The sequence below is a fragment of the Cyrtonyx montezumae genome, unplaced genomic scaffold (assembly GCF_038088225.1).
Source record: "Cyrtonyx montezumae isolate F1298 unplaced genomic scaffold, pur_monq_1.0 scaffold_3, whole genome shotgun sequence".
Taxonomy (NCBI): Eukaryota; Metazoa; Chordata; class Aves; order Galliformes; family Odontophoridae; genus Cyrtonyx; species Cyrtonyx montezumae.
This window is the reverse complement of record NW_027072034.1, coordinates 146333889-146622246: the sequence shown is the minus strand read 5'-3', so window position 1 is coordinate 146622246 and position 288358 is coordinate 146333889. Positions and strand designations below refer to the sequence as shown.

General features: G+C 43.7%; 5 protein-coding genes and 1 long non-coding RNA gene across 7 annotated transcripts; 3 read left to right on the top strand and 3 right to left on the bottom strand.

Annotated features, from left to right (window-relative positions):
- Nucleotides 1-70198: 70198 nt before the first annotated feature.
- ALG10 (ALG10 alpha-1,2-glucosyltransferase) lies at nucleotides 70199-76243 on the bottom strand. Its single transcript, XM_065743563.1, has 3 exons — nucleotides 76077-76243; nucleotides 75073-75270; nucleotides 70199-71366 (listed from the first exon to the last, which is right to left on the bottom strand). Exons 1-3 carry the CDS (start codon nucleotides 76239-76241, stop codon nucleotides 70311-70313), a joined length of 1419 nt encoding a protein of 472 aa, XP_065599635.1. The 5' UTR covers nucleotides 76242-76243; the 3' UTR covers nucleotides 70199-70310.
- A 109-nt stretch (nucleotides 76244-76352) lies between these two features.
- TPRKB (TP53RK binding protein) lies at nucleotides 76353-78432 on the top strand. The gene is made up of 4 exons (XM_065741563.1): nucleotides 76353-76535; nucleotides 76686-76808; nucleotides 77099-77275; nucleotides 78296-78432. The coding sequence occupies exons 1-4, from the start codon at nucleotides 76395-76397 to the stop codon at nucleotides 78377-78379; spliced, it is 525 nt and encodes a 174-aa protein (XP_065597635.1). The 5' UTR covers nucleotides 76353-76394; the 3' UTR covers nucleotides 78380-78432.
- A 4158-nt stretch (nucleotides 78433-82590) lies between these two features.
- On the bottom strand, nucleotides 82591-85033 carry LOC136051889 (uncharacterized). Its single transcript, XR_010622506.1, has 2 exons — nucleotides 84582-85033; nucleotides 82591-83391 (listed from the first exon to the last, which is right to left on the bottom strand). It is a non-coding gene; the product is annotated as an uncharacterized LOC136051889 (long non-coding RNA).
- Nucleotides 85034-87274: 2241 nt separating this feature from the next.
- GTSE1 (G2 and S-phase expressed 1) lies at nucleotides 87275-97521 on the top strand. Of its 2 annotated transcripts, none has more exons than XM_065743565.1 (12): nucleotides 87275-87301; nucleotides 87464-87544; nucleotides 88255-88318; nucleotides 88403-89051; nucleotides 90153-90323; nucleotides 91280-91424; nucleotides 92622-93005; nucleotides 93206-93278; nucleotides 93681-93923; nucleotides 95001-95172; nucleotides 96260-96400; nucleotides 97308-97521. In XM_065743565.1, exons 2-12 carry the CDS (start codon nucleotides 87466-87468, stop codon nucleotides 97389-97391), a joined length of 2205 nt encoding a protein of 734 aa, XP_065599637.1. In that variant the 5' UTR covers nucleotides 87275-87301; nucleotides 87464-87465; the 3' UTR covers nucleotides 97392-97521. The 2 variants fall into 2 exon arrangements, with proteins under 2 accessions (XP_065599637.1, XP_065599638.1); XM_065743566.1 differs by having other exon boundaries at nucleotides 87299-87338.
- Nucleotides 97522-97553: 32 nt separating this feature from the next.
- TRMU (tRNA mitochondrial 2-thiouridylase) lies at nucleotides 97554-107375 on the top strand. The gene is made up of 11 exons (XM_065743569.1): nucleotides 97554-97972; nucleotides 98054-98219; nucleotides 99768-99874; nucleotides 100326-100448; nucleotides 101710-101882; nucleotides 102910-102963; nucleotides 103426-103492; nucleotides 104363-104463; nucleotides 105686-105830; nucleotides 106071-106153; nucleotides 106909-107375. Exons 1-11 carry the CDS (start codon nucleotides 97888-97890, stop codon nucleotides 107053-107055), a joined length of 1251 nt encoding a protein of 416 aa, XP_065599641.1. The 5' UTR covers nucleotides 97554-97887; the 3' UTR covers nucleotides 107056-107375.
- Nucleotides 107376-113134: 5759 nt separating this feature from the next.
- On the bottom strand, nucleotides 113135-268616 carry CELSR1 (cadherin EGF LAG seven-pass G-type receptor 1). Its single transcript, XM_065743564.1, has 35 exons — nucleotides 265445-268616; nucleotides 204805-205443; nucleotides 185375-185597; nucleotides 180913-181028; nucleotides 177557-177645; nucleotides 157754-157911; nucleotides 156469-156632; nucleotides 155124-155249; nucleotides 152483-152649; nucleotides 151865-152050; nucleotides 151385-151498; nucleotides 150974-151148; nucleotides 150060-150201; nucleotides 148186-148306; nucleotides 146850-147033; nucleotides 146231-146332; nucleotides 144374-144468; nucleotides 143354-143563; nucleotides 140893-141076; nucleotides 138221-138364; nucleotides 137021-137222; nucleotides 136554-136721; nucleotides 133996-134122; nucleotides 133276-133476; nucleotides 128875-129049; nucleotides 124278-124390; nucleotides 122892-122971; nucleotides 121448-121574; nucleotides 119528-119653; nucleotides 118466-118602; nucleotides 117849-117952; nucleotides 116892-117059; nucleotides 115733-115975; nucleotides 115154-115418; nucleotides 113135-113331 (listed from the first exon to the last, which is right to left on the bottom strand). Exons 1-35 carry the CDS (start codon nucleotides 268614-268616, stop codon nucleotides 113307-113309), a joined length of 8772 nt encoding a protein of 2923 aa, XP_065599636.1. The 3' UTR covers nucleotides 113135-113306.
- Nucleotides 268617-288358: the final 19742 nt, after the last annotated feature.

Sequence of the window (288358 nt, the reverse complement as noted above, 5' to 3'; positions counted from 1 at the left end):
CCATTCCCTTAATTAATATCCACTGGACAAATCTAAAAGGAAACAAACAGTGAAGGAAACAGAAATAGACAGCAGAATTTGTGTAAGCAGGATAATCTACTGTGCAGGGACACTGCCTCTTTAAAGGTAAGTTTTTCACTGTGATTTCAGAGCTTGAACACTTTAAAAAGACCATTAATACCAACTTGATTGTTCATTAGGCTCCAGATCCCAGAGGTGGTGAAGCCTGCTTCTGCTGCTGCTTGACTGGACTCTACTTTTGAGGGAACCAACAAGTTTTGTTGAGTGCACCTCTCCAAAGATCAATTTCTTTGATCACAAAGCCATTTGCATGTCTGTAGCATAGCAGAAATCAATGACTGCTAATAACGGGAGCAAGGAGCCACTTCTGGACTCTGCAGCAGGAGACAGGCTGCAAATTAGCACAACTATGCCAAAATTATCCATTTACATGGCCTCTAAATATTGACAGGTTTTCATCTCCTCTTATTTAATCTCAGTCTATTTGCTTTATCTAGAGGGTATGGTTCATTCTTGATCAATTTTGTTTGTTCTTTTCCTGAGGAAGCTTATCTTATAAGTCACACAATACTTGTGAAGACAGGAAAAAATACACAAAGAGGCAGCTGTTGGAACAGGAGACAGCTACAGAGAAATCAAAGGATTCATCTGCCTTCATATCAGATGTCTGCAGTACAAATATCGATGGATGATCCTATCACCCCGAGCTCCCTGTCTGGTGAGGAGCAAGGAACGGGCTCTTTCAGGATGCTCCTTAGCTGTGCTGTTTTAGGCACCAACCTTAGGATGAAACGAAATTCCACATAGGCTGTGCCATTTTCCCTGCTGCTGCCGAAGGAGATCCAGCTCAGCTGTGGGTATCTGCGCACAGAGGCTGCGGTGGCCCCCTGGCATTTCGGGGCCTTTTAACCCCGCTGAAACAGCCGGTCCCGTTCTTGTTCATCCCTCCTCTTCGTGCAGAAGCAGCACTTCAGGAACCCACCAGCCCGGAACTGAAGAGTGGGAGAGGCTCTACCTTTTCCCATGGGTGCGCAGGGATTCAGGCCGTACTGCTGGGGCACGGCCCGGGGACGCGGCGGGGCGCTGTCCATGCCTGTGGTGCTGAAGCATCGTGATGCAGGCACGGCTCTGCCCCTGCCTGCAGCTATCCCCGAGTGCGAAGCGGGAGGTGGAAGTCGGAGTGTTTAATAGTTTAGCTCAAAACTTCTGCTGCTCCCCACCGTTCCAATGCCGTTCTATTTTCCTATCAGCAGCTTTCCAGTCCAGCAGTAAAATATATGGCCTAGGTGATCTGATTATACATGCACACGCCAGAGAGGACACGCGCGGCTTATGAAAATCAATTACAAATCTCCAAAGGACAACGAAGAACTAAAAATAACAAAAACAACAGGAAGCATTGTACTCTGATGGGTGATGTTAAAAAAAAAAACAACAACAAAAAAGATGCCGACTTGATAATGAAGCAGCAGCGGTATGGCTTCTTTTCCTTCCAGGCCATCTTTAAAGATGTGCTAAATTGAATTAGTTGTGTTTAATAAATTGAAATTGAATGAGGTCACAAATTTAAGCAAGAAAATACACTGTGATGAGGACCTTAGTAGGAGATAATTATTTAATAAAAGAGGCAGAAGTTTGCAATATTCTTCCAATATATCTCCTTTTCATCCATGGCTGTATCTAGAACTTTTCCTGAATGTTGATTTTCTCATATGTTACTTCCATTTACTCACTCTCTCACACAGTCTTTGCACTCTTGCTTCCCATTTTGCTATGCTTTGGTGTTGGTTTTCAGCCCCTCAAAGCTCTGTTTTTCAGTTGACACATCTCTGTGGAAAATGCCATATTTTTCTCTGCTTCGGGTGGGCCCTGGGGGAGGGGAGCTGTTGAAGAGTGGGCAACATTGCTCCTCTGCTTCCACCTTTACCAAAGTAATTCATGTCCAGCCTTGATCATGTAAATGCGTGACTTAAGTCATTGCAAAGTACAAGCCTATAATCTGTTGAACAGATCGTATCATTCAACTACAAAATAGCTGTAAGAAAAAGCCTACAAAAACGTTAATATTCTTAAAAGCATTGGGATGTAATTTGACATATTTCCAGAAAAAACCTGCAGTGTTATCCCATAAGCATCAGAGAAGGTAAGGTGAGATATTTTGCCACAGTTACAAATACAAGGAAAATAAATGTGTCCAATCCTTTTCCAAGAAAATAGTAGAAAAATAACTGGCAAAATGCCTGTATGTGAAAGTAATTTAAATGTTTAAAGGTGTTTGCAAAGAGAGTCCTGAATATTATACTGCTAGGCAGGGAGAAAGATAAACTATTTCTAGAAGCAAGAGGCACTGGAAGTGTAGCAAGCAATAAAATGATACTTCCTTTTGAACTTTCCAGGAGTGAGACCAGCCCTATAAAACTGCTAATGCCCTCTCCGGTCTCAGCTTCCAGCATGCCAGACAGTTTTTTCTCCTCTTGATGGCAAGAGGGACACAGAGGATGCAACCATTGGATTAAGTAGATAGAGCTCAATAGACACAGCAATCCAGGGAATGTTTCAATCTAACTTCCAAACCATATTTTGTAACAATGGCAACTTCCATTGCTGCCATCTGTGAGTATTTTCACTACTGTTGTGATCTGGGAATTGTGACTTCAGTTGTCCCATTCCCTCGTGCCCTGGAAACTAACCCGTTTAGCCGAAGGCAGAGCCACATCCACTGACATGCTCAGGAGGCACTGGAAATAAGAATGAATACTGAATGTTAATTCAGCATTTGTTGCCACAAATATTATTCTCAACATATTTAGATGGTGGATTGAAACTCTTTATATATGAGTTTCCCATCAGCAGATCTGCATTGCACATCTGGGCTGATGTTCATCTGCTATGTGACAAGGAAGAGACTCACAGGTTTGTTTGACAAAGTGCCAGATACTAGTGTGGGTGAGAATGTGTATTTCAGTTGCTTGTGTACACTCTTTCGTGGTGGTAAATTGTGCAGTATTTGGAAGCAGTCCAGGATGAAGTTGCAGTGGGACAGTCAGTGCACTGCTCAGTTCTAGAAGCACAGTGATGCTGTGAGTGCCTTGAGCAGACAGGACAAGAAATGCTGCAATTCCTCTGTAAGTGAAAGCTCACTAGTCCCTCTCCTCTCCTGCTATCTGTAGATCTTAAATGTCTCACATATCTGACCCCATTTACGTATACATCTCTCCCCGCAACAATTCCCTAACAGTGAGTGTGTGACTGTGTTTTCTGAGGTCAAGAGAAGCAAGATAGTAATTACAAAGATAATTGCTTTTAATGGATTTTTCACCTACAGAGTCCCATTAAAATGTTCTTTGCAGGAGAACAAGAAAGGAACAATGTTTTAATGTTAGTCAAAGAATGGTTTACAGGAAACACTTTCTTTCTCTTTTATTGTGCCCAAGTACCTTGACAGTGATCATGAATTAATTTTCACTCAGCACAGACTGATTTTTGTGGAGCAGGCTCTGCTAGGTGCATCTGAGCAAAGAAACCTGGAAGGAACTGACTGTGTTGATAATATTTAAAATTGGCTGAAGGACACTGATCTCTAGCCAGGGTTAAAATTATTCAGGTGTCTCTTAAAGATCTGCTAGGAGAAAGCCAAAGTGTCAAGACCTGTTAGAGCAGGATGCATGTAAGCCATGTTTTCTTCCATCATTGCACTGATAGTGCTTGACAATGATTTGAATTAATCCCTATATATCCTGCAGCACCTTCTGGCTCAGTGTTCACAGCTTCCACGCTGGACTGCTCATACTTTGCTTATCTTGTTTAGCACCTCCAGGAACAGAACTGATTAGGCCACCTGCAGTGATCTCCAAGCAGAGGGCCAGGACTTGAGCATCCCCTGGGTACCTGTTGGTGCTCATGCAGGGGGAACCCCAGGAGGGCACCAGCCCCTTTGAAATCCCTTCCATACCAGCTAATAAAGAGATCAAATAGTAGTCCCCAGTCCTGACTATTGCCTTGTGAATACCTCTCTTCAGGGCAGGAGGTGGCTGGGGCTCAATTTGGGTTACTGCAGGCAAGGGATACATCTTGGTGGGGCACAAGCCCATTCCCACAGCCACTGGCAAGATGAGGCATGCAGCAAGACATGATGCTGGTGCAAGCCATTGCCATCACCCTTCCCTCCCAGTGATGGTCTCACATCCCCAGCAGCCTCCTCTTGGTCCATCTAAGCCCTATAGCCTTTTCTATAGGACTGCCACATGCCCCGAAGCATTCCCTGTCTATCTATGCGTTTGACTGGATCTACACATACAAAGGACATCCTTTTTTTTTTAATTTTTATTATTATTTTTTTAACTGAATTCAACATTTCAACATTATCGCAATTTGCTTAGAAAATATATCAAGTCCTGCTCCCCTTTTCTGGTGTGTTTGTATCTCCTCCAACATTGTGCAGTTTTTAAAATCTAATGTGCAGACTCTTTAGTCACTCAAGTAATGGGTGAAAATGCTGATGGGTCACTGGTCCTGGTGAGGAATCCCAAAGACAGCTGAGTCATGATCCTTTGTTCAGTGACCCACTGACAGTCACTGATCTCTCCACCAGACCTGTGAGCATCCTTCACACTTTCCTAGGAATTATCTACCTTGCTTGCTAATGAAAATCTCATGTGAGATAGCAACAAAACTTCATTATAATTCAGCAGTGTGTCATATGCTGCTAATCATCCATCACAGAAACAGATTAGACTGCCTTGATATTAGCATATAACAAATCTAGTGGCTACCTCTTGTATAGTTGTTATCTTTGAAGTGCATGCAAATGGGAAATCTATTTGTTACAGAACTTTTGGCAATCAGAATTAAGCTGAATTATTTTCATTTACCAGATTCCCCTTCTGCGTCTCTGTAGAGAGAACTAAGGTTTTCTTTTATGGAGTTTCTTGGTTCCTCAGTTCTCCTACTCCAAAACTCCAAGACTTCAGCATGTCTTTGGATAGCATCAAATTTCATTAGGCTGCAACAATTTCAAAACATATTAAGCATTTCTGTACTTTCTAACATATTCCAATTTCCTGTACTTTCCTTTCAGCCTGAGTTTGTACAGTTTCTCTTTGCTTGATGTCTACAGATGTCACAGTGAAAACTGAGCCAAAAAAAGACATTCTGCAGTTCAGCCTCCTCAGTATCATTTGCCATTATCTTTTCTTCTGCAGCGAGTAGTGGACCAATGTGTCTTCTGATATTTCTATTTCCATTAATGCCTCCTGTGGTTTTTTTTTTCTGTTCTTCTTTTCTTTTCCACTTGAATTTGATTTTCTCCCCTCCAGCAAATACTGTCCTTTGATATTCATCCTCACTCACTTGACCTCATGACCATGTTCTCTGTACTTCTCTCTATATGAGTTCACTGAAGCCCTGGAATTTATCCAGGCCAGTATATTGCTGCAATTTCCAGCCTGCCTACATTCTGACAGATTCAGTGTCTACCAAGCTATCATCCTTGCTGATGAACTGAATCCTGAACTATTTCTGCTTTTAAACTATTTTCCAACAAACTATTGTGTGCTATGTCTCTTTTGTTACCAAAATCTATTTCTTGAAGCCCATTAATTCTGAAGGGTTGACTTTGTTTTGTTTAACTCTTCCAGGTTTTTTTTCTAGGCTATTAACTGTATCATTTTTTTTGTCTCTGTCATCAAATATTATTCTCATTTCATTTTCTTCTGCAAGCTCATGACATTCTTTGATCATCTTCTTTAATTATTTGACCTATTATACAATCTTCGTGCTTCATTATGTCTCAGATCTTCTTTGTCACTTTTTATCATAATCCAAACTTTCAAACATACCTCTCTTTTCTCTCTGGAAGTCAGAGCATATACCTTTGGTATCCAGGGGAGCAGTCCCTTTCTTTCTCGGCCTGTTCTTTCTGCGAAAGTTTTGGGTTTGTCATTTCAGCTGGTATAAATCATATCAGTCAGAAAGCTGCTGCTTTGGCTATTTACTCAGAATCATCCTCCCTCTGTCCCCACTTGGCACATAGATCTCTGAGGTACTTGGCCAGCGCAAGCACTGTCCTGCCCTTCTGCTTCCTTCATTCCTCACATGCAGCCTCCATCCCCACCACTCCCAGGCCCTGTGGAGTTTCCCCTCAGCAGACTGCTTCCACTCAGATTAAAATTTCTTTAGGCAAATACATGTGCAAGTATGTTCTTCCAGATCTTTATGTGAAGTCAGAATGTGCCATGCCAGTATATGCTATTGTGCTTCGATCCAGGGCCATTGATGGGACAACAGCAGCTGGGTGAGCACCCAACTACCCTCATATTGGGGATGGCCCAAGGTGGTGTTGAAGACACTTGCTCAAGGAGTGCTCCCCCCAGAGATGGGCAGGACCAGAAGGTCCTGAGAGCCCTTCACTTCTAAAGAAACTAGGAGCCAGAAGAGATGCCCCAGGGAATCTTTCATGGCACTGATGGTCTGAGTTTGAGCTCCTTCAGTCTCTTGACATCACCAGCTGCAAATAATTTCCTTAGGGATTAACAGAAGAACATCATGGCAAGACCTCCTGAACTTTTGTCTGCTTCCAGGTCACAAGACTATGACAGATACTTCAATATAAAAACCCTGGAAAATGCACAGGAAAAATCTGCCCTATAACATCTTTATATTTATGTGTGTGTATGTGTATGGCTGGAGAGCCAGGAAAACTGCAGATCAAAAATAAAACCAGGTTAGGGCATGGCTGAAATACACTGATATACTCGAACGTAATTAGTCTGACTGCAGAATCACTCTGTAGTGATTCACTGTGTGTGTAGAAGGTATCACTAGCCAAAATTGCTTCATTGCAGCAGGAGTCTGTGCAGTTTGGACTGCATCATGTGTGGAGAATAGGGTAACACAGGGTCTTAACAGTCTACAATTAGCAGTTAGCATCAGCCTAACAGTGGTACTCTGAGGATGCCTTCAGAGCTCTAGGAAAGAGGCAAAACCACAGTCGGCAGATAAAATCAGCCCTGAAAAGAGATGTATTCATTTGAATTCTAAAAAGAAAAGCTAACATTTTTCAAAAGGACCCGAACTAGTAGCTGACCTCCCACATCTATCTTGGCTCTATGTGGTGCTTCATAATGCACTTTCTCTTCTTGACATTTCACTGACACAGCAGGAGCTAAATTAAAACTTAACCTACCTGTGCAAGAAATATATTCAGGTAATTAATGGTAAAAACTGCAGCTTTAGCTTCTACCAACATTAAGAAAACAGGATGGTAGCTCTAGACCATCCCTTCTCAGTGGAGAAGCTCTGCCCTTAAAGAGGAGTGAGGATGGGAGCCTACCCCAGAGTTTTCAGAAGCAAAGCAAAGCCTTTTCTTTTCCTTACCTTTAAAATCACCCTCCAGAGACATTCCTCAGCTGCCATGGGCAATTTTGTCCCCGCCCTTTACCAGCTAAACCAATTTCTATTTCAGACAGCAGTCAGAATCGTTTCTTGGAAGAGCTCTGTCATTAACTCACTGAATATTAAATGGCATCAAAGCTCTGTAGATAAAATTATTTCAGGGACTAATTACTATCAACCCTTCTGGCTTTAATTCTAGACCTGAAATATTGCAGTGTTAATAACATAGGAGTCACTGTACATGAAACATGTGAGAGAAGATTCAATTTGTAATGGTAATTTGAAATATTTTAATAGGATTTCACCAGCAATATGAAGATTGGCAGTGTAATAATTTGTGGAAATTAGGAAATAAAGCTCAGACAACATATACGGGGCCTTCCTGGAACACGTGGAAGATCAGCAGAAAAACTCTAGATTCCAGGACAGAACAAGCCAAACATCTTGTGAATTCCTGAACTGCCTTTCTGGAGTGAAACTTTCTCCCACAGCAGCCCTGCAAGAGCTCAGTGCCTGAAGCTGATAGGGGAAAGGAGTTTTAGACTTAAACTCTCCAAGACCCGCCTACCAAAACCTTCAGTGCTCTGCCATAGAGTCACAGAATCATTAAGGCTGGAAAAGGTCTCTAAGATCACCTGGTCCAACCGTCAGCCCATCCCCACCATGCCCACTGACCCCGTCCCTCAGCGTCACACGCACACAGTTCCTCAGCACCTCCATGGATCGTGTCCACACCACCTCCCTGGGCAGGCAGTGCCACTGCCTCACCACTCTTGCTGAGAAGAATTTGTTCTTAAATCCAACCTACCATTGAAGGGTCATAGCAGCTTTTTGTGTGTATGGCGTCAAAAGGCACCGATGAAAGGGACAGGTTGGGTTTGTCACAATGCAGCAAGAGTGCATGCCATGTCTCTGCTGCTATAAAGGTTGTTATTTTGTCAGAGGAGAAGCAGGCACTTGAATAAATCCCCCAGCTCTTGTGATGAACTTTGGCAGTCAAAGTGAAGACAACAGTCTGAGGGAGAGTGTGGTTTAGGTTTGATACGAGCTGTTAGAAAGGGAAAGAAACCTCTAAAAATATAACTGTTAGGAATCAAGAAGTCTGATAGGAAGTTAGACTCCGTGTCGCACATCTAGTGTCTGTGGGTTTGGTAAATTTGTTGGGAGGGAGAAAGTTTCATGTCTCTGTTTTGACATTTTCTAAAAGTAACTGCAGCAAAATTAGTCTTGATGAAGTGCATCCACCACCTTTCAGCTGTGGCTTTTCATACTACATGACACGAGAGACACTTGGCTTAATGTATGCAGAACACCTGGTGTGAAGGTGTATCTTGATACGCAGACACAAGAAAATACCCTCAATAGGGAACTGTATTTTCTTGTCATTTTCTCAGACAGAGTTGGTGCTAATTAGGAGCCTGTTCTGTGCAGCTGGAGAACAAGAGACACCAGAAAGAAGATCTTCTTATGGGAATGAGGATGAAAAACTTTGCTATGGATCAGACTTAGCTGGGGTGTGCCAAAGATGCTCAGTACCTATTCACCACCCAGCAGTTATGGGATCAAATTAGGGGCTGTGAGTCTGCAGCCAACAACAACTCAGCAGCAGGTGCCCAGACGTTCCTCTCTCCACCCAAAATTGACCCTTGCATGTGGGGAAGGGTGGGAAGCAGGAGGGCATCCCACAGCAGGACGCTTGGACATGGTGTTTGCAGCAGAGATCCCACAAAGGACGGGGCTGTGATTTCATTTGTAAGCCTAATCAGATAGCAAAATACAACCAGAGAATCAGCATAATTAATTCAAATCCATGCCTGGCACACAGGATCTCTGTATGAGCCATCTTTCAAGTCAGCATAAATTGAAGGTTAAGCTGGCCAGCCCCATTGTAATCAAAGCAACTCACGGGCAGCTTAATTTTAATTACAGCTCCTGGGGACCATTTAGGTGCTCCTCTGGATGCTGCCTGGGCTTTATAAAGAAGATTATTAAAGTTATCAGTCACAGATCATGAAAGTTCACAAGCACAGAAAGAAATGGACTGATACCGGTTTGTCCCCAAGCAGAGCATACAGAGGATTAAATAAAAGCTGTGTAAATAGCCATCTTGGATCAGGAAAGCATTTTAGACTTCTTCAGGCTGAAAGTTGCTACATAAATGCAAGTGATTATTACTGATTTGACTAAATGAGGAGGAAGAATGCTTGGAAATGAAGCACTAAAAATACTGATTTTCAGATGGGGAGGTTAAACAGCAAGAGGAAGCTTTCCTTCATCATGCTGTCCCCATCTGTGGGCTCAGAGCCAGCAGTGCTGTGCAATGGCAGGGCTACCCTGGAGGGATGTGGGCTGCCTGCCTTGCAGCCGTGGTAACTTCAACACCAAGGAAATCAAGGCGTCTCTTAGGAGCTGATCACTTCAGTTCTCCAGGCTGTCAGAGAAAAAGATGGGAGAGTTCAGCCTCTCTATCTGTTAAATGCTGCCTCTGGATGGAGTAGCTGGTGCTCACGTTGGATGAAGGAAGTTACCTGGGCAATAAGATGAAGAGGACACCCGAAGTGTAGTTGTACACATAGAGATGAGCTCTGCCCATGTCCCAGTCTCCCCACTACCTGTCCAGAAATCCCTTGCTGGGAATGGGACTGGGGCAGGCCCCATGGCAGTGGGGCAAGGGAACACCATCCCATTGCCATCCTCCGGCCCAGCCCTACTCATCTGGGTGGGAGCTTTTATTTCCCAGCCCCTCAAAGTCTATTTGAAGGAAAACCCAAATCTGCTGCTGAAGGGGAACATTTCCATAGGAGTGAAGGCAGCAGTGTATAACAGGGCTGCAAGATCTGCTCCTCCATGCAGCCTGAAGTCTGTTATTGATGGCAAACAGGAATCAGATGGTGTATGTAATAAGCAGTATATACGAAGAACTGTACACACACGAGATGGAAAATAGTTAATGTTCGTGATTCTTTATAAAGACAATTGCCTGGCTCTTTCATTTGACATTTTAGTGTTTTTATAGAGTCCTCTGAAGGGAGGAGGCTGTTTATTCTTTGTGCTTCAAGGAAAGGCAAGGAACATTTTTCAGATATTTTCTGCTCACTGGGTTTCCTCACGAATTTCAGGCGCTCAATAATTTCAGGTTAATAGGAAGCAATAACTCAGAGCCCAAGCCATTCTTCTCGCAAATGCTAATGTTAATCTATAAATAAAACATACATTGTAAAGCAACAACTCCTGCGTGGCAGGGGGTAGCAGCCAGTCTGCTCTTAAATCTTCAAAGCTGGAATTTTGTGCAGCATGAAACCCTCTGGGGGATGATTGGCACAGCCTGAGTACTTGTCCAGGTGGGACAATTGTGGCTGAGATGGGCAGAGAAGGTGGCAGGAGATACCCAAAGCTGCTTTCCTTTACCTCCTCCATGTTAGCCAGGTCCTATTTCCTGTGGCTGTCTGTCCTGATGGAGAAGGTGGGTGCTGGCAGAGGGTGAACACAGGGAGGCTGCCATCAGTAGGGAGTGGCTTTTTCCATCACATTTCCCCAGTGCTGAGCAGTAAAGGCATTCAGACACTCAGATACCACTTTGTATAGCAGATCAGGGCTGGACTCTTATCTTTTCAGGTCACATTTAAAAGATTTACCAAAAGCAAGAAAAAGTAGGTAGCCAAATGTATGCACATGATAAATTGATGAGAACCGGTTTTGAGAAAGAGCAAAGTGATAAATGTTTAAACAATACATGGGCATTACTAAATGCAGCTTTCTTCTTTTTTTTTTGCCACAAAACAAAAATTTACATTACTGCCTTTTCCCTACTGGCCAGAGTTGGGGGATGAAATAAGCCCTTTCAGCTCCAAAACCAGATCATAGCTTTCACATACTACTGTTGAGAGGAAAATAGCACCCCAGAGCTGAGGCTGCTCAGAGCATGAATCACCCTTACATAAGAATCTTCACCAGTATGGTGAGGTGAAGAGCTGGCTTTGGACCTGAGCATCACACCAAGGGTGGACATTACTGCATTAATAAAATATTGGAAGCAATTCTGGCACACGGTGCTCCAGAAGCCAAAGAAATGTTAATTCTTTTGGGCATTGAAACTGTTCTTTGAGAGCAGCTTCCTGGTGGGAAATGTCTGGGGTGCAGAAGTATTTTGCAGAGGTTTCCCATTCAGAAGTGAGGGCCAGGGCTGTATTTCATCACAGATGCTGCAACAGGAATCCTGGACTTCAGTGCAGGGGTCACCCTGGCACAAGGGATGACTTCAGATCCTTAACTTTCTGCTCCCGTGTTGGCTCTAAGAAATTGCTCATTGAGAGAAAAAACTATCAGTCAATCAGACATATGGTTTGAATTTTGGGTGGTAGTGTGTGGAGCCAGGAGCTGGACTCAATGATCCTTAGGGGTCTCTTTCAGCTCAGGATATTATATGATTTATGATAACTTCAGGACAGAGAGGGACATGGAAAACTTCCCTATGAAGCTGTGGTTTCTGAAGGGAAATTATTGTTTTTATGCAACACTGCTTGTTTCCTTGCTCATTTTATTGCTCTGTGAAAACATCTGTCAGGCAATGATCCTTGCTGTTCGTGTTTTCAGTGCTGCAGGAGGAAGGTAGAGCTTCATGACACAGAGACCCATTCTCTGCTCTCCTAAGCATTTTGCTGCACATTTAAGCTGTTTGGGGAAGGGTTTGCTGCACTGTGTCTGTGCAGTGCCTTCCCCAGCAGGACCCATTCTGAGCCTCCACAACGAGGAGCTATGATAATGAAAATAATTAATAATAATAATAAAATGCCATGTCTTTCTCTCCATGGCTTGCTCTGCAGTTGACTATTAACCTTTCTGAAAGCACAGCAAGCAAAGAGCAGCAGAGACACAGTGAGCCAAGCAGGATGGGCACATCACTGCTCCTGTGCTCCTGCTGCAGGCAGAGATTGAGGGAGTTATACTTTAGGAGTCCCATTATTTCCTTTGTGAAAAGTTATTACCATTTCCATTTGAAAATAAGATCATCACCCACTGCCTCTGCGGTTAGCAGGAGGGACCTTCAACACGAAGACCCAATACTTGAAAGCAACAAATTTACTAATGAAGTGAGCACAGTTATTGTGTATTAATTGTACTGTATGCACATTAATTAAGCTGTGACATGTTCAGAGTCCTTGATTCCAAAATCGTTCAGGCAACCCCGCTGTGACACAAGGGTCACTTGTTAGCCAAGCTCTGGAGATCAGCACCAGTAATGACGTATCTAAAGCAATTGCTATTACTTGCCTGCCCACGCTGTAGAAATGTTTCCCATCGAGACACAGCTCCTCCTTACCTGCCACTAACACACCAGTGCTGTCAGCCACCTTCTGTAAATCGCAGGAGGGCATCAGAGAACCAGCATTAAACCAAGTGCTTCAATGATGGGGATGGGGAGAGGGTGGGAATAGGGAAGAACATCTACAGGAAGTGTAAAAGGGTACATCTAAATTAAGAAACATGCTCTGACACAGGAGGCTGACTCATTTGTGTGACACTGGAACAGCCGTCAGCCTGGATCCCCAGCTAGGTCCTTCAGCAGTGAGCGTCAGGCAGTGATTTCTCACCTCTCACTAAGGTCTGGGCGGATGGGTACAGTGATCCCTGGGACCAGGGAGCCCCAGGCAGAAGCAGAAGTAGAAACAGACGGGAAGGGACCCCTAAAGATTGCATAATCAATAACATAACCAAACACCCTGACATGGGCACGGACACATTCCACTCAGGTTGTTCAAATCCCCATTCAACATAGACTTGAACACATCCAAGGCTGAGACAACCCAGGCCCATCACTAATTCATACTTCGTGAGCTAATTATAAACATGCAGACCCTCAGACACCTCCAGCTCTTCTCTGCAGTTTGGGAGCTATGCAATTCCAGCAGAGTCAGCTCCAAACTTCTAGTGGATTCCCACAGGATCACCTGCCTAGACTAGCACTGTTCAATAACTCTACCAATAACTGTAAATAGGAAAAAAACAATAACTGAAACACAAGAAATGTTCTTGGGAAAGTTTGTAGTTAGCCCGAATCTGGTGGACAGAAGTGAGTCATTGAGAGAGTTTGCTAGAACTTTTGACCATGCAAATTTATATGGCAGACTTGTAGTACCTTAATACAGATAAAATATATTTAGCATTGGATAATATGAGTCACTTTTGCTGGGAGGAAAGCCCTTTGGGAAGCTGATAGAATTGCTCATAGATAGCATGTCTGTGTGTGCCTGCCTTGACCAAGATATGGGGAGTAAATGTAACTCTCAAAGCAGCCAGGCATGGCCCATCCAATGGAGAAACTCCACATGGCACTGATACCTGAATCACAGGTTTAGGACTTTAAAAAGGCTGATGAAAAATTACAAACATGTTTCTAAGAATAGCTCTAGAACTGGTGTGTTAATCAAAGCCTGAAGAAGCTCAATATAAAAAATCATCTAATGTAAAGCTAAGGAAGAACATGCTCTTCATATCCTGTTAGATGTGAAGATTCCACTTCATTGACTAGCAAAGGGTAGCAAAAGGACAAAGCTTTGTTGAAATCTCTTAAGAAGCCAAGCAAGTCCTCAGAGGGTACAGCACTGGTGCCTGGTGCTATAAAGCCTTCCAGCAGTGGGTGTTGCAACACAGAAGTAATTTCCCCTAGCTCAGTAAAACCAGCAAGAAGAGTGGAAGGGCCAATGACCAGTGACATCCCTGGAGCTCACTGATTCTGGGAGGTTGGTGCCTTGTTTCTGCCCTTAGCATCAGAAATTTCCTCAGAAGACATCGACTTGACCTCAAGAAAGACACCATGGGTAAATCTTAAGGTGAAAATAATTAGCCTCTGGAAACACGTGCCTATGAATACAGCAACTACTCTGTCAGCAGAGATCTTTAAATCAAATGAATCTGTCGAGAAGACATTTTCTAGAGCTGTGAAAGACACAGAGCAGGTGCAGGAACACTTTGGTGGAACCCCATGGTGGTGTGTGAAGAGGGTAGCATGAAATAATGACAGTTCTCTGAGGCCCTGAAAGATGTGATTTCTGTGAACCTGAAAAATACTGCAAAGTAACAAGACAACATGAATAGTTCTAGTAGGAAAGAACTGGCCCAGGTACCTGACAAGCTCATTGTGTGTCACTCCTATACTGCTTCAGAGCCAGGTCAGCCTTCAGCAAACAAACATGATAAGATCCACAGATCTTCAGCACAAAGGATGAATTTTCTTTGCAGTCAAAGCAACTCACTTTCCTGAAGGGTGACACTCCTATCATTAAAAAAAAAAAAAAAAAGCACAAAGGTAACAGCAGGACAATGCTCTCATGAGGAGCATTATCTCCATGAAGTTGCAAAGTGATGTTCAGCAAGAGATTGGTTTGTGACACAGGAAATAAATGAACTAATATTGTGTTTCAAAACAGATACTGGAAATGAGGACAAGGTAATCATAGCAAGCACATATAAAAGCAATTAGGGAGAGAGTGGTGTTAAGGCAGAAAATTCAACTTGCTTAATACAGCAGGAGCATCAGAAGCTGATCTACCAGATTGATATTAGCATGTAGGTATAAAAATCATTACTTTGAGTGGAATTTCAAATAGCAGGAGACTTGTTCTGTGCTCTGGGGTCGAGAACAGCCCACAAATGATGACACACAAATGGGTACATCTTCTGAGTGGAAGGCAAAGGCGTTCTTACAAAATGAATTAAGGTAGCTAATGAGCTGAGATACATTAGGGATATAGAAGATCACATTGATATTAATCCCATGAAAATACACATAATGTGAAATCCCATAGCATTGAGAGATACAATAAAAAGCATAGCTGGATAGTAAACTTTGTTGTTACTCAGCCAATTTTGCTAAACAATATGTTCACTGAAATAAAACCAAATGTATTCTGAAGTGAGAGGTTGAAATGTGAGCAATGCCCTAGAAGGATGGCCATGTTTGGCTTCAAAAAACAGTCACTCTGACCTTAAGGCAAAGGTTATACAAAGTAGAGCATCTCCAACTCCCTGTCCAGAAGGCAGAGGTCTAGGATTGCCCTGGCATCTGGCACAGCTGTCACAGCCCTGGCTGCAAGCTCCCACAGGGAAAGGGGGAGGTGGGAGGTGATCTGGTGGTTCAAGCCCTGCATCAAACATTGGCATGTTTCAAGGAAACATTTTCAGTCTGGAAGAATAATTTATCTAATAATAATAGACAGTCAGAAGAAAAAAAAAAAAAAAAGAAGAAGAAGGAGCAGATGCACATAAATATAATGTTTTCGAAATAACAGTGTTTCATATGTAATTCTAGGAGCCTTCTGCCATATTACAGAATATAGAAGTGGAGGAATGATGCACAGGTCTAGAGGTTTGTAAGAAATCACAGCTCTAAGTCTGATTGAGAATTAAGGTTTCAAACACCAAACCCTCACGGCATGCTGGAATCAGAACATTGTGGTACCCTGGAGAGCAGTACCAAACTGATGCTCCTGGCTTTGGCTGCAGATAGGTGGCTGGGTGGAGATTAGCTAAAGAATCATAGAATGGCTTGGACTGGAAGGGACCTCAAAGATCTTCTAGTTCCAACCCCCCTGCCATGAGCAGGGTTGCTGACCTCTAGTTCAAGCACTAGGTCAGTGCTCAGGATCCCATGCATCTTGGCCTTGAACAGCTCCAAGAATGGGGCATCCACAACCAGATCCTTAAAGAGGCAGGGTAAGAAGAACAATATTGTAACAAATAAAAACTAGGTCAACTGACTTCACAGCTCTCTCTCTCTTGACCACAAGCTTTCATTATGATTGCATCTCATTCACAAACCTATCTGCTCTTCCCTTGGCCATGGCTGGAACTGGTGGGATGTGCTGGTGTTTCAAATTATAAAGTCAGGGATAACACAGGTAACTGCACTTCGCACAACTCACTGTCCATACTGCTGGACAAGAAACACAGAGCCCATGGCTTGAGTGTGGCTTATCTCTTAGATCAACAAAAAGGCTTCACAACACATTGCCAAACATGCTTGCAGCAAAATCAACGCAACGCCTAGCTTGCTTTAAGGAGAAAATCTACACGATGAGTCACTACTTTTTGTCATTCTGAATCATGTCTTGTGATGGAGTGCAGAGAGAAGGCCATACTCTCACCACCTTGTTCAGCCTTTGGATTTTGTTTTTCCTCTTTTCACCAGAATTATGCACGTAGGCTTTTTGCACTTCTACAGGATGAAATGTTTTGCTGGGCACGCTGGATAGTGGAGTGACTCCGTACTCTGTAGCAGAAGATTAGTACTGTGAAATCTCTTACTAAAATTAGTATATAAATGAACTTTTTTTCTGTCAAACTGATGAATTAAGGTGTGTGAGTTGTTGCTCATAAAAAGTAAAGATTAATCTTTTGAAGAAATAAAAAAAAAATCCTCAATATTTTTGTGTAATAATAAATCCTTTAATTCTATACTGTTTTTCCTCCCAAATTACAAGCAAAGAATCAATGCTCAAAAATTCCTGAAGCAAATTGTATCCTTCCTCCTTTCCAATGTTGTTGACAAATTCTTGTTTTTTGTGCACTTTTTCCTTTCTTCCACATAACGATCTTCCCGAGGGAGCACTACTGATTTAAGCTGCATATTCTGCTTCAATTCATATTCAGTTCATATTTTTATATCCTGCTTCATATTCATATTTGCAAGAACAAGAACTTCAAGTCAGCTTTTCCTTCCGAGTCTGGGCAAACAAATGGTTTTATTTCCAGAAGTGCTGAGCACCCAGTGCTCCAGCTGAAGTCAGCAGAAGATGTGAGATGCTTTACAGTTCTGAAAACCACATCATTTATTTACTGACATCTTAAAGATTTAAGAGACAATGTTAATTTCCTGACTTTTTCTTGACCTTAAATGAAAGAGCTGCAAAATATTTTGGAGACAGTTCTCTCAGTAACTTTCCTTCTTCAAAGTTCCCTGCATAGTCAGACAGAAAGGAAAATCAGCTGAACTCACTGCTCAGCACCATTAACATACACTTGCAACCTCTTCAGCTGCTTCCTTTGTCTGAGGACTGCATTACACTCTTACCTAGCAACGCTTGCTCTGAAGACCTGGGAGGTTGTCTTACACTATAGAGAGTCTTATTCCTGAAAATTCAAGGGAAACACCTTGATTCCCTGGAAGATTTAGCTTCCCGAAGACTTGTTTCCATCATTTACTATTCCAAGGCAGGCAATAAAAATCTTAGCTTCCTAAGCTGCACATTGGCTTGAAAGGCACCTGCTATGTCTTCTTGGACTCGTTGTTTTTGTGAAGCACACTCAGAACTTCCTCTGGAAGCTTGGAACCTTGGAAGGCTAGGACAGCAGTGATGGTGGTGTGGGCTAAGAGAATGGATGTGCCATAGGTGGGCCATGTCCCTGTGTCCCCATCAACTGTCCCCTCAGCATGCCAGCCATGGCAGCAGCACAGGTCAGAGCCCAGCTCCTCCAGCTCCAGCAGCATTGATGGAAGAGCTCTTCTCTTGGGCTCACATCCTAGCTTGGAGGAGAGAGATGGGGAAAAAAAAAAAACACCATTTGGGAAAGCAGAGGCTGGAAGATGGCCATTGGAATGTCTGTGTGGCTATAGGTCCTGTCTCACGCTCCAGGAATCCTGTGCTGAGTGTTTTTCACCAGGATAAAAAAAAATGCCACGTTTCACTCCATCACTGGAGAAGTTTTGCTTCACTACGATCGTGAAAAATGAGAGAGGAAGAGAAGTTCATCATTTACAAGCACTGCAGAACATCGCCATGAAACTACCCATGCAACACTGCTTCCCTGCAGGTGAGGCTGTGCAGGATGCCTGATGAGATGGCCGTGAATGATAGACACATGGTGCATGATCTCAGAATTGGGGAAACTATTATCTTGTCTATGATAATTAAAAATGGGATTCCAGTGAAAGCTCATTTGAGATGCATAGTGTTTATCTGGGGGAATAATAGATAGGGTGGGCTGAACTCCATATTTCATTTAAAGCATCTGTTACACTGGATACTCCTTGTGCACACACTTCAGTTTTCCGTTCCTCCATTGTTTCTTAATCTTAGATACACATTCTCTATATTTATTCAACTAAAATGGATTAAATGCTGTTAAATTCCCAGAACTGAACTGTGTTTAAGGCTGTAAGGTCTTAAGGGGATGCTTTTGTCTTCCCCATTGCTTTAACCACCAGCCCTTTCCATTACCAGACCTCTTAGCACTGTCTTAGCCATCTTGTCCAGAGAGAAGCAGGAAAGCAGGGAAGCTGAAGAGCCTGAGTGATATAAATGAAGACTCATGCACCCACATCAGCCTGCAATTTTCCCCTAAAGCCTTCCCCTATCTCAGCAGTAGCACAAACATATTCAACTGATCAGGCAATGAGATGGAAATCTGAACGCTGAGACAATGGAGGAAAAGCACCCACAGATCTCTTTAAGTCTCTCCAGAGCTCACAGAAACCATGCTCAAGGTGCCCCATGCTCAAGTTCAGTAAATGAGATGCAATGTCACAGCATCCGTCGTTACATGGACTGATGAACAATGCCACATCAGCATCTCCTGTGACAGGCACCACAAGCTATAAAGAAATCCATATAGCCCCTAAGCCATCACTGGGTTTTAAGCCAGCCCATGAATCAGATAAGCCTAACTGCTAAAGCACAAAACAGGATAGAAAAGCTTTACCAGGGAAAGTTTTATTGTTTATGTCTTTTCATACCGATTTTTGGAACTATGCCTGTCAATATTTCCCAGCTCCCACTGAGACCACCGGCTGCACTTAATCTTTACAAAAGGTCCTTTGCAAAAATAGTTTTGTCATTTTAATTCAAAATGCCACTTGCTGATCCTTTCTCCAAATCTGGAATGCACTACTTCAATGAAATCACGGAACCGCCTTGGACGCAAACACTGGCATTTCGGTAGCAAGATTCTGCCTTCACCATGTTGTGCAGTCAGCACCTCCCTGGGCAGCTCTCCCCCCACCAAGTGCTACAATGCCTCTGCCCTCCTGATCCCTCTGATATTTCCCAACCTTTAACCACCCCCCCCCCCAGACTAGGAGCCTGCAATGACCACAATTCTCTCCCACCACCACTGTTCCCTCCGCAGCGCTGTATGAGCATTTCATGTAGGTGATGCTCTGTGCATATCCTCAGGGAAAGGCACACATGAAGGCAGATGGGGAGGTCATGTTCTGGTCACAACCACAGAGCTGGGCTTGAGCGGTGAGATTTTCCCCAAGGCAACCATGGGAATGCACAAAACACTGTGCTTTAGAAGTGGGCCAAGCCCCCCTGAAAGCTATCAGCACAGCATCAGCCTTTGGGGCATCACTCATATCCACTAACCCGCCTGTTACAGCGTGCAAAAATGTTTTCAAACTGATTTCCCCAGCTCTCTTAACTTCAGGTTTTGTTCTTCCTGTTCTTAGTTCATAGAAACAACAGCATCAGCTTATTTTCCCCCATGGCTGTTTCCTCCAAGCCTGATGGGCATAATGAGCATGAGAAAATGTTTAACTGACACTGGAACAAAAGCTCAAGTGCTTGTGGCTGTTTTCGTTGTTTGCAAATTGCTTTATTTGGTACAACTGTTTGGGATTATTGCAGGAAAGTTGAAAATTCATATACAGGTTTCCAAAAGCATAGGCATTACTTATTTTAATTGGATTTTTTAATATTAAAAGCACTGCTGTGTGACCTAGAGGCAAAAGGGTCTAACAGCAAAGAAATGACGGTCTTTTACTGGACCTACATCCAATTACTCCCTAGCATATAATGAACATGTTGATAGTTATTGCTATTGCCACAAATATAAACTGCTCAAGATCCTGCTGTATACTGTTGAATTTAACAGTTAAATTCCACACTATTGTGGGATGAAAAAAAAACACCTTTTCCTTTTCCCTTTCCCTTTCCCTTTCCCTTTCCCTTTCCCTTTCCCTTTCCCTTTCCCTTTCCCTTTCCCTTTCCCTTTCCCTTTCCCTTTCCCTTTCCCTTTCCCTTTCCCTTTCCCTTTCCCTTTCCCTTTCCCTTTCCCTTCTTTCCTCTTTCCTCCCCTCCCCTCCCCTCCCCTCCCCTCTCCTCCCCTCCCCTCTCCTCTCCTCTCCTCTCCTCTCCTCTCCTCTCCTCTCCTCTCCTCTCCTCTCCTCTCCTCTCCTCTCCTCTCCTCTCCTCTCCTCTCCTCTCCTCTCCTCTCCTCTCCTCTCCTCTCCTCTCCTCTCCTCTCCTCTCCTCTCCTCTCCTCTCCTCTCCTCTCCTCTCCTCTCCTCTCCTCTCCTCTCCTCTCCTCTCCTCTCCTCTCCTCTCCTCTCCTCTCCTCTCCTCTCCTCTCCTCTCCTCTCCTCTCCTCTCCTCTCCTCTCCTCTCCTCTCCTCTCCTCTCCTCTCCTCTCCTCTCCTCTCCTCTCCTCTCCTCTCCTCTCCTCTCCTCTCCTCTCTCCTCTCTCCCTCTCCCTCTCCCTCTCCCTCTCCCTCTCCCTCTCCCTCTCCCTCTTCTCTCCCTCTCCCTCTCCCTCTCCCTCTTCTCTCCCTCTCCCTCTCCCTCTCCCTTTCTTTCCCTTTCCCTTTCCCCTTTCCCCTTTCCCCTTTCCCCTTTCCCCTTTCCCCTTTCCCCTTTCCCCTTTCCCCTTTCCCCTTTCCCCTTTCCCCTTTCCTTCTACTCCATTCTCCCAGAGGAGCTGTGCTGCCACTCAACCAAGAGACCTTGAAGGCACACCAAAATTAGACCCCGCAGAGTTCTAGCCCTGGTTAGCTGGACAAAGTCTAAGTTGATTAACAAACAATCAAACAAAGTAATACATTCCATCTTTAGTAATGTTTAGTGATACAAATCCTTTCCCAATGCAATAGACTCTGTTTTGTTAAAGCACTCATTCTTCACTCAGGCATTTGTACATTTTGGTGTGTTTTTCATTATTCCAGTAATTTTACTGTCCATAAAAACATATAATTTTTTTTTCAGTTAAAGAATTACTCTGTTTTTGTTATTATTTTTTTATTACAATAAATACAGGATCTTCCCTATCAGTGTTTTCCAAGCAAGTTCCTCACTGGCAGAACTAGAAAATCTGAGGGATCTGAACCTGTACTGAAGCAAAAGAAATAAATATCAAGTTAACTTCAGCAAAATTTTAGCTCTTTTTCCATGTAGCTTAAGCAGCTGTTTCGCAGCAGTGGCACCGGGCAGCGTGCTACCACCCAGACTGCTGCCTCGGCAGGCTCAGCATTCCCAGTGATTTCATTACATGCATCCGGGGAGCAAGAATGAAAGCAGATTTTACAGTTTACAAATGCGATGGGTTTTCACCGATCAATAATGACTTCCTCTGGTGTCAAAACCTTTTCCCTGTAATGTAAAGTGAAGAGCCAGCTGAATGCACACCAGTGTACTTCTGTTAATGCATGTGATTATGCTGCTCCTTATAACAGGGAACTAATTGATTTGTGTACTGTTATTAATATGATTTTTTTGCTTTAAAACTTCTTCAAAAGCCTCTGTGAGAATGTCCTCCAGTGCCTTTAGGAGCAAAGCAAATCCCTTGGGAGCAGCAGCCTTAGGAAGCCCGACTTGGGGATCTTCAAAGCAGTTTACACCAGTCTTGCAAGGGAATTGGAATTCATAGAGTCATAGAATTGTTTGAGTTGGAAGGGTCACTTAAAGGCCATTTAGTCCAACTCCCCTGCAATGCACAAGGGCACCTACAGCTAGATCACAGAATAACAGAATTGTAGGGGTTGGAAGGGGCCTCTTTATCATCTCTGTAGCCCTCCGCTGGACTCTTTTGAGGAGATGCTGGTGTTTTTTTGTACTGGTATCAGATCAGGGTGCATAGAGACCAGTCCAGCCAGGCACTGAGTATCTCCAAGAATGTGATATCCACCACCTACCTGGGCAACCCTGTTCTGACAAGACATAGTGCTGTGTTAGCCATGTAATCAAGATACAGGTTTACAGGAAGATCAGGAACCATTATTAAGCCAAGGTGGATGCACAGCACCCTACAAACATAGTATGAGATGTAACAAAAAACACTACATCCTTTGGGTTTAGACTCCTTGTTTTGCCTTAGAGTAGCATATAGAGTTCTAGCTGGTGTGAAGGTCATGTAAGCAGTGTGAGTTTGTGTGAATAGGCTCCATAGACCCCCATTAACATTCGTGGAGAAATAGGAGACAGAAAAGAAGAGGCTAAAGAGAGGAGAGAAGAGTCTGTGGAAGCTCCCTGAGGACCTATGAGCCCTCTTGGAGAGCAGTAGATCTGCAGAATCCACCCAGCTGACAACATAAAAATACCTCACAGATGCACAAGGCCACTGGCTGCATACTAGAATTGAGATGGGCTGAGCCACCTGGACTGCACCAGGAGGACAGAGGATGCTTGATGAGAATAGAACTGCAAGATCACATGTTTCATGGTGAGGAACAGGACTCATGGAGGAGCTTTCCTGAGATCAGCCCAGGAGCTGGGGTGAACGATGCTGGGTGAAAGCTAGCATTTGCTCTTGGTGACAGAACTCAGCTTTTACAACAGCAGCAGCTTGATGGCCAAAAGGGAATCTAAGAAACATGGGCTGCAATCCACATCTCACCACTACATAAACAGAAAGGGAGCAAATAAAAGTTCTTATTTTGTTCAAATGTAAGATCCTGAAAATATTTTATTGTTGAAGTTGTGACCTACTTGCACACACAAAGGTAATCACACCATGTAAAAAGCATATGTTTGCTAGGCACACACAGTCAAATGAAGAAGAAATAAATGATATCCTTCAGTGGGAAGAGGGAAAGCATATGTTACTCTTCAAATTAAGAAAATGTTGTATTATTTATTAAGGTCAAGCTCAAGATTCCTGAGACAGCTGCAGAATAGCTGCTTGTAGTCTTTCAGCACAAAAAGAAATCTTTGAAAATTAATTCGGTGAAGGCAAGCCATTTGTATCAAAATTCAACGTGTTTCTAATAGGCAAAATGTCCTGAAGTCATTGGAAAACTGTTAGCATTTTCATTTTTGTAATTATATTTTAAAATGACTAGAAGAGAAAGAAAATGTTTTTCAACAGCTCTATGCCCAGAACAGGAGAGGAGCACATTTCTGAGAAAACTGGAATTCCCAGTCCACTAAACCACACTGCAGTATTCACCCTCAGCTTACTAAAAGCTGACAGCAAGCTGTGTGTCCCCGTTTAAATTCATCTTGATTAAGTATTTAGTACAGAGTTACGGGTCAGATACTGTAGGCTGCTTTCTTTTCTGTTCAATATCAGACTTCCCTTTCAAATGCATCTTGGCAAGTTTCCTTCAGCTTGTGGGATGTATTTAGCACAAGGATTTATTTTGGGAAATGGTCATTTATACTCCTACAGAAATAGGTAGCAGTCTTTTGATACTGAATTCTGACCTTAGGGGTATGTGTTGAAAAAGACATGGAATATACAAATATTTATATAACTCAGGTTTTAGGAAGCTTCTTGATAGTATTTTTGCATACGATGAAATCTGTTTTTCACAGTACAAGTAAAAGAGGCCCTCAGGGCACACAGCTCTGGTAACACGCACTACTGAGCAATGTGCAATGTTTTCAACGAGGGTGGGTATCGTTGGCGGCCTTTTGAATGACATATTTCCACTAGCAGAGATAAAACGTTGGCATGGATTTAACAAAATGCTCAGAATCACTTTTCAAAAAAAAAAAAAAAGTTTTATGGGATTAATCTTAATCTAAATAACAAAGAACAACCAGAGGACTGCACATGGGCACAGCCACCCTGAGTCCACCTCCAAGCACTCAGCTCCACATTCACACATCCCAGCCATGCTATGCTGGCTGGGGGAAAAGAGAAGTGTCATTGCTGGTACAGTGAGAGGTGGTCTCACCTAGTTGAGCTTCCTGTGCTGAGCCTCCTGCAGACAGCACCAACCACCCAGTCCCCATTGATCTGCAATGCACAGCTCTGCCATACTCCTCAGAGAGCAAGGCGAGGTGACCAGCATGTTGTAAGCTGCTTGCTCTGTTATCTTCTCCCCAGAAGAGAGGCATGAGCTGTAAAATAATTTTTCAGTTTAAGTTGTTAGTTTGGTTATCCAGGCTGTTTATTTTTCATTTGCTTGTTAATGGTATTTATTATTGTTGTTATTTGCATCTTCTCTACACTTATCCTAAGAGGTCAGGCCAGAGAAGTGTGCCCTGAATTTTTAACGGCAAGCAATGTGATCTGCATGGTATTTTCCACCTTCCAGCAGCCTCTGAAAAATTGTATTTAGTTCTGCGATAAGCTCTATCCCCCTTATGCAGAGCACAGTTGACTAAATGACTAATTTTTTAGGTCAGTAGTGGAAACTTAATACTACAAAAAAAAAAATTACTTCAAGACAACTCCAGATTGAAATCTTTCAAGGTTTGCACCACATTTATAAAGTTTTTTTCCAGTCTGACTTGGAAATTTTTGTTTTTTTTAAGAAATTCTTGAAGGAAGAAAGCAGCTTGCTGGGAAGAGCAGTGTCCAACATGCTATCCTCCAATGGACAAGGGAACCAGCCTCAGGCACAGTGCTTTGCCCCAAACACCAGATCACTGTGTTGCAAAGCCATGCTCTGCAGCACACACTAGCACAGGGAGGCCTTGGCTGCAGACCATGTTACAGGAGAAGATGGAGGTGAAAATCTCTATCTCCCTGGTTAGGCTGGAGAAGGGAGCTCTGGTCTTCTCTGGAGAGGACTCCTCCTGCATGCCCAGCCTTCCTCATGAAGGGAACAGCTGGACCATTCCAGGTGGAGGTTTGGTAGTAAGGTAGCATTTGTATTGTGAGGGTGATCAAGGAGCTGATACAAAACCAGGAGTCAGGCAGATCTGCTAAATCTGTGCTAGCTGCTGACTATCCTTGTTATCATTGGATATTTTTTCCCCATATTGAGAAGTTCACCTTGTTCTCTGTTGTAAAGGTAAGCTGGCTCCAAACCTAGTCCATCCTCCCCAGTTTTCAGTGGTAAGTCCCTAGTTGCTCTCAGATTTTCTCATCTGGGTTCCAGAATTTTCTGTGGAATTTCATTAGATCCAGAGAATTTGAAAGAAAAAAAAAGATATTGTCCTGATGTGAGCTCTCAGTTGGTATTTTTTCCCTTAACCTGATTCATACTCTTTCTCACTGGCCCTTCCAGGGAATGTTCAAGCAAAAAGAAGAGAAAAGACAAAAAAAAAAAAAAAAAAAAAGGAAACCACTTCAGTCTGTACAATATAATTTATAAATAGCTTTTCCTTCTGCTGAGTAAAAAACCATCATTTCCTTTTACAATCCTCTCACAAACCCAAATTTAGACTATTTTCTTGTTACCTTTTCATGTCCCTTGCTAGTTATATGACATTTTATGCATAGGCTTTCTAAATTCTTCCTTATATACTTGGGCTATTCTTGTATGCAGCTCCCTAGACATGTGACCTAATATCCATCTCTCTGTGCTTTCAACATGCTGTCTATATGAAATCACAGAAAAGCTTCCTATTTCATCGTGTTGTCTTTACGATGCTTTAACTTGCTTATGTTTTGTTTTTAGTGTGTAGATTTCTCCAGTACACTGATTAGCACATGCATACTAACAACATGAAGTTTGCATGAAGTTAAATATGTTAACAAGGTCAATAGAGTGGTGAATGCAACATCTGCTGAAAAAGTAATGGAACGAAAGTTTCCAAGGTTTGCACATTGCTAACACGATAAGGATGGGATATGAGCATGTAGATATGAGGTACAGACTACAGGATAATATGAGAGAAAAAAAATGTTATTGTTTGTTTCTGTCAGTGTGTAAAAAGAAAGTGAAAAATTTCATGATTTGTACTGACCATAAATAAAATATTTTATGGAGATGGTGGCATCCAAATGTTGCTTGCGTGGCATTCTTATTCTTGGTCATATTGAAGACTGTGTGGCATTACAGTAAGTTCTGGAGATACCTGGACAGCATCACATTCAGTCATGTGAATTATGCCCACCAAATGTGTACCGGCTGAAAATTAGTCTGCAGTGCTTCCCATCCATTTCCCACAAGTCCTGCTGTTTTGCAGCCCTGCTCATTTCCCACATATGGTACAATGAAACAAGGTGCCCATTCCAGGGCAAGACTCCATGCCAGTCTCAACATACAGAAACTTGTGTTGGCCAAACTCAGTAATAAGCCACAGTCCCCTAGCTAATGGAGAAATAATAGCGTTGATTCATCTTCATTCATAGGATAAATCTATTGGAGAAAACATGGTTGTCTGTACTTCAGGTTTGAGTCATTCACTCTATCGCATAAAATTAGCTAAGTAATTATTTTGTTGTCCTTTTTCCAGGTAACTGAAATGGATTATTCTGTTAATTTACTGTAAGCAAAATAAAACTTTCGAAATCCAACCTCTTATCTGTTTTTATGCCTTGTCACCATTAAACTGTACTCAATAAAAGGGTCTAAAAAGGATAATCTTGATGCTTTCTACTATGCTCAACTTATTTGACTTTCAGTTCAGCTCAGCAGAAAGAAATCTTGGAAGGAAAGCTCCTCAAGACTATTAACTGTATTCATTATTCAGCTCACTTCCATTACTCCCTAAGTGAAGTCCTACAGTAACAGAAAGAAATGCAGAATAAGAGTACTGAGAAGTTTCCGTCTGGCTTTTTAATGGTATCCTGTCATTATGAATCTGCTCATTTAATTAGATGGTGGCTTACGCTGGCTCAGTGGGTTTTATGTCTTATGTTTCATTAACATTTCTAAGGATTTCCCATGCCATCTAGCAGTAGATATGGATAATAAGTTTTGTGGGTTTTTTTTTTTCAGAGGATATTTAAATTATCTTCAAATCTTCCTACACCTCTCAGGAACAAGAATATGATATGGGTTAACATTTAAATTTGTTTTCAGATCTTTTCAAATAGATATAGATTTTGTTTATTTCAAGAAAAAAAAAAGGCACCATAGAACTAATGCAACTCAGAGATTATTGAGAAAGTGAAAAGAATTGTATAGAGATTTTTCTCAAAACATACAGAATGCAAGCAGAAAACAGGACATCATCTTTGTAACTATCTTTGAAATTTTCTGTAAAGATGGAAAACATTGATAAGAAGTATATAATCTATGACATCATGTAAAGATTTTCTATCAAGTCAGTAAACTGTGATGCCTCTAACCTTATTGCTGATCATATATAAATTAGTTAATGGCCACACTTTACTGCATCCCTCTGTTAAACTGGCAAGTGTTTCATCTCTGTACCAGATTTCAGGCTTTTTTCTCCTACTAGAGGTAAGTCTTTTGTCTCATGCACTCAAATGACTGGAAACATGGTTTCACATTGTCCCATACAACTGAAGAACAAGAGTATGTTGTTTCCTTAGTCTAATCAGCTAGGAATTCAGCTTCTTCAGTTTGGGATGCTACCATCTTACAAAAAACTATACATAATTCCTGAAACCCATAGTGTCCAAATTACAGTAAGAGATACAAAGGAAGGAGGTTTGCTCTAAGTATTAGTCCAATAATCATTCAAAAATCTATAAACTTTCAAAAAGACAAGCAAGCCAACTCTAAGGGAAAAATAATTCAAGGTGATTATTTCAGAAGTCAGTTGAATTTAATGGAAACAGAACAATACCAGGACGTCCTACAGAAAATCACTTCCACTCCAGCAACTCACAATCTAATCTATTTACTTCCACCTAGTCCTGCACCTCCACTGATCTCTTTTGCAAGAGTCAAACAGATCGTGTCGTATAGTTACAGAGAAACTGTTGTGTGGTACAGGGTCTTTGGTTTACAACTGAAAAATTCTCACATTCATAGACCAAAACTAAAAACTGGGTGATTTGAATAAAACTCACAGTGCAAGCTGGCCACAAGACCATTTCTCCAGCTTTTCCAAGGTTGAATCAACCACAGACATTTGAGCAATTCCAGACTACTGAAAAAATCTGTCATTCTTATTAAACATCTCTCCTTCTGCCATCTCCTCCCTGGAGTCACAAGCACACATTGCCTTCGTTACTAATCTCAGTGCACAAGAGTGCAGTTTTAAACTATTAACAGAAAAGACACACATTCTCCCACATGTTAAATGAAAAAATATTCCAGTTGAAATAAAGATTAAATTTGATATTAACCTTAACTCCCTAACTGATTTTCCCTGTTTTTGTTTTTGTTTTTCTCATTGTTAAGGCTGCTTATTATGGCTTCAGTATTTGAACCCAGACCAACTAATTATTACCTCAAATTTCAAAGGGTTTGTGGTGTCCACAACTATTGTGAGGAAGATAGCATCCATAAGCTGGGAAAGCAATAATCTCTAAAAACTAAAGAAGGAACAAATTTTAAAGCAATAAACAAAGCATGTATTGGGTGCTAGAAGACTCACCAGCAAGTTTTAAATTATTGGAAGATACTGTATTATTCTGTTTTCTCTCTCTAACTACTCCTGCTGTTCTGCAGAATCCCCCTGGATTGTATCAAGTTGTAAAGAACTCAAGTGAATTTGCACCAGTTGCATCCATTATACATTATTATTATTATGCATCCCTTATACATGATTTCCCTTATCTTAGGTGGGAATAGCCAACTGCACAGATATGGGATGGGAAGCAGCTCTGCAGAGTCTACTGACACACTTCCAAGAGGGACAATCAACCTGTGGGAGCAGGTTGACTGGGGTAGACAACATGGCCTACCAGACTGAAGTAAGGAGATAACACAGCACTGGTCCCCAGTGCTGCTGGCCATCCAACCCCAGTGGAGTGGGTTTCCTTCTTCATACATTAAAAGCAGAGCTGCAAGGTGTCTTGCAAAGACAGCAACCCCCTGTTTAATGATAATTGCTGCCAAACACAAAACAATTGACAACACAATGATATGGCACTTATTTCCCCTATAATAATCTGATTTTCATCCAGAATGTGACCTGGCCACTGAATTGGCAGAGCTGGCACCCATCTACTGTAGGGAGGGAGCACAGTCACAAACAGAGCATGGGCTGTTGGGAGTCTGCAGGCTGCCAGCTGTGCCACAGTTTGGGGTGGATACAAAATGAAACCTGCTTTTATTTTGTCAAGAAGCAGAAGGAAGAAGGTTTAGACAATCTGTTATTGAAAGAGGATACTGTGAAAATAATCACCAAATAAGGTAGATCTGGGTGATATATACAATTTAACAATTTATCATGCTGATTAAATATATTCTTATATAATATGTATATTGTTTTAACACAGAGTTTTTTTTTTATTAAACGTTGTAAAGCATGGTTGAAACTTAATGTAAAAACTATCATATATTGATGTTTTTTAAAAGTTGAACAGGAGATGTTATCGGACATCACATGGTGTTTTCCTGAACCACTTTGGGAAGCTAACTTGCACAGACAAGGAATGATAGTCAAAAATAGATGACTACTATATATGTACTATACAGGCTTTACGTCCCTTCGATAAATCAGAATTCACAGTGAAATTCAGAAGAAAACATTAAAGCAAGACTTGGATGCTAAGTTCACCTCTGCCCATTATTTCCATGAGCAGCGTTCAAGCTGGGGCTATCGCCTCTCTATACAGTCCCAGAGTGACACAGTCATTACTGGAGCTGGCATTTGCTCTCCCTCCATCCATTTCCTTAAGATTATGAACGTCAAACAAAAAGTCAGCAGTACAAGGCTGATCCTTGACCTTCGCTCAGGTTCCCATGGAGCAGGCTCCTTTTTCAGCAGCTCCAGCTCCTGCTTCCTTCTATGAGTCATCCAGAAAAGAAACGCTTTCGTTACTAAAGTTATCTTTCAGATCACACTGCGATGATCGTTTCTGTGGCATATTGTTTGTTCTGCTCCGCTTCTAATTATCTCCTGGAATAGCTGTGTCTGAGGTATGGCATTTGATTGCTTGACGCTCAAATAATTGAAACACTTTTGGGTGGGAGAAAACTGGAGAGAAATGACTGAGATCAATTTATTCTGGTGGATCTGTAGAATTCACACACTGAGTTCATGTTGCTATGGATCAAACCCGCTCCTGCTTGAGTGAACAGGGATATCAAGTTGTTCATTGCATGCATATTGCTTTGCCAGGATATTGTCGATATTTGCTAGGATATTTGCCGATATTGCTTTGCTTGGACTGTGCATCTGAAATGCAGTTGCAAAATGTTGTAGGTGTGCATTCTGTTTCACTGAGATGTCTGAGTAAATAAATGGGAGCACTTTCTCAGTGGCTGGCTTGGGCAGTCCTCGGGAGCTCACAGGCAGCTCAGTGAGACAGAGGGTCTCATTTGAGAGCTGTTAAAGCATTGGAATTCTCTGCACCTGCCCTGAATTCATTTTAATTCTTTGTTTTGGCTTTTTCCTCTGCTTAGTCACCTAGTCTGAAGAGCACTGAAGAGGGGCAGGGTCAGCCTAGGTCCAAAGCCCTCCAAACACTCATTGAACTGGGATTTGTTTATTTACATGCAAAGTTATCACGGAAAACATTGCATTGTTTTTTGAAAGTATTTGCATAATACACAGTGTATTTCGCTGTATGCCCCAGTGAAGAAGCAGCTTGTAAAGCTGCCAGGGGGATCCATGAGCAACAGAACCAACCGTCTGTGATTCCTGAACTTTCCCCTTGCCTGGTGGCTGCATGCAAGCAGAGCCAGTGCACGTGACGGAGAGGCATGTGCCCAGCTCCCATGTGCTGAGACCTCCTTGACCCTTTCTTACTATTTTCTCAATACTAAAAATAAATATTCAAACAAGAAGTATATGGGTCTGGTTTAAGAAGACAGAAGAGAGAACTTGGTCAAATGGAAGCACAGATACCACAGCATTGTAAAATCTCGTTCTCTCAGGGAAGACCTAACCCAGTGCCAAACTCAGCTACCCATTTCAGTATCGAAGTATAAACTGTAGGGAATCTGTGATCCACAAAATGCACCCAGGGAGATTTTATGTGATGTCTTTTTGTGTCAAACCAGTGGAAATTTGGCAGAGCTTATAGATGAGCCAGAAGAGGAAGGAGTGTGGTATCAGACTGGATATTAGGAACAATTTCTTCTTGGAAAGAGTGGTGAGGAACTGGCTCAGGCTGTCCAAGGAGGTGGTGGAGTCACTGTCCCCAGAGGTGTTCAAGAAATGTGGATATGTGGCACTGAGGAACATGGTTTAGTAGGCAGTATTGGTGGAGATGGGTTAATGGTTGGACTAGATGATCTCAGTGGTCTTTTCCAGCCTTAATGATTCCATGATTCTATGATCCCATGATCAGAAGGTGTGCTTCCCTCAGGAAGGAGAGATTTTGAAGAATGGGGCAGATGACTCACAACGTACAGTCCATAAACCAAAATTGAGTTTATATTTTTGTTCTGCTTTTGGAGACCTGGGAAAGGCCGGTATATCAGTGATAAACACTGATGGGCAAAAGATATTTTTACATTTTCTTTCAGCCAGGGTAAGGTCCTGGGAGGTGTTCTCACTTTTACATTTCATGTAGGTACTAAAATATTTGTCTTTGTAATAATGCCTTCCAAAGACCAGCTGCTGGCAGGAGAACTGAGAGAAGGAGAAGAAAATAAATTTTAAAAATCTCCAAAAGTAGACTTGCTAGCAGCTGAACTAGTGAAACATATTATCCTACAAATTCAAACCCTCTGTCTTCTGAATTCCAATTTCCTTCGGCTCTTCCATTTACCTCTATGACACTCCCAGGCTGTGGTTAGTATGGAATGAAATAGGTGCTGCGGCATGGAAGTATTCATTTGCTTCTTGACTGGATACAAGCTGACAAGCTATTGGCAATACTGTAGTATTTTATGCTCTTTCCTTGGCTTAAGTAGTAGGCTAGAGTCACAGTGGGACCAAAAATGCCTGCAGGTGAAATACACTGTGTTCTGTGCTTATCTCAGAGAGCTTTGGTGCTGTGGATCAGAGAACCGTGGCACTGTCAGTGGATGGAGACTGGTGGTAACAAAATCAGGGGCCTCTGTGTTGCAGACAGACATTTTTATGGTGTGGATTTCTGGACTTTTATGATATGTATAATCTCATTGCATCAAAATAAATTATAAAAAAAAAAAGTTAAATGAAATGATAACTAAGTGAAAAGACAACTAACTGCAGTAGTATACAGGGTCCTTCTTCATTCTGACTGCCTATCAATGCAGAGCCCTTTCAAGCTATTTGGGTAGTACACTAGTTATTCTCCATGCAAGGAAAAAAATCCCAACTTCTTCTATTTTTTTTTTTTAAGACCACTTGCAGTATGTAGTGAAGGGCAAGGTGACTCACATTGCACCACACTGGGGGAGAAAATGAACTCAGGAGTTTCAGACTTTCATCAAAAGCTGAGACCTTCCAGGTAAACAAGGTAGCATCATTTCAGATGCAGCAGCTCCTGTTCATTTGCTGCTTGTTGCGAGAAAACATTCCATTTTCCTGGTCATTTACTAGACCAGCTCTGCTGCAGGTGATGCCTGTGTAGGTGTTTTTCACAGAGAAGCAGTGGGGCACGGTAGGTAATGGCTTACAGGTGGTTCTATTTACCTGTGCAACTTGAGCTCTGAGATCAGAAATAAATCTTTCTCCAGTGAACATAAGCGGCTATTTCAGAGCTACGTTCTGCTGTATGCCTCCCAGCATAGCAGGCAGGCCATTTTTCAATTTGCTTAGATTCAGTTGGCAGCACTAAATGAAATGTGGTTGATGATCTCAACCTCCCTTTTGGGTGCTGTTCCAAAATGCTGCAATGAGATACAACGGGTCCAAGTGCAATGAAACTATAGTGATTAAGGCAACATATTGACTAAATTTCTTAATACACTTAGGGCAGGTAAAACTGAATGTGCATACGGCATAGGCTGTAGAAAAGCTCAGACGTTGGCGCTTACGCTGCGTTTGTCTGGCTGTCTGCTGTCACAGTCTCTTGGCTATTGGGGAAATAAATATTTCTTCAATTTGTCATTTTTCCTGTGAGCTGTGAACACATACAAAATTAAGATAAACATCAGAGGGCAAAAAAATTCTCTTCACGTGCTGCAGCACAACATAGACTAAGAACCACAGCTCCTGAGCTCAAAGGGGTTTCATCTTGTGCAGTTTGGTTGCTGTGGCATTGACCATCTCTTGGTTCACTTCACCACACACCAAAAAACTACAGGTTCAGTGTTAGAGTACCACAAGACATCATAGCTGTCATCTGCTGCAAGATCAGTTTATGCACCAATGTTTCCAGTGGGGTCTGCATTACTCCTCTCTTCTCTGTAAAGAAATGGGTAAGAAATCAATCTATTGAAGTTTTCCTTAGCCAGCAGCAAAACATTTTACTGGCAACTTTGCTTCAGGATACCATATCATCATCCTGGTGGGACCTCAATTATCTCCTTGGTTGAATGAGATGTGGTTTGGTCTCCCATGTCCCTACCTCCCCCCATAGCACTGGGATGTCCGCCATCAGGATACACTGCCTGGATTACAGCTGTCTTGACTATCTTTCAAAGCCTCCTTCAGTGTCTATCTTTGTCTACCCTTTTTTTTTTATTAGGGCTGACTCTTTGGAGCAACTCACTCTGATCCATTGTTGATGGCCCAGTACCCAGGTTTTACCCACTTTTCCTATTAAAGCTCCCCTTATTCAGTAGAGATGACCCACTGCTGATCTTACATCCTCTCCTGACTTTCCATACTGAGAAAATGAGAAAGTATTCACCTTTTTCTCAGTTCTGACACTCTCCTTATGGTGCTTCCTTGCTCCATGTCCCAAAAAAGGCAGAGGACAAATATTTAGTCCTGCAGTATCTTCTGTACAAGTTTCTACTTTGTTCTTCTTGTTGCAGAAGTTAACCACCTTCCAGAAATACACAAAGCAAAGTGATGGCCACCTGTCAGATCTCTGTGCTTTCCTCTTTTCCTCTAGGGAAGAAGTGTGAGCAAAGGAGTAAGTTGGCTTTGAGCCTGTTTATTTTAAGCTTGTTTTTCTTAAAACTGGGCATACGCATGTCATTTCCCCACCCCAAACACCATCGGACCATCTGCTCACTTTCAATCTAACTTGACAGGAGGACAGTGGTCTTGAAGATGAGGTGCGATGATGAGGGTGAGGCAGAAGAGAGAGACAGACAAGCCCCCTACAGAAAGAGAACCTGCAGCAGTATTTCAGCCCTGTTCACGTCTGAGATGATGGGTCCTTGATTCCCTATGTCAGTTCTTTGGAACGTGGATTTCATAGATTGCCTCACCGACAGCGCTTATTCCTGATCAGACTCTCTCAACCGTTTCCCATGCTATTGAGCTCTTTTTCCATGGTCACCTCACACCACCCCAGATGAACATGATCATTGTCTGTGGTCTTCATTCTGTTCCTCTGACTGATCTGGTGCATACTTGGATCTCATGGAGCAGCCTGAGGCACAGTGACTGGGGAGCTGATGAACAAATCCCACAGAAAAGCATTTTTGGCAAAGTTGGTGGCCAGGCATATCATAGCCAGGGGATGTCCAATGATTTCTTGAGCCTTCACACCAGGTATGCTGCTTTCAGACAAGCCAAGAGGTCTGAGTTATTGAGGCCATGTCACTGCTATGTAGAGTCATTTACTAATGGAAGAGGGGAAAGCTGCTCCTCTGCACTGCAGTAGAGTTGGACAATGACACCAAACACAGAGAAGTGCAACAGCTGAGGATCATGTAGCTTCAGATGAAAGCACAATGATCAGATGGGTTTGTTTCAAAACCCTGCCCCTATCCCTGTCACCTCCATCTGACTTTGTTCTCAGAGTTGGTGAACCAGGTCTCGAGACTTAAGCAACTCACTTAAGTGATTCAAAACCTCATTTTGAACTTTTCTTCACAGCCCTCAGAAACCATAACAAATAGTTCAAAGTAAACCTGAAGTAAGCAAAAGTATGCAGCTACTCAGAGCTCCAAGTATTAATTCAGAAATGCATTCATACCTTGAGGATTCACTTGAAATCATGGGAATTACCACCACTATGTGCATTGTCTCTGGATAATCCTCAAAGCAGAAGTGCTACAGTAGTAGCTGGGCTTCTCCCTGTCAGTCCAGTACACAGCCTTGGGACATATTTCTCAAGCCATGTTTTTGTCTTCTGAACTTCATCCAGCACATGGCACACACAGACCAGGAGCATCTCTAAAAGGGTCATCAACCAAGGTCATCCACACAAATGACAGATTACCTGCTGCCCTCTTATCAGCGGGCAGAGGTTGCATATGAACATGACCAGAGAGCAGTGTCCCATATGAGCAGCCATGGTGGGAAGTGGTTGCCGCTCCTTTGCAGGCTGAGCTGGGCACAGAAGAGCAGCAGGACTCGGCTCAGCCAAATGTTTTCTCTTGGATCTGTTCTCCATTCCAGGATTACTTCTGTCAGGAAGGATTAATGAAGCATTTCATTTATTAAATGGGAGCATTTGGTTGCAGTGAACTCATCTGGTTGTTTACTATTTTATTTTATGCACATTTGTTTTTAACAAATGTTTCTGTTTGAATAAGTACCTTTGCTGTAATCTGTTCCTTTACCTAAACATTTTTCAAAGTTAACAGCATTAATAAGCATTTGTATACCACATGCTGATCAAAAACACCTGTCCACAATTTCCTTAATTTGCTTAAACCAATAAGATATTTACCCAGCATTTGGTTAAAGGAGGTAGCAGACAGCTTTCTTCCTTGACACAGTGCTGGTAGGAAGTATTGATATTAAAACTGTACATAACAAAACCAGTAAGATTGAAAAGCTGCTCTCTGAAGTAATTCTAAGCTCTTGAGTATACTTTCAACTTCATCTCACATTTTTTATAATCTATTTAATCTGTTTTTCTTTCTGTTTTGTTTTATTTGTTTATTTCAGAAAGAGCTAGGCAAGGAAGAATTTTTAGAAACTTAGCTGATTTTTAAGAGCACTTCTTATAGTGTGGGCTTTTATTCCTTGTGATGTTCCTCAGAGCTATTGAGACAGTATGAATGTATTGGATAGACTGGGCAGTGAATACTTATCCATGTCTGACTTAAGCAGGTACACCTTGTACTGCTTATGTGAGAAAACTAAGAGGGGTCTTGAGACAACAGCTAAGTAGCTACCTTCGTATGCATCGCTTGTTGCTCGTTTTGCTTTATGTTTTCTTTCACTATCTTTCAAAACAGTGAGATTCAGAAAGCCACAGATAGTTGGGACACCTGCCTAGTCTCAGATAAATATATATTTTTTTTTAAGGAAGCAAAGTGTTTTTAGCATATGGATATGCTGATTCTGAATGCTATCTTAACATTTAAGAAAGAAAAAAACACATACAAATACGTAGGAGGTATCCAAAGATAAAAAGAATGATGGATGTCTATACTGTACAGCTGAGGTGAGTTCTGGGGACAGATGTGAGCTGTAGTAGAACACTGCCTGTACTATTTGACTTGTGTCAGTATCTTGCTCAGCTGCAAAACACCACTCAGCTCAGAAGCTCTGATTGCTTCTGGCCTCTGCCTTCAAGACTGTTCATGAATTTTATATTTTACATTAAAAACAAGCCAGGAACTGGGGACCCAAGAGTTCAAGTCTGCTCCCTGTCACTGACGTCTCTAGTCAAACAGGTTGAAACTTTATTCTTGGTCTTCGCCCACCACCTTTCGTGAATCTTTCTGGTCACTGCACTTTTCCTCTTGGAGCTGTGTCCTAATAAAGACATAGAGAGGGAACCTGACTTCATAGAATCATTAAGGACAGAAAGATCACTAGGACCAACAGTACAACTATCAGCCCACATCTGTGTCCACTCTCAACCATGACCCTCAGTGCCTCACCTCCACATTTCTTGAACACCTCCAGGGATGGTGTTTCTACCACCTCCTTGGGCAGCTTGTGCCAATGCCTCACTACTCTTCCTGAGAATAAATGTTTCAGCGGTTTACGGTCTGGTTTAGCCCAGTTCCATGATGACTGGGGTGGGGGAACCATGGACCCACACCCTGGGAAAGGGGAAAGGGAAACAGGAAAAGGGAGATGGGTCTAAAAACAAAACAGCAGCAACGATCTGAGGAAAGCTGATTTACTAAATAAGATATCAGAATGCAAAATAACACAGTATAGTTGGAACGGAAGCTAATAAATCAAAGAAAATGAGTGTCCAAGAACTGAAGGCCTTACACTAACTGCTGAAGGTGAGACAGCAGTGAGCACCTGCTGCTGGGTCGATCTGAAAGAGAAAGACCCTGTGTCTTGTGACACACATACAGTTTTTATCTTTCATTCTGAGTGGAAAACAGAAAAATGCAAAGCAACGCAAAGTCCTCTGAAGTACGTAGTTCTTCTCTTCTTCTGAGACAGATGTACCCGGAGCTGTGGATGATCCATGGAGCTGGAGCATTAACCCTTTAACCCCCAATGCACTACAAGATATTATGATGTGGAATACCAATAACAAAAATCATGAAACCATGACAAAACATTTCTCAGTATCCAACCTGAACCTCCTCTGGTGCAATTTTAGGCCATTAACTCTCATCCTATCACTGTTACCTGGAGAAGAGGCTGATCCTCACCTTGCTACAACCTCCATTCTGGCAGTTGTAAAGAGATAAGGCTTCCCCTGAGCCTCCTCCTCTCCAGATTTCATCTCTCTGCATTACTCTGCTGTGCACAGTTCTCTGTACACAGAGGCGTTGGAGAGCACAAAAATATTGCAATTCATATGCAGGGATAAAAGCCTCTGCATTAAAATGTATTTTGACTATGTGTCTCATGCAGTTTGCCTCCCAGCAACAATGTAGAAAACACTTAAGCCTTCTTTCTTTTCTGTAATATGAAGGTGCCTAAAGGTTTCAAAATCAGAGCAGCTCTGTACTGACCAAATACTGACAGTGTATTTGGCCACTGACTGAAGTGGCCAAAAGACAGCTCTTGTCCAGAAGATTTGGGCAGCCCAAGGAGAGAGCAAGGAAGACAAGAAAGGGCAAAAAGCAGGTGGCATTTTTTTTAAATGGGGCAAGAGAGATTCCTGCCTTTTACATGAGGAGATGGGGAGGACAAATTAAGAGCACTGGTGCTGTGAGCAACAATCACATGCTGCCAGCCAAAGGGCTGGAGCTGAACAGAAGCAGGGTTGGATTCAGCACTTCAGGTGTGAATAACAAGCAGTCTGCTGTTTGCTCCAATGGCATTGAGAACCTTTATGTTAATTCATTAAAACACATTAATTCTTAAGTTTGTTTTTGTTTGTTTTCTGGATAGGATTTGGTCTAAACAGACTAAACCCTTCAAAAAATACGATTTTCTTTCTTCTCAATTTCTTGCTCCAGTATATTCAAAATTTCATTAGAGAATGGCATTTCCACCCCAAGGGCTCAAAAACCCCATGAGGGATTCAGCCCTCCAAAACAAAGGGTTTGGTGTCCGATGGCATGAACCTGCTGTCTGCACAGCTCTGTACCAAGTTCTGCTGATGGCTGCAGGACGCACCGGCTGGCACCTGCCAGATGAAAGCTTCCCATAACGCTCTGATTCACTCACACCAACAGTTTGACGCTTGAAATTCCAGTGTTAAAGATGATTTTAATTAGCTTATGTTTTCCCACCCTCTATTGCCTTAAACCAGAACTGCCCTTGTCTAATATAAACTTCTGAGATATTTTTCTCTGAACTCTTTTTATGCAAATGTGCTTTCATTTTAAATTAAAATTTGTTTCAAGTGGAGATTAGGGCACTGTTTTAGAAATGCGTTGGATTGTTTTAACAAACTGTGCCATCTGGTGAGGAAATATGTCCCCGTCACTGTGCTTTTAGCTTTATTATATCAGAAACAATCCCAGTGTCTTAGACCAATTTTGGGTTGTGTATTAATCTATGCATATTAATTAATTGCTAAGCTTTAAATGTACATCTTAATATTATGGTAATTATTTCTGAAGATCATAAACGAGCGTTTGAATGAATAGATTGATAATGAGTTACTTCATGCTGGCATCAAGCAGTGTCTCTTCAGGCAGCATGCCCTGCTGTCAGCTCAGCCCCAGCACAGAGAGAGGCCACACCTGCAGCTCTGCATCCAGCCCCAGCGTGAGAAGAATGTGATGGAGAGGGTTCACGAGGGTGATCAGAGAGTTAGAGTACTTCTCCTATGAAGAAAGACAGAGAAAGTTGGGGTTGTTCATCCTGAAGTAGAGAAGGCTCCAGGAAAACCTCACTTCCAGTACCTAAAGAGAGCATACTGGAGAGGTGGGGAGGGACGCTGTGTCAAGGAATATATTGGGAAGACAAGGATGAATTCCTTTAAACTAATAGACAGGAGATTTAGATTGTGTATAAGGAAGAGATTCTTGACACAGAGGGTGCTCAGGCCCTGGCACAGCTGCCCAGAGAAGCTGTAGGTCCCCCATCCCTGGAGGTGTCCAAGGCCAGTTTACATTGGGTGCTGGGCAGCCTGAGCTGGTGTGGGGCACTCAGCCCATAGCAGGGGATGGGACTGTGTGAGCTGCATGGCTTCTTCCAACCCAACACATTCAGTGTTGGAAAGGTCAAAGAATGGAAAATGACTACCAGTTACCTGCCTAGTTAATCTGGGCCCTGAAGCTGATTCCTATTCTAAAACCATAGTGGTGTTTTAGGTTTTGCCTGCTCATGTTCCCCAGTGAGCATTTTTACCTCTAATGAGTGGAAGGGGAAGTGGAAGGGAAAGGATCTGGCTCATGCAGCCTGCTCACACTGCCAGGGTCACAGTCCAGTTCAGGCTTGCTGAATAAGGCAGATGCTCCCACAGAGGATTCACACACACTGAGGTCCAGCCCCTCACTTCACACAACTAAACACACATTGTTTGTTGGACTGAGAAACATGACATGACTTGAATTCTCCAAGCAGGCTTCATTCGATTGGAAGAAGTAATTGGGTATGTCGCTCCATGTTTTAAATGGTTCATTTAAACCATGCTGCTCTTCAGTTGGAAAATACAGATTTTCTACTTTCCTGAACTTTGGGACAGGCTGGGAGGGCTCAGGAGCAGCTCAGGGCTGTGCTGCTCCCTCACCTCCTACTGTTTCTGCAAATTCCCACCACTGCAGCTCCCACTATCATGAGTAGGATCACTGAGACTGCGTGGTAGTACAAAGAGACAACCTGTACCTTGTGAAAACCACACTCATGCTTCCTTGTCTTCCCTCAGTGTGGTTTGTCTGTGACTGGAGAGATTCTGGCTCTGAGATCATTTCTCAGCTGGCAGATGTGCCAGGAGCAGGATAGAGGAGGCTAATGAGGGTTTAACCAAAGGACGCTCTGCATTTGAAGCCCTCTTGCAGCTGACAGCTTTCCTCCTGTGTGGCTTCAGCTGTGAGGTGGGCAGGGGGCTCAGTGCCCTGTGAGTGATGACAGAAGTGTCTCAGCTGGAGGGATGCTGCTCAGAGAGCCATGACTCAGCCGCCTTCAGCACGCAACCGCCTCGCACGCACCCGCTCTGCCTTCCGCCACGCGTTTATCCAGCCTTGTTAAAGCCCGACATGAAACCAAAACCACACATCATCTGTGATTTAATTAGTGCCCCCATAAAACTTTAATATGCCTGCCGAAAATTAGCCACATTCAAAATGTGCTCTCCTAAATATTTTACCAAATACTTCCCATGGAAGACAACACACACCTTCTTTTTATTTAGAAGGACAATGTTCAAGTGTAATTGCAGTGTTTAAAGACAACGCAAGTTCTCCTCTGAACTGCCCATTGCACACTGCTCAGAGCCCACGGCCCACCCCTGTCATCCAACAACCAAGCACAGCTTCAGAGCGTGCCTCGTTGTGTTTGAAACACACATCATTTTCTACGCCGAGATTCATAATTTGGGGAATTTATTTTAAGTAGTCTGAACAAGAAACTGTAGGAGCAGCGTGGGGATGGATGATTAAATGCATTTGTGTGTGGTACAATGCCATTGCTGAGGCACATCAGGCAGTCACTCAGTTTGCAGCACAGACTAAGTAGGAGGAAATAATTCCTCTCTGTGTGTTGTAATGACTGGGATTCGTGGTGTAAAACCAGCATAGGGTCTATGGTGCAACTCAATGTGGAGAAAAGGATAAAATCATTAGTGCAGGAGTACAATTGTTATCATTAGTGCTATTTGTTAAGCGCTAATTATACTCTAGGCTTAACACAAGTCATGAAATAACAGCTCCTGTTCTGTACTGTTTGCAGACCTGGCAGTCTCTGCAGTGCTGGGTGGTGGGTCTCTGGCTGTGAGGGGCCCTTTGCAGTGCTGCTGTGGGGTCTGCTCCTCCTGGTCCTTATGGCTCAGCCCCACACACCCCTTCCTAACCCCAAGGAGAAGCCACTTCTTCAGCAAGAGCTGGGAAAGAAGGAGCAGAGACTGCAGCTGGGGCCTCCACATGCTGTGTGAATAACATAAGCAGCAAATTAATGGGCAACTGTAGGACAAGGGTGTCAGTGTTCTTAGCAAATTGTGGAGAGCTTTAAATCCATCTCCATGTGGAAGGGAATTTGCAGTATTATTAATTTGCAGTGGTTAATGAGAACTGAGTGGCAAAGCAAAACTTGATGTGCTTTTACTGTAACAGTGGATAAACTAAGAAGCAGAGCAGAGAGTACATAGGAGAGGGCGTAGGAACAATGTTGTAGGGCTCTTTGTTAAGCTGGTAACAGCATCCAACACTGTTGTTTTTTTTTCAACCAGGATATTCCCCAGGGTGTTACGTTGTGTTCCAGCCCTCTTAAGAGCTAGTTATTCCTTCAGGAATGACTGAAATCTTAAACATTTTCATGGTTTTTCAAGCCTAAAATTATTTTAAAAGAGGCTTCTTTCCTGAAAAATGTGCTGCCTCCCGAAGGCTTCGCTATTTATTATGCTCAGAAAAGCACAAGTACTTTCTGATTCATATTTTCCTCTGGAAAACTTAATTACAGAACACGGTAATGAGAGGAATTTTTTAATATTTCAATATAAATATATAGGTTTCATTTCTTAACATAAATAGACAGTGTTTTTTAATGTATATAAATAGATATGCTCAGAATACCAATGCATCCTCCAGTAGGCATCAGCTTTACAAGGAAGGGCCAGCTCTCTGTTAAAAGGAAAAGTATATTAGCATGCACCACACATCCAGCACTTGCACTTTTAGGTGAAGAGAATGTCCACATTTCAGGTTGATCCTTAGGCTTGGCAGGAGAATGAATCAGGCATTTCACAGGATTGGTTCAGTAATTCTTCTACCAATGGTCTCAGATTGACAGTTTCTCCTTTCACCATCAGAAGGGATTCTAGACATGATGTGCTATATATGGGAAGAGAGAAAAAACAAATACCGCATTACGTGTGACAAATCTTGGTTACTTCGTCAGATGCGGTTTGACCCGGATGATATGAGCTTTGTTCCTACAAACCCTATGACCAGCCTTGGCAACGGGCCACATGCATGTTTTAGGAGCTCTGTGCTCAAACTCAAGCAATGGGTTGACCATGCTGCAGGATTCCAGCAGCCCCTCACTGAACAGGGGCTGTTGCACAGCCTGGTTTTGACACAGAACTGACATAAAAACAAGGCTGGGTAAGTAACCCCAGTCCTCCTTCCAGGGTCATTCCAGACCCAGGTGTCATTCTGCCCAAGGAGCAAGGAAATTCATGCATACAAGCAGAAAACATTTTAGAGGAGTCTACAGATTCACTGTGGTGCTGGACTGCTTGGTATTGGTGGGTGATGGGACATGGGTTTAAAGAGTATAGAAATATTACTATGTGTTCCTGCAAAAAAAAAAAAATCTTTTGGGTGGTATTATGTGAAAAGAACCTGCCAACAATAACACTGAGAAGGGAGAAGGCAAGAAGGAGTTAAGCAGGCTCTGTAGGGACTCATAACTCAGAGAGCAGAACGTGTCTTCCATCAGAAGGAAGACTGGTGATATGCTGATAGTAGTACTTAGAGATGAGATGCTGTAGAGAAGCTGCAGATCTAGAATCTCTTCATTATTTCAGCTGTCTCCGGAAATGAAAAGGCCAAAATTAATGGCGCTAAATGCTGTAAAATAGGTAATCCAGATTCTGAATGTTCTGAAGAAGAAAATGCTGAATGAGGAGTGGTTCATATCCATCAGAAAATTTGCTAACCCAAAGACAGTAGGAATTACGGACACTGGAACATGAGCAGCCACATCTCTGAAGATACACCTCAAAGTGAAGGAGTGGATAAGAGATTCAACAACAAAGCATCATTGTGCATGACAGCAAGCCAACAAGTTACCGTTTCTATGGATAACAGACCAACCTGCGGCAGATCACCAGGTGCTAAAAGCAGCCAGCAGCCCAGGCACCAGGCCAAGCATGCTGCAGGTGAAAAAAATACCATGCAAGAGGCCAGAGGCAGATCCTCAGTGCTCACAGCTTGCTCACAAGACTTGATGAGTTTTCCCCCTGTGGGCAGGCACCTCTTTTGTATAAATTCAACAGTACAGAAAGAAAATTAAGGTCATTAGTTAAGCTGAAACAGCTGATAAACTCCTCTGCCAGAACTTAATCTTCTCAGTTACACACTGAAAAAAGTCACCCATTGAATCATTTTTAATGATGTGTGTTTTGAAGGCATCATCCATTAGCCATCTTATTTACATCCTATTTAAATTAGGAGACTTCATACTCACACATCAGCAATTAAAATGAGTCTCACAACAAGGTCTTTTCCCACCAGTAGAGAGTCACCTCTCTATATATTTATTTGGGGAGACAGCTGTGGAAAAGTGAAAACTGATGTTTCGCATCATGTGCATGCGGCCATCCATCAGTCTGCTTTCACTGAATCACTGGAAGATGACTGTTCACCAACCATGTGTAACTTGAAGGAGAATTCCAGTGTGGACTTGCCATGTATAAACATCAAACCAAAGTCCCACAGGACTTGTGTTTAATTTTCTAACCCCAGCAGTGTCTCAGAGACCCTGGAGACCCACCTACAGTCAGATCCTCTTGCAAAAAATTCCTTCACCCAAGGAGATGTTACAAATCATCATTGCAGTTGGTGCAAGTACAAGTGTTCCCAAAGCACCCTTGGGGTTAATCCAACTCTTCATCAGGAAGATTACAGAAAGCTACTATGTATTTCAAAATCTTATTTTCAGGGCATTGGCCAGCCTAAACCAACCTAGTGTTTGACTACTGTGGTTCAGGATCCCACTTCTCTGCCCAGCCATGTTCTCCTCTGTACAGACATTTGCATTACTAGAAATGAACTCTACCAAAAACCTGCTACATCTGAGAGTCAGTTGAGTCCCACGCACCAGCTCAACATCATGTGTGTGAGAAGGTCCACACTTCCAAGGCCAAGATGTAGGACAACCATATTGAGGACACTGTAGCCTTGCTCAAAGCTATCCAAGAGATGATGAAGGAGCAGTAACCATGCAGGAGAGCTCTACAAGGTTTCTTATGAGGCTCTTCGTGCATTAGCATGAAATGTGTGACTTCTCTGTCTATGGGATAATTATGCCTCCAAGTGTTCTATTGCTGCTTGCTGGAAGTGTTTAAGTATTTCAGCAATGCTTGTGACAACATCTGCCAGGCACAATTCAACTCAATCCCTTTTAATGATTCATTTTCATGAATTGTACATCTATTTTAAGTGCACTACAGTTACTTCAGAGAGTAGTAATGAAAATTTAATATTTTTGACTTCTTTCACTGTTGTGGTAAACATAAGATGCAGTCACCATTGCAGTCAGAGTGCCTTACCAGAGCCCTAGTATGCATTCTTAGAAAATGATCCAGAAAATTTATGGTACAATTAAAGGAAGAATACATATGCAATTCTTCACTTGCATGAAGAATCTCTTTTTGATTAGTAAATATGTAATTCTTAAGTGCTATTATTTAAAAGTATATGTATCATCAGGCAGAGAAGGTATCATTAAGTATGTAATCAAACCCATAAGAAGAACATCTATATAGGCAAAGTCTGAAGATGCAGCCACCTTCCAAAAAATCTTGTTATGACTAATATATTCATATTTCAGCATGAATAGCTGAAATGTATTGGTACACCAGTGTCTTTCACCTCCCCATGACTTCTGTCCTCTGCTGTTGTGGGTGGAAACTGGCCATGAAATGGGATTAAAACAGAGGGCAGAGACAGAGGACGTATCTGCTTGGAGAGTCTTCCTTGCACAATGTGTAGTGGTTTGCATTCTACGCTGAGGAAACAAAATTGGTTAAAACCGCATCTTCTTCAGGCAGGTCACATTTCAGAGCAGTCCTGCCCTCCTTCTAGAGATCCATAAATCACTGCAAGGCATACAAAGCAGGAGAAAAACAAGCTTTGTCTGCTTTACTAAAAATCTCAGGGTCGCATTTTTCTCCTCTAAGGTGGATGTTGAGCGTGAGCTACAGAGCTCAGGATAGAGGTGGGGTAGCAGTGTCAGGTGCCAGACCCTTCACTACATGACACTGAGATGTCTCTCTGTTCCCTTTCGCTGCAGTTTGGCATGTGCTACTAGGATAGCTACATAATAACACACTTAATCTATTTAGACATGAAAATTGGACTTCAGGTACCTTTAAAGAAATGCTGAAGCAGAGACATAAGAGGATTCCTGAAGAAATAATGCTGGCTGCTCTCCCAAGCCTTCCAGAGATTTCTGATAGTTCTTTTCAGCATTTTGCCCATCCGTATTGCTGTTTGCAAGGAAGCAGGGATAAAAATAAAAACAACAACAACAACAACAAAAAACCATAAATAAAGCCCGTGGTGTGTGATCTGCATTCTCAGCTGTGAGCTATTGCTCTGACACAAAGAATCATTCTAACTTCTCCAGATAATATCACAGAGCACTGTGCGTGTGACTAACGGTAACAAATGTGCTCACTGCCCTCACTTTGTGGAGCACACAATTTATGAGAGTGTTAATGCAGTATTGTGAATGATCAAATTCCATGAAAACTTTGTCACCTCATAATGAGGTTTCCTCAATTATTCCTGAATATTTGAGTGAATATTTGTTCTTGTGTCACAAGCACTTAGTCCTGATAAATACCCCTCAAATATCTGCTGAGGATAAATTCTCATTTATCCTCTGCATTTCAAGGCTAATCTACTGAAGTTGCAATGATTCCAGCAGGTTTTGAAGAGCAAAGCCCAATAAACTAAAGAAAGACATTGCAGAAATATCACTCTGGGGGAGAGTTTGAAGGATGGCAGAAGATGCATGGTCCCAGCAATGAAGAAATATTTTTTTTGGTAGGACAACTTAAAGCAAAACCTTGACCATTGCTTTCAGATGCATAAAATGCTTCCCATGCAAAGGGTGTGATGTCAAATGAACAGTAAATATTTAAATTGGTGTCAAGCAGCACCACCAAAGAGAGGGATGTAGAAGAACCTGCTGAGGCAACAGAAGGAGTGGCTCTTCTGCAGAGGAGCCACAATAACAGAGGACAGTTAAGGGGAGCCAAGATCTTGGTCAGCACTAGACCTCCCCCTGCAGAGGATGCAAAGGAGCTGTAATAATTTTCTGTCACCTTCCCATGTCTTTCCCCAAGAAGAAATTTGTAGCACTGCAGCTTTCACAGAGTCACAGAATGACAGAATGATTGAGGCTGGCAGGACCCCCTGGGTCCCTCTGGCCCAACCCCTACTCCATCAGAGACACCCAGAGCAAGGTGTCCAGGGCCATGTACTCTTAACATGTCTTCTGGAGACTTCCAAGGAGGAGACCCACAGCCTCTGGGCAGCTGTGCCAGATTTCAGCCACCTGCACAGCATAGAAATGCTGTCTGGTGTTTGGGTGGCACCTTTGTGTTCCAGTTTGTTCTTATGGCCTCTTATCCTGGAATTGGGCACCACTGAAGAAGATCTGGCTTTGTCTTCATTATCCTCTCTTTAATTATTTATATGCTTCGATGAGATATCCCCTTAGCCTTTTCCTCATTATACTAAAATGTCCCAGCTCTTTGTGCCTTTTCTCATTGGTGAGGCGCTCCAGTCCCTTTATCATCTCAATGGTCCTACATGGGACTCTTTCCTATATGTTCATGTCCCTCATAATGAGTTGTGTCTGTTACTGAAGTGTCTGTCAGTGGTCATATTTCTGAACATCCATGTTAGCAAGGTTTTCCGATGTCACCAGTCACTTGTTCCTCTACCAAGGGGATCAGCCACCATACTTGTGTGTATGACTCCGAGCATGGCCTTCCAGTACTTGAAGGTAGCTTAAAAGCAGGAGGGGGGGGATCCACTTTTCACATTGTCTTATAGTCTTATATAAGACAAGGGAGAAAGGCTTTGAACTAAAAGTGGGGAGATTTATGTTAGATGTTAGGAAGAATTTCTTCACTCAGGGCAGTGAAGCCCTGGCACAGCTGCCCAGAGAAGCTGTGGGTGCCCCATCCCTGGAGGCACTCAAGATCAGGTTGGATGGAGCCCTGAGCAGCCTGAGCTAGCAGATAGCAGCCCTGCCTACAGCAGGGTGGTTGGAACTAGATGATCTTAAAAGTTCCCTCCAACCTACGTCATTTTATTATTCTATGATTCTAAGGTGCAGTGACCTCCACAGCTGCTGGCATGCAGCATGAGGTCCCATGTCTACATTATACACTGCAACTCCCCAGTGTCTTGCACAAGCTGGGGAAGAGTTACTTTGTCATCTGAAATGCCAAGCAAATACACTTTAATTTGATTCAGTGTAGATTGTGTTATTGATGAAAGCTGGGAGATAGTCTGTGCATACAGGCGAGACATATTTGGTTGAAGAGAAGCCATTTGCACCTACCCGAGGGAGAACAATTCAAATTATAAATGATGTTTTCAAAAATACTTTACCTAGTATTATAGACAGAGAATATAATTTATACCACTATTAACTTTTTAAAATCTGACGTTATCTGTGGCTGGCACAGAGGATTCCTTTATGTTCAGTCCATGCAAATGAGTTCAAAGATATATAGTCCTTGTCCAAGTCCTTATAGTTAAGCAGTGTCCCTGAGGTATAGTCCTAGCATATGCCTTAGCAGATTTTTTTTCACTATTTTTCTTTCTTTGACTATATTTAGGAGTATGTAAGAAGCAGAACTGAATTTTCTTGCTCTAATTTTAAGTGAGAACAAAATTGGTGAAGCTGCTAGTGATGTATGTTAATACAAGGCTCTGGAAATGATGGGTGGATGTGAAGAGATGGATTTCTCTCACATAATAAGCAAAACAAACACATTCTCAGTACTGAAATTATATGAACAACTGATTTCCCCTGACAGTGCAGCTATAAATTCTGTATGGTATTTTTGCCAAAAGTTGAAGGAAACTTAGAGAAATTTAAGTGGTATTATACCCAGACAGTTAAAAACTTGGGGTGCAGCAATTAGAGATTATCCTTTCTTGCAAGGGAGAATTAAGGACACAAAGTGTCAACACCTACCTCTTTTATCAACTAACAGCCAGATTTTGACCTAATCAGTTATAGGGCTAATTCTGACAAACTCAACTTGATTTTAGGTAAGCTGATATTATAGGAGACTCTTTTTTTTTTTTTTTGCCTGGGGACAAGTCCTTCTGGTGCCACATCAGCTCAATGGGGCCTTGAGTCTTGAGCTTCTTCTGGACCTACTGGCATAGACTCATAGAATCATTAAGGTTGGAAAAGACCACTGAGATCATCCAGTCCAACCATCAGCCCACCCCAACAATACTGCCCATTATCCAGCCCTCTCAGTGCCACATCTCCAGGATTCTTGAACAGCTCCAGAGATGGTGACTATCACCAACCTGGACAGCCTGTTCCAGTGCACTACCACTCTTTCTGAGAAGAAATTTTTCCTAATATCATGCACCTGTGGACCTAAAATTTTGTGTGTGTGTACTCTTTTTCAGTTTGAAGACACTGAAATAATATGAGGGATGTGCTGCAGACCACCACACTTGTATTCCCAGCAATATCAACCTGTGTTGCATGTTCATGAAGGTGCTGTGGGACATGCAGGGCACCTGAGGTTGCAAATTCCACACAGATACCATTGGAAAAGGGAAGAAGGTAGAGAAAGTCAGACTGGTGCAGTCCTGGTCACTGTGCCACCAGAAAGCTTTTCCTGGAGAGAATTATCCACCAATCATGGCCAAGTTGTCCAGGGAAGGGCTGGTAAGGGTGTCACAAGGCAGAGCCAGGGAGTGAGCTAGCAGGTTGAAGAACATGGATGATGGAGATCCAGCATGTTTTGTTTCCTGGACCCTCTTTCATGTAGCAGAGCAGATATACCTTCAAACAACATCATAATTTCTAAGCTAAACTATGCCAGGTGTGGAACCATGGTGGCTCACAGGGTCACATGCTAACACCATGCCCAGCGCAGCCTTGGCACACACACTGGTCACTGGCAGCCTCTCTTCACAGGCATGCTGTATGTGGCTACCCCTGTTTTGGAAGGCAGGGAATTCTCAAGTGAATCAGTCTTGATCAAGTAAGTACATAAGGATTTACGGTTATAAATAAAATGTATTTTAAATAAAGTAAATAAGTTGTAGTACGTAAGTAGTCTAAAATATTTATTATTGTTTGGAGTTTAAAAGTGTTATATTTTTAATAGTTTTTATGTTGGCAATTCCTTTTAGAGTTGAGAATAATTAAATTTATACATGTTGGGAAATACGTACATACATGCATATGTATGCAACACATATGCACTGTTATTACCTAGTTAAGCAAGTATCTGAGTAAGCACTGATCAAGCAAACTGTAGGTTGCCCAACTGAAAAGCATGAGATCTACCAAGACATCTGGATGTCTTCCAAATTATGCCAGTTTATACATAGATAAAAAGAAAAAGGAGCTCCATACACTAAAGGAAACAACTGCTTTTCGTTCTTATAATGTGTTGAACTCTGATAGCATGCTCATCTCTAAAAACATGACCTCTGAGCATCCTACCAATGAAGGACTGTGATCAGCTCCTGATGTGCTATATGAGAAATGAGTCACAGGGTCAAGGAGCAGTTAGACATCACCCTTAAAATGTGATTTATTTTTTTTTCTAATATGGAAAGTGCTGGCATCATTATTTCTTGCTTTCTTTGTTTATTGTTTTGGTTATTGTTTTTCGCAGCTTGTTTCTCTGATGCAATTTTTTTGAGCAGTAAATAAGACTTCAAAATCTGTGCATGCTTTTGAAACAAAGTAAGCAAATGGCATATTAGTACAGATTTCATTTTCCTTTATATAAGCAGAATCTTTCAGTGTGGCCTTTTTCCAGGTCAGCCTATCGTACACCTGTTTATTTTGGCTTATTAACCACTTTCCTATGTTCTTTTGGAAACGAAAATATGCAGTTGTCTGATTTTTGCTATCTGACAAAGCCTGAAATAAAATCTCAGATAATTGCTTACTTCATTTCTCTTCATTGAAATTACATGCAATTTAAATCACATCTGAAATAAAGGTATGCAACTGCTGGTGTAGGTCATGATTCATACGCCTTTCATAAACAGCAGGGAAATAATAGCTATTCTGACTGCTATTGCATATATTTTTGGCTTCAAAAACCTATCTACCATGTCAGTTAATAGTAACTATTTGAGCCAGAAATAATTCACTTTTTCATTTTTAATTACTGCATCTGTTACCCCATTTAATCTTGGCATGATAACACAACAGGACATTGCTGAAAACATCACAGATTATTTCCAGGCTCATGAAGTTATCAATGGTGGATTTGCATAGTGAGAATACAGACCCATGAAAGAGGCACAAATGTTATTGGTGAATAACCAGATGCTTCTCCAACAAAATGCACTCCAGTGGCATCTCACATCTGTATCAGTCACTGTGGCTGTTCTGGGCCATGCAGGGAGGTGGTGGGGGCTGACCATGTGCCTGGGCTGTGTGGGGTGGTAGAGCCACAGCACTGGCTGCCCACTAACCAGAGCCATTAATGACACTCAGAAAATAGTTGCATTTTTGTGCGAATGGTCCATTTAGTTGGTGCTATACTGTGTGGATGTGGAAACATGGAAGGCAGGCACTGCCAAGGAGGCCTGGCCCAAGGTCTTGCCTACAGATGGGCTGGTGGGGAAAACCAATTTTAGCACAGGACTAGGATGGAGAGAGAAGTCTTAACGAAAATGGGATCATAAATGGGTTCCTACATATTTTTCTGCAGTGTTCCTACTGATGCTCTTCCTATTCAAGGAAAATTTAGGAAACTTGCTTTTGTTTTGCAGCAGATGATGATAACAGCAGTGTACATCTGAAGCAGGGTGGCTCTTTCCTGGCAAATTGAAATGTATTTTGACAAAGCAACCAGAGAGAGTATTGTAAATTTTTCTGAGTATTGTTTAGGTTATCAGTAGTTGATTTGTCCTGCCTGGATTTGTATGTCATTTTAAATGAAAATATTTTTAGAGTAATTTATGACACTTTTTATTTTCATCTGCCTTGGGGTTTGAAAAAGTTAATAAAACCAACCTGCATATCTCAGTAATTTTCTTCACAGAAAGCTAGTCTGTAAATTCAGATTTTAGCTTAATATTGTAAGATGATTTTCTTTGGTTGCTCAATTATCTTTTCTAAGCATTTACTTTTTGCTGTTACTTCAAATAAGTTCATGGATTTATCTGCATATATCAAATATATGTTTGTTTTCCCTCCTTTTAGGATAATAAAGCCTGTGGAGAATGCTGAAAGCTGAGTTTGTTTGAGATGTAGGAGTGCAGAGGGAGAAAGAAAATATTAAGAATATGGGGAGAATCAGATTGAGCTTCTTTCAAGTAATTGACTCCCAGTGGCAAAAAATAATAATAATAATAATAAAATTTAAAAAAAGGCAGCAAACAGACTCAATCTCTCTTGCTGACAATTTAAAGTTAAAAGCTTTGAGAGAGTTGTGCGTTCATTTAATCTTGATGTCAGTCCCTGCATACTGAAGACATCTGAAATACTTGGACAAATTCTTCACACGAGCAGCACAGCTGTATCTTTTGCTGGGTACCGAGCTGTAACAAGTTGATGTTGTATTTGAATGGCCTGCACCAAGGTGGAAACATCACAAGAAAATAAAGCACTCGCTAGCAACCAAGACTGGTATGTCTGACCCAGTCGTGCTTTTATAAATATTCTCCTAAAATTCTTGTCTTGATTTACAGCAATTTGAAAGCTGTGGTTTTTATTCATTAGATGAAATTATCAGAAAGAAAATACTTCATAGAAATAGATCACTTGAAAAGTAGATTAGTGCATTTCTGGCATTTAGGGAACATTTCATTCAGCAGTAAAAAACATACCCCTTGGAGGCACATTACAGGAAAGATTACAAAACTCCTTTATCATGCCATATCAATAAGATAACTAACAGAGAAAAAAACTAAGAGAAAGAAGAAAGAGAACAGAAAAAAAAAAGAAAAAAAAAGAAGCAAGAAAAAGTAGAAAAAAGAAAAAAGAAGGGTGTATTATGGAAACAAGATGCTCAAAAAGTCATTATTTTTGAGCTCAATTGATCACCTGCTACACTGTACAGAACATGACTGGAAATCCTTTGTCATTTTGATCTGAGTGGATCAGGCTTTGGAGAGATGCACATGTTTGACTTCAGCTGCACTCAGTGGGATCTCTATGATGTGACTGAGTTCCTATCTGAAGAAAGGCTGTAAGTTTTGAAACTCTTTCTCCCCTTGTCTTCCACCTCACCTTACATCTGAGTCCCACATCCTCAGCCAACACTGTGTGAATGACAAGGCAGCACTGATCTGTGCATACACAAACTTATTCCAAATTCAATTTCTGAGATTTTGTCACTCATCTCAGACTTTCAGAAAACATTACAAGCTGTTCTTCAGGTACTGCATCTTGTTCATCTTGTTCTTATTAGTACAGAGAAGTCTTGGCTAACCTGAGCAGCATGATGGTTAGCCCTGAGAAAGCTATGGAGTAGCTTAATGTGCAAGGAAGTCCTGCCTCAGCCCCAGAAGAGATGGTTTGACTGTGCCCTCCAGGAGAGGACCAGCCCTTGCAGTTCAGCTGGAAGTCTCCGAAGGGCCCAGAATCCCTTGTCCTGTTGGCCATGGAGTCAGATGATTCTGCAAAACTGCTTCATGGACTGAGTCCTGGTATTTTTAAAGCCTAGGGGGTTTGTGCCATTCATTTATAAAGCCATGAGGTGCTCTCTTTTCCTTCTTCAAGTAAGGCTGGGTACCAGCATCCTATAGCATCACTGGGTCTCAGGATGGGCTGAAATGAGGATTGAGGTTCTGAGTTATGGATTGAAGAATTTAGAATGTGTGTGGGCAGAGTTATGAGTCCCCTCAGGGTCCTGCCATGTCCAGAGTCCTTGCCTGTTACCAGGCAAAACATAATAACAGGGCTACAGAAAACGTGATTTTGTGACTATATAATGAGAAACACCTACCCTTACTTCCAGCACATGAGAAACACACAGGTTTATGAAGTACTTTGCATTGATGCTTCCTGAATACCTCTGTGTTCCTTCTCTAGGTGACCCTTTTTTAAGTTACTGCATTTCACTGATACGTGTTCACTCTTCTGTTCTTACCTATGTCTGCTTTTTGTTGTGTCCTGTTGCTTCCTTTCTTCCTCCTTGGTTGGGCTGTCTGATCCATTACCCTGACAGCCCAAATCAGAAGTCCTCTCTAGCATCTGAGTTGAAAGCATGCCTGCTCACACACAGGATCTTTGCCAGGATTCATCCATCCCTGGAAGACGTTTCTTTTTTTTCTTTTCTTGCTATTCTATTAAACAAGTATTTTATATCTGTTGCTTTTCTAGAGCTGCGTCACAACTACTTACCAAACCCATTTCTTGTGTGGAAAAAATGTAGGAGAGTAACAAGACTCTGTGGTCTTTGGGGATGAACAAAGAGCTGAGGCAGGGGATCTTTCTGCCATAAGACATTTATTCAAGACTTTGACTATGACACACTAGAAGACAAAATTTAGAAAGCAAAAGCATTAATTAAAAAAATGGAGAAAGTGGCAGATTCTTGATATAATTAAGAAAAAAATTTCTTGGTAACTTCCATATTTTGTCCAACATGAAATTAATTAATCTGGAGGAGGAAATTAATAAAAATAAAACTAAATACAAAACCAAAACCAAACGAAAACAACAACAAAAAAAAAACCCACAAATAACACAAGCAAACGTCAACTGGCTGTATGAGGAATAAGAAAGAGTGATTTCCATTTCACAAAATGTTTAAAGAAATTCCCCTGCACTTAAATGCTCAAATGACCCTTGAAATGCTGAATTTCTGCTGCATACTTACCAAGGGCCTACAGTATAAATATATGGAATACTTATAGTTAGGCATTTACTTCCTGAGAGCAGGACTATGGAGAACACATATGAGGACTCCCCTGAAAGTAATGCCTACTATTTTGTTATGCTGGCCCACAGTGTCAGAGGTGGATGTTGGTGGTATGGAGTAGAGGTTGAACCTTCCCACCAATATTCCATTACTTTCTGTAGCTGGGTGACAGATGTCAGCAGAGGGGCAGTCTGGCAAAGTAGCGTTCGAGATGGACATGCATTTGAAGCAAAGATATGGAATTGGATTTCTCCAAACAGAAAAATGGCACCCATTAACATTCATCAAAGCTTGCTTTGAAGTTTTCTGCAATCTCAGAACTTTGTATCCATTTCTTTCAGGACAAAATGAACAGCTCCCAGGCCTCAGAACTGCCAAATCAGCCTTCTCAAACACTAGGGTTTAAAATGACTGTGGTAGGGTAATCTCTTAAGAGGACAGGCTGAGCAAGCATGAGAAGAATATGAAGAAATGGGGAAGAGCATGCATTGCTGACTGATACCAAGGTAAAAAAAAAAAAAAGTTTGTCTTGGTTGCAATAGTCTTGTTTGTAAAGGCTAAAAACTATGATAAAAGCTCTGATTTCTAAACTGATGGTTCTACAAGCCATCTACTACTACATCTACTTTAACAATACCAGGTACAAACATTAGCAGGTAGAAGTTTGTTTACCTAGTTTTCTCCATGGAGTAAGATTTTCACAAAAATAGTAACAAATGTCCTGTTAGCATCTTCAGCCTTCCTTTCCCCATGTTACCTTGAAATATGAAGGCACCCTTCAATTTGGTTATGTTTTACAGGATGATGTGCAGCCTTTGACTCTAACCAGAAGAGATTCACTTCACTACAAATCAAAGAAAAGTTGGTTTCAGAGGGCTTATTTTAGATCTGCAGCAACAGGCTTAAATAAAGCAAGGTGGGAGCGGGAGGTGATAGCCTGCCTTGCCATAGGTATCTCATCCAGAGCATTGTGCTCTGCATCAACGTCAGACCACATGTACCATAGCTGGTATGGAGGCAGCCAGGAAGTAAGTAGATTTATACCAGGTATTGATTCCTTTTCCCAGAATGAAAGATAAATATGTGAGTGGATATTCTTTCCGACTTGTTTCTCCTGTCAGATTATGGTCTATCATATTTACAAACCAGTGCCTTATGTTGTTATGTTGTCCCTGTGTGAGCTGACAGGAGACAAAGTAGCTTTCAGAAATGAAGCGGCTCAAGTGACATCAACGCAGACTTATTAGGCTGTGTAAGCTGTCTGATGCTATTTAAGCTCACTTTGGCAAGACCTATGGACAACAGGCACACTGGTGAAGGGAAGTTATTCAAAAATACACCTTTTGTCTTTGTCCCCGCAACATTCCATGCCTCACCAGCCAAGAAAAGGCCCTGCATTGCTCTACAGTAAGGATCACGATGCTTGTCCCATGTGGCAAAGCCACTGCAGTGCTCAGAGTCCTTGTATGAAAGCTGAGAAGAGCTCCTAGCCCTGGCACAGCCTTGTAACACGACCATGCTGTGCCCTGGAGGGGACAGGGCCTCTCTCTGCCCATCTGAAGGACTGGGTGCTCAGCAGCTAGATTCTCCTTAGTAATACTCTAAAATCAAAAGCAAACTCCTCTCTCCATCCTTAAGATCAAAATTAGGAAACTGAAATACACATTCAGGCCTCTGTGGTACAGCTTCCTGCCTTACTCACACAGCCTCCTCAAACACGAGTCTATTTTTATCTTGCTTTTAAAAACAGCTCTGGTAATGTGGTTTTTAAGCGCTGTAGAGATGATGACATGATACAATGCAGGGCATTTTTTCACTGTTTTGTAGATGATTAAGATAGAAGATCCAAAGTGTTCCTTACTGTAATTTTAATCTCCTACATGAAGACTATTTATCTCTCCTCCCCCACAGCAAATTGCAGGCTTTGTTACTAAAATAGTGAATCAATTTGTAGACATACCAGTCATTGATAAATTTGCAATCTTCTAACCCAGTTAGGCTCATTTTGGACATATTTTGGTTCTAGTTACTAGGCAGCAGTTATACCTGAGCTGATGTTTCTTGCAAGTCTTTGTTATTTTATGGCAAGAATATAATTTTTACAGTTGTTTAAGTGCTACTTTGGGTTCCTGATGCTATCAGTAGATTCTTATTTTTGTACTCTGTAGAAAAAAATATTTCATCAAAGCTTTAGCATACATTATAGTAAATAGACTTTGTATTTCTAAAAGAGAAATAAGAAAAATCCAATTATTTCTTAATTATGGAATATGGAGTTTCTCTGCACTATGCTTGCTACTAGATTTATGGGTCAAGTAGGAATAGGCAATAAATTAGACAAATTAGAATGAGATAAGGTTTAGGCCAGATACAGCAATATCCTGTGAGCTGTTACAGGCTAGCAATCAGAAAATTGATTGTGATGGATGCTCAAAATGTTAACAGAGAAACTTTATGGCTGTTGATCGCTGTGTCATCATCATCTTCAATTATAATATCTTGTCTCTAGTCAAGTGGATCAAAATCAAAGTGACTTTACCTATGAAAAATGTGCATACCTAATTGTTAAAGGGACTGTAACTAAATCTGTGTGTTTTGAATCAGAACATACTGTTTTGTTTAAAATCCCAAAGGATCAGGAGGCTCTTGAGCCACACTATCACAGTTATCTGTGAGACTGATATACTCAGAACTGCATCGCATCCATTACTAGATCTGAAGGAGAAAGTAAACACATGGAGAAAGTGTGAAGTAAAATTTTCCTTTAGGATGAATTCCAAGGAATCTGAAATCTATTAAGCAGTTTATTATTATTAAAAAAAAAGAGAGATTTTGAAAACCAGTTAAGTCATGAGCTATTACTTCTCCCTGGGTTTTGACCACAAGAACATAAAAGACTTATTTTCTTCACATTTCATTTAATTAACATGCCTTTGGAAGAGCAGTGGCAGTGGCAGCACAGACCACCCCTGACACTCACTGAATTCCAATCAGCATCTTCTGTCCTCCTGCAGACAGGCTTTATTTGACAAGCTCTTTCTGGCTGACTGATGTGCCTTAGGTCATGCTTATGGTTAGCACAGATACTTGTAGAGCAGATATGACTTATTACAACATGTGCCACTTGTGATGAAAATCTCATACTCTCTAGGAGAGGAAAAAAAAAAAAAAAGAAACAAGCAACAGCTTTATAAAGGAATGTCTTTTGAGCTATCCTGTTTAGACAACATGTAATTCTATGCATACCAGCATTTTATTTTCATTCAGACAGAAAATAATTACTTTTGGAAGCAGGATTGCTATTGCTAGAAAAATGCTATCATAAAATGCAATAGATTTCTAGAAATGCCAGGGATTAAAGAGAATTACAGCAACATTTGCAATGAACTGGAAAACTGAAATGAAAGTCAGTGCTAAGGTCTCAGCTTCTTCCTTATTATCAGTCTTGTACAGTAATAGGTGAGGTGAAGAGCAAAAAATGTCAGTGTTTGAATCAGGAGAGCTAGAAGCTCTGGCTTTCATCAGTAGGTCACCTACCTGCTCTCAGGTTTTAGATCATCGGTAATTATTTTAAGTTTCCATGAAGAAAAATTGTCCCAGATAATCACACAATAGGAAAACTTTACATTTGCTAGTACTGCACTAGACACTTTGGTGATTTTTTGCAGTCACTTTGACATCAGATTTATGTCATCACCATACAGCTATTAAAATGTCTTTTTCATTGGTTGTTTAATAGTGGGCTAAATGAAACCTGCAGCTATGCACAAAGTCATGGTCCAGTGAGCACAAGTGGTGCGTAGCCACCTCTCCCTCCATCCAGCTGTAGAGATGGCCATGGCTGTGTGCTGCCTTTCCAAGCAGAACCACATGTGCGTGCTTTGCTGTGTGAAGGCACAAACTTGGCATGCCTGGCATGCTCTGATACATCCACAAGTAGGTGCAGGGTAGTGCCAGTACCCCCATGGAGAAGCCATGTACTGCTAGCACTGTGCAGTCAACATGCTCTGAGCAGCACTTTGGGAGCTACTGCAGCATTTTTAGGTAAGCATTGCCAGAAGTCTGCCAGAGCTTATAACCAGGATGAGCCCTTAACAGGGAAAAATGCTGGAGAAAAGGAGTGTGTGAGTGATAGGACATGCTTGTTCTCTTGGGCTGCCATTAGCAGCTCTAACAACATCTGGCTCAAACTGAACTGTGCAAGCCTCCCAGGTTCTTCCCATTCCCTCCCTTTTGTATCTTCTACCTCTATGTATAAGCACAGATACACTTCAGTCTTGAAATACTTCTACTAGAGTATTTTCTAACACATGATTTCTGAAAAGTGGGGCTAGCTATACAGTGTAGTTTTCAGTTAAAAAAATTCTGTGTTGGCTTTGTGCTTGATATAACTGAAATGCCCATCAGGGGCTATTCCATTTTAGTAGCTTCATTTACCCACAGATGCTTGTGTTAACCCTTCCAGTGATTTCCCATAGATCTTCACCACTCCCAGCTGCTGCAGAGCCCTGTTATAAGCCCCACAGTCATGTATGACCCCCAGACAGTGGCTTACTTGCTGGTTTTGCCCCAGTTCCTGTAGCAGATTTTGCTATTCACCACTGCTTAGCTTGAATGGCACAATGGCAGAGGGAGTCAGATTAGATCAGAAGGAAGAACTACAATAAAAACGTCAGATGGGTTATTCCTCCTGAACTTAGGTGAGGGGAGAGCAAATTGGACACAGAGATAGAAAAGCCGAAGTCTGCTGGGAGGTCGGCTCTGTAGGAAATACAGAAAATATTGCAGTGGATACACAGACTTCTTGTACAAGATCAGCCATGCTCACTGCTGAGAGGGGCCTCTTCAAAGGGAAGGACGTAACCATACCTCTAAATGAATGGAAACGCAAAGGCTGACAGCAATTCTCAATACTCTGGCTTTTCTTCTTTCATGTTATTTTTTTCACTGTCTACAAATGTTATTTTATGTCGATGTATTATTTACAGAGGATTTCTGTAAAGGGAACGATAAAGGTTTAGGAAGGTTTAATATGAGAACAGGGATTAAAATATAATAGAATCTCACACAATAGTTTGTGTTGGAATGGACCTTAACACCCACCAGCCCCAACCCCTGCCATGGGCGAGCTGCCCACACCAGCTCAGGCTGCCCAGGGCCCCATCCCACCTGGACTTGGGCACCTCCAGGGATGAGGCACCCACAGTTTCTCTGGGCAGCTGTGCCAGGGCCTCACCACCATATGAACAAATAATTTATTTATGTTTAATCTAAATCTAATCTCTTTTAGTTCGAAACCTTTCACCATTTTCCTATGACTATCTGCTCATCTTGCCATCCAAAAGGAGAATAATACCAGTCTGCACTTTGTGAGTGGAGCCAAAATGTGACTGTTTTTATAACTCCTGTTTCAAAATGTTTCTTTTACCATTAGAGACAGAAGATTCATCTTCAGTCTAATGTTTTTCCTTTCTATTTTTTTTAATGATAAAGGAAGGAAACAACCCAACATATTTCCTTTAAAAAGTAGTGGTTAAAAGTCTTTGTTGGGTTATATTTGTCTGTTGAAATACATTTATTCTAAACTGTTTTTAAATATTGAGAACTAAAAATAAATGAAAGAAATAAAAGAATGTGAGAGCAACATGGTTCGACCTGGCTAACTTTTATAATCACTTCATAGAAAAGTATTTTTTTGCCTTAAGGTTTAGGGAAAAAACAGATGACATAGAATTGGGAAAATATCCTTCTCCAGCAAGAGGAAAGATGAAACTAGCTTGCCACATATCACAGATGAAATACAAAAAGAAGACAGTAACTAGAAATGAAAGAAAAAAAATCATTTCCAAATGCCACTTATCCACTAACACCAGCTGCACTCATGCATTTTGAAGAACATCAAAATACAATAGGCCACCAAGAGAATCTGTCTCACTAGAAAAAAAATAGTAAGGTCTTTTAATATTTTACAGGTGCATGTGTGCATGGAGAGTCATAGAAAGTGAATTTTATTCTGTAGGCATATGTCTAGTGAAGAAATATCCTTTTGTGCATCGTCTCATTCTGTCTCAACTACCCTCAGCGAGGTATCACACAGGACAAAAAGAACACAGCAGAAGCATTACAAGGTCAGCTGGGACTCTTCGCCTTTCCACAGAAATTCTTCTTTTAACAAAATTACACTCAGTGTATCTGTGGGTCTGGGATATTAAGAACAGGCCAGAAAAATGTCAATTCCTTTGGTTTAAACCTCAGGACCCCTGGAACCTGAATCATAGTATGTAAGATCTTGTGACTGGCAAGTACGTATTTGTGTCTTTGAGAGCCCCCTCTATAGGTGATTTAGTGATACCATCTAGCCTAGATCAAGTAAGAATTAAATCATCAATAAGCTCTGAAAACAGTGAAATGCAATGGGTTGCTAATGAGCTGATTCTAAGACTGCAGCATCTCAGATGAGGAGGCCAGGCTGGGTTAAAGACTGACATATAACTTTGGGGCTGTCTGTATCACTTCTTGAGGGTGAAGTAATGAGTTCTGCTGAGCTCAGTTGCATTGTAGCTGTTATCTCAGGACAAGACAAAAGGGTTGTTAGCTCATCCCAGCTAAAACAGACCTGAAGAGGTCATACTACAGCTGTGAAAATCAAGTTCAATGGAACTCCCCTTCAAATGTTGCTTCTGACAGCAAGGCAGGATTATCACATGCTTCCTTTTACCAGGAAAGATTTTTCCTATCAAGGTTCCATCTCACCAAGCTGATGATAAGAACAACCTACGTTCAGATTTCTTGAAATTCTTGCTAGAAGGAGCACTGAATTCTGTTTTTCAGGAATTGGAAGTAACAGCCTCAGCTTGCCATGCAGCCAGCATGAAGGCAACTGCAGCTCTAAGCGGCCTGCGGCATGTGCTCATGTGAAGAGATGGTGGCACCAAAAGGAGAACAGTTAGAAATCTACCAGATTTATCAATAGCCTCTATGGCACGGAGAGATGAGGCAAGAGAGACTGGGATCTCCAGAAGAGGGGGATTTAGAAATGAGAAAGATAAATGAGGGCTTGAGAAGTTCACAGAATGAAAGCCAGGCATGGGAAGCTCTACTTAGTCTGATGGGATAGCTGGACTCTAGGTGGCTGCTGAAGCTGGGTGACAGGATTGAGAGGTACTAGGATCAGGCAAAGACAGGTCATGGGTGGGAAGAAAATGGATGACCTACTCTGAGAGGAGCGGGATCATCCATCCTACAGAGGGAAGAAACCAGATGCTGAAGGGTCAAGGTGAAGTAGGGTTGCCATTACCACAGAATATATTCCTAGCCTAAGCTCTCCACAAACACACACACTATCCTGTTCATCTTGTTTCTCCGTGGGAATACCAGGCACATCCCCCAGCTGGTTTTCACTATCAAAACACTTTTGTCCTAATGAATGCTCAAAGAAAAGGTTTTGTTTCATTTTTCATATTATTATGCATTTTACTGAATATACCAAATCAAAAAAATTTAAGGTGTCTATGCCTGCTCTTTCAGGCTTCTTCAGCATGCAGCTGAAGTGTTTGAAGAAGGTACTATTATTTCTTTAGTGTGTAAGTTCCTGCTGATTTAGATCCTCTAGATAGTGTCCTTGGAGAATGCAGCATTGAAATGAAAATAGATCCATCTCATGAAGCTGTACTTACTACAATTTCAATTATCTTAGTGTGTGGGTAATGGAAAAGAGAGTTAGATGGTAATTATCTTCTTCAACTGCCTCATAAGTATACGTTCAAAGCACCAACAAACTGACAATATTCATACTCTTTAAGTACAATATCAAAGGTTAAATCTGATTCCCAATTATCTTGCTTACTTTACATTAGATTTAATGAGAAAATAAAGTATTGAATATATGTTGTCAACAAGTGGCATAATCTGCATTTCTAACACTGGCTCTTACATTGCAATAGAGTTGCAAAAGCAGAAGCATGGATCTTCCTTAATGTCCCTTGCACTTTTGAATTACTGCAATTGGATATTTTGCCACAGATGCTGATGCTACACCCACAAGTTCCTAACTGGTAAAAATATATGCAGACATACTCACACACTCATACAAATTCAATTTCATAAAGACCCCCAAATCTATTCTTCATATAAGAGCTAACAAACCCAAGTCCAAGAAAGTGGATCCTATGAAAAGAAAGCACAAAAAGGGGTGAAAAGCACATATCTTGAGATCCACCACAGCAAAAATTACAGAAATCTTTTCAGGCTGCTTAGTAAAAGAAAGTAGTTGACTACAGACTGTTGTTGACATGTTATTTTTCCCCAGGCAACTGCAGGCTATCAAGATATTATAGCTGACTTCAAATCTTTATTGTTTGTTTACTTACTCTCTGGCAAAATGATGGGCAAGAAAATTCAAGAGCATCAAGTAGTTCATTATGTATAACCTAAATAGCAAGTTAGAATGCTTGCAAGTGTTTAACATCCTTGACTCTGATTCAGTCACAACCTACATTAACTGATCTTTGCCGTAATTGTATGCTAAGGTTTACAGAAGCCTTAATTGCTAGCCAGATAGCAAGACTGGAATTTGTTTAACAGAAAGGCTCCTTATTCACAAAGAAGTTTTAACTGTAAAGCAAGGATTTTAAAATCTAAGTGTGCCCACTAGTTTCAGTGGCATTGGAGTTAATTTGTTTTTAGAAATCAAAGATTTCATGTAGTTTGATGACTAAAACAAAGACTAAAACCCTCTTGCCTTCAAGTGGACTGACTCCATGTGTTAGGGAGATGTTAGAGTTTAATCAGGGCAACTGAAATTTGTTTTAGTCAACCTAATGAAAAGGAAAGGTAGCCTCCTTCCAGAGCCATCCCATCTTCATTGCCTGAATACCTCTATTTCAAATCAGACAGAAAACAAAAATCTTTGTGCTCTAACTCCTCAAAATAAATCATGTCTCGGGGCAAACATAACTAATCTATCAAAACAACAGCAAGCTGAAGTTAGCCCTGGCTCTAAAGACCAAAACAGCAGTCGCTCAACTCAATTTACCTCCAAAAGCACTTAAATTCACTGAGTTCTTCTAGGGGAGGGAAAACAACCAAATCTTGGGATATTTGGGCAAACTCCACTCCCAACCTCTCTCCAGCCACAACAGAGCAGTTGTTACAGGACTTACTAACATACTTATTATACACTGATTCTTCCATGATCATAACTTCAGAAGTCAAAAATCAATGCTTCATGTACAAGATAGCCAGCAGCTGTTTAAACTAAGGGTGCCATGGAGCCTGCCTTAGCTAAACAGAATAAGGCGTATGTGTCTAAGTCAGTGATACTGCTTGCAAACAAACAGATACAAAACAAATGAAAAACACCACCAACAACAAATGACAACAAACTAGAAGGACTCAAATGTTGTGCAGACTTCGGTAATTGCAGTCATACTTCCTCACATGCTGAAAAAAACAAAGCCAGAGAAAAGACAACCTGGAACACAGGAGCCCTCATGTTTCTCTAGGCTGGTAGATTAAGAGGCTGTTGGGTTGTGATATGCACATACCAGTATGAATGGAAGTTATATGGTACATATCTACACAGATACAAGAGGAAAATGGGGAGATCTGTCTGTGCACAGACCTAGCATAAAGATAATAATTACAAGGTAAAGGACTTTTTTGTGTAAAAGTAATTGATTCTTGAAAAAGCTTGTCAAAGGAAACAGCAAATTAATTGCTATTTGTTGGCTTTAAATAGATTGTGTTTTCAGAAGATGTGCTCCACTGCAGCCACAAAATATATATAACTCTACAGGATTCACTTACATAACTTCCCTCTCCAGATGAAGTTCTGCTGTCATACAAACAGCTGGATTAGGCCATTACACTGCCATCTCCTCTGCCACCCCCTTCAAAATTTAGGCAGTGTAAATTAAACAAGCAGTGAAGGAGCACAGGGGGAAATTAATATTATTTATCTTGAAGGCAAACTTAGAGCTCCATTCGGACACCAGATAGCTCCAAAATCACAAACAATTTTTTTCTTCAGAAAAGTACAAACTTTTATTTTCCTTTGGCTCTTAATCAATAAACTATTTTTCTTCCTCATTTCAGAATAGAATATAGAACATGGTAAGAATTAATTGAACAAAACTCTGAGTTGTTGAAGGAAATCTGCATCAGTACATTTTTAGCATAGATTTTTAGCAGCTCTTTATCACAGAAAACAAAAAAAGAAAAACTCCTTTTCTTTTGGCATGCTCCTGGTTATTTTTCTGGTAGAATGGAGCTGGACAGGGAAAGTTATTCCACAAAGCTTCTTGAGATTTCAAAGCAAGCTAACACTTCATACTGAACTGAAAGTTTTCAAATTAGGGAGCAGCATGGTTGCCAGGAAAATCAACTCCAACACAGCTCCTTCTGGCCTAAAAGCTGAGTGTGAAGGCCTGCAGCTCACGAGCACTCTGCCCTAACATGCTTTGCTCCAAAGCAGGTCTCAGTAGCAGATAGATTTCACAAGATGTCTGGCACGAGTTCCCACCTTCACAACAGGTGAAGGCCACAATACTGTGGGCTACTAACATAAAATAATCCCCTTGGTAATGAGAAGCGTATGGTGCTGTAACTTTGCACAAGCACACACAGCAGTAAGGAATCCCATTTGCAACAAAGAAAATGTTAGTTAAAAAAACAGGCAGGCTGCTCTTCACTGTGACTGCGGTTCTGTCGTGCTTACTCCCACCCACCACCACTGTTGTGCCATTTGCTCAGCACAGACCCAGAGGGCAAAATGCTATCTCTGAAATCGGTAGTATTCTGGTCTGTGATCCTTTGTTCTTTTGAAGCTTGTCATTTTCATTTAAATTCAACCAGGCAACTCTTTGTTTGAGATTTGATGGGAATCCAGGAAAATGCAGCATGATTTACATGTATGAAATTTGCAGGCTTGAACCAGTGCCCTAAAATTAAGAGAGTCCTGGAAGCAATAATCACCATAACCATTCCTTATACTTTATTTCTATGACAATATTATTAGGAGAGTTGATATGAAAACACAGAAATGTAATCTCATTAGAGAAGATCTGAAGGTAGCTAAGGACACAAACTGCTGCAATTACATCTTTGAGAAGATGCATAGTGCTACCACCCAAGCCAGTTTATGCCAATTCCAATCAAATGCGTGGTGTATCAGTTTACATCTATGTAGAACCAGGAAATAAAGCACATGAGAAGACTGTTCTAGGAGTGTTTATTTTTTAAGCTATGACAGTTTTTACTTTATGAAAACAGCAGAGTGTCTGGGCAATTAGCTTTATTCCCATTACTGACATACAGACGCAATTCAAGTAAGCTTACAAGATTTCTTGAGAACATTAAGGATAGTGTATTTATAGATCCACATCAAGTACTAGAAACATTGTTTGATAAACCAACTTGTCCTTAAGTTACAGGAATATCATTCTACCAGTAACCAGCAGCCTCTCCTTCCAGATGGTACTTCACAACCTCCAGAGCATCTCATTCACTTCTGCAACAGCAATTATCTGTACCAACCCTTTCTCTTCTGATTCCCGCTCTTATAACCCAACTTTCCCTGGAGCTGAAGGAACAGCCTGAGGCCCTGAGCATGTTTTGAGATTAAGCAGAAATCCCACTGCTAAAAACTCACAAAGTAAGGGCATTTGAGCTACGCGTTGCTAACTAGGTTAGCATTGCAGACTCACAGAGAGATTCTTTTTCTTTGCAAAATGATGTTGCTAATAAAAGCCAATTCTCTGGATCCATCTAAAACATACTTTTAACAGGGATCTTTGTTTTATAAAAGAAGTCTCAGCTGACACACAAATGTTACTGAAATGAAAAATCCTATCCTATCTCTAACAAGAGATGAGCAAGGATGACAAAGCTCTTTAGGAGTAAAAAAGAAGCCAACAAAGTGGTGAATATAGACAAAAAAATTAAGATAATTGGAAGCAATTACTTTGATGGACTCTGGGCTCAGATTTTTCACAACACAAAAAGTAGATGATGCATTTAAAATGCAGTATGTCAACTACTATGGGGCTAACAGCCAATTGAACAGTTGCATTGTGCATGCGCATCATCCAACAAAAAAGAACAAATGTCTCAGTCTCAAAAGTATTTCTTTGCTTTCCTCAATTGCCCTTTATATATATATGACAATGAATAGAATATGTGAAGAAAATAAGAATGCTGTGAAAGTCAGTAATAAAACAGCAGAAGAAAATCCATCTTTCTAAGCAATTATTGCACTGTTTAAATCAGACTTTCCAACAGCAAGCTCTCAAGTTTCGTTTTTTCCCTAACACCAGACATGAAAACTCCATAAATACAAGAAGTATCAGAAAGAGACATTTTAAAGATGAGAAAAACTAGCCTTTCTTCTGAAACATATCATAGCATATAAAATGATAATTAAATACGACGATATTTTAGCTAATCTAGCTACTAAAAGAAGCAATCAGCCGTGGCAAACTTGAACTTTTCCAATTCTCCGCAGTGATGCTTAAACCCCAACGCTGTGACTTACAGCGGCATTACCCTGAGCATGGGTCACCCGATCACCATGGCACAAGTCTGCCACCTGCTGAAAAAAGTTAAACCTGCACTAAGAGAACAAAAGACAGTGGAGAGGGCTTTTTCCTACAAGATTTTCAGCTGAAGGAATCCATCTACACACAAAGTAATAGGTAAAAACTATTTCAGCATGTACATGTTGAAAACTGAATCTGAGTCTTTAGTTTTAAGCAGTGACTATAAAATTCCTAGTTACATTAATCCTGTTTTTGTCTCAGACAATGTTATGTTTCAACAAATTAGTGCCACTTTTTCTCTGTTAAACAGACAGATGACCAACAAAATATACCAATTATTTAACGCTGTTGTAATTTCATTGACTACATCAGCTCAGGAATCAGCCTAAGGTAAGGAATCACGGCTCTACTGAAACTGGTAGATCTTGGCAACAAAAAGTAGGGCAGAGTCTGTATGATGAATAGATAAAGCATTATGAACAGCTACATTTTTCAGAAGCAAAATACTAAGATCAGTTTTCCAGAAGACAATCTGAGATTATAAAGTACGCTTAACTAATTCTTAAATCTAGACTTTATCACTGCCACTGTTACTGTTACTTTTCTAACAAACACTTGAAATTTGAAGACCTTTTTTAAGACACATCATGATGTAATTACAATCACCTTGATTTCCGAGACTGAATCACATTAACATTGAATATTACCTGTAAAGTATACGGTATTACTTTCTCACCAGCAGAAAGTAAAATATCACTTTCACAACAAATTTCTCCTTTCCTGTTTTAATAATTAATGCATTTTCCTAGTTGTAAGAATTCATTTAAAGTCCTCCTGATTTAACCTATCAGAAAGCACTGAGAATAAGTGTACAGTTAAACTAATACAAGTACTCTGATAAATCCTGTGATAAAATATTTTTCCGTCTTATAAAATTCTTAAAAACAAACTAGCAAAGCAGTTCATGGAGACCTCTCTACATGAGTACGTTGCCATGTTGAGCTTTCCAGAAAGGCATTGTGCTCTAGCTTTTGGGGGCTCTCTAAATTCACTTGTCTCTAAAAAAAAATATGTATACTTGCATTAATACAGTATGTATTAAAAGTCACTTTCTTTTCACTTAAAACATGGCTGCTACCTCAGTTGAGAGGATAAGTACAAAGCACAAGCACTGCCATCCTAACAGTGCTGAAAATCCAAGGCATTCAAACACCAGCATCTATAGTCAAACTGGACAAAATACAACAACTGTGGACTGCCATACAGGATTTTTTTCTCATCTTGTCAAGGCAATGGACACCTGCTCCTCTATATGAAGCCAGGATAACAAAACAAAACTAAAAACAGACCTAGAAGGTAGATCAGAATTCTAACCAGATCCCCACCCCTTCCCATGTTACCATTCCAACTTGCTCAGTACTAACAGTTGAGGTTGAAAATGAAGTTGTACTGAAATATGCCTATGCTCTTTATCTTGTTTACATTTGTACTAGAATATTATACAAAAACAGAATTGGATGAAATCCATCGCAGTAAAATCACAGTGCAGGACAGCATCCTGGACTCCACAGGAACCATTCTTGAAAAGCAACCCAATCCACATTTGTCTTGGCCATTCAACTTGGCAAAGCCAGACAGAGAGTGATCAAAAAATGCCTTCTCTTACTGTACACACATTGCCAACAAATTAACGTCCTGGCAACAGGACAAAAAGCAAGCAGCAACTTTCAAAAAAGTGCTTCAAATGCAATTGAAATAAACCCACTTATTGAGTGGCCTTTAAGGTTTCCTTAGAAGAAACAGGGCCGCAAAGATATTAGACTGGAGAATGAGATAGCCACAATCTTCAAGGGAAGGGCTCAGAGCCAGAACACTGATCTGCATACTATAAAGGAAATAAGTAAGAGAACCACTAGGTGTAACCAACTCCACAGTACTGACTTTTGAAGTGAGATTCCATTTCGGAGTGACTGTAGTGCTAGTAATACATTTGCAAAGATGGTATTTTGCAAAGACAGTACTTTAGAGGGCAAGACCTCAGGCATGCTACGCAGTACGTGAAACTTTCGATGCCCTCAGCACATCATTTAGTCATGTTTATAAAAACTGCTTAACTGTTAACTTGAATTTTTTTTTTCCAGCCTTTCATTAAAGCCATTTACTGACAGGAAGCATCACAGCTTTCTTTTATTCTGAAGGTAATGCACTGAATGCTTTTAAAGATAAAAATAATAAAAATAAAAATAAACCACCAACAAACAACAACCATTGTATTTTACCCTTGTAAAAAATACACATTCTCCTTAGTTTCATTAGATTTGCATACATATGAAAAGCACTTAAAAGAACAGTCCAGTAGTGCCATTAGTAATTGTTTAAGATTACAAGTCAAAGATCCTGGAAACACTGAGTTCAATTTGGAAGTGCAAGTGCACTCATATCCTACTTGAATACACACTGTGAACTTTGGGACATAAAAGCCCTATTATTTAAAGGGGCACTCATTATACCGCATTCCACTGTGTAATGACACGTTTCAGTCCAACACACATAAATTACTTCCCTTCAAATAGGTTAAAATACCAACTGCAATTTATCTTTTGTTGCACAGTAACATTTTTTCCCCCAAAGAACGTAGATGCAGGCAGCCACCACTGTATTTTCTAACTACTGCTTTCCAAAATGTCCGCATGATTAAAGAGCCAACATTCTGTTTGTAAAACACTCGGTTTTAAAGACAAACCTCTGAGACATAAACTAAGACACCCTGAAGTACTTTAGAGAATATTTTATAATGAAGAATGAGTGTAAACACCTCCCATGTTTCACATTAATTAATGGCAAGTGTTGCCAAATATTATCTCCTACCAAATTTGTTAATTCCGGGAGCCCAGAAATTCAATACTTACAATATCTGAGCATTACAACATATCACATTCTGTTTCAAGAACATACTCCAGTTCTCTGGGAGAAAATAGTCCATATATAGCACAACACATGGTACTTTGCTCCAGAGTCCACAATTCTGAAACGGAACCTGACTTCCATAAGGGTACCAAGGTTATGAAAAGGTCACCACATAAACCTCTGGAGTTCTACACTATTTGGCCACTGGAACGTTTTGTTTAGGAAAAGATAAAATGTTACTACATTCACAACAAGGTAAAGAGCCAGCTCAACAAGCTGTCTGTAAACAGGTGGAAATGGAATATTGAGCCGGTATATTAAGAATGGCAAAATAAAATAACGGAACTCCAGGAGCTTCTGGGGAACTGTGACTGACAACAAACATACAAAATACATTAAGATCCAGAATATCGATTTTGATTTTATTGTATCAACAAAACTCCAGCCAGCAAATATATAGGCTGGAACTAACCCATATTTTACGAGCTCATGTCTCTGGAAGATTTTTCTCCAGACATAGAACGTGTAATGTCTATTATCTGCTAGTAAATACTTATGAACGTAGGTAAATTTCCAAACCAAGAACAAAGAGATGGCAGTGATCAGGCAGTACTGCACACGGTGTCTTCGCAATGACTGCAGGAATTTCCTGATTTTAGCAGGGGTCAGTAAATGAGGGAAGGAAAAAAAGAGAGTAAAGGACAAAAAATAGAACAGCTGGGGAAAGTGCAAACAGGCTTCATGGCTACTTCTGTCACCAACAACTATGCCGCCATTGACAAAGACAAAAACAATGAAGGCAGTTACTAATATAATGTATGGCCATGTTAAAGTAATGAGTGTAATTAAGTTTTTCGGCGATAGGAGATATTGAATAAGAAACTGTATGATTATGGTCAGATCAGAAAATGATGTTCTTGTGGAAGAGATCCTTTCATCTCTCTTTTTCAGTAACTCTGTCTTCCAGGCTTCGTTTAGCTTCTCTGCAACAACATTTCCAGCACAAAAAAGTGTCCACACAATATTTGTCTGACGAAACATGAAAGCACAAATTCCAAGCAGAGCTGAAGCTTTATGGTTACCGTAAAGGCACATTAAATAGGCAAAGAGAGTAAAAAATACTGATCCCGTGTCCGTATAATAAAGGAATGTAAAAAAATAAAGGGTGGGAAACGTTGCGAGAGTTAATGAAGATAAGATTCTCTGGAAACCACACACAGCCTAGAGAAGAAGCAGAGAAATATGATTAGTAATGTCCAATTAAAAAAAACACATACATTTTGTGAGAATTACATTATGACAATATAGAATCTCTTACACCCTCTGATTCCGTTGTTGTATGATTACAAATGCTACATTTTTGTTAAGCTCTTGCTATGTTAATACAGAATGCTGGATAATACAATGCTAAAAGACAAATAAAAACATTAAACTTGACTGCTGATGAGATAAATACATGGCAAAGAAAATACACCAACTCCTTTTATACATCAGGGTTTCACATACTTCTGACATCAAAGTCATTGTGGGACTGTAATTGCACCCACATCTAGGATAAAAAAAATACATTAATGGAAAAAAAATATTCAGTCCTTTATGCCACAGCAATCTCATTATCACATTCTGTTTGTAAGAGAGCAAAACACACCATGCTGTTTTGTCTTCTGAAGCCAGCCCACAAAATGGCCAGCTCAAGTTTCTCATCTTTGGTGCAGCTTTTATTGTTTATTTTCATTATAATTCTCAACTTAAAAAAGAAACTTTAGAGAGGACAGGAGACTGCATTGTTTAAAATTTCTGCCAATTACCTCACTCGCTACATGATACGATGCAATTCACAACAATAAAACATGGCACATTATGTTTCTGAAGGATGTAGTTTTGGGAAACAGTCACCACCATAAAGAAAAGAGACAGAGAAAATGCTCAGAGCTCAAAGAAGCAGCAACAGAAACACCATTTCTCATGCTTGTACTACTATCTTTTGTCTTCTTACAATTACATTTCAACCTCCACACATAAAATTAAGTATTCCAAAAAAGTAAACAGTTTATGGAATTTGACCTACTTTGGTGACTTGCCATGTGCTTAAACACGTATGAGTCTCCTGGAAGCAAACATACCCTTTACAGTAAAGGAATCGGGGAACAGGAAAAATGTTCTTATAAATAAAAAGTGAAACTAAAGAAGTTTCACTAAGTTGAAAGACTGTGACTAGGCCATTAACCACTGAAAATTTACCTACTGCAATGGTGGATGCATCACCACTTTAAAAATACAACTGTATTTGACTTGTATCCAAATATAACTGTTATAGTCTGGACAGGCAGACAGCACATAGGTAAAAATGGGCTGTATCAAACTCTACCAAAAGATAAGAAGAATATTGGAGGCATCTCTACTGGGATCTGTCCTGTTTAACATCTTTCTCGGTGACATGAAGAAACAGAGTATGCTCATCAAGTTTGCAGACAACACTGACCTGCAGTGACACAGAAAATACACTCAAGGACTGGGCTGCCATTCCGAGTGACCTACACAGGCTGGAGAATCCAGCTACATATAACTTATAAAATTCAACAAAGGCAAATGTAAATGCATGTATCTGGGAAGTAAGAACCTCCTGCAAAGACACAGCATTGGCACAGAGAAGTTGAGAATCGACTTTGGAGAAGGACCTGGGGGTCTCAGCAGGCAAGGTAAATGTGAACCAGCAGTGTGCCCTAGCACAAAAGAACATCAACGGCCTCTTAAGCTGCACTGACAAGCAGCAGACCAAGGAAAGCAATTATCTTTCCCTCCTCCATATTTGTCAGGCCATGTTTAGTATACCACATCCAGTTTTGTGCTCCACAATAGGACAAAGGCATTACTGAACTGGAGCAAGGGCAGTGAAGGGCTGAGACACCTGGACACTGTCACCAAGACAGTGAAGGGCTGAGGCACCTGCTGTGAGAAAAGAGGTTGAGGGAGCTGGCCTTGTTCAGCCTGGAAAATAGATGGCTTTGGGGAAACTGAACAGCAGCCTACCTATGAGGAAGTTATAAGGTAAAGGGAGTTGGGCTCCTCAAACGGTGCTTGGTGGGAGGACAAGCGACAGGGGGTATAAACTGAAATGAAAGGTTCAGAATGGATGTTAAAAAAAAAAATTAGTCTTCTATCATGAGGCCAGTCAAGCAGTGGAACAGGTTGCCCATTGAGGTTGTGTTGTCACCGAGCAACCTGGTCTGATCTCAGGGCTTCCCTACTTTAAGCTGAAGGTTGGACTATAGACCTCCCAAGACCCCTTCCCACTTAAATTATTCATAGAAAAATAGAATATTCCAAGCTGGAAGGGTCCCATAAGGATCATCAACTCATAGCTCCACACAAGACCACATGAAAAATCAAACCATATAGCTCTGGAAATGTTTTCCAGATGCTTCTTGAACTCCAACAGCTTGGGGCCATGCTCACTGCCCCGGGCAGTCTGTTCTGTGCCCACAGCCCTCTGGTGCAGACCTCTTACCCAACCCCTTTCCCTGCCCCTCCCCTGACACAGCTCCATGCCGCTCCCTCGGGCCCTGTCGCTGTCACACAAAGCAGAGCTCAGCGCTGCCCCTCCGCTCCCTGTGAGAGCTGCAGCCACCATCAGGACTCAGCTCAGCTCCTCTGCTCTGGGCTCAGCAAACACAGGGACCTCAGCCACTTCTCATATGTCTTCCCCTCCAGACCCTTCACCAACTTCAAATCTTTCCTTTGGACACTGCCTAATAGCTTCATGCCTCTGATGTTGCAGCACCCACACTGCATCCAGTGCAGGAGGTGAGGCTGCACGGTTGGAGCAGAGTGGGACGAGCCCTCCCCTTGCCCCCTGGCAGTGCTGGGCCTGGTGCACTCCAGTTGGTCCTTTGGGCTGCCAGGGCACACTGCTGGCTCACACTGAACTTGCCATCAGCCAGAACCCCCAGACCCTTTTCCATGATGCTACAGAGAACTTGCATTATTTTCCAACTCTAAATATTGACACTGGATGTAGTATTTTTTCTAAAGAACACATTTTGATTCAAACATGCCTTACAGGGCTTCATTCAGGTAGCTTTGTGGAAAATCCTAACCAATTAAAGTAGTTATTATCCGTTGGACAACAAGTTCACATGAAAATTATTTTATTTCACAGAATCATAGGATCGTTTGAGTTGGAACAGACCCTTAAAGGTCATCTAAGTCTAACTTCTCTTCAACAAACAGGGACATACACAGCTAAATCAGGGTGGTCCAGTCTGACCTTGAACGTCTCCGGGGATGAGGCATCCACCACATCCCCAGGCAATCTGTTCCAGCTCTTCACCACCCTTGTAGTAATTTTTTTTTCCATATATCCAATCTAAATCTCCCCTCTTTCAGTCTAAAACTATTTCCCCTTGTGCAATCTCAACAGAAGCTGGTAGTTTGTCCCCTTTCTTCTTACAGCTCCCCTTCAGATACTTAAAGGCCACTCTCAGCTTTCTTCAAGCTGAACAGCCCCAGCTCTTTTCACCTGTCCTTATAGGAGAGGTACTGCACTCCTTGGATCATTTTTGTGGGCCTCCTCTGGATGCACCCCAAACAGGTCCATATCCCCCCTGCACTGAGGACTCCACATCTGGATGCAGTACCCCTGATGAGGTCTCAGCAGCATAGAGAGACAGGATCAACTCCCTTAAACTGAGGCCATGCTTCAATGCGACTGCTTAACGATACACACATAAGTACATTTTCAGAGGATCAAACTCTGACAGGGAAAAAATATTTTTTTCCTTTTTTAGAGAAAAGGCAAGAGCCTCCTTGGTCAAACTGACAGTAAGTAGTACCTGTAATTGTATGAAACTGGGTGTAGTTCACATAAGTTAACATACACAGTCAAGAAACTGTTTGTACTGGTACATAAAACAATCCTACTTTGTACCTTATTTTTCTGATGGATCTTCAGCAGAAGCAGGTATAGCAGGTAGAAGTTGCCGGCGCTGATGAGGAGGTTGATGAACCTGAGCATGGCGGTGGAACACACCACGCTGCCCGTCCAGCCAAAGAGCCAGGCTGCTGGCTTCATCACACCAACCGACAGCAGGTACAGGCCCGGGGGGGTGGTGATCATGGGGTTCCACTGTAGAATGAGAAACAGGGGTCAGAGGGCTGCTGTCATGCAAAAACTGCACCACAGATGTGCAGCAGGGTTTGGATATGCAATTCCAAACTCTACTCTGCTTTGTTAATCACAGAAATGTAGAGGCTAGAAGGGATCTCTAGAGATCAAAGAGTCCAACCCCCTGCTATAGCAGGCTCCCTGTGGCAGGTAACACATGGAGGTGTCCAGAAGGACCTTGAGTAGCTCCAGAAGAGACTCCATAACCTCTCTGGGCAGCCTGTTCCAGTGCTCCATCACTCTGATTGCAAAGAATTTCTTCCTTGCGTCAGTATGGAATTTTCTCTGTTCCAGTTTGTGCCTGTTACCCCTTCTCTACTGTTGCTTGCCACTCTTTGGTGGCAAGCACCCCATCAACTTGACTCCTGTCCTTTAGGTACTTACAAACACTGATGAGATCCCCATCAGCCCTCTCTTGTCCCAGCTAAACAGTCCCAGGTCCGTCAGCCTTTCCTCATAAGGAAGATGCTCCAGGCCCCCAGTCATCTCCGCGACCCTCCTATGAACTCCCTCCAGCAGTTCCCTGTCCTTCTTTAACTGGGGAGCTCAGAACTGGACACAGCACTCCAGATGTGGCCTCACCAGGGCAGAGCAGAGGGGCAGGATCACCCCCCTCGTTCATCTGGATGTTTAACGATAATCAGGCATTAGCAGCCAGGCTCTGCGCGGCGGGGACCACCTCAGCTCCCCGCTCCCTCCTGCAGCAATAACCCATCCGGAGCGGATCGAGCCAACCGCGACCGAGGTGCCCCGAGGGCCGGGCCCACCTGCAGCAAGCGGCCCTGGCAGTAGGCCTGCGCCTGCGGGACGTGGAACACCTCGTCCATGTAGGGATCCCGCAGGCGGCGGTTGACGGCGGCGAAGAGCAGCGACGAGAGCAGGAAGGAGCCGCTCATGGCGGCCAAGAAGCCGTACACCTCCAACCCGTCCATGCCGCCGCCGGGAAGCGGCCGCGCGTCCGGGAGCGAGGGGAGGAGCGAAGGCCGGAGGGAAGGAGGGAGGAGCCGGCTGCGGGGCGGAGCTGCTCGGCCCAGCGGACGCCGGACGCCGTCTCGAGTAGATAGAGCTGAGCGCTTTGATGCGGGATGCACGTCACGTACCCGCTGGAGCTGTTCCCCGAGCGCAGCGTTACGCTGCTGCTCTTCGCCCGCGTGCGGAACGCAGCCGCCCTGCGGAGGAAGGCCATGGAGGGCTCCATCGAAGGAGCGCTCATCAATCCCGCCATGGTGAGCTCGGCCGACCTGCAGGCCGCGGGGCGGGGAGGGTCATACTGCTCGCCTTTATGATTGCAGGCTTAGGCTATCAAAATTAGTTGGTCCGTCTGGAGTCCAAAATACTATGCTGAATCTCTGTTTAAATTTGGTTATATTTTGCAGATTGTAGATCCTTTTCAAATTCTTGTGGCAGTCAACAAAGCAGTTCATCTACACAAGATAGGTAAAATGAAGACCAGATCTCTCAATGCAGAAATTATCTTCAACCTTTCACCAAACAACAATGTAAGATACATTCTTCAGATGTCATTTTTGCCAGAGAAACTTGTTAATACACTTGTGCAGCCGGGCAGTGATAGATATCCACTTAACCTAACAAACTTATGGAAGCTACTATTATTTTTAATAGCACTAATATGCTGATATCCATTCTTGGTTTTCAGAGTTCCATTAATTTAACACATGTTAATTTATTCTCTTAGTTTATTTGATCCAATAACTGAAAAGACATAGCAAGATAATGATTATTTTGATGTAATAAGTTTAATGTTTTGATGTTTTTAATCGTTTCCCAGATTTCAGATGCATTTAAAAAGTTTGGCATTTCAGACAGTGACACAGCACTACTCATTGTTCTGGTTGAAGACAGAGACAATACAGTAAATCTGGAAGATATAGCATCTCAAGTAGAAGGCCAACAGGTTTCTCTAGATGAGCTACCCCAGCTAACAGACATTGCCAAAATTAAAAAGGTATGCAACCTGAAGAGATAACCAGGGTTAATAAAAGGAACGATGTATGTAATTGTCTTATAGCATATCTCACTTTTCACATAGAGTTTTTATTTCTTCTGCATGACTGTGAACTTTGTTTACAGGAAACTTTTTTTTCTTTACTGTGGAAAACAAATTTCAGTTATCACACACTGACATCAGAAATTTTAAGTCAGCAGATTCTTTAAGGTAGTCAGGAGGAAGCTGGACCATGAAAATGAATTCCTGGTTGGTGCCAACCATACAATCACTTTTGCTTCCTGTTTTCTTAGACAAATCTGCATTTAATTGAAAACAAATTTTTAATCCTAAGGTATTTCATAATCTTCAACACCCAAATAGTCTCGGCATGAGTGGCTAAATAAGAATGTGTTGCTAGGAGTTCTGTTAGGGCTTGTGCTCTCATAACAGATTGCCGTGTGATAGAAAGGTATCTTGAAGAATTTGAAGAATATTCTTGAAAAGCATCCATCCCATGCATAAAATTCAAGTAGTTGAAATCTTCTTGATCACCTCAATCAAAGTAATGATGGGAAACAGCACCAAAATTGGACCACTTGTAGTTCATAGGTTCATAAGGTTGGAAAGGACCTACAAGATCATCTAGTCCAACCATCCTCCTATCACTATCCCTACCCAACTACTAAATTAAATCCCTAGTGTAGTGTATCTACGAGTACCATTCTCATTCAGTTTCTTAGCTTTCTTTTGTTTCTTTCAGTTTCAGAATTTGCTTAGTTTCTCACTTCCAACTCTATCTGACCTATCATAGAATCATAGGGGTTGGAAGGGACCTCAAGAGATCATCAAGTCCAGCCCCCTGCCAAAGCAGGTTCCCTACACCAGTTCACCTACACCTGAAAGATGAGTCTAATGTAAAAAAGCAGAAAACCTTTTCTCGTGTGTGCGTATATGTTTTTGGTTTTTTTTAATGTATGCAGTCCATTTTTTTCCTTACACAGTTTTTGTTTTTATTGTTCTTTTTTTTTTTTCCTGCAGATGTACAAGATTACTCCTCAGGAAGAAAAAATTGGCACCTTATTAGATGGTATTATTTGCAGGATCTCAACAAAAGATGTTTAATGAAAATGTGGAAATAAATATTTTTTTGAAGTAAAAAGAGGTCTTTTTAAGATACAAAGACAATTCACTGCAATATCCTGCGTCTCAAAGAACATGGTGTGATAACAAGTTATTTGGTGACATCTTTAACCAGAAATGGGGAGCTTTGAGGTAGGGATGATCCAAGCTGTATTTGAAGCACAGAGAGCAGTTCGGCTGTGCATAGCAGAATTTGCAGCAGCTATTTCAGTCCATTTTCTGCACAAGAAGAAACAAGTTTTGCCAGTTCATTAAGCTCATAAACAGAAGGCTTAGAAATCTGTGTTTACTTTTCCAGCAAATGTTTTATTATCACCAGGTAACAAAATTACAGTTTCAAAAATTGTAAATAATTCTTTTATTAACCCTACCTTAATTTGATTTGAGACTTCAGCAGACAATATGAGTTTAATAATTTTGCTACTATATCTTTCTGTAAAGTATTGCAGACGGGCTAGGAAAAAAAGGAGGGTTTCTATAAACCAGCTGCAGTGCCTCCCTGTAGAAAAAGGAATGGGGTGGTACACCATGGCACCCACTGATGGGTGCAGTGTGGAACAGCAGCTTCTGACATGTGCAGAACAACGAATAAGATCAGGATGAGTGATGTTACGCCTGGCAATCCAGTGTCATCAGATGCAGTATAGTGCTTTGGTACCAATGTGTTGCCATGCTACTTCAGAGTTGGAGTTAAATGATAATGAGAGGTCATTTTATTGCATAACATTGAATGATGCATGGTGATGCAGATTTCCCAGATGCAGAATTCACAGAGAAATCTGCAGAATTAATTTGCTCACTTTAAATTTTGGATGTAATTCATATAGTGTTCTGAAAGAATCATTGTACTATTTGATTTGCTGAACAGGGAATGACAAGGTTTATCATAAGAAAGGACTCGAGAGGTGGCTGCACTGATTTCTTGGTATAAAGATGTTTATACAGCATGTGTCAACCTCTTGAAAATGTGAGGCAGTAGTGAGAGATAGAGCTTGGAAGAGCTTGAGTCTCTTGAAATAAAATGTGTAGCATCTGCATGGGAGGATGACTATGTAAATTAAAAGATGTGTTTTCATTTTCTGACAGTCCAGTCAGTACATGGAGTATATCATCACATTTGCTGTCTCAACTGCTGACATTGTTTGTGGTAGTTTAAAGTAACAGCAGACAGGTATGCTTAAACCACAGCCTTTTTTGAACATGTGTAAATCATCAGTCTGCTCTGTTGAATATAAAAGAAATATTAATGAAGGGATCACTGGGTAACAATTGATACACACATTCCAAGCTGAGTTTCTCAGCTTCTAATTCTTGTGAGTCTATTTAATGGATGTAGAACTAGTAACTAGTTTGTTACTGTTGTCATCTGTTCCAAGTTAAATTAGGAAAGTGATTTACTATGAGAGCTGAGGTGTGAGTTTTCCTGGGTCAACTTGCTGGGAATAAATAGGTGTAGGCTCCACAGCATTGTTTAATCAGGGAGATGATTTGTGTCTGACAGTGAGAGTATGTGCCATAGCCCTACAAGACCACAGGTTTCCCCTAGCCCTAATTACTTTGTTCAAATTAAGCAAATTATTTACAAAAACCAGTAACATAGAATTTGCTGACCTTTCAAAGTTGCCTTTGTCTTTCTGAACACATTAAATGTTAGTAAGTTGAAGACCTATAATTGAACTGTTACTCTCCATTTTTTCCAACAAGGCAAAAGTCTAAGGAAAATAAAAGATACTTTACACTAAGGAATTAGTTGATACATCCAAACCAGCCTAGACATATGTTACAGCCTAAGATCTCTCCTGATGGTACATCTAAGCCAGTCTGTGAACTGCCTCTTGTTAAAGACTGATTCCCCTCTGATATTCATTCCCACAATTTTCCTTTTGTTTGTTCATGTGTGTATTGGACTAGCTAAGTCAATTCCGTTTGCAAAATAGTAATCCAAAAAAGAAGTGGGAAGCTTTTTGCCATGTTAACATGGTAAATGAGGAGAGGTACTTCTAGAGTTATGGAGAACACCCACACTGCCCCAGTGTTTCCCTGATTGCATCCAACTCTGCTCTTTTTTGTAGGAAAAAGTGAGCAAGTAGTTACCATCTTCTCTCAGGATAGTGCCGTTTGTTCCACTAGTAATCTTTAAAATGATTTTTTGTTTGTTTCAAGGAAACACTGAGAGGTTGAGGGTGGAAGGGACTTCTGGAAGTCATTTGGGCCAAGCCTCTGCTCAAGCAAGGACACCTAGAGCAGGGTGACCAGCACAAAATCCAGATGTCTTTTGATTATCTCTAGGGAGGGAAACTTTTACAACTTCTATGTGCAATTTCATTTTGTTTATTAGGAATATAATTCTGTACAATTCTTCGCCCATAAAGCAGTCTTACATGTATACCCATCCTGACTGAAAAGTACAGTACCAGATTGCTCTCAGAGTCTTCAGAATAACTGAGTACTTTTCTACAAAGCTAAGTGATGAGATCTGGGAGGTGATTATGGAGGAGTGTCAAATAAATGTCTTGCGATCAGCATTAGTGCAGCAAGTTTTTCTTCCCCCAATCTCCTGTTGCTAAGGATTGCAGTGCAGCCAGAACATGGGAATAATCATGAACCAAAATTTTCAGTGAGTCTCTAGAGGGTACGTTCCCTATATTCCTGCTTTCTCTCATTCGTCCTGACCCCCACATTAATCATGTTGTGCTGTGTTCCACCTTTGCTTTTTTTCTGACAGTTGCTCAAATTCAGAGAATGAATCATAGTCATAGAGTGGCATGGGTTGAAAAGAACCTCAAAGACCATCTAGTTTCAACCCTCTGCCCTGGGCAGAGTCACCAACCACTAGAGCAGGCTGCCCAGAGCCACATCCAGCCTTGCCTTGAATGCCTCCAGGCTTACAGGAATCCATGCATATTCTTTGAGGAAGTTGAGGGTTTTTTCGATCAAAATTAAAGGTGGAAGGTTTTCAAAACACTGAATGTCTTGCTGCTGAATACTCAGTTATGCTTCATATCCTGTATCCACTTAGAGAGGAAACTCAAGCATTTTCAATACTCTATTTGGATCTCCAGTGCTTCAGAGCAGAATTATACATGCAGTATTGACAAAGTCAATAACTGAATCCTAAACAATGATGTGCAGCCACTCTAGCTTTTTTTGTGTGTGTTTGTTTGTTTATTGCCTGTGCTGCTTTTTCAACGTTATGCATGTGTATGATGGGATGTTGTGAAAGTCCATAGCTAAAACCTAGTATTACACAGAACTGTCTTTCTTGCTTGAATGCTTTGCAATATATTAATTTCTTAGGGGAAAATAAACAAGTTAATCAAACCCCAAAATAGAGGAGACAGGGAAACCAAGAGGAGAATGTACAAAGCTGCATTCTGCAGAGAGATTGTAGCACTCAAAGAAGTTTGCAGGTCATTGATTACTGAGTTAAAATGGCCCCCAAGCTTTCAGCCCAGGCAGATCTCACGTATGACTCGCCTGAACTGCTGGCCTCTCTGCTGTATGAGAGGTGTATATCTGAAGCAGTCTTCCTCCTTGGGTGTCTGCTAGAAGCTTTCTCCTATAGGATGGTGCATTGTGCAAGACCTGATGTGTGCCCACCACATGGCTGGGGAGATGTATCTTCTCTCATATGGCACATCAGCCGTGACGGGAAAGGGACATAAATTCTTCAGGCAAAGAAGGAAGCAGAGCATAGGCTGCCTTCACACCCATACAACTTCTGATTGTTTTGTGGCCACATCTGAAGGCAACTGTTATGAAAATAGCAGAACAAGGAATCAAGGCTAATTTTTTGTCCAGTTTGTACTTGTGAAATATGAGCTATATGTTTCTAAAAGCCAAGTATGTAGCTTAGGACTCTATATACAGCACATGTGACTGGGCGCCATATGGTCTATGACTACGTATTTAATATACTAAGCATCTAGTTTCTTAGTATAATTTCAGTGTGAGCTGTTCTTAAGGAAGCATGAGCAAAGATTTGCTCTCATTCTAAACCAAGAAGAGGTGGTTTACCCAAAGAGGGAGATTTACCTAAATCCTGCAACTCAGTGAGAGCCGTGGAGATACAGGAATACTGATTCCACAGTGGCCTGTTTAGAGCTGACATAGATATGTCTGTGGTGCTGCACTGTGCAAAGATCAAAAACTGGGCCAGGTGGCCCTGCAACAAAAGATACTTACAAATACAATTTATTTGGTGGGTTTATTCCTGAGTTTACAAAGGTATTACAAGAAGTTAAACAAATGCAGAAGCAAGACCCATTATCAACATAAACTTTTCAGCCACTGAGATGATATTTGATGTCTTCAGAGGTCCTTAGCCTGCAGGATAGCTGTTTTTATTGATTTTTTTTTCCTATGTTGTGACGTGGCAGATTAGTTGCCTGTTTATATACATACAGTGTGTTTTACCAGGGATTGGGACAGGAAGTATTAGCAGAGGTAGAGAATGGACAATGTTAAGACAAAAAATGGAAAGCTGCTTAGATACACAAAAGATTGACTGATAAAAACATTGGTTGAACCTTTCTTCCTGCAAGCATATTGTTTTTAAAATTCTACATGCAAATGGTAATACAAATATATTTATAGTGCAGACAGTTTTATGTTACCTTATTCACAGTCACATTCTGTACTTCGCCTATTTAATCTCTTCACAGGTTCAGTTCCCCAAGTAACCACGGTTGAAGCAATTTTGACTAAGCTATAATATACAGGTACCATTTTTTGTACCTCCTGGGTACAAATAATCAGTACAAATATATATTTTTAAATATTTAACAGAGGAAGCACACTGCTGCTATACGTATGAATCCTTTCTTGCCCAGGCTCCCCAAATTGCCATTAGAAGGACCATGACAATTACAGTGTACAGCGTAAGGACTGTAGCAAGCTCATCTCCACGCTGTTGCTTGAATGCAGAGGTACTGTGCCAGTTCTCATGTGTGTTGGCATTGGTTTTCTGTCTGTGAGCTCGGAGGGAATGTATCCTGCCATAACAAAAAACAAGACTAAGATAAAAATGATTCTGTTTATTAACAGTTCTATAGTGTTTATAATGAAGCCCAGAGTATGTATTAAATCATAGACTAGATTTGGGAAAGAGCTCTTCAAACTCCATGAGACAAATAAAGTAATTCCCATAATTGGAAACGTCGAGCATTTGCCAGCCATTTGGTATATCTCTCACACTGACAGGCAGAGAGACTGCATACAGGCTTCTGAGAGGAAGGACCCTGCTCTTACTGCTGATACAGATCAATTCTATGAGTAAAAGCATATCCTGACATTTTGCAATATTATGAGGGCAGTGGGGTTAAATATATTAAAAATAAACAATACTAGATTCTGAATCTTTAATCTGTGGGAATAAGAGCAGCACATGCTATGACACTTTCCCATTCTACTCTGACAAATGTGTTTCTATTTTGGTGGTCTGTGTCGAGGTATTCTTTAGCTGAAGATGCCAGTCAGGAGTAAGCAGTATCTCCAGATTTCTCTGAATGCACTTTGCCACCTTTCCCAAATGATTTGGAAGAGTTGCTGTATAGTAAGCAATCTCCAATTACTGTTATCTCAACTGAAAAATTGCCTGCTAAGCCCCAGTGAGCCTGCTTCCTTTTTTAAAGAGAGAAAAATGGTGAATGCCCACAAGCCCATCTGAACTGAAATGCTGACGGCATTGTGAATTTCATATATCTCAGAAAGGGGTCTGAAAACCATCAAATGCATTAAAGCTCTGGTTCATACATGTTTCTGCTGTTACTATCACAGAGGAGTAGGAGTTATAAAGAAAAAATGTTACAGAGTATATGGCTTAAATGTAAAGAGGTTTTTAGCACAAATTATATTTAGATACTTTCGCACACTTGCAAGAAAGCTGTGAGAACTGACTTTAAAAACCAAAGTCTAGGAAAGCAATCTGCGAAGGTAATTCATCAATAAAGACAAGTTCAGCAGCTGAGATTTTACAGAAAGTATTACTGGAATAAGAAATACACATTTATCCTCTGTCCTGGGAAAAGGGCTGCCTTCTGTCTTATGTAAGCACACATCAAGTAGCATAGCTCATGATTATCTGTCAGCATCACGTAAAGACTGAAAGCAGAATATTGTTCCTGTCAGTATTTTGCCTTCCTATTCCTATTTGCCTGCAAGGAATGCAGTATGTGAAGCTTACCTCCTGGAAACATTCATGTTATCTTGGTGATTGAGTTCGCAGTGAATCAGATTTCTTCTTGCAGAGACGAAGAAGTTGTCCTTTTTTATCCCTGCGTTCTTTTGCAAAAGAGGAAAATTTTCACTCTGTATCAACACAAAAATTCTTCCTTCCAAGCTCACCAATTTGACCAGCACCAGTCTGGGGGTGCTTAATATGTGTCCATCAACATTCTTGAATTACTGGTCTTCTAGAGATAATTTTGTCACAGTTCTTTGCAAAATTACCTGAGGCAGCTCACAAGGCAAGTGATGAGTAATCCCAAAGTCTGACTTCTTATAGCTGCTGGGATCCCTTCTTATAAACAGTGCCTAGCTGCTAAAATGCTGCCAAACTCACAGCAACAGAAGTGAGGCACAGATGGAGGGTGCTGGTGGTGAAACATGCAGGATGAGCTGTAACTTACAGCATTCTATTAGATCACAGGCTATTTTTTGCATAAAACTTAGTTCCTTTCCACACTTGTAATTGGATTTAACTTGCCTGGAATGAAATTTCAAGCCACCATCACTTAGATGTGCACTAATGTTCAAGTATTCTTTATAAAAAATACGTGTCTTTTTTAAAACTCTGATTATTTTTATAACATAGTAATATTCAGTGGGCAGTCAATAAACAATATATCAGCACAAAATAAAACATTTGGATAATTATGGTTAATAACTAAGCTGTATACATTCTATTCCTCCCTAATCACTTGGAGCTTTAATTAATAAGATACTGTGCTAATGTAGAAGTTTTCCACAAAGCTGTACATTACATGATTAGTTGGGTTTATGATGGTTTGCTATGATACATCCAAAAGTGCAGAAAGCATTTGTAGGACACATGAATATACAGTATTAAAATCTGTAAGTCAGATAGAAGTCCTTTTCCAAAATAAAATGTGAATGTCTTCATGCAACATCTTTAAGCTGCTAGACAAATAAAATAAACGTATTACTTATTTAAATGTTACTTTAAGCTTATTGACATGTGTAATTGCTGTTAACATAAGACAAATCTGAACTCGTACTTCTGGGACTTTTTCTTTCATATGGTATTTATATTTTTATATAATTTATACTCGGTTCTTTTAGTTTTATTAGAACTATTAACAATGCCCAAATATGTCTTGGGATCTCATTTACATTCTAGATTTGTTACGGGAAACTTAAAATGTAAAGTAAATGTTTACAGGATTAAATACTTTGAAACTTTATACTGAGCTTGTTTACAAACACTCTCATTTATCTTAAATCTTTTCCATAAATAGTGCTTGTAACAAGAGCTATTTTGATCTCATCAAGTCTGTAATCGTTTAATATAAACTGAATTGAGTCTCCATTTCCTTTAAATGAATGCATTTCCACTGTACAGACAGTACGTCAATGCACATTTCCATTGATGTGTGTCTGCCCTTTAAGTCTAATAGCTATGTGAGAAGTAAAAGTTACTGTAGCCAGTGGGGTTACTGAGGGTATCATATCCTTTGTTATTAATAATGCACTAAATATAGAATAATAGAAATAGTATAATGACTTCAAGGAAGAAATTAAAAAATCAGTAAAAATAATAAAAATCCACTGACTTTTTCAGCTATTCAGATGCGACTCTGAGGACATAGTTACAACATTTGGATTGTCCCAAAGGAGCTGGATACCTGTATTCTTAAATAATAGTTACAGGGCAGTAGATGCCACAATAAAAGCTGCACACTGAATTTGCCCTGTATGTTTTCAGTTTTTATCTGTTTATTTTTTTCCTACTTCAGTCTTAAGATCTATGTGACTTGCTGCCTATTTGACTCTTTCCTCAATAGCTTAATCTGTTTAATTCCTGTTTCTTTTTGAGTTTTGGACATATAGTTGAGTATTGAGTTCTCCCAACTTTTTTTTTCTTTCATCTTTATCATCATTTTTCTTGGTGGAAAGCTATCCTTCGAAGTTCATATGGTGCAGTTTTGTTAATACAGCCATGGGTACTCACTGAAGTTTACTAAGAATTAACTGCTGTTGAGCTCTTAGTGAGACATTCTGTAGGTTAATGCAATGCAAGAGAAGTAAGAGAGAAGCATAGAACTGGAATTGTGACATCAACAATAGCAATTCAGGGATCCATGAGGAAAATGGCTATAAAATCCTGAGAGAAAAAGCCAGAGCTGGAAGGCAGCAACACCAGAATATTGAAGCAACAAATCCTGACAGCTCCTAAATGACAAGTGCTTGCCAGGAAAGGCTCCTTGGGTACCTGCGTAGGGTGACGAGGGGGGAAGGGAGGGAAGTGAGCATGTTAATTCTTAGCCTGGTATCCTATCAGTCCCTGTCACGCGCTGTGCCCGTAAGCCTGTCAGCACAGCACTGCACAGCTGCCCGGAGTCTGCGGATCTCCTCCACGAGTCGCCTGGCCGTGACCCTGCGTGGGTCCCCGCCGGGCAGGGCTTGGGCCGGACGGATCCATAGGTCCGTGCCGACCTCAGCACAGTTAACCCGCCCAATTCCCTCCACAGAGGGACCGTTGGAGAGCGCCGCCCGCCTACAACCCCCACAATGCCCCGGGGAAAGGAGTATCGTACAAACCCACCAATGAGAGCGCGCCTCACGCGTCACGTGAGCGGGGCGCGATTTCAAACGCACAGCCGGCGACGGTGTGGAGGGGAGGGGGCGTCTGACCGTCTGTGGGCAGCACGCGGACGCAGCACGGTGAGCTGGGGCTCAGAGCGCGCTTGTGTGGCTGGCGGTGAATGTCGCGTGTAGGGGTCTTCAGAGGGAGCGTTTCCCTCCTTGCCGTCTCGGCAGTGACAACAAATGCGCGACCTAGTTCCTGTTTTTTAAACCTCCTGCATCGTTAACTGTGTTTTCCAGAGATGATGGACGAGGGAAGAGAAATGGCGTTGCAGCGCCCCAGGCGTGCGGTGGGAGGAAAGCTGAATGCTTGCGTGGATGGTAGGTGGAGGGGATGCGGGGAAGCGTTCTGTCTGGCGTGTCCCTCGTTAAAAATGAAGGCTGTTCCGTGTGTTGGACCTTTCATCTGCTCTGTGTCCCGTTTTATGAACTTTGGATGGGATTCTGTTGCCAGGCTCGTGCTTGGGTGCCCTTAAGATATTGTGGAGCCCTGGTGCTAATGCATGTGGTCATCAGCCACTCTCCTACGTATTTAAGCTGAACTTCTCTCCTTTCCTTATCTGTCTGATTCAGTTAATATTTAGTGCATGAATGGGTTAAAATTCAAACTATTTTTTTCTCACGATCTTTTGTTAATGTTCTGTACTGGCACCAGCTAGAAGGAAACTGACTGACAGGACAACTTGTCATCCAGTTCTTGGTTATGTATACTTACTTTTGTCTGGAGGCTGCTGATAACCTTTTAACCTTCTCCCACCTCAGATTCCATGTTTCTGTTAAGGACGTTTAGAAATTACAGTTTAGATCTTTCATGGTATTTGGGCATCTGTCACAATTCTGATCCTAGAGCTTTACCTTTAAAAGAGGAAAAACATGTTTAAGTTCAAAGAAATCAGTTACTCAAACCTGACAACTGAACGTGCCATCTGGTGTCAGATTCATCAAATTGTGAAAACATAATGCAGTCATTCCTAGTGCAAAAGAAAAAAGAAAAAAAAAACCAACACAGAATCCTAACAAAGTTGTTATAGTTTCAGATTTTCCTCTTCTGACTGATGAAAAGTTTGATTTTGACCTTTCACTCTCTCCGGCAAGGTATGTCAATATAAACAGGTAAATAAATATACCTTTTAAGATGCAGGTAACATAAGCTCCAGAGTGACTTATTTTTCTTCATAGCGGAAGTGAAGATGAAGTTTTTGTTGGACCTCTGGGACACAAAGAAAAATGTGTCGCTGCCAATATTGATGCAAAAAGAAGTGCTGAAAAAAAGAGTGTGCCCGCTTCTGATGATAAGCTCGTGTGGAGCCCTCTTACAGGAGATAAATTTGTGGAAATCTTCAAAGAAGCTCACTTGTTAGCACTGAGGATAGAAAGTGGAAGTATGAGGGAAGAGAACAAAGTAAGCCAGTCAGAAGAAAATGGAGATGAGGTTGCAGAACAATTTGTGGAGGACTTGAAGTCAAAAATGAAAATACTGAAAAGCCATCATATAGAGAGAAGTCCTCGCACTGTTAAGAGAGAGACATACTGTGTGGGAGATAGCCCTGCCTGTCTGCTGCTGCCTTTTCAGAAGGAATCAGATAAACACCTGTCAGGTGACAAGACACACATTATTCATACTCCTTCAGACAGAAGCCCTGATAGAATTCAGGCATCTCCTACAAGAAGCCCTGATAGAATTCAGGCATCTCCTACAAGAATTAACAGTTCACCTCTGACACAAGTACAGAAAACTGTGGAAAAAAACAAGAAAGCAACTGGCAAACTGCTGATGCCAAAACTTTCATCTACCCTTGGAAAAAGCAGTATGTTGATGGTAGAAAAGGTACATGTCCTCTGTGTAACAATGTTCTCCTTAAAAGTGATCTTTGTTATAGAAGTGTTTAAACTCTGTACTAGTTTTATAACTTCTGAAGTTTCTTTGCATCTTAAAATACTCAGGCAGAAAAAGTGCCACGTGAAAGAAGAGTGGGGGAGGTATGGTGATATAGCAACCTACACTTTACTTATAACAATGCAGAGTAACTGCTGGCAAACTTGTCACTCTGTTCTGATTTTGGGAATGCCATCACTCCTGGCTGCTGTTTAAATACTGGTTTTGATGTGGATTTTTCTGATAAAATTACTGTGCAACTCACCATGCAAAAAAGAGTTTGTATGCTTTTAACTCATTCTCATTCAGTCTGTACCTCCTCTCCAATCAGGGGAAGCAATGATTAGCATGGTAAGGTTTAGGATGTGTCAAGGAGAGAAACTGAAAATAGAAATCTTGGAAAATAGCAAATTAGAATTGTGAGGAAACAGTTGTTTCTTAGTGGCCTTTGTGCTTACTAATCCAGTCTCTAGAATATTTTGGGGATTTTGTTATTCTACACCATGTAATTTTAGGCTCCATTATGTAATTCAGATCTTAGTGAAAGTGGGATATTGGCTCCGTGTGACCTCTCACTGGTAGAAAGTGGACAGTTCCTTGTATTTTTTCAGGTGCTGTAAGAAGAATTATAGACTTAATGCCTTCACAGCCAAATTATACTCTATCACTCTAAATAGGCACTTCAGGTGATATACTGTTACTGCAGTGGCTCATCCTTAGCAAGTTGAGAGTAAAGTGAAAGAGTATGTATAAAATGGAGATCTCACAGTTGTGAAAAATGACTATTACAGCACATGATTATATGAGATGTGCTGATTACAATTGCAGAACTGTCCTTCAGTTGATTTCTGTGTCCAACCTTTTCTAATGCTTAGCAAACGTACTCAGGAGGCAACTTACATTATATTGGTCTAATGACTAAGGACATGGCTGGATTCAAAGGCTTCTCTTCGTTGACTAGTAGCTCTGTTTCCTAACAAAATCAGCATGAACAAAAGCTCTAAAGTGGCTTATAGAAACATACCTTTTAAAATGCTGCATTGAAATTTGCAGGCCAAACCAGGAAAGCATACTAGCATTTCTACAAAAAGAGATACAACCAGCGTGGGATCATCTGAAGATCTAATTTTAGATAAATCAGATGCTGCTTCAGATGTTTTTGAGTCGTCGCTCACTGGCAGCTCCTCAGTGCAGGACAAAAAAGTCCTTCCTGCACCAAATAAGGTAATGAGCATTCTTAACATGAAAACAACCTTTGTGATCTTCCTATAAGAAGAGAAAACGGAGTATAGTTTACTTTCTGATTTAAGGAAAAGTAGTCTCTGTGCTGTAATTGCTATCTTTAATGTTTTCTATGTCAATACCACAGTGAACATACTTCAGAAAAGCTAAGAATATGTTGGAGTAACAAGCATAGCTATTTTAAAGTATTAGCTGTAAATATGTGAGTGGCAGTTTTAGGTAAGAAACAAATACCATATGAAAAGGCTGCCATAATGTGCATATTCATAGAATAAGTTGTTTTGGAGCTGTAGATACCTACTTAGCCCTGCACAACTCTGCTGCAGTACTGCTTTGTACTTGTTTTTGGTATACTGCTGTAGTTTCCCTGAGGATGGTGCAGGTGGTGTAGGAAGAAGGCACGAGGTATGCAGCAGGAGTCTGAGAGGCCAGTGGAACCTGATATTTGGTTTAGCTTGTTTGCACTCGTGGGAATTGGTTGTCATCTAGCTTGCCTTTCTGAAGGTAACAGTAACATGCTAACGAATAACCAGGTGATAGCAGGTTTATCAGCAGCTACTTGTCCACCCTCTCACATCACTACATACATTCCTGAAAAGTAACACAGTGTAATGATATCTACTTAATTTCTTATGGAAAAGTTTTTGGTATGACTTCCTCAGGAGTCCTGTGTAATCCTAATATGAAGATAAAGTAAATTGTTTTAAGTCTACAGTCAGGTTTGTGACAGGAATGAAAGTAACAGTCTCTTCAGAGAACTCCTATTTCAGTTCCGTATGATAACCCAGATATAATGAAATATTTCCAAGAGATCTTATTATTTAACCTGTAACCTGAGGGAGAAATTTCTCCAACAGTCACAAATGACTGTAATGCCAAGTAGAAGCATAGCCAAGTAACATACTAAACACTGCTTTTGTTTATACTCTGTGATTCAGCCTGGTTTAAGAAAAACACATCTGAAACTTCCTGGTGTTGGCAGTGGTCTCGCAAGGAGAAGTACTTCAACTTCTTCATTGTCAGTTTCCAGTGTGAGCTCAAATCTGAACTCAAGTTTACCCATTTCTCCCATAGGAAAAAATGGTAAGTGCTCTTACTGAAGGATTGACCCACAGATGAGTTTTAAAGTAGATAAGCAACTCTTGTCCCATGGGTCTGAATGTTTTAGTGGTGTCTAGTGCATACAAGCTGCAAGAAATAATTTGAATGGAGAATAAAATTTTGTAGGCTAGGCAAACAAATCCCTATGGACTGAAGATAAAATAGTTGACTTTTTCTGCTTGTACTGGCTAGATTCCTAAGCCTGATACCTACATGTCTGATGCATCTGACAGCTAGAAAGTAAGCAATACTTCACAAACTCTTGTTCTTGTATGCTGTTTTCTATTACAGAGTAGCATATAAGCTCCTGAATGTTGGGTACACATCCAACTTGAATTATTAGAGAAGTCCTACAGAACGAGAAAATGAAGTAGTAAGGTGTGAAGCTGACTTCCAAATTCTGTGTTATGTAAGCCTAGTAAAAGGATGGGTTTTCTTCAAGCAGGTGGAAAAAGCACCCAAAACTCTTGATAGTTTTTTAGTTGTATTTTAGTTATATTGTCGTAAGGATATTGATTTGACCCTTACAGTAACTTCAAAGATCAAGAAAAAAGTCTCCTAAAAACAATGGCAAACATAAATGCCACAGTTCTTGTAGATCCAGCATGATTCCAAGCTACAGCAAGTTTTTATCATATACTTTGTTTCTGAGCAGATAATAAGGTTTCTATCAGAAGTTAAGTCTTAGTGGGGATTTTTATATGATAGGAAGTATAGGAAGTCAGGATGCATCCTGTTACTGAAAGTAACATACTGATTACAAGTAAAAGCCACGCTCCCAACTGAGAAAAGTTCTTAAGGAGTAGTTCAGATTGAGGTGTTAATCAACATTAACTTAAGCATTGGAGTGGATAATATTTAAGGGAACAGTCCCAACTCTGATGAGCGAAAGTGCTGAAAGCATAACTTAGATTGCAAGCTGTTTAGGCATTCCTTGAAGAATGTTCTTTTACTTAATTGCACTAATTTATAATTCAGATAGCTGGGGAGGAGAATTTCTAAAGCAGATATCAATGCTTGAGTGTTCAGGGAGTAAGTTTTCATCTCAAACTTAATGTTGTTTGCTAATAAATTTAAATGCTGTAAATCACTGTTTTTCTATACAAGGTTAATTATTTTGATTAATCAAACTTAGCAGTAAACAATGATTCAGAAATGAAACTTAACTTTCTATTTCAGGAAAATCGAATGCGACTTCAAAAGCTGGTGTGAGTGGCTCTAAACCTTCGTCTAGTACAAACAGACTGTCTCTGGTTAGACCAACCAGGGTGTCATCTCTGCAGGCTGTCAACGCTGAAAGATCCAGCAAGCAAGCAAGATCAGCCAGTACTCCCAAAATATCTAGTGCTGCAAGCTTGGCTAAATCTTCAGCTTCTACAGTAACAGTGCCATGTGAGCCCGAAGGCAGTGGAGTTCAGAGGCTGAGGTCTCTCCCCAGTCTGCAGAAGCTATGTCAACAAAATAAAGATGGAAATACAATTAAAGGAAGCCTGTGCCCAAGGCCCAGGGCTAGAGTTCTCTCAGTTCCTACAAGTCAAGCTCAGGTCCCAGTGAAAACTAGAGGTAAGCATATGCTCTACATAGCCTGTCTTTTGCTGATTTGGCTCATAAAAATAAAATGTTTCTTTGAGTGCTTTCTGTCTTTCATCATGCTACTATCCACCACTTGGTAGAAACAAGTGTTCTAATTGAAAGGTATCTATAGTACTAAAAATTGAATATGAATATGGATAACAATTAACTAAAAGCATTTCTTTTTTTAGATGTAACACCAAACAAGTCAGCGACAAAAGCAGTGCCATCTCTTGGATTAACACTTTATGGCAAAGTTGGAAGGTAGGACCAAATTGAATGTACTTCTTTGAATGTAACGTGGATAGTTGTAGCACCAGTCTTCAAAAGTTCTAATCTCTTTAAAGGCAAGCTTCTCTTGTCCCTTAAGACCCTCCAGGTCAAGCTGTGTTGATAATTTCTAAACTGATTTTAGTTTAGAAATTATCTAAGTTTAGAAATTATGAGGAGGGGGGAGGGGGAATCTACATCCAAAACACTTCAGAAAGTGGACCACCTTTGTAGGGCTTAACTAGTTATTCATAAAAATTTCACTTTTGCCATAGCTGTTGACTTCTTGGTGATCACCTTTGTTATTGACCAAAGGTTAACTGACTTCTATTATCTGGTGAAGTTGTTTAAATAAAACTTTAAGAACTTCTTGATTGTTTATGTGCATTTTCTTAGTGCTGTGGCAGTCAGCACACCCCTGAGAGCTTCAGAAGATGGAATATTTCAGATTCCTCGTGAGAGGCCTGTTTCCATGACTCCTGCCAGCTCAAAACGGTCTGCCTTACCTACACCTGTCCGTCGTATCTCAGGATTTCCAGCAGCAACTCCTAAAGCCACACCAAGAACAGTATTTTCTCCACATGTTGAATCCATTCACCGGAGTTCCAGCTTTTCTACCAGAAAGGCACTCACAGCTGGGTAAGGAGGAACACTTCCAACTCTCCAAAGAAATGGAGAAATGAAGTAAATGTTGTAGCCAAATTGCTTCTAGATGAAATTTAATGACTTCAAATTTCCAAGGATCTTTTCTAAATGTTTAGAGAAGAACTTGAACGTTTAGTTACAGTATAGACCTGATGTAGGTGTATATCTTGTGATTAGTGAAACACAGCCTTAAGATCAACCAATATTAACATTAAAGAACTGTAATCTCCTGGGGAGTTATTTGAATAAGTTGAGCTAGTGAGCAACTTAAAACTTGTACCTGATACTGCTGTTGAAGATGGCTGTAGCTGGTGTTAATTTGCTGTTGCCTTTAAAAGAGCAGTAGATGGTTCAATAAAAGGCAGTTTTGCTCTGTGCGGTTGACAATGCTTTTGTAAAATTACTTTGAAGCATCAGGCATAAAGTCAAGGATTTCTCTACTGTATTTTGAGGAGGCTTATCTTTCATTTGGAACAATAGCTTGTACAAAGGGAGAATCCTATGCTACTGCAACTACCCGTCTAATTTCCACGGTGATAATGTTGCTGCCTTCATACCACCAGTCCAGCATCTTCTCACAGGTGCTTGCTTCAGGGCTGGTGGAGATGAAAACTTAAAGCATGAATGATGCATAGCTGGTGAATATCTCCTAATATGTTACTTAGCCTGAATGCCCCAAATAGTCTTTTCTCTCAAAGAAAGCAATTCACTCTCTAAAATGACATTATCAGGCAGATTAGATTACAGTTCCTTTCCAAAAAACTCATGTGTGAAGCTTAGGCAGAATGTCTGCGTCAGCACAGACATTTCATAGGATGAAATTCTTTAGGGCCGTTATCTCATTTCATTGCATATGTAGGCTAAATATACAGCCTTAAGTTTTTCATATTTTCCAGGAAGTCAGCATCCTTTTGGATCCAAAACATGTGAAGTCCAAAACTTGGGTTAAAGAACATGAGGGGAAAATGAAGTTAGGGCGCTTAAGTTTTGTGGAACACTTTGACTTTGTCTTGCATGTCTTTAATAGTTTCTGCTGATTAAAGTACTCACTGCCCATGCTCTCCTTCCTAGTTCTAAACAGGTAGAAGAGACACAGTCGTCGTCTTCAGATGATCCATCTCCTCCACCTGTGCTGCCTCTTATGCTTGACTTCTCACCAGAAAAAGCTGTGACAGAAATAGAAGACAAATTAGAAGAGGCTGAAGTACAAAATCACCTGGCTGAAGAGAGACAAACTAAGGAGGTAAGAAAAGAGAATCCATACTTCTACAGAACTAACTACATGAAAATGAATGACTTCAAGCTGAGGGGTAAGTAAGAAAAGCAATTCATCACACATAGTTAAAATGGGTTATCTCTGTGCATGCACCCTCTAGTGCCTATTTATAGCAATGAACATCTGCTCTGTGTTCCCACTGTTCCTATATCAAAGCTGAATGGTTATATACTTGCAGATTTCATTAAGAACTTTCACTTCTAGGTAAGTGCTGCAGAATTTTTGTAGATTCACTTATAGAAGCACTATAAAGAGCAGTTCCTATCACAGCCATGAAGCCTTTTAGGGGGATAGAATGCCCTGTTTTAGAGAAATTCAGTTGCCTAGCAGCAAGGCAAGTCTATGTACAGTGCTTAAGGATTAAACCCCAAACCTCGTATGGCATAAAATGTAATGGTCATATACTTAATCTAATCTGCATTCTGTTTCCCCTCTTTCCTGTGGATCTACTGGCTTCCTGCTGAAAGCTGGCACACAACAGGCATTAAGGAGAAAGCTTTCAGATCTACCAGTTCAGACCTTAACCTGCCCAGGTGCTGTAGGTTTATTAAAATCCAGGTGTAGAATAAACAGTGTAGATGAGTTACTCGATGTTACAGCATCAGCTTTGTCCTGCATTAGCTGATCTACTAACAGACATGAAATACTGTTCTAGAATTACTTAGTACATATATGAAGTGTAACTGAAGTCTGGGGCTCTACAGATTTGCTTATGTATTTGAACTGGCTAAATAACACTGCACAATTGTAGTTTAGCTACTGCTAATATTTCAGATTTCTTTTTTGAAATCTGACGTACAAGTGAAATTATTTCATGTTCCAAAGAGATCTTTTGCTTTGTCCTGTTGTGTTTTCTCTATTTGTGGTAATAACCATTGGCAGAACAAAAGCTGAAATTTTTAGTACTGTAAGCAGACAAACCTGCAAGAAAAATACCCAAACTGTGAACAAAACCTGACCTGCATATAAGCTGAATTAACTGCTTAAATGGCTATGAAGAGAACATGAAGAGCAGAGGGGAAAGCCTTCAACCATTTTTTAATTTTTTTTAAAGATATTACTGGTAGATATTGGAGCAGAGAACTCTCTCCCACAAACTTTGGAATGTGGTAGTAGACCTCTGATTGACCTTTCCAACACTCCTGAAGTGAATAAGATTATTCCTCTGAAGCCAACATTCTCAGGGCAGGTGAAGGTAAGTTATATTTAATTACTGGGGGTGGGATGGGAAGAGAGTGGTATGTATATAGTAGCAGAGAAATGTGAGCTGGCTGCATATGCTTGTCTGCAGACCAGCTCCACGGTAGCGTGAGAACTGTAATAACAGCTCAGTATGTTCACTGAACTACACAGCAATCTGCTTTTGAGGAGAGCACAATTTTTAAAATCAGTGTGCCCTAAGTGAGCTGAGTGAGCAGGAGAAGGTTGGAGAAGGACAACTTCAGTCTTTAAAAATTGCTTCAGGCATTAAACTGCTCCTGAAGCAGTGAGTGAGTGCTGTCTTCAGCAGAACAGAGGCACACTGACTTGTTTAACCTTCTCCTAAACCACTCCTTAGCTGAAAAATGTATGTTGGAATTTGGTCTAAATCTGACAAGCATTTCTGAGCATGTGTTTTCTTTTTGTACACTAGCAGCTTGAGAGTGGACTCCTCCAGGTGCTTTCAGATGAGTGGTGGTAACTATGAGAACATAGCTTTTGACATTAGGTGTACTTGGGATCAATTTCATATCAGACCCTTCAAAGTAACACAGGAGGGCATCACAGAAATCTGACTTCAGGGGCATTTCTGGAGCAGTTCAGAAGTGCTGTGCCTTGCCTGGGTTTATTGTCACTGAGTATGTGTGGTGGTGAAACCTAAAAGCAGCCCTTAAGGCTTTTAAGGTGAGCATGGGGAACATCCACCTTGTGAGAAGGGAGTGCTTGTCTGACAGTAAGCTGGTTCGTTAAAAATCTGAAACTAAACACTCATGTGGTGCTTATATCTGTCCTTTGGATAGTAACAGGAATCCTACATTTCTAAAGTAATCGAGAGGATTGTTAATGGATTATCACTACTGATTATATACAACAGTTAAGCATATCATTTTTTTTTCTTGCAGTTAATTGATTTGAGCTCTCCTCTTATCACTCTGAGTCCTGATATAAACAAAGAAAATTTGGATTCCCCTCTGCTCAAGTTCTGAACTCGACTGTGAAGATCACAGACACTAAGAACTCCAAGTGTTTAGATTCTCTTCCCTTGCACGGCTTTATGAGGATGGATATGGAATACACGATGAACCCTATTGCTGCTGCATTTCTAATGGTCCTGATCTTGTCAAGTTACGGGGTTCTTCTCACGGATACAACACAGTGATGTATTTAAACTTTGGTCTAAGCCAGAAAGGAATAGTTTCTGTATTGGAAGCTTATTTTTAGTTGCCCTTTGCCTCCCTATCCCCTATGTGCAATGATAATTTAAATGAAAATAAATTGTTTATCAAACTGTACCGATTACGAACCTTCTGCTCCACGCTTAATGTACTGACTTATTAAAGTTTAAGGACAGAAATACCTCTTTAGCGGTTGGTGTTGATTTAAAAAGCGGCGCCGCACGAGCCCTGCCCCTTCCTCGTGCCGGCGGAAGGGGCGGGCGGCAGGAAGCGGCGGGCCGGGCCGGGCCGCGCCGTGCTGGGCGCGATGCAGGCGGCGGGGCGGCGCGTGGCGTGCGCCGTGTCGGGCGGCGTGGACAGCGCTGTGGCCGCGCTGCTGCTGAGGCGCAGAGGTGCGGGGGGAGCGCGGGAACGCGTGCCTGTGGGCTCCCGAGCGACGCTGTGCTGAGGGGCTCCTCGCCTTCCTTTGGCAGGGTACCAGGTGACGGGCGTCTTCATGAGGAACTGGGACCCGCTGGACGAGCAGGGGGCCTGCTCCGCGGATAGGGACTGCGAGGACGCGTACCGCGTCTGCCGGAAGCTGGACATCCCCTTCCACCAGGTGTCCTACGTGAAGGAGTACTGGAACGAGGTGTTCAGGTGGGAGCGACTCTCGCAGTGTTGGCTGTGAGAAGGGCGGGGCAGATGGGACACAGCTGCTCTCTCTTTGTGTAGCTGTGCAGCGCGCTGCATGTTGTGTGTGTGTATCGTACTACAGCGCTGCAGCGTGCTGTAACGTTCCCTCCCCTGTACGCAGCACTGGTGAGGCTGCACCTCGAGGGCTGTGTTCAGCTTTGGCTCCTCCCTGCAAGAAAGACACGGAGGCCCTGGAGTGTGTCCAGAGAACAGAGCTGTGAGAGGTGATGGGGAACGGCTGAGGGAGCTGCGATGGTTCACTGTGGAGAACAGGAGGCTCAGGGAGACCCAATTGATTTTTACAGCTGCCTGAAGGGAGGTTGTGGTGGGGTAGAGGTCAGCCTCTGCTCATACATAGCTAGGGATAGGATGAGCAGGAATGAACGTGTTGGGGAGGTTCAGGTTGGACATTGGATTTCTCATCAGGAGTGGTGAGGCAGTGGCACAGGCTGCCCAGGGAGGAGATGGAGTCGCTGTCCTTGGGGGTGTACGAGAATATATGTGGATGCATCACTGAGGGATGTGAGCTAGTGGGCATAATGAGGATGGGACAGCAGTTGGACAAGATCATTTCAATGGTGTTTTTCAGCCTTAGTGAGTCTATGATTCTGTATTCTGAATTCACTTTACCACAAAACCGTCCTGAAATAGCCTTGCTTCTAATCAATTTGGAACTAATCTCTAAAGAGGACATACAGATTTTCTCTTCCTATGAATATGTTTCACTGTAAGGGAAGTTATGTATGGAAAAAGCTTTTTCTTGGGCAGAAGGAGAGGGGTAGTATTAGTGAAATATTTCTTGTATTCAACTGAAGTATTTAAAGATTGTTCCCTAATCTTCACCCCCCTTTAAGTAATGCTGTTGTAACTTTGTCTCAGATTAGCCCAGTCGTGATTCTTCTGCATCACATTGCAATGACATCGTGCTGACCACAAAATTGTTGTGCAGTCAATGAAGAATATGGTCCTGGTGTGAGAGAATGAATAATGTCACAACAACCCTTCTGGGTTGGGAGGTGACTAGAAGTGACAGTGAGTCGATGAACCAAAGGCCACTGAAGACTTTCTTTCTGCTTCTTATCATTTATTAGTACAGTGTTTTCAGACAATTCACTGCAAGTGTCTTGGTTTGTTGCAGAAGCCTTTTTCCTTACTGTCACTGATGAGCTTGAGTTTCTTCCCTGAAGTCTGCTTTTAAAGGGTTATCTATCAAAAATGACCTTTTCTAGTGAGAGCTATCTCAGGTCTTGTTTTGTTTTTTGTTCTTCTGGCATCTCCTCTGAAGGAATGGCAATTTCTTGTGAGTACAAGGTTGTGAGGGATCATTTGACCATGCCTTCAGTCTGCTTCCAAGCACTGTTTTTTACATCTTTAAATCTAATAGATGTTCTAAGTCTTACATGAGATGCTTAGTATGAGTGGTTTTCAGGATTTCACAGCTGATCTTCCAATCTTGAAGAGTGTTACTTGATGTTATTAGTATTAATGTACACATGAATCTTTATTTTACAGTGACCTCTTAAAAGAGTATGAACTGGGAAGGACTCCTAACCCCGACATAGTGTGTAACAAGCATATCAAATTCAACCACTTTCTCCATTATGCTATGGATAACCTTGGTAAGGCACTTGCAAGTGTGTCAGTTCACAGTGTGTGCTGGGGAGGTGCTTAAGTGGTACAGATTCTTGGAACGGAAGGGAAAAATGGGAATTGATGTGTACAGAAATCATGCATCACTGTGGCAGCATTTCAGTATTTGTGAAGTATTTGGTTTTAAATTTACTGATGAGTAGGTAAGGAGCAAATTTAATGCAGGGACACGCACTGACCTGAGCATTATGTCTTACATTCTTAACGTGGCCTCTGAAGTACAAAAACATGGCTTGCAGCTTGCTGACAAGCAGCCTGGTATTTAAACAGCAGGAGTATGATTACTGTCAGTATGAGACTTCCTCATAGGCTTTCTTCCTTCATTACTTTCTTCTTTGTTTTCTGAGATGTTTGTAAGCCTGTTTTAAATGATGAGTTTCAAGTTTGTGCCTTTGTGTTGTTTCTTTTATACCTCAACAGGAGTGGATGCAATTGCTACCGGGCATTATGCTAGAACTTCGCTGGAGGATGAGGAGGTTTTCCAACAGAAACATACTAAAAGACCCCAAGGGCTTTTCAGAAACCGTTTTGAAGTTAGAAACAGTAAGTAGTGTTGTATTTCATCCTAGGTATGAAAGAAGGAAGGTACAAGTGCAGCATATGCAGACATTTGTAAGGCTGTGATTCAGAGGTCAGCCATGGGAATATAGCCACAGCAGGCTTTGCTCTGCACTCTCATAGCCTGCCTGTGGCCATATGTAATCACAAGTTGCTACTTACACTACAGCAGGTCTGTTGTTACAGAACATGAGCTGAGCTAGCTTGGTTTCTGCTGCTTTGGGTAGGGCTCTGCATGGCACTGCTGTAGTTTGGATAACAGCTGGCCAATAGCTCTGCCCATAGTGCAGTATCACAGTATCACAAAGTAACTCAGATTAAACACTGGTGTATAATGAGAAATAAAGTATCTCCAAAGGGAAAGAAACTTGCAAACTACCACTCTTGCAAAGTTGCCGCAGTAATTTTGGCATACTAAAGCTTCCTGGCTTTCACACTTTTTTTCTTCTGGACTTCAAGGGCTTTATCTATTCATTTGCTGTGAATTTTATTTCTGGAAAGTTGAAATGGCCCAGTGGGATGCTGTGCTGATGACAGGCTGATTCATAGCTGTAATATCTTACTATACTTTGAGCAGGCGTCCTGCCCCATTAGTGAGAGGTTGCAGAATTCATTGTGACTGAAATACTGGCCCATGAGCAGTTAATGTTCACCTGACCCAAGAAACACACCAGTAGAGTTTGTACATCATCAGAGCCATTAGCTCTTCCAGACAGTGGGCAGAATACAACTGAAAAGCTACACCCATTGTGTTTCATTTGGGTTATCCAGGAGACTTCATGTAGTTTTGATGTAAAAGAAAAAAGTTGAACTCTCCTCTCCTTGAGTTTATCCAGTGGGAATAACTATGCTGGCTGTTCAAGTCACTGCTTTATGGCAGTGTATTTTCCATGGAAAATATGTTCTTAATTTCCAGTGTGCTCTAGGATGTTTGAATATTTGTTCTGTCTTTCAAATGAAATGTGGATGTTGTCTTCACCTTTCATATCATTAATGTTCTTGGCAATGAAACTTCCAGTAGTGTAATAGATGGGGCAATGTATGAATCTACACAAAGTCAGAGTGTTTCAATGTCTTATGAGTGACGAGAAAATTCAATCAGAGTTTGTAAACCCTGCCCAAGTGCTGTGTTTCCCTTGTGTTTAGAATTAATTGAACTAAAATGTTGGCTGTTGAACAGAATGCTAAAGGAAGTTCAGCCATTAAAAGCAGTCATGTTGATTGTTCTGCGTCCTGTGCTTTGCAGCTGTAAAACTCCTTCAAGGAGCTGACCTCTTCAAAGACCAGACCTTCTTTCTGAGTCAGATCTCACAGGATGCCTTGAGGAAAACCATTTTTCCTTTAGGGGATTTAACAAAAAGCTTTGTAAAGAAGATAGCATCAGAACATGGCCTTCATCACGTGCTAAAGAAAAAAGAGGCATGGTAACACTTAAACACTTTTGATTTGTATTTGTCTCTAAAGTGGACTTTCTGAACTTTAATCTCTGACAAATCTGCTGTTTCCATGAACAATAATAGAGTAGGTTGGGAACCTATGGTAGAGGTGTCTGGATGAGGAGCTGCAAGATATGGTTTAGTAGCTTGTGTTAGCAGTGGTAATGGTTAGATGGTTGGACTAGATGATCTTGTAGGTCCTTTCCAACCTTGTGATTCAATGACTTCTATGACTGTGACTTCTGTAACTGGTTTGCCTGCTTCCAGGCACTTTATGTGTGCCTGATTAGTTCTGTGTTTAGTTTGCAGATAATTTATGTGCCATTGTGTCTCAGAAGAGCCAAGATGAGCGTGAACGTGATAGGAGTTCCCTGTTACAGCAGATGAGAAGCCCTGGTCTTTACTCTCTGTAACTTTCAAAGGCTTCATCACTGTCAGTGGGTTTGAATATGTTTTCATGTAGACCAGATCATGCTCTTTCTGCAATTGGTTTTTCCAGAAGTTCTTGTATCCCTGGCTAAGAACGAGCACTTCATGATTTGGTCCTAGAAAGCACAGTGCAGCCAGCAGCTGTGTGCTGGTAACAGCTTTGATTGCTTTAAATGTATTCATCCACCTTAAGTGTTCTATCTGAAGAATGTAGGAAGTAACTGCAAGGAAAAGGAAAGCCTGGTTGTCTTCATGACATATATAACGTGGTAGTTTTGTACGTTAATTTGAAGGAGACTTCTGATTATGTCTACACGCAGTGTGATCACCAGTGTTAATGCATGTCTTTTCTGAACATATGTTCACTATTATTTCTCTTTCTGTGCTCATGGCTCTCACTGGTGCTGCATAGGGGTAGTTTACGTATGTTGGAGAAGATGTGGATTTGTTCATTTTATGAGATCCCCTGATAGTTTTCAATGCCTAAGGAAAAAAAGTCCATCTGGCACAGATAAGTAATAGATATTTTCTTCAGCGTTTCTCTGCTTTTCTATGGTTTCAGTACTGCGTTTCCTTTTCAGAGTATGGGAGTCTGCTTTATTGGTGAAAGGAACTTTGAAAAATTCCTGCTTGAGGTGAGTAACATCAGATCTATGGCAATCTCCATGTTGTATTCTGGTTCAGTCTGTGGCTGCAGCTTGTCAGCTTTTGGCTGCTGCTCAGTAGTGATGGCCTACCTCCCTTTGAGCTCTCGAGGAGCTAATGCCAACAGCCTGTACCAAGCAGCTTGCTCCTCCACCTGTGCACAGTCTGTAGCAGCAAGTCACAGCCAGGCTCTGATGGGTGGCTGGGATGTGAGGGGGCAAATGGAAGAACCCTGCTATTCCCTGACATAAATAAATGCAGGGGGAGTGAAGCACAAGTGGTCACTGCTGCTTTTCTTCCTCAGGCAGCATCAGCAAAGAGGCAGTGAGCTGCATTGGTAGAGATTAAGTGTTGAAAAGCAATTTTCTGACTCTAGGAAAATGAAGCAGCAGAGCTTTGGAGGTTATTTTTTTGGAGCCATCTTGTGACTTAAATCTTTTCCTGTTTGGCAGTATTTAGAACCTCAGCCAGGTAACTTTGTTTCCATTGAAGATAAGAAGGTGATGGGAACACACAAAGGTAATCGACTGAGACCCTCATAACTGCTTTTAGATAAATGGAGCAATATTGCTTATGGTTGGAGGGACACATCTTGTGGAATTCCAAACCAGTCTGCAGGTTTTTTCTGACTGGAATGCTCTTGTTAACTCCTGGAAAACCTGATTATTTGATTCTGTGTTGCAAGAAAGTAAGTGATAATTCTATTACAAGTACTCTGTTGGTACTCAGTGACTGTTAATTTAATACCAAGAAGCAATTTTTCACGTAATTCTTTTAAAATGAAAGTGCTCCACTTCCAAATTTTTTAGTATCTAAATTTTGCATAAAAAATGTGCACTTTGGTGATGAATTGTCCCTATTTGGTGATGTCATTGAATCAGAGAATTCTTAGAGTTGGAAGGGACCTCTGAAGGCTGTGTAATCCAACCCCCCTGCATTGAGCAGCGACAGCACAGTCCTGCTGTGCACCTGCTCTGGTGCACTTTGGTCACGTTGTGGTTCCAGCTGCCAGAACTGAGCTTCTGTCCCTGGCAACATTTGGAAGTAGGATGTTCTCCTGGGATGGAAAATAGCAAGGGGAGCTGGTAAGGCTGAGTGATGGCAAAACCACAGAGTGTAACAGAAATAGAAAACCATTTGTCTTTTACAAACCCTAAGAATGCCATGGTAGAAACAGGTAAGTTTGAAATCACATGCTTCAGGTACAGATGGAAACGCTGAAGTAGATGCTGGCTTAATTTGTCATTGGCACACCTGTCTTAGGTGATCTGGGTTGTTCCTTGTACAGTGAGAAAGCTTTGGAGAAACAATATGTGTTGTTTTGCTGTTGTTGTTTTTAAAGTAAATGTTAAAGGCTGCTAGCAGCATTACATTTTTGTATTTCTTTAGGTTGGTTCCTGTACACAATAGGCCAGAGGGCAAGACTGGCAGGCCTGCAGGGTGCGTGGTTTGTTGTAGATAAAGATGTCAGCACTGGAGATATCTTTGTGGTGAGTTAATTGACACTGCTGCCATGAATGAGTAACACAAGCATTTTGTGACTTCTGCTGTACGAATGTGATCCTCACTTGGGCAGAATCCTTGGCTTTCTTACTGGGGGAGACAAGCACCACTAGTGCAGCATGCGCAGCTTCGGAGCGTCTTGTCCAAACTGGCTTTTGGTGAGCAGGAGTTTGTTTCAGATTTTGGCAGTGAGATTTTTCCAAACAAATGGCAAACGCTGAAACGAATCAAAGATTAAATCAGCCATTCTGCTCAGCTCCCTTTTTTTTCCCCCAACACATAAGAGTTTGTTGTATTTTCATGACGCAGTACACAAAATGTGTATTACCTTGGTTTACTATGTTTTGCTGCTTTCCTTTTCTAGTAAAGGAAGTAGCAGCTATGAGTACAGTTTCATCATCTTGAAAGCCAGGCAGAATATAATGTTGTGGATCCTTGGTGTCCTAGTGACTAGTCATAGGAGACAACTGGAGTTCTGCAGCTCACCTGCTTTGTTAGTGTTCTTGCTGTTGTGAAAGCTGTTACTCTGATACCAGTGAGTTTATAATGGTGTGTTGCTACTTGTTTATGTGCTGGGGGAAAAATAAATGTAATCTCCCAGTTCTGAGGGTAGTCCATCTCAAGATGTGAGATACTGAATATCTGAATCATAGCTTAGCCTAGATTATAAATATAAGTTGTCTGGAGGATTATTACTCTTTTTTTACCAAATGAGTGATTTTCTTCCTTACATTATAGCACTAGAAATACACTTAGTGCTTCTAGAATTTATGGAAGGGTGACACAAATCTATATAGCTGGAAATCTACATATTTACACTGCAGTGTTGTAACAGGAGATACTGCCATAAAATAAGCTAGCACAGGTAGGAAGGTGATGTATCATGTAATGTTTGATTACTCAAAAATAATCTGTAATTTTTGTTCTCTCTTCTGGTTTTGTTTGGGTCCATGCTGGGCCCCAGATGGGGATTGGTTGGAGGCAATCTCCGAGAAGTGAGGCAGCCCCAAGGTGTATGAGGTTTGCTTTATCATATTAAGGCTTCCACCTGAAAGCTGATTAAGTGCTAACAGTGCTTGTTCTCTTACTCGTTTTGCCTTTGTTTTGTTATGGCTTGGTGCTTCTTTTGTATTTCATGCTTTACATCTCAACAGTCATAGGCTCTTTGGTAAAAATAACCTCACCACGAAACTAACGTTGTATTTCAAGGCACCATCAACAGATCACCCTGCTTTGTACAGAGACCTGCTGAGGACAAATCGAGTGCACTGGATAGCAGAGGAACCACCTGCAGAGCTCGTTAGAGAGAAAATGATGGAGTGTCATTTCAGGTTTCGGCACCAGATGGCACTGGGTAATCAAACTTTGGTTTGTTTTCTCTCTTTTATTTTGTTCTGTTGGTGGAGTCATGGCAGTGTGATCAGTGATCAGTGTCGTTGAGCAGAAATAGCTGAAATATTTTGGATCCTTATAAAACAGTTCTTTGCAGCAGGAGCGTGTTGACTTAAATCTGTTTAACTTAGTGATGGAAATTGCTTTGGTTTTCATGAGAATGTAAGAACTGAGTGGCAGGTGTGTGGATTTTCTCCCTCAGTGCCATGTGTGCTGACTCTAAACCAAGATGGGAGCGTGTGGGTGACACTAGTGAAGCCAGCAAGAGCTCTCACTCCTGGGCAGGTAAGTTGTTGGAATGGATTTTCTTTCATTTTGTCGGTTTTAACGTAAAACAGAGTGACTGGTCAAACACAGCAGTGCTTTCAATGGCTGGAGCAAAATGATTTTCACATAAAAATACCTCGTGAGAGCAGTTGGCTCCATTTTGGCTGTTCATCCACTATTCTATGGAGAGTTTTTATTCCAGTTTTAAGTCTGTTGTTATCCTCGTATCGTGAGAGACTTGACTTAGAAAGTTTCAGAAAAATATTAAACAGTCTCTGGTAATCACTTATATATGTGGAAAAAATATCTATTCCTGTCTGCAAGAAACAATTTTAGAAGTCATTAGTTTGATAATTGGCTGCATAATGTGGTTTTAATGTTCAAATTCATTTAGCGAGGATCTGCATTCAGCAGATTTCATTGTCCCAGAGCAGTAATGAGAAGAGGTAATGGGCAGTGACACCTCACAAAACCACTGACACCCCAACGCATTAGAGTCCTTCAGGTGCTTTGTGCATGCCCTCTCCCACCCCAAAACCACGGCCTCTGGGGTACATTGAGAAGCAAGAGGTCTGGAACAGAGGGGTGAGTGATGAGAGGTGAGCTGAGCTGAGGGGAGTCCCAGCAGAGCGGATGGTGGGAGTGAGGAACCAAGGAGTGCCTGCTTAGAGCAGGTGTGCACAGTCACTGTCCAGCAGCTGTTGTGCAGCCTGCATTGCTTGCTGTGTGGTGTGCAGCTGTTAAAAAAGGCTCTGCCTGTGTTCATCTCCTAGTTCGCTGTGTTCTACAAGGGCGATGAGTGCTTGGGCAGTGGGAAGATCCTGAGGCTGGGCCCATCCGTGTTCACCATGCAGCAGGGCAAAACCCGAGAGGAGGGAACCAAGAAGGAAGACATGGACAAGGTAGAACCAGCAACATAGCAGTTGGGTTTGTTCTCTGAAGGACATTTGGACAATCTGCTGTCTGAAAATAACAAAAACAAGGTAGACATCTTCTTTGTGGATCTGTACACTCTGAAGGTTGACTGTCTTGTCCCAGCTCTTGACTGTTAGCACAGAACGGGTTTGAAACAACTAAATTGGCACAAGTTTATTGGTGTGTGATGCTATTTATGCTGATACGTATGAAAGAATGTCACAGAGTTGTTCTCTAACAGAAGTTGCACATATAAGAATTTTAATATAAAATCAATCCTGTCTGAAATCAGAACCTTGTATTTTATGCAGAAATGAAATATTTTTTTCTTACTCAAGGATACCTGTTTCCAGGTAAAGTACATCTTGTTCCTACAGTAAATGTATGCATGTGCATCAAACTCTGTGGAAGGAATGAATGGCATTTTGTCTGAACACTGAGCAGCAGGTATTTATTTTTAATTAGATATAGTTTTATAAATAAATGTTCTAGATTTTTAAATTGTACCAAGCAGTGCTTTGAAATGTTTGTTACTCGGAATTGCAAACCTAGGGGCCTGAAAACAGTCACGATACTTCCACCTTCCACACAACGGATTCATTTTTTTGTTAACTGCTGGCAAAAAGCCTTCATTGTCAGGCTTCAGAAAAATGCAACTTCTTAAGTGTTTCCTTGTTACACAGCTAACTTAATGCAGACCAGATAAGAATTCGGTCTCAGATGGTGCCATGTGTCAAAAGGACTGGCATTAGGAGGAGCCAGGCTACCCTGTCCAAGTCATTTGCATTAAGGACTGAGTGCATTTTGCAGGCACTCTGTGCTTTCAACAAAACTTTATTTCAGCAAGCCCACAGAAATAAAGTCCTGTATTTCCAAACAGAAGATAACTCATTAAAGTACAGCTATGTAGGAGCAAGGCTTATTAAATGGGAGTAGAATTTTGAAATTGCATCCAATTTGGGCAGCAGTAAAGCTCTGACATGAATAGATCTTTTCAGCTGATTTGAAGGCTTGGATTACACGTGGCGTTCTGTCCTTTTGTGTTGTCTAAGCATCTTCTAAGAATTCCTTTTATCCCTTTTTGTTAGAAAAGATTAAAATAGTCTCTTTTTTCCAAAGTGTGTCCGTAGAGGGGGGTGGAAATGGGGAGAAGGCACTCATCCACCTGCTGGTCTGGTGAAGTTAAGCACAATTCAGGGAGCACTATGGAAAAAATCTAGTCTGTGAAAATCCTCTATATTTATTTGGTGATCTGGGGAGAAAAGCCATCGTTTTTCACTGGTGCTGAAGTCAGTTCAATTTAGAAGTGTGCCCGGAGGACGTACCCATGTGCAGGGTGATGGTGAAGAGCACTCACGCCCCATGCCAGCTCTTGGTTTGAGCTTGGGTGGTTGTTTGGTCTTGGTCTCAGCGATGTCTTTTCCCAGTGTTTCTCTTGTCTCTCCTGAAACTTTGGTCTTTGCAGAATGTTGTATTAATCACTAAGGTGTTCATGAGTCATGTTTCCCCCCTCTGATTTTTCCCGTAAATGTCCCAATTAAAATCCTCACAAATGCTTTGTGTAACACTAGAGTGGTCCTCATTAATGCATCATCTGACATCACGTTCAGGTGTATTTGTTATTCCATGTGCTCTTGGTAGTGATACAAGTACAAGAAAAGGGATCCAGCCATTTCTGTGCTTCCAAAATTCTCTTTCTTTATAATTCACAAGATTGCAGAGGTCGGCAGGGACCTCTGGAAAACATCTGATCCAACAGCAGGTTCGGGCAGATCACGATTTTCTCACGAGCTCTGCTGTGTCCCGAGCTGCTGTCCTCCTGACACAGCCCCACCACCAATGCAAAAGGGGAAAAGCCACAGGAGACCTCCTTGCAGCCTGATGTTCTATCAGCAGCAGTGTGACATGGCTGCCCTGTCCCAGAGCTCTCCAGTAATGCTGTGGACGCTCGTGGTGGAATCCCCTGTGCAGCTTCTCCCTCCTGTAGGGCTCTGCTGTTTGCACGGCTGATGCTGCAGTGAGGATATGCACAGCTGCCCCCCAGCACTGGGGCTGCTCCGTGCTGTCCTGCCAGGCTCCTTCGCCCTTGGCCAAAAGGCAGCGTTTCCTTCTTGTTTCAAGGAGCTCGGGGAAACTTGCATCCAAAAGTGAGGAGCTGTATGCAATTACATATGTCAGAGAAGAATGAATTATAGAGAGAAAGATGACAGCAGCATGCCATAACTAGATGTGCCGAGGCATCCGGTGGATTTAAGTTTGGTGCTGGATTAATGGCAGGCTTTATTTTAATCTAGTTACTTAAAGTGGTTGAGATTTTGGAGCGTACACGCATTTTTATCTGTCATTCCTCCCCAGGGGTGCATGAAGGGCTCTGCAGGCTGTGTCATGCCAGCCAGAGCTGGGGCAGGGGAGCTCTGCTGGTACTACCAATAGCCATATGAACAAGAAAAAAAGCACTGATAAATCTGTATAAATGAATTACAGCAGCCTACAGTGATTCCATGTGGGTTTGCTCCTCATTTTGCCCAGGGGCTGAGTGTTCCTCATAGGGCAGAATCACGGAGCCATACTATTGTAGGGGGTGGAAGGGACCTCCAGAGATCATCGAGTCCAACCCCCTGCTAAAGGAGGCTCCCTGCATCAGGTTGCACGGGTAGGCGCCCAGGTGGGTCTTGAACATCTCCAGACAAGACTCCACAACCTCTCTGGGCAGCTATCCCAGTGCCTCACTGCCCTCTTGAGTAGAGTTTCCTTCTAACAACCTAAATCTCCCCTCTTTTAGTTTAAATCCATTTTCCCATGTCCTATCACTATCAGACTGTGTAAAAAATTTACTTCCCTCCTGTTAATAAGCTCCCTGCAACTACTGGAAGGCCACGAAGAGGTCTCACTGCAGCCTCCTCTTCTCGAAGCTGAACATGTCCAGCTCCCTCTGTCTTCATAGGAGAGGTGCTTTGGCACTCTGATCACTCCAGATGTGACCTCACCAGGGCAGAGTAGCAGGGGAGGATCCCCTCCCTCGACCTGCTGGCCACACTCTTCTTAACGCACCCTGGTATGCCATCGACCTTCTTGGCCACAAGGTCACACTGCTGGCTCATGGTCAACGTGCTGTCCTCCAGAACTCTCAGGTCTTTCTCTGAAGAGCTTGAGGGCACTCAGGTCCAACTTCATGGAGCTCCTCTCCACAGGTCATCCCCCAACCTGTACTGATGCACGCGGTGATTCCTCCCCAGGTGCAGCACTCCACACTTGCTCTTGCTGAACCACACCAGGTTCCTCCCCACCCAACTCTCCAGCCTGTCCATCCTGCCCTGTGCAGCTGGAAGTGAACGGGTTAACCATCCAGTTCAGTGACTTGAAATGTGTCATGAGATGCATGGATCTTTCTCAAAACGCGAAGCTGTGCTGCTCAGGGTTGATGCAGTGCCCAGCCTGGAAGCTTATGCATGAGCTTCCCTCAAACAGCTGTGGCTGCCTGCTGTGCTGTGGGACGCTCCTGGCCTGCAGGACCGTGTGGAGTGACACAGGTGGGAGGGCTATTGGTGTCCTTAAGAGCCAGGTACTCTTCACCCTCTTAAAAACACAATCTTCTTTCTGCTTGTGACTGCAACCCATTGCATACCAGGCGTTCACGTGGGTTGGAGTGAAAAAGTGGGCTGGAAGAGACAAGGACAACGTGTCCCATTGGGGAACTCCTGAGCTCGCTGGGCTCAGGGCCCACTGTGCAACGCCGCTGTGCTGACCCTCCTCCTGAACATCATGCTGGGATGGGACCACATGCTGGTCTGTCCTGCAGCAGCTGCTGTGAAAGCCTGGGTCTTAGCTACGCTTCTCCACAGAAACATAGACTCTATAGATGAGAACAGACACAGTATTATTGTTCCAGCAAAAACGAACCTGTACAGTAACATGAAAAAAGAAGAACCCCTGTGGGCTCATTGCTTGCATTTGTTGAGTGGCAAATTTTGGCAGAGGGGTTTGCAAATCGAACCCTTGATTTTGCCCCTAAATCATTGCAGTAACAAAGCTCTCACTCCCTCCGCTCACATCCCGACAGTTCCCTGCCTCACGTTTAGCAACATTTACAGAAAAGCCGGCCAGGCGATATTGGGAAACACTTCATTCCCAGAGTGCTGCCAAACCCTTGCAGGTCCCTGCTGCGCCTCGCAAGGTAATTTAATGAAGACTTGCACAACAGCCTGAGAAGTACAGTGAGAGCAAGAGCACGGCAGAACAGCACTGAAAATAGACTCCAGAGGAGGAACACGAGTCCAAAAAAATCTTAATTTATTGTAAATTCTCCTTTCATCTCTGCCACAATTCCAGTGTTCTGCACATTAATAAATATACATTTGTTAAAAAAAAAAAAAACACCAAAACAAACAACCTCCAGTGTCTAACCTGCCATAAAGCTTTTACAAAAAGTCATAAAAATAGGTTTTAATTATTTTCTTTTTTGTCATTAATACAACTGACCCTCCTTTCCTGCAACAGTTCTGATCAAAGTAAGACTGCCTACATCTCACAGGGACAAAATATACATACACAGCTGTGAAACAACTCCCGTGGGCTCCGCACAGCGCCTGAGCACACGGCCAAGTGTCGGACACCTGAAACATTCGAAACGTGTACTTTTTCAGCCAGGAAATTTCACACAGCACATTGCATCATTTGTACAGGAAGAGTGTCCCTCCTCCCCTCCCCTTCCAAAGGCCTCCGAAATGCATTCAAAAATGCACAGGGATATATTAAAACCGAGACCGACATCTACTTTTACTTCTTTTTTTTGTTTCCCCCCCAGACGTTCCCACATTGCATTTAATGAATTTCTGCATCTCCCCGTTCCCACTGGTGCAAACAAAAGCTGGTGCGTTCCCACAGGGCTGCAAGGAAGGTGAGGAGCCCCAGCAGCAGGCTGTACCATCAGCCACGGGACCTGGATCCTTCCACGCACCCATGGACACAGCAGGGAGAGCAGGGACGTGTCCAGGAGCTGGGAAGCGAAGCCTGGCCGTCCTTCCAGCCCCGTGTTGACTGCAGGGGGACAGGAACGAGCAGTGCAGTGGATGCAACGCAGAATGCCCCTCATGCAGAGCCTGGGAGGGGGCCCTCCTACACCAGCGGAGTCAGAGCAAGCCCTCTCACTCCCACCTCTTGCTTTCTCGTTCTTGCGAAGGGCGGTGCTGATTTCAGTTCTCCCACACACGGACCACGTTGAAACCTTAAGGCAGAGACACGACGTGCTTTTAGTCCCGACGTTCCGTTTCTGAGCATTTCAATGCACGTGAGGCCAAAACACCAAAAAGTGGGAAAAAACCCAAAGCGTTTTTGTCGCTTATAGAGGAGGTTACAGAGAAACGCGCCGCGTCCCCGCAGCGTAACAGAGCCTGTCAACAAAACTTGTAAGTCATGCACATGGATTTAGAAGTCACCTGCACTGTGTTACTCTGACAGCCGTGCTGCACGGCAGCCTGGATCCCACGCAAACCTCTCTTACTTTACTGAATGCCAAATTCAAGTAAAATTGTGCAAGGTTTATATAAAAAATATCAAAACTCTTTTAAGTGATTTCCTGCTATCAAATTAAGAAGATCAGTATAAATGTAAAATATACAAAGGAGCTTTTGCTTTCGCATCACCGTACAAAATATATAAAAGTATCTACACTTTATATATATATATGCATATATATATATATAAAGGATTTATTTTTATTCTGAAGACGAAATGTCCATCGGGGGCTGGACAGAGATGCTGGCATAGAAACTGAAGGACACTTGTTGGGACGTCTCTCCCGGAGTGCAGCAGGCCGCGTGGGTCACAGCGCGGCCGAAGAAAGGTCCGTGAGAGCCACCTGATGGAGCTCGCCCGGAGGCGGGCGGGTTGGCTCGCTGCAGCACTGCGGCGGTGGCTTGGTTCCCTTTGCTTCTCCCCAGCAGATAAGCAGCCCCTGCGGCACTGTCCGTGCTGCGAGCAGTTACGCGGCCCTTCCGGGCGGCCCTGCGGCCGCTCCGCGCGTTTTGGCACGGGCTGACGTCGCAGGCAGCGTTGCCCCAGAGCAGCCCCACGGCGGGTGCAGCTGGCACCGTGTTCCCGCTGTGAGCACTGGCGCTCTGCCGGGGCACGAGGCCACGTGGAGCCACCACCATCCTCATCCTCTGGCTGCGCAGCGACCCCGGCCGAGTCGGAGGCACGGCCCAATGGCGAGGAGGAGTCCAGCGCCGCGCAGCAGCCATCACAGCTTCCTGGTGGTTCAAATTGAAGTTTCATTACTGCCTCTGTTAGCGAGAAGAAGTGATCGTGCAGGGTTAGGGATCAACAGGCACCAGGCAAACGTCCCCACGTGAATTTAGTCAGGACTCGTGCTTGATGCTTGCCAACTGAACATCACGGGGGGACCACAGAACTGCAGGGTCGGAAGGGACCTCAAATGATGATCAAGTCCAACCCCCTGCTAAAGCAGCTCCTACAGTATGTTGCACAGGTAGGCATCCCAACAGGTCTTGAATATCTGTTCAAGAAGCGTTTAGATGAGGTGCTAAGGGATTTGATTTAGTAGTTGGGTAGGGATAGTGATAGGAGGATGGTTGGACTAGATGATCTTGTAGGTCCTTTCCAACCTTATGAACCTATGAACCTATGAATCTCCATAGAAGGAGACTCCACAACCTCTCCGGGCAGCCTGTGCCAGTGCTCCATCACCCTCACTGTGAAGTACTTCTGTACTGCAGTACAGAACTTCCTTTGTACAGACTTTAGGCCAATGCTCCTTGTCCTGTTGCTGCTCAACACTGAGAAGAGAATGTTCTTCTTGGGCATGCTATGGGCTGGGAGAGTTGTACAGCTGCTGTTTGAAAGAAAGTGTAAGTGTGCGTGTTTGGCTAACCCTTAGGTGAGGATGTGAGGCTCACACACAGACCTTGTGTTGTCAGAAACACAGTATTTCAGGCAGACTCGGGCATTCCAAACCAGGATCTGTTTCAACAGCCCAAAGACATATTCCTGTAGTGAGTTGGGAATGGTCTGCTCACCCCTGAACAGCATCGGGAGCCCAAAGCGTGGTGGGATAAGGTTAAAGATGGGTGAGGAATTGTCTCTGGGTTTGAAGAGGTGAAACTATTATTTGTGTTAGTAAAAGGAAGGCGTTGTGTACAAAATGTTTACACAGACTTTACTTAAGGCTGTTCTCATTTTGAATGTGAAAACTGTGATGAGTAATGAGTTTTCTGAGACTACCCTGTGGTTGAGAGCTTGCTCAGCCTTTGTTAATGTTTGATTTTGTTTAGAATGACAAATACGCACACTGTGCAGTGGGTGGGAACCACACACCTGGTAATTTGGGGTCAGAGCACTCGACACAGCACTTTTCACTGCAGCTGTTAGCTCTCCAGTCCAGGTAACACTTTCCCCTGCTCGGCCGGATGCCCATCCCACTCTCCCCCAGCCTCGCCCCACACAATGCTGGGTTTCCGTGAGCTCCTCTCATTTGGGTTTTGCCCCCACCTGCCCGCCTCCACCCTGGCTCCTGGTCACTCAGGACACCTCTTGCTGGACATACATCAAGAAGTGCTGCTCCACGTAATGCCCTGCTCTAATCCTGCTCCTTAGGTGCCCGATACCCACCACATTACAATTAACTGCACCCTGTGATATGTCCCCGATGGACTCAAACACACTGCTGGTGAAAAACAGAGGGGAAAAAAGTGCCCCCATGCTCCAAGGTATGTAGAGTTGACAGACTGGGAACACAGAGGTGGGAACAGGGGGTGGACCTGAGCAGAGCGCTCCGAGGGCACAATCCACACAGCTACATTGCTCATGCCAGCACACGTGGTTTGCCAGTACAGAGCACACCAGGGTGAGCAGTGACACGTGCCTACCACAGCACACTGCCTGTGACACCTGACTTTGACCTTCTTGTCAGTGAACTGCTGTTGTGCGTGCATATGGTGTGGATAAGCAATCAGTGCAGGCTCTGGTGAAGGACTCTGGTCCAGTCCCCAGTGAAATCTTTGCTCATGTGGGAGTATGGAGATAGAAAGCGGAGGGAGAGGAGAGAACCACACAAGGTGTTTCAGGGCATCCCTGTGTGGCACTTACTCTGAGTCTGACGTCTCAGCATGTCCTGTTCCCACATGGACATTCATGGCCATGCCGTTGAGCTGGTCTCGAGACTGCTCCCTCCGTGCATTTTTTACTGTCACCCCCGAGTCTGAAGGAGAGCGGACGCCATCGTTAGTCCCCAGGGAAGTAGTCCTGGATGAGATCGTGGTCTGATTGTAATCGGACAGCTTTTCTCGCAGCCGATTCTTCATGTTCTTGTCAATCAGTGGGGGAGGGTAGGTGACTTTATTTTTTAAGATGCCTGTCACCGAAGAGAGGGAGTAATCAGCATTTTAAAACACATCAGTAAATTCATTTATCAAACTGAACACATTTGAGAGGTGACACTTCAGATTTCTAAATGAGAACCCTGGTTTGTCCCTTTATTTCAGAACCAGAAGATCAGAATTCACCAACCTACTACCTACCAGCTTCCCCCCCCTCTTACCCCCAGGTAACACAGGCTGAAGCCATTAGGAAAGTGATCTCCTAAGTGATCCTAATCTCCTCTCTAACTGATGCTCATTGCTGCCCCAGCCTCACGGCCGGCCTGTAAAGCTGGAGTGGCTGCACTACCTTTCCTCTGCTCCGGCTGCTGGTTGTTCTGGTGGGACAGAGGTCTGTTCTCCTTCTGCTGCCCATCATTCTCTTTGTCCTGCGGTGCTTCATTGCTGTGGTTCACTTGGTTTTCCCTGTGAAGCTCAACGTTGACCTTGGTCTCAACTTTGAGTTTCTGTTTCCCGCAGGGGTCCTCGCTGTCGCTGGCTGTTACGCACTCTGTGGGCCAATAGGGTTTCACATGATTGGGAAGGGTATCAACTGCAATGCAAAAAAACACTAGCTCGAAAACCACCGCTGGATAGGTTATCCCAACTGCTGCCCAGCCTGTGTTAGCTCCAGCAGAGATGCGTGCCAAACTGGCTGTGTGTTTCAGATGGTCCTCACTGGACTGCACTGTCCTTGGGATGCAGCAAAGCCCTCAAAATACATCTGGCAGGATGGCAGGGCATCCAGCTCTGCCTAGAACAAGGCTACGATTCCACACAGAGAGGTGTGAGATAAACCTAACCCTCAGCTCTCCATGGCTGGCAATCCCCCTGGCTCCCCATGGATGGTGGTTTCTGAGGGGTGAGGGCAGCCAAGGCACCTCTTGCTGTGTCCGTGCAGAGCACCACAGGTTGGATACTGCTTTACCTATATGTCTAAGCTAACTTACCTTTAGGACATGAATTGTGCTTAGGAATGCCCATACCCTGCCACGTGATATTGGTATTGGTGGCCAGTGATCTCCAGTACTTTGGGTCCATGACCTCCCATGGCCCCACTACATCCACATGCCTGTATTGCATAAAGGTAGGCAAGTACTTCTTCCTCATACCTAGAAAATAACCAGTTCCCTCCTCCTCTTCCTCTCCCTTCACATTTTGCTGGCTGTGTAGCACCATTTCCATGCACTGCTGGGACCTGCCTGCACAACACACTGACTGCTGTCTGCCTGAGCACAGTAAAGTTGCAGATTTGCTCCAGCATCCTTTTACTTGCACTCATTCTCCCCAGCAAACTCTTGCAAGGAAGAAAGGCCTCTAAGCTGGAGACAAGGATCAATGCGCTATAGCAAGGCACGGTGGTAGGGATGCCATCTCAAATATATGCTACCCTGGTGAATTTGATACATCTACTTTAAAGCTGTTTTGAAGAAAATAAAGCCACTGCTCTCCCCGTGCATCAGGAGTACCTTTAGGTGTGCTGTGGAGAGGGCCACGTTCATTGTTTTTGGCAGTGGATGTGTTCCACTTTTTCTCTGGCTCAAGCCCATCTTCTTCACTGTCTGATGAATGGGAGGAGGCGTAAGAACTGCTGTGCTCATCGAGGGACAGTTCACTGTCAGAGTCTGAGTCATGCTCTGCAAATGCAGAAAGGACAAATACAGCAATGAGAGGGGGAGCAGGAGCTGGACACGTCTGTCTGCAGTGCACAAAGAGAAAGAAAAGGCAGGTGTCCTGCTCAGGACGTGCCAGGGATGTACACTTATACCCACAAGTGTTCTCAAGATTAACTCAGAAGGACTGTGGCATCTGCCTCAGTCCTTATGGGAAGCACAACTGCTCTGTTCAGCTAACGGGAGCTGCAGAACAGAATGGGATGATTTTTTCACTATTCAATACTCAGAACAGTAACTACACAGGATCTCAATCAACACAACAACTGGCAGGCCCAGGTACTTAGAAATAATAAAGAAGCCTGCAAATGTACTCTTAAAAACTGCTGCAAGGCAACAAGATTTAACAGCAAGACCCCAAATGAAATCAACCAAGAGACACTTCTCATTTTCTTGTATGAAGTGCACAGTCATAAAAGAGGATATTGCCTCGAGGTCTCAAACATTAAAAGATGTCCAATTAACTAGAGCAGCAATACATAATTTGTGAGAAAGAAAAGGGACGCCAGAAACTGTCAACAGCTGTGACAGCTGTCAGATTAAAACTGAGCCATCACAAGAAGCAGATACATATTTCCACTCCACAATTCCCTAGTAAGGCAACCACTGCATATCTCCTCATGCCAACAGCATAATGAGAATGAAATGCACCGAGCTGGAGTAACTGCTCCTCCTATTACAGAAGGCTTTGAAAGAATTGCTGAGAAGGGAAAGGTTCACTAATGGGTCAAAGCACGTAAAAGTAATTCTTACCATTGGATTTAGATGGATTCCTGTGAAAAATGGAGGAATCTGCTTCTGTCTGACCAGCCCTTGCTTGACTTGAGGACCCACTGAGCTTATGAGCGGCATCATCCCTTAAGAGGATAAAAGCAAGATAACGTTCTTGGTCATTTCACTGCTCTTACAACAAGGCAGACATGCAGACGAGATCTTTCTGCTCAAACACAGCCAGCTGCAGTGCATGCTATTCAACCCATGCTTCATTGATTGCCCATGTAGGCACTTTTACAGCAAGACACAGGTAACATCAGCCCTGAAGACATGAATCACGCTCTGAAAAAGCCTGATATTAATGATCTAAATCCTACTCCTTGAAACACATCTGTATTTTAACAGGCAAGCAACACAGCCAAAACAATTAACACAGCAGCTATGTTAACCACTGCACTGTTGGAAGTCACCACTGCAAAGATGCATGCAAAAGAAAATGCACAACAGCAAATGACAGTCACACAGAACAAAACTGTTCAGGCACAGACCAAGCGACACTTGAACCCAAACATTTCTCTTTTGCTTTTTGTTTTCCACAAGAGTAATGAAAAGGGAAAGGCAAGCACCTGAAAGCCATGCACCTGCCACCGGATTACCTGAGGATATAAGCAAGGTAGCTATTGTGGCTCTTGGCTGACCTGACGGTGCTCTCCAGGGAGACAGTGGATTCCCCAATAGTTGTGCGATACATATTTGGCTCTTCTATGTATGTGTTGTTGCAGTTCAGAGATCGCTGAGGGGGAAAAAGAAGGCACAAAGCAACAGTGAATAATAAGAGGCGCTGTTTTGAACAAAACACAGCGGATTCCTGGCCTTTCTCGGCAGACCTTTCCATTCTGCGGGCACATGGACTGGGAGAGAGAGCAGTGCCCAACACTGATGCAGAAGCTGGAGCCTGAGATCTGTAATTGACAGAACTGGTGGACATGAGGCTCTCAGACCCAGCTCATCAGAAGAGTGTTGGTGCCTCATTTCAATCAATGAAATGCAGTTCTGAGCCTTAGAACTTCTTCCTCAATATCCCACCTGGTAATAAACCTAAGCATGCCATCCTCTCCTTCCCCAGCCATCCTTTGCCTGGGAGACCAGCTGCAAGCTGGCACCGATAGCACCATGTTAGAGGGTACTTTCACAGTTCAATCTCAAGGACTTAGGGCTCAAGATCACAGTCTGATCCTGTTAAGCTTACCAGTGTAGATGTCACCTGGATTGCAATATATATGCAGGAATAATCAGTTATTTCTACTTACAAGTTTCTGATTGTCTCCTACATAAGTCAAAATGACTATACCCAGAATAATACAAGTACCAAAGCAGTTCAGAATACCCCACATACAATTTCTATGCTTGCTTCTCTTGAACTTTGCAAGAAAAAAAAATAATGAATTCCTACTGAAAGTCCATGTTACACATGCTATCCATTAAAAGTCTTAAAGGAGCCAAGCGATTTTTGATGCTGAGGGAAAAAAAAAAAACATTTCCTGTCAGAAGTTTTAAATAAAACACTCATCAAAGCTTTTGAGAGAGGTCGTCCGTAATTTTTGTTAAAGTCACTGAAATCAGACAATTCACTTAATTATGGACATGACAGTTATATGTGCATTTTAAGTAACTTCTACCAGCCAGAAGTTGCTTTTTTTCCCCATCTTTTTCCTTACAGTTAATAATGTAGCTCTTGTTGCAGTGGAATCATCGGGAAGAGGTTTCTTTCCAGTTAAAGTGTTCTTCAAGTGCTTCCTGACTTCTTTGTTAAATATGCAGTGGAAGAAGAAAATGAACAGCCCCTGGATCATTTTAGAGAGAAGAAAACGAAATCATAACGATTCATTACTACCCAACTGCACACACAAACAACTACTGGAGAACAGCATTTCTGAAACAACTTTATACTTTTCTTTATAATTTGCTTCTAAGCTTAAGTGTGCATAAATGGCCTTGGAAAATATACAAAACAATGTGTTCCTTCAGGACCTACAGAGCAGAGCTCGTGGTTGTCACTCTGTCTCATAGTTTTCACATCAGTGCCCCACTGGAAAATGTCTCAGGAAGTTCCAGGGTTGAAGTTGCATGAAGTTTTTAGAGCTTTTACATGATGATGAAACCAAATCAATAGCAGCACACCAACAATATCATAGCCTTTAGTGAAAACCTCTGGAAACAGGGAACTTCTGCAACAGGTGCCCTTAATATTGCTTCTCAAAAAAGCCCTGTAAGGCATGGGGAGATACTGGGGTCAGAGAGGTCCCAGTCTTTGTCTCTTACATTCTTCCTTTCAGCAATACCTCTGGAAGGGAAAGGTGCTGAAATCCCCAGGGCTGGGCAGCCTTTGGTCTGCCAGGAACACACATCAATAAATTTTTTGGGGGGTGGGGGGCATGCACGTGTACGTTTCTCAGACATATTTGCTTCGAGGGAATTCATGCAGCTGCCAAATTGTTATCCATTTTGGTTGGAGATACAGTATATAGAAGCCAATCACTCATGAAGTTGCAGCTGTACCAACATTGCAAGATGCCTGCATTTCAAGATTTCAGACAAAGCAATTGACTTACAGTAACTTTAAACTTCAAGCTCACTTTCTAAACATTCAATCAAATGCAATCTTAGTTGGCATTAGCACTTTGGGATTATTCATTAATAAAACTCACATAAATGTCTCCCTAAAGAATACAAGTTCAAAGAAGGCAATGACGTGAAACGCCACATACCACTGTGCCTCTCCAGGCTAGTTTGGAGAATTCCAGCCACTGGCTTTCCTCCCTCTCATCAGGTTTATATTTAATTTTGTTTTATTCTAGGCTTGTGGACGCCTGGCTTTACAGCCTAGGTGGGAATATTTATTTCAGAGCACACAGAGTTGCAGCAGCAGAATATCCTTGCTTCAGGCTGGCCTATCCAATGTGTTTGCAGAGCCTGGACAGACATCTCTGGAGTAGACCCACCAGATTTCTTTTTCTCTTTGGCTGAAATCCGTGGCTCTCGTGCTGCCACTGACAGCAGTGGCCTCCTAGCAGTGGCTGTTTTAATGCCGTGGGCACTTGCTGTAACAGTTACTGCCATCCTCGGTTGCACTCAAGTTATGGCTAGCACAACTTCACGACTACTTTCATGCCAGATCTCCTACAAACAATCACATTCTGCATCTTTAATCAACAATCAACAATGCTGCAGATCAAACAGGTGATCCAGTAGATCCCTACTGCAGTGAGTCATATTCCGGAATCATCGTTTGACTAATTTTCTTAAAGGGTAACTTTCATTGTGAAAGCAACAAAATGCCTGTTAACAGTGAGCTTGCAGAACACAGTCACAAAGATTTTGCCTCTGGAAAGATAGAGGTATAATTGCCTACTGTTATTTATCTGTCATTTGATGAAAGCACTTATCTTAAGATGACTGAAAGTGATAGATGCAATTACTAGAAGTTATGGTTTTGGTGTAAAGAGCCCTCCCTTTGAGAAAATGAAGTAGAAATTGTACTTAACACCTCAGTTACAAAGTTAACCAGTGTTTACCTATTTTGGGGGGGCACAGCAGTGCATTCACTGGGGTCTTTCACTGGCAAAATGCTAACATACCTGCAGGCAACTGAAAATGGCGAAGAGATAGTGAAATGTCATGACATCGCTATTCACTGCCATCAGCCCCAGGAGCCATGTGGCACTGATGAGCAGAAGCAGCAGGAATGCTGTCCGCAGCACTGAGCTGTAAAGCAAGCACACACAGGCATTTGCAGCAAGAAGGAGATAGGAAGAAAGCTCAGTTTCTCAATACAGATGACAAAAAGTGCCCTATCCTTCTTGAGAGCCCACACGAATCTGGAGAGGAGTAAATGCCTGCAGTTCAGCAAATGGAAGGGCCCTTGAGGCAGTGCTCACCAGCTTCCAATTCCCAGCCCTCTCCTTGTGCTACACAATGACTTAGGATATTCAGGTTTAAAAAAAAACAAACAAAAAAAAGGCAATCTCTTTTCAAGTCTGTTTCTAGGGTTATCTTCCAACAAACATGGCTGCTCGCCAAAGCCCTACTGTTCAGTCTTGTTGACTCTGAGGCAGAGATCTGGGCGGTAAATGGCCAGGTCCGTCTCATTTCTGTTTGTTGAGCTCATGTTCACATTCTTTCTCAACATTACAGCCCAAGGCTTTGGATCAAGAGCACTCAGGGGAGTGTATGTTTGCTTAAAAACATGATTTATACGGACAGTTTGAAAAGTCACAATTCTAGAGGCAAAAGTTTCATATTCTCAGTAAAATAGCTGCCATTAAGTAGCAATTATACTCATTTGTTTAGGAAGATTTAAGAAAGAAACTTAAAAAAAAAAACAAAAACTGAGATCTAATGCTGAGTAAGTAGCTACCAAAAGCCTTTTGAAATCTTATACAGCTACCTGTTCGTAAAAAGGGGCTGTCTTGCCATAATCACACTGTAGTTCACAGGCAACTTCTGAGCTTTGGGCAAAATAAGGCTTAATGGGAGCATGCTGCCACAACAGCTAAGAAAGGCAGCAGGTTTCAGCTTGTGAGCTTTCTACTCATCCCATGGCAAAAGGGCTGGGGGTGGAGGCCAGTCCTCAGCACAGGAACCTCAATGGGTCCCTGCCTGACACAGCCAGTCATCCTGGTATGCATCAAGGAGACGTATCTGAGCTACAGGAGAGCACGAGGACAACCCCCCTGGGAACGCCAGGGGTGAGGTGAAGTGTTAGCAGGCAGCATGAGGGAAGAGACATGGAAGGACTTTAATGACACCATTCGGAAACCAATCCTTTCGCTCTTCCCTCTCCTCTCATGCCTACACCTGTCAGTGGTGCACAGCAACGTGGTACAGGTTTTCACAGTGCTGCCAAGCGAACCCCAAGAATAGGCACTGGTAAAGAGATACCAAACTCTTCTACCAATGCAGACTGGCTCTTTCTCCAAATATCTTACTTATTTCCAACTCTGACGCTCACTTTTAGGTAGTTCTATCCCTTTATTATTCCTGGCCAGAACCTCTTCTACAGCTCTTTGAACCCAAACTTACATGACTCCAGTTTTTTCAAACGAACGTTGCCTTCGCCTGCATGATGCCTTCATTGCTAGTATAAAGATGACAGTATTTATCTGGAAGAGAAATTGAAATAGCAGCATGAGTTCTTTCTCAAAATTTGTTAAGAGTTCATTTTTCAATGACAATGAGATTTTTAGCCTAAAATGGTTTGGAGTGCCAAGAATATTTTCCCTTCAATCCACATGTCTCTTCAGGTTCCAAAACTGATCTTGTTTCAAGCCAAGTTTCAGTCAAGATTGTTCTAGGATTCTGGGTGAAGCATGGTAAGACTGCCTTGTGCAAAGAGGTTTGAATGAAACACAGGAACTCAAGAACAGTTGCCCTTATCCAGATCACAGTCCACTCACCCAGCACCTTGTTTCTTCTGAGGCCAAAGCAGGATATAAGAATATAATAACAGAGCAAGCATTCAGTAATAGCTCCTCAGAAAGCCCCTCCAGCTTCCATTGATTTCCAGAGTTGGGATACACTAGGTGGGGTGGTTCACTTGTACTATCACTCGCAGAGTGATAAAAAAAAACAAACCTGTGTTGTCAGTTTCTTCAGTCACTCAATTTCTTAGCTCATGTAGGGCTTACCATTGTCATCATCCTATTTCTATCTATCTCCTGAGAGAGCAATGGAGTAGCTCATCCTGTTTTGAATCTGCCTCCTCCTCTTCCTATCTGCACTGGAGAAGACAATAAATAGCACTTCACAGCTATATTTTCCAAGCTACCACACTACTACAGGCTTCTGCCCATCCTCTTCTCTGCGGCTTTCTTCTCCTGAGGCCGAAGGCTCATAGTTCACTTAATTGCTCCTCAGTGGGGGCTGTCTCATGACTCAGGTAACTCACAGCCCCGTTTCACACCACTTCCAGGTGTACTTCACTCCTACTGGAGAGACCAGAACTGCACGTGGTATACGAGATACAGTCGCATGTATATGCATCTTCTGACAGAGAAGCTTTAAGGGAGAAAAAACTCCAACTCTTCAGAGTACCTAAAACTGGAATTATTTAATATTTCTGTAGGAATTCTGAATGCAGTAGCTAGTTGTAGCTCATTTTATTGTCTTGTTTTACAAGCTGCTCAACCAATGTTTCAAACATGGAACAAAGCAAACGGGAAAAAAACAAGCACCTCTCTAGCCACAGTGCTAGACTGTCCACAAACCATGTTTGCACTGGCAGCCCTCTGATTTCCAGAAGCCTAGATCACGTGTTATCTCTTCAAGCAGAAGATGCAAGCTTGAGTATACCGGCTTCTAAGACAGGAATACTGCTGTTTCAGACTGTGATTATTGGTTGACAAAACACAAAAGAAAAGGTAGTAGAATGGAAGAGACAGCTCAGGATGTGAACTCCACCATACTTACCACTACAACAATTACAATGGGCCCAGCAAAACTCCAGATAAGGGTGTCATGAACAGACAGCCAGCAGAAATCAGGGTTCCCATAGCCTTGTGGATCCAGCCCAACAGCAAGCCCTGAGCCACAGAAGGGAGAGACAGGTCATCAGAAAGTTGCTGATGAGATCTCTATAACCAGCCACAGCAATAACATTGTCAAATCACTGCCGAGCAAACAAAATTACAATGGCAAAATGTGTTCAATAGGACAATCCTGGAAATAAAAATCTAGACAAATATTAAAATAAAACTTCCGTAAATCAAAACCCTTACACTGGCTATCCCATATCAGATGACACTATTGAGTTTTGCCTATCAGAATAAAGTTCAGCTGCATAAATCTACAGTAAATGCAAGTCCCAAGTTAATTCTGTTCCAGCATGGTCTTACAGCCATGTTCACACAGCGTGCTGAAGCCTTCAGGGTGAGTGCCATGTTGAGGAATTTCAATAAGCCTACACAGCAGAATGACATGAATCATAACTAAGGAGATGTCTACACAATAAAAAAAGTGCATTCTTAACTGCTGTGAGCTTACTGTCACTAAAATAACACTGGAGACAAAGGAACTTGGGAACTCACGGGATTTAACTGCTTGAGCTCAGGAGCAGAGGCTGATTCATTTCGACCTGCAAACCCAGGTAAGTGACTACCTCACACTGCTTTCAGCACTGCCTGAAATGGAGTTTGCTAAATGCCCCAAGGCAACCGAGTTAAGAACACACCTATTATTGTTTTATTTTTCAAAGCCTGGAAACTTCTGAGAAAGAATCTCAGAGTCCAACCTCTCCCAATCTCCAGTGCTATCCGATTTTGTGCCCTACACCTTGCTCCTATGGCAACAACTGCCATTTCTGCCTTTGGCCTGCAAAATACCGCAGAGTTCTTCTTTCTTCAAGAGGCAGAAATCGATCCCCACGAGGCCCTCGGCCAGTGACATATGGTAAATGGCTGCAGCATGTTGTGTGGGCACCAGGGGCACCTATTGTGCTGAGCATATGACCTGCCTCAAGCAGGCGTCCCACGTTCGTGGCAGCGCTCTGCAGTGGGGATTTGTGCCTATTAATAAACGCTGTCCCAAGTTGAAGTCTGTGTGCTCTGACAAAAAGACACAGAAAAAAAGGGAGAGCTGTGTTTTACTCTTTCTGAATGAAAACTGGCACGTGGCCAACGTTCACATCTGGTACAGGCCTATGGCCCATGAAAATTAAACTGGCTATTTAGCAGAGCGGTGGATATTGGATCTGTTTTCTCTGAAGTGTGGAATGAGATAGGACTGGTCTCTCTCTCTCTGTTCCCATTGGCTCTACCACCACTGCCTTCAGCAGTTGCCATCCAGAAAGAATTAGCCATAAATGATTAAGGGACCATAAAGTATTTTATACTGATGTAATTCTATAGACCCAGGCCTGGATTTCCCCATTAGTGGGACTTATGCTACAGTTTGACCAAACATCTGGCTCAAAGAGTACCTAGCAGACTGCAGTATTTTTTCACTCTCAAAATCCCACCCTAAAGTTCCCCACTGAACACATGGGGCAACCTGCAATCTTCAGGTAGGTGGTTCAAATTTTACTGGAGGTGGTACAAATTTCACAACAATATGTGAAGTAACACTTCACCCAAAGGCAGAATTCAGCCAGTGCAATTTAATATAAAGAACATTTTTGCATGCCAATTAAACGCCCTGAGTGTGTGGCCTGAAGACAGTTCCATGATACCCACAGGAACTGGGGATGCTCTGCTGGGGAAGCCCAGCACCCACCCCATGAACATGCCAGGAGCACATCATGAAGCACGTTCTGACCCTTCTAAGTTCCTGCAGGCCCTGCAGCGACTGCACATCAGCCTTACCTCTCTCCTGACTCATCACCTTGCTTAGGAATTGCAGCAAATCCTGAGATATGGCAAAAAATATGATCTGGGGTATACTGATTTAAAGACAATGAAAGAACCTGTTTTAGCATGAGCTCTCGATGGCAAGCATTTATTGCAAGTGTGTGCCAGCCAGTCAGCATGCTGCCACAAAGAGGGGTCTTGATGGATGCCAAATCCAGAGTTTTGTTCCTGAGGCAAGGAAGTCATAAAATCCCTTTCCTAGATGGATCAAACTACATCTTAAAATGAGCCAACTTAAAGTGAATTTAATTTGCTTTAAGCAAATTCCACTATTGCTCCCCACAGAGGAATATTCCACATCCTTACTCTTTTTGATGGCTATAAGCCATCAAACCTACATCTATTCACAGAAATTTGCTTTTGTATGGAGTGATTAAATGTGGTTCCTCACCACTGGGCTGCTCCTTATATAAACATTTTGCTAAGATTTTTTTTCCCCCTGAAGTTCAGGTTTCCCTTTTGTAAATAGCCTGGTCTCTTCATAGATCCTTTAGGAATTCTATGTCCCAGTTCACAGCAAATGTCATTTCAAGCATAAAAAATATGAAGAGGAAAAAAAAGAATAACAGGTTAAATTGACTGCTGCCAGAGGTTCATTTTTTTTCCAGGATATCTGCAAAAGAAATGCACTGGGCTACATAGTTACCTTTTAAATAAAATTAAAATGTCCTTTGGGTGACCAAGACTAAAATTCTTTCCCATATTGAAAAACATACACAATCCTTCTCTCATCAAGAAATTTCAAAGAAATGGTGTTCAAAATGCATGTTAGGAAGTCGGAACCTCCTTTAGATAATAAACTTTAAAATTCTTAACAGAAACTTATTTGTAATATGCATGTAACAAAGCTATCCGAGGGCAAGAAATCCCAATTGCACGATCTATAAGGAAATTATTTTCTTTTCAGATGATTTTAAACCTGGAAGGTCAAACTAATGGCTTAGCTTTCTTGATTCACTGTAGATTCCACAAAATCCTCTGACTCCTTCAGTAATAAGTATCTGACTTTTTCATTTAAGTTAACTGTAAATCAGTGGATTCAGAATTTATGGTACAAGAGGCACCCTGGAGCCGTGATTCGTAACATATATATAGTTTTAATACTGAAAAATTGTTCCATGTTAAAGGGAACAATTTCTCATCAGAAAAAATGTGGAAGTGGTGCAGTTGTAATGTACAGATAACATAATACTGCAACTGGGACACTCTCAATTCACTAAAATTAATGAGAAACCAAACAAGAAATGGAAAATCCTTCAGATGAAATACTACTGAAGAGCTAGATGTTCTGAAATGCTAACTGTTTCCTTCCATCAGGTGATAATAGTTCTCTTCTACCAGAAGTGATGCTGCCTACCATCTGACAGCACTGAATATTCCCGCAGACCTTGCAGTGGTGCTGGTAACAGCTGCACAAGTCTGAAATGCTACAGAAAAGGCATTCTCTATTTGAAGTGCTGGGGGTATGTCCAGAGTGGTGGAGCCCTCTGGACCTTACACTGCATCCTGGATAAACTGACAGAAGTGAAAAGTATTTACACATAGTTTGACACAAAAAATCTTAGCATGTCTCCAGAAAGGACATTCTTCCTCCCCATACTATGTTTTTATATTACTTTCCTTTAAGTCACATAGAAAAAAAAAAATATTTTTTTTTTCAAAAGTCTAAGTTGCTCCACAATATTTTTCCAAGTGTATATGATTGATAGCTATTTATTTGATTGGAAAGATCTCTAAATCTCTGTCACTGCTGACAGTATGTTGTTATCCATAGAAATAAATGAGGAAAAGTTAACTGTCTGCCGAAGATCTGATTTCCCATATGGCAAAAGATACATGCTGAAATAGCTGAAGCAAAAAACTCCCCTCCAACTGTTCTGCAAAACACTTCCCAAGGAGCTGTCTGCCCGCATTAAGGCAGCACCATGTGCTCAGGGCAGCACTGGAAATGTCTGACTGCAAAAATAGGAACGGTGCGGGCGGAGGTAGATGGGTTCCTGCAGAACACCCTGCAACAGTTTAAAAGATTACTGCCTCCAGCTTTTCATCACTTTTCCTCAACTGAAAGTTATTGCTTTTCTATCTGAAATGATGTAAAAGGCTGTTTGAGTATTCCCAGCTCATTTTCATGCCAAGTAAAACGGAGCTGCTGAAATCCTCTTCAGGGAGCATTTAGTGATGGCTGTGGGCACTGCAGAGGGAATGCCCAGGGAAGGACAGCAATGCCCCATGGGTAGCATTACTTCTGAAGCCATTGCAGCCACCTCCTCAGAAACTGTGACCATATCCCAGCGTGGATACGGACATGCATATGCCTACCAGCATGGGGAAAGACTATTTCGGATGACTACAAAGTAGTTCAAATAAGCCCACACTTACAGCCAAGCAATGTTAACTAGTCCTGCTTTAATCTGGGTGCAATTATGTTTATGTTGTTCTAACACCCTCAGAATCACTTCAGCTGGGACAACAGACGTTTGGGGAGCAGATCTGCCAAGTTCCAGTCCCTTCTACTAGTCACAACACATCATGCAGGAAAGCACTCCAGTGACAACAGCAGCTGAATGCATCCATAACCATCTTGGATGGGGTCACTTTCCTGAGATTTCCAGCAGAGATGGCAGGGAAAGCAAACACAGCTGCTTTGCAGTGGTTGAGGGTACCTGTGATAATGGCAGGAATGCCCCAGCCAACGACGTAGTAGAACCGCATGTGCCCAAAGTTGATGTTCCTCACTTCAGTCAACATCCGGTAGATGTGGAGCTGCTCCACGAACATCCACGCAAAGGTACTCATGTAGAAGTAGTGCAGGAGGATGGCAATCACTGTACACACAAACTGCAGAAGGGAAAGAGCAAGGAAATTAGAGCTGCTTTTCTGAAATACGCAGCCTGGTGAGTCACCGACCTCAAAGTGCAGATAGAGAGGAGTGTGATAGGAAGGGTTTGGCAGAAAGATCACACTGCCATTAATTTACACTTCTGTTGCTTTTACTCAGATTCAGAAAAGCTGTGCATATTGTGAATTATTTTTTATATTGGTATGCACCTGCTCTGAACATGCTTTGGCTTTACCCTACTGGTCCAATATGCTGGTCACTGCCTTGCCCTTGCCATGCATTCTGTGGTTCATTTCCCTGTGCGTATTTGCTGCCCACTTGATGCTTTTGGCCCCTCTGTCTGAATTCCTCCTGCTTGCAGGCAGAGCAGTGCTGGCAGAGCTCCTGGCTCTTCCTCCTGGTGCAGAGCAGGAGGTGGGGATGCCCTGCAGAGGCTGCAGACCCTCTGCCCCGCCTCGCTCATGCGTCTCTCCTGAATAACACTGTTCCATCAAATTCAGCAACAGTGGGTTTCACTGCACCAACCAGACCAGTCTAGTTGCAAAGTCAACAAACTGTTCTTGAGTGTTCCCTGCACTGACTTGTTGTCTCCCACTTACACACCAAGGGCCAGTCCATGGGTTTTTCTGCTACTTTGCTCTTTCCAGTGAGAGCTGTCTCTCCATGCAACTGCACCGTTTTTGTATAGTTCTGCTTTGTTTTAAGGTAGACAATGGGTCGTGGTGATATTGGTAAATAAACTGTGCTTGGCGGAGGTGGAGGGGAAGTGTGAGAAAGATTTTAGATTTTCATCTCAGGTCCTTCTTGCTTAGTAAAACCCCATTTCTACGGAGAGAAATCAATGAGGTTTCAGTCCAAGAAGAGTGAATATGCTTCATCTGAGCAAAAAAATGAACTATAGACCTCAGTCAAAGAAGTTCAGCCTTTCTTGGAGGTATTTTCTTACCAGCTGAGTGAAACGTCTCTCTCAAATAGATTGAATTTATAGAATCATAGAATATCTCGAGTTGGAGGGGACCCATAAGGATCACTGAGTCCAAGTCCTAGTTCCAGTCTGATGTGATTCTATGTTCTTGCATAAGAGCAGCACGCCATTTTGTCCCTGTGGGACCATGCCACAAGGATCTCTGACACTAAGGCTAGAGTTCAGATGTAAGGAATACTAAGGAGGAAGCAGCTCTTGAAGAGCTGGCATGATTTATATAAAGAGATAATAACTCAGGATTGAGTAACAGAAATTGTATGAAAAGGAGTGAGGGAACTTGCATTAATAAGCAGGTAGGGATGAGAGTGTTTGGCCATACTACAGTCAGAGAGCAGCAAAAATGAAGGACTCATGGAAATCAAAGAGAATACGACTAAGAGAAATAGCTACAGAGGGCAAACTGGCAGCTAAAGTCAACTTTGTGATAAAATGGCTACTTTGAACCCTCTGAGCTTCACAGGCTTATATCTTTTGCAATATATTCCAACTAAGTTTTTCTCCCAGCTGAAGAGTTTGATGGCTGAAAATAAAAATGACCACAAGCATCCTACAGCCAAGATAAAATCTATCCCATTAGCTCTATTCATTTGCTTGTTTGAGGGGCAAAGCAAAGGACTCTGTCAAGGATCTGTGGATAAGCTTGAGTTAAGAGCACTTTGAGTAACCACACAATTTTTGTTTCAAAATATTTTACTCTGTGCTTCTGATTCTTTTGTGGCACTGTCCCTGCCTTCTGATTTTAGTGTGACATTTTAGTGTTCTTGCATGGCATAGTGCTCAGAACCACAACTCAGATTTCCCTGCTCAACTTTGCTGAGGATATTTTATAATCGCCAGCTTTCTGGATTCACTTACTGTATCAGCTCTATTACAGTGTCAAGTGTTATTAAAAAAATGTCTCACCAAATAAAAGGTCTTTCCTCCCTCTATGTAAGCGGGGCTTTTTTGTTTCTACTGGCACATATGTATGAGTAGACTGTTGCCCTGAACATTACCTTTTTCAGGTAAGAAAAAAAAGGTAAATAAATCACTTTCCATCAATTGTCCAGGGAAAGATTAAAACCTCACCCAGAAATGTGACTGTTAATTCACAGAAACCCATAAAAGCCAGGCTGGGTGCCAAGCAGCGCAGCATTATTTGTGCTCCAGCATTCTTTCCCTCTTTATGTTCATCAGTGCATGACTCGTTAGACAACTCTCATTCCATACAGACAGATGAATAATTGTCTCAAGTAGACATGGCTTACGACCCTCCTAACTTCTCAGATTGACTGGGTAGGCTGTAAGGAGCAGCTTCCTGCTCCATGAAATGCATTCTGCAACTTAAATCATAAGTGGGTTAAGGGTTTGGGCTGTTTCACCAAGCCCTGGTAACAGCACAGGACAGGACTGCAACCCTGAAGACTGAAAATGGGAAGCAACAGAAGAGAAAAACCTTGCAAAGTACATCCAGGAGTAGTTCTGGCACTGCTGAAGTGAACTGTTTTACTGCTTTTAAAAGTATTTGCTTGGTGCTCCACTATATTGCAAAAGGAATCTGGAGCTGAGAAGCCATCTCTCACTACCTGAGCTTTGTAAGGTGCTGCAGACATCTAGGCTCGTCCCTCTGCTCCACAGTACTCATGTCCAAGAACTGAAAGCATGTAAACTCTGCTAGTGAAACACAGTGAAAAATGAGTGCTGTGCTCAACAAGACATGAGAAAGGTCAAGTTACACAGAATGCCGTGGATCACTTGGGCAGGTGAGCTCATTTGAGAAACAGTTATTGTATTATGCGAACTCATCTATTATTAGACAAAGACAATGCAGGTCACACATGATGTGAGACCGTATCTCATGGCAGGTCACTGTGAAAGGCCTCACTGTAAAGCAGCTGACTGGAATATCAGGGAATATCAGAATATGGGACTGGAAGTGGCACTGTGAGATGGAAAGTTTTGTCCAGTTTAGCACTGACAATTTCCAAAAAGGTAAAAGAAGGGAAGAACGCCCTGAAAAAAAGGCATCAGAGTGACATGAATCTTAGAAACTGAGGAAATTAAAGCACTGCACTTTTACTTAGTTTTCTAACTGAAATACTGTTGAATGTGGGGCTCTAGGGAAGACAAGAGGTCTATCAAATGTATTATGAGAACGACTCAACAGCATCCAATTACCAGAAGCTGAAATTAGACAAAATTCAAGAGCACAGAATCATAGAATCATCTGAATCGAAAGGAACCCTTAAAGTTCATCTAGTTCAACCCCCCTGCAATGCACAGGGACACCTACAGCTCGACCAGGTGCTCAGAGCCCCATCCAGCCTCACCCTGAGCGTCTCCAGGGATGGGCTTCCACCACCTCTTTGGGCAACCTGTTTTGTATATTCCTCATATCTGCTAAGGACAGAATTTTTATTGCATCTCATTGTCCATTTGTCTGCTGTCTGTTTGGTAAAGGAGGCTGAGAAGCTTGGACTACTTGCCTGTTTGTCTCCTACCTGTCTGTGTGGCAACCACGACTTTTGAGATGAGCAATACTAAGAATTAAGAGCAATACCACATATAACACTACGGAGATAAAATAGCAATGAAGTTCTAAAGACAGAACATGTGTACTGTGTATTTCACATTCGGTCCACTCGTGGCTCATGTTTCTTGATGTGTAGAATGCTGGAGGTCTATGCACTAAGCTTTGGCAACAGGTATGAAAGTCTGAAGCCAAGGTTCACAGTGGCTGGAGAGCACAAGGCAAAGTGACAGTTTCCTACTGATCCTTGAATGTGGCAAGCTGTCCCATGCCTGGCAAGTGGCTTCTCCAGAACGGCCATGGTAGGTATGCAGCATGCACTGAGCACCTGCACAGTAGAGCACTGCTGATAATCTACCTGTCAACACCAAAAGCCATTTGGGGTTTGTGGAGTACCTGCTTCAGGAGAAACTGGAGAGACTCCTACTGAACAGGCAAAGCAAGGCACACTGATAGAAAGGAAGAAAATGGAATTCGGGATTCAGTTCCTAGGATAAGCCTTCAACAGGACTGCTGTCATGCTTTTGAAAATAACATATTTCCTAGCATGGCTATTTTTCATAAAAAATATACAAAAGAATACAATCTTTCTGACATTTAAACAACTGTCTGGGCCAAGCAGAAGTAAAAAAGAAGAGAAAGTGAAACAGACATGAGCAGACAAAAGTCACAGTATGAGCCCCTGATTTAAAGTCTGACAACTCTCGCAGTAGGGATGAAGTAACTCTTACCGGGTTCTCGGTTTGGTTGATTCCAATGAGGAAGACAAGCTCGGAGAAGAACAGTGCAGCCACCAGGTTCTTGTGGATGCTGTGCAAGTTGGACCGCAGTGTGCGGATCAGAACCAGCAGGATGAAAGTAATCAGCAAAGCCACCAATGAGATGGAAACAGTTGTGTAGGTGACAATCTTCAGAGGAAGCACCTCCCCATTCTGTAGGAAGAGATTGACAGAATCTCTGAGTTCTTCCTTTCTTTTCCTCCAATCAGACCTACTACTTGGGAAGTCAGTGCTTTCATTACTACTGAGTCAATGCACAGATTTGCTTCAGACCAAGTGGAGTGGGTGATGTCATCTCTTGAGTCACTCAACATTTTGAGAGTGCATGGGCAGTATCCAGAAGGAGCAGGGAGCTAAGTGAGAATCTTAGTGTGCCTCAGGCTAGACTGCCCCTCTTGAGGCTATCCTGAAATGTTAAAAATTTGTGGAGCTTACATCCTTGTTCCTGCCATTGTAGTTCTACGTGTACTTAATATCAAGTGGTGCCACAACTATTGTGCACCTATAATCCTTATCTCATTCCCTCATCTGCACAGCCTTCTGCCACACAGGCTAGCACAGATATGCACTGCAGGCTATGTCACACACTGACCAGGTGCAAAGTATCTTGGAGGTCCTTGAAGATCAAAACCCTTGAAAATCCCACTGGGGCACGAGCCTGGGATCACCCACCTCTCGCTTCGAAATGTCCATCAGGACAGCAAAACTGGTCAGATGGTTGCACTGGCAGGCAATATGGCTCTGGTTTCTGGAAAACAGCTCACATCCTCTGGAAGACCAAGCACCTGTCCCGCCAATCCTGTGGGGAAAAAAAAAGGTATCTATGGGAGGCATCCTTAGATCTAACTCTCAATTCCCGCTGCTGCTGCTCTCCAAGACAGCTCTTACTCCACAAACAAAGAGGACTTTAAGTATCAAGAAAGAAATATTTACAGCGGTCACCTGCCTGACAATATAATCAACTTAAAAAAGCCCTGAGTTGAAATATTGCTCGCCAGCTGTTGTGGCTTTGCCATAATCTGTTTTGAGTTAAAAATAATTCTAAAAAGTCCTCGTTTTATGTCAGTGATCATACAAGCAATATGGGGAAGTGATTGCTCAGAGCAAACTGATCATAGCAACCGTATGAGGTAAAAAATACCAAAATCACACCGACATTTTTCAGGCATCTCTATTTCCCTACACTTAGTAAAGCTCTTACATGAAATATATTTCAGCGGAAATATGACTTCATCACATTATTCCTCTAGAAAGTAGACAAGAAAAGTTAAAACCAGGAGTTAACATTTTATATCAGGAAACGTATTAACATCATGGAGGAACCAATCCCTTAAAACTTTTACCCTATTCAGCCTTAACTCCAGAAAAGATTTTGTGTCTAGATTTTTTTATCCTGACTTTAATGAGTAATAAAAATTCTTTTGCAATTATTGAAAGTTTTTCTATTCGAAAGATTACACAGGTGATCTTTTACATTCAGTAACAAAATAATTATTAAATAGTTTTAATGTCATTTTCTCTTGAGAAGTACTCACATTTTAGAAAAACTCTTTTATTATGTTACAAGCTCCTTTATAATTGAGGCTGTAGGAAAATGTAACACAGACAGCAATGCCATTGAAGTTGCCAGCAAATAGCAAATGGATGAATCATGAATCAGACCTAATGAGTTATTCAAGCCCATACAACGCTTAAAAACTTATGAAAAAGGGACTTGTCATTTCCTCATAATTGGCAGAATCATCTGTACACAGAAGCACATCAAGAAATTGCTTATCTAACCTTTGTGCTGATACAATCTCAGATTTCTTTACAAGCAGGCAAGTGGAGTAGTTTATTATTGCTAACAAAATACATTTCTGTTTGCCTCTTCGATTCTTTTAATGATATAATCTCCATAAGTTTTTGACTAGGAGGCAAACATTTCCTACGTTAGCTTGCTCTTTTATTTCCAACACAGGATATTACCTTTCAGTGTGTTTTTCCATAGGTTTACTAGAGTTTTAGGGCCATGAGAAAATAAGTAACAGCTACTCCTCTAAGTGTGGGCTGACAATACCATCCTTTTGCTATTTATATGGTTTCATGGTTATACATGAAATACTTAAAATATTAGAAAATCTTTACTTGATGAACATGTAGCTATCATGGAATCATAGAATGGCTTGGGTTGGAAGGGACCTCAAGGATCATCAGGGATTGCTGCCTCTCAATGCATTTTCATTTGTTTTATCAGCACTCCAGAAGTATCCCCAGCAGGGCCACGCTGCTTCCACTATCCCATATACCCAACGAAAGACACATTAGTATATAAAATTCTTCAATTTTTTCAGATCTTCACTAATTAATTTACTGAATACAAGATACCTAAATGAGTCATATTTTAATATTTCATCTTCTCCCTCATACTCTTCTCCTAGATTCACTCTCTGCTTATGCTTGCTGTCCTGTACTGTCTGCTTACTACCAACAGCAAGAGGTCTAAGGTTTTGAATAAGGTATTTCTTTTCTCCATTTTTTCCTCTAAAACAAATGGAAAAAGATATATAATAGATGGTGAAAGGAAAGTTGCTTCTTCTCAGTGCCACTTTCCTTGAGTTGACTTCTGATTCAGAAATGATTCCTGAGATTTATAGTCTTAATATTTTATCTCCTTTTTACCACCATTAGCTTTTTAATTTATTTTTTGCACTAGCCCTGTCTCAAGCATCACTGGTTGGTGCCTGCTTGCCTTGCACTCCATCCATAGTCACTAGTGTGTGATAGGAGAAGATTCAGCCCATATAAGAGCTGAACAGTCTTCCAGAGATGCTCTCCTAAGAAGAGGGCATGAAGCAATGGGAGCCCTGATTAAAGGACCTCAGGGGAGTCACGAATCCAGGCACAGGAGCTAGGCTACATTTATCTTGCTGAACATGTACAGGCAAAAAGAATGGGCAAACAGATGGAGACTGTGAGATTTATTACTCTCGGATAATACTGCAGAAAGACACGGTGGCACTGTATCTGTTAGAAACCACATGGCTAGCCATTTGTTTGAAAAGCTGCTATGAGAGATGATAATTTTTTATTGTTCTCAGGTTAATGGAAAGTGAGTACTTGGCTCCACCAGGAACTATATCCCAGTTGAGTAAACTGAGTGAAAAAGGTTCTTCTCCAGAATTATCCTCCTAGCTCTCTTGCTACCGAAACAGTTGCTCTGCACAGCCCTAAAGAAGGCAGAGACATACATGATGGAGTGATTCCAGAAGACACAGACAGGCTTTGTTCTCTCCTCCGTTTCCAGCATGGCATACTCCACTATGATGGGCTTCTCCACCAGGTTGGGAGGAAGTTCTTCATCACTGTGAATGGCTGTGCTCACCACAGGTGTATTAATAATAGGGCGGTTTGGCAACCTGCAGAAGGTGAAAAACAACAAAAACGATCTCGATGTTAAAATGCAAAGCACAGATTTAGCAGATAGAAGACTTCCATGAGGCAGATGTACTCCCACACTGCTCAGCTCCCAAGGCCTGCTGACTCTGCTCTTGCAGTTGTTCTCCCACAATGTGCCAGAGGAGTACAAGAGACAGCACTGCAGTGACAACTGTAGCACAGATGATACTTGGTTGGTATAAAAGAGCTCTGCCTCCCCTGCATGGAAGAAGCACATGGAAAGAGATCTGCACAATTCACAGACTGGCTGAACACTCACCTCAGGCTCCTTCGGTCAGGGTCATAGTTTTCAGGCAGGAGCTGTCCTAGGGACCTGTATATAATGACCATGGCAACAGTGTGACGGGTTGAGTCATCGGGGTGACGCTTTCTTCTCTTTGTGAACGTACTCTCAGGGCTTAGTGCACCACTGTTGGCCTTAGAGGATAATTTTTGATTCGAAGGCCTCATCGTAGGTGCTGCTATGGAATTAACACAAATATTAAACTCCTTCCATGCAAACACTGAAGCTACCATTTAAACTGGTGATTTTGCTTTGCAAAGACACAGAAATACTTCTGTTGCTCTAAGTTTACAGCAATCTGCATTATGCAAAGTGCATAAAATATCTGTGCATGATATAAAGTTAAAACAATATCCATGTTATTACTTTGCAAGTATTTATGGCAAAACTGGAGATAGCTGTGAGTACAATTGGTCACACAGGAATCTGTATGCTCATTCTTTCACATAATCAGCTTCCAATTTTGGCAAGTATCTCTTAACATTCACATTCCCTTCTTCCTTTGAGAAAAGATATAAGGCAGAAGCAGGTGTCTTATTTCTGAGGAAAACGCCATACAGACAGTGTGTACATACATAATGCAGTGTGTATTACACTGGTTATTGTGCATTATTTTCAAAAGTGCTCCTATTTCCCTGTTCCAGGGATATTCAGTCATAGTATTTGTATAGTTACTGTCTAATTTACTCTCTCAGACCTTGATTAAGGTAAGTCATGGTTTCCTCTTAGCCATCTCCAGGTATTTCAGAGCTACGACAGGGCCACAGACTCCACAACATGCCACCCATTTCCCTGCCCAGCTCAAGGCCTTTCACTTGCTTTCAGGCTGCAATGGGACTGCTCTGCTCCTGTACTGGGATCCCCACCTTCCACACGCCCTCCTTCCATCCCTGCAGGGCCCAGGAGAGAGTAGCCGCAGGGGAACAGCTCGGTGGGAACAGCACACTTCTCTGGGTGACACAGGATTGAGGGACCTGACAGACAGGTACAGCCAGTTATAAAGCCCCCGGCAGGCAGAAGGCTCTGAGGTATGCACAGCTGCTCCAGCCCAAAATAATGCTTGCTTGTGCAGGTGATCACCCCACTCTCACCCTAGTACCTCTCTGCTTCACAAGGATCAATCACACGTCCTTGGGAGCGAGTCAAAACTTCCCTCCAAGTGTCAGCGGGTTTTACCTTTCCTGTCTGAAGGTTTGAACAGAGTATCTGGGAAGATAACAGATGATTCCAGATCTTTCGGATAATCCTCCTTAATCTCATGAAATCGTGGTATTCTAGCTCCCGTAAAATTAGACTTGTCAAAGATGTCAACAGCAATAACTGGAGGAAAAAAAAAGTTTCCCATAAAATTAATTCATTCAAAGGTGATACTGAAAGAAAACAAAACATGTTTGGATGGTTAAAACATCTGCACGACACAGAGAAGAAATTTAAACCCTCAAATACAAAGTCTAATCTAATTGCTCTCCATTAATACCTTAAATGACAACTGAAAGTTTGTGTTTCAGCACTGCTATAGTTAGGAAATCACATGGTTATAAGGACTGCAGAGGCAACAGAAAGGCATTTGCAATGCAGTATTTCATACTGGGAAAACAGTACTGCAAACATGGGAAATAAAAATGTAGCATGCTCCAATTTCAGACTTGCTTCTGTAGGGAAGGCCAAATCTGCTGCTTTAGAAATATGTATTTTCTCTATCAGCTTAGCTGATTTTGCATTTTAAAGAAAATAACCTGGATGTTACCCAGGAATACTCTTTAGACCTCTAGCTCCCTTTCCTCTGTGCTAACAGTTACTCTCTGGCTCACCTCATCAGATCAGTCTGCTGTCTAACTGCCAAAATATTTAAAGGCAGCTGAGTTGGCTTGAACTTTCCCATTTATAAAAAGTCATTGCCAATTTAGATGTTATAATAAAAGTGAGAAGCTGGAAGTCCTGGGGGTAACCCTACACAGAAAACTGTGATCTGCAGCAGGTTTCTATATGAAGAAATATCCAAGTTAAGATCTGCAAATTCCCATTCCTTTCCCAGCCTCAAAACAACTCCCAGATGAACCATTAGGAAACTCCATTAACACCATGTTCACCTGGAAAAACTGTTCAAAAGAAAACAGACTCCTTTCACCACAGTTGCCTCATCCCTCCCAAGCTCTTGACTTTTACTCAGAAAGAGCTGGTCTGAAAATTCAGGGTTTACAACCTGCAAAAAATTCTGGGCTTTGTTTCCATCTAAAAACCCTGTGCACACATTTTTCTGAATGCGGAGATAAAAATATTTTGATTCTGATCTTCCTAAATCAAAAGGAAAACTTTAGGTATAGTCTATTAAAGAGAATCAGAACTACTGTGGTTTGGCTCAGTTCAGCAACAATCCTTCTCCCCTGGAGCAAATGCAGGACTTTGTAGAATCACAGAATCCTTAGAGTTGGTGGGGACTCCTAAAAATTATCTAGTCCAACTCCCCTCCAACGAACAGGGACAGCAGAGCTGGATCAGGCTGCCCAGGGCCTGATTTAGCCTTACCTTGAAAATCCATGGGCATCCACCACAACTCTGGGCAACCTGTTCCAGTGCCTCATCACCCTCCCTATAAAAGACTTCTTCCTTATATCTAACCTAAATCTACCCTCTTTTAGCTTGAAACCATTTCCCCTTGTTCTATTACAACAGATCCTCACTGCCTCGTGCCTTTGCTTTCCTCTGGAAGCTGTGATATTCCAGCTTCCCATACTGAACTCTCCATGCAACTGTGGACATGAAAGCCCTCAGAAGAAGGTCAGTAGGCAGAGCTGAAAATACACATCTTATACCAGCTGGTGCAGGTGGGAAAAATAGACAAGTTTCTGGGTAAAACAGATAAGCTCTCCTTCAGGTCTCAACATAAGCTCAGGTTGATAATAATTCAGATCACTGAGACAAAGAAACAGAACTGCTGAGCCACTGCAATGCTGCCTGTGAGGGACGCCTGGAGGTCACCCAACCTCCTGCTCAGGGCAGGGCTGTTGCCAGCACTGGCCAGCTCACACTGCTGAGACCTGGGGACAAAATGAAAGAGACAGAGGACAAGAAAAAAAGAGGAAAGAGGCCAACCATGCCATGGTTTCCATTCTTCGGTTGCATGTGTACTGTGGGGACACACTGAAGTACGTTACAGTCCTAAAAGCGCAGGAACTGCTCTCTGTTAGAGAGGGCATTTACTAGGACAAGGAGGGGAAGAGTCTCGGTACATCTGATGTTTCCTTCTCAGTTTAGACCCACAAAGGATTTACTGGACCCCAAGGATTTTGCTCTGGTGATGGAATTTGCAAGGCTGGAGGTTGTTTGAAGGCTCAGATGGATGATTCTAGGAAAATACCTTTCAGTATATGAACATGAGTTTCTGGATAGGTTCCAGGGCGGTAAGGCATGTGAAATTCAGAGGTATATGATCATTAGCAGGGCTTTTTTTTTTTTTTTGTACAGCAGTAATTCTTTAGGAGGTGGTGGGGTAATTCTTTAAAAACCTGATGCAGTACACTCAACTACAGTAGACAGACTTAAAAGGCATCATCTTTTACTCACAAACTTTGTCCATCTCATCATCTGAACACTACTATGACTGCAACACAATGCCACAAAGAGTAGTGGCACAGCCCACAGGGAAAGTAGGTCAGAAATCCTCCAGAACACCTCCATGGCAATTAAGATCAGGGTTTAACTGACTTGAAATGAATGCACCGAATAGGTTAGACAACACATATCTTGTGTTTCTCAGTTGGTATTATTAATAGCAATAGTTAGCACTTCTGTCTCACACACTTTTAAAGCACTGATAGAAAGGAGCTGTTTACTACACAGGTACTCACTCATGTTAGCAGCAACGATGACAAAAGGTCTCATGTAGGTTTTCTTCATGTTCTGGGCGACGTTGTTGAAATAATTCTCATAGTGCCTTAGGAGATGAGCTGTGCCACCCTCCGTTCGCTGAATCTGTTCCCACTGCTCGTTGTTGTTGGGATCCAACAGGGCACTACCCACTTTGATAATATTCTGAGAAGCAAAGGACAACTCTAAATTATGAGACAAAAAGAACACTGGATTTCAAGTGAATATTTACAATGATTGCCATTGCTCCCTCAGGGGAACGCACAATTAAATACCTTAATGTAGACATGTTCTTCTAAAGCCATATGAAAATATGTTCACCAGTTGTTGACCCTGAATACACACATATATATCTTTTTTCACACTCTTTATGAGCAAGGTAAGAAAAAAACAATGGAGACAACTACCTATTTTTAACGCCTCTTTAAGATGGGAAATATCAAGATAACATAAAAGGAAAATCTAACCACATTCCACAGATCCACAGCATGGCTGAGGCTGGCAGTGCCCTCTGTGTCCCTCTGCCCAACCCCTGCCCCAGCAGGGACACCCAGAGCAGAGTGCCCAGGGCCACGACCTGGCGGCTTCTGGACATCTCCAAGGAGGAGATCCACAGCCCCTGGGCAGCTGTGCCAGTGTTTAACCACCCACACAGCACTCAAGTGTTATTTGATGTTCACATGGCACCCCTGAGTTTGTGCCCACTGACGTTGTGTTCCAGCTCATATCCGTTTTCTTTGTCTCTGAAAGATGTGAGGTAAGAAAAGCAGAGTGCTGGTTACCTACACTGAAGAGCTCATCCAGTAAAATTAAAAAATGAGATACGTTAAAACTAAAAGAAAGCCACGGATATAAATACAGCTTTCTCCTGTTTTCTCGTTTCTAATATAGCTGATAACTATGGCAACTTAAATGACTGAAATGATAAAGGTGCTGAGCAGTGTTCAGTCTTGCTGTAATTATCAACTACATCGTTGTGTAAAAACCTAATTCTTAATTAAGGTAAAATTTGAATAAATGGTGGTAGGAATTAGTTCAAGTTCTGTGATAGATGAAGGAAGTATCTGGATACAAATAACCTTTAATTCAGAATAAGACAAGGAAGGTGTAATATTCCCTAAGCATTCCCTGAAGTTGCAAGCTTCTATTTAGAATATAATAGACTGCCATTATTACTGCTGCTATCTGGAAGGAGAAGCACTACATGGTTCCCCAATAACACACCGTAGCAGAAGACACATGCTGTACTTGGTACCAGGTCTCCTCACTACTTGAGTACGTTATTTATGTTTTTTTTTTATCTGTAATATTTTTCTGGCTCCCTCCAAAGACTACCTAAGAATAAATTCCTTCTCCCCGTGTGCTCCCTCAGCCTAGGATGTAACCACTTTTTTCTCATGAGCATTACTGATTAGTTTTCAAATTCCTGACCTAACCTAGAAATATTTAGGGAGTTCCTGAAAACATCATCTGTATGCAGTTCGGTGCCAAATGCAGGGAATAATAAATTAAAGTAGAGGTTTTCAAACCACTATTTCCCAAACCACACATTAAAAATCCCAGTTCCTTCTTGAGATCTGGGAGATTCACTCACCCCAGAGCCAATAGTTAGAACTTTATCAGCAGAAGGTCTCCTTATGAAAGAAAACATGGAATCTCTTAGAACTTGGTTTTTCTAAACTGTTAAATGCTTCATAAGTTCCTCATTGTCTGTTGGACATATAACCCAAGACACTGAAGAATCTTCTCAGCTATGCTCCCTTCTGCTCCCACCTCACGTGGAGGTGGTGTGGCTCCCTTATTTTGTGGTACACAGTGGAGCACTGTGTTCAAGCGAAAGCCTGCCTGAGCACATCCTTCCATCACACCTATATATTTTCTCCTGCCAAGGAGGGTGCTACAGCTTGTTCTCTAGACGTAATCAAGTCCTTAGTAATAACTGGCTATTTCATGAATATTCCTACAAGCAGAAGCCCTCTGGCACTCATTTCCAGTATTTGTATGTGCCTGAATCACTTAAAATCTCAATACTGTGGAGTTTTTTTTTCAGTGTATCAAATCCTAATAGATATTCCTCAAGTGTTTCATGAAATTAGGCAAGTTTTCCAACAAAATTGAATCTAACAGACCAAGACAGTAATATCCTGGAATATTACACTCAATTATTTTTAAATTTGAGGAATTTTACTTTTGGATGCTAGTATGACACTATTTCAACAATACTTTCAATGATACATATGCCACACACATCTGTGTGCATACAAGTATGTACAGCCAGCTTCTCATTCTAAATTGAAAAGATCTACTCATTTGTGAGACAGATTAGAGCAGCTGCATCATATTCACTCCTCCTTGGTCAAAGAGAAATTCAATTATCAACCCTGAAATTGGCACAAAATGTTCCAGGAGAACTGCAAATTCCCAGCACAGTATCTTTCTTACCTCATTAAACTCCACGTCCCTTGTTGCTGCCAGGTCAAACCCTTGCTGCTGGCTTTCATACCGTAGGACCCGGATCATCATCTGGTAAGCTGTCCTCACATCATTGCCATACAAGCTGTGTGTGTATCTGGTGGCGTTCTGTAGCACTCTCACAATCTGTATGGTTTTGTCTCCATCCAGTATGGTCTCATTGCGGTGTAACTTCTCATTCTGAGCCAGAGATATAAAGAAAATAAAGAAAGAGAATGAAGAAAAACGTTTCTCTCCTGAACTTCAGCACCAAGGAGTTGTTTGATCCAAGTGGTACTTCTCTGGAGAAAGGGTGGATAGGACAGCTCAGTGGAAAGTGTAACTTACGACTGAGAAAAGCACAAGGGATAAGATAGGAAGTGAGGGGGGGAGGGTCAAGAACTCAGTTGAGGGATAGAGTGTGAGAGTCTCAAACTGGAGTCTGATTGATAATCCATTATGAAATAAAGGCAAAATCTGTAGGTTTTCACATGGAGGGTAAATATTAACATCATATTTACTAGTACTGAGACAAATTAAGCAACAGATGAGCAATCAAAAACAAAGAATAACAAGAAAATCAAGAAACACCATTAAAAGTTCAAGGGAAAATTACAATGGATCACCAGAAACAAAGATCTTCGTGCTGGTTTACCACCCATGCAAATCAAAACTGTCACAAAGTCACAGAAACATTAATGTAGGAAAAGACCTCTAAGATCATTCAGTCCAACCATTCACCTACCACCAATATCCATAGGAAGTCAATGAAAATATGACAATTTTTATCAAATGGCCATTTGGACTACAGCACAAGTAGTCAATGGACATTAGCTATAGTGCATACCTCTATGCTTGGCTAGTGGGAAAGTAATATACAAACAGATATGCCAGACTTCATTAGATTAAAGAAATTTTGCAGATTTTGCTATGCTCCAGGTATGTGTTATGTGCAAACACTGCTGTGTCCTGACAGGCTGATCATATTAAACACAAGAAAACACAGCCTACCATGACTTTCAGATCCACAAAAGTGTTGGTGGTACAGTTGAAAAGCTCTGGAGGCAGCCAGCCCTTCTCAATGTTACAATGGCGAACTGCATTTCCTGAAGGAAACAACACATGAAACAACGTTGTGAAATGTTCCAGATAGATCTCCACGGATTTCTGTTGTCAAATTTCACTTTCCAAACCATCATTTCTTTCTGAGAAGAGTTAAAGACTGCTGATCCTCTTGAACCATTTTCTCCAGGTTTTGGGGAGGTCAGGCAGGCTTCAGAACTGCCCAGCCAGTCCCAGCCATGTAATCCCAATGTTCTCTAACAAATTTGACACATTACTTACAACAAACATGAGAAAAAACATGTAAACATTTATAAAATCAGAACCCTGCTCAGATTTCTGTGCAATAGTCAGTGTTGGAAGATCACCCTGAAAAATGCTATTTTCATGTCAAAATATGCTGGCACCCTTGCACACTGCATGCAGGAGACACTTCAGAAAACACCAATTTTATTTTGCCACTTGAAAATGGCTTGTGAGCAGCTTTCTGTTTAACTTATTATCTTTTACTATTCATTGTACCATTTTAAAATGTGATAATTAGCTGTGGAATCTTCACAGTGAATTGCAAATCATCAGACTCAAGCTTACACTGTGCTAATTAACTTTGGACACGTTGCATGTGTCTAAGTGATTTAATTACTGATTATTGAATTATTAAACAACAGAATTATAGTTGATAGAACAATATATAACTACATTATTTCTCTTTCATGAATATACAATTAATCCTTATGTTCTTCTTAGAATATTCATTATTATAAATATTACTTTCTTCGATTGTTCTGTAAAATTAACTTAAAGTATGCACTTCCTAAAAGCATCCCTGCCTACTACTTGCTGGAAGAGATACTGGTATCACCAACAAGAACAGAGCATTATTTAGTGAGAAAATTTATTTAAATTCCATTTCATAGTGTTTACCAAGGAAAATACTCTCTAATTAAAAAAATAAATATCCATATCCTAAAAACCTTAAAAGTGGAGCTGGCCTTTTGCACACCTACACACAGGGACCTCCTCCTAGCAATACATGGAAGTGTTACACAGCCCTTTGTAACTCATGGAGCCCAAAGAGGGCTCACAGCAGGTAAGAGTTCCTGGGTCTAGAAATGAGACAGAGGCTTTGTTTCCCATGGAAGAGCCTTCAGGAGAGATGGTGGGCTTGTTTTCCAAAATCTGCTTTGTTTTTCTGTAAGATAAACATTTTCAGGGACACACAAAAGAAACAGATTGCTGTTCATTCACAGTACAAAACAATACAGCTCATGTAACCTTGGTAAAACAGATTTTTCAGCCACATTAATTATGGATTAGAGCAGAGATGTTTGGTGGAAAAATGTGAGCTCTGTTGTACCTCTGCCTTGCTGCCTGCAATGCCAGTGAAGTGACTGCCACACAGACTTCCTCATTTTGTCCCTGACAACAGGAACTGTATTATGAAGACTGTATAAGTCTCCAGAAAATCTGAGTTATTTGTAAGGAGTGCCTGAGCAACAGAAAACTGAACAATGCAGATACAAAATCTTTACATGTGTCTATTATCTCAAATGTATTGTATTAGTCCTTTTGTGCTGGATGACCTCTGAGCACCCTGATGGAGCTGAAGGTGTTTCTGTTCATTGCAGGGAGGTTGGAATGGATGGCCTTTCAGGGTACCTTCCAACTCAAACAATTCTATGATCCTTGTTGTGACCTCTAGTCTCAATGAACGAATGTCATTCACAATATACACTTTTTTTTCCTGTTTTCCCCCCCATACAGGTATGTAGATAACACATTTAATATTTTATCTAGGAAACTTACCCACAGATCCCTTTGGACATGGCACAGCAGCTGGCTGGCCAAACTTGGTCTGTGGCCACCAAATGCCAGCCTCGAAAGCTTTGGGACACCCGTTATAAATTACTGAAAGCAGAAAAAGAAAGGATGCAATTTTTCTGTCAAGGTAAAATCACAGAGGAGTAACAAGGAAGTACTGCAGCCTGCCATGGGATCTTCCAGCTGCTCTCACGCCCTGCCAGGATCCCACTCTCTGCAGCACCTCCCAGGCTGTGACCCATCACCTGCTCCTTGCTCAGCACCATGGTCAGACAGGTATGGGCAAAGGACAGCTCAGGATGATTACGGGGCTCTGAGCCTTAGCTCTGTTATCTCTGCCCACTCCTTTCTAGTGGGAAAGCCCTTCCCTGTTGTTTCACCCACACACTGCAGTGCAATGACTGCCGCAGCAGCTCTGTGCTGACAGCAGGAGGAAGGTGGGTGGGTGGGTGAGAGGACAGGCAGGGCAGGAAAGGCAGGAGGGAGAGACAAAGGGCAGGTGAAGCGTAGCACAGGACGTCCACCGGACCATGCGCTCCTGTCTTGCCACACCCCATCTCCCCTACACCCCCACTGCAGGGCAGTGTGTCTGGCTGGGCCGTACCTTCGCAGCCCCTGGCAGTGACCTCAGCGAAGGGGTTGTCACAGCGGTTGCACTGCCGCCCGATGACACCAGGTTTGCAGGGACACTGTCCCGTCTCCATGTCGCACGAGCGCGTGTGGGAGCCGGAGGGGAAGCAGTCGCAGGGGTAGCAGGTGTCGCTGCTCTGCGGACGGTAGTAATTGGCCTGGAGAAACAGAAAGGGAAAGGCCATGAGGTGCTTTACTTCTATGTTGAATTGCTTGTGTTTTCTGCTAGGAAATCGTGCCATTGCAGCAGCATGAAATGGTTCACTGAGCACAGCACTGGATAATAATGGCGCTGCGACCGATAGGAAACACGAAGTTTGATCGTTCTTTTTGGTAACTCCCAGTTAGCTTACTGCATTGGGCAGGCTGAGTGTGGCAGGGCTGATGGGCTGCCTGGGGCTGCAGACCCCCCTGTGTACTTACTGCTGCTGCCCAGAAAGCACATTCTTGGAAGATCTGCAGTTTTCTCTGTTACGCAATTTGACTCTTGTCTAGCACAGACAAAAAGAAAACCTCTTGTATCATCCATTTATGCTGCATGTACAGTGTGGAGAGAAACCAATGATCACGTATTCAAATTGCATCTGCAAATGCTTTTGATCTGAGGCATTATGTGATTATATGAGACAATGGAGTGGGCGCCCCACTGACTTGATTTAATGCAACAGTTGCTGAGTGTCCTGCTGGCATTTAGGAAATAAGTGCCGGGCCAGATTCGCTGCTGCTGGTTCAAACAGGCAGGGCTCCTCTGAGGTCATCACAGCCCATTGTAAAACCCATTGTGAAAAGCCTATTGTAAAACCTCCAGGAGGGAGGCACTTCCCATCCCCACTCTGCTCCATCCCTACAATCTGAAACAAAGCTAGGAGTGAGCTGTACCTGAGGAAAGTGTTTAACCCCCATTTTATTCTCCACTCGTAAGCAGCTAGGTCTTCTGTTGGCTCACTGTAGAAGCCAATTAGGCCAGCTAGCCCAAGCTGCAGCATGGTGATAGCTGCCTGCGACACAGCAACCACCTCCAGCATTCCTCTGCACCCAGCTCTGATCTCCCCTGATAAATGGGGCTGCACTTCAGAGAGAGCAGAGCCAGGCTTTCCTCCCCTCAGTTTTGCTTTCCAAAGGCAAATAAGATAAGAGCTGCACAGTATGATTTGGTGAAAGGCAATGCCAGCAAAATGTTTGATGTAAACATTAACTATACTGCGCACATAGAGGATATAAAGCACAACTGTGCATGCTTTGTCTTGGTTGTTGCAGTTATTAGTGATATAGTTACTTTTTAAGCTAAAGAATTTTGACTTATGACTTACCTTGCAGTGGCATTCCCCATTGGTCTTATTGCAGTCTGGATCAAATCCTTTGCTAGTCTCACAATTACATGGACCACAGATGGGATTTCCCCACCAGCCTCTGGGACAAGGCAAGTCAATCCTATAAATGAAAACAACATCCAAAGGAATTTCTTTTAAGCTTCCTCTTAAAAGGTGGGAAAAAAGAGCTTTGAGCTACATCCATACACAACTCCATTAATTTACAGGGCATACTGTATCTCTCTGCAGCAACTACTACTTTATATCTGTCTATCTCTATGTAAGTACACTGTAATAAAAAAAAGATAAAGGATATTAGTTCTATGAAACTCCAGTGGCAATCCTTCTCTAAGTAATTTCAATAGTAAGGGGTATACATCTCTGTAAGTAAATAAAGAGCTCCTTCCTCTGGGAGGAAGGGTGCACCCATGCCAGCCCCTGGCCCCACCATTTGTGGCACCACTGGGTCAGCACAGGCTGGGACAGGCTGGACAATGTGGCAGGCTGTGCTGATTCTCCAGCAGTCCACATCCTACCCTTAGCACACCCACTGCCACCAGCATGGCTTTGGAGGAGGATGGAAAGTGTGGTTGGGGACATGGAGGAGGGAACACCAGCTGGTTTGATTCAGGCTAGATGGAAATGTCACAGATGCCTCTGTTGGCTGCACTTTGGTGAATTCCTCAATGGAACATACGCTGATACCACCACTCAAGGAAGAGATTTTACAGCCTTCCTTCTTCATAGAGCAGTACAGCTAGCCAGAAGCTGACCATCAACACACAAGCTGAAGGCTAATCCTTGTTTTTGCTGGTTCTTTTTCCCTTGGGTAAAATTCTAAGCAGGTCTGTTTGTCCCACAGTCACTCCAACAATAGTGCTGGCAAAGACTGCTCTGGGATAGAGCAGTGTGCAGAGACCTTGACAGCTGAAAGGGCATCAAGCAAGAACCTGAAGGATGTTGCTGCCAAGGCTGCCATCAGTAATAATGCCCAAAGAAATCTTTTCCCTGCTGCATATCTACAGAAAAAAGATCTGTTTGCAGCCTGTTTCAAAGACCATGCTGAATATTGTTTACAGTAATTGCTGGGCTTGTACTTCTGTACTTTTTTTATATAGAAGAAAAAAACCCAACAATGCTCCACTTGACATGAAGTCAGCAGATAATGACAGGGAACAACTTCTCCACACTGCTAATCCCGGGGAATGAAAAATGAAATATAAATCTATCAACAGCATGGACAGCATTTGCAAGCCCACACAACAAAAGGCAGAGGAAGAAGCTTCCAGTTTTCAAAGGGAAAGAAACAATATCACATGAGGTATTCCTAAGTGAGTAGAGAAACACACTTAATTTGCACATCATAAATGGTCTCAGGATAGGAGGAGGCTGGTTGCTGAATGCTTATCTGAGACCAAGAAGCTGCTCATGAGGGAATTAGATTTCCTCCACCTCCTATGCTGTCCAGAAGATGCAGATTTGGACCAGACCCAAACTTCAAAGCCATTTTACACAGCCAGGTCCCCAAAATGTGTGCAATGCTCTGTGTGTGTGCTGGGGAATTGGAGCAGAGGTAAAGAGTCAGCTCCACCCAAGCCTACATGAAGGTCAGATCAACACTGTTCTGCACAGCACAACTGGTGTAGTCCCTGAACTGTTGGTGAAGGAAAGTGGTCTCTGAGTATATTAATTCTCTGGGAAGATATCTCGGCAGCATTAAAGGGCAGGGAGCCTCCAATTACCATCTACTACAAACACTCGAAGTAGAAAAAGAAAGCTAACTGAAGCAGAAAATAAACTGAGAAGACTGCTTCCTCGGGAGGAGAGGTAGCTGGAAGGATCATGGTGCCAAAAAGTGAGAACAACTGCCTTACTTGCTCTCACAGTACTGCCCATAGTAGCTCTGTCCACATTCGCAGGTGTATCCATGGGATGAGCTAGGTTTATGCACACATGTGGAGACATGCTCACATGGGTTCAGGTTACATACATCAACACAGTCTCTTCCGAAGTACCCTGGGGAGACAAGGTCATAAAATTACAGCAAGCATTGTTAATTTATGATTTGCATGTCTCCAAAAGATAATCTATTTTAAGCTTATACACTAATAAAACATCTTCAGTAATCAGGAGATACCCAGAGATACTGCGAGAAAAAAAAAAGGTCCTCTTCCCTCTCAGCAAAAAAATCAAGTGGGTTGCTCTTTTCAACAGCTCGTTAGCATGCTTGAGGCACCCTTGTATCTTTGGTCCTCAGCTCTACACGCAGGGCAAGTTTCACAGACAGTTTTGTATTCTCTCCCTGCACATATGAGAGGTGACTGCACGGGGTGCTGACAGCATGTCCTGGCTACATGCACCAAAACAGAGAAAACATTCAAAGTATCTTAATTAGGATGCAGCGTGTGAGACTGAAATCTAACAGCATAAAAGGCTGAGAAAGAAAGAAAAAAAACCAAACAATCAGAACAGAGGGAAAAAAAACAGAAAAGAGGGAGTGCGCAGAAAGAGCTCTTTGGACCAGAAACTGCCTTTCTGTTTAGCAGAAACGCCTAGAACAAATGATCCGTAGTCCACACCTGTAGTTTCAAATGTGGTACAACAAAACAGAGAAAGAAATACTGACTGGAAGAGCAACAATCAATAGATGAACGCCAAAGCAGCAGCAGGACACTTGAAAAGGGCTTGCAAAGTGTCCTGCTGCTGCTGCTGTTTTCCTTCCAAAAAACAGCTGATGGAGAAGTGATCCTGCTCCTGTGTGAGCACACAGGATGGGTCAGTGGGTTACCTGGGTCACACACACAGGAGTAGCTGTCCCAGTCATCACTGCAGTAGCTGTGCTGAGGACATGGGTTGGAGTCACAGGGGTTATCCACTTCACAACCCTCCTTCACATTGATCTTGATAGCCTGTTTCATGTTCAGTGTAGCTATATTTGTAGATGTCTCTCCCATTCTTACTCCCTGGTGGAAAAAGGCAATTATTTTTAATTTAGAGCACTCATTCTGGATACAGTACTATGTGTTTCACTACTACTATTAATCTACGAGGCTACAGTTTAGAGAAACATCATCTGATGAGTCAAAACCAGATATTTTCAAATTCTGGTCTTCAATAAAATCAAAGAAGAAAAAGAGAAGGGACATTCTTCTGTGAGACCAGAAGTTTAATATTTGCCACTACACTTCTCATCTCATACCTGCATACAGCCATAAAATCCCTGCTGAATAGAGACTTGGTCTCCAGTGACACCTCCCACAATTATGCTTTTCATCTTCAGTCCAGGTAGTTGATTTCCAATCTGCACAGTGCTCTGTTGAGGAAGAAGGTGACTGATTAAATGTGTCTACAACAAACACACTTTCTCTAGTGATAAGTTTGGAAACAGCTGGCAGAAAATAATGGAAAAAATATTGAAGCAGTGAGGAGAATGGACATTTGAATGTGGCTTTTTACTGACTTGTTCATAAGACACGTTATCATCAGAAATAGTAAATTCATCAGAAATAGTAAACTTCATTAGGCACTAATCATTGCAGAACATGGCTTAAAGCATAAGCATTTGTCCACAGAATCTAAAAAATGTTACTGTAGTTATAATGCTATAGTTATAATGCAAAGTTATAATGCTGCTGTAATAATAATGTATAATGCTGGCAAAGTTATAATGCTGCTGTACCTGGTACATCCCATAGTCCAAGGACATGACAGCTAGGTACTTGATGTCTTTTCCATCTTTAGCACTCTTCAGCTCTATCAATAGATGATGCCACTCCCCATCACTGACTCGTGATTGGGTCATCTTCAAACTGGCAACCTGGGTCATGCCACTGTATACTTCAAACTGCACATAGTTGTTCAGTATCTGTCGGGGGAAAAAAAAGGTCTATTATTTGGCATGTATTTGCACTTGATGAGACAGAAGGCAAGATTACATTTTCTGAGAAATCTCCCACCTCAGAAATACAATAAAAAGCAGAACACTTGCAGTAACTGCTCATAAAACTTCAGGCACTCAGTTGCTAATTTTACCGAGGAAAAGAAAGACAACAGAGACACATTCTTTGCATTTGTACTAATGCACACGACGAAGTTTGTTAAGAAAAAGATACTTTAAGCCTCAGAATCTGAATTCTGGAGTGGCATAAGGACGATTAAAAGGATAAAGAAATCATCTGTATTTATTGATGTGCACTCAGCTGGCTGGATGGAGCTATGCAGTTCATGTGGCCATAACCACAGATGGGAAAGAGGATTTCTTAAGTTCTTTTCTAAGCAAAAAAGTCCACAGTTCTACCTGAATGTTGATCTTGGAGGCAGTTCCTGCATTTGCTTGCATCAGCATGCCATTGACTTTCCGTGTTCTGAACATCAGCCCAATGTACCACGGCACAGAGATGGTAATATCAAGTTCACTCCAAATGATAATGCTCTCACCACTGAAACGCTGAGGAGAAGGCATTACTGTAAGAGAAAAGATGAGACAGGAATTCTTTATATCCTTCAGAACAGAGGTTAAGAGGAGAATTGACATGCAGGGCAGCACCTCCACACTGCTACTGCATTACAAGGTGAGAAATGTTCCTAGAAAGGTAAGCTCAGGATCTCTGCTGGTTGATTTCTGGTTATGAGTGGGTGGACAAAGCTGGAATTCCACTGGTGACACTTGCTGCATATGTTTTCAACATAGCCTTGATTACCAACTTCTAATTAACAGATTAAACACAGAGGAAAGGCTTTGAGGCAACAGGGAATATTAGTTAATTATAAATACTCCAGGGCCAGGTTATTCAGCTGTCTTAGTTATGCAGTCTTTTCAGAGGGAGACAGCTCTTGTGGAGTTACCAAAACCATGTGCCTTAGATACCTAGAGCTGACAGCTGAAGTGTTGCCTTGATGTCTAATCCTGCACAACCATTTGGTGGCTCTGGTGTGGGACCTGCTGCTGGCTCCTAAACAATGTCCTCTCTCTTTTGATAGACTCTACAAAGGAGGCTCCACAGTTTGTGGGCAACCACTGAAAAGAACCTGGTCCCATCTTTGCACTCAGTTTGCTTAAAATTTGAACCCAGTGCTTGAGCTCTGGCTAGCACATGATTCACCAGCACATGATTCACCAGCCCACACTGCAACCACATCAATGTAAACCATGACATCCATGTTGACCATGATCATTGCCTCCTTCTGTTCTATGTATGCAACAGCCAGCTGGCTTTATCCTCCTCTATCCTGCCAATCTTCACAATAGCCTTAGCTCCCAATTTCTTTGCTAGCGGTTTTCCAGACCATTGCTGAGATTGTTAAGCCTGCCTGTCCCCAGAGAGCAGAGCCACGAGGCAAACCCTGGGCCCTCCCAACTGCCAGAGGCTGGGAAAGCTGTCTGCAAGCTTGGCTCCTGGGAGAATGATACTGGCATGACAATGAGCCACCTTCCTCCTTTTCTCACCAGTGGGGACTTAAGGTGTTCACAGACATCGTTCCCTTCCCACACTTCCTCCCAACTCCCCTCCCTTCCCTGAGGCCAGGGTGCACCTTCTCTTGCTTGTAAAACAGAAATCCCCGTTCCTCACCCTTTTGGCCTCTCTCCACCCTGAGCCCTTCCCCTAACCTGAGGCCCAGGGACTGTAGGGAGGGCTGGTGGTCACATCCAATGCCCACAAAAGGACCCAGTCAACCCTTGTCACCCCAGGGGCAATCACACATGCTTCAAATTACCTCCCTGTCTTTGGCACTGCTATGGAAAGCATATGTGTCACTAGTGGTAGTGATAGCAGCTCTGGGCTCTCTGTTAGGTGGAAGCTAGGAGACCTCCACCATCCCTTTCTGCCACCCCCACCCTGCAGACCATCCTTTCCTAGTCAGGAGCATAACTGCATGCTCTGCCTGCAGCCCTCTATTCCCAAGCTGCTGCTGCTCCGGCAAGATGAGAGCAATTTCAACCTAGTTCTGGCCCCCTGGGTGAGGCAAGCTGTGCTAATGTGGTTTGCAAACACTGTGGCATGTGCACCTCAGCCTGGAGTCTGCTGTCTCAGGGTCCATGTTCTACTAAGAGTAAAAAAGAATGTCTGATTTGGGGTTGATACATCAAAAGAACAAAATCCTTGCTTGTACCACAAACTATTCTAGGCTAAGTGTCATGGAGGGGATAATGGAAATGAAGTCCTACCACATCTGCACCTGGGCAAGCATTGGGCTGAGTTTGTCCCTCCTTCTCTTGGAGAACCACGTCCAGATAAGGCAGGTGCTCTTTCCTGGAAGCCTCTAGTGCAAGAGGACTCCAGAACAGCAACCCTGCACCAGATGTGGCAGTGCTGCCTTGGAGGAGCAGGCAGCCCTCAGTGCACTGACCCCACGGATCCCCTCAGGCAGGCTCCTTTGGCTTCCCTGGGGAGAAACTAGCGGCGGGTTCTTCACGCCCCATGGAACACACCTGCTGCTCCTTCCTCATCTAGTATGAATGAGGTTTTGTACATACACTCACACTGTGTTCAATCAAAGCAAAACCCAGTTAAACTGAAAGTGCTCGTACTCAGCAGAGACTGCCTTCTTGCCAAGGAAGTGGTGATTAAAAATGCACATTTGACCCTGGTTTGAGTCAAAGCCTAATAAAGTCAGCAGGATTCTTGCCACTGATTTAAGAGGGCTTAGGATTTGGCATTTTTATTATAAACAAATTACCGAATACTGCCAAGTGCTGTGGAACTACTTTGGTCACGTTAAGTAAATTAATGAAAGCTGCTGTTACCCATCAGTTAGTCAGCTATCTTATTTACTATACAGGTGATCTCACATGGATTTGAAACAGACAAAAGGCAATTTTTCAATTGCAGTCCTCTATTTCTTATTCCTTGAATTGCCACAGTTGGACACCAATGCTCTGAGATGTCAATGACTGGTAACAGGATGAGATGACACACAGAGGGGTCCTTGCACCATACCTTGTTCACAGTTCTTCCCTCCGTACTGTACAGGGCACTCACAGATGTAGGTGTTCCACTTGTTGACACACGTGCCTCCATTCTGGCACCAGTTGGCTTCGCAATAGTTCCTCTGTGCTGCACAGCCTACAATGCAGAAGAACAGTTTCTTGACACAGCTTCAGCAAGGAAGGGCTCTGAATGACTGAATCTGAATCACTACATCCTTTCTTTTTTCTAAATAAATACACTAGAAACCAGTGAAGCAAAATGTGGGACGCAAAAGTTTTCATGAGCTGGGCAAGTGTCAAATTCATACAGACAAACCTATCAATAGCTCTTGAGTTCAATCACTGAGCTGTAAATCTCTGTAAATCAAGAGAAAATTTGGTGCAAGTATCTGGCAGCCACTGCAGGAGACAGACAGATCAACCAGTGCTGTGACTCAGCACTACTGTTCTCAATTTACTGTCATGTAATCAAGAAACTAATCAGGGAAAGGCAACGTGTACTGTCACACAGAGGAGTAAAGCTATTGTAGGTTTTAAACCATGTGGGAACGTGCTTTGAAATGAGGAAAAAGAAATCCAATCTCAAAAAAACACTTCTTATGTCCTTCCTGATGTTTATTTCCAGGAAATGTTAAGTGTCATGAATGTTAAAAAATTGCTCCAAAATAAAAAAGTAATCTGAAGCTTATGCTACAACTTCCTTCTTATTACATGATCAACACACCAAATAAAAAACAGAGCTTATCTGTTACACAGACCTTCAGCAGGGTGAAAGGAAAGGACCTGCCACCCTTCTGTGTAAGTGACAGCTTTACATTGTTGAGAACATTCTGTACATCGGAATTAATCTTTGTTGATCCAGAGACAAGAAACCAACCCAGAAATTCTAACAGGCCACTGCATGAAGCCGGCTTCAGACATGGAAAACTGCACAACCTGACTTACAGGATAAACGTAATTCATGAAGAAGTCTTTATAAACAATCCCATTGGCTTTCAGAGGAAAGTGGTATTGAAAAGGCAGTTATTCTTTTGTTTTTTAAAAAAGAGTAAATTAGCTGTGCAAACTCCTGGGAGAAACTTGCAGTGATGCAGAAGGTCTAAACAGGCCCAGCCCTTTCCTGCATGCCACTTACACGTTTAAGTGTGCACCATGCCACAGGCTATGGCATGTGTCCTTGGCACAGGCACTGACTGCACCTTGCTCAAACAGACGAGGTGTGCTGAGCAGGCCTGGCTGCAGTCGTCCCGGGCACAGGGCTACTCACAGTGCCCACCCTTCTGAAGCTCTGTTTTACATACAGCTAGGGCAGAGAGCTTTCTCCTGTTGACTTCTGAGCCTTTGGTCCTTCCTACCTGGCAGTGTGCCGTTATTGGCAATGAAACTAGCCATGTCAATTGGCTTGCTGTCGATGGAGAGGTTCCTCATGCAGCCAATGAACTGCCTGTTGTGCACCGGGAAATCTTCTGGCAAGTTGGGGACGCCGCCGAGAAGCAGAGGGCCAGTCAGGTCCAACGACCTGAAGGAACAAAGAAATGATCATTGTTTCCTGCATGCCATTTGTTTTGTTTTGATTCTTATCTTACTGTTTCCTTAAGCACGCTGGAGATGTTGAGTTTATTTGTGTTGCCATACACCTCCCTCTGCTACAGCAGCAGTTTCAGAGCGTGTAATCAAACAACTCTCTGGTGCAATAGCTGCTCTTGGTGACAATGCAGAAATACCATAACCCGTCAATTAGGGGCTGCCATATGCACACAGAACCCAACAACATGTTTCTAACAGTGGCCAATGTGTGGAAGAAAATTAAAATTATGGAAAAAAGTATAGGTGTGGGCCAGTTCTTTCCGACACCAGGAAGCCAGGGGCTGGTTTAGACTCCACAACAATAGGGTTGAGGTGTTGTAGACTTTCATACAATGACTTCATTACCACACACTGCCAATCCTTTTTAATCCTTCTGAATATATTATTGATGGAAACAGATTCCACTGATTGACTCCAGACCGCGAAGAGTCTATAATTTGGTCAGCTTGAATTATCTCTAATTTTTATGACTCTCCCTCTACTTGGGATTCTAGAGGAGTGTGGGCATATCAATGGCTTTTCTGATATCATTCATTATTTTGTTCCCCTACTATGCCATTTCCTGTCCATTTCCTCCTTAAACTCAACAGGAATAGTCTTTTTGGTCTTTCTTCACAGGTAAGTTTTTTTCTCACACCTGATGGGTTGCAGTGACCTTTTCATTTCCATCTCCTTTGAAAATAGGACTGTTAACTTAAGTGATGGAAGTAATAAGCTCTGCAGCTACCCCCCTTCCTAATAAAGCTCAGCATTTTATTTGCCATCTGCATTTTCATGAGTGGGTTATTGGGCCATCTACTCTGATTTCTAGCTCTTTCTGGTGTATTTTTTTCCGGTTCATTTCAGCGTAATTTAGGCACACATCCGTGTCTATGTGAAATTGTGAATAGTAGCCTCTACCAAATTTCATCAGCCAAACCAGAACTTGTCAAGTTTTCTTGTTTAATTGTATCTGTTTTTCAGACTTCATTGGTTTGATTGTTAACCTCACATTGCTGACTCTTTCCGAGAGGAAGAGAACGAATGAAAAACACAAACAGAGGAAATTCTTACTTCTTTGAGCCAGTCTGAGTCCCCTGGGCAGCACAGGTGTAGTTTCCAATGAGGCTCCCAAAGCGTACGGCCACTGCTGTGTCACAGTCATCCACGGTCACCACTGCCACCTTCTCCCCTGAAGGCCCATGGGGAATTCCTAATCGCCCAATGTTGGGCTTAAAGAATTAAATGGCATGTCATACAATGCTATATACATGCAAAGATTTAAGTGCTGGTTCAGATAGCTTAACAGCACACTTCTTACTACTCCTGAAGAGGGACAAAAATAGGATGTGTAAATGAAATAGAAGAAGCTAATTTGACCAACAATACCTAGTCAAGAAAAAAAAAAAACAAAATGGATGACATTAGAGGGTTTCATATACACCCAGTGTGATACACTGCATGGTCAGAAGTGACCTCAGTATTTTCCACTCTGAACCGTTTGGGCTCAAATCAGTTCAAAAAGGTGTTTTCTTCTGCGTAACAAACTCTAATTTATTTTGTTCATTTTGCAGCTCCTCACCTCAACTGAATGAATTCACCTCCATTTCTCCTCACCTCCATTTCTCCTCACCTCAATTGAATGAATTCACTTCCATAACATCGTTTCTGCCCAAAGACAGAAAAAACAGAGTGATGTGATGTAATATCACAAATGAGGCTGAATGCTTAGACCAAGTTTCCTCTGAAGGGGAAGCTCTGTCAGAGCCACCAGAAGCACAGTGCAGGCTTCAAAAAAAAAAAAAAAGGCTATAGTGAAAGGTTTTCTGATAATGGGGAGAGTGTTTACATGAAGGCTGCTTGTGTCTTCCCACTGCAGGATGGGTATGGAAACCCTATGTGCACTGCTGGGCCAGCTGAGAAGCCCCCACTTCTCATCACAGAAAAGAGATCACCAACCCACAGAGATGGGTAAACAAAGCCAAGAGGTGGATCTGCTCGTACAGACTGACATCATGGGTGGTGCATGAAAGACAGGAAGAAAGTGCATCTTAGAAAAGCAAAAGAAGCTTGGGGTTTGCCCTGATGTCTGGGCTCATCCAGACAGCGGGAAACTCCTGCCTGCCCAACACAAAGTACCCTGGTGCACAAATGTGGGCACCAAAACTAGAACTATCATACTCAGCCTTGTAACTTCACTGCTACCTCACGCACAGGAACTGTCACCCCCACTTCAGCAACCATCAAAAACTGGGGAAATTTCGTGATTCCAACAGACAGAAAGAAAGCCTGCAGAATCACTGAGAATCCAAACCCAATCACCCCCACCACAAGCACATCCCTTATCTCTGGTATGTATCCACTAATTTCCCACTGGAGGGATACAAGATCTACCCCACATCACTGACAGGAGACCACATCTGATGCACAGAAGCTGAACCGCCTCAGGAGACTCATCCCTCTGTGGAGAGGTGTGTCATCATGGTTAAAAAAGGGAGCACATATGAACAGCAGCATGATGGCCTCGGTGAAGAGCTCAGAAATTGTGTAAGAAAACACCTTCATGTTGACTTTGCTGCCATTCCTCTGTGACCAAAGGGACACCTCACAGGAGTGAACAAGTCAGGATCTGACCCAGACATGCAGCATAACTGAAAGCCAAGGTATACTTTTAGGACGTGTTGATCAACAAGGGTTGTAATCATAGGAAAATGGAAGCTGGCCAGGCATGACACTGTAGTTTGCTGTACATCCACTTCAGAACACACACGGTTCAGATGTGTGCTGAAATCCATTCTTTATAGAGCAAGCAAGGAAATCCATTCTTTATAGAGTGAGCAAGGAAGCAGTAAGGGAATAAAAGCCAATTCCTTCTGCTACAATTGTACACGCATAAATACATTAAAATAATTAAAATTGTACCATCATCAGTAAAGACGGCGAGATTTATTTATAGGATAAATTACCCTAACACATAAAAAACTTCTTAAAAAGATGTTTCCTGGTGTCAGTTCCAGTTGGAAAGTATTTTCCATTTCCTCTACTTAATGTGAACTAATGTGATCACACAGTTTGGCAGCTATGCAGTAGAAGGTTTTGACCCCTCCTAACTCACATTAAAGCAGATTTTATTTTTCTGATACTCTATGGGCTTTGCTGCTGCCTAGCTTGGAAAGACAGGAAGCATGTATAGTTGTGGTGCTGAAAGTATTACGGTGGAAACAGTGAGCAGCTTTTCGAAGTAAATGAAAAAAAACACATAAAAAACAAACTAGCCGACAGGCAGACATTCCCTTCCAAAATTAAAATGTTTACATTCTGGGTGCTACTTCTATTCATTCAGAGGAATGATTTGATTAACATTTATGTTCTCTTGCTTCACTGAAATAATCTATTGTTTCTTACATGGGAGCCTTGACAAAGGAAGGGTATTTACTCTCGCAGCAGGAGAGATCTGCCCAATGTTAATCAAGACTGCAACCTGATGAGACTCATCAGTTTGCAGCTGCTCCTTCACAGTCAAGTAGCCAGAGTGGTAAATTGAATTTTTTTCCTCTTCTTTAATTTAACATTGAAATAGCAAAGTTTTTCTTTAGATGCTGACTGGTAACTGCAGTGCAGACCTCTGGCATCTCTTCAGCTCTGATGACCACACAGAACCATGAGCTGAAGAAAAATAAATGAAATACTCCAGAGAATGAAAAAAAAAAAAACAACCTGTATGAAGTTCAAACCATCCTCAGTTCAAACATGTCACGATTTTTTGAGCATGCTGAAAGCCCCATTTGATAGAACTGGCCAAAAATGAAAGAATATGCTCCTGAGAATGGAAAGAAATTCTTTGAGTGATTTAATGTGATCTGGACTTCTTATTTCTTTTACATGTGCCAAGTACTATACTACTGGTCTTCTCAGAACATAACTTAAGGAATATCTTATATCTGAAACAATGTAAATAAAAACAAAAGGCTGGAACTGAGAGAGCCTAAGTTAAGAGTTCTTGCAGAATTTAATCATGAAACTGATTTTATTAATTTAATATTTTTATTAGTATTCAATACAGTTTTATGGTGATTCAAAGGAAGTACTATGAGAAATGAATCACTTTGAATATTAGTCTTAGAGAATTAATCACACAACACAAAACTTGGGATCTAATAACAAGAACTTCTACTGCAGGCTTAGGGATTCCTGGCTATCAATGATGGAAAAGTACAGAAGAATTAACTGTATTAATCAGCTACGAAACTATAATGAAACATGGCATGGTTAAAAACATAAAGCAATCACAATGAAGAGTATAGATAATTCTGCAGATAATTCTGATTCCACTTATTACAAGTAACTTCAAACTAGAGCTGATGCACAGCAGCGTGGTCAGGGCAGTGGAAAACGTACCTTATCAAAAAGATCAAAAGGTGAAGGCTAGCAAAGGACAGCTGAGGAAGGGTTTTGGTACTGAGAAGATGCTATAATTGCAATGGATGCAGTACAAGAACAAATGGGTAAGAGATGCCCACGAGTGATGTAGGCTGGAAATCACCAGGTGATGCCCAGCCATGGGAGCGGTCATTTTTAGGGAGAGCAGCAGGGTCAAAAATTACAAAAAAGAACCTAATTTGTATGCAATTAGAGGAGCTTATGTTAAAGCAGTGAGCTGACCTGTGTTCCTAGGAAAACATATCATAGCAATTAATACTTGTAAAATGCACGATAAAGTCAGTTTTGAGTGCTAAATGACGGCACAGACATCTACATTTCCAGCATGATCTCCACTTCCGTGGAGTATTACTGGAGCAAGACTGATCCCTAACAGGAGGAACAGCTAACACAAAACAGCATCAATTCACACTATTATTTTCTGGAAATGTGTTCAAGGAGTTAAAAGCCAGACTTTCATTTAGCTCCTTAGCAGTCCTTTCTGCCTGTCAGCCTCATCTCCTGAAACACCACGCTACCCTCAAAAGGCACGTTTCACTGGTGTGCCAATTCTGCACTCATGAGTAAATGTTCAGTGTGGTGTACAGGAATTTACCAGCATGACCCCCATTAATGGCCATGCAAGTCACGTAACTGAGTTCCTGCTCACGGAACTGAGAATTTAGCTTGCACTGCCCTAAAGACTGCCTTTTAACTTACTGCTTGCCCAGAGAGGAGCTGGGATTCAAACTTCAAAGACCACATGCTGAAAAAGTGAGTAGCAAGGAGAGGAACCAAGCAGTGCTAGAGAAAGCTTGGTCACCCTTCAACAAAGTACAAAAGAATGTGTATGTCCTGAACTGAAAACCAAAAAAAAAAAAGAAAAAAAAAAAAAAAGAAATGCAAATGTTGCAGCACATTACCGTTATCATGTATTATATCATATCATGATTCTTCAACTATCTGGTGTATCCCATACTAAAGTCTGCTGCATTGGTATCTATGCTCGTTTGTCATAACTGCATAGTGACTAATGAGGAGAAGAGAAGGAAGCAGGGCCCTGGCACATTAAAGAGCTCTCTTCATTTTTCTTCATTTGTAAAACAAGATGGACCATATTTATGTTCCTCAAACAATGGCAGTAAGCACACAGTAAGCAATGGCCATTTTCAGGCTGTGGAGTGCTGCTCCTCCCCTTGGCTGCCAACATGGCTGCAGACCACCTGCAGGCATCTCCTGCAGCTGCATTTGATGACGGAGTGAGAAAATGCCACTGAAAAAGTACTTTACTAGAGATGCCAGATCTGACTGCAATGAAACCCAAGTGCGGAGCGATGAACTGTTTTGACACCACCCTGCAATTCCAACAGAAAGAAACATATGTAGATCCTCACAGGTGCCTGAAAAAAGCTGAGAAGCTTAATGTGTGAACTCGTGTTGTATAAATGGAGCCGGATAGAGGAGAGAAGGTCATCAAAACACATATGTTTATAGTTTGCGTATCTACTGCACAAATCTACTCTCATTCCACTTAAAACATCAGAGAGAGATTCTGATGTATCTCAGTTTCATTTGGATCCTTTATTATTTTAAAGTAAATATTTAACTGCTGGAACTCACACAGTTACTTATTAAAGACACAGATGGTCTAATAATGCATAGTGAGTGGAAAAGACATACAGATTAATGGATAATGGAAGACTTGTTCTGCATTCTTAAAACATTTACGTTACATTTTTACTTGATAAATAATATCGTTTTCAAAAGTCATGATGCAAAATCATTGCAGAGGTTTAAGCAAATAGTCCATCTTTGCTAAATTTACCTTGAATTAAACCAGACAAATACTGTACACAAAATATTGCCAAGTGCCGATGTTCGTTTGGTCAATCAGCAGCAGCAATGAGGAATAGCCCTCTGGATCTCACCCTGTATTATTTAATCCATAAGATCACAGAATCATAGAATACCTTGGGTTGGAAGCGATCTCAAAAATTATCTTGTTCCAGCCACCCTGCCACCCACTAATTCAGGCATCAGACCAGGCTGCCCAGGGCCCCATCCGACCTGTCCTCGAACACCTCTGGGTATGGGACATCCACAACTTCTCTGGGCAGTCTCCAGATCATTTCCAAAGGTCTCTCAAACGTCTTCACCACCTGGAACACTTTCCACCAAATTCTAAGTTTCATTCTCATACTAAAAATTGTCATTTGACATCTTGCAAAGATGGAAAGAGTGACAGTAGAGCATTTTTGGTCAGACACAGAACGGTGTTCAGTCTTCGTGGGCATTTCCCGGCCTCGAGCTCAAAGCTGTGCTCTGCAGTTCCAGCCCTGGCCATGGCTCCTTCCGGCCAGCTGCCCCACTGAGCACAGTGAAGGGCTGACAGTGGAGGAGAGGACGCAGTAGGAGCTTGCAATTATAGCCAAGACTATGAGAACTCCTGAAAATGAGATCAAACTGAACTATGCTTGGCATCAGAGCACTGCTTTTCTCAGAGGATATATATAATGCCACATGCAAATGCTGCCTTTCCTCAGCTCACTCTATGCATCAAAAATCTGTTTTAGAAAGTTGGACTACTGTCCAAATGCTTTGTGTGGCATTGTTTAATATGCAGAGCTTGACTTATTTGTCTTTAAATAAGTGTGAATCTGTAAAAAGAAAAGCCATCCTGAATTCAGTGCCAGCCTTTCAGGGTTTCCAAGAGTTTGGTTACTGGACAATAAGCTACCCTTCTGTTTCTGTTAATCAGTAACTAATGATTTATTGACTGTTATGAGTGGTTAAAGGTTAAAAAGAATCTGTTTCCTAGCTATTTTTAATACAAAACAACACTCCTCCACATTGTTAACTTACTGGTTCAGAAACCAAGTGTTGTTCCAGTGCCTCACACTCACTCCCTTTGGGGCTCTTTTCTTCCCAGCCCTTCCAGCTCCAGTGATAGTGGAGGAAAATGGAGCCCCCAGCAGTGGGTCCCATGGGATGCTGCTGCTGGACCATCCCCCTCTGGGCTCGCTGGCACTCATTAGGCCGCCCGCCAGCCCCCGGCCCCTTCGTTAACCCGCCGGCCCCTGTGCTGCCATCCAACTCCTAGAAGGCAGTGAGCTCTCCGATTCCCAGGCAATGCTGTGCTGCATCAGTGGTCAAAAAGCTCATTAACCGCCTGCTGCCACGCTCTGCCTGGGCCAGCAGCCCCCAGCCGGCCCAGCAACGAGGATAAATAAATAAGCAGGAAAAAACAAACGCATCGTCCAGCAGCAAGGAGAGAAATGCCAGAAGCTTAGTACCGTGCCGTGAATTTTTCTGATCAGTCACGAAATTCTAAATCAGGTTAGATTAAGAGAAACCATTAATGTTGATCTCTGCTTTTTTCAAGTTTCCCTCTAGAGATTTCCAGAGCACCTTTAAAATGAGCGATGTGAAGAATAGAAAATCTCGTACAAACATCCACTGGATCCCTCCTGATGAGTCACCAGGGAAAAGCAGGCTGCATCATTTCACATCAAGCCCTCATTCCTTTGATGTATGCATCCCCTTTTACTCCCTGAATATTTTAATGGCATTTCTTTATACAAACTTGGCTCGAGTCTATACAGAAACATGAGAGCCTGTGACAGTGAAAAGGAAAACCCCAAAGCTTCCCATCAGTGAATCAAAAATGCAAATGCTGAAAAGCCACCAGACCAGTTCCTTTTCCTAGACAAACTCCCTGCAACACCAGCAGTCCTCATCCAGGCTGGGCTGCGGGGCTGAGCGGGTTCAACTGGCCTGGTTTGTTATCTCCTTTCTGGCTGCATCCAGGAGACAGGCTGCTCACACGGTCAGCGGATGTGGCATGTGTGAGTAGCACTGCCCTGCAGAGACGGAGCGGCAGAGACGGAGCGGCCTCATGTCCCATCTTGTGTCCCACCATGGGGCAATGGCACGGGGCCTCACAGCAGAGCTGTGAAGAGCAATGTGCATGCACAGCTGGCATCCAGAAGTACTCCTTTTATCACTTTTCTCCACAAGTCCCATACAACTCCTGCAAAGACATGCTCTTGGATTTGACTATAAAATTTTGGCCCTTTGCAGACCTCTCCTCTTCCCTGTTGTGCCCCTATGGCTGTGCTCCTTCTCCCTACCATCTCTTGCTCTCAGAATCCTTTTTCTACCTTTTTTCATATCACCTTCTCCCCTTGCAGCCTTGTTCTCCTTCAGGTGCTTTCTTTCAGGTGCTCTCCTATCCCACTTCAGCAAATCTCCCTTCACTATTTGTCCCCATGTCAGAGTACAACTCCCACACATATTTTGCTTTCTATAACAGTATTTTTTACAACTTATTCATGCACTGAGGTTGAAAACACTATTACTGTCAGGGTGCAGGTAACACCTAGAAAAAGCATAAAACAGCCAACTCTCCCTTAACCTTGTCCCATGTGACATCTTGCCAAGGCTGGATATTAGGAACAATTTCTTCTCAGCAAGAGTTGTGAGGCAGTGGCACAGGCTGCCCATGGAGGTGGTGGCGTCACCATCCCTGGAGGTGTTCAAGAGCTGCATGGATGTGACAGTGAGGGACATGAGTAGTGGGCATGGTGGGAATGGGTTGATGTTAGGACTATATGATCTTAGTGGTCTTTCCAACCTAAATAATTCTATGATTCTAACTGTGCTGCAGCTCAGGGCAGGTGGCAGGGACACAACTGGGTCTATCAAACCCAGGAGACACACACTGCCGTATGGACTATGTGAGAGTCCCCCAGACCCTCTGGTCTCCAGGTAATTGCAAAGCACTGCTTCCCCTCACTCCACAGACATGCAAAATGCCTGAAAAGTTCACCAGAAATCAGTGAGTCACTACAGATTTAGTATGTGATTAAAGGGAGATAGCAGTGCACTTCAAAGTCCTTGCACTGAATTCCTGAGGTGCCATTTCAATTACTTTGCTGAAAACAGCATGCCATGCTAAATTGGTGTTTCACCCCCTCCAAAACAGAATAGAGGGTGAAAATGTTCCTTTGCAACAACAAAAAGGACAGAAGCATTTTTGGAAGAATAACATACTTAGTCAGAAACAGAAAAGCACAAAAAAATAGCAGCACTTGAGGAAGGGAAATAAATGGATGTCACCATAGGTGTGACCCCCAATGACTGGGACCCAAACCTGCCAAACCTGAAGAATATTATGTGATGTCACAGTGTCAGTGAAACCAGAACTAAGTGTATTGCTTCCAGTGCTGAATGGCACTTGGTAACCCCACCACCTGTTCCCCATCTCTTAACAGCACAGCCTCCAGAGCAGTACTGAAGCTGAGGCCTGAAAACGAGCTAAAGACCCTCCAGCCTGCCACCTTCCCACCTCTTCAGCTTTCAGAGGAGCTGAAAATCACCTTTTTGGGAGATTCTACTGAATCTCCCAGATTTGTGGTGTGAAGGTGTTAGAGAACCCGAGCTGACACAGCCTGTCTGGTGCCAGCTTGGTTGTCTGCAAGGCAGAAAGACCAGGGCCATGGGAACCACACAGCTGAGCCCATGGCAAGGGGAGAGGTGGACACAGGCTTAAAGCAGTGTTTGGTATTGACTTTAAGATTCTCTGCGCAAAAATCCTGGGTAGTGCTTCTGACACGTCCCTTTTACATGCAAATATAAAATCACTATCAAAACAAGTATGTCAGGTGTTGCTTGCAAATTCTGCCAGAATAATGTTTCAAGAGCACTGGGGAGAGAAAGACAGCAAAGCATTCTGCACTGGCCTAGCCCACTTCCTCCCTAACATTTCTCCAAGCTGTTACAGATAGCTGAGCAATTCAGGGCTGGGAAGCAGGACACACTTTGCATTTCAATGACCCTCAGATGACTTTCACTGCTTTACACTTTCATTTCCTGAGACACAGATTTAGAGGCCAGTTATTTGTTATTTTGTGTCAAGGCAATGGAATGTCGCTCTACAGCCAAGCCCTGATTTCCTTTCTCAGGTATTAATCACTTTTCACTTATCCTTTACCAGGAAAAAAAAATCAACAAAAACAATTACTAGTAACTGAAACCTGCAATGAGAAATATCATGTTCTGCAAGAGCAGGTTGGCTGCCCCCATTACGCCCACTAAAACCTGCAACCATGCAACCATGTCAGGGCAGGACAAAAGAAAGTACACACTAGCCAGGCAACCCTGTAGTGATTTCCAGGAGGTGTCAGGAACGAAGGAATGGCTGTCACAGGCCACTGCAAGTCCTGCTAAGGGAGAGTTAGAGGGATGTGGAGGAGTGTAAGACTGAGACAACCTCACAGCAACACTACCCCTGCCTTCCCAACTTTCACCCTCCCCACCTGCAACACAGAAGATGGAGCTCTGGATGGGTTTCCACAAGATCCTGCCCCATTTTATGGGTGAAAGGGACTGATGTTATTAACTACTCACGCTTCTGCCTAATAAAATAGAACTCACCACAGAACCGTTGAGTTCCTGCCCCAACAACACAGATCACTTGAGCTAAGATTTTCCATTTGAAAGGGAAAGGATGACATGACTTAAGGATTTCAAAGGATGGTAAAACCACCAGAACTTCAGGCAGGTAACGCTGCAGATTATCCACCTTAGCTGTTAATGACATTGTGTGTTATTTCTAGAATTAGTCAAGCTTTGGTTTCTGTACATCAAACCTATGATCTTATCCAGGACTCACACTGATGATCCTCAGGACTTCTGTGGAAGTTGTTGAGTTGAGGCTTGGCAAAGATGGGAGTCTGAATCATGAGGAAATTACTCATACATTGAGCTATTTCTGCAGAGGTTACCTTTTCTCGTGACAATTTCAAAACTGACTTTTGAGCATGTAGGAAATGACATGTTTTTCACTCAGGCACGAGGAACATTTTATGTGTTTGACTAGAACAACATTTTGATCTTTGTAAAATCCTGGCCTGCATTCAGCAATGGAAAATCTAATTTCTTTCCCTTCCTTTGGATGCTTATAATTTTAATTGCTCTGTTCTTTTTCAAACAGCTATGCCCACTAGCACCAGGAACACATAGTACAGATACATAATGCAAAAGTACAGAAACAAATTCCTCTAATTCAAAGGTCATACCTGTATCACATGGGTGCCTCCAGCCCTAGCTACCACCGTGCTTTATGAGTATACAAGTCTACCCACCAAAAGCACAAAAATCTACTGATTCAGGAACTTTTGATCTTTTAAGAAAGTTATCAAAAAAGTATCACGATGGCATTTGACCTCTCTTAGGAGGAAAGGCTGAGTGACCTGGGTCTGTTCAGCCTTGAGCAAAGAAGACTCAGAGGGGATCTGCTCCACGTTTATAAGTACCTGAGGTACAGGAGGCAAAGGGACAAGGATGGACTCTTTTCAGTGGTGCTTGGTGATAGGACAAGCAGAAATGGCCACAAACTGAAGCATAGGAAGTTCCACACAAATGTGCACGGGAACTCCTTCCCAGTGCAGTGACGGAGCAGTGGCACAGCTGCACAGAGAGGTGGTGGAGTCTCCTTCTCTGGAGACATTCAAGACCTGCCTTTGCAGATGACACAAAGCTGGGAGGATGTGTCAAACTGCCTGAGGGTAGGGAGGCCCTTCAGAGGGATCTGGATAGGCTGAACAGCTGGGCTGAGCAAAATGGGATGAGGTTCAATAAGACCAAGTGCCGGGTCCCGCACTTTGGCCACAATAACCCCCATGCAATGCTATAGGCTTGGGGCAGAATGGCTTGAAGAATGTAGAGAGGAAAAGGACCTGGGGGTGTTGGTTGATGCTCGGCTCAACATGAGCCGGCAGTGTGCCCAGGTGGCTAAGAAGGCCAACAGCATCCTGGCCTGTATTAGAAATAGTGTAGCCAGCAGGAGCAGGGAGGTGATCATCCCCCTGTACTCAGCTCTGGTACGGCCGCACCTCGAGTACTGTGTTCAGTTTTGGGCCCCTCACTACAAGAAGGACATTGAGGCCCTGGAGCGTGTTCAGAGAAGGGCAACAAAACTGGTGAGGGGCCTGGAGCACAAGTCTTATGAGGAGCGGCTGAGGGAGCTGGGATTGTTTAGTCTGGAGAAGAGGAGGCTCAGAGGAGACCTTATTGCACTCTACCACTTCCTGAAGGGGGGTTGTGGTGAGGAGGGGGTGGGCCTCTTCTCCCTGATAAGTAATGACAGGACGAGAGGGAATGGCCACAAGTTGCGCCAGGGAAGATTTAGATTAGACCTCAGGAAGCATTTCTTTTCTGAAAGAGTGGTCAGGCACTGGAATGGCCTGCCTAGGGAGGTGGTTGAGGCACCATCCCTAGCGCTGTTCAAGAAGCGTTTAGATGAGGTGCTAAAGGACTTAATTTAGTAGTTGGGTAGAGATAGTGATAGGAGGATGGTTGGACTAGATGATCTTATAGGTCCTTTCCAACCTTATGAACTTATTAACTTATTATTATTAACTGCCTGGACGCCTACCTGCGCAACCTGGGCTAGACTCTGGCTGGACTCAATGATCTCTAGAAGTCCCTTTCAGTACGTACAATTATGTGATTCTGCAACTTCTCATACTGGTAAACTGTAAAAATTCCTTGGCCTCTTTAGTTGGAAAGTAAATGAAACACACATGCCTCTCTGGATACTGGTAAAAATTCTGGCCCGGAATGGCAAAGCAAGAGAGTTTTTCAATGGAATTGCTTTCCTTCCTTGTATAACTGAAGAAACTCCTCTGTGAAAATGAGACCCTGTACTTAGGTAACCACTGACAAGTCTCTTCCAACACGACAGGTAGAGACTGGACTGCTGCCCTGTTCCCTGTGTTTTTGGTGTCTTGCAAACTTTTCCATGCTTAAGCTATCATGAAAACTCATCACTTTTACACTATTTGCAATGCCCCCCCTCAAAAAAATATTTGCTTAGCACTGCAATTAATGCTTTGCATTTTCCACCATCAGGAGATGCCAAGAACTGCTGGAGGAGGACTGAGCTGATCACGGACACTGTGGACACAGTGAGTTTCTCTGAGACAGCAGAATTAAACTCTGGAGGGGCCCTCACCTGATCAACAGTGACAATATCACAACCTTCAACAGCTGCTGTGTTTACTTAGAAAATCTCCCTCAATCCTTTAACAAATTAGTCTGGAAGCCACCAGGAGGATTAACTTCAGAAATTCTCCCTCAGATCACAATTATGTCTGCTCAGATGTCACGAGTGATAGACATTTACATAAGCCATATCTAATCTTTATTGCAAATTACATTTCCAACGATTTGACTTGTGTTGGATCTGTCTTTTCAACAAGAGCTCCAAAAAAAAAAAAAATGAAAGGGAAGGAAGAGAAAGCCTCTCCCCTTTGTGGGAGGTGCTCACAGCACAAGCTGTAACACCCAGCGCCTATCCAAGAATTTCATCAGCCACATCAAGATAAACGACACTGGATGGCATCCTGAATACTTCAAGGGCAAAATCTGGTAGCAGCTATGTGATTTTTGTCCAGGGAGCTGGCAGTCTCTATTTGACAGCAGGCATTTGTTTGTCTTGTCAATCACTGGGGTAGCTGTCAGCCTCGTCAGAGGGGAAGTCAAGGCTGGGCAAACATTGCTTCCATGCCAGACATGGACAGGGATGGAGGTGGGCAGTGGTGGGGCACGGGTCTGTGCTGAGCCTCTGGTTCACCCGTCAGCTTTGGGACAGACCTAACACTTCTAACAGGAATTACCGGTCCTGAATAAAGAGTAATTCTGTTTCCACAAGAGGTGAATTTGCTCTCACCAGAAAGCGGTGTGCTTTCAGAAGAGAGAGACCTGTGCCTGCAGGCCCCTCAGGCACCTGGCACAGGGCCACAAAAAGCAGGGCTGACTGTCCAGGTTGCTGCATTTCATCCCACCCTACTCAAAATAAAGTGCTTCATCAATCTCCCTAATGCAGATTAACACAATGGTTGTATGTGAGCACAGAGGTGGAACTTGATTTTTAAAAGGGAACTTTGCCTGTGCCTGCTGAAGTCCTTTGGAAGTGCTCCCAGTTGCTCGACACCAGCTCTCAGAGTCAAAACAGAGGCTCCAGTAAAATAAAAGCATGTGATGAATGTTACAGATTTGCTATAAAGATAACGAAAATCCTAAAGATTATTCTGTTAATGAGTTGCAGGTGTAACGTGTAACAGTATGAGAAAATGCAGGAGCTGTACAAGACAGAAACCAGGAGGAGCTCACAGCTGCAACATGGTCAGGCACTATACTAAAAGAGCATGCTCCAGTGTGTTTACCCATCCTATTCCTTTTGTTCAGCCAGAAGGTGCCACTGGGCTGGATGTTTGGAAGGCACCTGTGTAGAAAAGTCACTCTGGATTGACTTTGTATCTCCAAGATGCCCATGCAAATATTGTCATATCTACCTCAAAGTCTTTGTTCCCTATCCATTATGGAAAGGTTTTACTCAAATCTGCTGAACACCAAGCCTTTGTAAAGCCCTTTGTATTTATTACTTGCATACAATAAAAATTGTGCATGGAGATGGAGATGCATGGAGTGAAGGTGAGCATTTTGGATCAGATCTGCATATGCTTTACATTTGACTTCCACTGCAGGAGAATTGAACAATACTATCTCTCAATAAGTGAGCTCTTAATTTATGCCTCTTTAGGTATCTTTTGATTAATATGCATAAAACTACATGCCGGGGAATGGCTAATTCTAGCAAATAGAGAAACAAGCTTGGGCTGCCAGAAAAAAAAGAAAGATCATCATGAAACTGTGCTGATGAGGAACTTCTTAAATCTGTCCAAAACACAAATAAAATATCTACCAAAATAAAGAAGCTACTGGTGAAAAGGGTGGAGTACCTCAAGATGCTCCTCCAGATTTTAGACTAGAAGCTGTTTCTTATATCATTACCTATGGGTCTCAGGATTTCTTCCTTAACTAGGGACAAGCTAGCATCAATGGCAGGGAAAGTGGGCTGCTCTGTATGCAACCAAAGCTGCTGGTACCCAGTAGGGTCATCAAGTCCCAGCTGCCTGCAAATCCCTTCTGTGACAACATACTTTGCAAATGAACCTCCACTAAATGCCCTGACTCCTTCAGTCTGTTTGGAGTCCACTTTGAAACCCATGTGGGGATAATAAGGAAGCTGAGTCTGATGGAAGCAATGATGATGGGCTGGCAGACATGGCAGGGAACAGCCTGAGGAAGGACAGGAGCTGAAAGGGGGCAGCGGTTTCCCTCAATGGTGGGTGCAAGAGAAGACAAGAGTGCAGGGGAAGGCGGGATTTCAGCAGGGAGAAGCAGTGTCAGGGGAATAAGAGATGGTGCAGATCACCCCATGATGTTGGAGGTGAGTGGAATTGGAGCTTTTCCCAAGCACTGCCCCGGATTGGCTTGTGGATGCTCTTTCCTCCTGTTCGTTGTTGTTGTTTTCTTTCTGCCCATTTCCTTCTTTCATTTCATCTCCTGAGTCCTAAGAAAGTACTCAGTTCCTCCACTCAGAGGTAGACCACCACCAGCACTGCTGCTGTTCATCCACAAAATGTGATTTGTGGATGTAGACCTAAAATCACTCATTCTGCTGATGCCGTACAACAGCTACACAGGCATAGTTTAATAACCATTTAGGATCAGCCACGGAGGCCAAGCACACACAAGGGGAGAGCTGCAAAAAGTACCCGAGGTGCAGAAAATCAATTACAGAATGCATCTTGGCACGGAAGCAGAGGGGATTTTGGCATCAGCATACAACCCCCACATTCAGAGGGATGGGCACAAGCTCTTCAGGAAGAAAAGGCCCGGGCAAATTCTACCCTCAAGTGTGCTCAGAGCTCAGTCTTACTGGCAAGACTCAAGTTTCAGCTTGCCTCAATCGAAGGCCAGCTAACCCCATTGCAGCTAGAAAAGGAAAGCAGCAGGTTCCTGCTAACTGCTCCTCTGGCAATGGGTGCTGCTCCCCAGGCAGCCATGTTTCTGAAGCAGCAAGCATGTCACTCTTCAGCAGCTTCAGGGAATGCAAGGAAGGAGTGAAAAAAGGGCACCTTACTGCTACCTACTGTCAAATAGGTCCGGTTGTGGAAGAAGCATGATGCTTGTCCTGAATATCTCCTTGCTAGGAGCTGGAGGACTAAGCAATCAGCACAGCCAAGGTTCTCCAAACTACCTTCACCATTGTGACTCATGTGGGGATTTGTGCAGCCCATCTTCCACAACAGCTGTAATATACTTCAGGCACACAGAGATTGCTTGTTTTAATCTGCCTTTTCCAGATTTTCTATCTTTTAGGTAGAATTACCCTGTACTCCCTTAAAGAGATGCAGAATGAGCTTTTGCCTACAGACCAGTAACGTCCTTAAGTGACTTTGATGTCATATACATAAGTAACATACAAAATACACAGTATATAAATATACATGTTCATGCCCTCTATAATTAAAGGAACATGTCCATACGTAAATCAGTTTTATCTCTTGCCAAATGATGAATTCAACCCTGGGGTAATGAGTCAGGTAAAACATTAACATAAATTTGATGGTGTATCTTAAATTCTCAACAAAATTGAATTTCTATCAGAAGTCTGGGAGAGTGGCTTGAAGTTTTCACTTAATTAAAAACATTACCCATTACCCAGGCTCAATGAAATCTCCCGTACCAAACACAGCTCACAGTTGTACATGATGCTGTACGTACAGTGAAAGCTAGTTAATTTCTGTAATGTTACTGATACTGAGCATTGCTACCATCAAACTTCCTGGTGGTTTTGGCCACATTCCAGTCTGACAAACATCAGTATCACTAAACCTACTGACTGCCACTCACTCTTGCAGATTCAGCCGAAGGACCACTAAGAACTCAACCAGCACAGACTGACTGTGCTCTCATCGTGCAGACAGGACTCAGGCTACCAAGGTGAAGTGAATACTCATTTTGCTGCTTCCCTGTGAACAAGCAGCAGGCACTTCTGCTGTTTTCCATCAGTGCATTATTTGCCAAGTGGAAATCTTCCCCCTTCTGCCACTTTTCCTTCCAAATTAATAGAAGTACCTCCTTTCTTCTGAATTTTGTATGGATCCATATACCTCTTGAGAAAGAAGGTCACGCAGGTCACCTCTAATTCAATACCACCCACTGACTTTAATGGCTGCGAGATCAGGACAGCAGGAGCTAATGTGTTTTAGCTGACAGAATCAGCAAACAGATTTCCTTCCTGCTTCCCCCAGCTGCCAGCAAACCTCTAAAACTGCAAAAAAACACTGCTTACATGCAAACCACTGCGTTGCTAATGGGTGAGTGACAAGGCTTTTAAGATATAATTGAATCTAGAGAACAGTTATAAAACGCTCCTATAGCCTCTATAGCTACAGATTCCTTCCTCTTGTTGGCTGCCACCTGGGAATTCAGTAGAGAACCAACACTTAGTAAGACATCCACAGGGCTCACTTAGGCATTTCCACTGAAACCAAGGGTGTTGAGTGGAAGCATCACTGCGGTGAAAGGATTGGGCTGGAAGAGGAATTACAGAGGATTTGACCCACAGGACAGAGGTGTGGGGCAATGCCTGCAACCAGCTGCAGTGACACTGCCTCTGTTTTTCTGACTTGGATTCACAATTCAGAAGGGGATCCACCCACAACAGAGTCTTGAGGGAGGAATAATACTGGTATGTGTGAGGAAGGGCGGAGGCAGGCTGCTGGAGTCAGATCTGAAAGGGGGCTAGACCGACCTCCTCTTACTGAGTCTCAAATATCTGTCCCTCAGGGGCAGGGGACTCTTACGATAAGGAATTAATTAGACAGCACTGAAGATACCTGCAATTTTACCAAGCACACTACTCCTGAGTCGAGCACAGAAATTAATCCCTGAGTCATTCTCCTACGCTTACTTCACATTTACTTATCACTATCACTGAGCTGACCCTGCAGCAAGGCACCAGCTGGGGTGAGAAACTGATGCTACAGAAGCTTCCAACCAGAGCTGCCCCATACACACAGCTTATTCCTGAAATCCAAATTTCGGTGACATTCAGCAAAACTTCATCCACAGGGCTGCAGAGGCCAAAAACTGCTCGGACTGCTCTTGTATCCAACCACAATCAACTCAGATTTCAAGAACAGCTTCCAGACCTTTTAAAGCTCATCTAAGAAAATTTGCTTTGGCATGAAGTGATTTAGGCTATGTGTCAAAGTCTGTTAGCCATTCTTCTCAAAAATTTAAGATGAAAAATTAACCTCAACTGTGAAAAAATCTGGTACTACTTATGTGAATTGCAGCAGCATCTGAAAGTTCCACAGAAGACTGAGCCTCTTTTTCTTTCTTTCTTTCTTTTTTTCCCCTTGATGCTGTATGAAGAAAAAGGGAAATATAAAGGGAAATAATCTGAACATTTTCTAGCATAGTGTTTTTAAAAAACATAATTTAACAAAAAAAAAAGAAACTGAGGAAGAAGAATGAATCTCAGTGTGCCGCTCTCAGGGACACTGCGCTGTGACTGTGCAGAGGGAAGGGGCAGAAGCAGAACTGGGGTGAGGACATGGCACTGTGCAGTGGGATTCTGGAAGACGTAGCACCTGCAAAACAATACGAGTGCAAGACACAGTGCAACTCCTGTCCTGCCCCTGCCCACCTGTGAGCTGTGTGTGATTCAGGATAAGTCATCAGTTTTGGGTACTGTTATCCAAACATGTCTTTGCCGCATCAAGTTTAGACACAGCATCCCATTTACTCTGGCACAACCCAATTCCCTAAATTGTCTTTTCAACCTGCTCATAGGCATTTTTCTTCCAGCCTTTTTAAATACAAAATAGTCAGGGAGCTGCTCTGCCAGCAAACAGGAGCCAGGTGAAGGACATGGAGCCCCACAGGGCTGCATCCTTCAGCATCAGGTTGAGGTCAGTGGCAGGGCCCTCCCTGCTCTGCTTCTCTTCCCCAAATTCTCCCCAGACAATGGGGACCAGCTCATTCCCATTGGAAGAAGTGGGGCTGAGGAACAAAAGACAGTGTCCATATTAACGCCGGGAAAACACCAGTCCCAACACTGCAAGCACCACTCACTGACCACCCTGGCTGAAAATGAGGCAGGGGGTTATTTTTAACACCCGTGTCAGATCTCTTTGCCTTTTAAAGAGCATTCTGGGGCTGCCCAGGCCCTTATCTCCCTGACAGCGTGTCAGAGCTGCTCCACAGGCCATGCTGCAGCAACCGTGGCCCTGCCAACAGGGAGATGAGAGTGGGAGCATCACCCCGCTGTCCCTGCAAATGTATGGCTCTTCACTGAGAGAAACATAGGGTATGGGAACATGTTCAGTAAGAAAGGCCCTTGTGGTTTTCAGAGGTGCAAGCATAGTGACACACCAAGCTTCACTTCTGTTTCTCTTCATTCCAGATAGTGAATAGCTAAAAGTATATTGGCTTTAAGCAACAAAATTAAGACCATTTTTATTTCTTCAGCAGTACATCCTTAGACTAGGAGACCCTTTGGACTCTGTCCAAAAGAAACTCTCCCATTCAATCTACCACACAAACTGTGATGACAGGATGCAGCAATGGGAAATAAAGAACTTGCTGATCATATTAATCCTTGAGCTCCCATTCAGCTCCCTACACTGGTATCCTGTTTCCTTTTATCAGCCAACAATACTCCTCTATTTCCTGATGGAATCCCTCCTAATGCTGTCATTTTGGACTTAAAAGCAGCGCTTCTCAAACGAATAAACGAATAAACGAATTCTCTGATTTTTGCTGTAGGTTGAAGAGCTGTGGCATCCCTCTGCACACAGTGACACTGCACCCCCTGAATGCCTGCACTCTGCTTCTTCCCAAAATGGCTGCTTTGCACAAGTCCCCAACTCATCAATCCAAGCCTCCTTGTGGAAGGAGCAGATGCTGACTTGCCCCGAGGAGACAGCCACTCTGAGTGCCCCAACAGCACGGAGACACACTTGCTGCATTCTTCCTGCACATCCTTTTATACACAGACAAAAAATGGTACAGTAAGATAGCTGACAGTTACCAGAAAGTGCCAAACATGTCACAATCAGATTCGACAAAACAGAAATAGTGTGCTAAATAAACTGGTTGCTTCACACACGAAAACAGAGTTACATGGTGCAATTTTGTTTTGCCTCATACAATTCCATGTTAGTGGTTGGCAGTCACTGTGCTGAAGGCTCCTGCACTGCACACTTCTTCAAAAACATCAAATCAATGCATCAGTCATTTTAGATACACTGACACTTGGAAGGCTTTGAAGAACTAAAAGCCGTAAGAGGTGCAAGTACCTAGAGGTAAGTCTAGTGGTATTTCTAAGGAGGACACACGAGGTCAGACTGCTTTCTTGAGATAAGACTCAGCAGGAACCTCTGACGCAGGCAAGGTGAGCAAGACCAGCCCCATCTGTGCAGAGCTGGTTAAATAAGTACTGTTTGGGTCACCTGCACACATCAGCAGAGCTCAGTGACACGTATCCCTGTTACTGACAAATAACAGCAGTATTGCCAGTGTGACTTCCCTTACCTTATTGTAGTACTGCACCTGGACTGAATGCCACTGCCCGTCACTGACCCCTCCTGGAACAAACGGTGCCACGGTCGTGGTTGTCTCCCCTGCAAGAACAGCAGAAGAGAAGAGGGGTCAGTGCTCCTGCAATTCCACTGCACCCCACACTACAACAGCATGACCTTCACTGGGCACAGGAGGCAGCCACCTCACTTCCTCATTGAGGAACTGGGATTTTGTCCTGAGAGGCAGTAAACAGCCTCAGTTTTCTGGAATTACACTGGTCCACAAACGTGGAAACAGCTTCTCACAAATTTTGGTGAACTGTGTTATTTTCTGCTATGCTTTTTGCAGAGTCCACAGGTATTGAGTAGATACAGCCACTGCTAAAACAGCCAATGTGAATTTTTCTACGCTTTTGTCAGAAGCAGAACATTCAGTTTTTTAACATGAAGAGCATCACGTGCTAGGGGAGGTTCAGGGTGGATATGAGGAAAGATTTCTTCTCAGGAGGAGTGGTGAGACACAGGCACAGGCTGCCCAGGGAGGTGGGGGAGTAACTGTCCATGGAGGTGTTCCAGGACCATGTGGATGTAGGGCTGTGGGATGTGGTCAGTGGGCATGGTGGGGATGGGCTGATGGTTGGAGCAGGTGATCTTAGTGGTCTTTTCAACTCTAATGATTCTACACCAAGACACTTAAGGAACAGAATCCTACTGAATCCTCCTTCCACTCAGTGTGCGGAGTTCCAATGCGACCATGTGAGATAGTTACAGGTACAAAAACAGGAACAGTAACTGCGGATCTCAGCAGAATTTTAGAAGTGATTAATGAAATTATTGGCAGCCCTGCAGTATTTAAATTTGAAAGCAAGTTCTTCACATTGCAATTGTAAAGCAGAAGCCTTTAAATCAGGTCTGAGTCAGCACAAGCTGCTCAGTAACCATGCATATCTGCTCCAAGGTAGCAACAAAATAAACATTCGTGTTGAAAGGACATAAAAGATTTGGCAAGGAGAGCTGATTGCGAGGTTGTCTTTTTTTTCCCTTTCCCTTTCTCTTTTTTTTTTTTTTTAAACAGTTGGAAAATTCTACATAGTAACCCACAGGAAAATTCACTCCCTCCCATAAGCCAACACCATTGTTGAGTTTAGAAATGTACTTTCTGTTCTTTACTTGAGACAAATGCTTCACCCTGTGTGAAGCATTATTTCTTCTGCTCTTATCCTACATAATTCTGTTCATTTCAGTTTAATGCATTTGACACCTTGCTGTGATGCTTTTTATCATATAGCAATAGAAATATGGTTAAAAAAAAGATATTTATTTACTCAGTTAAAAAGCTTCCACAATAGGAACGTCCCCAGTCTGCAATCTCCTTGCTTTGCTTTCTGTGAAAAGGTTGTTGTGACAGGCAAACAGTCAGATCAGGTGTCCAAAAACTGCACTGTTCGTTAAATGCCACTTAAAACTATAAAACATAAACCACTCTCCTTCCAAAAAAAATACCATTTGTAAGGCACAGGATCAGACCTGCTCTCAGGTGCAGCAGTGCAAATCTAAATTTAGTTTCCTGTATTTTAAAAGAGCTCCTCCACATTTAAATGCATATAAGTGCAAGTAGATATTTTTCTCATTCATCCTCAGGGTGCCTTCCGAGCGATTTTATTCAAGTTTAGACAAGTGGAGCAGAGATACAGAAGAAAGCAAATCTCTCCACCAGCAGCATGTTATTTCATTACATTAATCCACTGAAAATGCATTCTAATTTGGACATCTTCCGGGTAATAAATGAGTAATGAAACTGGAGTATCCTCTCCCCATATGGCCCACACATGCACTTAAGTATTGTTGGTACATCAGTGGGGTCACACAGGATTTACAGAGGGGTCTGATGGCCATAACTATCACTAGCAAGCAGGGTGCAGCACCAACATGGGCCTGTTGCTTCTACTGCTTTACTGACTGCAGTGTTTCTCCTTTTGAAGAAATAACTCAGAGTCAATCAGAGCCTGCATGTCCACTTTGAAGGAGAACAGAAAATAACAGGATTATTTCCTGAGGTATGTGCCTTATACAGAGCTACAAACAGCTGACAGAACTGGGTCCCTGCTGCAGGACACCCTGCAGGGCTGGGCCCAGGTGACCTGGCCCTCCTTCTCCAGCACCGGGCAGACGTGACACGAACCTCAGTTCCTGGGCCTCCATACTTCCCCCACCATGCAATAAAACGCACAGGGACAACAGCCCTGCCCAGCCACATGTTTTGTCCCAGTTAAAAACATCCCTCTAGATCTGTGACAGCTAGAGGCTGTCTGTCCTGCTGAGATTCAGCAAAGCCACCAAAGTCTTGCCACCAAACTTCCAGAACGGCACCTTGGCTAATATAGCAATGTGAGCAATCCACCAACAGCTTCAGCACTGAAGTAATGAAGATCATTTCTGTTGGCTCTGACAGCCTTCAGCTGCATGCTGACAGCTTCTTGTGCTAACTCTACTGCGGAAATTAGCATAGCTGGTCTTGTTGGTTTCTCTTTAAACTCAAGAAATATCCTTCTGTTGAGAATGGAACAAGAAGAGCTTGTTCTGATCACACTTTCAACAGGAAAAAGTTTGTTCCTGTCAGGGCTGACTTTCTGTAGAACACCTCTTAACTGGGAGAAGGCCACAGTGACAGTGACACGGTCCATGCAGAGCCTCGCTCACGGCACTCCCCTCTCTCTGCTCTCAGAAGCATCAAAAGATGCCAAGTTTGTCCTAATGCAGGAAGAATGCAAATGCCAAAGCCTCTGCTTCAAGTTTTCTAGCCCAGATTGGCAATGAGGGGCCAGACTTGTTCTCCAAAATTTGCTGTGGATTACACCCTAGGGAGGAGCTCTGAGTGGGCTCTGGTGGGTCCCAGCGATGTATTGCTTGGCACAGGCAATGAGGAATGGCAAGCATTCTCCATTTGTCTGCTAGCTTTTCCTTTGGCTCACCGGTGTTTTTTAGAATACAGTTAGGCACCCAGTTTTACTGATGATGTAGTGTAAAAGTACATAAATACATAACGTTTATCCTGGCATAATAAAATGAAATCTCATTTAAGCAAACATTGGCTGTCAGACTAGTGTCAATCTTTTACAGTACTCATAAACTCCGGGTTTTATAACTGATATGTTGACAAGTTCCTGTCTATGATAGTGAGCATTACAACACAAACTACTACGATTTGGAGTACTCTGCGACACCTTCCATCAGTCGTTTACTGCACTACGTCAGCCAGTTAATCAATTAACAAGGCAACAAATATAAACTCATGGAAATACATTTCCAGCCGGGCTGAGAAGAACTCAGGACCATAAGCAGAGACTGTCTCCTGGGGTGCCACCCCACCTGCAGAGAACGTGAGCTGGATCTGCTCCTCAATGATCTCCAAGGCAATGAAGTCGTGCTTCTCGTTGAACCGCCCGTTGTAGAGGAGGAGAGCGTTCCTCTCCCTGGTTGCAAACCTGGAATGAAGAGACAAGCACTCAGGTCACATAGCCAGGAACATAAGCCTTTGACTTGCTCTTTAAACAGAAAATTATAAAATTAAATAAGCAGCAGGGCAAATACTTTTTTGTTTGTTTGTTTGTTTGTTTCACATTGACAGAAGCAAGCGTGATGGAAATTACAGAGCTATCCTATTAGCTATTCCTATAGCTATTCCTATCCTTAGGATTCTGATCCTAATAAAAGGTTAAATGATGCAGTTTGGAGTGAGTATCTGACTCTATCCACAGTAGCAGCTCCTACACTTTGCAGAGCTGGAAAGGCAGAAAGCAGTTTGACATCAAAGGGAGGTACTGCTGCCTGCTTACTGTCTGCACGATGCACGCTACAAGGGGAGTCATAAACTGATCAAAAAGAACTGCTGGGGAAGCAAGGGGAAAAGAAAGATAAGAGGTATCTGAATAATGCCATGCAGATAATCAAGGTTCATCGATCAACAGCAAAGTCAATCGGAGGAAGGAAAATAAACACTTCAACAATTCCACTGTATCAATTCCAGTGGGTGTATTTTCATTTTGTTTTTCATGTGCTTCCAACACGGGATGCATCACACCTTTCCTGCAACAGAAGAGCCAGCCCCACTTTTAGAAAAGCTTGTTTTTTGTCAGCACAGAATGTTTTTTGAAAATTTCTGTGTATTTCATAGTTTTAAATTGAACCCTTTTCGTTTTTGGGATTTGCACACAGCTCTCATCTATTTACAAACATTTATTATGCTTCACATAAACATTTTCACAAAGATTAATATTCCGTAAAGAGAGGCAACCATGGGAATTTCTTGTGCTTCCAAATGGCAGTCTGGTTTGATTTGCTATCTTGGACTTCAGGAAATAAACCTGATTTAAATTAACTCCCTTTTCCCACAAATTAATCAAGTGCTGAGCACAGACAGTGAAAAATGCTTTTCACAGACAGGAAGAACTGACTCTTGCACACGTCATGAAATATCTACCAGCAAGGCTCTTCACAGAACCACAGAACTGTAGGGGTTGGAAGGGACCCCCAGAGATCATCGAGACCAACCCCTGCCAAAGCAGCTCCCTAGCCCAGGTTGCACAGGTAGGCGTCCAGGCGAGTCTTGAATGTCTCCAGTCTCTTCAGTCTTTTAAATTTTCAAAATTTCCAACAAAATAAAAATTCTAAAGGGTATCCATTATAATCAATCAAAATACTGTGCAACCATTTTGGCTACTCCCAATCTTAATTTCTAAACATTCTTTGGCAACTATAAAACTACATTAAAGGAAATAAAAGTTGGACTAAATAAGTTAAGAAAATACAGCTGAAATATTTCAGCTATTATTTATCATTTAAATAATATTATTTATTATCTAAATACTAATTTAGCTTTTGCTTTTCCCAGTTAAGCATTTCCTCCACAGCAGTAAACCCTCAGTAAAACACTTCATATGATCTCATTTTTTCAGTCTATGTCTGCTTCACCAAAACTTTTTAGATCAAATCTAACCAGGTTAGCTTTAAGGGCCAAAGAAATGAGAAGTCTATGAGTGGGCTGGAAGAGTCAGTTTAACCAGTAACCACAGGAACCTTACCCTGTTTGAAAATATTTTTTGGATATAGCTAAAATAATCTACTGTCATTTTAGTTTTATAAAAGCAAAGTATTTTTCTATTTTTTATGCCTGTTAAGTCTGTGTGTGCTCAGTTCCACTCTTTAGCACCAGCCCCAAGCACCTGCTGCCCCATATCCTTAGCTCAGCACTGGTACTTCTGAACTTGCCAGAGCGTCGCTCGCAGGGGAATAAAAACATCATGCTTTAATAGACCTTTTTGAACTCAGGGCACAGGAAGCAGGAATTCTTAGAGAATTCTGAACACGTGTTGAGACAATATCTTCACTGATGCTATCTCTGGAAGAAGGCAGAGTAGCAGCTGTTAGGAAGAGGCAAAGAAGATGTATGGTGCTGGGGGCAGAAAGACACTCCTGGTCAGTATCCTAAATAACTGCATGGAGCAGCAAAAAGGAAACATATTTGGGGTTAAGATGACCACAGTTTTTTTTCCTCTTTCACCCTTTTCATTAGGAACACTGGCATCTATTTTGTTAGCAGTGATACATGCTATACAAAATCCATGTGCCCTGAATCAGTTTTGCACTGGAGGTGCTCACTCATCTGCTAAGCTCATAACAAACATAAGGACTTTTTTTTTCTCCAAAAAAATCCCATTTTACTTACGGATGTGGCGTACACTGGCACCCTGCCCTTTGTTAGGAGCAGGTTGTGAGCCACTCCTGAAGGGAGCCGGACACCTTGCAATGTTAAGAATGCTCCCACATCATGAAATGCACCAGGACAAACCTGCTGTCTAGTCAAACCACTAATTCTTGCTTCTCCTCACATAATGTTTTCCACCTGTACCGAAGGATAATAAAAGCTAAAGAAACAACAAGCATAAAAAACCCGTAAACTTCAGGTATAAAAAGCTAAAAATATCACTGTCCTGGACAGCGTGGAATGAAGCCCAGGATGACCTACACTTTTTATGACCACACTGAGTGGACTGTACAATGTGTAGCTCAGGACTAAATACACCATCACAGTTTAAAGATGCCAAAGAAATCATGGTGCAAGCAGTGCCACATGAAGTCAAGTTACTATTTCTTAATAACCCCCATGCAAAGAATTCAAGTCACTTTAATGTGAAGGACCCTACACATCAAAGATCTCTCCCTGAAAGCCTGAAAAATGACACCATGTGGCTGTGGGGACAATCCAAGGGTACTGCAGGTAATTTCTACTGGCAGCCAGCCTAGGCCGCTCCTTTGTTTGCTCTTTGTGTGGACCTGACAAGTCCAACAGAGTCTTGCTTCTCAGCTTTTCCGTGTGTTCAAATCTGATGCTTTAAACCAATATTCTCAGGCACAACTGTTCCCTGCCATGACTTGCATGCAAAGTGTGTCCACACATTCTGATTTAACTGTAATTTCAAGACTCCATAAAATGACAGACTAGAACCTGCCTACCACCAGCCAGAAGTAAAACCCCAGCCATCTGCTGGGCACAACATGGGACACGTGCCTGATCTCCTCAGTCCCAAGCATTTTCTCTATACAGACACATAATGCTTCTGTTGATGCAACTGCTGTTTTACAGACCAACAAACTTCTGACCTTGCCCTTCAGGGTCGGGGCTGACACATTGGTGCTATTTACTCAAAGTCAACCATGAGGGACAACCAAAGGTCAATCCTGACCGTGGGAGAGCTGCAAACCTTGCACCCTCTCCAGAGGAAACATGAATTTCCACCTGGAGCTTTCACTCCATGTCAGATAAGCCTTATGCCATGGCCTGAGCAAGAATGTCTTCTCCGGACGAGTTCTTTTCATTTTACTCTAGGATGTCTTGAACCAGTAGAGGACAGCCCTGCTGCACACAGCATGGCTGTCACCATCACTCTCCTCACCCCAGAGCTCCTCAATTGCCCCCATGGGAGAAGCGACACACAGCCCAAGTGAAGTCTGTCCAACATGCATCTGCTTGGGCAGATGCGATAGAGATGTGGCCAGCCACGTGTGGCAGCCAGGATGGGACGAGAAGCAGAGCTGGTCATGAAGGCCAGGAGAAGCAAGGTGAGGAGCTCTGACAGTTGTGGTTGTTCCAGGCATGAGGCTGGGAACCAGAAGAGATCAAGAACCTCACCAGCCAACCTCATGCCTCTCTGGCCAAGGGCTGCTGAGATGTGGAGAGAATCTATGGTTCGGCACCACTCCTTTGCCTGGAGAGGCCCTTCTTCCCACACAGCAAAACTTAGCCTACAAGAGCTCTAGAGCAAAGGAAGGAAACCAAGCAGACCCTTTGTGGGGCATGCTGCTCTGGGATCCCCCTGAGCAACGACATCAATTGCTGTCCTCTCTACAGATGTTGTTCTACTGCTGATCCCCTACAGGCCCCTGAGTGTTGGGATGAGCCCTCTCACAGTGTGCAGCACTTCACCAATAAAGGACTACGTATATCCAAATACTAAGTGGAGGAGATAACTAAAATGCCTGTTAAAAATTTAGTTCTAAAAGAAGCTTTTAGAAGAAAGTCTGTAGTAAAAGAGAAATGGTTATAACCTCAACAGCATCCTCCATAGGACAGAAATAAAATGCTTTCAAACAACATGATTTTGTCCCACATGAAAGAGTCAGAGCCCCAGAATCCCACATAGTGACCTCTAGATAATTTATCTGTTAACAGTATTTAATAAGTACATCCAAACCTTGAGTGGAGAAGCCACCAGACAAGCCCCATGTTAGCAGCCATTGGGATGGGGTCAAAGCAGGGAGGTCTAGGACTTACATGAGGGAGATGGTGAAGTGGAAGCGCTGCCGCAGCCCCTTGAAGGTGATGAAGGACTGTGGGGGGAAGCTCCTGGTGGTCATCTCACAGTAGGGCCGCTCATATTCGCCTGGTGGGCACTCGCACTTGAACCCCCCGATCAGCAGATTGACACAGGTCCCTCCGTTCTTGCACACGCCTGGGGCACAGCGGCCAGAGCGGGCATTCACCTCGCAGTACTCTCCTGGAAGGGCAGAAGGAGACATCAGGGTAGGCAACGTATCACTCAAGCTGCAGAAGGCAGCACAAGCCCTATGCTTCTGCAAGGACTTCGCTTTCCAACCTCTGCAACTGACCCCATCAGCCAACGATGTACAAATCTGCAAGTGCAGGGAAGTCATGATGCGGTACAGTCTTTCACTCTGAGCTCTTAGGGTGGTTCAGAGACTAATCCTTTTTCAAATATTTGGCAATATTGGCCCCAGTTTTTAGATTCCTTGGTAGCTTTCACAACTGGTGATAAACACAAAGCTGGTGATAGATCTGTAAGGGGGGGAGGTAGCACCACCATTTAAAATCTTGCATGCTCCCTGTCAACCAGAATATGTGTAATTTGTTCCAGCATTTCACTGTGGGTTGGAAATTGTGTAAACATATAAGTGTTTGCATTTCAGCTCGACTGGAATTCGGCTTTGCAGCCTGTGGCAGTGGCAGGGTGAGGCTGAGCCCGTAACAACGCTTGCAAAGCATTTATAGAAAGAATAAGCAGGATGCTGATGACATATGGATTGCTTCCATATTTCCAGTGCATCCTGCCTCTGACAATCATTTTCTGAACCTTTCAGAAATGAGTCCAGTAACTCTATGTAGAAGTTAAGGGTTGCACGTGCTTGCTGAAGCTGTTTTACAGTCAAATGTTTCATCTGTATTCTAATCCAAAGTCTGTATTAAGGTAGTTTGAATGCAACAACTGATTCTACACCATAATCTTTCCTACATTTGCTGAGAATCTGAAAGGGGATCACATTTAAAAAAAACAATGTAAAATTTGTGGTTCAAAACACGCAGAAGGCATCTACTTTAAGAAGCATGCTGCAGCTGGGCAGTTGCTCAATTACCCACTGCACATAAAGCTGGCCCCTTCTAGCTACGTGAGTTAACTAGTTAACTTTTATTTTTTGGCATGTGTCCTCCTAGGATAACCGTGTGATGTTTTAATGTGTGTTCAGATCCTGCGTGTAAATCTGTTTGCAGAAATTGGAGATGGAGTGCATGCTTGAATTTTACTCAGTAAAACCGTCTGACAACTAAACACAGCAAAACAACACGAGGGCCAACTGAAGGAACACGTTTCCATTAGTTTGGTATTTGCATGATGACTTGCTACAAGATTATACAATTACAGTGATTCAAACACAGCTAAAACCGTGCAAACACATTCCTGGAGGAAAGTAAAAGCAGCAGGAACCGCGGGCAGTGACTCACAAAACAAAGGCAAATTCAGATGGAAAGCTGTGCTGCAGCAGCTGCTCCCCAGCTCAGGACAGACCTCTCCTCCCTGGCCCTGCTCCCATGACAGCCACCAGCAGCCTCCCCACCAGTGCACTGCTGGGCATCTCCTTGCAAACAGCACGTGGGACCTTCCAGCACGTGCAAAGAGGCACACGGGACCTGAACCAATATTGCTACAATTGTCATGCTCACCATTTAATTAAAAAATAATTCTTTCCCGCCATTCCAGAGGGTGTGCAAGCTCAAACTTCTGAAGTAATAAACATTACAGCCAAGGGTTCAACTTCAATCCCTATATGACAATCAAACACAAATCCGTCCCTTTAAAAAAAGCAGTAGGATATTTTGTGAACTAACTCTCCAACTCAGAGAGGGATTTAATCTTCAAGGCTTTCTGAAAACGGAACAATACATTTGGCAAAAGCAAATAATGTGCAGATTTGAACACACAAGGAGAAAAAGACAAGACACAAGTGAAAAGGAGGAATTCCCCTTATTGTGGTGTGCTCTGGAAATGCCATGGCAATACAGAGCCATAAGTCAAAGGTCTAAGCTGGAAGCCACTGATGGCTCTGCATTAACTCTATGATGTAGAAGAACTGATAGGCTGCTTGTCTAGATAACTACTTGGGCAGTAAAACTATTTAAGAGAAAAGAAAGCTTACACAAAAGTTCTAGTGAATTACTTTTATTATTGATTTTTACTACGATGCTTAAAGAAGCTATTAAAAAAAAAAAAGCAGTTCAACTTTAAACGTGATCCTTCATCCTTTATTCATTCAGCTTAGTATCACTGATGTCCCAATTACTAAAATTATTCTGAATACTCATTACTCTGTAATGTAAATGAGAACTGAATTTGAAGGATATTCTTTGATGGTGATTTTTCATATTTTATGTATATTTACTGAAATACACTAAACCAGCATTTCTGAAATCTCTGTGATAACTCTGAGACATCACTATGCTTCAGGCACAAGGGTCTACCAGGAAACTTGATGAATCCTTGTATACCATTATTCCAAAAACAAAACCAGTGCTTGTATTTATTTGGAGACGCAATGTCATCATTAAGCAGCCATCTGTGCAAGCATTTGAAGCACTATGCCCAGGAGCACCCAATTCTCCTGGAACCCAACACCCCATCGTGCAGCATGGAGAGGATGGTGAGTGATTGCCAGCAAGAGCATAGGAAGGGTCCAGGTGCTGAAGGCCCAGCCCAGATGGCCAGCACACACAGTCTGGGGATGGGCTGTGAGGCTGGAGGTGGCCCACCTTGCCTCCCAGGCTGCTCTCTGCTCTTCACATTGTTTCTTCTCCTAATGTAATTTCTCTCTCTTTTTTTTTTTTATGTTGATGAACTTTAAAAACTGCTTATACATCACAACTCAGTGAAACTCAAGCAGGAAATGTCAAGCTTAGCCCCTGCAGCTGCTAAACGCCAAGTATGTGCTGTCAGATAACACACGCTGTGTGAGCCTGTTATCTGCTGGGCAGCTTCTCGGGCTCTGAAAAATTGCCAGACCAAGCCAGAAAGTGGTTTACTGTTACAGGACAGCAGCTGATCTTATATTCTCCCCATTAATATTGATGACTATTAAAGCTACAAGTCCTGAGGCTTTTACATGGCCCTTTATGTAGTGTCTCCCAGCTATAAAGCCCTCGAGATCACAAAGTGATAGCTGTGCTTTTGACACAGCTTCCTGCTCTCAGCCATACTGTCTTTCATATACCCCTTCTTCACTTTCAGGATTAACTTTACAAAGATGTTAATCCTAACATTTCTCACATGAATGTCATATAAGTGAGGACACAACAGTATCAGTCATAATGTAACAAGAGCATGCAAGGAAAAGATGGGCTAGAAAGTGGTTTCATTTGGCCCTCCTCTGAAATGTTCCAAATAAAGTAAGGGCAGGCGTTAATGAATGAGCAATGAACAACAATAAAAAGTTAAAAGAAATAAAAGCTATTTTAAAAACAAAAGAATCATCTCATGAATGAAAATTCATTGTGAACTGAACATTATGCACCTAAAAGCACACTGGCATGCATCAATGAGTCTGCCTTTGCAGAAATTCTCCTGTGGTTTTGCTGGTGACTTGCTTGGCCTTATGATGCCAGACAGTGTATAATGCTGGAAAACTTGCTGGAAACAACATGATGGCACTGGAACAAATACAGAGTTATTCTACACTAAAGTTAACTGCAATGTGTTGCTACAATACTCCTGTTTAACGACTAGTACTCAAAATTTGGTACAGTTCTCTGATTGCCTTCAACAAAAATACTATTACTTCTGTAACAGACCCACACTGTTGCTCTTGCTTCTTTTTCTCCAGTTTCCCTAGACACATTAATTTTTCACTCACTGTCTGCAATTGTTTGACTTGAATTGATTCTTCTCTCCTTTCCTCCCTCCTGCCATTTGCTCCAGATACATATTAATCTTGTTCTCCATGCTTCTAGTTGCTTCATCAGAACGGAAAGCTGACTTAAGCTGCCACTCTAAAAGGACACACTTTAAAGTGGAAAGGAGGAACAAGAAACAGAGCAACTGAATTCTTTGAAGAATCCCACTGACCCACTGCCCAAATAAAGAACAAGCTAGCATTAAAATATTATTAGGCATCTTGTACATTATGGGAAAACTCTTCTTCCTGGTAGTAACTAAAATGTTACTACCCTCAAACGACAATTAGCACTAAATGAATCAATGAAATAAGTAATAATAAGATTTAAACAAACAAACGGAAAATCTGTTCTCCCAAATATCTGTTTGAAACCTGGTTTTAAATCTCCTTTGCAGTGGGTGCACTGGATGGCAGAGACGCAAGGGGACAGGGACATCTGGGGGAGAGAGGGATACAGAGGAGTGGCAGAAGCCAGGTCCTTGGCCTCCCATGTCACCTGCTAAAAACAGATGCAGCACCCACCCAATATTTCTCTTTTTTGTTCTATTCTGTAGGACTCCAATTTATAGCCATGTTACCCATACAAGTAAATTGTAGAAGCCCGGAAATCTCTACTAGGATGAAATAAATGGAGTGGGATTCAATGTTCCCCCACTGTGAGGACAGTTTCACCATTTCTGAGGCTGAGTTCAAGTCACCATCATCCTCTTTCCCCAAACTCAGTGTGCTCCTCCTCCTCCCTTGCACTGGCATTCACATAATCCTGGAGTAGGCTGATCTGCAGGGCTAGCATAGCAAACCTCATTCGTTTTGCAGTTGTAGGGTTAAGTGATCTTCTGATTAGGTCTCTCCTACGGAGGCAGATTGTAGGATGAATAGCAAAGCAGGCATAAGGGAAGGAGGCAGGAATATGCACCCAGGAATAAGAAGGAAGGAATGGTCACATAAAAGGGTTAACTGTTATGGAAATACTGCTTTAAGTAAATTTATACAGATCATGAGTGGGCCCAGATCATAAGTGGGCCCAGTGGTTTATGCTTGACTCAGGTAAACTGGATCAACACCTACAGCATATATTCACCTCCCTCCACAAACTGTGCAGGCACATACTGCAGGAAAATCAATTCCTGGCATGCCTGGAATGTAGGCACAAGTAAAGGAATAAAAATAAATATGGGACTTTGTCCATAAAGGGAAATTAATGACTCCAGTGACTGTGATGATGAGTCAATTCCCAGAATCAAATGGGAGAAATTACAGCTTTAATTGCCAGTACAGGCTATTTACAAATGAAACATTACACAAACAAACCTAGAAAAATACTCTGCTAGTTTGATAGGAGTTAGAGAGCAGTTACCCAGAGTAACCAAGCCATTCTGAATGGAGCAGGTGGATCAGACAGGAGAAGCCACCTGTGTACTGGTGACAATGATTCACAAGGGGATGACTACATTCATGTACTATTTTATATAAACGACAAAGAAGTGTCATTTTAAGAGCAGGGGTAAATTTGGGCTCCCTTAGAGATCAATGACCAAAGCCCTACTGCCCCTTCAATGGAAGAAGCCCTCATCAGACTTAATAATGACATTGACATTCCTTGCTTTGGGAGGTTCCTCCATTATAAAGCTACTAAAGTTCAAATGAAGAAACACACTGCAGTGTTTTCTTTTCCATATTAAATTTTTCAGAGTTGGGAAAGTTTTCAGAGTTAGCCCCAATCTTCTTATAGGGAGAAAAATCAGTTTAATGTCCAAGTTGCAGTCCCCCCTTCCCCTCCTTGCCTTCTGCCCCCTTGGCTGTATTCTGCACTATAAAGGCAGATGATGAGAAATGGGGCAAAGCAAATAAGACATGCACAAACCTACACAATCACACACCATATATACACGTGTGTGTACACATATACACACTTTTAGGACTAAATCCCACTGACTGCAATGGCATCTGTCCTTAATTTACATAGGAAGTTGATAACTGTTCTAGATGTAACAAGATGAGTTTTCAAGAGAGTACTCTGAATTTAAAGCACTAAACAAAATAACAACAAAAACAGTAATCTCACAAACTGCATATATATGTAGCTTACTAGTAGCTCTCCAAGGTGATAGAAAACAATCCTATAAAAATACACTTAAAATCACTGGCTGTGGTTTAATTCTTCTTGTGGACACAAACTCCAAGCTCTGAGAGGGCTGGAAGGGACGATGCAGAGCTATCAGCACTCTCCCAGCTACACATTAGTGTTCTCTTTCACCAACACCCTGCTCCCCACAAGAATTCTTAATATATCAGATTTCCAAATATCAAGGGATTGGGTTAAAGGTCATGAGATCTTTAATCATGAGATGACCAAAAATACTGAACATAGGAAGCTTTTTATTTTATTTGTCTCTGAAGCTACAGAAGGCATCTGCTGGCTCCAAGGCATGTGAGAGCTCTTGGTGGTCAAATTCCAGCTTGAAACACATAACTGAAAATAGCTGCTCCCAGGCTTCTCCCACTTCTCACTCTCTCCCCAATGACTATTCAGCCCTTCCCACCTCTTCTTTCCGCTGGGATCATTGAGGACAGTATCTGCACCCTGGCTGTCTCATGGCCCTAAGAACTCATGGGAGGAGGACCACGATGGAAAACTCCCCTGGTCAAGTGGGGAAGGGGAAGGCCACAACTTATCCCATGTGCAAGCAGCAACAGGGCTGAATAAACACTGTAGTGTTTAACAAAAGCAAAAGCAGGAGAAGCTCAGGTCTCTGTCTCTTTTGCTTTTTTTCAGGCCACACACTGCACATGCTGACATGGTGCCCAGCCCCTCTCAAGTCCAAAACCAGGCCCACTCTCCTATGCAAAGCACCAGCCTAAGCAAAGATATGCCTCTTTTCATTCCCTGGTCTCAAAACAACGCAATACTGAAGACACCCTGCAGGGATGGATGCATGGATGGATGATTTGGGATTTGGAGTTTTTGTGGTTTTGCATTTAAATGAGAAGGAATAATTGGAAAAAAAAAGAAACAATGACGGGGAGGATTAGTGATATTTGGGGCACATCTGTTGGAGAAACGAATTAGTCTGTATTCTAGAAATGATAAGCATGTTTTCAAGATGCTACAAGTTCAATCTGAACAGTCACTGGACTTTGCCCTGCCACGCAACTTCCATCAGTGCTGACAGAAGCAAAGCACAAGTCATAAATGAGTCTTGAGACTTTACACTCCATGGTTTATTATTAAAACATCCAAAAAAGCCCCTCCGGGTTATTGTGCAGATCCAGGGTGCTAATGGCAAACTAAATCTGAGCCATCTTCAAATGAGCTCCCAGCAAGACTTGGCTTGACCATGGGACAACAGGGTCCACGGTGTCCAGCTTCTCCCCGCCACGTGCCTCAGCAGCACCCTGACTTAATCTCATCCCAGGCTCCTGAGGAAAATTGCTTTTCTGGATTGTTTTAGATGTAGTAGAAGAGAATGAGAAAAAAAATCACATGCCTTCAACCTGCCACAGCTACCTACCAATTTTTGCTCTCTAGCATCCTATGGATAATTTCCTCCTGGTTTACTCTTTGTTGATTTCACATTTGTCTTTAAGCTCTGCATATAAACTGAACCATTCATTTGAACTTACAGGACCATCACAAGTTGCCACCTCCCTCTGCATTCGAACTGAAAGTTAAAGATTTAGAAACTTCTTTAGGTTATGTTTGTCACCTAGGACTATGCACAACACAAAATTATGCAAGAGAAAAAGGAAACACAGAGAAATTCCCAGTTATTGTTGAGTTCCATTGCAGACAGACATGTTATGCAGTTTACCATAATGCAAATTGCATTGATTTGGGGTAAGATATGGTGACGAAGCACTGCCTTTCAAAGGTTTTATCTCTGGATATATTTAGTAAGGGAAAAATACTGCAGTAGATGTTAAAGATAAAACACAGATTAGCTAACGTCACTGTGTCTGCAATTTGCATCATGTCTCACGTGGGATAAGCCTCTTGAAACAGACTTCCCTAAAAATTTCCACTTCCTGCTGTTCTCTGTAAAAACCAATGAGAAACCTGGAGGTGTAAGAACCAGACTCACCTCTGCATACCATAGGTAATTCATTCACAGGGGAGTATTTCCCACTCCACATTTTTTTTTCAGAGAAATGATCTTCCTCTGCCTCGATCATAATACACAGCTGATGTCACTTTTGCACCCTGCTCCCTGTGCCATGTGGTTTGTCTCCAGCTGAAGAAGGGCACATGGAGGGGACTGAAAGAAGGAGCAGCCACAGTAGCCCACAGGACACATCCTCTTGGGGACAGGTTTTGCAGCCTGGTCCTTATTTGCATCCCTGCACACCTGCAGGCATTTCAGCATGGGAACCAGCTGCTGTGGGTGGTTCTCACATCCTTCCATGGGCAGCCATCGTAAGAAAGAAAAAAGGTCACTTGTGACCTCATCATATCTCTGTTCAGACAACGAAACAGACAGTTTCTGCAGAGCTGCCATTTTCACTGGGCACTGAATGCTACCAGCAGCACCATAAATCCTCCCAGACACCATTTCACAGGCCATTTCAGACTCCCACAGTGCTTTTCAAAATATATTGAGCTATTTACTTGACTGAGGCAAGAGAGCAAGGCATGGCGGCTGTGCTGGGGGTGTGCACAATAATGACCTTTATCAGCAGGAACTCAGAGTTGGAAAACCAGACGTGCTTTCAGGCCCAACACAACCTCCTGCACACTTCCAGTTTGTTTGTTCCTGAAGCTGCTTTCCATAAAGGAGGACACCAAAGAGCTGCAGCTCCCAATGCCCAAACTGTAGGAAAGCAGCTCCACACACCTCCAGTAGAGGACAACTGGTGCAAGCTTGCAGTTTGTGTTCTCCACTGAATTTTTCTCATGCCTCCTCTGAAATCCAATGCTACAGTAAAAATGATGGCGCTGGGGGAACAGGCAGGTCTCAGACAAACTCACGGCCCTTAATGTCCTAGGTGGTCACAGGCACTTTGTTGGAAAGAAGCATAATGGCCAATTTGTGAGAATACTTGAGGAGGAGCCATAAAATATTAATAAAGCAGCTGAAAAACATGCTTAAAGTAAATCTATTATTGTGATTACAGCTTGGGAGGGTAGCATGTCAGAGCTCCGTACTTTCACTTCATACAAGAAATATTAGGTTAAAAGAAAGTTCCACTGAGAAGCACAATACCACTGTCATTACTGCAGATGGTGAGTTCAGGTCTTCTCCTTCACAGAGCACATAAAACCAGCACATGCAATCTGAAGCTCGTCATATTTCTCCTGTTACATACCCAAGAGAAATTTCAGGGGGAAAAAGCTCTTTATTGCCAAATTAAAAGAATGAGGGTTAGAAAGATAATCTCAAAAATATCTCTTGCATGGATGAATAAAACTAAAATGAAAGCACTAAGTGACTTAATAAGGGAAGTCAACTTCTTAATGAAAAAGACATTGCAGCGTCACACATCTTGCACTGAAAATCTTGAAATCAATTCATTTTTTGAAATCTGCAGAGCAGTAACTTTTTAAAAACTTTAGACAAGCTGATACTGCACACAGCCTGCTCCCACAGCTTGTAATTAACTTCTCCTAAAGCAGCTAATCGGTTAAAATTCAGCCTTTGTATAGAACAGTTCCATTCTGAAGTCACTTCCAATGATTACCCAGTCTTGTTAGTTAATACGCTTTACTGTGTCCTTTAGATGTTAATAAAAGACACACATCTTCATAATAAGGATTTTAACAATGAGCACATCAGTGTGCTGACCTTTCAAGGTCAGTCGCCCTATCTACTAAAAATACATTTTAAAATATTTCGTAGCGAATGCAATACGGTATCGCTCATGTGTCTCGATAAACAGAATGTAGCAGACTGCTCGAAGTGAAATACAGAATTAAATAGAAAATCAAGGCTAACAACTGCCCAGGAAGCTGTGGTGGAGCTGTGCAGGGCAGGGCGCGGGGCAGGTCCCCCCAGGAGCAGGGCTGCCATGCGGGCAGTGAACCGTGATGCTCCAAACAAAAGAGCGTTTGCGCCAACAATGAAGTTGTGGTTCCCACAACGCTCGGCGCAACTGTACGGCGGTGTTGTAATTATCTTGATGTTCAAGGCCAAGTGCCTCAGTCTGGTGCTCAACTGTCGAAACCTTCAGTCATTGTAACACAAAGAACTGGCACACAAGAAGCTTCACTTTTGTCCTCCCTAACAGGACATCACCCCCATACGTTGGTCTCCGCACCCAACCATCCTTCCTGCCGGCTCTGCGCTCACCTTCCTGTTGTTTATTGACTGATGAAAAGATACAGCTAACTGCAATTACAAATTGTTTCCCAGTTCAGTATTACTCTCTGTTCACTTTCCTTTCCCAGTTTTGTATTTCCAGCCAGGAGAAAGAGGCCCATTACATTTTCCTTGGAAGTTAATTTTCTTTTTTTTTTTTTTTCTGTATGGAAGATTTAAAATATTTAATTCCCACCTTCCTGGAATTTTGTTTTTAGCCCTCATCTCTGCTATAAGAACTGAAAGTGGGTTTCCAGGGCCAGAGGGCACACTGGAAAAAAATGCTACCTCATGATGACTTTATCTTCCCCACAGATAACGCAAAGGCAGAGATTTTTGTTGTTGCTGTTTGCTTCCTTTCCTCCTCATTTCCCTACTCTTTTTTCCCTATCTGATTCGTTTTCAGTGAGGATGAACCCATGAAGAAACTTACTTGGCAATAAAACATTGGAAGGGCAATCTAAAGCGTGGCCTTTCCTGACACTCAGCAACTGTACGTTCCTCTGTATTAGGATGCATTTATATGGTTTATACACATTTTACAACTTCATCCTAAAAATTATCCCTAAAAAATTATGAGAAAAAATGTACTACACACAGCTGAACTAAGATAAATTTTAAAAAGCACAACTGTAAACTGTGCTCATAGAGAAGTTTGCAACACTTTAATACACTGCTATTTAAAATAAGTTAATTAAACCTCACTACGTCTGCAAAGTTTCTCTCAGATCCATGTTCTTGAGCACAGATGTACATTCACAATTACTGTGGTGTGTGGGAATTTAGCTCCATCAGTAAGCAGGGGTTTTACATGTGCCTGTAAAATTACAATATTAAATAGCTCCACTTTGTGTAATTACTTTCCACCTTCCACTTTTTTTAGTTATACCTATGAAGATAAGCAAACTCATTATAAAGGTTTTCAAAAAGCCTGGGAGAATTACGACGCCCATTTAGGTGTGGGAACAGAAACTACATCAATATCAAATCTGGAGTGCAAGTCAAAAGCAAGTAGGAACCTAAAAAGTGCTGAAAAATGATGTAAAAAGATCATTCAGAAAGAAATACTGTGCATTAGGTTAAATAAAAGAGAGTTTTCAGGTATGCTAAAAGAAAGAATTCCAAATTTATACTAGTCCATTCTTAACTGGAATGGCTGTAAGCATCAGATGTGCTCAACCCCTATCTCCCTTCTACTGAGAAAAACAAACTGATAAACGAACTGTCACTCGTGTGACCTGTTCTTGCCAAGAGCAGGGAAGGAGAGGCCTGATGCCAGGGCCAAGGAGGCACCATTGCCAGGTCAGCAGCCTACCACACTCACGGCACTGTGAGTGTGTGATTATGAAGGCACCCTTTCCTCAGATTATAATGAAACATACACCAGTGGCATTAATAATAAGTAGGTATGAAAATGTAATGGTGAGCGCGGAATTATCCTCAAACAGATTGTTTCCCACATTCTTCAGACACAGAATTTTAGCTGCATGACACTTGAAATTGTCAGCAATGGGACAGGAAGTGTAAAATCATCCGCAATAAACTGTGTAGGTATCTGGCAAGGGGAGCAGGTCAAGGAAGACTGTCAGGCCAACTACCCAAGAGTCTCCAAGAAAAGCAAAAAAACACAATAGAAAATGTACGTGATAAATTATAATTGCTCATCAGGATCTTCTAGAACCCCATAGTTTGAAAGGGCTAAATTTACAATTATATGGGAGACGTATGGCCAAGGTAGCTCCAGTAGGCAGGGCTGAGCGGATCAGTGGAATGTGCTGCTTTCTTGTACAAAGCACCCTTCATGCAGACACTATGAAAATGCCTGCAAAGACCAGGGGCCTTATCAGACTGTCATAAAAAAGAACAAACAATGCATTAAGTCCAAAGCTAGGTTTCCAAATGACAGCAAAGAGCTTTGATCAAATGCGAGCATTTCCACAGGTGGGGAGGAGAAGCTGTGAGGCTCCAGAAGAGGCCTCAGTTGGGCCAAACCCAACCATGCTGCAAGGGGAGGTTATGCACATCCAGGAAACCTTGCAAGCTTCAAACAGTAGCTAGTTTAAACACATCAGGGTGAGGTGATGAAACTCTTTTCCAGGCTACAGGAGAAGGCACAGCAGATTGATATTAAGGCTGCAGGCCATTTACACAGTTTGAGAACTCCCAACAAATGCACCGCAGTAATCCAATTAGAAAAGGCTTCTTGCATCCTGACAAATGAGCATAGGTGGAAGATTAGTTAAAGGAAATATCCATCACAGAAAATCCACTGACAGAAGTGATATCTTCTGGAGCTCCTGTGAATCTGATATAAGATCCAGACTTCCAGTGTTCACCTCCCATGACTCTGGAACAATGTCAGAAACACAGTAGACAGAAATGTGGAAGATTTTTGAAGTCTAAGAAATTTCCATTTTTGACCCAGTTATATAAAATTTAACTCTGCTCTGTTTTTATTATTTCAGCTATCAGTAGCTATGCATCGCCTAGGCCATGGCCTCAGGCCTGCTCAGCATCTCTCAGATGCAGCCTGGCTACACGGCCCCACCCCTGCATGACCTGACAGCATTACTGCAGCAGCATGGAAGGACCCATTCCAACATGCAGGGACACACAAAAAATCTCAGAGTTAAACACAGTGGCTGACTGTGTGAGAGTGCATCAGGAAAGCTATCTCTATCATAGAGGCCCCGTGCAGGATTCCAGCCATCAGCACCACGAGCTGAGCATGCTGCTCTGGATTTTGCCACCAATTGCTTTTACATAACTTAAAAGACTCCATGCTTCAGTTGCATCTCTTTGGTGAGGAGGAACTGTACCATTCTTTCTCAGGCTTCCCCTGCCATTGGTAGCTTTTGCAGAGCCCACAGCAATCCTTAGATGGAAAGAGTTTTGTATAGGTATGGCTTGTAATGAACTGAAGTCATGGTTCTTTGACATGTATACCAACAGCAAGAATTCTGCCTGCTGATACATCTTAATCTGAATATCCCAAACCAATACTTATTTTCAGGAAACCACGATGCAAAATGCACGTCACACTAAAAAGAGATAAAGAAAACTATCACAATAGACTGCTGTGTTCTCCAAATGCAGAATGTACTGTGCAACATCCAGTGGAAGACATTATCCATGGCTAATTGCAAAGAATAGATTGTGTAAGTTCCTCATACGTTTAGATATCAAGTCAGCTCACGAGACAATATCTGGGGTTCACTGCTCTTTGGCCTGGGTAAATACAATGGGCATATGGGGAAACTTCAAAGCATGGTAAGATTTAAGAGAACAATGTCTCAGAGTACATAGCTGAGTTGTAGGGATTGTAAGAAGAGGAAAAGATGGGCTTTTCCAGCTTTGTGAAACAGTCCTGCTCTAAAAAATGTTTGGAGGCATTAAGCCCTGCTTCTGGAGCACCCCCTGCACCACTTCCAGGGTCCCTGCCAGATGACTGAGTGCTGTGAGCCTGGGGTTTGGAAAGGACCAGGAACTAAGAGATGACAGGGGCTGCTCCAAATCCAGCCGCACATGTAGGGGTGCTTTGTCTATATCAACTGAGATGCCTGCCTATTCAACAGAGGCAGAGGAGGGCTTTCCTTACACAGATTTCATGAAGATAAGATAGATTAAGTGGAAAACGTCATGGAACAGGGGACGTGGTGCGGGGAACAAAACTAAGGAATAATAATCCTAAGGAAGGATTCTGTATGCATACATTCATTCATCATCAGGCATGTAAAAATCATCTCAGCTGCAGTGACAGATGAACAGAAATGAACAGAAATGAAAGGAAAACTGCGTTGCAATTATAAAGACCCAGTTTCACTACAAATATCCATACAAGAGGACAGCATAGCACTGCTGAAAATCAAGAAAAATCTGTAGACCTAGGCCTTTTTATGCTATTGCTGTTCAGATACTGCAAGTAAAGGAAGCCAGGCATTCTCCCCTGAAGCATCAAGAAACAGTTTAGAAGGCTGACAGTCAGCACTCTTCCTCAACTTTTCCGGCATCCAAAGTAAAAAATGTCACAATACTTTCTGCAAATGTGGGAAGATGCAGACTTTAAACTGAAAATGTCACGAATCCACCCAGTGCTCTAATAACTGTTAATTGCATTTGAACTCTTGAAAATGAATATACTGTTATTAGAGAATTACAACTTGCCACTGTTTTCAAATGTTTACTGTGCAAGCTCCTGGAAAACAGTATTACAGCCTTGTAAACCAGAACTAAGGGACACTGTCTAGTTAGCACCAATACAAAGTACTTCAGTAACTTCACTTCACTGCCTGAATATTTGAATTAGGTATCACAGTGAGATGATCCATAAAGCTGTCCCATAGATGATGTTCCTACATTTAAAAGAGTGTTTGGGAAGAACAAAATTCCCTGCTTGCTGTTGGTACTAAGGTCACAGCTGTCTGAAAGTGCTGGCAATGCCCCACAGCCCTGTGATGCTAAGCTTCGTTCAGTTTGGCCATGGCAAAATCGTGGCCTAAGAGTTAAAGATGTCTAAGTGCCTCACATTAAGAAATGCTGTACAAGATTCTGCTGTTGCACAGCTATGGGTGTGGGGCTTTAGTGGAACTGAGAATGGAATTTCAGACACTCTCGCCCAAGATAAAATGCTCATTACGGCTACCCTGGCTGCCAGATTTCTGTACTTGAAAGCTGAAATTCTTCCAGATCAATCTCTCTGGCCTGAAAAATGAGAATCTAGTATCACACCAAGCAGTGAAACTATTATCTAAAGGATGGATATAAGTTAAGATACCAAAGAACCAGATCTTCACGTTTTCTTTTACTGCTAGATGTTGTTTGAAAGAGCCAACACCAAGAGCTTACCAAACAATATGAATAGGGCACTTTGGTACCACTCTGCAAAAACAGCTATAATTACGTTCTCATGGCACATGGTGAGAATTCACAGCGGTGAAGTTAGATGGCAAGATTTCATATATCAATATGGCACCACAAAAATAAACTAGGACTAAAAGAAGTATAAAAGTTCTCTAATTGCTGTATTTGATTACTAGCAGATTTATGACCACTTAAGATTTCTCCCCTCTCTGAAGTGAAATCCAAGGAGAGATGTTGAGGATATGGGAAATTCTCTTACAATGTTTTTTTTTTTCCCTAGAAATTGCTCCGTGCTACAGGAGAGGTAGCAAAAGAGGCTAAGGAGAACTGTGGGAACATTACATCTCTTCATTATCTCAGGATTTTCTTTTTCCCTTTGAAGTGTTTTTGGTCTGTGAAAATTTGATTTCACTTTTTGGGAGTGAGACCACAGAGGAGAATGCTGGGAGCTGCTGCTGAGCAGAAGGACTGCTGGCTGCTGTGGCAGCTGCCAGCACGGCAGCAATCCCAACCAACAGATAGGATATGTCCCATTGGAGGCACCAAGATGGGGATGGATGTACAGCTCATCAGGGAACTGCTGGAGCAGCCGTGCCGTGTGCGTGAATCACACTTACCCTCCATCCATCCGTGGTTCAGCCCTGAGCAGTGCACACTTTGCTATCTCTGCCTAAGCACAACTCACCTGTAGTGAGTTCAACTTCTGCAGCGCTTGGAGATACACAAAATGTAGCCAGAAAAAAATGAGGAGGCTTTCACCCGTGTTTGAGTTCATTACATGTGTTTGTTTAGCTTAAATGACGTCCTTTAACCCTTTAGTCATGCACACAGATCCCTGCCATCAATAGCAGCATTGTTACTGCACACTGTCCACTTCTGTGCATGGGTCAGTACACAAATAACAGAACTTAAAGGGGTCACTATTCTGAAAAACATGACTAGAAATGGATGTCCTTGTCCACTCACCTCCTTGCATCACAGGAAGTGAAGCTAATTTCAACTCACCAAAAACTAGCCAGTATTCAGGTTTCAAAAATACCTTGTGAGAGCTCAGTTTACCTTTGTGCAAGTAACAGAAGACTCCTGAAGACAGAGGAACTTTCATCGTGTCTAAATGACTAACAATTACATCAAAACAAATGGGGCTTCAAAGCAGGGTGGAAAAATAGGGGGAAATTCCATCTGATTACGTTAGGACATAATGATCTGCCACAGGAAATAAATGCTGTATTTTTAACAGGTGACCAGTCAGATAGATTCAACACAGGGTTATGACTGTGCAGTGATTTATCATCAACCAGCAGCGTATCTTACTAGAGAGATGATAGATTTCAGTATTTTCTTGTAATTATTTTTTCTACATAGCTCTTAATTGGGAAATTGAAACATGAGAACTTCCAGAGCAGGCTGCATCTCATTGACTGTTAACCATTAATATTTCATCCTTTACTGTTATTCCAAAGATTCCTAAGTACCTCATACTGGTACATTACTACACTGAGTTAATCCCATGGTGATGTTTCTGTAATGCCAGCATCTCCCAGCCATAGCAGCACTCTGTCTATGCCACCAGTCAAACCCCACTCTGCTATTCCCATTTACACTCACTGCATTGTGAGAGTCAATACACACTGCTGTTCTCGAATCAAACCTACGTTGCTTAAATATTAAACAGATATCAAATCTGCCTTGCTGCAGATATACAAGCAGAAGATGCAGTATTCTGACGATCATGATCTGAACTTACAAAACGATACAAATTAATTTAAAGAAGGGATAAAAATTGTGGGTAAAATAACAGTTCTTAAAGGAGATTGGGATAAGATACACTAACGGATTAAGTATTTCATAAAATATTTTTGGTACTAGATTGTTTGTTGGTAACGTTTTTCCTTTCTCATCATTGGATTGAGAGATAACCAACTAATGACCACCACATGTGGGTAAGCGTGTCAGCTTTGATGGAAAATATGTCATCATACAACATTAAGCCTAAAGGCACTCATGTAACAAAAACCAACCACAGAGCAGATTAAATTTCTACGGCACTCATTCAGCAATAAAGCAGATATAGTCAATATTTGTATCAATTTACAGGATGAGAGATTGCAGGGCCCTCATGAACATGGCTGGGTATGTCTTCCCCTGGCTGATCTGCCTCTGAATGCAATCCAAGCTGTTGTTTCCAACAATAAAGTGTTTCATTGAAGCATGGTTACTTCTGGACCCTAAAGACGGCATGGCTGTAGGTACAGCTCACTCCTTAACTTCTGAGCCCTCCAATACCCTGGTAGAATGACAGTTATCTTTTAACTCAACAAACATGCACTGAAAATACAGTTAAAGTTAAAATCTTACACAACATAATACGGTGATTCTCTTCTAAATATGCACCGTGGCTGTAATGAGTGCAGAATGAATTTTTCAATACATTCATGAATTATTAATATAAGATTTTCCTCTTTCCTTTTTAGGCATATTTAATCTTTCTATTTGGAAGATTTCCATGAAAAGACCCTCAAAATTTGGTACAGGAACGCATGTCATTCTAAAAGCTTCCAAGACGGTCACTCATGAGTGAGTTAAGTCCATTTATATGCATATCTTTGTTTAATGAAACTCGCTACCTCTAACCATTTCTATTAAGACTACAATAATTTCATTTACATATTTATGTAATAATTGGTCATAAAATCTATTTAATAGTGTCCCATGTTTCATATATCACGCATTACCTCCACGCATAGAAAAAGGACTTTATAATGTATTTCACTGATTAAGTGACACAAAAGAAGCCTGTTAAGAAAATCCCTCCTCAACAAAGACCATATATCCCAGCCATCACAACTGGATTCAGGGTTTCACTAGTCAGGCAAAAGGCCTGTCCCCTACCCAGAAGGTATGGCCCCTTGGATATCAGGGAACATCTCCTCTGCTCCCTGTACCAGGGACTGCCCAGTTCCCATGCTGCTGCCATGTCCCTGCTCACTGATTGCTGGCTCCTTTCATCATTGCATTTTTAATGACAGCCCTGAGCCAACAGGCACACAAACTAAAGGAAAACCCTTCTACCTAGGGGCCTGGATCCAGCTCAGTAGGCATTCACATTATATGAATTCTTCTATATGGAGGCTTACATAATTTATCCTTTCAATTTTTTATAGCTTCAGAAGTAAAAGGGAGTCCTGGGAGCAACCCCCTCTGCCATACACCTCATTTGTGGGGGTCACAACAGATGCTGGTGAGCCATCAGCATCAACTGCAGCCAGGCAGCAAGTCACTGCAGAATGCGTACATGCATGTGCCATTTCAAACACTAAAATAATCCCACTGACTTTACAGAAGCACCAGAAAACATTCAGTTAATATTCTCCCGTAAGATCTCAGAAATGTTTGAGAAGCAGCACTTTGATCTTTATTAGCTGTCAAGACCATGTTGAGGCAAAGTACATTCCTCAACAGGCCACTGGATGCAAGGCGGGAAGAAGCGTTTATGGGGTTATGTACAAACTGGAGCTGACTCACGGCCTTTCCCATAAATGTGTACTGCTGTGGTTTCTGGGCACCGTGAAGTACCCCTTGTCCTGAGCCTGTCCTGGGGCACAGAGACCTCACTGAGGATGCACACTCTCTCCATGCCCTGGTGGGCACTGCTGAGGGGGCAGGAAGGAGTTGCCATGTGAAACCATGAACCAGGGGTTGTGGCCCACCTTGTTGTTTCCAGGTATTTAGGAACGTGGATGTGTACAACTTGTTCTGAGTAGAAATTTCAGTATCTAAAGGGGAGTTATAAGAAAAAAGGGGAGGGACTCTTCAGCAGGGCTTGTTGTGAGAGGACAAGGGGAAATGGTTTCAAACTAAAAGAGGGCAGATCTATATTGCATATAAGGAAGAAGTTTTTACAATAAACCCGGGTGGTGAGGCACTGGAACAGGTTGCCTAGGGAGCTGGTGAATGATCTATCCCTGGAAACACTGAAAAACAGGAAGGACAGGGCTCAGAGCAGCCTGATCTAGCTGTGATCTAGCTGTAGGTGCCTCTGCTCATGGCAGGGGAGTTGGACTAGATGACCATTAAAGGTCCTTTCCAACTGAAATGATTCCATGAAACTCACCCATTGGGAATCACTTTAGCAGCTGCTGATCCCCCTGCCATGGTCTGGAGCAGTGCATGGTTCCTATCACCACGTGCACTCAGAGACACATGCCTTAACCAAAGTGACATGTGACACAAGCCTTCCCTCTACCAGAAGGCACCATCGGGAGTTTTTCTCCCTTTGACTAAGAATGTCAGCAATTTCAGCTTGATGCAGAGCTGGCCTGCCTGAGGTCTAACCTGTAAATCACGGGTCAAAGATAAGATAAACACATACCAGTGTAGTCCTCGTAGCACTCGCAAGTGTAGCCCCCTTCTCGGCTGCGGCACAGCCCATTGCCCCCACACGGGTTGGAGTAGCACAGGTCGATCTCGGTCTCACAGTAGTCGCCGGTGAAGCCAGGTGGGCAGCGGCACCGCAGGCCGTTGATGGGGTGGATGGGGCGGAACAGGACAGTGTTGGAGCTGATGAACGGGGCCGAGCTGTCAAACTTGAGGACGGAGACGCACTTCATGTAGTTCTCACAGGGCTCACGTAAGCAGATGTTGTCGTCGAAAGGCAGTACTCTCTGCGTGGAGATCATGGTCAGCAGTGTCCTGTTGAGGTAGATCTGCTCCTGCAGGTCCTCGGAGGGGAAGAACTTGTTGCGAATGCCACCAGGGAGCAGAGCTGAGAACGTCACGTTCAGGATATTGGAGCTGACATCTGTGTCGTTTTGGATGTTGAAAACGAAGATGCCATCCTTGGCTGTGGAGAGCACTGTTGCCACTCCCTCGACAAACAGGGAGAGAAGAGGAGAAAGGAACCTCTCTTGGGACATGTTCTCCAGCCGCACCGTGATGCTGTTGGTGAGCATGTCGTCTGTGATGATGGTGACACGCAGGGTGCAAACCGCCGTAACACTATGGACGCCGTCTGAAGGGAAAAGAGAAATACAACAGAGACGTCAGGGAGCAGTTTTATGGACGAGGATGTTCCTGCAGTCCTCGAGAAATCAAACAGACCTGTGAGGCGGTGAGGACAGCGGGATGTGAGAGGGAAAGGCACCCACCTTCAGCAGTGAGTGCCCATGCCTTTACTAAGGGAAACAAAATGAAATCGCTTAAGGATGGCGACTCAAAGATCTCAAAGAGCTCAGCACATACAGAGAACATGCCAGGCAAAAAAGAGCAAGAGCTAGTGAGCAAACTCAGCCCAACAACCCTGCGATGGCTGGGAGAGCTCTCCCAGTAGCCACTGACAGGACCTTACATACACATCACAGCTAGGCTACAACCTGTTGCTTTTCACAGCACGACACCAAAGTTATCTTCTCCAGGAGCTGCCTCAGGCTTAAGGAGCCGGGACTAAGCACAGATGGGGAATTGTTACCAGAGTTTTAGATAATAGTCATCTAAAAAAATGTTCCCATTTAAATATCTGAACTCATGCCTTCTTCAAAAAACTTAATGAAAATTGCAAAAAGTCAGTAATGAAAAGCAGACACTTAAAACCTCTTCCATTTTTCCTTCTTTTAAAGCTTTTCTCACATTGCTGTGGATGTTTCACAATAAAACCCCAAAATATATGCATAGTACTAATACCTGACACTGGACTGAGAGATGCCAGTGTAAATTCTCAGTACACCCCTAGGCTTAAAGCAGTGATACATAGGTACAAAATACTGAGCATTCTTTCATTACTGAACATAATTATTAATGGAAGAATTAATCCAAATTCAGTGTGAACATGCAGTTGGAAATTGCATCATCAAGAAAATCAAACCCCTTAGATTCTGTCTTGCTAACATTAAAGACTCATTAAGAAAACACAGCAGCATCGAGAGATCCCTGGAGAAAGCCAGGCTGAGCTCTGAGAGGGAATGTTCCTTCTCAAAGATCTCACAGAGTAAATAAATCATTAAAAATAGGGATGAGATTATGCCATGAGGGATGAAGTATTTTGAATGGCCAGCATTCGGCCCCGCAAGGGTGTTAAGAACAGAATCCAGCTCGCCCAGGTCCAAGCTTGGCCCAAAGTATCCCTGAAATAACACTTTCATAAATGATACTGCATTTGTTTCAATCAAACTGTAAGGTATGTATGGAAATGGATTTTGCATTAACATAAAATCACAGCAGAAATTGCATTTGAGTCAACATAAAACCACTGTGAGGTCAAAATTCTAATAGCACATTGCTACTGGGTCATATTCCCACGGATTATCACCTAAAAGTGTATATTTATGATCCATTATGGTCTCCTACAAAAGGTGTTTCAAGAACAGAAAAATCAGAAAGGCTCTTTTCCTGTCCACAGTCATTGCTGTACCTCAAGTGCTCTTTGTTTTAAAAACATTGTATTATTGGCAGGTTTTTTTCCCAGTAACATAGGAGCAATAGAGTAAATTATAACGGCATAATTAACCAAATGGCTTTTGACTCCATCCTCTCCATCACAGTGTCTGTAAAAGCTCAGCTCACCCAGCTTGTTTTATTGGTTGGTGTATTTTTTCACTCTGATGCAGCTTTTAGGCAAAACAGAAGAATCTTCTCTCCTGTGTGCTACTTTACTACTGCCTAGCTAAAAGCAAACAGTGAGAATAGGTCATTAATTGGTGTGACCTTCCCGAGGCACCCATCCCAGCAGTGCACGTGCCAGTTTTTGCTTGCTCCCAAGTTTGCAGAAATCTTTCCTCCTCCTCCAGACTCAATTCTAGAAACATTTCAGCTTCCACGAAGTCCCAAAGACGCTGAATGCAGTCTCTAGAAATTATCAGTAGCCCAAGTCCTCATTTTTAACCTCCTTCCCTGGCACAGTCTATGGACTTCTGGATAACGACTAATGCAGGATGCATTTTTTCATAAATAACAGTCTCAGACTAGTTTACTTGCTTCTGACAACTGCACAGCTCATCCCACTGAAAGAATGAAAGAATAGAAGCAGAATAAACTAATCACTTTTTTTTTTCCTAAAGCAATTGACATTTGATTGTCTGTCCCACAGGGTGCCCAGACTGTTTTGCTGTTTGTTGCACAATACCCTACAGAAGCACTCTCATACCAGCAAGGAATGAGCATACTGGACAATGGGTCCCTTTCTGAAGAAAACACTATGATCTACAGCCCATGGTATGTATAGTAAGAAGACAAAATGCAATCCACTGTCTGACAACACACTAGGGTCTACAAACTGTCATAATCAATATCAACTGTCACAATATACAAGAGCTTCCCAGCATTCACAACAGCTATTCTGACACAGTTAATAAATCACTGCGAAAAGCCCCGTGTCAGATACCACACAGCCTTGTTGTTCTGAAGGCAGCACAAAAGAAAACTGGGCACGGGCATATAGCTACGGACCCTGCAAAATTAAGTCGTGCTTTAAAAGTAAATTTGGCTTTGTCCAGCTCTGTTGTAGAGCATTAAAATAAAAAGAGAGTAAAAAGGAGCCAAGTATGTGTGCCATAGCCAACAAAAGACCGGCTCGGCTATACAGCCTGCTGGACAAGCAGCTCTTTCATATCCCCAGCGCGTCTGAGAGCAGAATCACTGGGTTTGATCATTCTTTTCATTGAGAAATTCATGGAAAGCCGAAACAATCTGTGGTTTTATGTGACCAAATTAGTATCCATTCTACTTTCAGCAGACAACATTCGCTTTGAGGGCCTGAAGCAACTGCAATGGGGGAAGTGGAAATGCTGCCTCGTCTTTACTGATAATTTAATTCAGTCCTGAAAACATGATAATGTGTGTGTCTCGAGGCTCTCAGGAATACTTCAAGTGAAGTTTCAAAAGTTTACTGCTAGAAATGGGAGAAAAACAGTATCAGAAAGCAGCATTTTATGGAGCAGTAATGCTTTACATCCTTTCACTGTCTGACATGCCTACCATATGCAGCCACCCGATTACAAGCACAACCCATCTGTTACTCTGCTAGAAAGGCTCTAAGACTGTGTGATTTTCCAAAGGTCTGACGATACAGCTCTAAGAAGCCCGCATCATGTTTTGGCAGGTGCAAGATGGCTCCAGTCAGGGCTGCGGGACAGCCCTCCTTACAGGAGGAATGCCAGGTGAACCTAGAGGTCAGCCTGTGCAAGGCCTGGCTGCCACTGCTCCTCACAGACATCATCAGCCTGGCTCTGCAAACACAGGCTGTGTGGGTCCATGGGACATCTGGCTACCAGAGGGGGTTGGGAGGCCTGCACCCAACACAGCAGTCTGAGCCCCTGAAAAGGTGGGTTAGTGACAGAGATAGGATTCAACCAGTCCTTCCAGGGGCCCCTAAAACCCTGTGCCAGTAGCTTTTGTCCTGGAGTTTCTCTTCTGTATGCCGGGGGAATAGCACTTTGTGTACATTGTGAAGTGTTGCATGCAGATGTAGAAATGATGGGATACTGGGGTAATGAAGGCAACATGAGTACCCTAAATAACTCACTAAATGTTCTCTCAAAAGGTGTTATGGCCAACTTACAGATTAAAATAATAGTAATAATGAAAGACTATTAATGTCTTAACTCTACTGTGAGCAGACAAACATCCGTGTTGCAGACACTGAGGTGACAGTACGGTAAGAATTCATTACAAACACAGCCCATGCACACAGAATTTATTGCCTGGCTATATTGTTCATTGCAGACTTTCTGAAATCTCCAGAAGGTGAAAATCAAAGCGGGCTGACATATTTTGTGTCACTATCATTGCTGGACACGCTCCTTAACAATGGTACTACTAATCTTTACACTCCATCAAACTAGTGAGATTTAATAGCAACCTCCTACCCTGACAGTAAGGCTGACAGAAGCACCATCCTCTCTATAGCACACTAATAACTGAGAATTTATGAAATAGCTATTGCTTCATGATTACCTTTACAACAAACCCAATCAAATCTGAGACTTTAATCTCAGCTTTCTATCTTCTGGCAGTCCATAAACCAAAGAATTTTATTATCTAGAAATGTAAACACAGCAATGTTTAACTGAAACATGTATTTGGCAACAACAGCACCTGGCCAGAAAGGATCTTTTTGTTTGTTTTTGTGAGTTGGCAGAAATAAAACAATTAACACTTTCTTTTTGGCTTATTCTATAAAAGGGTCTTAAGGTTAATTATCAAAGCTGTATATTTTACATAAATACTTCAGCATCAGGACATTCTTTTATAGGTACAACAACACGAATCTATCCTAATCCTGCTTTATACTGCATCTGGAAATAGCAGATGCCACAGTTTACATCATAGCCTTAGCCAGAAAACAGAATAAAGACACGCTATAGGTTCAAATAACACCTTGCTTTTCCCAGTTCCTAAGAAGCAGGCATTTATGTGGGGAGCAAACATCATTTGGTACCATGCCTTTGAATGGTCAGATCTCCACTGCACACTGCTTGCATATGTGTTTTACATATGGGAGTTAATGCTCAGCAGGTTCCACTGCACGAAGCAGCAATCTCCTGCAAGTCCAGAGGAGAGAAGAAACAGATGGGTGGCAATGGCTGCCAAAGGGCAAAGATGTAGTGGCACGGAAACCTGCAAAAGACCTCTAGTTTTTTGGCCCTCTGCTTAGGAAGTCTGGTACTAAGCCTCGAATTAATGATAAAGATGCCACAGTTTTAGTGTCCTTTCCACTGCTTGGGTGACTAGCATGTAATCAGCACTGGCTCAGAGCAGTGAGACAGAAGGGAATTATTTGTCTGCCTGAGTAGTGCTGGAGCCCAAATCATGCTTCCCATTGAGCAAACGGCAGTAAAAACCAGCAGACACCAAAAAAAAAAAAAAAAGGGACACCAGTAGTCTTGCACTAAACACTGGTTTCCCTCACAATGTTCGTAAGTCTTGTAATGCAGAGCCTGTCTTACAAGTGTACTCCCATACTGTGGAATCAGCTTTAAAATGCATAAAAAGTAGTGCATTAAAACTGTCCCTTCCAAATCACCATTTGGGCACTACAAAGCTGTTCTATGATTAGTATGGGAAGTCTGAGAACATCCATAAGACGAATTGTTTGAAATATTGTCGACTTTACGGAGAAATTCCAGGGCTTATATTACTGAGAAAGCATCCTATAATTTCTTACACAAGCATTAATGGATTCTGTCCAGGCTTCCCAGCTTCCAGTTCTGGGATAAGAAACACCGACAATGACCAATTTCTTTTTTATGACAAATTGGATGAAGTGACATGGCAACGATTCCCTCTGGTCACGTGAAGCTCACATTATGGCTTTTGTCCCTTCCTCCATGTAGGACTGCTGGCATTACCTTTGCACATTTAGGATCACTGCCTGCCAATGAAAGCTGTGGGCTTTGGAAAGGATATATAAAAATAATCATCTGTTATTCACACCATGCCAAATGTTTACATTAGAAACACTGCTCTGAAGAAGATGAAGGCCAAGGTCTGCTCCAAAGCCCATTACATCAACAGGAAGGCTTCCATTGACTTCAGCAGGCTTTGCTCTTGGCTAAAACTGGGCCTGCAGCCTAATTCCCTATGTGAGTCCCTGCCAGGCATGAAATGGCAACCCCAACATGAGCCACAACAGTCCAGGTAGGTTTGTAAAGCCCACTCCAGAGCCCTGCACTAATATGACAGCAGCTGTAAGTGGGTGCTGTCTGCTTCAAGAGGAGCAGAGCACCTGGAATAGCATGTTAGACAGCAAATATGGATTTTCATACAGGCCTTCACAGATGGGTTTATGTTTTTCTCATCTGTTCATTCCTGATTTTTCATGTGTAGCCACTTCAGCACATACAATCAGAACAGAGGAAGCACAAGCTGTATGAAGGTAGCTCATTTCTTCTGCACAAAGAAGCAAACAAGCTCAATGGTAACAAATGTATGCATTTTCCAGACACCAAGCCATGTGCATTTCAGCTCCCACGGGAGTTGATTTAAAAGCACAGCAAGCGCAAGAACAGGTTCATGCAGATTTCACTAAAACACAACAGAGCCTGCACTCAACAAAAGTTTCCCAGCTGTCCAGGGACAATGTTCACAGCTATCTATAAACACCCGCTCATGGTAAGTCTGTTCAAACTATGAGCCAACATATTCAAGATGCTGCAACACTTAGGAAGTAAAAGAGTGTGGAAGACCCAGTCCTAACACAGGCACCTTGACCACCACAGCTCACCAAGTGTCACAGTACCTGTGGTAAGCTCGTGTCCCCCTGGGCTTTGACCCAGGCTGCAGTGATGCCCGGCCCTTGCAGTGTAGTTCCCTTAGCCCAAAAAGGGCCATGAACCTGTACAGGAGCTTTCAGAACTGTGCTAACAGTGACAATGCATTATTAATCTACATAGCAATTCAGTTCGCAGCCATATCACCGTAAGGCCTTTCACAGCAGATAATTACTTCAGAAGCTATTTTTCCCCCTGCATGCTTCTACTTTGTTTTATTATGCTCTCACTGCAGACTGAAACATGTAAAGATGACAAAGTGGAACGAGAGAAACCCAAAAATGCCCATTCTACCTTGTGGGGAACAGTGCAGTCAGAGAGGAGATGCTGGCAGCTGTTTTGGAACCTGATACTTATCATCAATCTTTTACAGACTATCACATGCTTGTTTTTGTGAGATAAGCCATCTCTTCACCGTGACAGAAGTGGGACCTGTGACACTTGGGGATGGTGGGCAGAGGACCGTGGTCCCCTTGGCAGCAGTACCAGCAATGCACGCTGAGTCAGACAGCTGAACGAGGCAAGCTGTGGGAGGGGGAAACTGCAGAAAGCAGCTGCAAGTTCTTGGTGTGCTTGAGAGAAGAAATAAAAATAGTAATTTTGGCATCATTATCCTATGCACTTCAGGCTTATTTACTTTGTACACAATATGGAAAAAAAAAATATATATATATATATATTTCAGTTTGCAGCTTGAACAATCGCGTGGGGGATTAAGAACAGACTGATGCCAACTGGATTGCTCAACTCTGTACAAATTGCCATTAACTTCTTTGAAACCAGCACCTTCAAGCTGAGAATTCTGAAATGCTAATTGGGCCGCTAACAGCAGACTGGGGGAATGTTTCCAGAGGGTGGGAAGTAAGGCATGTTGGGTCTGCTGGCAGCAACAAGCACGGCTGAGTTCTGGCTGCTGTGAGGCTCAGACTATGTCTGCCTCTCCTCAGCACCCTCCTGCATCAATCGGCCTGGGACCCCTGGCACACCAGGGCCTGCTGCTGTCCACAGCCCCTTGAGGGCACAGCCCCGGAGCCCATCCCAACACTGCTCCCCCACTGATGAGGCCTCTTAACCACAGCTGGAGAGGCTGGTTCCCATGTCATGCTAATGCCCACAGAGACTGCCCATATTATGGCACCCATCAGACCTGTTAGGATGAAAAACCCCACATGAGATGGCTGCAGCAGATAGGGACACGGAGCGACTTGCTGGGGGCTCCACCACCCTGAGCAGAGCTTGATCTCACTTCATACATAACCAAAACCGCTGCCTAATGACTGTGATAATTTCTAAGCCTCTCTGAACTTTAAAGAGCGATGGTTTTAATATCATTTGCATTTTCATTCTAATTAAATGCATAGCAAAATGTCCGTAGCTAAGAGGCAAGTGCTGGTTTCCCAGCCCACGGCCTGGGCACACACCTCACAGCTGAGCTCAGGCCATGGTGGCCGATCCCTGGCCCCAGGCTCACAGAGGGCTCAAACAGGCATTTTCAAGAAACATGAAAGCACCCCACACATGGTAAACTGCACGCAAGGGACCGTGGGGTGTTCATCTCCGCTCAGGGCAGTCTTTTGGGGAGATTACACGCCTTGCACAGAGGGACATGAGACCAGCACGCTTACCTGGGATGTGGTTCTATGTCACAAATGCCACTTCAAAGAGGGAGTGCCATCCGATGGCTCTGCACAAAAGGCTCACTTCTCTCAACCCCCTGCAAATGTTTTGTCTGACTACAGCAGGAGCTTCCCCAGGGCTCAGCTCAAGTCTCTCTCTCTCTTCAGTTTCCAAGCAGAAACAGATTACGATTCTGAGGATGGCAAGAGTTGGAGTGGGCAACTACGGGCAGCTTCTCTGCCTCAGTGCTTGCACATGAACCATGTGTCAGTGGCCTCAAAGGGATCCTTTCAAACAGTGTCAGCAGCGCATAATTCATCACATTTGGTTTTCTTAATTCCTCTATATTCCCACATATCATTTGCCTTGAGATTCTCCCTGCTCTGCTCCTACAAGCTCTGCTGCAGCTCACAATAAAAGCACAGGCATGCTTCGGGCTGGACTGAGTTCAGATTTTTTATCTTGACTCGAAAACAAAGGCAGGAACAATGAGAAAAGGTGATGGTCCCTTTTTCCTGATGTCATTTCTGTTTACAGCTCAGCTTTCAAGAAGGTCAGCTGTATGAGCCACAGATAGGAGTCAGCTACTCCTCCTGCCCCGTGAGACCTGGGTGTGCTTTTACACTGAAGCCCTAAATCCTGATGGGGTGCCTGACTTGGGCATGGATGCAATATGTGTGTGTTATGGGAAAGGTTTCACAGCCTTTCTCACTCCTTGTCTCTCTCCCAAGAACAAGTAATGTTTAACAGTTTTCTTGTAAGAAACAGATCAAAATCAAGAAGAGAGAGTGGTCAGTGGTATACTCATCATCGGTCTGTCAAGATCCAACATAAAACATCACTTCCACCAACCTGATGTATTTGGACTCCCATTAGAAAGCCCCAGAATAACGAAAATACTTCAAAGAAATATCATTGTTTCCCCAGTTTTTTGTTTCAATGGCCACATGTCTTCTTAACATTTCCTAGATTTTAAATTGACTATATTTCTACCTATGCGACCTGGTGCAGGGAACTTGCATTGGCAGGGGGGTTGGACTCAATGATCTCTTGAGGTCCCTTCCAACACTTATGATTCTGTGATTCTGTGACTTGCTTATCTGTTTTGTTAACTGAAGTCTCTTACATGAACCAGAATAAGAAGCAAAAAAGCAAATAAGAAACTGCTATGAGAAGTATTTGCTTGCATCATGCAAATAAGTTAAATAAACAAATAAATAGGAATGCAAAGATAAAAAAGGCAAAGAACACCTCCACCAAACTTCTGTTTTGGGCAAGACGTACCAGGAACAGGGAATATGTATATCAAAAATGACATGTAATTTGTTCTGATTCTGTGTTTTTAGACAGCCCACAATATAAACAAACAAAAACCCACGATGCAAAACCAAAAAATAATTGTGATTAGCTAACCAGCTACGTGGCACTGGCCACTGGCAATGAGATCACCATGGTTTTGGTCATATTGTCAACTGAGAAGTTATTCTTGGCTCCCAGCCCCTACAACTAGCACTCTGGACACTAATCAGAAAGGACAAAGCACTTGTTTCCTGTTTCTGCAGACGTGAACCTGGAGTCGGTGTTTTTTCTCCCGTTGTTGCTCTCCAAAACTTTCACAAAGAGAAAAGCAGCCCCACAGACAAAACCAGAAGGATGCCAGAGCTCGGCTCCTATTGCTTTGCGTCATCTCAGGAAGCCAATGCAGACAAATGGCACGTCAAGTTGTGGCACATTCAGGTGGGTAACATCGGTGCCTGAGCCACTGCTGGAGAGCAGAAACTGCACTGATCTTCGGAAATGATACTGCAATCTCAAATGCCTATCTAATTATTCCTATTCAGCAGAGCTGCAGGAATGGATTTATAACTGTATGATTCATTCAAAGAATCAGATAAAATTTTCTGCCAGACATTCTGTAAGACAGGGATCTTGAGTGATGCATATTTTGCATTCTATGGCTAACATAAGGTGACCCAACAATTTCTATGCAAAAAAGACTATCTTCAGAAGATGCTTACATGTGGCCTTGGGCACTCTGCTCTGGATGGATGCAGAGGTCCCTGCCAACCCCATGCAGGCTGTGATTCAGCTCTGTTAGGCTGCAAATGACCCACACAAGCGCTATTTGGTGAGCATGGGATGTCCAGAAGGCAAGCAGAAGCTATCCACGGGTAAGTGAGAATACCCAACCGGTGCACGTCCCCATTGAGCTTGTCATCAGCAGGGTTGGGCAAATCTTGGCGCCACAGGCATGACTCACAGCACAAAATTTTACACGCACCCAGAGAAAACTGGACACCAGATTACCCCAGTGCTGCAATGGAAGAGACACTTCTTGACTTACATGGAATAAATTACCCATTTTAAAAAGAATGTTGAGTTTTTTCAAGGTGGTCATTTCTACAAAGTCTAATGATCAGTCCTTCCTACTAATGCTATAGAGCTATCCTGACCTTCTACAGGCATTCTTTTTTTTTAATATGCTAGCTACATTTTACGAAAACAATGAAGTATCAAGCCAGCACAGAATACTGCCAAAGAGCAGTAATGTTGAGCTTTAAAACAGAAATCACTCAAGGAAACATGAAAATGTTCGTTCTACGAAACCTTACCAATACTGCCTCATTGACGTCAGCAGATCCCAAGCATTAGGTAATGTTGCACACCAAGCATCCTAATGAGCTCCCCGTCCAACCTTTGGTAGGACTCCAGGACAGCCCGGAATCCCTAAACATGACAGCTGGTGATGGAGAGAAAGGCAAAGCAGCTGCACCATAAGGCACAGTAGATTCATGATGTTCCTCTATAAGTGTAAGAGCCGCACAGGCAACAGTAGCACGGCATGGGGCAGTGTTATTGAAAAGAACAGCAAAATTCCAATAAGTGTCAGGAAGGGTGAGGGCCTTGGCATGCCCAGGTCAGAGGCAGCACAGGTGACACCCAGCTTCAACTCTACAATTCATCACGTGGATGTCATTCCCCATGTCAGACAGAGCAGAGGTGTCCCGACAGCTGGCTGCAAGGTCTGCCAGAACTGCCTGGTGGAGAAAAAGCATTTCTACCAGAAATCTACCCACACTGTGCCATTAAATTCAATGAATTAACAGAAACACAGCCATTTCCATGAGCTTTTCACTGCAAATTATTTTGGTAATTCCTATCGCTCCCATATATATATATGTGGTGTCTAACACAAATGCTGTGCTGGTAAGGATGATCACATGCAATCCTTGCTCCTAGCCTCCAGCTTTCCCTGAACTACCACACTGACTTCTGACAGCTAACAAGAGGCTGAGAGACCCCTTCTGCGATGCTCCTCTGGACTCACACCAGAGAAGCCAACTTTTGCTGCTTCTCTTTCTCCCTTTCTGCCACCCCAGCCAAAACAAACAGCCAAAACTGCACTCGGCAGTGCAGGGGATGCAGCCTTCAACAGCACGCTCTGCGTGAGTGGGAAAGCCCACGTAATGAGGGTGTGTTTAGCCAGACTGTGGCCTTGCTGACCTCCAACTTTAACTTCAAGCAGCGGAATCACAGGGGCTTTGCAGGTGAGTGCATTACGTTCCTCTGTTCCAAAGTGTTTCAATTTTCCAATTAAGTAATGATTATTTCCATAACAACTTTAAAAGCACTCATGGAGGAGGTGTCAAAGAGAGCGGTGTGCTGAATCTTCGCCTCCCACAAAGTACTTGCCCTGCCTGGTAACCCCCTGGTTTACTGCAGGTACTCTGGGTATGCCCACACGTACCACAAGCCAGAATCCATCCAAATCAACTTAAAAAGACTGAACTGCTTGGGATGTTAAGACCTGAAAACCCACCTCTTAATACGCCATTGCTCTAATTTCTCTTCTTAAAGCATTTGCACCAGTAATCAGAGGTGATTGCTGAGCTCCGCCCTGCACCTCTAATTAAAGTCTGTCTCTGAAAGCCCTGTCTAGAGGCTAATCCCTCTCCACTCAGCTGCTAGATTTTCAAAGCAGGGTAAGGAGACAGATGCACGTTTTGGGATGTGAACGGGGCCCTGTCTGGTGTCCCAAGCTGTGACAAAACATCTACTAATGCTGAAGCCAGCTAATTCACATGCAAATCATCATCAGTCAGCAAAGAAGTGGGGCAGAGATGCACAACCAGGGGAAAAACAAGAAAAAGAGATGAGAAAATTAATCATTCAATGGCAGCTGTGCATTATGCGTGCTCCATGCTACTGGTTTGGACCCAGATCCTTTCTGGTCCTTGTCTGGAGCAGATGCAGGGAGAAATGCAGAGCTCTCAAGGAAGAAAACAGGTCTTGCAGGAAGACTTCCCTACAGGAGCTCATAGGACACAGGAATGAAAGAACTGGCACAGCAAAAGCAAATGTAGTCCACCAGCAGATACACAGTGCCTTACACGACCCTCATGAGGCAGTGTTAGTACAGCTTGGGCCTCACTGTAGGCATGGTGCAGTGTGATTTCTGCACCAATACAGAATCACCACTGCAGGATGATGTTCACTCTTCAGCCTCCACTTGCTGGATTGTCACTTACCTCCTGCTCTGCTAACATGATGGGGCTCAACCTTCCAACATCAGATTTCCACTGAGTACTTAGTCACCTCTCCTTTATCTACACTTTCTCCACCTCTCCAAGACACAAAGCCATAGAATCATAGAATCATTAAGGCTGGAAAAGACCACTAAGATGGTTTAGTTCAACCACAGCACATTACTGCCATGCCCACGGTTTAGTAAACCACATCCCTCAGTACCACATCTCCACATTTCTTGAACACCTCCAGGGACAATGACTCCACCACCCCTCTGGGCAGCCTGTTCCAATCCCTCACAATTCTTTTTGAGAATAAATTGTTCCTAATATCCAACCCGAACTTCCCCTGGCACAACTTAAAGCCATCACCTCTCATTCTATTTCTGTGATCTGGGAGAAGAGGCCCACCTCCCTACAAGCTCTTCTCAGGCAGCTGTAAAAAGCTAGAAGTCCTTATTTCCACTCCCTCTGCAAACCTTTCTCTTCCACAACACCTTCAGAAAACTGCCTTCTTTTACGGGCAGGTGAGACTAGACTATGCACAGGCACCTTCAGGTCTGCTCCACCAATGCTTTTTTCACACACTCATGAGGATGAAAAGGGTCCCAATTATGAGCCTAACAAACACTTGCCACGTCTCTTCTCCAGCCTCAAGAGTTTGCTTTGGGTCTCAGGAGGCTGCTGCTGTCTGACTGGAGATAGGAGGGGGTTAATACTATAAACATAATGGATGGAAAATAACATCAGCAATACAGAGGAATTTTTTGAGTCACTATTTCCAGGTGAAAACTATTGGGGCAACCAGAAGGCAAGTCAGCACTTAATGGGATCATCCAGGAGCCATGAGACTACAAACGAGAGGAAGAGTTTGGGATGTGCTGATACCTGCACGGATGCAGGAGTGCTGCCGAAAGCGACGTGTATGGCAGAGCTCAAGGGTGCTCACTGCGATGAAAGGTTAGTACTGAGATTAGACAGTCACAAGCAAAGAGGGTGCTAACCTCCCCATGTTCACAGCAGACAATTCAGAAGAGCTTCAAGATAAGTGGGAAAAAATGAGGAGCAGCTTTCCCTTGGCTCAGAGGTCTCAACGTTGGCTCCAACATAAAACAGGAGACAAATTTATTGTTTTTCTTACTGCCTCAATGCACGTATCACACTTCTCAGTGATACAGTGCAATACATGTGACATGAAGCTAAGCCACACACCATGTACTGATGGCTGGTGTTTTCCCTCTGCTGCCAGCAGCTCCTCAGCACATAAACACCTTCCTCACACACACACCCTGCGAAGGTCCATGTAGTGTGGGCTTTCTGCAAGCTCAGAAGAACAGCTGAATGTGTGACTCCGTGATTCCAGCTCTGTGGTGGCACTTCTCATGGCTTAAACCCTCAACACTGCAACTAAAACTGAAATGGAAGCAGTCAGTGGCAGTTACGTTAATGGACACACATACAATGTAGAGGGGATGGGAAACAAGGAAGCCACGGTAAAAATGTCAATAAATCATGCAATTTGTGACCTTGGCAACACTACTAAACAGAGAACAATGATACTTGGACCAGCAATGGGGAGAGAGAATAGAAAAGGAGGCAGAGGAGTGATACAATGCTGGAGGCACAGAGGTTGCTAACAGAAGAAATACGATCACGCAGAAGAAGGAGGAGGTAAACACAGGAGTGGATAACTGAGGTGAACACTGCACAACTGAAGTCAGGTGCCAGGAAAAGATCCCAGCACAGAATAAACTTGTTTAGCATTTTGCACTGCACAGACAGATAGGGCATTTTATGTCACTACATGCTTATTTTCTGCTAGCAGAGCTGTGCAATGGTCCTGTGATAGAAACAGTCCTCTTGTGATGAGAGAGGAGACCTGAGAGGTTCTTAAGAACAAAAGCAAGGCACAGCTGGTGTTGCCGTGCATGGAAGCATAGCATGAACAGATGCAGGCCAGCAACAGATTAGAGCACTCAGCTCATTTAAAAGTGATTTGCAAAATGCAAGGAAACCTTTAGCTCTAATAACACTGCTACCTGCATGACTCAAGACAGGGTGCAAGTTAACCTAACTGAAGTGTCACTGTAGTTTTCTTACACAGAATATTTACTGATTTCTATTTTGCATGATAAAACCTGCAAATTTTACAGGTGTGTTTATTTGAATTAAAGAAATAACTTCCAGTCCACCTGGCCCCCAGCAATGACCACAGCACGCTGAGCTTGCCCAGCTGCTGTGTGTGAGAAGTAACTGCTGCTGGGCACAGGCAGTGTGTGGGCTTAGCTCTGAGTCTTGGATGGACTCATTCTGAGAATGTATGTCCAAAATTTCCAGTTGGGGCTGCACACCGAGAGCAGGTTTCATGCGACCTGGAAAGGAGGAGAGCTTTCCCTGCTGATAGTGCAGCTTTACGCTCCTGTATTTGTTATATGCTGGCTGGTTTCAGAAATATGTGTGTCTGTACATAGCACACAACAAAAACAATTGGAGGCACCGATTTATTACTGGGGCTTTTAGAGCTTGAGAAATGGTTGGTTTCAGTTCTTGATAGCTTTGTTACAGAAAGATGCAAAGGGGATCATGTAACCAAATCCAGGAACAGCAGACCCTCTAGTTAATCCAGGTAATACGTTGATAAAAGTGAAACGCAGAGATTACTTTGAAAAGAAAAACTCATTATTTTCTGATTCCTGTCTAAAGTCACTCCTTGAGCCACCAGACTCCAAGCTGCATGTTATCAATAGGGGCTCTTTTCAAATTCTGCCCTCAAGCGAGCAATCCAGCACCCTGCTTTTCACAGAGCAAAGATGGAACTTCTTCCCTTGAAACAAATCCCAACCAGCTAAGATACTCTGCTGGGCTTCTTGCACCCAGCCTACACCAACTTTGCATCCCCCAGCCCTCAACACCACGCTGCACTGGTGCAGCCCTATCCTCATCCTTCAGGCTCAAAAGGAAGCCTCCCAACATCCTACCCCTGCCCACCAAGCTTGAAAGCCTGCTCTTCTTGATGTTACTGAAAACAAAATGACAACTGCTGGCTTGACTAGGAAGTGTTCAAAGGGTGCTCTTCCTCCTTGTGGAGCGAGGAGCTGAAAGATGATGTGCATGAGAGTCCCTTTGATAAGAGGCCAAGAACTGACACTAACAAGATAATCAGGGGCTTCAAACCAGGCGTGCACATCTGGGATGACTATCTGCTGCTTCTATCTGACAGGAGAATAATCCTATTAATATGAGTCTTCAACACTATGCTGAGTGGCACAGCAAAAGACAAAGGCTAAATGTGTTTAACTTGGCTTCCCTCTGGCTTTTGGTGTCCCAAACATGGGCTCATGAAGCAAGGGGCAGAGAATTTTGCACTGGGCCTTTTTCTCATGGCTAGCTTCAGACCCTGCTTGGTCCCTCTAGGGGGCTTTTGCACTAAAATTCCACTATGGAGAAATAAAAGCCTCTCAGACACAGCTGTGGAACTTCACATGGGCCTTTAAGAATACAGTCCCAGCACACTGAGCCCACAATGCTCACACCACATGCTGTAGCAGTGTCCTCCACAGCCTGTAGGGTATGGGGTACTACAGCCCAGAGAGGGTGGTGCCAAGGGCATGAAACACAAATCTTTCCTAGGGTTACACAGAGCAGAATCCACCCAGGCCTCAGCAGAAACCACAGATCTTGACATAATTTCTTTGCCAAAGTTTTGTGTACGCCCTATTTGTGTATGTCCAGTGGCAGTCGTGGCACCAGCTGGCATGGTGGCCTCTTGGGAAGTGGTAGGTTGTCCAACACAACTGGGAGGATTAGACTGGTTTGGGTTTGAAGAGACCTTAAAAATCATCCAGTTCCAACCCTCCACCGTGGGTAGGGTTGTTACCCACAAGATAGGAGTATACTAAAAGAGGTACATCCCTATCTGTCCCCATCTCACAAGCAGGAGGAGGGAGGCAAGTGACCTCTGAAGAGCAGACTAGGCCAACTGGGAAGTGTGCTAACTCCAAAGGTATGCGTGGCTCTGCTCCTGTGGCAGATGTTACCAGCCCCTGACTCCTCCTGCTCTACGTGAGTTGATTCATGCATTTAATTGCCATGAAGAATAAAGAAAGATGCTGTTGTTCCTAGATCTCCACAGGATCCAGCTTTCACCCCGTTTTGCCATGTCCTTGTCTTCTTATTGGCAGGTCTGAATTACAGCTTTGCAGCCCAATGCTGTCAGTGCTAGAGAAGCCCAACTTTAGGTCTTTTCTTGGCTAACCCCTGTTTTCCTTCTCACAACGTTAGCTAACTGTAGCTCTGAACACACAAGATCATAAGAGAAAAACTGAATCCAGACAAGTCCTCATCTCAGCCCCAGGTCTTTCAACTGCTTCCCTAATCTGTTTTCTCTGACTCCTCCGCCTTCATTTTTTCTCACCAGTCTGCTGTGGGTAATGAAGAGCGAATATGTATTTTGCCTCTAGCAAGAGTTTTTTTAGTTCAAATCAGTTGCCTCTGACTGGGGTAGATGACATCTGATACACGAACCCACAGCATACTGAAAGAAGAAAAACCTTAGGGCTAATTTGCCATCCACTTCAAGAAGAGGCCATACCCTGACCATTCGTTTCTTGGAACAGTGAAGTTGCTTTGACCTTCTGCCGCTCTCCTGCAATGAACAAGACCGTACACGTGCCTACTGCCATGACAGAGGCTGACTGAGGGGCTAAGACACTGCCTGTGCTGCTAGGGACAACCAGTGGTCTCCACCTGGGCCTAGAGAAAGGGTTGGTCCCACAGGACACCACACTGCTGCTTCTGGGAGTGCTGAGTGTTCGAGTGAAAGCAGCTCCATGAAAACCCCAGCACTTAAGAGTCCCACAGCTCTCAGTACAAGAAAATCAACTACCACACTACTTGAAATGGAGCGCATGTACGTACATGAAAATACTAAAATGGAGCTTCAAAAGATAGGCTGGGGAGGGAAGGAGGTGCTTGGGAGGTTGAACGCTGCCCAGAAAAGGAGCCTACAGCAGTTTTTGTCTCAACACCTTTGCCAATTGCCTTTCATAAACAACGTTCAAGAGAAAAAGCCTCCATAAATGTCAACAATTGCAGTTTATTACATGATCCACGAGCTATTTGTAAACTGTCTCAATTTCTTAATGATATTTGCCTTTAGATGGTAAGAACCGTACAAAAAATTGCTATCTTTTGTGGAGTTCTAAAAGAGCAAATTACTGGCTTCCTGAGCCTTCCCAACCTCTCAGAGACTCCTGGCATAACTTCATTCACAGAAGAGCACAGAAAAATAACACGTTTGTGAGAAAGAATTCATACACTCTCTTATTCCCATATTGGTTCAAACCAGAGCAAACAGCCCGAGTGTGCACAACACGCCCTCCAACAGCACCGAAGAGGACAGAATTCGGAGGGCTAACTTGTATGGACTAGCACTGGGAAGGTTTTAGGCACATTTCTAAAGCATGCTGTGGGAAGCACATTGATCTGTCTGCACCACACTAGCAGGCATTAGCTCAGGGGTCGGCAGCCGTTCCGGGCTGGCAGGCAATGTGCTATTTTTCCTCCTCGGATTAGTGGCTGAATTTAGCAAGAGAAACCAGGCACGCTCTTGGAGAAGCTGCTTCTGAAAGCAGTGCAGCAGAACCTGTGACTGACAGACCTCACTGATCCTGCTCCTCATAGCCCTTCCCGATCATTGCCCTCTCTTTGTTTTGCCTTATATATAGTAGATTTCAAGCATTATTTTACAAGACACAGAGAATTATAAAACGCAGTCTGCTCATGCTGATCAATGATAGACTTCTTAAAAGCAACACTAAATAACTAAAATTTAAGAACTAGTCATGAGCTGGACTTCTGCACTGAATTAAAGTTCAGCTTATAAATTATATAAAATAATACCTTAATGGAACAGCAATTAGGCAACGTAAACCATAGAAAGAGACACCAAACACATTTTAACTGGAGACATGCACCCTGACTGAGCCTAAGGTCTGCCTCATTTCTCAGCCCAACCTGTTTGTCCGATCATCACAGCTGTACAGTTTATAACATCACATAAAATAAAAAAGGATTAAAAAGAAAAAAGAAACAGCTTGCAGGCTTTTTTTGGTGTATCGGTCTATTTTTTTTTTTTTGGCCTAGTGTGAAGTATGCAGTTATTTACAATTAGGAAGCACGCAGAGATGCAGCATGGACCAGCTCCTCCTGCTGCAGGCTGCTGAGCGACAGCCAGAACACCAACTCCAGCCCCTCCAGATAGGGTTTGTAGAAGCAATGTCCACGTTTTTGGGGGCCAGCTGATTCCTTTAAGAACAGACATGAAACCCTAACAGCAAATGTTATGTTAGAAACTACATTTTCTAAGGAGCACCAAAGGCCCTCAGTGCTATGCTGGGGACCGTAGCTAGAGAACCAGTACCCTAATACGGGCTTCAAACCACCTTTGGTTGTGCACATGAAGCCCCTGCTGCAGATCCTTTTCAGTACAAGGAAGGAAAGGACAGCTGAGTGGATAGAGAAGAATGTTGCTTTCTGGGATTTTTGCTTGGTGTGGGGGAGACCTGCAACTGAAATTTGTGTAGAGCTGAGTGTCCAGCTTGCACAAGTCTGAGGTACACAAAGCTTTCTATTGAAGAATATGAGACAGACAGGAAAGCTAATATAGCGAAGGAAATAAAAGTCATTACAGTGTCTTGTATCCCACTGTGTGATTTCAAAAAAGCTAGAGAAAGCCTACCTTAAATTCCAAGCCCAATTCAATTTGCAGCTGAGTTTATACATTCAGATCTCCCTCCTCAAGTGACTTTTTCCCAGAATGATACCCCTCACCCTATTAAAAATCTGAGGATGAAGGTTTACAGGATTTTTTAATGCAATGGAAATCCTGTTTTCTTTACTGCAACCTCTCAGTTTCGAGTCTTTCTCTTAAACATCTCAACAGTCTGTCATCTTAAGTCTTGCTGCAACCCGTTTGTGGTGCATCTCTGCTTGCTTGGGGAGCAGTTGCTAACACGTACCAAATGCTGGTGACTAAACAACACGAGAACATGTATTTTCAGGGTAGTAGGGAGATATAGCAAGCATTGCTCTAAGGAAACCAAGAGGCCATCAGCAGTCCGTGCTGAGCAGCCAGCTTGTAGGGGAGCCAAACAGCATTAGATTCTTCTGAACCCCCTCCTTTGCTTTGTGCATTGTTTGACAGTGTGCAGCCTGGCTGGCCTAAGATCTTGATTCCCTCCATCACCACTGGCCCTGATGGGCTCATGGAGTTACCCCAGATGTGTCTGCAGGCGAACTGTCAGGATCTCCATTTCCATCAGGAATACGGCAGTTTTTTCCTTTTTGCAGCTCTGTACATGGCAAATAACCCTTCCAGTAAAGTCTTTGTTTGGGAAGGGTGGAGACATTTGTTTTTACAGTCCTTGCACAGACTGTTTAAAAAACACAGCTTTCTTGTGCTGTGTTGTGCAAACAGAGAGAAAAGATTTGCCTATCACTATTTGACTTCTGCTGTTAACAAGTAACCCACCTTTATTAAGCCTTTTGTAAAGGAAAGGATAAAAAAAGCTATTGCTATCCAAACAATCACAAGATTACTATTTGAGCTGTTCTGTTCCACTAAGCTTGCCTTCACACACATGAGGCCTTGCAGAGAGCATAAGGGGCCTGGGATGGTATTTGGGAAGGAACACTGCACCAGCCACAAGAAGGACTTGCCTTTCCTGTGAAAGGACAAAGCTCCATCAGAACACCAATTTCTGATGCAATGCTACATTAAAAAACAAACAAACAAACAAACAAACAAAAAAACACAGCAACAACAACAACAGAACTTATTTTGCAGAATCTTGGTCCAAATTACAGCAAAGTGCTTTCATCACAGCAATTACACAAAAATGCCGAAGGATGACATCAGTGGCTGCCAGCATGATGACAGTGAAGCTGTGACTTAAAAAAATACTTCTGTATAAATGTGTGTGAAATTTAGTGGTACATTTTGGAGCTAGGTATGTAATACTCAAAGCGGTGCTGTTTGCTGCAGTGCTGTGCAACAATGCATTTGCCACCACATGCTACTACAGAACATACATTTACCAAACCAGAACAAAGAGGTCTTTCTAAGTCTGCAGCGAAAGAACAATTTGAACTTCAGCTTTTGAGTGGTGAGCTGTAAGATCTTTTAAGTTGGTTTGAAGTACACTTCCAGGCAAATCACGGGATCATAATATCATAGAATCATTTAGGTTGAGATGGACCTTAACTATCATCCCCTTCTGTGACTGCCCCAACTCAACTGCAGAGCCCTGCACTTGGCCTTGTTAAACCTCATTAGGTTCGCACAGGCCCCCTTCTCAAGCCTGTCCAGGACCCTCTGATGGCATCCCTTCCTTCTATGGTATCAACTCCATCACTCAGCTTGGTGTCATCAGCAAACTTGCTGAGGGTGTCCTTGATCCCACCGTCTTTGTCACTGATAAGGATGTTGAAAAGCACTGGTCCCAGGATAGACCCCTGGGGGACACAACACATGACCAGCCTCCACCTGAACAACAGGCCCACTGCCCACAGTCCTCTGACTGCCACCATCCAACCAATTCTTTTGCCCACTGAACTGTCCAGCCTTCCAATTCATCTCTCTCCAATTTAGAGATAAGGATGTGCTACAGTTCCATGTCAAAGTCCTTGCACAAGTCCAGTTGCCCTTCCTTTGTCCACCGATGCTTTCACTCCAACATAGAAGGCCACCAGATTGGTCAGGCATGATCTACCCTTGGTGAAGCTGAGCTGACTGTCTCAGATCTTGCATGTGCCTTAACATAGCTTCCAGAAGAATCTACTCCATGAATTTCTCAAGCACAGATATAAGTCTCGACAGCACATAGTTCCTCAGGTCTTCTTTCTCCCTTTCTTGAAAATAGGAGTGAATGTTGCAAAGCAAAAGTTGCAAAGCAATAAAGCTGGTAGTTTTGCCTTGAGACAGAAGAAGCCATTCCCTTTTTATCTGTGTATTTCAAGTCTGGGGGGAAACTAAAACATCTCTGCACCCAAAGATGCCAACACAAAGCAATTCCATCAGCGCTGATGGGTTATGCACAACTATTAAGGAAGAGAGTTCTTGGCATCACAGACTTCAAACATATAGCTCTTGGCTTGGAGAGTCTCGGTCAATTGCTGAAACACCAATACACGTGTCTCAGGAATAGGAGAAGAATCTGGAATACCCACCCCAGCAAGCAAGACCCTTCCCAAAGTACTTTTCCAGACAAAATCTGGATTTGCCTGTGTGCCAGCCTTCTTAGTCTGGTGACACAACAGCTGCACAGGCTGCTCAATTCAGATTTCATCTCCTCCCTTTTGGCGATTCTCATTCATATTGAAGTTTATGCGGAATAAAATGTATGAAAAGAAGGGGGAAAACCTAGGTATAATGTGTCATTCATATTTACATTACCTGATTTTATCTAATCTCATCTTTTCCTGGTACAACCTTAGTGGGCAAATGCATGAAAAAGGTTGTACTTTCTAACAGCTGCTATGGAGGCAGCTCTTGGTGACAGTGACATGCTCTCCAGCCCTATGTTATCCCTATTATATATCTGCCCTGTCCTTCAAATCAGAAAAATACAGTCCCTGTCAAACTATCTTTAACAGTCTGCACTATTTGCTGCATAAATGGTGAAACAGAGCAGAAATACAGCAATGCTCCCGCAGCTGGAGGCAAATGAACTTAAGTCATACAGGCACACATCCAAGATGGGAGAAAACCTTGGTTCTCCACCACAAACACCAGTTTACCTCATATCATATCTTTGTATCATATCTTCAAATACGTATCAAAACTGTGTAGATGAAAATTAAGACATGGTCAGTCTGACTGACAGCAGCCTCACACAGAAAGCCACCATATTTCCATTTAACATTCATTTCTATAACCAAATTTTGAGCCAGAAGTCTTATAGCATTTAAATCAAGTTCATGATTTTCCAGAATTATGGAAATATATACTATGGTCAATAACCATAATAAGGTCACTTGTGACTGAATTTTTTTTTTTGACACTGTCTAAGGAGTAGTTGCTTAGACATGTGCATGACACCTCATGAAGTGTCTGCACTGCTCCAGGACATTCTCCTAAGGAAGAGAGGACGGTTCCAGCTTTTTATTTTTGCTCCTTGCTGAGAATCAGTAATGGCAATCTCAGTTGCTGCCAAAACACAGAGGCTGTTTCCATGATCTAGACTTGTCTCCATTGGTCAGTGGATGAACACTGCCAAGCACGCTTCATAGAGGCCACTGAACAAAGGCCACTTAAATAATAATGAATTGTTTCTTATAATACAACATGCATAATCTGTCTGATTTTTAATTACCCAAATACCAACTGTAAAACAACTGAAAGACCAATTATTTTCAATTAATTTGATGCTCCAGAAAGCTCTGAGAAGAAGAGAGAGAACTAAAAATTGATTAGCAAATGAAAAGAATAAACTTTGGATACTATTGTTTGGCGTAAGGAGAGAAATACAGTGACATGAATGAGTTTAAATTTGTATTCATTTGCATAATGGCTTAGTTACACTACGTTATTTCTTCACTGAGTTTCATTATTAAGTATTTTAAATCCATAATAGCACTGTAATGGAAAAAGTGATTGTCAAGATCAAGATGAGAATGAGAGGAGGAATTCATACTGGCAAGGTATCAATAAAAGTATTAATCCAGCTCCCAGAGAAAACAATAGACTTCTGGCATTAACTATAGTGGAAGCAGATCTAAGTACCTGCATTTTGGGTCTTTGCACTATTTCTCTTCAGCTACCAGTATTCTACGCTTTCACTTCTTCCCTTGTGAATCTCCATTTTCAAAGGAAAATATCTGAGTGCTTTATTTGGGGCTTTGAGCTACAACATCACGACTGCAAGCCAAACATCCTCATACTCACCACTGCCAACATGAAGTCATCCCGTAGTTTTGATGAGGTACACCTTCTGTGGCTGAGAACAGAAGCACATGTGTATGTATACCTCAAACAAACAAATGCCTTTACCTTCTTCAGAATATTAAAGCTTAAACTTCCAAAACAGAATGGCCATCTCTGATTTTATGGTGTTTTGTTGTGTTTTGTTTCGTTTTTTAACCAAATTTCTTTTTAAGACATTCTCACTTTGGAATTTGAAGATGAACCACTCTCAGCTGCAGAGCAGAATATGATAAATTTTAACTTATACAGAATCATAAAATCATAGAATCATAGGGGTTGGAAGGGACCTCAAGAGATCATCGAGTCCAACCCCCTGCCAAAGCAGGTTCCCTACACCAGGTCGAACAGGTAGGCGTCCAGGCGGGTCTTGAATATCTCCAGAAGGAGATTCCACAACTCAATATAAATGTATTGTAACTCAATATATATGTATTTTTTTCTTATTAAAACAACTTTTTTTTCACCATTTTCCATCTAGTCCTAATGCTACAAAGCATTTATAGTACAATATTAGACAATTTTTCACAAATAGAAGGCAATCAAAACTCTCTTTCCAGAATGGGAAGCTGCCATTATCTAATCCCAATGTGTGCTTATGTATTACTCGAATGCACACACACACATATGCATTCAGGACAAACACGTATTTTGTTTAACAGTCATTAACCCCCATGTCCTTCAGATGCCAGGAAACCCAAGAGCTTCCAGCCCACTGTGTGTTCTTCCCACCTCATTCCCTCCTTCCACATATTCCACCCTTAGCAAAGCTGTTAGCTCTGTGAGCAGAAATCTCTTTTCAGGAGAGGACATTTTGGCAGGTTTGAGGCACAAAGTATTTCTGAGGGCCGCGGCCCTCAGAAGAGGAAAACCTCTAGGATTAAGTAAGCGTATCCAACACCAGCAGCTTCCTACAAGCCATATCTTTTTCCTCTCCCTCCCACTTCCCCCATCCTCACCCTTCCCTCCTTCTCCCTGGTGCACTGCTTTGCTTCACAGCCAGCTCCTGACTCTGCCTGGGGTTCCTGTCCAAATGAAGGCAGTACTAGAAAGAAAACTGTCTTCTTTAGGATTACAAACCCCAAGGCCCTGGGACCACAGCTTCCAGAAGCTCAGTGCATCACAACCCCCTCCCCCGTACTGCTTCCATGATTCACCAAGCAACCAAGGTTTTCGCTATGTTATTCAATCCTGCTTTTGTGAACCAGAACAAAATACACTACTTCATTTCTTTTAAAGAGGCTTTATCTTGACCCAGAGCTGGAAACACTTCATGCATGTGTTCACACAAAGTAGTCCATCACTGACTTCAAAGGGCTATCGCCCAGCAAGCTGTGTACGTGAAAACAGACAACTCTCCCCAGTAATGTTATCTTTCAGGGCAAAGGAGCAGCCATGCTGGCTGCTGTTACGGTTCAGGCCCGAAGGATTCAAAGCAAAGCTTCCATCCTTGTCGGCACCTCCTCTTCTCACCTGGTGCCCAGGCAAGTGTGTGAGCTGGGCCACTGTACATCTCTGCTGCAGAGAAGCAGCCTGTGACTGCTCACACAGAGGCAAAACCCCCACGAAGCTCAAACAGGGACAGAAAACCTAAGCTGTACATTACGATGAAGTTAACCATTTATAATTGTTTCTGCATTTTTTTTCGTGCACATATTTCTGTGTTTCTACTTATACAAAGAAGCAATTTCCATGAACATCTTTAGTGAACCTATCTTGGAGCTCATTTTCTGCTAGTCCTGTTATCAAGCATCTCCTTGGGCAAAATTTTCATGGTTAATGTGGGTATTTGAGCACTCAACATATGTGCAAAGCCCTGTTTTTCTGCCTGGACAAAACTACTGGGAAGAGAAAGGAGACATATCCAAGAAAACCTGAAAGCCTGATGGCTTTACAGATCATTGTTATCAAATTCATAAGCAAATTAAAACAATTTACTGTCTATCTGATTTGTTAATGCTTTCTGAAAGAGTCTGTTGTCGAGACAGCCCTTGATATGTTCAGTTTATGACAGCTCTATTCACACTATCCAATTTCTACCACACAGTCTAGATGCAGCAGCATATAAAAGGGCTTCAATGTTAAGTTTCTGCTATGCATAGCTAAGGAAATAAGATGTCCAGGAACTGACTGTCAATCTAACAAAATGGGAATCTCAGTCCAGTAGGCTGATTTCTTTGTCACAGAAAGAGAGCTCCTCCTTCCCCAGGACAGCACACTAGTGAACCCAAATCATTGCCTGGAGACCATTGTTACAAACACAGAGACCTCCCGGACTGAACAAAGTAGCCAGCATTTTGAGATACTGGGCTTTTTTATTACTTCTTCTCATTCCTACATTGTTGCAATTAACATGTAAGCAAAGAATGCCCTTGGTTTTAAGCAAGACTGCACCTCTCCAGCAAGCAAAGCTCTCACTATTCCTATTTAGGGCTTAAACAGCCTCATGTAAAATCGCTTTCTGGGCTCACACCGCCTGTAGCTGTTTAAGGCCTTCTGTCCCTTTTCTGGTGGAACAATGATAAATCATTCTACGTTAGTTCACGCCTTTCTGCCTGATCACTTCCCAAAGTGAAGAATGAGTGGAATTGCTTTCTCCAAAAACACCCAACAATGCTAAGAATGTGCTCCTGCCTAAAGGTTAATAAAAGCAGCACAAAAAGAGAAAAAGAGAGCTAACACTTCAAGTGAGAGACAATGAGCGCTGACCAAAGGGGACAGTGACATCACCCCACAGATGGCTGTGGCTCTAACTGTACAACACATCACTTGTGGCCATTGCCTTTTATGAATATCCATCCCAATACGCAATGCAGAAAGTTTTAAAATCTCCTTGCTAGATGTCAGATGAACACTTGGCTGTTATTACTCCGGCACTCAGCACAGCCATCCGATGCCAGCTGGGTGTGGGCAGCCACGCAGAGCCAGCGAGCACAGCCCGTGCCTCCGGCGGCCGCTCATCGTCCCTGGGGGACAGCACTTACTCATCCAAACAGAAAAATGCACCGAATGAAAGAGATCTCTATTAGTAAGTGAAAGCGCTAGGCTGCACATTAATTAAAGTTTTTACATAACTTACTGTATTATGTTGCTCAAATACGTTTTACTAGAAAGAAATTGTAAAAGGGAGTTTACAGATTCATTCTTTCCCAGTTTAATTTAGGAGAGAGATTCCTGCTGCTTTCTTTTCTTCAGAAACAGAAAATTCCTGTTCTGCCCCAGAGGGCGGTGGGCACAGAACAGGCCGCCCAGGGCAGTGGGCACGGCCTCGAGCTGCCTGAGTTTAAGGAGTGTTCGGACACCGCTCTCAGACACAGGGTCTGATTTTTGGGTGGTCCTGTGTGAAGCCAGGGGCTGGACTTCCCAACTTGGGATATTCCATCATCCTATCATTTTATCTCCCACTTTTCAACATTTCAACTGACACAGATTCCCCTCTCATTCTCTGGAGAGTGCAGAAGGACTGACAAAAGGTGTTTGGTTTTTTTTTCCCTTGTGTGGGAACGAGAACTGTGTGGCTATTTCTGTAGCAGAGGGGGTGAACCTCTGGCCCAACCACCACTCCACACAGAAGGTACAGCAGATGATTCCCACCATATGCCAGTTACCCTGCAAACTCCATGCAGAAATAAAATGGGAGGCAGAACCGCACCTGGCCGCTGCTCTGCGCTGGTGCTTTGGTCATCAGTGAACCCATCTGAGCTGTGGGATCTGAACAACCACATTCTAAAGCCTAAACCCAATTACTTTGGTGTATGGTTGTCATCCTTTAAGATTTTGAAGGACTCAGTCCCTTCAGCAAGCAGGGAAGGAGATGTACAGGATTCCTGCAAGATTTCTGGTGATGTCCATCTCTGCTACGAGTAATGATCAGCCCAAACAGAAGTGTAACCTCAGCTCTAACCCAGACCCCAATTTAAGGTGAACTTATGCCAACCAAGCTGAAACTTGTCTGGTGAAGGACAGGATAATGGGGAAGCTTAGACAAAAGCACAAGCTAACACTGAATGTGAATCCCACCACATCTGCAGCTCAGGCAGTAAGTCATCTGAGCTTTACATAGTTAATTCCGAGCACATATTTTTCGATGCATTTCACCGAAGGTAACACTCCAATCAAAATCCTATCCCAAAAGGCAGAGCGTCTATATGCACCTATGGACTGTTATTACAGATAACTGTAATCTGTATATATTACAGATTACAAGATTTGCCAGAGAAGTTAAACAAAGTTATTGGGCCAGTATTTAACAGACCCTAGATTATGTGCTTCCCTAGTTCAGACAGCCAAAACAACACACTGTTGGGATGCAGAGTTGATACTGATGCCAGTGTACCTGCTGAGTTCCACTAACAGCAGCAAGACACGTATAATTTTTATTTTTTTAGGAGAGGGTATTCTACCCTCACAGGGAGAAACCTCCACCCTATAATCCTCCCTCCTGTCATCTCTCCCAGGTTTGCTTTACATGGCTCTCTTGACCCCAGGTCAGTGTAACCACCATACCAAAGCCATCCCCAGCTGAAGTCTGCAGGAGCATACTCCAAGACCCACTGCTCCCCTGGCTTGCAAATTCAAGGCATCAGCATCTGGAAAGTGACACCTATAGCGTCAGAAGAGAGCGTTCAGCTGGGAATTCAGCTCTGCAGCTTCATAAGGACAGAAAAGCAGAGAAATCTGATGGGCAGCAAATTACCTTTCAAACAAGAGCGCTATGAAACTCAACACCGTACAATCAAAAAAGTCTAAAAATGTCATTTAAATAATAAGTGGATTATTTTTGTCCAGGGAATGGAGGTGGCTATAACTTGCAAGGAGGATAACTCGATCAGAGAAGCTGTGGTGCCCCATCCCTGGAGGTGCTCAGAGCCAGGCTGGATGGGGTCCTGGACATCCTGAGCTGGTGGGGGGCAGGCAGCCCACGGCAGGGGTTGGGGCTGCTGGGCTTTAAGGTCCACTCTAACTCAAACCCTTTTGTGATTTTAAGCTCTGTCTTTATGCCAGTGTGATGAGAAGAAACTCTACGGCACGTAATTCCTGCCTCTGAGCTACCTGCAGACACAACAAGTTTTGCTGTCAGAGACACTTGCCACTCCCTCTGAAGGAAAATCTGATGAAAAGTGATGAGTATGTTGTGTGTGTGTTGGTCTGAGAAGAGAACTGTGCTAAGAACGCATCTCCAGCTGAATGCCCAGTCAGGGTCCCCAGCAGAAAGCTGTCCCTATACTCTGCTGCTCCCCCGCACCAAGTGCATTCTCTGCCTCTCCATCATGAATCTCCTCAGATCCCAACATGATAAAACATGGCACACAGGCCTTATTTACAGTAAAGGATTAAGATTGGCTAATTTATTGGTGTTAATTTAGAGCTGGCATTGGATCACTTCGTTCCCACTCACAGGAGCAGTACCTACACTAGTAGCCCTATCATGAGAATGCGACCAACACCAGAGTTGTCTGACTGGTCCCTCAGCGCTCAGCAGTGATCTTTATCTCGATCTCAGCCAAAGCAAAGGAACAATTCCCATCACCGCAAACGGAGCAGGCTCCAGCCCGTACCGCGCTGCTGCCAGCACGGCTGGCTCTTCCCATCGTGTTTTCACAAGTAGTTCCCAATGCTCCACAAACGCTCTCAGCTTTGAGACAGAATCACAGCTTCGTCTACTTTTGCTGAACTTCACGATTTGGAAAGATCAGTATTCCTTTTTCCACTAATGAGAATCTTCCAGCAGGTAATTAAACCACACATTCCCTCACGGCACACAGGGACGTGCTCCTGGTGATTGCCATATGACTGCTCCTGGAATAAAGTGTTGCTTAATGCAAACATGGCAGAATTATGCCCTGCGTCTCTATTAAAACACAGCACAACTGACAGTGTGGCTTTTTCATAATAACGTGTGATCTTAAAATGGAATTGCAGCAGGTTGTGAAATCTTTTATTAAAGCTATTAAACATTTGCTCATTAAGTGCTTTATTTTTTTTTTTTCATGCAAGCTCTCAGTCTCATACAGGCTTGAGTCTTCCTTACAAGGGATCACAACAGCAGTAATACCCAGGAACAACAGGCAGAGATAATGATGCCAAATCCTCTTGTGTTTTTTGAGGGCTTAAGCTAGACCCTTAACATTAGCTTAACACAGCTCCCCCCTCCCCTTTCCTTTTCTTCTTTTTTTTTTTTTTTAATTCAGTCTAAGATGCTCAAAGTGATCTAAAGGATTAGACACAGCAGTGCCATCGGGTGCAGCAGCAGCACTTCAGGCTGCGGAGCTCACAGCCGGGGCCAGCCCAAGCCACACTGCGGGCAGAAGAGCTGCAGCAGCACGGCATGGGAGTGCTCCCAGAGCAGCTGAAGGCAAAACGTGCTCACTCCCTGCCCCACCACCTCCCGTGGGAAAACACAGACACAGTAAAGTGCAAAGACTCCTCGGAGACACCAAGCCATCCTCAGTTAGTTCAATCTTTTGTGTTCGGACGCAGTCAAACAGGAGTAATGCAATGGCTGTGAGGGAGCAAACGGTGCTTGTTGTACCCACCTCAACCACACAACTCCACCAAGCCCAGTGAGGAGAGGCCTCAGCTGGCCAGGTGTGAGCTGGGAGCAATAGCAGTGAGCAGCACCTTACCTGCACAAATCCAGACTTAATGAATCCAAGGCCTGCTCTGAAGATGTTTCTGATGGTATCAATAAAGGAGAAAGAAGAAAGGCCTAGGGCGCTTCCATGCTAATGGAAGAATATTAGCTCTCCCTGCTTGAGGACCAAGAGACTACATTTACAAAAGTATTTGAAGTGTTTATGAGATTTTTTTCAAAGCCCATGCACTCAAAAGGCACTCAACTTCCAAAAGAACAAGGACATGTATGCGAAGAGTAGTAAATACTGGCATCTTACTATTTGCATTCTAAAATTAAACCATTAAGAGATACCTTAAGAATGTAAAAAGGGAAAATAGATTCCTGTGAAATATCAGATCTCCAGGCACAGGGCAGTAGGAAACACACGGTGACTGCCTGCATGGGTATCACACCGGAGAAAATTGATAATGCTGCTTCAATCTCAGCCCTGGTTTGGGATGTCCTGAGCAAGCCACACCAGCCCCAGGAGTGAGGAACAGCGGGAGGAAGCACCTGCATATCCTCAGCACTGAACCATCATTTGTGCCACTGCAAAACCTCCTGAAACCTGAGCGCTCATTTTACCAAGAAATGACAGCAAAATGCTACGAGTTCACAGTTCTAAAAACGGCTTTATACCAAATATCCATATTTAGAATGGAACAGTTTTTAACAACTAGCAAAGCTGACAAGTTTAAAAACCAGATTTGCTGGAAGGCCAATAATTCAAGTACTTCATATGAATTTGCTGGCTCGGTGAAATCCAACAGGCCAACTCAGCAAGTCAGAAGTCCTTATGCCTGAGTCAGGACTTGATTCACAAACTGATTTTTAGGACTGTTAATGCACTCATTACGTCCTCAAGGCCTCAGTAAGTTCTCTCCCTGTAGCTGGAGCTCCAGGTGAATATGAGAACAAGGTGATGTGTTTTGTTTCTCATAGTAACAGTCTTATCGCCTTAAAAAGTTGTATGGAGTTTTACACTTTTGGTAAGAGGGATACATACAGTATTGAGTCCAACCCCCTGCCAAAGCAGCTCCCTAGCCCAGGTTGCACAGGTAGGTGTCCAGGTGGGTCCTGACCATCTCCAGTCTCTACAGTCCTTTGTCTTCTGCACTGAGGAACACATAAGGATCATTCTCATAGTTCTACATCCACAGCCAACAGGAAAAAGAGAAGTCCACCATAGTTCATTGGGATTCCAGTTAGCAGGAGCTACATCAACACTAATAAAATCCACAGAAGCCAAAGGAGGAAGTAACTATAGATAATAAGTGCATGCCACTGAGCTGGAGGTAAATCACACTGAAGATAAATAATTCATATTTTGTGTAAGGTCAGCTCCTGGGGCTCCAGCAGGAAAACTCTACTGACCTCAGCAAATTTGCAAGAGGATTATATAAATCCTTCATCTTCTTGTTACTGGGCCTTGGATAACTGAAGTGGTGTGTCTGAGTCAAGACAGAAAACACAACCTACTTTCCACAGTGAAAACAACACTAAGAGGTCAGTACTTTAAGCAAACCAACTATCCTGACAATGCACAGGATTTGGAGAAAGAATACAGACTTCACCTGTTAATTAAACCTCTACAAAATTTCCTAAGCAGAGGTACCACACAGAGAAAAGAACCCCAAAATGGTGCAGCTCCAGCTGCGGGCTGCCCTCACCCCACACCCGCCCCCAATCATACACAGGAAGGGAGGCACTAACGATTGCTATCAGTTATGGGTTCTTTGAATTACATTCAGCCTGAGAAAGCTGCATTCCAAAAAAAGGAAAAAAAATCACTGCAACAGGGAAAGAAGACTTTGTATTTTCAAAGTGGAGAGCCAGTACATCTCTCTCCTTGTGCACTATTCCTAGCATCCCAGCTCTGCACCTGAAGCCCCAGCAAGAGGCAGTCCCTCTGCCTCCCCACCACTGCACTGAAGTCTTCTTCTCTTCACCATGTAAATTCCATTAATGCACTTTTTTTTTTCTTTCAAATTAATTCTACCCTGTGGAAGGATTTTGCCAACCACATTTCTTTGCTTTCTTGTTCCATATGGCCAATTACTGGACATTGAACTCGAAGTGCAGGTATAGAGAACAAAATGCCTCCTTCTAACAGCCCATGATGCAGATGTATTATAAAACGAAGAGGAAAAAAGACGTTTTGAAGACATCATCAGTTTATTCAAGAGGTCACCAGATAAATAAATAAATCCAAATAAATAAATAAGACAAGCCAGTAAACCACAGTACAGAACTGGGGAACTTCCACAATGACAACAGCCAAGAAGATAACTTGGCCTTTTTTAAAACTAGAAAGGATATTCTGGAAATTAAAATCCCAAACTGGAAAAAAGATGGGGTGTTCCCTGCACCAACAGCCTTTGTGGGAAAGGCTGGTTCCCAAACCCATTGAAATGAGGTAATGAATTATCTGCTTTTTATGAGCAGGTACATAATAACTGGGTCACTGTTGCTCATAACTGCAACTGTTTAATCATCGATCCAGGCAAAAGTTAGAGACAGTGCCAGCCCCAGGGTGCTTATGCCTGTAAGGTCCCTAATGAAGCCGCCAGACACTGCAGAACAGATCAGCAGATGTTCCTGGTGGGCTCATGACAAGGGCTAATCCGACCCACAGACATACATAAGTCGAGGGAACCCAGGAGAATCACTGTGCAGGCGACCTCAGCCATTTAGGTGTGCGAATCGCTGCAAGAGTATGGCTCGTACTGCAGCAATGACTCCAATAGGAACAGCTCTCGGCCAAAAAAAAGTTAGGAAATCCCTACAAAACCCAACAGGACTGCTTGCCAAAAATCATCTATCCTTTTAAAAATGAATTAAAAATTGCAAAACCAACTTTCTGGAATGAACTCGAGCACCCTGTGGGAAAGGAAGCCAAGCTGTAGATGTGATCTTGCAAGCCTCTTCCTAGCTGGGCAGTTACAGAGCAGTTAATGAGGCTGTTCAATGAGAACAGGCCAGCTCACACAGGTGAGAATTTGCTGTGTTAGTGCCCAGAGAGATGTTTACAGGAAGCCAGACAGCATTTCTGGATGTGGAAATGATTATAATAAGGCTTCTGTGCCTATGTGCTCAACAGATCTGTTTATATCAGAAAATTATTTCACTTCTTGCAACCAAATTGCAAGTGCTCTAGTGCTTTAGGCAGGAGCAGCAGAGGCAGTCAGTGCCAGTCACTCTGAATCATGCAGAGTATCCCATCCTCATCAGCACTGCTCTTCATTGCTGCTCTGCAATGGACAACGGTTGGTCAACAGTTTCCAGAAGCAGTTTGTCCTGGGAGTCAGCACTGTGAAGTGCACTGTCTGCAATGATGTGCGAAGGCAGGACTGGTTGCAGGCAGCTGGTGTCTGCATTGGAACCAGAAGAATTCTACCACGAAGTGCAGTCAGATTAGTGATTACCTCTTTCAGCAGAAAGATCACTCAGACATCATTCAGCAAGTTTGCAAGCGGGTGTGAGATATTTTTATGCACAGATAGGAAGTTTTGTGTCATTCTTCTGATGCAAGCAATGCTGCTAACACGAGTGTAACACTGCATTTTGCAGGCTGCAGGGCACGATGCACAGCCCCAGCCAGCTCTGCCACCATGCCTCCTGTCATCGACACACCTGGCTGTGGACACCTTTCCATCATTCCAAATTTAAACATCTCTGGCAGGCCGTGACTTCTAAGGTGTTGTCACTGACTGCACAGGTACCAGCATCACTTCCATGTGAGCTTTGGAAGAGTAATTTGTGATGCACTGCTGCTGACAGAACCACAGAGTGACTGAGGTTGGCACGGACCTCTGGGTCTATCTGCCCAACCCTTGCTCACATAGGGACACCCAGAGCAGGGTGTCCAGGATCTCATCTAGATTGTAAAGGTCTCCAAGGAGTCTCTATAGCCTTCCTGGCAAGCTGTGATGGTGCTTCGTCACAGGAGGATTCTACAGGAAAATGAAACAAAAAAATATAGAGGAAGAAATTCTCAACTGTGTCAGGCACTGATTTCTGTTGTCTGGTTACATCATTTTGCTGCAGACAAGCAACAAAACTAATAAGAAACAGGTCCTGACTGAGGACACCCCAGCCACAGACAGGTGAACGTCTCATTTTGGACTATACCAGGCCTACTGCGAGATCACGAAGAAACTCCATCTTCGGGTTTCTCCCTGTGACTCCTAGGCACAGTCCCAAGTCCCTGTTCTGCAATCCCACTTCATGGCTCAAGGCATTCCCTGTGCTAAGTGTGCTGGGCCAGGCAGGTGATGCTCTGAGCAGATACCATCTTGCTTCCACCAATTAAAGACTTGTTAAAATGTGCTTGTTGGGAACATGAAAGCACCCTTGCAACAGCTAACAACAAAATCCTAGATCAGATCCAGACTTTGGTTCCCGTACTCCAGGGATTTCTAAAAGAAAAAAGGACAACGAAGAATTGGTTGTAACACAGATGGTGGAGTCACTGGAGGTGTTCAAGAAATGTTTATGTGTTATACTGAGGGACATGGTTTAGTGGAATCACACTGGTGGTAGGTGAATGGTTGGACTGGGTGACCTTGGAGGTCTTTTCCAATCTCTGTGATTCTATGATTCAACTTTGCAAAGTGTAATTCTTGAGTCCTATCAAGGTATGCTGCATTGAAAGCATATTACCAAGTGTATTTCTATTAGCCCAGAAGTATTTAATACTTCTAAATCATCTACTTATCCAAAGGGAAAAACTTTACGAAAATTCTGATGCTAATGCAATGGATGGTGCGGTGCAATAGAGAACAGGAAATGTGTGACTGCAGATGTGTGCTGAAAGGAGGAAACCTGCCTTGTGCTTCCAAAGCTCTTGCAAGCTCGGTGATCCTCCTACAGAGTTTGGTCACCTGATGGGCCCCCATGGACTCGCTCCTGTGTTGAGTCAGGCTACAGCCTGACAAGTACAGACACTGGGGAAAGTCAGGACTGAGCTCACATCCCTCTCGGGGCCAACGTGACAGCACAGACCCATGGTGTAGGCATGGCAGTGCAATAGGATCAGGGCTGCAGTGAGAGAGCAGGGCTGACAGCCTCCCAGTATGCATTTCAGGGAGTTCCTACCATTGCTTGAGTGCAGAGGGCAGGCTGGCAGCAGTTACAGTCCATTAACCCAGGGGTGGGTTAATTTCACCTGGAAGGATCCCAGCTCGTGGCTTCCAGGCTGCTCCAAGATGCACATCAAAAATTGAAAACACACTCACCTATCGGAACAAAATGATGAAGTGGATGTACTCACTCTGAAGCAGATTCAGACTACACTGTAGCTTTACCCAATTCCCAGGATACAGTGGTGCAATGTAAAAACTAGTCTCCATTTCAAACCCGAATGGATTTTCCCATGCCCACAAACACTCAAGTCACTATTTTAGACCTGAGTAACTTTCATGTAGGGGATGAAAGTACAATAAATGGCTCACAGGTCCTGCTCCTTTCAAGTCAATTGCAGAAGCTCTTTTGACTTCAGAGAGAACAATAAGAACAATAATAGGTTCTCATTAGGCCCCCTTCCCAGCGGGGCTTTGGGTACTTCCAGAAATAACAAGATCTTCCCAAAGGTCTGTTCTTTGTCTCTTCCTTTAATCCCCAAAGGATTGGAATTTGGGGTTAATTTTGTTGCAGGAGCAGGCATAGAAATCCAGCGCAGCTCACATCAACACCTCGCATTCTACTATCATCCCCCAAATATCTCAGGATTAGACCTTTCTTCTTGGGCAGTCAGGTTAAAAAAATATATAAAAGTGGGCTTCTAACAGATGGCTCAGAGCTCACCACAAGTTTAGTTTTGATCTAATTAATATTCCTTGCGTGTGCTTGTGTTATGAAAGAATTTAAAGCAAGGGATGGAAAAACACATCCAGAGACACTGCACCGTGTGCTGGAGGAGATAATTGCCAGGGGACTTCTAAAATGCCTTCCCATCCTCTGAGCACTTTTATTGCTGGTTTAGTTCTCCTCCAGTCCTTTCCAAGATTATCCAGCATATGAGTTATGTTTGATTTGACTTTACAGTGAAGACCCTGTGCTTCCTAATCTTTTCCTGGTAAACAGAGCACAGACAGAACTGTGATTCAAATGAATAATCGCATCTGCACACAAAATAATCCCACCTCGTTAAATGCTACCTTTCCAGATTTCACATAAAAACAACTAGTTCACATTCCCAGCTGTCTCTGCTCTCCTCTGTACAGTTTACCCACGAGCAGGCTCACTGCTCGTCCACACGCTCCGCTTGCTCAGGAGGTAACTGAAGTCCCGACCTTTATTAGCTCTTTTCAGCCCAAAGAGCAAACATCTGCAAGGGAAGCTTTTCCAGGCTGTGCTTTTCAAGCCTGCTCACAGCTCCTCTCTCAGGGCTAGCTCTGAGTGTCCTCCTCGAAGCTCTCCCTATTAATCGACAGGGCCGAGCTGTGGTCCTGATTCACACCAAAAAACACAGAGGCACGCAATAGCAAGAAATTGGAACTTAATTCCCATTGAGGCATTTCTTGTAGAAAGTAATTAAAATAAGCATTGATACACAAACAGCACTCCAGAGGACTATTGTTTTACAAGTGACAGAAATCTGCATTTAGACAATGAAATAGGCTCTTCAATTTGAAGGGTCCCTTCCTTAAAAAAGGGACTACAAAGGTGCATCTTGCAGCCTGCTCTTCCTGAGGAATGTCTATGAGGAGGTTTCAATCACTATGACAACCTCTTTTTAATGCCAATGCTTTTCTAGCCCAGACAACTCTCTCCTGAGAAAGGGCATGTTTCAAGGCTCTGCCAAAACTGTGGCTAAAAAGCATTAGTGACAAGAAGATAATCTATGAGGTTACCGTTTTGGCAAACATCAGCTTTCTAAAAGAGGTGGGAATTCTGCATTATTGCTGGCCAAAAGATTGCTGCTGCAAAGGGAAAAAAAACAATACGGCAGATAAGTAAAACAAAACCAATCTGCCATAAGCTCTGGTTGTTTAAAGCACGGGCATCCTGGACTGTAACATGTTTGGCATTTGGGGAGTTTGCAGACCTATAAAGATATGTTGCATAGGGACAGACAAGAACATCTCCACATCTGCCCTTCATTTCACTCTGCAATAAAGATCACCTAGCATTTGTCAGTCTTTATCTGCTAAGTCTCTGCTACACCTCCATCAGAGAAAACAAAACCAAGGAGGCTGCAAACATTTATCCCTACTTAGATTTACAGCGCTCTTCTGGTCCTATATTGCTGTTGCTCTCAGGAACAAGCAAATAAAGGTTTTCCCTTTCATCAGTGATCTAATGCTATTCCAGAAGAATTACCTCATGCGGAATATGATAAAAGAGACTCTTCAATATTCACAGCACAGTCTCAGCCCTTGCTGATTTAGGGGCACGTGAACCGAACCCTGCACGGACTTTGCATTCCTTCGAGATGGCTGCAGCCATGTGGCCCCAGTTTTCCTGTTCCATGAGGATTTGCACCCACTCAGGTTCCAGCCACCAAGCGTGTGTTCATTTTCTACTCTGTTTTCTGACTGTGAACTACTTGCACAAACAAACAGATTAACCCAGGGGAAGGCTATAGGCCTTCATGGTGCACCAATGGCAAATCCTGGAGTACCAAATGGAGATTCAGAGCCCAACTCTGAACAAGTGCTCCTGATGCAGGGGTAGACGATCGGCATGGCAAGGAGTAGGCAGAGAATGTTTTTGCAACTGTAGCCGGCACAAAAGCCCTGGCAGCTGTTGTGCTCACATCTGAGGTATGGGAAAAGCCAGGCGTGCACTCCAACAACTGCTCGCGTCGGCGGCTGATGGTAGCGGCACCGTTCCAGGAATTGTTTGCTTTTACTGCACTGATGTTCTTCACACATGTGGGTGTGCCCCAAAATAAGAGGTTTTCTGTGCTATACAAAAACAATCCAGAGCTGTGCAGTATACAGTAGTTAAAAGAAAAACACAAAAACAGGGATTTTCTGTAAAGAAGCGCCTAGGTAGAGCGCATCCAGGCATTAAATGCCAATGTAGCCTCTGATTTGCTGAGTACTACTGTGCTGAGCTTTCTCCTCCAGAAGCAACATCTCTTCTCATAAGTGCTATCATATAAATAATTTATAAATAATAATTTAGAAGGAAAAAAAAGAAAAAAAGCAAATAAAAGAGTGGGGGAAACATGTTTGCTACTGGATGAATCCCTACAAACCTGAAGACCTGCAGACCTGTGACTCTCACTAAGATCTGTTGCTTCACAAAGCCACTGACAAGGTCAGACTAATCAAGATCCTGCCTCGTGTTACTGCCATTATTTATGAGTATTTATTTCAGAAGAAGAGTGGCTCTTTCCATATTTTGACCTTAAAAGTCATTACAGTGATATACTAGCGTCTGGTCACACACATACACACAAGTGAGCATGTACAATGTTGTAATACGAGGTATTTATATGTCTTGGAGCATCTGAGATAACAGGCAGCACTTGTATTTCTGCCATGCGATCAGCAGAGAAAAAGAAACCAAGTATCCAGCCAAGGGATCTGAGGAATTTTCTGCGGAGCGTGATGAATGGCTGTCCATTTGGCTGATGAAAATAAGCTCTGTCAGGAAAATGAGATTGGCAAAGGGAAAGGCAGCCAGCCTGGAGTCCCAACACAACACCCTGCCATGGTTGCGTGTCCGCAGCACTGCAGAGCAAGCAGGAGGGCTCAGCAGTAAAACGACCTCCAGGAAGGGGCAGGCAAGACTGGCAATGGTGCTCTACGCTGAACTACAAGCGTGGCACATTCCTTTCCCAAAATGCATCCTCTTGTTCCAAGGGCAGCCAGGCCAGCAGAGCTATGCAAGAACACATTTAGCCCTGGGCTATCTATAGCTTTTTCGCACAGATGATATTGTCTTTCAGCTAAGAAAAAGGCTGGTCCTTGTCTGTTCTTCCAGGAAGGATGCTTCTGTCTCAAGTCTGTCCAGTGACAGGCTCATGCATCCACCAAAGCCAACTGAGCCACATGTGCAGATAGCCAGGCTCAGCCCCACTGGACTGCTGACAGTGATGAGAAAATAACTCCTCCCAAGCTAGAGCTGGAGATACAGGTCAACCAGTCTCGCAAAGAGGTGCACAGGCAGGAGGAACACAATGAAAACAATACAGGAGCAAAATCATGACCTAGTATAGACTAGGAAATTAGAAAGGTACATTTTTTGGCTCTCATCTTGTTACTGACCATGTTACTTCACCACAGTGTGTTCATATTTGGAGGCTTGGGTCAGGATTCCCTACCTGTGAACGAGCACAGCTGCAGTACAGCAGATTTCAACATCCCCCACTTTCCTGGAAGGAGATCTTGGGCTCTCCAGGAGCTGACAGCGAGCAGCTCCTTGTTCTGCTGCTATCACTGCTTCCTCTGTCCCCGGGGTTTTGGCAACCTGGGCAAATTCCTCCTGAAATGATCTTAGATCCAGATACTAGCATCAAGGACATAATTTCTACAGTGAAGGATGACTGATGAATGAGCTTTAAGCAGCAACATGAGAAACGCATGGGTTGTCCATTCTCCCTGTTCTGGTTTAATGTAATAAGAAAGACTTGGCTGTGATCACTGAATGGAGAAAAGCCTCAATCCTTGGTACAAGAGATGCCACCTTGGGATGTCCAGATCCGCAACTCTAGCGGTGACAGCTGAGATCTCCTGAGCAACGTGGGCTGTTAAGGGAGGAACACAGAGCAGAGGCCTCTCAGCAACAGCGAGGAGGGAACTGGTAGCCACAGAGGCCTAATCAACCTATGAGACACCTAGTTTAACACTGATGGCCCAGGTGCCAGCTGCACAGAGCCACCAGTACATGAACAAAACTGGGTTTTACGGGTCAGGAGAAGTGGATTTTTAGTAGGAGGTCTACAGCAACAGCATTGCAGTAAGCTTCTTTGAAAGCCGGTAACCTCGAGTCCCACCGCTGCCTGGTTCCCTCCTACCAGGAACAAGAAGCCAAGGAAGCTTCAAGGCCACTTGCCCTGCATCTTGTGGGGATCCCTGGGCAAATGACACCTGTGAAGCACTGTGACACTGCCTCTACTAACCTCTCCAGTGCAGCATAAACCTCCCAGCTCAACCCTGTTGTCAGTCCTTCAGAGGGCCTAGCCTCCACTCATCTGTTCTCAGGGCTTCCAGTGTATGTATGCGCTTCCTACATACTGAGCAGTTGGTGTTGTAATGAAAAGGCTGTTTAAGCCACAAAAGGTTCCCCATTATTTCTAGGTCACAGCAGCACCTACACTGCCAGCTACCCAGCTACCACGTTCCTGAAGATTGACGGAAGTTGCACATGCAACTTTTGTCTCAAAGTCAGGGGGAGATTTACCAAAGGGTTCAGCGGAAGCAGACAGCGTTTGGAAATAGCATCTTTGTGGGAGATCATGCTTTTGGACAGACATCGATAGGAGGTTTTAATACCCCAGATGCTGATCTGCAGGAAGGTAGCTAGGCTGTGGCGGAGCACAGAGCTAGTGCTGCTCAGCTCAGAGAAAAGAGACTCTTTGTGAGCCCCGTCTGAGGTGGTCAGCATCTAACAAAAGACCACTGACAGTCCCTTGGCACGATCTCAAGCAATGTGAACTCTCTGCAGCTTTTGCAGTAACACAGTTCACTTAAAGCTGACACAGGCAGGAACTTTCCAGTAATCCTCATGTTAGCTCTTATGCTGGGTTAATAATTCCCTGCTCAATCATCTGTGACTGAGACGCCACCAGTAAGATTCCAGTTAGGTTTCACCTATTAAAAAGACAAGCTGAAAACTTACATGGAACACTTTAAAGAAAATTCTCTAAAGCAAATAATCATTCATACTTATGTTAAAGAAATGCAGTTTTAGGGTTGGATTTTTTTGTTGTTTTATTGCAATGATTTATAATCCAAAATGGGATGAAGACCAACTCTAGTTCTACAAACACACAACAGAAACCACAAATACTTTCCTTTCGGCAGCCTCTCAACAATGCTGCTGCAGATTTTCTCGTTTTCACTTTCAGTCATTTTTTTCAAGAGACACATTCAAACTCAACACCTGAAAACAAAATCTGCCCAAGGTTGCTGGCCTTGAGAAAAGCTCTGAGATCCCACTCTGGGACAAGGCAGTTCTCCAGCAGGCAGGTGGCAGGGCCCTGTGCAAAGCCTCTCCCACACCATCAGGCTCCCAAAGCTCTTTACACCATCTAGATAATATCCCCTGTTTATCCTGTTGATTTATTTTGTCTTGTTTTTAAAGCCTCCAAAAATTCTCATTCCTGAATGAATCTCAGCTCTGTAAAGAAATTCAGCATGTTCCAATACTGTAAAAAAACCCCACCATGCATACCCACCCTGACCTTTCCATCACAAAGGGCTCACAACGGCAGACATACCCATCACATCTCAAAGTTGTATCAAACAAGAATACAGCATTAACGGTTAAAGGAAAATACAGGGATTGTCCTTAGCAATTCAAAGGCAATCCAGCTGAACAGGTAAAGTTTCAATTCAAACGGCAATTAAAACTGGATTCAGATGCACTCACAATCAATGTGGTTATTAATAGCAGAAGTATCCATACTTAGAAACAAACAACCTGACAAAGGGGTGAAACATTTAGCTGGAGTCAATGCTCCTTGCTTGTGGCACAGCCACTTGGCTCCACAGGTAGGATACACAGATGCTGGTTTATCCTCCTCTCTGTAACCAGAAATTCCCAGCGGATTGGGTCATGTGGAATCAAAGCCAAATGGAGACAAAACTGGGAGAAGTTCGGCAAACATCTGCATTTGGACAAGAGACCCAGCGCAGGCCTTGACTGCCCTACATCACCTGCAGCAGGAGGAGAGCAAACCACGAAAAGCACAGCTCTCCTGCACTCGTGCTGGCAGCCCACCAGCTAGGCAGCTGCCAACAAATACACATAGAAACATAAAAACACATTTGCTGCACCTGGTTCTTTATTCTTCTCTGAAATATATGTACTCTGCTCTCACATGGGAGGGGAGTCAATACGGCCATATTTGTATACTGAAACAGGTATTAACTGTACCAAAACACCCCGTTCAGAGAGGTGAGCAAAAAGAGTGACAGAAATTAGACAGGGCATGCTGACACTTTGCATCCAGCAGCTCATACCCAGGGCAGGGGTGGGCTGCTCCTTCACCCCAAGCTCTGCAAAGAAGGATTTTCAAAAAACGACACAAACACAATAAACATTTCACTTAAAAATTAAGCTCAAAGCACCTGAGAACAACGCAGGCAGTTAAAATCTCTGTGATTTGCACCTTCATGTGGTTTGATCACAAATACACTAATTTAGAGCAGAGAGCTTTCATTTGCACGCTCCTGGACAAGTCATCTGGACAAGCAACATCTGCAGAAGCTGTCTGGGTCCAAGACCAGGAGCACTCCTATAAGGATGGACAGATAGATGGCAAAGAGAAGACACATGAGAGTGTAACAGGGAAATACAAAATCACTAGAAGGGGAACCAAGAACAATTAACCCCTGTTCCTCAAGGCATTACAACTAAAGATCACCTGGTGAAATCAGCAGGCAGCCTGTTCTCACCAGAACTAAACACTTGCTGCAAGTGTGTATGTCTGAACAGTGGGGACTGCGAGCAGGCATTGGGAAAGTGGAAATCTCAGAGAGGGATTGAATAAATTCAGAGATGAGAGGGCTACAGACTGAGGCTGTGGAGCCCCATCTGCCTGCTAGCAGCTGGGACAGTGCGAGGCGGGGAGGACCAGCCTGTACTTGCCTTGCTCCTCATCCTGTCTCCCTAATATTTGTTACTAGGCAGAGCTACAGCAGGGCATTAGCTCAGACACCTCTCTGGCCACATATAATTTAGCAGTGATGCCTGCAGTAGTGAATGAAGCAAGATCAGGATGTAGGCGCAGTGTGTGATGACCTGCAGCACTGGTGCACGTGGTTTTGGACAGTGCTGTTGTGCTCTGCCTCGCTCCCTGTGGATGGATCATGGAGGGATCCACGTGGGTGCAGCCAGGCCCTGCCACTTGGCCTCCAGGGCCAAGGATCCCTGCCTCGCTTCACCAGCTTCTGTAAACAGCAACAAGGCAGGTCTTTTCTAAATTTGTATTACTGAAACATGCAAAACAGTGGTTAAAACCGTCCAGAGGAATTTCTGTTATCTGTACTGCAAGCAGGCTTGTTGATCTCACACATCCCTGAAACGGCCACTTTCACTAACCGGAGGGTATAACTTTATTACCTCCACATGGCACTGAATCAGAAGGGCAGGCCAGCTGAACCCTGCCCCGCTGCAGCCCTCTGTCTCCCATGTCAGCTGTGCCAGACCCTCTGCCACTGATTCCCTGCCTCCCCGCTGGATCCACTTCCCCTGGAAGAGCAGGAAGTTTCCTTTCTGACTAACAAATACATCCAAAAAGGGCTGTGCTGTAACTCACAGAAACTGCAGCTCATTCAAAAAGCAGGATACACCCAAAAACCTCTCTGAGGAGCATTTCCAAGACGCTGGTTTGAGGCACGTTATATTCAAGAAAACTTGTCTGGGTGATGAGCCCACTCCTTGCTCCTGGCAGTCCTGGGGTGCAGTGATGGGAGCTCTGGGGCATGCAGAAACATGGGGCTCGTCCTGCAGGAGCTGCTGGCCTCCACAATGCTGATCAGCTGCAGATCCAGCATGGGCTGCTCAACTGGGTCTGCCATTCAGTTTACTTCTTAAATAAAGCTTCCCATGCTGGAGGAAGAGCATCTGTGTCTAGATTTCCTTTATCTGATAAATCCACAGGGTGTAGGACAGGATAATCCTAGTGCCTGTGCTCTGCTTCCCCCTGGCTCCTGTGTGTCCACCAGGATGAAGACTTGTGACTGTGTGCAGCAGGAGAAGGGAAGATCTCAGTGCGTGGTCAACGTTCTTAACACAGCCAGGGCAAAAAGGAGGTGGTTTGAAAGCAAAACACAGCTCAACAGACAATAAAGCAGCTTTCTTCTTTGTGCTACACAAGCCTGTCTCGGGGTAAACATTCTCCACGCTTTCTAAACCAAAACGATTAATAATTATGGAGGGCTTAACCTGGTGCTACCTATTGTGCAAAGTCCTCTGCACATGTTTGAAAACAAACAAATGATTTGAGCTTTTCTGTCACATCTGACGATGGGACAAAAGGAACCCTTGGTGGCTGCCTTGCAGAAAGATGGATTTCCCCACCTGGAGCCCCTCAGGAATTATTAGCTAACACCATCACCTTTTAACCTGAGTGTGGCTGGAACACACTGAGTCTTCTCTGGAGCACAGCAATTCAAAGCAAGACAATTGCATGACAGCGACAAGCCATTTCCCAACGCATTACAAACCAATTAATACAGCCTGGTTCTGATGAGTCACCCCTTCAGTTTGTCTCAACACAAGCCAGCACAAGCTGTGAGGCAGCCCCAGCAATGCAGATTGCTCCTGCAGGGTTGGTGCAGCTCATGCCACACCTGGACACGGCCTGCGTGCCAGACCTGTCTCCATCCTCTTCTGTTTCACCGTTTTCCTAAAAACACCCAATTCCAGCCCTGTGGCTCTGGGGAGACAAAGCAGGGAGGAACTGGGAACAAGGCTGTGCATAAGATGATGGCTAGAACACCCATCACCTCCCCAGGGCCTCCCTGTTCCCATTTTTAGCAACAAGCCTGCTGGTAGAGCTGCACCGGTCTTTGCAAAGATAGAAACTTCTCTTTTTTGAAGCGTAGCCAGAATTATGAGTACAATCCTCTGAAGCCTGAAAGGTTTCCTTAAGTGTGAGAGAGGCCAGAGACCAGCCTTTTATATTCCCCCTCTTTGTTCAGATCAGGAATTTGCAATCCAAATCCCAGCCACACCAGGGCAGGCAGCAAGCCCAGCTCTGTGACTAAGAAGCATCTTAAAGAGTTCCTGAGGCTGTGTGCCAAGGAGCTGCCGTGAGACAAGGTGAGTGCGGCTTGAAAAGAGCTGCATGCATATAATGTCATTAAGATAGCAAATAAGAAACCTGTCCTGCAGTGCAAAGGAATGTGATAGCTACCTACTGCTCCCCTATAGTTGCAAAGAGTCCTTGAAATATTAACAGGGTTATCAGCATGCACTTATCAGTTACAGTAGTGCCTAGATAATGCAAAGGACTGAGCTAGAGCACACTAACCTATTCATATTCTCAATGCAAAATCTTTGTTAGCATGGAATCTCTTTCCTTTTTAACCTAAAATTGGTCATCAACAAAATTCTAAATAAGCAAACCTTGAATGGTGCTAATCTATGGGGAATTAAGAACTAAATGAATCCAGCTCTTCATTTTGACATTCATTTATAACAATATTTTCTCATACTCCGTGTGCTTCCAAATGTGCTCACTGAATCTCCTGTGGTTCAGATGTCAGCAATAAAAACACATTTCACATCACAAAATCTGCAGTAGGTTCAAGCTGTAGGGATGGCAGAATTCCACACAAATGAAACCCAGGAGTTTTGTACCCACAGAAGAACCATGTGAGCTGACACACTTACCTACGTGCAAAAGGGGCTGACCATTGTGCAAGGAGCACTGGAGCAAACCCTCCCTTAGTCTGAGGCAGTGTAGTCACACAGGGCTAAGGGAGGGACAGCATACCATTTCCATATGTTGAGGACTTCCCAGGGATTTCTACCTTCCAGAAGTGATGAAATAGTAGCACGGTCAAACACACACAGACTCCTCTAACAAGCAGCACAGAGTCAAGGGTAAAGCAAACCACCTTATTACTGCCTGCTTTTGTTCTGTTTGGCTTTTTTTGGTAACCTGGCTTTTTATCAACTTTCTTTCTCCCTTGCACCCTCTCTGACACTTGTTTGATGCACTGAGCTGCCTCTTCATGCTAAAGGGTAGACTGCCACTTTACTAACTTGGTGCACGGAAAGAGCTCAGCACAACACAGATGCTGCGAAGGGTCGGACTGAAGCAGCCAGAAGCAATACTGTCTCAGATCTGCTACGACTTGCAGCCTGTGGCATTTGTGAGTAACCTCCAGGTCCAATAACTCACCTGCTGAACCATGCTGCCTTGTGGATTCTCTATCTTCTTCTGATACCAAGTTTAGAAGAAGACAGTAATGCTGTTATCAACACACAAGAAGCCAGACAAGCTCAGGCAGTTCAAAGGGCTAATGCATTTGCAATCTGTTAACGTGTGTTTAATTTCTGCAGCAAAAAGAGAATGAGAAAGAATCTTCCCATCACCAACTTCAATTTTCTATTCAAGAAAGCTTCTCAAGGAAGTGTGTTGTATACATGTAATATTACTCATAAGCTATCAAGCAGTCATTAATTTATCAAGCTTCATCTTAAGCCCAGCTACACTTCCTTGGATCTCTTCACAGAGATTGTTCCAGAACGCTGCTTCCCTAAAGGTTTCAAACTACCTTCTAACATCCCACCTCAATTTATTCACTCAGCTTACTCACAGTTTTTTTCCCTTTAAACTCCCCTGCTGCTAACTTTGCTTTCCATATGCAACTCTGAGAGGCAGGAAGTGATCACAGTCCTCCTCCTCTTTCATTCGGTGAAACAGAAGATGCAGTCTTCCACCATACATGAAACAAAATCTCTGTTCCCCAACTGATCCTCTTTACAGAACACATTAACTTTTCTTGAATGGGAACTCTAAGAACAGCACAGACATGAGACATTAGCAGCACCCTGTACAGCAAACAGCTATCACTTCTCTTTCTTTAATAAAACCATTCCACTTAACCTCTGTAGCAGAAAACCCATACATCAATGAGTTTTGATGTTCTGTTGCTGCTTTCCCCAACTCAAACACATAAACAGGTCAAACAAGAAAAATAGGTTACCTAAAAGTAGTTTCATTAAATGGAATCATTTTCTGTGCCAGCGCTTGATAGTTATTCTCCCTTTCCTCATCTGGAATGCACAGCATAAAGAAGATTCAGTCTGACCACGAGGGACTGCCAGCAGTCTTTTCCTGGGTCACTTCTAGGGAGACACATCTACCAACTGGGAATCTCACTCCCTCCCAAATTCTCATGGTTTTAAAAATAAAAGTGAATGCGCTCACAATGCAGATCTTTGCTGCCGGGGTCACACTTGTGTCTGGGAGGTGGTCCCCTTCTTTCTGATGGGACTGTGACTTCAGAGGAGGGTGACATGCATGGCAGGGCCTAGACCTAAGAAGGAAACACTCAGAAAACCAGCTAAGCAGGAGGAGGACTGCATCTCCAAGGGGAAGGCAGTGTCATCAGGGCATATCATAGGCATGAAGCAATGTATTACTTTTTAATATATTGGCATTGCCTCTAAACAAGCAGCAACACGCGAATGCAACGGAAGAGGTGTTGAAAAATGCCATTTCACAGAGACTAATATGTTTCAATACAACTATTAAATTATCAAAGAGAAAATTAAACGCCACAAAACGCCAAAGAACAGAATTGGGAAAGAAATTAATTAAGATGTCTAACAAGGAACAGAAGCAGTGGCAGTTTGTTAGCATGGAATTATTAACTACTGTGCTTTCTACAAGTGAAATGTCACCCTGAAGCACTAATGGGTCAACATCTCATTTGCTAGAGCAGCAACAGCCCTGGCTGCGTGCTGGTGCCCCGCTGCCTCTCCCACCACTCCATGAGGATACAGGTGATGCTATACAGCAAAACCACCTGTGTTATGGGACTAACCTCTAAGACATAAGGAATTCTGTCTTATGATGGCAGTGAGGCACTGGCATAGCTGCCCTGGAGCACTGGAAAGGTAAGCCCAGGCTCATGGCACTGAAATGAAATCATCAGGCTGAGCTCTCTGCCGAGCACATGGAGGGAAGCAGTGACCTTGATGGAGATCTGCTTGGAGAATGAGCAAATACGTCTTCCTGGGTATTGGGCAACATCACGCAATATGAGTAACGCAGTTCAAAAAACAACATTATGAATTTCACTAAGACTTTTGTACAACTCAATATCATCTCAGGAATGAAATTTAATTAGTCTTTTCTTATAGTTAGATATTTATACAACTTCACTGAAATCCCTGAGAACACCCAATATCACAACTTTATGCAGTGCTAACCCAGCAAAACCTCATCCTATATGATCAGTTTGGGATGCACGGAGCATGAATAAAGTTGTTTAACCCAAGGGATAGTTTTCAGTCTGACTACGCAGCATAACCAGGCCTGGGGGAAAGCTTTCCAACCAGCCAAAGCTGTCACTTGATTTCCCTTTAGGCCCTGAAAAGAGCAACAGGATCTTGCGACATCTTGAGTCTGATAAGGAGGGAAGGAGAAAGCATAAAGGAGGGAGTCACCATACCACATCCAAGCAGGTGAAACTGCCTCTTCTGGAGGATTTCCCGCAGAAAACAAAGGATTGATGCTAAATTTCACCCCCCGCTCTGAAGGATTTGGGTAATTTTATCTGATCATCTCAGCACCTCGTTTCAGAGCAGCGTGACGCACGTTCTTGAGCCAAGGAGTGAATCAGCCATCTCAGCTTAAAAAATTCCCAGTCATTTGGCAAGGATGGATTTAAAAAGCAACTGCAGTTCATAAAGCTCACTCATCTAAAACAAGTTCACTGCACGCAATATAAAAAAATGTTCTCACCTCTCAGTTCTCACTAGATTTCATTGCTACTAATGGGACATATCCATCAGTGCTGCTGGTAGTAAATAGGAATTTCCTAGTTTAAAGCCTTTTAAAGCTGAACCAAGTCCCAGCATCACTCTTAGCTGAGCTGTAAGGGAGCTGAAGCTTGAAAGAGTCAGCTGCGAGTGTCAGGAAGCAAAACCTCCATGGCACCACCACCTCACGTGTAACGCTCATAATGTTAGATATTAGTTAATTAACAAAGCTAATAATGTTAGGTGACTTACTACATTAAAAAAAAAAAGTTAACTCATCTCACCTAATATTGTAAAAACACACAAAAATTTGCCCTCATCACTTCAACTCTCAACAAATCATTTTCCAAGCAGCCTGCTAAGCCAACCAGAATGCATCAGCAGGTTTTGTGATCAGAGGAAACTGAAGTTAAGAAGGGATTTAAGCTCGCAGGCAATTATCTGCCAGATGGAGTGCTCATTGTGTGGAGCACACACTGCTAAATTGTCCCACATCAATAAAAGGAGGCCAACATCAGAAGTACACACCCCGCATGTGGAAAGAAAACAAGCAAACCAATGGGTTAGTTCAACAGAGTCATCAGTGCCATGAGATCTCTACTGTGTCTGTCATGGCAGTGTCAGCTAGCTATACCATCCATGGAAAGCCACAGCATCCAAGCAACAAGCAGGAACATGCTGGTAATTACCAGCAAGTCTATCATCGCAGCAAACTGCAGTGAGAAAGAGGCTTTAAGAGGAGGTAAAGATGCATCCAACTCTGGATATTCTGTGGCGTAATTTAAGTCTGATCCCACACACGCTTCCATAACTGACCCGTTAGTCTTTCCGGGGGCTTTACCTCGAAGCAAGTCTGAGGAAGCATTTAGGAATAACTAAAGCCAGAAGACAAACAAATGAGCTGTGATCAACAGGAGAAAATCCCCAGAGTTTTTGTTTATTCTGCCACTGCGTTCCCAGGGGGAAGAGTCACGTCCCCAGCTACAGCCAGAGCTGACCTAGCCCTGACATGGCCTGAACAACTGACAATCCCGCTTCTATGACAGCCAAAAGAGAACCTTCAGGTCAGAGCCAGACTGCCATCACTGGTGCCCAACTGCAAAGAGTGAGCCAGGAAAACTCCTCTGCCGTGCACTGTGGGTGTCAGCACAGCCCTGAAGCTTTTGGCACTTGCCCAGGAGATGGGAAATGTGAGGCCCACAACTGTCTCTCTATCTTATTCGGTTCCTCTTTAATGCATAGCACAGCAAGAGCTCTGAGATCAAGGGCTGGAGCCCAGCCCATCTCTGCCCTCGCTAAGTGTCCCGATCAGCGTGGTGAGTGAAGTGCCCGGGCTGTAGCAGGATGGCATTTCACGTGCTCCCACTTCATAGGACACTTGACTACCTAAATAAGGATACTGCAGCAGAGAGCAGACACCTCAGTGCGAGGTGCTGCGGCCTGTAATGGTTAGATAGGTGAGTTCTCCACGGGACCTGAGCAGCAGAAGGTGCCAAACAATTCTTCCCAGCCAGTAGTGTACAGAGGCTGGCAAGCACACACTGCCAAAATAAACAAGGCATGTGCCTAGTTAATATGTGACGACTTTCACATGATTTGAACTAAATTCAGACAGAGAAACAGAAATCCAACAGCTAGTGCCTGTGACACTAAATTTGATGGCATAGTCCCTGCCTCACCCACTTTTTCAGGGTCCAGATGGTTTCGCTTCTCTCTGAAATCACAAACTCCACACTACGAAAGTGGTGCATTGCTGACAAACATTATTATAATAATGGCCTCTCTTTCTCCTTCCTTCAAAAAGTGTTGAAATAGTTTGACCAGATGTGTCACTTCCAAATGTGCTGGAGTTCTGAGGAATGTAGCATCCATCGCTTGTTTGGCAATGGTGTTGAAAACAGACTACTTTTCTTTGTATTCGATAAGCATAACATGTCTACGTTCATCATGTGGTCCCCTTAGGATGTATTACAGGTTTACCATTTCATTTATCTGCTTTTTTTGTGTGCTTGGCAAATGTAAATAGTGGAATAAATATGAAGGCAGTTGCAGCTTAGTGGCATTAACTCCTTGTTGAAACAAAGTCCAGAAGTCTTCCTTTCACTTCAGCAAACTGTTTTTTTTTTTCAATGTTTCTTTCTTCAAGTGCAAAGATCACCTTTTTGAAGTATTTTAGGATTTTATTTCTTTGTTGAATGTCAAATTCCCATAGAAACATACTTTTCCTTCATATATCCTAACACCTCAAAACATATAAAGTACATCCTAATTTTACTCATGGCAAAACATTTAATAGAATCACAGAATGGCTTAGGTTGGAAGAGACCTTAAAGCCCACCCAGCCCCAACACCTGTTGTGTGTTAGCTGCCCCCACCAGCTCAGGCTGCCCAGGGCCCCATCCAACCCGGCCTTGGGCACCTGCAGGGATGGGGCACCACAGCTCCTCTGAGCAAATTTTCCTGCTCGCAAGTGACAGTCTCCCTCCGTGCTTTCTATCTAGTCTGCTAAGCCTGTAAATAGGGGAAGTTTGCTGCCACAGAACTCAGTACAGTCACCCCTATAAAAGAAAACTAATCCTTCCTTCCTGGCACACATGGACAGAGTGGGTTCACCCACTGAGCTTTCCCATCTAACAACAAGACAATTAGCCCAAGCCAACCCCAGTAATCGGCGTTCCCTCTTTAACTGGGGATGACATATGCATCTCCATCTGTCAGCCCTCACTCCTATTGGCAAATCATGGCTGGGACCTATACATCCTTCACTTAGAGATGTGCAAAGGGTCTTAAATCTGACCACACAAATCAAGCTCTGCCTTTCATTACTCTTTTTCAATCCAACAAAATCAACAAGTCATGATGGAATCCAAATCTAAATGTATGCAGCCATGCCTTATGAACAACCATGTGAGACAAATCCTCACCAAACATGAAACTGCTGAATGACAGATGCCAATTTTTTTCCATGAAGATTATATCCCACCCCTCTTGGAAACCTGCGTTACACCTATAAATAGTTCTGTGTTTTTCCACACTGGAAAAAGATCTGCATCAGGGAAAAAAAGACAGTAAAACTGTTACTTGTCACAGGAACACAGAGTGGCAAAACTGAATTTAATCGGGTCTTAGACATTGTTTCTTTCGAGCAGACAACTACTGCGAACACAGCTATGAAGAACTGAGTCCCTTGTCAACTCATTCTGTACTCGCTTTATGCAATCTTTTGGCAAAGTGGTCTTAAAAAAAAAAAAGGAGCAGAAAACAAAAAAAGCCCATTAATCACAAAGGACTGCAGTGGCATACTTGTTTCTTAAATGCTAAAGTAGATGTCAGAGTAGGTTTAGTACTATTCTGCCTAAAAACATCACCAATCCTCCCAGAAACCGGAGCAGAATAATTAAACCATGAACAATTGCCAACAAGGCTCATTAGGTCTGATCTGAATACTTTCAGCTGTTTTAATCCTCCTACATTTCCTGGTGTCTCTCCATGGATATTTTTGGAAATTCAAGTCTATATGCCAAAGGAAGCCAAGAGAGTTGCCCAAATCCTCTAAGTTAGGCAATACTGAATTAAGCACAAATTACTTTATCCCAAGCATTCAAATACCACAAGCCTGACCCCACCAACTGGCTCTCAAAATCCTGAGGGCTTATAAAAGTGGGGGAGAAGGGATGGAGTGCGTATGGGTCGTGTGCTGCATCTGACATTTGATTCTCCCCTTGCTTATCTTCTATGGATGAGCGTTACAGCTAGAGTTGCCTACGCTTCTAAATATTGAAAAGGTGTTTATAACATGTAGGCTTAGAAGAGGTTTTGGCATCACATTTTTTGTGCCCTGTCCAGAAGGTGGGAATTGAGGGGTTCAGTGACATCATTCTGCTATACTGGAAGTAACTGGAAGGAAGCGAGCTCCGATATGCCCATCTGTGCAGCTGCTTCACATCTGGCTGCAATACAAACACACTCATAGGTGCTGCATGTTATCACACACCCCCAAGCCCGTGAACCCTGAGCATCCATCAGCCAAAACACTGGAGACAGCCCAACGGCTGCAAAGTGTGGGCAGACATGCAGCACAGCCCAAGAAGGAAGCAGAGAACAAAAGGAGCGTCCCCAGCCCTGCCGGGGGGCTGTGCTCTGGCACCAGCGTTGGAAGGGAGAGGAAGCCTGGGCTCCCCTCCGAGTCTCAGTAGAAAGCCCTGTCCCAACAGGTGGTGAACGTGCTATTTGCCTTCACCAAACATCACCCTGAACTCAGCATTATGATTCTTGGTCGTGCCTTGTCTGATGCACCACTGCGAATGTAAACACTGAGAAAAGCCATTCAGCTCAACGGTGGGAGTCAGCTACGAAAGGGAATTTCAAGTCATTGAGAATCTGTGCTGAAGGAGAACAGACCATTCAAAGAGCAAGTGTAAAACTATACACATTATCAGCAGCCAACTACTTCCTCAGGTAGTGCTTGGGATGCTGGAGATAATGAAGTATAAAATGCCACTGCTCCACGTCACCTGCTTTCCCCATGACTACTTCTAGTGCATGTTTACAGTCATCCCAATATCCAAACCTAGCAAACTGCCCCTTTATCTGAAACAAGAGGTTCTTTTGTCATTGCCCTTCACAATTCAATGTTTGTTTGCACAGGCTCCACAACCTGGCCCTGAAACAATCCCTAACTGCAAAGAAAAAGTGAGACCAGAAGAGAGCAAAAGGGAATTCCTTCCAATCTACAAGTGTTAGTCACAAGAAGGAAAAGTACTTTGATGATTTCTAAGAGGAAAGTAAATCACAACAAGGGAATACAGAAAGGAGACCAATTCATGAACAAACCCTGAAGCTTAAGAAGTAATGCAGAAATAAAAAACAACTCCAATACCAAGCCAAGGAAAAATTATTAGAACTATATCTGAATTTGCAAATCACTTGAAAATAGGGAAAAAGAAGTTTTCCAGTTACCTTCATCATAGTTCTCTCAGTTAAATTTCTATCTCTTGAGATTTGTTATCAAGTAAATCCTATTAGATTTCTCTTCCTCCCTCATCTTCAGTCACATTCTGCTCACACCTTCTCTTTGCTGATCTCCCCCTTTCCCACAAAATACCGGGAAGAGCATCCACGTTTAGGCAATAAAATACTCAATAAAACCACCAGTGTGCTGAGCAAAACCCCAAAACCTCATTAAACCACTTCTCAACCAACACAAACCAACAGCTCACCCAGGAGACATTACAAACACTAACACTTGGATTTTCAGTATTTAATACTGCATTACTGAATGAGCAGAGCAGTTCAAGCTGCCCCAAACCCTTTGGGCATCATGCAGGGGCATCCCTCCTGCCATGGCTGGGTCACCCCACACCCATCTGGCCTCAGATTGAGCTGTCAGTCCCCAGATGGACCCGGGCCTCATTAGAATCACAGAATCACTAAGGTTGGAATACACCATTGAGATCATTTAGTCTAACCATCAACCCATCCCCCACCGTACCCACTGAGCCACGCCCCTCAGTGTGACTCCATCAACCTGTTTCCTACCTACAGAAAATAGGTATTTTATCCTAGCTTACATATATGTGTATTGTGCCACTTTTCAGGGATAGCTGAAACATTGCTACAAGCCAAATTCTCAGACTGCTCCTTAGACATGAGTGTAGGGGCTTGTTTTGTTTTGTTTTCCTCTCCAGGAGCTGACTGCAACTGCTCATACTGATACAGGCTGAGGTTCAGGAGTGCCTTCTGGTTGTGCCTTAGCCACTGAGATCTGCTAAGGTAGGGAGACCTTGCAAACACTATGAAACAAAAATGGACACATACTGCACACACAGAGAGGGAGAAAACAAACACAGTGATAGCTATTTTCAGAGCAGCATTTTCTGAGAAGTTGACGTGCAAAATAACTTTTCAGTGAGATAAAACACCTCATTTAATTCCTCAAGTATGCTGTGGTAAACACTTTTTTACATCTGGAAATCATGATTTTAGCAATGAAATCACTTCTCTCTCCAACTAATGCCACTGTATATTCCATTATTCTGTTTGTTTACCTGCAGAAGATACCTTTTATCTCAGTCGAAAGTTATTTTGTCAGTCAGTCTTCCATTAAATATTTTTGCTCTCGCAGCCATAGATGTTTTCCTGTCCTTCGAAACAAAAATACACCACTCCTATGAAAGCCAGGAATGAAGTGGAAGGAAACACATACGAAAGCAGCAGCTTTTTATCAGCTGGAACAGATTAGACAGAGCAGGGGGGCAACTCGCATACCTGCGGGCTGGAGGGGCAGCTGTCTCTGTGTAACTGAGCTGCGTTTTAGATAAGGAAGGATTTCGGTAGCAAGAGCAGCATGGGAGCTCCCCTCACTTCAAAAGGATGGCCACTACTTTGCAGTCACTGATTTAGGAGAACAAAGGTATGCGGTCAAAAGCACAGCACAAAGGCTGCTAACCATTATTTCCCATGTAATACACAAAGTGACGGCCAGGTCTGACACCCTGTGCACCCAGGGAGGTCACTCGGTGCTCCCCTCCCAGCTGCTGCTCCCGTGCTGGGTGTGCACATGGAACATCAGCGCAGGGAAAAGCAAAGCCCCGTTTTGTCAGGGAATAGGCTCAGGAGGAAACCCGCACCTCACCCGCGGGGAAGGTGCAGGGAGGGAGGAGGGAGCATCCTTTCATTCCTATAATCCTGTAATTGTATGGCTTATTTAAGGCTGCAGGAATTTACCTCCCCGGTGGCAAGGGAAGGACGCAGAGAGCGGTTCGGGTGCCAGTCCCTCCTCCTCAATACCTGAAAGCAGTGCTGGTCTTGCAGTCTCACTAGAGATATTTCCTTGCTCTACCTACTGCACCCCCAAAATGGTCTCAGCAGCCCCACAAGCCACAGGTGGTGGAGGCACGGCCTCATAACTATGGGAGCAGGAGGACAGAGTGAGCAGTGATGCCCCCACCCCATACCTGCAGGTAGGAGTGTGCTGGGGTGTGGGAGGGAACCTGAAAGCCCCTGTTCCCCAGTGCCCTACCTTAGGCACAGCCACGGCCTTGCGTTTGTCCCAAGGGTTAAACCAAGTGTAATGCCTTCTCTTACATTTGTATGGAGAAGCATGGAGCTGGAGACTCAGGAGCTTTAGCGTAATGGCTTTTAAATTACAATAATAATAAAGATCCTTTAACAAGTGCTCAAGATAAAAACAGCAAATGTTTATTGCAACATGAAGGAGCTCTATCCTGATTTGTATTTGCTGATAGTCAATAACGTCACTGAATGCCACTGGAGGTTTGAAGTCAAAGGAATGTAAAGGAACGCTTTAGCGTGCCTACCCCTCACTAGGGAAACCAGCCCACGGCAAAGTACAGAGCCAGAGCACTGCCTTCCCAAAACGACATAAGGCATGACTTTACATTTGAGGCACACAGTCTGTCTGCTCTGTTCCTAGAGGAGCGAGCACACACCTCTGTGGTGCCCGGGGTGAGCTGTCGCTGTGACAAGCGGGGCTGCTGTGGCAGGGAGGGCCAGGCAGGTGCAGGCAGTTTGCAATGACATGCACAAGTGACCTCGTGCAGCACCTGTGCTCAGCTGAGGCCAGCACCCAGCCTTCCTCCAGGGCACCAGGGACCGTGGTGCAACGCCTCATACATGACAACATCTTGGGGCTGGAGCAATAGTCAGTCCCTTTTTAAACCAGAAAAATCCCAAAGGATCCAGAATAAACTTGACATTCTTTTCAACGGCGAACCAAAAGTTGTCATTTTAAATAATCCTATCAATTTAAAACATATTTTACAACAGTAAGAAGTAACAGACTGACCTATTCATAGAATCAAGGAATCGTTAAGGTTGGAAAAGACCTCTGAGATCATCCAGTCCAACCATCAGCTTATCCCCACCACGCTCACTAACAACATCCCTCACTACCACACCCACACGTTCATGAACACCTCCATGGACAGTGACTCCACCACCTCCCTGGGCAGCCTGTGCCAGTGCCTCTCCACTCCTCCTGAGAAGAAATTGTTCCTAATGTCCAACCTGAACCACCCCTGGTGCAACTAGAGGCCATTCCCTCTCACAGTGTCACTGTTACCTGGGAGCAGAGGCTGAACCCCACCTCGCCACAGTGGCTCTTCAGGGAGCTTTAGAGGGCAGTAAAGTCTCTCCAGAGCCTCCTGATGTCCAGACTGAACCACCCTAGCTCCCTCAGCCGCTTCCCATCACACCTATGCTCCAGACCCCTCACAGCTTTGTTGCCCTTCACTCCAGGGCCTCCATGTCTTTCTTTATAGAGAAGGCCCAGAACTGAAGTACTGAAGGTACAACCCCACCAGAGCTGAGCACATAGAGACGATCAGCTCCCTGCTCCAGCTGGCTGTAGTATTTCTGATAGAAGCCAGGATGCCATTGGCATTCTTAGCCACCTGAGTACACTGCTGGCTCATGTTTGGCCAGCTGTCAACTAACACCTAGTATGAGAACCCAGACTAAAATGCTGGAGCCCTGGAAAGCAAGGGCAAGATTGTAGAAGGGTCTCAGCTGCTAAAACAGCACAGACCTCATGGTGCTACACGTGGGCATGGGAACAAAGGGCCAAGCTCTGCCTTTCTACAGGAAAGCCTTGAACGTGACAGAGAAAAAAAACACTTCCTTCTGAGTGACCCCACACCTGCAGCACGAGTACCAGCTTTCAGGGCAAAGAGTACCTAAAACGAGGCACTCAGAGACGCATCGCTATGAAACACAACTGCAGGCAAAGCCTGTGAGCACCCGGGGCACCCCTGGAGCGCACCTGGCCTAGCTTCCCGCAGCAGGGCTGGTTTGTTCACTCTGTGGGCACGGCAGAGGGGCACCCAGAGAGATTCACTTCAAAAGAGGCTGACTTCAAAAGCTGCTCTAGTGCTCCAAGATGCTAATAATGCCTGCCCGCCCACGGGCCCCACCAGCCACGTTCCTCCCCGCTCTCCTCCTCACAGCTGCAGGGCATGGCCAAGCAGGTCCCACAGCACTGGGCAGGGGCAGAGCTGCACGCACAGACCCCTGCGGGCTGCCCACAACCCCACGCAGTGCTGAGGGATTCCTTCTCTTTAGGTAAAGTGTGAAGAGCTGTGCCACTCTCAGGCTTTGTAAAACCAGTTATCTCAGTCTGCTGGCTCCTCACGATTCCCCGAGTTTTGTTTAAGTGCAGAAGGACAGGATTCCCACGCTTCTCCAAACGATTCCCAAAGCAAATAAAAGGACACGGGTTTTAGCTTAAGTCTCAAAGTCCCACAGTGACGGAGTTCAGCAGCTTCTCAGCCCCACACGCTCACCCCAATGGCAGAAGGCAGCACTGGGTGGCAGCCAGGTTTTTATAGCAGCACAGCTACTTCCGACCTGTATATAGATCACATTCCCCAAGTTCATAAAGAGCTCACATTCTGCCCTGACCGGAGCAGCAGCTGTGAGCGGGGCAGGACTTTGTGTCTGTCTGGGTTGAGAGGTTAATGGCTGCTCCAAAGACACATTTTTCAGTTAACTGGCAGCTTATCCTAGCAGATGATTTGCAGGTATTTTGCAACACTTGGAGATAACCAGGTGAAGTGTTTCTGTCTGAGCTCTTCTGTCTTTTTTTTCTTTTCTTTTCTTTTTTTTTTTTTGAGACCGCATCAGATAAGCAGGAAAGCAAGCAGGTGAAAGTTTACTGGAAGCAATCACACACGGCAGAACTCCGCCCTTCCAGTTCCCAAATAGCAAACTGCCCAGAACAAACACCAAAGGGAGTTCAGGGCTTGTCAAAATCACGTCAAAACCTGACCCACAAGAAGCTTTGTATTTAAATATCTCAGGATGTGCGGCAGAAACAGTTCTGATCAACATCACAGCAGAACTGCAAAGTTTGCATCTTCACCCAGTGTGAAAACAGAGCAGCAAGGGCCGAGCTCCCATTGCTTAACAGAGGAATCCCATCCTTCACTTCCCTGACTGAGACTCGGTCAGACTGAGCAATGGTCCTATGAGCCACTGCTCTCCATCTGGTCTGACCAAACGACTGCTCCAAGCTTTTCACTCCAAGTCAGTTCTTATCAGCTGCTGGCAGATAAACAGCCACTGCTTCAGACAGACAATGACCACGCAATCACCTCCGCGCTAATCCAAATGTTTCTTTAAGGCCACAAGCCAATTGCCTGTTTTTTCTGCAAGTCCTCACAGGACATGGAAACGGCATTTATGAGCTAACGTACCACATGAGCTGCCCCCCAGCATTTTGCAATAGGAGTCTCCTGTCAGGTGACGCACCGCAGTAAATTCAATCAGTGCAGTTAATATCACTTTCATTTTCCTGAAGCAAAAAGGAACTCAAGCCTGCAAGCACAACAGAGTCCCCCAAGGCCCCGCTGCACTTAATGACTACTTACAGTAATGAGCACTGCCAGGATTATGCCATACTTTGGTATTTTTTAATACAATCCTCCAAAAAAAAAACCCAAACATGTCCTATGGTCCTCAGTGCCTCATACTTTCAGCTATTTCATGAAAAAAAAAAAGAATTCAAACATTGGCGTCAGGGTTGCACGGAGAGGCAGCGAGGAATGCATCTGGTTATAACCTCCAAAAGTCAACAGAAGTGTGGGATCAGGTCCACAGTAAACTTTATAGAGTGGCACCTGCAAAGGAAATTACTCATTGTGTGATTGATGCCACAATTAAAGGCATAAAAAGTAATTCCATGATAAACAACTGACCGAGCAGAAAAAAAAAACACTTATTCCAAGAGTGTATACAGGCTCATATAAAAGTACATATTGAACAACAGAGGACAGTCTGCCCAACCTAAGAGAGCAAGCCCTCCCTCCCTGTCACACACCAGCTCTCCAAGGAAGGCAATCACACAGCATCTGTCTTTCCCCTCTCCTCTCCCCCCGCAACAGAGGATCACTCTGATATAAGTGCCACTTGGCCACTAATTTTTGTTCTTAACAGAGGAGGAAAAAAAGGACGAGGGGAGATGGATCCCCAAAGCCATCACGTATCACCAACAGTGAGCTTAACCCCAAGCATCAAAGGTACGTGCAAGTTCCCTACATCTTTGCTGGTTAGATCATTTATTACCTTGATGCAACCACATCAGAAAAGCTTGCGCCAATGCAGCACCTAAACGGAGGAAATCTACGCCCCCCACACACATTTATTTACCCTCACAATCCACATTTACCAAACAACTTCAGCACATCGCTTCAATCCACACACGTGGACTAGATAACATTTTTGTGGTTCCTTTCCAAGAACTTCACAGTTAAATTGCTGCCTCTGGAAACTGAAGGCTGCACCCCAAGCTACAAGAAGCTATTCTCCCCATGCCACCACATCAGCCCAACAAGAAGTGCACATTTCACACACCTCCAATGTGTGCTTACCTGAGACCGACACTTTCATGAGGGCTTCCAGAGGTCTGTTGTTGTCCAGGTCTCGGCTGAGCTTGAGTTCCCCGGTGGCAGAGTCCAGGAGGAGCAAGTTTAACTCATTGCCTTGCACGAAGGTGTAGGCCAGGCTATCAGACACATCGGGGTCATGTGCGGGGATCTTGCCGATCACACCGGAGGGGAAGCTGTTGGACTTGTTGGTCACATAGTTGTTGAAGAGGATCTGGAAGTCCTGCAGGATGGGTGGGTTGTCATTCTGATCCAACAGGCGGATGTGCACGGTTGCCCGGCTCACCAGCGGGGCCGAGGTGGCCTGCACCACAATCACATACTCTGTGCGGCTCTCATAATCCAGGTCCATCAGAGCTGTGAGGTCCCCATTCAGCAAGTCCAGCTGGAAGACCTCAGGTATGTTGCCCTCCACTATCTGGTACATGATCTGTGCGTTGGTTCCCTCATCAGGGTCAGCTGCACTGATTCGGGCCACGATAGAGCCCACAGGGCTGTTCTCCTCCACAAAGATGTCAAACTCATCCTTCTCAAAGACAGGAGGGTTGTCATTGATGTCCAGCACGGTCACCTGGATATCCACAGACGCCTTCAGGGGTGGGCTGCCCCTGTCTACAGCAAAGGCCCGCAGGCTGTAGACGGCCACGTTCTCGCGGTCCAGCTTGCGCAGCGTGCGTATCACTCCAGAGGTGGGCTCAATATAGAAGTCTCCATCTCCATCATCCCCACCCTGGAATGTGTAGAGCAGGCGGCCATTGAGCCCTGAGTCGCGGTCGGTGGCCGAAAGCTGGAGGACACTGGTGGAGAGCGGCACGTCCTCAAAAACTGAGCCCTGGTAGCGGTCACGCAGGAAGCGGGGTGCGTTGTCATTGGCATCCAGGATGAGGATCTCCACGTAGGTGGTGTCAGATTTCTGCGGGATGCCATTGTCATGGGCTGTGATGGCCAAGGTGTAGGATGCCTGGTCCTCGTAGTCCAGCTCCATCAGAGTGGTGATGGTGCCGGTGTCAGGGTCAATGCGGAACTGAGGGATGTTGTCATCCAAAATGTAAGTAATTCTTGCATTCTCCCCCGTGTCCTCATCAGTGGCACTGATCGTGACAATAGAGGTGCCAATGGGCTTGTCCTCACTGACACTCACCGTGTAGTGGGAGCTTTGGAAGACTGGGCGGTGTGTGTTGGCATCTGTGACGTTGATGAAGACCTGGACAGTGTCAAAGCGAGTGCCATCAGAGGCAGTGACGGTGAGCACATACTGCCTCTCCTGCTTGTAATCCAGAGGCAAGGCCAGTGTGATCAGTCCCCCTCCACTCTGGCTGGTGATGGCAAAGCGGTTCCTGGTGTTGCCGCTGGTGATCTGGTAGGTCACAACGCTGTTCACATCCCTGTCCACAGCAGTCAGGGTGAGGACACTGCTGCCCACAGCTGCATCCTCATTCAGCCGGAGGTGATAGACCTTCTCTGTGAAAGTGGGGTTGTTGTCATTCACATCCAGGACAGTGATGGACACGCTGGCTGAGGAGGTCATCACCGGCACACCATGATCCCTGGCCTCCACCCCGAAGTGATAGTTCTCCACGGTTTCTCGGTCCAGCTCTGCAGCCACTGTGATCCACCCTGTGCTGTTGTTGATCTGAAAGGGGAAAACGGAGTCCCCCGATGCCGGGGCAACCCCGGCCGGTGGTGTCATCTCAATAAGCTTGTACTCCAGGCGCGCGTTCTCCCCAGAGTCAGCGTCCACAGCCTGGATGTGCAGCACCGAGTAGCCCAGAGGAACGTTCTCCAGCACCGTGGCCTGAAAGGGAGTGCTGACGAAGATGGGGGCATTGTCATTGACATCCACGACCTGCACTGACACCATGCCGCTGGAGTTGATTAAGGGAGGTCTGCCCCCATCCTGGGCTTTGATGCGGAGCGTGTACTCCCGAATAGTCTCATAATCAAGAGGGTTGATCAGGTCAATGGCACCAGAGAAGGAGTGGATGTAGAACTGACCTTTCAGGTTGCCACTCACAATGCTGTAGTGCACCTGGGCATTGCTGCCTCGGTCCCGATCCGTGGCCTGCACCTGCAGGATCTGACTGTTCACCGGGGCATCCTCCTGCACCTGCACCAGGTAGCGCTTCTCGCTGAACTGAGGGTAGTTGTCATTCTCATCCTCGACGGTGATGTGCACCATGGCCGTGGCACTGCGCGGCCCAGGATCCTTGCCCTGGTCGTTGGCTTCCACCACCAGGTGATACTCAGACACCTCCTCACGGTCCACCGGGGCACGGGTCCTCACGACCCCCGAGCGTGGGTCAATCTCGAAGACCCCGTCCCCAGCGCCCGGCTCCAGCAGGCGGTACAGCATGTTGGCATTGGCCGGGGCGTCACCATCGGTGGCACGGATGGTCAGCACCTCGTAGCCCACCTCCAGGTTCTCGCGGATGCTCTCCCGGTACTCGGGCTGCTCGAACACAGGCTCGTGATCGTTGGTGTCGCTGACAGTCACCGTCAGGTAGGTGGTGGCCGAGCGGCGGCGCGGGGAGCCGTGGTCTGAGGCCGTCACCTTCAGCACGTGGGTGTCCTTCGTCTCCCGGTCGAGGCTGCGGGCGGTGACCACGCTGCCCGTCTGCGGGTCGATGGAGAAGTAGTCGTTGGAGCGCTCGTCGAAGAGCGCTTCCATGGAGTACGCCAGCCGGCCCGCCTCCCCCTCGTCGGGGTCCTGCGCGCGCAGCACGATCACCGCCGTGCCCGCCGGCTCGTTCTCGGGGATGGACACCTGGTAGCTGGGCAGCTGGAACTGCGGGGGGCTGTTGGGGCTCCGCGCCCGCCGCGCCGCCCTCCGCCCGTCCCCCTCCGGCACAGCGCAGGCAGCTCCGCGGGGCTCTGGGGCCGCCCGCCGCCGGGCGCGCCGCGGGCTCGGCCCTCCGCACCGGGACCCGCGGGGCTCCGCGGGCGGAGCGCGGCGCGGCGCGGCCCCGGCCGCCCTCAGGCGCCCGGCGGGCGGCAACGCCGGCGGCTCCGCGGCTCCGCGGCGCGGCGCTGCCCCCGGGGGCAGGTGGAGGAGCGGGGCTGCGCGGGGCGGCCGAGGCTCCGCACCGCCCGCGTGAGCCAGGGCGCAGAGCAGCGCGGCCCAGGACACGCAGGCGGCGGCGGCGGACAGCCGCGGCATCTCCGGGGCTCAGGAGGCAGCGACCGCGGGCAGCGCGCTGCCGCACAATCCATCCACCCGCCGGGCCGCCCGCCCGCCCGCAGCCATCAGCCGCCGCCCCGGCGTTCCGCGGGAGCCCCGGCCCCGTCCGCGGGCAGCGGGAGGGAGCGCTCCAACTTTTCCACCTTAAACTTTGAAGTGAGTTCAAAATGGCTCCTCTCCTCCTCCTCCTACCGCTGCTCCCGGGAGGGCGATTAGCATAAACCTGCTGCTCCTCTACTTCTCAAAAAAAAAAAAAAAAAAAGAAGAAAGAAAAAAAGAAAGAAAGAAAAAAAAAGAAAAAAGACAAATCCCGAAGCCCCTCCTCAGCGTCCCCTCCGGCGGGGCCGGTCCACGGGCACAGCGGTCCCCGCACGGTGCAGCCGCCCCGTCCCGTCCCGTCCCGCTCTGCCGCCCCGCTCCGCTCGGTGCGGGCTGCGCGCTGCTCAGCGGGCGCTGCCCGGGGCGTGGTTTCCCGGCGGCCCCGCCCGGCCCCTCCCGGGCGGCGGCGATGTCGGTGGGGGCCGGGCCGGGCGCGCCCCGCGGGGCTCCGTGCCGGCCTGCCTCCGTCCGCCGCTCGGAGGCGCGGGCTCCGTCTTTGGGGGGGAGCGGCTTCGCGAGGTGAGAGCGCGGCTCCGACGGAGCGCTGCGGCTTTCCCCGCGCGCAGTCACCTGCCCGTCCCGGGTTTGTGGTCTCCAACAAAACTTGAAGCGAATGTATACTTGGAAATATATATATGTTAAGTAGGGAAAAATAATTGTTTTTCGGAGTACGGTAAATTAACAGACCTCCCCCCTCCCTCTGTCCCCCCAGCCGAAGTTACGCTGTTCGCGTCCCGCCGCCCTGGGGCTGCCCTGCAGCTCGTCCACCGCTGCGGGCCGCGCAGAGCAGCGGGTAGGCAGGAGACGGGGTGAGTTCGAGATCGCTTGGGGGCGGCTGCGGGTCGTGGAGCTCACGCTGCAAAGTTGCAATCAGTGGGAAGAAGCGAAGCCAAACCCCGCGTTTCAACACCGCGGCGGCGATGACTCCGTGCGCTGCCGCTGAGCGCTTTCCGTCGCGGCTCGCAGCGCCCGTCCCCGCGGGCGCAGTGTCCCCTGGCGGGGACTGCGGGAAGCGCTGCGGGACTCTAAGTGGCAGGCTTGGAAGGGGTTTGGCTGATTCAGCTTTATTCCATCCGATTTTTTTTTAATGGAATTTAGAGGCTTAGTTGCTTTTTCTAATCCTCTGATTAAAAAAAAAAAAAAAGAAAAAAAAGGCGTTCCTGTAGTCGTTTCCTACGGAAAATAGGTTCGAAATTAATTTAAAATCACCTTCCCCGTTTTCAGGTTTCACAGAACCTTTTGAGCTGAAAGGGATCTTTAGGGTCACCCAACTTCCTGTGATGCATGGGGACACCTACAACTCGATCAGGTGTTCAGAGCCCCATCCAGCTTGACCTTGAGTGTCACCAGGTGAGGTCTCACAGCACAGAGCAGAGGGGCAGGATCCCCTCCCTCACCCTGCTGGCCACGCTGCTGTTGATGCAGCCCAGGGTACGGTTGCTTTCTGGGCTGTGAGGGCACAGTGCTGGCTGATGTCTAGCTGCCATCCACAAGTACCCTGCACTCCCTCCTCACACCCCCCAGCTTGTGCTGATAGTGGGGGTTGCCCACTATCATAGTTGGGCCCACTGCTCAAGCCTGTCTAGGTCTCTCTGGATGACATCCCATCCCTCAGGTGCTCTGACTGCATCCCACAGCTTGGTGTTACCAGCAAACTTGCTGAGGGTGCACGTGATCCCACTGTCGGTGTCACTGATGAAGATGTTTAAGAGCACTGACCCCTGGGGGACACCACTCATCACTGATCTCCATGAGGACGTTGCACCACTGAGCACCACTCTGGGTACAATCTCACAGCCATCATCCATCAGACAGTCCACCTGTTGAATCCATTATCCTTCTGATTTGGAGAGAAGGATGCAGTGGGGAACCATGTCAAAGGTGTTAACTGAAGTCCAGAGATGCCATAGGTGGCTTGTCCACTGACACAGTTACACCATCATAAATAGCAGTAAGGACCTGCCCTTGGTGAAATCATGCTGGTTGTCCCGTATCACCTCCCTCTCTTCCATACACATGGCTTCCAGGAGGATCTGCTCCAAGGTCCTCCCTGGCACTGAGGTTGGCTACAGTGGATGGAGTGCTGTCTTATGCTCACAAAAATCCAGCTACTCACTCTGCAGTTGGTTTAGTTCACATCAACATCAACTTGACATGTACATCGAAACCACCCTGGTGCACATCCATGTGTTTCTCTCTTTACATTTTCTTGATGCAATCCTTAATGCCCACATTTTGAAAAGAAAGAAGAGCTTTTGTTGCAACACATTCCTTCTCTGAGGCCTTTTTAATGTCAGATCCAATTACATGTTCCAGGAGATTTTGTTAGATTAAATAGATCCACAAGAAAAGGCAGTTGAATTTTTTTTTTTTCAATTTTATGGCAGCAAGAGGCAACTTCCAGGAGTCTGGAGAGGGAAGATATTGTAAAAGCACTTCTATGAAACTAATTATGGGGATAATTGCCCCAAATCCTCTCTTCTACTCTTTTTGTGCTACTTGCCTGCTATTTTCTTGGAGCACTTGCCGAGCAGTTAATTTTCTCTTGTTTATCTGACATTTCTCTGTTTTCTCATTAATTACACAATTCCTATTGTTCTGAAGCCCTTTCATGCATTTTACCAAGTGTATAATTGTATCATAAGAATATATTTCAAATTCAGCAAGGCTGACCCATTGCCCTCGTGAAGGGAGTGGCACACTTAACATGTGAACAACTCATATCACTTCTTAGGCACCAGTGAAATCACAGAATCGTAGAATGCATTGTGTTGGAAGGGACTCTAAAGCCCACCAGCCCCAACCCCTGCCATGGGCTGGCTGCTCCCACCAGCTCAGGATGCACAGGGCCCCATCCAACCCAGCCTTGGGCACCTCCAGGGATGAGGCACCCACAGCATATCTGGGCAGCTGTGCCAGGGCCTCACCACCCTCTGCGTCAAGAATTTCTTCCTAACATCTAACCTAAACCTTTCCTCTTTCTGTTTAAAGCCATTCCTTCTTGTCCTATCACTATCTGCCAGTATAATAAGTCAGTCTCCCTATGGTCTAAACCTCCTCCAAGAACTGGCAGGCCTCAATGAGGTCTCCTCAGAGCCTTCTCTTCTCCAGGCTGAACAAGCCCCACTCCTTCAGCCTGTGGTCCCAGGAGAGGTGCTCCAGCACTCTGATCATCTTCCTGGCCTCTTCTGGACCCACTCTAACAGCTTCACATCATTCTTGTCTGGGGTCCCAGGCCTGGACGCAGTACTCCAGATGGAGTCTCACTGCTGTTCTTTCTATGGATCTTGCTTCCAGAAGACTTGGAGTCGGTAAGTGATGAAACCCAACGGTTGGTACAAGAAGCTCGGGGTGGGGATGAAAACCAGAATTACAAGTCATGTTTTCAATGGCAGGTTTTCAGTGAAGGCTGATCCTTCAAAGAAAATTTGATATCCCCTTTGGGTCTGATTCCTAGTATTAATTGTCTTTTTCTGTAGAAGGAATCACACAGATGTCAAGTTGATTGGCAACCTCCAAAAAATATGCTCATGGGCGAGGTTTTGCCTGACCTTTTGTTTTCTTGGTACCAACTGATGACATATTCATTTCCCAGTTCAAAAAATGCTGTTTCAACTTGCCTGGGTGTGAACAATTTCAAGCTTCTTTCTGAAGGGAATTTAAAACAAAATTGAGAAGCTAAAAAAGCCAGGCTGTTACCCAGCTCCATTCAGTCCTCAGTTGTACAAAAAAAAAAAAAAAAGTTGCTTCAAGAAATTTTCTTAAAACATGAAGTTTACAAGAGCAGGGAAGAGAGCCTACAAATAGTGGGAAGAGTAATTCCCTAATTTAAGTTCTACTGTGAGATCTCTAGACTGAAGGAAGAAGAATGCAGAGCTGGAGGTGCCTGTTTCTAGGACTGGTAACAGTATTTAAGGATTGAAGTGAGTCAACATAACATCCATCTTTGTGAAGGAAATTGTTCTCTAAAGGGAACTGGAGCTTCTCTCATCTCAGCCCATCAGAACAATGAGGGAAGGCTTAGAAAAACATGTGTGCTAATGCTGTGTTAGGAACATTTCACCTTTCTCATAAGAATCAGAGTGGTGAATTGTTTTTTTGTCATAGGATTTTTCAAGTGTAATGCAAAAAGTTGCTATGCCCCTGGCAGTCAGTGGTTTTGTCTGCTGGGGGGCTGTGCATGAGAGAAATTATCCTCAGAGTTAGGCATCCTTGTAACACAAACTATATCTTGTACAGGATCTACATATACATAATGTTAAATATACATTTGTACATATAGCATGTATTCATAACTGCTTACTTTACAAGTGCACCGGTGATCTACTCCTGCTAAAGCAGCACTTTGAGCAAATAAGCATAGAAACCACAACAGTCAGCCATAAAGCACCTTCTAACCACACTTTATTCATCAACCTTCCAGTTTTCCAACACTTGGAAAGAAAACAGAAGTTTTGTGCTGTACATTAAAAGTGAACAAAATTAGGTTCTGGAGGTGAACAGTATTTATTATCCCTGATATCAAGTTACTTAACAACACATTGGGCATGAAAAAAGAAGAGCATCTAGAAAACAACTTGCAGGCTTGTAGGCCATCTGCGGTGGTTCCTACTCCCTCCTATACTTAAGGTTGTATCTCTTGGTTGTCTGAGACTGCAGTCAGCACAATCACCTCCTGTGATCCCAGATGAAGTCTAATGGAAAAGAGAAACAAGATATGAGGAAATGCTGTGGCTCAGCCTCAGGCCACAACATTGATATTCTGCAGCAGTGGTAAGCAAAACACAACACTGGGACATGACATCTGTGTTGGTGGTCAGGAGCCCCAGGTTGGTGCTGGCTGATCCCCTGGAGCTGGGGCACTGCAGGAAGGTCTGCATCTGCCCACACCCCTTCCCCCCCACCCCAGTAAGAGTCCATGTGTCAAGCTGGTCTGAGCACCAGAGCTGAATTCTAGGCAGAATGATTACTTCTGGTGTCACCTCAGTGAGGTTAAGCGGGGTAAAACCAGCAGTTTAGACAGTAATCACCAGGAAGAAGCATGATAAGAAATCACTATGTGAACAGGCATTTGGACTTCTAGTCCTGTGTGAAGCCATTCCCTTTCCAGTCCAAGAAAGCTCAGTGAGCAACAGTCGTTATTTCTTTTGCCTTTCATCTGAGTCTATTTTGAGAACAGAGGAGTTAGTTCAAGCTCCGTCAGATGAAATCTGAACCTTCACCTATTGCAGAAACCACACAGGTTTGGAAATGTTTCAGAAAACACGTTTATTGCTAACATTAATTATTTTTAATGCCAAGAATGGGTTCCAAAATGCTAGGATCTTTATTGCAGGAACAATGTTCAAGGCTTCTTGGCTGTATATAGCTTCTATTGTGCAGCAAGAGAAGAAACAATTTAGGGCTTTTAGACAGGGAGTTTGTTTCAGCCTATCATGTTGCTGCTTCTTTTAAAATCCTCTGTGGAGAGAGCAGTGATTTGGTGTTGTAACTTGTTTATTTCCTTAGACTTAATACCATCCATTTATAATTTACCCTAAGGAGCTCATCTCCACCCTTCTCAAATAGGGCCTGTGAGTTTCCTCACTCTAAATAGGTTTGGTGTTTTTTTCCCCTCATTTGCACTGGCTGAAGACCCAACTAGTTAAAACATGCAAATAGACAACAACACTGAGAGAAGAGCAAATGTAATGCCCAGAAATTGCACGGTGGCTGAGAGCAAAAAAGCTGAGTATGGCACAACTTTCATTTATGGGAAAACCAAAGCTGTGGGGAAGGATGCATTGTAAATGCAGTCCTAAAAACAATAGGATGCCAAAACTGATGCTCCAGTTCAACTGAGCAGGGTAGAAAGCCCTGATTTATTGATTTTAATTATTTATTTATTTATCTACTTTCCTTTGAGTCTTAGACTCGTTTCAGTTGGCAAAGACCTTCAAGATCACCAAGTCCAACCAACCTGACATAACGAGTCCCATCACTGAACTGTGTCCCTTAGTGCCACATCCACATGGCTCCTAGTTCCCTCTGGGGGTGGGGGTTCCAGCACTTCCCTGGGCAACCTGTCCCAGAGCTTCAGCATGCAGAAGTCATCTCTCATGGCTTCATCCCAGGGGCTCAGGGGAGCTTGCTGGATGTCCCATCTGCCAGCCCAACACAATGAAGGTGCAGCACAACAGCTACAGTTGCCTTGCCAGCTTCTGGCATGGAGGCAGGGGATTAAGGGACTACTAAACAGAGAAGAGTACAAAAGATACACACCTCTAGCTTGGCTAAGACACTGCAGGGACTGCAGGAGGCACAGTCTAATGCCACATGGCAATATCAGGAGGTGCAGTCACCAAGGGGCTGTTACTGATGGTGGCATGAGAACATCAGGAGCAGGAGGTGAAATAAGAGGAAAAATGCAGACTGAATATTAGGCTCCAGGCACTGAAACAGAGATGTTTCTGGTTGTGAAGCAGCCTTCTGAAGGAAAGAGTAAAAGCACTGTGCAGGAGTGCAAAATGTATTCACGCTGTAGGCACACTCTGCATTTACACAGAGTGGGGATTTTGGTTTTGATTGCTCTTGGTTTCTCCTCTAATAATTCCTAAAGCTCTATATACCCTTTCCCCACCTTCTAAATACTGATAGTGTTGATTTATTTTTTTTTCCCTGAATGAAGTAATATTTTCTTAACTTTCTATGGCTACAGTGTTACTTTATTAATGTGTATTATTGCTGAGCGAGGTGGGTTTTTTTGTTTTTTTTTTTTTTGTTTTTTTGTTTTTTTTTTTTTGGGGGGGGGTGTTCCTCCTCTTAGACTCACAGAATCATAGAATCATTAAGGCTGGAAAAAAAACCCTAAGATCATGCAGTCCTGCCATCGACCCACCACCCCATCACGTCCACTAACCACAGCCATCAGTGCCACATCCACACGGCTCTTGAACACCTCCATGGACGGTGACCCCCCCACCTCCCTGGGCAGCCTGTGCCACTGCCTAAACCGCTTTTAATGAAAATAAATTATTCCTCATGTCCAACCTGACGTGACTTTGTGCCTCAGCACAGGGTCACCTGCCCTTACGTTGCCCACTCTGTCAGCACCTCAAGGTTTGTCATCACCCTTCCAGAAGCAGATTACATTTCATCAGATGCAGCCATCCTGGTGGCATGGGGATCACCTTTCTGCCCAGTCCTTTCCCTGAGGAGGGGAACTGATGCTCTGCAGCAGAGATTCCTGCTGTCTTTATCCCGTGAGTTTGCTGTGCTCTGGCCTCACTCCTCAGAGACCTTTGCATGAAAAGAAGAAGGAATTTCTTGCAAATGCTTGTTAAAAAAGAAACTGAAGAACTTCTGGTGGATAGACATGAAGACAGTGTGAAAGCAAGGACGCCTTCAAATTGGTCAACTGTTACTTTCCAGAAATTCAGTGACATTCAGAGACAAAGTATTTCAAGCTTTGATGGGTGGAAGCACACAGCTACAATGAGACACTTTCAGGCAGAGGGTTAGCTACTCTGTTGGAAAAATAAAAGCATGGGCTGAAATGCTTGACATGGGAATATGAGTTCAGCACCACAGGTCAGTCATACAACAGCAGTGTTTGAGACTTTGTGGTGCTCTGAGCAAAACCAGCTGATGTAGGTGCCCAGAATCCTACTATTATCTGTGCAAGGCACTGTAGCTCTCACTGTTCATACCCAGGCTCTGATGGAAAGAGGCTGCCTTGATTTTTGATCCTGCTCTAGAAGCCCACCTTGCACCATGACTGCCTTTCACATTGCCCTTTTTTACCCTGCTCATGGCCCTACTTTGCTGTCTTGAGGCTGGCAGGACTCTCTGTGTCCCTCTGGCCCAACTTCTCCTCAGCACAGACACCCAGAGCCTACATCCAGATGGTCCTGCAGCCCTTTCCAGCAGCCCCTGCCCATCTCAGGCTCAGCACATATCTGCAGATCACGTCTCTGGTTGCTGGATTTCTTCAGCAATCACTCAGTGTCGTTTCATAAAGGAGAGGAAGCACATTTGCACTCTTAATGAATTTAGTTGTCATCACTTGTCAGTTTCGTGCTCTGAGGTCTCAGTTAGGTACCGTAATTATCATTATACTTATATATAGGTAATTATAATCTGGGAACCTTTCCAAATTCTTAACTGGGATTGGTCAGGTCTGTGTGCAGAGATGGAACCCCTGTACCAGCAGCCTGGTGGCACCACAGTGGCTGTGGAATCAAGTTTTGCTTTTGTGCTCAGGCAGAGGCGTAGGTCATGCCTCATCCTCCTGGCACTGGAGGCTTCTCATGTCCTTTCCTTGGCTGTCTCATGTACTCGAGCTTTCGAGCAAGTGCTATTTTCATTCCTATGGCAGTGATTTTTTTTTTAAATACAGAAGGGATCAACCCTGCTAATGCACTAGGCAGGAGCTTGCTGGTTGTTAGAGTACATCATGGTAATAGCTGAAGAGGGAATTTCATCTGCTGTGCCCAGGGCTTGGGTCAGGGCCAGGACTCAGGAGCCAGTCAGGTGTACTTACCACAGAGAAGGCTGATGGCATCTTCGGCTTCATTATGCAAAGTACAAAGTATGGGCGGGTCGAAGGAGATGATTCTTGCTCTCCACTCAGCCCTGGAGGGGCAACACCTGGAGTGCTGTGCCCAGTTATTGGTGTTCCAGTACAAGAGGGACATGGACATACTGGAAATGGTCCAGTGTAGGGCCACCACAGTGATGGAGGAGTCTCTCCTCCTGTGTGAGGTGAGGCTAAGGGAGAGATGGGCCTGGTCAGCCTGGAGAAGAGGAGGCTGAGGGAGATCTCATCTATATCCATAAATACCTGAAGGGAGGGTGCAAATGAGGATGGAGCCAGGCTCTTGTCAGTGGTGCACAGTGTCAGGACAAAAGGCCATGGGCACACACTGGAACACAGGCTCCCTCTGAACACGAGGCAGCACTTCTGTGCTGTGCAGGTGGCTGAGCATGGGCACAGCTGCCCAGGGGCTGTGGATCTCCTCCTTGGAGATGTCTAGAAGCCTCCTGGCCATGGCTCTGGGCACCCCGCTCTGTGTGTCCCTGCTGGGGCAGGGGTTGGGCAGAGGGATGCAGAGGGCACTTCTAGTCTCAGCCGTGCTGTGATTCACAACAGGACAGTGGCAGAGTGGCCAGGGGCAGGATAAAATAGGGCCAGAAAGATGGAAGAGGGGCATTGATGATCTGGATCAGAAGAAAGAGACTGCCAGAGGGATCATAGGTGAGCAGTCCCTCTCTTCAGGCTGTCTGGAACCGAACTGTCAGGACATTGACTGTCCTTGTGCCCAACCTGGGTACAGACATAGAGCTGACTATGGGGTGAACAAGAGATGTAGCACCAACCAAACATTTTTCTGTGGGTCCCCGTCTTCCTGGCAGTGCAAATCCCAGCAACTAAAGCTGCTGGCACGAGCTCACAGCCACACATCACTGCCTGGTGGAGCAGGGGCAGCTGGCTCTTCAGAGAGCAGGCAGCTCTCACCTGCAGTGTTTATTTAGACTGCTGAATTATCCCCTGACACTTCTGCTGAGTGAGATGCTCCGGGATGTAATAATCACAACTGACATGTTGCTATCTGGCAGGTCTGACCGCTGAATGCCACTGTATTATTGTTGTGATCACTGACACTGTAAGAGCTCATCTGACAGCCATCAGCATATCTGAAAGGCACACCGACCTGCCCTGCTCGTGTGCAGCTCTCCCCCCCCGTGCCTGCTGATCCCTTTTGTCACACTGCTCAGCACTTCAGGAGTTCTCCTCAATTATTTGTTTTCAAAGTTAAGAGTTGCAACAGTTTTTTTCTGTAAAAGTTTGCATTTCTATTCTATTTGCTATAGGCTGAGGGCTATAACTGCGCACGGTGCTTGGATTTGCAATAGGTTGCAGCAGGTTGTCTTTGCATGTTGGGAAGCAGAATTGGGTTTTCTAATGGGTTTCACTTAAATGTCTGAACATTTCACCTGTCCCATTTCTGTGCATTCCGATACCCGTCTGCAAGTGCAGAAGTGGTTTTAATCCGTATGACTTTGGACAGCTCCATGCACTTGACTGTTTCTTCTTCTCTCCTGGGAGGTACATTATCCATCTTGTGCAGGATTTTTAGAAGGCAGAGCAGCATAGAACATCCCAGTGTAGGCCTCCAGCTGGGACTCCTCTTCACCGGGAGTGTAGTGGTGTATAACACGTGTTCTCCTTTTTGCTCCCTGTTGCCCGCTGACACGAAGCCCCTCCCGCACAACCCGCGGGTTGCCACAACTTTCCTAAATGCCTTTGAGAATCGAGCTGACTGCGGCTGTTGTGTTTTTCCTCTTTGTCAACCGTTGTTTGTTGGCACTTTCATGAACGCCAGGGATACGTGAGCCATGTGTGCTCCGCCCTAACTCAGTGCTGTAAATACGCCATCCTTATTCACACATCCACAACACCAATCCTTTAACTCTTTAAGCTCTTTCACTGCGGGATGGTGCAAAAGAGAGCGTGCAGATAGCGACAGCTTGAAGTGGTTTTGATGTTTCTGGCCAAAATCCTGCCTGCCTCCTCCAAAGAGAAGGACGGAGCCGTGCACTTCACCGCGTGGCCACTAGGGAGAGGCAAAAGCTATTGCAAAATCGACTCGGAAGAGATAACGCAAGACTATTATTTCCAAAACATCGCATTTACATCAAAGGAAAGCTTCTGGCCGATCATGTCTTCGCGGTTCTTAAAATAGGCCTGGCAAAATTCAAATATAAAAATTAATTTTGAATCTCATTAGCTCTGTAGTCAATTAGTTAATTAGAAAGCGGTTGCAGACAATCTGTATGAAACGCACTCTAATTATCCCTTCCTACCCAGCACATGAAAAATTCATCACGGTTGGGTTGCTCCACCTTTTAAGACAATGACAAAAGCAGCAGAGAGCATTCAGTGGAGCGTATCATGGAAAATCTTAATAATTTGCCTATTAAGAGTTCTCTAAATCAGTCTTTTGGTATCTGGCCTTACAAGAGGAGCCTTATAGAAGCAAAAAATCTTAGTAACAAAATTCCAAGGCGTGGAATACTGACTGCACACATCAGCATCATGGTCTTTCCAAGGCTTGTAGGGGTTTCTCATAAGGAGAAGAAACACAAACAAAACTAAGTCACGAGGACAGAATTTACACAAATCGTTTTCTCTCTGTGCAGAAACAGCATCAATCCTGATCTTCCAAAGCCTTAATTCTGCTCTTGTTCTTGATAGATCATCTGTAACTGTTGTAATTTACTTGGCAACAGCCCAGCAGAGCCTCTGGTGTGGACCCAGAGCCCAGCACAGTGCAGGGTGTGCTGTGAGCGGAATGAGGCTGCCCATAGCCCGTGCCTGCCTTGGAGCCAGGCTCTAGGTGGTCAGGTGGCAGTTCTCCCTGACAATGACAGCATCAGAACTGCTCATTCATCAGTAAAACCAAACAGCATCCCCATCCCCTGTGCCAAAAAACACCCCTCTTGAGACAACAACGACAACAAGCAAAACAAACCACAAAACCCCACCTTCCTTGGGCGTACTTTTGAGGAGACACTTTGGGAACTGCAGCCGAAGTGCATCGACACTTCAGCCTGGTGGAACTGATGGGTATTTTAAGGCTTCTCAGATGTCACAGGATTTTGAACGTAGCAGTGCCGTATGAGGGAGGGTGAAGCGATACGCTTGCTGGTTTCCTAAAATATATCTGAGGATCAGAATCTGACATATGCAAAATAATCTTCTTGCTTCCCTCTGCTTTTCCCCATGGGCTCTGTGGAAATCACTCAGTTGGCTGCTGACTACACGGGGGTTGGGTTGGGCTGTCCCCAGCAGCTTTTTGCTCTGTCTTACTGCTGTGGTGCCCATAGCAGGGGGCACGGGGCATGCTTAGAGTCACGTATGGCCACAGGACACTGTCACTGCTACCAGAGCACGGTGGGTGGCACTGGGGGATGCAGCTGATGGCATGGAGCAGGATGGCACCACTGCAGAAAAGCAGCTCCTAGGTTTCTCTGCAAGCCAAAGAACCCAAAGAAGTGAAGTGTTACCTGGGGTCAATCACTCATGGCTGAGGTTTTGTCACCTCCTGCAGGGTGAGGTGCTGCTGTCTGCAACTGGGGCATTCATCATATTTTATTCCATTTGCTGGTGAATACCCTGAAACCCAACCTTGCCTTGGAGATCAGCAGTGAGGAGACCTGACCACCAAACCTGATTCCCCCCTGCTACTTTTTAAAGTGTATTGAATATAGGTTTTTGGTATGAGAGCTAGGCAAGGAGAGTGGAAATTTCTTTTTGCATGATACTAAATGGGGAAAAACAAAAACCAGAGAAAGGGTCTGAGAGTCAACAGTGAGTCAGCAATGCCATGGGGGAGCGAGAATATCAGGTTTCAGCTCTTTGACCTTCCCAGCCTTGCTCTGAATCATAGGATCATAAAATCATTTGAGTTGGAAGGAACCTTTGAAGGCCAAGTAGTCCAACCCCCCTGCAAAGCACAGGGACACCTATAGCTAATGCTGGGTGCTCAGAGTCCCCTGCAGCCTGACCTTGACTGTCTCCAAGAATGGGACATCCACCAGCTCTCTGGACAACACATTCCAATGCCTCACCATCCTCATTGCAGGACCCCCTTCCTTCTTAAAATAGAAGAGGGTTCGTCAGCACTCAATTCTCCTGACATGACAGAGCAGCCCTGTTTTCCCAAGGAAATGTTAGTAAGCCCCTTTGTCTGACAGTCAGAGAGATGAGAAGGTGATTTGCTGTGAGTTTGGTTAGTCTGAAATATGGATCCAGCAGCAGCATGATCCGCCACTTTTGGGGTCCTTTGGGGTCCTACCTTACATTACAACCCTGTGAAGTCCAGTCCAAAATCAGTTTGCATTTTGTCTTTGTGTCAGTTTCTGCTTGCTCCCTGAGCAGGTTGTGTTGAAACTGTCAGTGCTGGAGGAGGAAGGCTGGAGGGACCTGGGCAGTCCTCCCACGCCGTGCGTAATTAAAGAGAACAAATATTTGTCATTAGCTTCCAAACTGTCTATAAGGGAGATTCATGGAGCTCAAAGAGTTATGTAATTAAGTGCCACTAATCCCCCAAATTGTAGTAGGATTGCACCAGTTTGAAGGATTACCTCCCACAGGACGCTGTCTTTTCCAAACTAACCCACGTGGGCTTCCCACAGGCCGCAGCTCTTCGAACACTGCTCTGACATAGCTCTGTACCACGGAGCCCACCCTCCAGGCACTGCTCCAGCACTGCCCCATGGGCAGCAGCTCCCCCAGCCCTCCTGCCCCACCATGGGCTGCTCCCCAGCTCTGCAGCTGCAGGAGCTGGAAAGCTGTGGGGGGCAGGGTACGATGTGAGCAGATGCTGTCCCTGTGGTTTCATGTTGATGAAGCAGGCTGCAGCAAGAGGTGCCGTGTGTCTATACATGGGAGTCTTGCAGAAAATGGAATGGAGGCAGTCACTGTGATCCTGACAGGACAAGAGGCTGTGGGGACAAACTGAACTTAGAAGGTTCCCTCTGAACACGAGGCAGCACTTCTGTGCTGTGCAGGTGGCTGAGCACTGGCACAGCTGCCTGGAGGCTGAGGATCTCCTCCTTGGAGATGTCCAGAAGCTGCCTGGCCGTGGCCCTGGGCACTCTGCTCTGGATGTCCCTGCTGGGGCAGGGGTTGGGCAGAGGGACACAGAGGGCACTGCCAGCCTCAGCCATGCTGTGGTCCTGTGATCCTCTCTGAAAACTGCCTCAGCATGCAGGGGGTGTCTGCTAAAGCAGTGAGTAAAGTCTGTCCTAGAGGCGGCCAGGATTAAACCTCACTCTCTGATTTCAGTAGTGAACTGAAACAATCACAAACTCTTGCTTGCTGGATCCTGCTGCTACTGCAGACCATAAAGTATGGGAATAGAGGTCACAGGCAACACCCTACAGGGCTCATTTTGCTTAGAAGCAGCCACCTTCCATGCAAGTATCAGGCATAAACCTTTACTATATACCATGCCCACAAACGGCCGCTAGTGGTGTGCAGCAGCTTATGACTTTAAGTCAGCTCATATGGCAGGTGCCACAAGTAGCTGTGTGTGTGCTGTCCTTTGGGGTCAGGGCTTTGGGCTGCATCCCAGGTGAGTGTTCATTGTGCCCCAGTGACTCAGCTCAGCAGTGTGACATGGGCACTGTGTCAGCTCAGGGCTCAAAACCCAAATGATATCATAACCATTTCTGTATGGATGAGGTGCTGCCTTCTGAGGTGCTGGGACTCACCACCCTGTGGGGAATTCTGTGCTGGCTGACTTGAGGGTGAGAACAGCCCAGGAAGAGGAAGAATGAGGGTTTTTTTTACCTCACTGAAAATAAGTTCAATTCTAATTGAAATCCCTCTTAATTACTGTCTAAATATCTAAGCAGAATCTTACACTGGAGCCTGCTGAGCACAACTCCTGGGCCCCCAGTGAGGTATGCTGGGTATAGCACTTAGTATGGTTTGGGTATGGCCACATCTTAAATCTCAGCTGCGTGCTCACACAGATGTCAGCAATAGAGGAGAGCAGGACTGCACTGTGAAACACATGAACAGTGCTATGAAATTACAGAATTGTAGGTGCTGGAAGCTCCAGAGATCACAGAGTCCAACCCCCTGCCCAAGCAGCTCCCTAGCCCAGGTTGCACAGGTAGGCGTCCAGGCGGCTCTGGAACGTCTCCAGAGAAGGAGACTCCACCACCTTGGTTTCCAAACAGTCTAAAGTGACCATTTGTTTGTGTGGAATGGACACAAGGCACGGATGGCTATTCTACCTCTGCATGCTCGCAGGTCCTGGAAGGGCCAATGGGTACAGGGACGTTGAGGGGATGCTGCAAGCACACTGCAGCTGGCTGGGCGGGATGAGAGTTCCTCCCGCTGTTCCCTTGTAACTGGTTAACTCCGCTATAAAGCAGAGAGCTCCCGTTGCTTGCAAACTTGCATCTATTTAGTCTTTTGTCATTAAAATTCTTTGTGCCATCTATGCACTCCTAATCCCTTTAAAATACGGCCGAGCTCCTGGTTGCTGCGATACCCTTTGGCACGGAGGATCTTGCCGTTGTTTTCGCGGCGTGCAGCTGCCTGCCATGAACTTTCTGCCGCTGCTCAGCATTATTCATTATCCCTCTCTACCAACACGGAACAACTCAAGGGGCGATGGGCTCACGCTGCCTCTGACAGAGGGGAGGTGCGTGTGGCCCTGTGATTCCAAAGAGATCCATCTTTTCCATTTCTTAGTGCCAGGAATGGCATTACAGGCGTGTGTGTGTGCAAGGAATGAGCAGAACCAGGGCGGGCTGCAAGAGGTTTTGTCCTCTGGCGTTTCAAACCTGAGGAGAGGGGTGATGAGAAGAGGGGCGAGCTGCCTGCTGCTGAGCCATAAAGGCTGCTTTGTGCTGAACCATCAGGGCTACAAAGAGCTCTGCTCTCCACTGCGAGCTGCCCAGGGGCTGCTGACAAACCCCTCAGGGACAGCCTTTGTTAGCCCTGGGTCAGCTGCGGTGTGAGATGTCTGGGTCTTCTCCGCACCGCAGCTGCAAAAGGGACAGGGGGTCCTGAATTTGAATTTTATTCTTTTTTTTTTTTCCCACTGATGAGTTTTCCAATTAGAGTTGGTCCGCTGTAGACCAAGTGCAGTGTGGGCTTAAGGTGAGCCTGTGTAGATGGGGGTGAGACGCTATGAAGAGAGAGGGGAGGATGCTCTGCTTCCATCAGCATTTGGATGTGACTTTAGTGCCTGAAGGGCAGGAGGAAAAAGCTGTGGACAAATGTTCATCCCAAGAACACAACCTCTCAACAAAAGCACGTATCAGCTTGCTCAGCCAAGCTCCTGCTGCACATCCCCACTTCCCACTTCACCAGCACTGAGCCACACACAGCGAGCCTCAGAAAACCTCCTCCGAAGTTTTGTGAAGATGGAGGGGCCCAGAAGCCTGTTTTCATCACTGCCCACAAGAGCAGGCTTCTGGGAACACTTGAATGCTGCAGCACTCCAAAGAGACAGAAAGCCTGCAAAAGGAAGATGCTAAATGGCCACAACGGCCTCACATTTCCTTTATTTTAGGGAAGCTGAATATGATTCACTTACCTCTCCTTGTTATGCTACCCTTCTGGGATGAAGAGAGGAATCTGAGTGCTTGTACCAACAGTGCTCATTGCTCTCCCATCTGTGGCTACATTTTCTGAAGCCACCTGAACTTGCCCTGGCTGGTGGGACAGGGCAGGGGCTGCTGCAGGGCTGCTTGCAGATGAAGATCTGCTGGGAGGCAGGAGGAGCAGCATGGCACTGCGGGGCCCTGCAGTCTCAGTACAGGGTCACTTCAAATGCTACTCAGCCATTGCCACTCCTTATAAACCACAAATCTTCCCATTTCTCTTACAGCTCTCCAGGAGACAGATAAATCTGCAAGATTTGATTTCTGAATGAATTTTGTAAGAGCTTCTATAAAGAGACTTTTTTGGGGAAGGATTCATCTTACGGACATTTAAAAAGCAGGAAATTGTATTTTTTTTTTTTAAAGCAACTGCACTAAGGGAGAAATTGAGAAATATTTTGAGAACAGCTTTCCTTCCTATGAGAAGGCAGAAGCTTCATTCCTCTCCCTTTCTCACACCATCTGTGTGTATTAACGCTAACTATTTTAGAAACAAAACATCTCTTACATCTTTCAAGCAAGCCAGGCGAACGCAATCCATGTAACCACCAAGGCAAGTGCAGGTGCTGTGTAGAAGAAAAGCCATCTTTCATGCTTCCTCTAAGCTCTACGGGCCTAAGAAATCTGCCTGAAGCTCTCCATAGTTCACGAGTGCAAGGCAGACAATGCGTGAATTTATGTAGGCATAAATTTATGTTGGCCTTTTGGTCCATCCAACCCAGTATCTTGTTTCCTGCAGTCACTATGAGGGGACAGACAAGAAATACTGTAGTAGGGCTGATGTATGTAGGGCCAACTTCACATTTTCCCAGCCCCAAATCATTTAAACATAGTTTACATGTGCTGAGTGACTCTCAGTGGATTTTTCTGCCACTGATTTATTCTTGAACCAAATTTTACCTCCAATGTCCTTTGGCAGAGAGCTCAAGAGAACTGCCCATGGTGTGGTCTGCTTCATTTCACACATTTTCATCTGGTTTTCTGTTTCCTTTGGTTCTGCTGACAGCTACAGTCACGTGCCACTCAAGCCCTGCTGATGGTCTTTGCAAAACCAGTTAATAACTGAATAATAACCAGATAATTAAAATGTTGTCTCCCTTCTTCCAGCATCCTGGAGGAGCATGACCATAGGGTATGCTCTACCTTTTGTCACCTGGTTTGAGTCTTCCCAAGGCACAGGTGTCAGCTCTGCAGACAGACAGATGAGTGCCTTGCTTGAGGGTACTTACTGATCTTCCTTTAAAAGAAAGCTCTTTCTTTCCCTGGGGTTTCGGATGCTTAATCCTATTCCGTGTTGCTTCCTACAAACATCTCATAGTCCAAAGAAAGATGGTTGCAATGGCAGCAATCACTAGGTCAGATAAACAGAAATCCTGAACATGTCTGAAACACTTTTCTAGCTCAAGAATCTCAGTGCTTCTGGCTGTGTGAGGGAGAAGCGTTGTCCCTGGGGGCCACATGAGAGCTGCTGGGCAGCACACAGCACAAGCAAGGAGCGCCTTCAGCTGTGTGCACGGGAACAGGAAAGGGACACAGGTTTGGTGTAACTTGTGTCCAGGACACCGTGACACCAGGAACACTCCCCTCCCAGGGACACAGCCCCATGGTCCCTACTGCCCCCAGCAGAACGAGGAACACAGGGCTTGGGGTTCTGTGATAGGGCAGAAGTGAGAGCTGGGTCTCACCTGGCTTCCAGCAGGTCTGCAATTACATTTTATTGATACGTTGAACAGAAAACAGGTCATAAAACAACAGTAATATAACAAGGACCGTACATTATGTAACACTTATTGTCAGAAAAACCGTGTACACAAGCCCGCAAGATACCATGCATGGATGCAAACATGAAAGATTTCTCCCCAGGTGCTGGTCCCAGGGAACTTCTCAAATCCTAGCAGCAGGTGATTTTTATGGTTTGTACCACGTTCTTCCTTTCCCTGTAAACAGTTTGCTCTGGATGTAAGGTGTCAGGAGACGCTGAGGTGGAAGGAGGGCTCGGGGCTGTGCACAGGCCATGCCAAGCTTGGCTGGGTGTGGTGGGGACACAGGGGCACTTCTGTCCTGAGGGTGGTCTCAGGTCAGGCATCACTTGCTAGCACACAGTGACCTCCAAGACAGGGCCTCCTCTGTGTGCTGCTGCTACTCGTTTCCCACCCTTGACTTAAGATCCATCCACCTGTCCGGAGTGTGAGGAAACCTGCAGACCGTGCACGTGGCTGCTCAGTTCTTCTCTAAGTTTAGATCTGCTGTCAAGAGTGGTCTTAAAGTCCCTCTGGGGAAGCAGGGTCCTCCCTAGGAAGTAGGTGTACTGCAACTAATTTTACCTCTTAAATTGTGTATAAAACCAAGTAACTCAGTGCAGTGACCTCCACAGGGTTTTAACATCAACGCTATGTTACTCTGAGCAGTTTCCTTTTCCAACCTTCAACACAGGAATTCCCCAGAGATCTTCTGTTGTTGCGCTAGGAATCAGGTGGGGGCAGCATGGCTAGGCATATTATTTTCATGTGTTTTATCTGTTCCAGAGCTGAAAAGACTTATTTTTTAACAAGCACAGACCTTCAGGTATGAAACCTGCTTTTCTGTAGAGCACCTCCTAACCAGGGACCTCTGGAATATGCCACACCAACGTTTACTAAGTGGACAATTGCTGCTTTGCTCCTTCTACTTTCAGACCATTTTCTATTGCCTCCAAGGCTCAGTCCAAGCCCATCCCAGCCAAAACAGCTCCCACTGATGTGACTGTGAGCCCGCACAGATGGCAAAGACACACGTTTCTTTTTGACACCACTGGAGCTGACTTCACAACTGCTTTTGAGGCAGTCCCAGCTGATGGCAGCCTTGCTTCCCCCAGCTCATGCCTCCCTCGGCTGCCACAAGTGCCTGTGTGACAGTGACAAATCAGAGCAGCCACCAGAACTGGGTTAAAATGAACCCTGCAAGAGTGAAAACCATAACAACAAAAAGTTTCATTTTAACTCGGATCAGTTCCTCAATCCTCTCCCCCAGGTTGTCAGGGGGCAAACAGAAAGTGACAGGAAGGGAGTGTGAGGAGCAAATTATGTGTGAAATGACAGCCTGAGCTGTAAGGGATGGAGATGATCAGTCACAGCGACCAGCCGTTAAACAACATAAAAACCCCTTAAGCCTTCAGGTACTTCTGCAGTCTTAAATTGCCACTTCTTCTCTCTGAAACCAACAGTCTTATTCCCCCTCTGCAACCTCTGCTTTCTGACTTCTGCTGGGAGAAGGGGCAGTGCCGGTGGCTCGACAGTGCAGGTACGACAGTGCAGGTACTTCTTCATCTTTGGTATCAGATTTTGACTATTGGGAAACCAAAGGAAGTGCTAAGCTGTCTCTTCCAAAGTGCCATGAGGAAATGGTTGAGGTTGGTGACAGATTTCTGCTACCAAATACAGCTGCTGCTTCTGGGAGCTGCTTGCTGTGTGTGC

Excerpts from the sequence above, each read along its gene's own strand:
- ALG10 (XM_065743563.1), bottom strand. The coding sequence starts at position 76,241 with ATGGACGGGTTGGAGGTGTACGGCTTCTTGGCCGCCATGAGCGGCTCC. Across the intron at positions 75,271-76,076 it reads GCCAGGGCCGCTTGCTGCAG|TGGAACCCCATGATCACCAC; the intron begins GTGGGCCCGGCC and ends CTCATTCTACAG. Across the intron at positions 71,367-75,072 it reads AGATCCATCAGAAAAATAAG|GCTGTGTGTGGTTTCCAGAG; the intron begins GTACAAAGTAGG and ends CTTCTTCTCTAG.
- TPRKB (XM_065741563.1), top strand. The coding sequence starts at position 76,395 with ATGCACGTCACGTACCCGCTGGAGCTGTTCCCCGAGCGCAGCGTTACG. Across the intron at positions 76,536-76,685 it reads CGCTCATCAATCCCGCCATG|ATTGTAGATCCTTTTCAAAT; the intron begins GTGAGCTCGGCC and ends TATATTTTGCAG. Across the intron at positions 77,276-78,295 it reads ACATTGCCAAAATTAAAAAG|ATGTACAAGATTACTCCTCA; the intron begins GTATGCAACCTG and ends TTTTTCCTGCAG.
- GTSE1 (XM_065743565.1), top strand. The coding sequence starts at position 87,466 with ATGATGGACGAGGGAAGAGAAATGGCGTTGCAGCGCCCCAGGCGTGCG. Across the intron at positions 87,545-88,254 it reads GCTGAATGCTTGCGTGGATG|TTTCAGATTTTCCTCTTCTG; the intron begins GTAGGTGGAGGG and ends AAGTTGTTATAG. Across the intron at positions 93,279-93,680 it reads CTTTATGGCAAAGTTGGAAG|TGCTGTGGCAGTCAGCACAC; the intron begins GTAGGACCAAAT and ends GCATTTTCTTAG.
- TRMU (XM_065743569.1), top strand. The coding sequence starts at position 97,888 with ATGCAGGCGGCGGGGCGGCGCGTGGCGTGCGCCGTGTCGGGCGGCGTG. Across the intron at positions 101,883-102,909 it reads ACGTGCTAAAGAAAAAAGAG|AGTATGGGAGTCTGCTTTAT; the intron begins GCATGGTAACAC and ends TTTCCTTTTCAG. Across the intron at positions 103,493-104,362 it reads GGTGATGGGAACACACAAAG|GTTGGTTCCTGTACACAATA; the intron begins GTAATCGACTGA and ends GTATTTCTTTAG.
- CELSR1 (XM_065743564.1), bottom strand. The coding sequence starts at position 268,616 with ATGCCGCGGCTGTCCGCCGCCGCCGCCTGCGTGTCCTGGGCCGCGCTG. Across the intron at positions 117,953-118,465 it reads TACCTTGCTTATATCCTCAG|GGATGATGCCGCTCATAAGC; the intron begins GTAATCCGGTGG and ends TATCCTCTTAAG. Across the intron at positions 115,976-116,891 it reads TCTCCACAGCACACCTAAAG|TTGATACCCTTCCCAATCAT; the intron begins GTACTCCTGATG and ends TTTGCATTGCAG.